Below are 288358 nucleotides of genomic sequence, written 5' to 3'. Positions count from 1 at the left end.
TATGCTTTAAATGATTCTGTTTTGTTTACTTATAGCTGCCATTAGAGCAACTCACACATACAAATTTCTACAATTTCCCATAAACACAATGTGGCTTGTATATACTCATGGCTAGACGCAAATACAGACAGCTAGAAAATTATTTAAGTACCAAACATAATAGAGCTCTATGTCAGTACAAAGGAGCTGAAACACACAATATACCCATTTTTTGTTACTATAGTACATTCATTATTTGAATTCCCAGGGACTCTATGGATGCTCCTGCCTGAAATGTACAATCCAAGTTTGTATCCTTTTGGCAGTTCATGATTTATGATCTAAGGATAAGCCATCAATACTTAATCGGTGGGGTTCCAACACCCGGGACCTACACTGCAGTGTTTGGGAGAATATTGCACTCTCTTCACTAAATACAGGACACAGCACCGTACATTATGATGGGGCTGTGCTTGATATTGCAGCTCAGTCCTATTCACAGGCCATGTGACAAATAAGAATGATGTCACTGCTGCTTTGACAACTTATCTGCCCCACGGATGAAATATTGATGACCTGAAGGCCTCCTGTACACGACTGTAGTGCTTTTGCTGTCTAAACTGCAAAAAAAGCATGTCCGTCATCCACAAAATGACTTGTACAGATACACTACACTTGTCTGTGCTACAAATATAGGACATGCTTCATCATTTGTGGATCCCTTCTACATCTCAGACACACATCCAAAATGTTTGTGTATGGGACCATAGAAATGTATGCAGATAAAATGATGTTTGTGTGCACAGAGCCTAAAAATGATGGAAACTCTTTCTATACACTGCTCCAAATGCTGGCCCTGCGAACAGCAAGATATAACAGCACAGGTTATATGTTATATGTGATCTTGCTTTAGATTAATGATAAAAATAATATTGCCCCTTAAGCAATAAGAGCCCCAGATACCCACCTACCTGAATGCGTCACACAGTTTAGCCTAACTTCCCTCTTTACAAAAGAATCCAAGAACATCTGTCTGCCTCTTATTCACTGCAGTCGTGCTGGCCAGGGGCGATATATTATCTTTTTACAGGTGCTCAGCTGCAGATAGATGCTTAGAACCTGGAGAGCGCTCCATCTCATTCTGCTCTTCATTCCCTGTATTCCAGTAATATCCCAGGTGTTTCCTGCTCTGGGTAAGCAGACGTTTGAAGAGTCCTTCATTGTAATATCCTTGTTTGTGTTGCCCTTTTAGGAATGATTAGCTAGATTTAGACCTAGATGCTTAAACATTGTCACCCACATCACGTATGCACGGAAATGGACATCTGTCCACACTGTGAGCGGAGAATAACCCTTACAGGCTTTCAGGAAATTCAGCTTAGCAATAGGAAGTAAAACATCTCACCTGGTTTAAACCTTCTTGCAATTTTTTTTAAAAATTTTAGTAGAGATGAACGAATACCGTTTGATCAAGTAGGTATTCGATCGAACATTACGGTATTCAACATATTCTATTTTTATCGAATACCATGCGGTAAACACAGTAAAAATTTGTATCCCCTCCCACCTACCCTGGCGCTTTTTTGCACCAATAACTGTGCAGGGAAGGTGAGACGGGAAGCAGGAAAACATAGGCATAAAAAAAATTGTAAAAATTCATTGGCTGGCTAAATCAGGTGACCTCAGATTTATAAGAATAGTGTCAGCCATATTCGTGTCAGATGCGGTTTGGTGAGATAGAGAGAGACATTGTACTGAGGGTCAGAGAGAATTTAGCTACTCCTAGGCAGGAAAAGTTGAATCAACAGCTCTTTCAGAGCTACACTGCAGGAACAGTATATATACACTCAACCTGCCAAAACTTCACAAAAGCTCTTTTAGGGCTCAAATTAATTTTAAGTGTCCCATAGGGGTGAGAATAAAGCTTCATACTATCACCTGTACACATCTGACAATGCGTCAGGGTAGCATAAAGGGACGGGGACGAGGACGGAGACGTGGAAATCCAGCTGGGGATCCAGGCCACAGTCGAGCTACTGTGGATCCAATGGCTACTGGAGAGGGGCAGCCAGCAGTGCTGCAACGTAAAGCAAGGTGCAGGGTACCCCGCTGATGAGGCCCGAGCACCAGGAACTGATGTTACAGTGGATAGCAGATATTGTGGACCCGCAACCAGTATATCCCGTCAACAGTACTAATGACGAGACACAGTTCCATGTGTCTGTGCCAGTTCACAAGTTCCTCGTTCTCCTCCTCCTCCAACACCTCTAACATCACTGTTAAAAATAATTAGGGCCAAAAACTAAAACTCTGCTGTTACAAGGCTCAGTTCACCCAAAGGGCCAAAAACAAAAACTCTGCTCCTACAAGGCTCAATTCTCCCAAAGTGCCAAAAACTAAAACACTGCTGCTACAAAGCTCATTTCACCCAAAGGGCCAAAAACTTGGCTGCTACAAGGCTCAACTCACTTCAAGTGCTTGATAATCTGCTGGTACAAGGCTCAACTCACTTCAAGGGCCTAAAACTCTGCTGGTGCAAGGCTCAACTCACTTCAAGGGTCTAATACTGTGCTGGTACAAGGCTCAACTCACTTCAAGGGTCTAATACTGTGCTGGTACAAGGCTCAACTCACCCCAAGGGCCAGAAGCTAAGTTTGGGAGGGCTCACCCGAAAGGCTTGAGAAAGTAAATTTTTGTATGGCTCAGTTTAAGGGCCTCTAACTTAATTTGGAAGGGCTCAAGTGAAGGGCCAGAAAAGTAAATTTTGGAGGTCTCACCACATCACACACACATAAACAATGATAGTTACAGCTGGGGGTTGTTTCCCATTGCCTATGCCATATGTGGTTGTCATGGGCAACGTGATTTAAAGGGGTGCATGCTAATGTTTCTTTAGCTTAAAATTTGTGTTTCTGTCCATATTAATGTAGAGGAAAGAAGGTTTCCAAGTATATATTTCCACTTTCCATAGAGGTTCTATTGAGTGTGGAAAATGTCTAGTTCATAGGCTGTTATAATGGGGTAATACTGGGACTTGGGTGTGTTAGATGCCCCCAGACATGCTTCCCCTGCTGCCCCAGTTGCATTCCAGAGGTGTTGGCATCATTTCCTGGGGTGTCATTGTGGACTTAGTGACTCTTAGTCGAATTGTGGTTTCCCCTGAAACGAGCATTTTTTCCCCATAGACTATAATGGGATTCGATATTCGGTTGAATAGTCGAATATTGAGGGTCTACTCGAAACAAATATTGAATATTTCACTACTCGCTCATCTCTAAATTTTAAGCTATTATTTTGGGGGATCTATGCAGGCAGACATTTGTAATAGGGTTGGTCCAGGTTGGAAAAAAAATCAACATTAGAAACAACATCACAGTTACTTTGACGTTCTCAAAATGTTAATTTATATCATAGTCCTCCATAGTGTCTCTCCTTTACATAGTTCACAGTGTTCAGACAATAGGACACATCATTCCCGTTTGCTCCAGGTCTGCACTACAGATCCTGCTCGTCTCACCTATGGTATACTTCTGTCAGTCTCTTTACATGACCACACCAAGCTGCTGCAATGAACTGATGATTTCCTCTTTCTGTTGTTTGGTCTGTGGCTGTGCAATACTATGTTTTATCATCTTATGATGATGTCATCAAGACCTGGGAGATTCCTCCCCCATCACTAGGGTGTCTGAGCAATAGGATTCCTAATTGTTCCTCAGGCTTTGATTCCTGGCATTGACGTGGCTAATTCTTGACCTCAAACGTCTGTCTGCTTGATCCTCATTTTGCAAGAATTCCACCTGCCCTGACCTTTTGCCTGTTTACTGCTTTGGTACTGGAAGGTGGTGCCCTGATCTCCATAGATTGCTATAGTAAAACGACCCGGGGATCCACTGTAGGAAAGTCCATAACTTCCTTGCAGTTCAGGGTGAGGAAGGTACAAACCTTTAGAATCCCCAATACAGTTTAGCCCATGTTGTGGTTTGTAGCAACTCAGAAGATCCACCACTCAGGTAGTCCTCATCTCAAGTTCTACACTCATTTAACCATTGTATTGAATTTTGCAGTCATGTTACATATGCACATGGTAAAAGTGGTAAGTAGGGGGTCCTTGAATTCTTGAATTCTTTAAGTAATTTATTGAATGTTCTTTTTGAAGTTACTGCCAAAATAAGATACTACAAATCCACAATGCAAAATCTTTACAAGCCCCTCACCAATGTAATGTCGTACTTGCAGGACTGTTGCCCTCCTATGTAATAGAGGTATCTTTGGGCCATTTGGATACTTAGGGTCCAGGTGTGACAACAACCTCTGCACCCCAATAACTTTGTCACTGGTTCATTAACCTGGTTTCCAGGAGAACGCTCAAATTTGGTTTAACAAGTTGACTTGAGACCCTTCACCAGCAAATCCAGCAAGTTACTCCGCAGGTCACATTCTCTATGTGCTGTGCTGTGACCGGAGGAAACTATTTTTCACTCTGTAGTCAACACTTCCTCTAAAACTCCCGCGTTTGTATGAAAATGACACTTTTCTTTTGTAATCTAGGTCATGCAAGCTGAGAAGTCTCCTGCTGGAAATCCTCACTACTCTCACAGTGCTGGAATATTGTATATCGTATTCGGATATCTCACTACTTTCCTGACCTACTTGCATGGTATCTAACATTTGCAATGACAATTATTAGATTTCTGATGCATCCAATATAACAAATGAATGTAACCACTACATTACAGAATATCACATGCTATAAAATGCTTGTCTGTATTTCCATTCCCTTGATATTTTTATGCTGTATTTGTCTTGAACAGTGGGATTGAACAAGGTAAAGAATTGCCTTTTAAGATTCTAGGTGCACTACGTGTAGTATTATGGTAACTTTACATGTGGTAGAAATTTCTGCAATGTTCAATTAAATTAAATGGGAAGGAACGGAAAATTCTGAAATAAATCTACCACGTGTGTAGACCTCCTGATGCAATTGGATGACTATAGGGGTCTTTCCTTGTGCCAAGACCTGTAGTTTCTAAACTCCCACCTAAGCTGTCAATATACAAGAGACAGCTATCAGCCAAAGCCCATCTCCCCTATATACATGCATACTTGGCTCCATCAAGCAGTGCATGTGTAGTGAATAGAGAAGGGGGAAAGCTGGTGCCACATGTCTGGCAGTGGCTTATCTACATGTAGGCACAAGGATTGGTTAATTGAAATCCAAGTACCTGATTCATATTATCCCAAATATTTGCTGTCAGTGGAAGACCCCATACACTGTAGCTGGTCATCCAAATCTACCATCTTTAAGGTATGTTAATACGGCGAAATTTGCCGTTGATTTGGTGGCAGATTTCACCCCCAAATCCGGGGCAGAGTCCACACAGAATCCACCTCTCATTGTTTTAAATGGGAGGCAGAGATCACAGTAGGTGAGTCCTGTTGGATCTTGCTACAGATTCCGTGAGAATAGAGACTTCCTGCCATTCATCTTGGCCCAATCAGCAGTGGGAAGCTGCAACAGAATGCCTATGCACTGCATCAGCATCAGCCATGACCGACCATGGAGAAAATACCAGCAGCAAAAATTGAACAGGAATCCCTCTTCATCTTCCACCCTGTGAACACACCGTAAGGGTATGTTCACACAGCAAAAAAAATCGATTCTGAGTGTGAACATACCATGTGGCTAGCTGTGACGGAATGCTAATGCAGTGCACCGGCATCTCATTGCATCATTCCGTTCCGGATTAGACCCGAATGAATGGACTTAATCGAGAGGGAGTCTCGTGCTGTGGACGCTGCAGCTGATTCAGCCGCAGAATCCACGGCAAGATGGGTCATCTTGCTTTCTTTTTCCGCTTTAGCTAGCATAAAAAAAGAAGCGCGCAGCTCCCATTGAAGTCAATGGAAGCCGTTTTGGCAGATGGATTTTGAGGCGGTTTCCGCGTCAAAATTCCCTGCCAAAAAACTCCATGTGAACATACACTAAGTCCTTCCATACCCTGAATGTTTCTGTTCTGTTTGTTTATTTATTCATTCAAGGTGGAATTTTTGTTTTTCACCATAAACTTATTAGACAAATTCTGGCCAATTCTGTCATTTTCAGCAGCCTGACCAAGCATCTTATGTGTTTACAGGCCACCCATCTCTCCTCCAATGGTAGGTATAGGGAAAAAGAATGTTCATTCATGTTGGTTTTCACCATGCACATTCTGAAAGTGTGCAACAAGCAAAGATATTACAGTTTAGCAGAAGAGAACATGATTTTACACTTTAGGAACTGCTGGCAATAGTATATAAGGGACTGAGATGGGCAGGCAAGAATATGAGCATTATACTCCTGTCTTACCTAGAGTTAGACTGAAGATGGAGGAAGGTAGAGGCCTGAAATGTAAGTTCTTCCTCTATATTTTCTATTCATTTTGAATCCTCTTCTGCCATTGGCCCAAAAAGGTTAAATGGTAAAAAAAACTCAAAAACTCGTGTTTTTGCAAAAATCACAGTGCCTGAAACTAGCTTTGGCAGCTTCATTGCAGACATTTCTGTGATGGGACTGTTTCTACAGCAGGTGTATGAATTATTGCAAAAATTTGCATTGTGGGAGGATATACTCTAACTCAGATCAGGGTCACACGTCTTGGTTAAAGCAACAGTATCCTGCATAACAGCAGCCACATCATAAACAAGATGCACCGAGAAATTGAAAGGATAGGAAGTGTCACACAATTGTGCTGAATATCGAGTGCTGGCATCTTAAAGAGTGAAGGATTATCAAGTATGATGCTTTTACTAATTCTTTCAGTTCCTACCACTATTTCCTAATCTTTATTTACCTTAAATGGAACCTTTCAGCTGTTTTTGGACTACCCGTGTACAGTATATTTCTGCCATCTGACCCTGAAATGGGTAAAAAATGAAGTTATAACTCAAAAGCAGATGAGTCTTAGCATCCTCATCAGCGCATGCGCAATGTGCCTGTTGCAGTCCCAGTCAGTATACTTCACTTCTCTTCACTGTACTTGACCTCACTTTACTACACTTTCTTGGGATGAGTGCCAGCTATCCTCTCCTCCAGCCGTAGTCTTCATGTGGTTTCTAAGCAACTCAACTCACTACTCCATGCTTCAGTGTTGGCAGCGTCTTTGCATCTATGGCTCTTTGCTCCCAGTCATGTTAGATTGTCATTGTATATGGCGCCAATTGACAACATCAGGCTCTATCAGATTTGTAATTCACACCAGTGTTCTGGTATAAATGATGCCAGAAGTCTATGCCAGGAGCTGGCGGAGATTCATGTTTATGTGCACAAATCCCAGAGGATGTGCCTAATTTATGATAAGGCATGCCATGTACCTCATCAGAAAATAGGCGCAAACTCCCACAGAGCAGACATTATCAATGCTGAAATTCTGGTCCGTAGTCAAATCACAGCACAGGTAATAAATTCAGTGACATAACAGTACTAGGATAATGCACACAGTGATGTCAGAGCTCAGGAATAATGAAGGTGTAGTGATGTCACAGTATAGACATAATAAACACAGTGATGTCACAGTATAGTGATAATGCACAGTGATGTCACCATACATGGATAATGCAAACAGTGATGTCACAGTATAGTGATAATGCACAGTGATGTCACCATACATGGATAATGCACACAGTGATGTCAGAGCTCAGGAATAATGAAGGTGTAGTGATGTCACAATATAGACATAATGCACACAGTGATGTTACAGTATAGAGATAATAAACACAGTGATGTCACAGTATAGCGATAATGCACAGTGATGTCACCATACATGGATAATACACACAGTGATGTCACAGTATAGAGATATGCACAGTGATGTCACAGTATAGAGATAATGCACAGTGATGTCAGCATACATGGATAATACACACAGTGATGTCACAGTATAGAGATACGCACAGTGATGTCACAGTATAGAGATAATGCACAGTGATGTCACCATACATGGATAATACACACAGTGATGTCACAGTATAGAGATATGCACAGTGATGTCACAGTATAGAGATAATGCACAGTGATGTCACCATACATGGATAATGCACACAGTGATACAAAAACAGAGTGATGTCACAGCACAGTCATAATGATCCAGTGATGTCACAGCAAAGTGATAATGGCTCAGTGATGTCACAGCACAGTGATAATGACCGAGTGATGTCACAGCACAGTGATAATGACCCAGTGATGTCACAGCACAGTGATAACGACCCAGTGATGTCACAGCACAGTGATAATGACCCCGTGATGTCACAGCACAGTGATAATGACTAATGACCCAGTAGGATCCTGTTTGGTGTCTATTTAGTGCACTGAATATCTGTACAGCAAGAAGCTATAAAAAAAAATAAAAAAAAAAGTAAATCAGTAGTTGGTAGAGTAGGTCATGGTAAATAATGTTTCTATGTATTGTCACATGACAGGAAATGAAAGGTTGTCATGATACGTTTTAGAATCTTCTGTTGCTTGTGGTAAGCCCCAATATACCATATTTCCTAGAGTTAGGTCACTGGGGGTAGCCTGTGCCGTGACAGAGGAAATTGTGTCTCATAGATTTATGCATTTTTGGTCAGCTAGCTATGAGGTTTTTTTCTCTCTACATTCACTATGGCATTCATTACTAAGAAACTCTGCTGTTTTGGTTTGTTTCCCTAGAAGAGATGAAAGAATTCACAGAATCTGCCGTTCTTACTGGAAGATAGCAGATACTTGGACGTGTAAACCAACAATTTTTAAAACCAACTTAAAGAGGACCTTTCATCAGATCGGGCACATGCAGTTCTATATACTGCTGGAAAGCTGACAGTGCGCTGAATTCAGCGCACTATAGGCTTTCCGAATCTGTGCCTGGTGTAAAGCGCTATCGGTCCCGGTACCGTAGCGCTTTACAGTCAGAAGGGCGTTTCTGACACTTATCCAGGGACGCCCTTCTGCCCAGCAGCGCCTATCGTGCTGTACTGTGGAGCGGGGAGGAACGCCCCCCTCCCTCTCCTGATAATACTCGTCTATGGAAGAGCTGTGTGAGCAGAGGGAGGGGACGTTCCTCCCCGCTCCACAGTACAGCGCGATAGGCACTGCTGGGCAGAAGGGCGTCCCTGGATAAGTGTCAAAAAACGCTCTTCTGACACTAAAGCGCTACGGTACCGGGACCGATAGCGCTTTACACCGGGCACAGATTCGGAAAGCCGATAAACATCAAACTGAGCCATAGCTCTCTGATCTCCCACTACCCTGGTCTCCTGCCAGTCTCTACTTCCCGCTGCAGGTCCGGACACAGGATCACATGACTTCTGCGGCCTGTCCCTGGCTGGAATAAGTCAGTCCTGCAGTCCTACAACAGTCACATGTCTCTATGTTGGGAATCCATACCAGTGACCAGAAGTAGAGGCTGGCTGGACTCCTGGCCAGAATTGGAGTAGCCGGGGATTGTGAATATGTGGTTGTAGGCCAGTTCCAATCCTTCTGTCCCATCATATAATCCCAGACAGACTGGATAATGTTGGCCTTGATTCCATGATTCCTCCTCCAACGATTGGTCACACCAAATATTAATTTGATTTGGATTTCTCTATTGTTCATTATTGTAATTTTGTTAATTGACAAATATGTTTTTGAAAATATTCTTATTTGGAACATTTTTCTACATCTGCCTAAAACTTTTGCACTTTGCTGTACACATTTTCCAAAACTAAATTCTGCTGCTAAATCTCATATAACAGAATAACTATCAATAGGACAGAGGATGTAGCGTTATGTATGATATTAATAAAAAATATTTATAAAATCTGATAATCCGATAATTATCATCATCAAAGCAGCGATATAATAAATATGCAAGCTAAATGCCCTTTTGTATCCATGAGGAGTCATTTAGGATGCAATTCCTTTTAACATACCTTTTGCTAAAGAACTAGACACCTCCCTTGGCACTTTACATGATAAAGGTGACCTTTAAGAAAAAATGTCCCAATAAATCTCCCATGTAACAGAAGAACATGGTGAATAATTAAACAGAAGGCCAAGGATATTGTGAAAAGCAGCCACTAAATCATTGCTCAGGATTGTCCTAACAGGTCTTGTCATAAAAAGAATGTGATCCTATTGTGTACTCCAAGTCCTATGAAGGAGGCTTGTCAGTTCTGAGCAATCTTGGAGGAATCCCATTTCTGGGGATGTATAATCTAGATGTTTTGACTAATAAAATCAGATAATGAAATATATTCTTCTTCCTAATCATATTTATATTGTATCATTTTATTCTACGTACTGTTCTATTGCTTAGTTTAGGATCGGCAAGTAGGAAGGGACAGCGGGGGGTTCCAGCTTAGAGCTCACTGTCTAATGTGCCTCTCCCCCCAGGGTTCACCAGCAGCTACTGGGGAATTGCTGCTCTAGCAATTCCCTTACATTTATATGGTCTTTATAGATGCTTTATAGATGCATGGAGAGTCGGGCAGCCAGTTTACCAGAGCTGCTTAAAAATTTGCTTTAAAGCATCTAAAAATGTAAGAGAATTGCTAGAGCAGCAATTCCCCAGTAGCTGCTGGTGAACCCTGGGGGAGAGGCACATTAGACAGCTGGAACCCCCCGCTGTCCCTTCCTGCTTGCCGATCCTATCCTTAGCAATAGTCGACAACTGGTTGACAAGCCCTACCTATATAAGTAACAATACAGAATACAGACAAGACTAACAACAACAAAGGGAAGTCAGCTAGCCAAGGGTCTGGTAACAGTCGAGAAACGCAGTACAGAATCATAATCCAAGAGAATATTCACAAGGGAAGCCAAGGGTCAGATGTCAGTAATACAATAGAAGCAGAAAGATGGGCTTAGCAAGGACAAAGTCTAAGGACAGAGTTTGAACAGCTAGCAAGCCTGTGAGGGCTGATGGCCTGTATATAGGAAGCCCAAGGAAGGGAGGAAGAATGCCCCTGTGCTGTATGAACAAAGGGGAACGCATCCCTGTGCTGTCTGAAAACTTATTTACATATGGAAGAAAGAAGATATTCCTCAGGAACAGTGGCGTGGATCAGAAAAAGAAAGGTAAGAGAAAGGTAAGAAAAGGCTATTCCAATGTGTACTTAGTTAAAAAAAGGGGATTTCTATTGATAGAATCCCTTTAACCTGAAAACAGGGATCTGAACTTTACTGTAGAGAATCCTCAGGTCACCACAACAGAAGAATTCTCCATTAGCAATAGGTGATGAAACTAAGCAGATGATATTGGGGCGCGGTATCAAATGAGCAGGTGGAAGATGTGGTCATATGGGTAGAGGTCAGGACAGGCAGCATTCAGGCACCACAGATGATAGGCAATAGGTCAGGACAGGCACATGTGTGGTAGACAGCAGCAGAGGCCGCTTGAAACTGTGATGGAAAAATGGAAATGAAGCCTGGAAGCCCTGGGCAGGAGGAACATGGTGGGATGATGGATTGAGGAGAGCGGAGAATGATACTGTATATACTTAGGTAATCCTATTTAGAATTCAATCACCTTTGACAACTGTATATCAACTTTCCATCTATTGGTATAGATAAATCTTTACTTATATGGCATAGTGGTTTAGTGTGTAGCTCTATTTTGGGATTTGTGGTGGACAAGTACTGAGAAAGTTTTGGCGTCTTGTATTAGGGTCATTGATCACCATAATTTCTCTAATGTCATTGAGCTGCTATGGTGAGAAAAAAGTTATTTTTTCTGGTTACACATTCCCTCTAACAAGAATGGACCAGTCCATCAATGCTGTGACAGTGACAGGTCTTCCTAGTTGGAAACGCATGCCCTAGGGTCAAACATTCAGGAATATTGAATATGGATGAACAAGAGTAGGGTCCTCCTGCTGTATGATGGGGCGGGGGTGTAATGCTGTATGATGGGGCGGTGCCTGTCATTTATCGCATAGTCATACATTAACTATGCTATAAAGTTATATTATGTATCATCCTACTTATGTCATATCAAGAGTAAAAATGTCAGTGGCTTGTACATAAATGAAGAACCACAAGTCGCCAAGCCTGCGCTTTACAAGACACCGAGAACACGTCTGCTTCTTGGGGCGCAGGCAGGTGCGATAACATCATTGCATCGCACCTCCTGCACTGAGACACAGATGTCAAGAAGACGAAGCAGCAGCTACATCAAGGGAATTACAGATAAGTGAGTATACCATTTTGGGTTTTTTAGCACAGTTGTAGGTATTTTAATAGTATAAGGGTGATTAGGAGGGGCAATTTATATAAGGGGACTTTATGAACTTAAGAGGTGTTATTTATAGGGTTTTTAGAAGCATTATTAATACAGAGGACACTATGAATAGAAGGGGATATCAATTATATAAAGGGTCATTAGGGGCGCAGTATTTATGTCAGGGGAAAGCAGGGGCATAATATAACAAGGAAATTAATTTAATTAAAGGGGTTGTCCAGGATAACCATTTTTTTTACATGAGACTGGGGAAGATAAAAACATTTTGAAAAAATCCATACTCACCTGTCCCTTGTGCTCCAATTTCTCCCACTGCGCTCCGCTTCTGCTGCTTCATTGTTTTCTTCTGGTGGAAGTCCCTACCACACATGACTGCTGACATGGGACGTCACAATATGGTTGTGACTTCTGCTAGACAAAGACATCAGAGCAGTCGGATTGGGACATACTGAGAGACACCGGTGCACCTTTCCCAGACTCATATTAAAAAAGTGGTAATCCTGGACAAAGCCTTTAAGGTAGCACTTGGGCTTTATTAAAGGGGCTTTCCAGCTAATTTTTATTGATGATCTATCCTTACGACAGATTATCAGTAAAAGATCGGTGATTTTCCCCCTTGATCAGCAGTTTGAAGGGACCATGGCGCCTGTTTATATCACACGCTGACCGTTTATAGTGACTGTGTTATGTAATTACAGTCTTGTCACATTGACATGTGTAGGAGGAGGCTGTAGTTGCATTACATGACCGCTATAAGATGTATGATACTATATAAACAGAGAAGCAGTCATGTCACTTACGTAAATACCACGGTCCACGGCTCATTCAAACAGCACATCATTGTGGACCAGGGTTTTTGAACCGCACAGTTTTTTTTTATTGATGACCTGGAAAACTCCTATAATTAGGAAACAAAATAATACGGGGCACTATTTAAACAGGGTACACCCCGTCATTATTGATATAAAGATGGATTTGGGAGTATTATTCATTATTGGGGATTATATCATATCTTTTATTATCTATATTAGTGGCAGGCAGTACAGTGTGAAATAACATGATGGATCAGGCCACAGGTTATGTCTGGCTGAGTGGTGACAGTGGTGGTAGCTTTGGAGCTTTGGCAACATGAGTGGCAGTACAGTATGGAGTAATGTGGACTGGGCTGCAAGAGATGACATCTGACTATTTAGGACTGGAACTCTGTGCAAACTGCAGCAGCCAGGCTCACAACATAATGCAGAAATTCTCCCTCCCTCCACTCCTATAATGTCTCTGTCTATCTGCCTGTAATTGATTCAATCTAACTAAACTTCCTTCCCTTTGACCTCTTACTATTATTCTGCAATTCTATGACACTGTTGAAGTTGTTTTCCAGTAGACAATTGAGCTATTAAGTTTTGTTAAAAAACAAACAATTTGGAATATCTAGGTCGAATCTAGCTTGTAACAAATCAGTTCACCCATCTCTACTTCTAAACCAATGTGCTTCATTTTTCAACGTGCTAAAGGACAAAGCCTGGGGTGATCGAGGTACATCCGGAAATTTTTATGCAAGCCAATATCCTTTTTGTTAGAAAACAGTGTGAAATGTAAAACTGAAAATCTCAGCTGACTAATAATTTCAACATTTAAAACTTTTTGTCATGTACATTATTCCAAGTTTCTTTAAGCATAGATGAAAATATCTCAGCAACTTTTCCACTGACTAATACTTTGCAAATCTTCATGTTTCCCCGCCTCGGTGCTAAATAAAAACTCATGCCTGAGCTTAACTTCTAGAATCATCACCCAAGCTTTTGATTTCATCTAACCGTATGACACATACTATGTGGAAATAATTCAGATTTCCCCTTTTCTTCTGACAACTTCCCCTTTTTGGTTTCATTTGGTGAGCTGGCCTCAAGAGCTGCGGTTTTGGCACAAGTTTGTATTACTGAAACGTGACAACCTAAGGCAACTGCAAACATCTGAGCATGACCCATTTTGTTGAGATGACATTGTCTGGCCCATTCATGGTCTAGCCTATCTGAATCACCATAGACGATTGCATAGACTAAATATTTTGCAGAGGGTCCATCAAACTGGTTATGCATGTGCTGCAAAAGGTGCAGTTGAAGGTTTGAAAATAGTGTAACTTCTATGTAAGTAACTGACGTCCAGTATGGTAAAATGGATAAGATTTTGGTTGGTGTTTACAGTAATAGGGTGAATACTACAATGGCTGCCATTAATGGTTGTCATCTTTGGAAACGCAAAATTTTCTTAGACCAAAATATTCAGAAGTGACTGAATATAATATTAAAGTGGCTGTGTCAGATTAGAAAAACATTCGGGGCAACACGGTGGCTCAGTGGTTAGCACTGCAACGCTGGAGTTCTGGGTTTGAATCCTACCAGGAATAACATCTGCAAGGAGTTTGTATGTCCTCCCCGTGTTCGTGTGGATTTCCTCCCATTCTATATAGACATACTGATAGGAAAAAAAATGTACATTGTGATCCCTATATGGGGCTCACAATCTATATAAAAAAAAAAATATTAGAAAAACATTGTCCAACCACATCTGTCTAATGGTTGGAACTGGTATTGTAGCGCCATTGAAGCAAATTGGGTGGGAATACCATAAGGGTGCATTCACACTGAGTAAACGCTAGCTTATTCTGAACGTAAAACACGTTCAGAATAAGCGGCGTCTAAAGCAGCTCCATTCATTTCTATGGGAGCGGGGATACGAGCGCTCCCCATAGAAATGAATGGGCTGCTTCTTTCACTCTGTGCAGTCCCATTGAAGTGAATGGGGAGTGCCGGCGTGTACGCTCCGGCATGAGCAGAGCTTGCCGTATACGCCGGCACTCCCCATTCACTTCAATGGGACTGCACGGAGTGAAAGAAGCAGACCATTCATTTCTATGGGGAGCGCTCGTATCCCCGCTCCCATAGAAATGAATGGAGCTGCTTTAGACGCCGCTTATTCTGAACGTGTTTTACGTTCAGAATAAGCTAGCGTTTACTCAGTGTGAATTCACCCTAAGACGTACAATCTGTGGACAGATATAGCTCTATTTTCAGAAAAGAACAGCTCTTTTTTCTAATCCTGTACAACCCCTACTCTTGCCACTCAGATCCCGACCATCTTCTTCCAGCACCACCCCGTACAGTGGGAGTTGGTCCTCCCACCCACCACCGATCCTACTTGAGTAGCCACAGCAGCAGTGCTCACAGGGCTATAGGCCCTCATATTCAGATATTTCAGCTCCCCTACAGAGAGAATGAGGGAGCTGTGCATTACTAGTGATATGACCCATATGCTAGTGTGAGGGGAAGAGTAAGGCATTCCTAATTCTGGAGCAAGGTGAGACTAGTGAAGGAAGCAGGGCAGGACTATTGTTAACCTTTCCGAATTTGGTTGGATTCCTGTGCATGAAACTACTGTAGCCGGAACACACAAAAGTTGACAAAGCAGATATGTGGCCAGGTCCCGTGGGACATATTAGGTGGTTGGGTTGGTGAGAGGTATGTGGGTGGGTGGACTTCTCACCAACGAAAAAAGCTTGACAGACATTTTATAGATCCAATAACCCCTTTAAGTTAAAAGGTGGCTTAACTTCTGCAACAGAACTGGCCTACATGTTGTGGACCACATTTATTATTCATTTTACATGATACTTTTTAGGGGATGGAGTTTATCTGAAAAGGGACATGGCTTGACAAATAGTCTGGAGTACATCAGGCCATGCAAGAGGTGGTAGACAGTCTAATGATGCACCAGATTTATCATCCAGCATAAGCAACTGTAATCTACATTTATACTGACAAGTATTTGACAAGACCAAGCAGCGTAAATAAGTATGAAAAATAGATAAGTATCAGAATTTCCTAAAGAACTAGATATGTCATACAGTATTATCTTGTAGTTGGTTAAGAAGATCATATATATGAGTAAGGAGATAAAGTTATCTCAAGGAACATGTGCAATAAAACTTAACTGTAAATGAAACTTCCAGTGTTTGGTAATAATTTCTAAGACTCAGATAATATAATTAAAGAAGTACGCCCATAATATAATGTTATGGCATGTTATATACCATAATGTTCTTGGAGCAGGTCAACTGGCAAAATCCAACACAACTCAAGTAGGTCGGGTCACATCACAGGAACAATGTCTGGGTAGGGGCAGGTTATCACCTTGACAGGCAGACTTGTAGTAGTTCACAGGAAGCAGAGCATAGGAACAGTCTTGTCCACAGAGCACAGGATACAGACTTAGGTACACAGAATAGTAGGATACAAACTTAGGTTTTGGGGATCTCAACATAACAGGATATAGACTGAAGTTTCAGGGTTCACCAAATGCACCAAATGATTTTTACTTGTGGACCCTAGGCACCCCATTTTGGCACTGGAGCAGGAGGAGAGTTTTGTGGAGCTCCTGCATCACCTTTTATGTGTATACTGCTTTAAGTTACAATATCCAGAGCTTCTTACCAGCTGCTGTAACTTGATATAGGCAGCAGTGCTCTCAGGACAAAGAATGATAAGTAAACCCTAACAAGGTGCATGAAGTCTAGTCCAAGTAAATGTGTCACATATATTATTATTATTATTATTATTATTATTATTATTATTATTACTGCTGTTATTATTATTTATTTTACAGATATTTTACTTTTTGCTAATGGCATGTGTAGGGAGAAATTGAAAGAGTAAATGTACTTTAGAATAATTTTCTCATATCAAATCAAAGACCACAAGTAGCTGCAATGCAACCTTCTTAATCTTACTCATAGCTAATTTTTTCTATAAAGCATATCAACTAGAGATGAGCGAACACTAAAATGTCCAAGGTTCGAAATCCGATTCGAACAGCCGCACACTGTTCGACTGTTCGAACAGATTTCGAACCCCATTATAGTCTATGGAGGGAAATTCTCGTTTCAGGGGTATGCAAAATTTGATAAAATTATACTTACCAAGTCCACGAGTGACGGTCGGGCTGGATTCTCCTTGAAGTCTTCTCCCGGTGCAGTGTCCCAGCATCTTCTTCCGGCTGGAATTCACTCTGCCTAGGCATCGAGGCCTAAGCAGAGCCGACTGCGCATGCGCGGTCATTCGCGGACATGCGCAGTCGGCTCTGCCCGGCCCGACGCCTGAGCAGAGCCGACTGCGCATGCGAGGGCATGCCCGCGCATGCGCAGTCGGCTCTGCCTAGGCCGGATGCCTAGGCAGAGTGAATTCCAGCCGGAAGACGCTGCGGGGACGCAGCGCGGAGAAGACTTCTAAAGGTAAGAGAAGAACAAGTGTTGATTGGCAGAATGTATAGCATTCTGCCAATCAACGCTGGTTCTGCATCGAACCTTAAACTTCGAACAGCTAGTAGTGTTCGATCGAGTACGAGTATTTCGAATACCATAGTATTCAATCGAACACCTACTCGATCTAATAATACTCGCTCATCTCTAATCTCAACCATCCAAACTACAGCAGGTTATTGCCACTCTTGTCACATGAGTAGAGGATAGATATGACCTGCACTGGACCGAAAAGAACATACATTTCTTTCACAATGGTACAACCTCAAGGAAATGTTAACTATGAATGCTAGATGGCAATATTAAAGTGATTTTCTAAATAGTATCTAAATATACAGTATCTGTATATTTATCATGTAAAGTTTGGGATAATATTGTAAATGTGGCCCCCAACCATATGTCATTTACAGTACATTTAAGGGGTTGTCCAGGCTAAACAATATTTTATTAGGCCAGGGGAGGTAAAAATAAAAAAATAAAAAAACATAGCTACTAGAGATGAGCGAACACTAAAATGTTCGAGGTTCGAAATTCGATTCGAACAGCCGCTCAATGTTCGTGTGTTCGAACGGGTTTCGAACCCCATTATAGTCTATGGGGAACAGATACTCGTTAAGGGGGAAACCCAAATCCGTGTCTGGAGGGTCACCAAGTCCACTATGACACCCCAGGAAATGATGCCAACACCTCTGGAATGACACTGGGACAGCAGGGGAAGCATGTCTGGGGGCATCTAACACACCAAAGACCCTCTATTACCCCAACATCACAGCCTAACAACTACACACTTTACACACTCAATACCACCTCTCTGACAGTAGGAAAACACCTTGAAACATGTGTATTTGGCACTTGCAGTGAGGAGAGCTTGTCACCAGCAGTGAATTTGGCCCTTGTAGTAAGTTGAGGTTGGCACCAACATTTGTTTTGAAAATCAGGGTGGATTGAGCCTCTAACCAGCAGAGTTTGGGCAAATTCATGGTGGAGGGAGCCTCTAAAAACCCCAGTTTGGACCAATTCATGGTGGAGGGAGACTCTAAAAACCCCAGTTTGGACCAATTCATGGTGGAGGGAGACTCTAAAAACCCCAGTTTGGACCAATTCATGGTGGAGGGAGCCTCTAAAAACCCCAGTTTGGACCAATTCATGGTGGAGGGAGCCTCTAACCAGCCCAGTTTGGACCAATTAATGGTGGAGGGAGCCTCTAAACAGCCAAGTTTTGGGAAATTCATGGTGGAGGGAGCCTCTAACCAGCCCAGTTTGGACCAATTCATGGTGGAGGGAGCCTCTAAACAGCCCAGTTTGGGCAAATTCATGGTGGAGGGAGCCTCTAACCAGCCCAGTTTGGACCAATTAATGGTGGAGGGAGCCTCTAAACAGCCCAGTTTGGACCAATTAATGGTGGAGGGAGCCTCTAACCAGCCCAGTTTGGACCAATTAATGGTGGAGGGAGCCTCTAACCAGCCCAGTTTGGACCAATTAATGGTGGAGGGAGCCTCTAACCAGCCCAGTTTGGACCAATTAATGGTGGAGGGAGCCTCTAAACAGCCAAGTTTTGGGAAATTCATGGTGGAGGGAGCCTCTAACCAGCCCAGTTTGGACCAATTCATGGTGGAGGGAGCCTCTAAACAGCCCAGTTTGGGCAAATTCATGGTGGAGGGAGCCTCTAAAAAACCCAGTTTGGACCAATTCATGGTGGAGGGAGCCTCTAATTAGCCCAGTTTGGACCAATTAATTGTGGAGGGAGCCTCTAACCAGCCCAGTTTGGACCAATTAATGGTGGAGGGAGCCTCTAACCACCCCAGTTTGGGCAAATTCATGGTGGAGGGAGCCTCTAACCAGCCCAGTTTGGACCAATTAATGGTGGAGGGAGCCTCTAACCAGCCCAGTTTGGACCAATTAATGGTGGAGGGAGCCTCTAACCACCCCAGTTTGGACCAATTCATGGTGGAGGGAGCCTCTAACCAGCCCAGTTTGGACCAATTCATGGTGGAGGGAGCCTCTAAACAGCCAAGTTTTGGGAAATTCATGGTGGAGGGAGCCTCTAACCAGCCCAGTTTGGACCAATTCATGGTGGAGGGAGCCTCTAAACAGCCCAGTTTGGGCAAATTCATGGTGGAGGGAGCCTCTAACCAGCCCAGTTTGGACCAATTAATGGTGGAGGGAGCCTCTAAACAGCCAAGTTTTGGGAAATTCATGGTGGAGGGAGCCTCTAACCAGCCCAGTTTGGACCAATTCATGGTGGAGGGAGCCTCTAAACAGCCAAGTTTTGGGAAATTCATGGTGGAGGGAGCCTCTAAAAAACCCAGTTTGGACCAATTCATGGTGGAGGGAGCCTCTAATTAGCCCAGTTTGGACCAATTAATTGTGGAGGGAGCCTCTAACCAGCCCAGTTTGGACCAATTAATGGTGGAGGGAGCCTCTAACCACCCCAGTTTGGGCAAATTCATGGTGGAGGGAGCCTCTAATCAGCCCAGTTTGGACCAATTAATGGTGGAGGGAGCCTCTAAACAGCCAAGTTTTGGGAAATTCATGGTGGAGGGAGCCTCTAACCAGCCCAGTTTGGACCAATTCATGGTGGAGGGAGCCTCTAAACAGCCCAGTTTGGGCAAATTCATGGTGGAGGGAGCCTCTAAACAGCCCAGTTTGGGCAAATTCATGGTGGAGGGAGCCTCTAACCAGCCCAGTTTGGACCAATTAATGGTGGAGGGAGCCTCTAAACAGCCAAGTTTTGGGAAATTCATGGTGGAGGGAGCCTCTAACCAGCCCAGTTTGGACCAATTAATGGTGGAGGGAGCCTCTAACCAGCCCAGTTTGGACCAATTAATGGTGGAGGGAGCCTCTAACCAGCCCAGTTTGGACCAATTAATGGTGGAGGGAGCCTCTAACCACCCCAGTTTGGACCAATTCATGGTGGAGGGAGCCTCTAACCAGCCCAGTTTGGACCAATTAATGGTGGAGGGAGCCTCTAAACAGCCAAGTTTTGGGAAATTCATGGTGGAGGGAGCCTCTAACCAGCCCAGTTTGGACCAATTCATGGTGGAGGGAGCCTCTAAACAGCCCAGTTTGGGCAAATTCATGGTGGAGGGAGCCTCTAACCAGCCCAGTTTGGACCAATTAATGGTGGAGGGAGCCTCTAAACAGCCAAGTTTTGGGAAATTCATGGTGGAGGGAGCCTCTAACCAGCCCAGTTTGGACCAATTCATGGTGGAGGGAGCCTCTAAACAGCCCAGTTTGGGCAAATTCATGGTGGAGGGAGCCTCTAAAAAACCCAGTTTGGACCAATTCATGGTGGAGGGAGCCTCTAATTAGCCCAGTTTGGACCAATTAATTGTGGAGGGAGCCTCTAACCAGCCCAGTTTGGACCAATTAATGGTGGAGGGAGCCTCTAAAAAACCCAGTTTGGACCAATTCATGGTGGAGGGAGCCTCTAATTAGCCCAGTTTGGACCAATTAATTGTGGAGGGAGCCTCTAACCAGCCCAGTTTGGACCAATTAATGGTGGAGGGAGCCTCTAACCACCCCAGTTTGGACCAATTCATGGTGGAGGGAGCCTCTAACCACCCCAGTTTGGACCAATTCATGGTGGAGGGAGCCTCTAAACAGCCCAGTTTGGGCAAATTCATGGTGGAGGGAGCCTCTAACCAGCCCAGTTTGGACCAATTAATGGTGGAGGGAGCCTCTAAACAGCCCAGTTTGGGCAAATTCATGGTGGAGGGAGCCTCTAACCAGCCCAGTTTGGACCAATTAATGGTGGAGGGAGCCTCTAAACAGCCAAGTTTTGGGAAATTCATGGTGGAGGGAGCCTCTAACCAGCCCAGTTTGGACCAATTAATGGTGGAGGGAGCCTCTAACCACCCCAGTTTGGGCAAATTCATGGTGGAGGGAGCCTCTAACCAGCCCAGTTTGGACCAATTAATGGTGGAGGGAGCCTCTAAACAGCCCAGTTTGGGCAAATTCATGGTGGAGGGAGCCTCTAAACAGCCAAGTTTTGGGAAATTCATGGTGGAGGGAGCCTCTAACCAGCCCAGTTTGGACCAATTCATGGTGGAGGGAGCCTCTAAACAGCCCAGTTTGGGCAAATTCATGGTGGAGGGAGCCTCTAAAAAACCCAGTTTGGACCAATTCATGGTGGAGGGAGCCTCTAATTAGCCCAGTTTGGACCAATTAATTGTGGAGGGAGCCTCTAACCAGCCCAGTTTGGACCAATTAATGGTGGAGGGAGCCTCTAAAAAACCCAGTTTGGACCAATTCATGGTGGAGGGAGCCTCTAATTAGCCCAGTTTGGACCAATTAATTGTGGAGGGAGCCTCTAACCAGCCCAGTTTGGACCAATTAATGGTGGAGGGAGCCTCTAAAAAACCCAGTTTGGACCAATTCATGGTGGAGGGAGCCTCTAATTAGCCCAGTTTGGACCAATTAATTGTGGAGGGAGCCTCTAACCAGCCCAGTTTGGACCAATTAATGGTGGAGGGAGCCTCTAACCACCCCAGTTTGGACCAATTCATGGTGGAGGGAGCCTCTAACCACCCCAGTTTGGACCAATTCATGGTGGAGGGAGCCTCTAAACAGCCCAGTTTGGGCAAATTCATGGTGGAGGGAGCCTCTAACCAGCAGAGTTGGGGGAAATCAGGGTGGAGGGAGCCTAGTATTAGCAGAATTGTGCAACGCTTATGGTGGATGAGTATGAGGATGCGGAGGAATTGGAGAGGTTGAGTACAGACATGGAGTTTCATGTTGGGGTGCTTTACACAGGTGGGCACAAAAATGACGGCTCTACCCAGTGGTGGTTCATTTTTATCAAAGTGAGCCGGTCGGCACTCTCAGCTGACAGACGGGTGCGCTTGTCAGTGATGATGCCACCGGCTGCACTGAACACCCTCTCAGATAGGACGCTGGCGGCAGGACAGGACAGCACCTCCAAGGCATATAGGGCAAGTTCAAGCCACAGGTCCAACTTCGACACCCAATACGTGTAGGGCGCAGAGGGGTCGGAGAGGACAGGGCTGTGGTCGGAAAGGTATTCCCGCAACATGCGCCTATACTTCTCACGCCTGGTGACACTAGGACCCTCCGTGGCGGCACTTTGGCGAGGGGGTGCCATCAAGGTGTCCCAGACCTTAGACAGTGTGCCCCTCGTTTGTGTGGACCGGTGAGAACTTGGTTGCCTACTGGAGGAACTGCCCTCCCTGCCGCCAACGTCACATGCTGGAAACATCTCCATCATATTCTGCACCAATTGCCTGTGGCAAGCATTGATGCGATTGGCCCTCCCCTCTACCGGAATAAAAGACGAGATGTTGTTTTTATACCGGGGGTCAAGGATAGCAAAGATCCAGTACTGGTTGTCCTCCATGATTTTGACAATACGCTTGTCGGTTGTAAAGCACCCCAACATGAACTCAGCCATGTCTGCCACAGTGTTAGTTGGCATGACTCCTCTGGCCCCACCGGAAAGTTCAATCTCCATTTCCTCCTCATCCTCCATGTCTACCCATCCGCGCTGCAACAATGGGACGATTCGAAGTTGCCCGGAAGCCTCCTGTATCACCATCACATCATCGGACAACTCTTCTTCCTCCTCCTCCTCCTCCTCCTCCTCCATTAAACGCAGTGAAGCGGACAGATGTGTGGACCTACTCTCCAGCTGTGACGGATCGGATGCTATCCCTAACTCCTCTGTGTGATCTGAGTTATCCCTGATGTCAATCAGGGATTCTCTCAGAACACACAAGAGCGGGATTGTAAGGCTCACCATCGCATCCTCAGAGCTCACCCTCCTTGTGGACTCCTCAAAGACCCGTAGGATGTCACAAAGGTCTCTCATCCATGGCCACTCATGGATGTGAAACTGAGGCAGCTGACTTTGTGGCACCCTAGGGTTTTGTAGCTGGTATTCCATCAAAGGTCTCTGCTGCTCAACCACTCTATTCAACATCTGAAACGTTGAGTTCCAGCGTGTGGGGACGTCGCACAAAAGCCGGTGTTGTGGCACATGCAGGCGTTGCTGGAGAGATTTTAAGCTAGCAGCGGCTACTGTCGACTTGCGAAAGTGGGCGCACATGCGCCGCACTTTCACCAGTAGCTCTGGAACATTGGGGTAGCTCTTTAGGAAACGTTGCACCACTAGGTTGAAGACGTGGGCCAGGCATGGAACATGTTGGAGTCCGGCAAGCTCCAGAGCTGCTACCAGGTTCCGGCCGTTATCACAAACGACCATGCCTGGGCCCAGGTGCAGCGGCTCAAACCATATTGCCGTCTCATCGAGGAGGGCATCCCTCACCTCGGAGGCAGTGTGCTGTCTGTCCCCCAAGCTGATCAGCTTCAGCACAGCCTGCTGACGTCTACCAACGCCAGTGCTGCAACGTTTCCAACTCGTAGCTGGGGTCAATCTAACAGCGGAGGAGGAGGCGGTGGCGGAGGAGGAGGCGGTGGCGGAGGAGGAGGCGGTAGAAGAGGAGGAGGAGGGGGGTGTTCTTCTCGTGTCCCTGCCAGGAATGTTAGGCGGGGAGACGAGGTACACCGGGCCAGTTTGGGAAGCAGTCCCAGCCTCAACTACATTCACCCAGTGTGCCGTCAGTGAAATGTAGCGTCCCTGTCCGCATGCACTTGTCCACGCGTCGGTGGTCAAGTGGACCTTTGTGCAAAGCGCGGAACTAAGGGCCCGCCTGATGTTGAGTGACACGTGCTGGTGCAAGGCGGGGACGGCACACCGGGAGAAGTAGTGACGGCTAGGGACGGCATAGCGAGGTGCCGCAGTTGCCATCAGGTCCAGGAAGGCGGGAGTTTCAACAAGCCGGAACGCCAACATCTCCTGGGCCAGCAGTTTAGCGATGTTGGCGTTCAAGGCTTGCGCGTGTGGGTGGTTAGCAGTGTATTTCTGCCGCCGCTCCAATGTCTGAGAGATGGTGGGTTGTTGTAAAGAAACGCCTGATGGTGCCTTTGATGGTGCAGGAGAAGGAGATAAGACAGGACCAGGGGAGGATGAGGTAGAAGTCAACAAAGTGGCGGAGGCAGATGAAGTGGTGTCCTGGCTCGTCCTCTGGAGTGCATCGCCAGCACAGTCAGCAGTGGCAGTGGCAGAGGCAGAGGCAGAGGCAGTGGCAGTGGCGTGAACGGCAGTCGGCCTTTGTCCTGCCGTTGCTGCCTGCCACTGATTCCAGTGCTTGGATTCCAAATGACGGCGCATTGAAGTGGTGGACAGGTTGCTCTTCTCAGAGCCCCTAATCAATTTCGAGAGGCAAATTGTGCAGACAACACTATATCTGTCCTCGGCGCATTCCTTGAAAAAACTCCACACCTTCGAGAAACGTGCCCTCGAGGTGGGAGTTTTTCGGGGCTGGGTACGAACTGGAACATCTTGGGAGATTCCGGGTGTGGCCTGGCTTCGCCTAAGCTGCTGACCTCTGCCTCTGCCTCTAGCTACCCTTTTTGGTGCTGCACCTGCCTCAACATCCACACTACTTTCCCCGCTTGACATCCCCCCTGTCCAGGTCGGGTCAGTGTCCTCATCATCCACCACTTCCTCTTCCAACTCCTGTCTCATCTCCTCCTCCCGCACAATGCGCCGGTCAACTGGATGCCCTGACGGCAACTGCGTCACATCATCGTCGATGAGGGTGGGTTGCTGGTCATCCACCACCAAATCGAACGGAGATGGAGGAGACTCTAGTGTTTGAGCATCTGGATACAGATGCTCCTCTGTTAGGTTCGTGGAATCGTGACGTGGAGAGGCAGGTTGAGGGACAATGAAAGGAGCGGAGAACAGCTCTGGGGAGCAGGGACAGTTTGGGTTATTGTTCTGTAAAGCTTCGGAATTTTGGGAGGAAGGAAGACAAGACTGTTGGGTAATAGGAGGAGAGGAGGCAGAGTCTGACTGGCTGCTGGACAATGTGCTGTAAGCGTTCTCTGACAGCCATTGCAAGACCTGTTCCTGGTTCTCGGGCCTACTAAGGTTTGTACCCTGCAGTTTAGTTAATGTGGCAAGCAACCCTGGCACTGTGGAGTGGCGCAATGCTTGCTGCCCCACAGGAGTAGGCACGGGACGCCCTGTGGCTTCACTGCTACCTTGCTCCCCAGAACCATTCCCCCGACCTCGCCCACGGCCTCGTCCACGTCCCTTTCCGGGAGCCTTGCGCATTTTGAATTCCTAGTTAGAAATTGGCACTGTATACCAGTAGTAAAAATTGTGGGTGCACGTAACCCCAATATATTCTTTGAATTCCCAGTCAGAAACTGGCACTATATGGCAGTAGCAAGAAATGAGGGTATTTGTATTCCCAATATACTCTTTGAATTCCCAGTCAGACAATGGCACTGTATACCAGTAGTAAAAATTGTGGGTGCACGTAACCCCAATATATTCTTTGAATTACCAGTCAGAAACTGGCACTATATGGCAGTAGCAAGAAATGAGGGTATTTATAACCCCAATATATTCTTTGAATTCCCAGTCAGACAATGGCACTGTATACCAGTAGTAAAAATTGTGGGTGCACGTAACCCCAATATATTCTTTGAATTCCCAGTCAGAAACTGGCACTATATGGCAGTAGCAAGAAATGAGGGTATTTATAACCCCAATATATTCTTTGAATTCCCAGTCAGACAATGGCACTGTATACCAGTAGTAAAAATTGTGGGTGCACGTAACCCCAATATATTCTTTGAATTCCCAGTCAGAAACTGGCACTATATGGCAGTAGCAAGAAATGAGGGTATTTGTATTCCCAATATACTCTTTGAATTCCCAGTCAGACAATGGCACTGTATACCAGTAGTAAAAATTGTGGGTGCACGTAACCCCAATATATTCTTTGAATTCCCAGTCAGACACTGGCACTATATGGCAGTAGCAAGAAATGAGGGTATTTGTATTCCCAATATATTCTTTGAATTCCCAGTCAGACAATGGCACTGTATACCAGTAGTAAAAATTGTGGGTGCACGTAACCCCAATATATTCTTTGAATTACCAGTCAGAAACTGGCACTATATGGCAGTAGCAAGAAATGAGGGTATTTGTATTCCCAATATATTCTTTGAATTCCCAGTCAGACAATGGCACTGTATACCAGTAGTAAAAATTGTGGGTGCACGTAACCCCAATATATTCTTTGAATTACCAGTCAGAAACTGGCACTATATGGCAGTAGCAAGAAATGAGGGTATTTATAACCCCAATATATTCTTTGAATTCCCAGTCAGACAATGGCACTGTATACCAGTAGTAAAAATTGTGGGTGCACGTAACCCCAATATATTCTTTGAATTCCCAGTCAGAAACTGGCACTATATGGCAGTAGCAAGAAATGAGGGTATTTATAACCCCAATATATTCTTTGAATTCCCAGTCAGACAATGGCACTGTATACCAGTAGTAAAAATTGTGGGTGCACGTAACCCCAATATATTCTTTGAATTCCCAGTCAGAAACTGGCACTATATGGCAGTAGCAAGAAATGAGGGTATTTGTATTCCCAATATACTCTTTGAATTCCCAGTCAGACAATGGCACTGTATACCAGTAGTAAAAATTGTGGGTGCACGTAACCCCAATATATTCTTTGAATTCCCAGTCAGAAACTGGCACTATATGGCAGTAGCAAGAAATGAGGGTATTTGTATTCCCAATATACTCTTTGAATTCCCAGTCAGACAATGGCACTGTATACCAGTAGTAAAAATTGTGGGTGCACGTAACCCCAATATATTCTTTGAATTCCCAGTCAGACACTGGCACTATATGGCAGTAGCAAGAAATGAGGGTATTTGTATTCCCAATATACTCTTTGAATTCCCAGTCAGACAATGGCACTGTATACCAGTAGTAAAAATTGTGGGTGCACGTAACCCCAATATATTCTTTGAATTACCAGTCAGAAACTGGCACTATATGGCAGTAGCAAGAAATGAGGGTATTTATAACCCCAATATATTCTTTGAATTCCCAGTCAGACAATGGCACTGTATACCAGTAGTAAAAATTGTGGGTGCACGTAACCCCAATATATTCTTTGAATTCCCAGTCAGACACTGGCACTATATGGCAGTAGCAAGAAATGAGGGTATTTGTATTCCCAATATATTCTTTGAATTCCCAGTCAGACAATGGCACTGTATACCAGTAGTAAAAATTGTGGGTGCACGTAACCCCAATATATTCTTTGAATTACCAGTCAGAAACTGGCACTATATGGCAGTAGCAAGAAATGAGGGTATTTGTATTCCCAATATATTCTTTGAATTCCCAGTCAGACAATGGCACTGTATACCAGTAGTAAAAATTGTGGGTGCACGTAACCCCAATATATTCTTTGAATTACCAGTCAGAAACTGGCACTATATGGCAGTAGCAAGAAATGAGGGTATTTATAACCCCAATATATTCTTTGAATTCCCAGTCAGACAATGGCACTGTATACCAGTAGTAAAAATTGTGGGTGCACGTAACCCCAATATATTCTTTGAATTCCCAGTCAGAAACTGGCACTATATGGCAGTAGCAAGAAATGAGGGTATTTATAACCCCAATATATTCTTTGAATTCCCAGTCAGACAATGGCACTGTATACCAGTAGTAAAAATTGTGGGTGCACGTAACCCCAATATATTCTTTGAATTCCCAGTCAGAAACTGGCACTATATGGCAGTAGCAAGAAATGAGGGTATTTGTATTCCCAATATACTCTTTGAATTCCCAGTCAGACAATGGCACTGTATACCAGTAGTAAAAATTGTGGGTGCACGTAACCCCAATATATTCTTTGAATTCCCAGTCAGAAACTGGCACTATATGGCAGTAGCAAGAAATGAGGGTATTTGTATTCCCAATATACTCTTTGAATTCCCAGTCAGACAATGGCACTGTATACCAGTAGTAAAAATTGTGGGTGCACGTAACCCCAATATATTCTTTGAATTCCCAGTCAGACACTGGCACTATATGGCAGTAGCAAGAAATGAGGGTATTTGTATTCCCAATATACTCTTTGAATTCCCAGTCAGACAATGGCACTGTATACCAGTAGTAAAAATTGTGGGTGCACGTAACCCCAATATATTCTTTGAATTACCAGTCAGAAACTGGCACTATATGGCAGTAGCAAGAAATGAGGGTATTTATAACCCCAATATATTCTTTGAATTCCCAGTCAGACAATGGCACTGTATACCAGTAGTAAAAATTGTGGGTGCACGTAACCCCAATATATTCTTTGAATTCCCAGTCAGAAACTGGCACTATATGGCAGTAGCAAGAAATGAGGGTATTTGTATTCCCAATATACTCTTTGAATTCCCAGTCAGACAATGGCACTGTATACCAGTAGTAAAAATTGTGGGTGCACGTAACCCCAATATATTCTTTGAATTCCCAGTCAGACACTGGCACTATATGGCAGTAGCAAGAAATGAGGGTATTTGTATTCCCAATATATTCTTTGAATTCCCAGTCAGACAATGGCACTGTATACCAGTAGTAAAAATTGTGGGTGCACGTAACCCCAATATATTCTTTGAATTACCAGTCAGAAACTGGCACTATATGGCAGTAGCAAGAAATGAGGGTATTTGTATTCCCAATATATTCTTTGAATTCCCAGTCAGACAATGGCACTGTATACCAGTAGTAAAAATTGTGGGTGTATATAGCCCCAATTCTATTGCTAGGGGACTTGCAGGGTATTTCTGGGGTGAAGGTGGGGGGGCACACCGTTGGAACGGGTATCGGGGTATATATCGGGTATACGGGAATACACTGACAGTGTATTCCATTCAGGATCCTGGGAAAGCTGGGTTGCGGCGATTGAGCCCGTCAGTGCCACGTTACACTGACAAGCTTCTCCCTGGAATTTAGCTCTTACAAGAGCTGTTGGTTGTCTTCTCCTTCCTATCCTAGCCTGTCCCTGCCTACCCAGAATCTAAGCCCTAGCTAGCTGGACGGAAACCTCCGTCCTCGGTGAATTGCAAGCTCAGAATGACGCGAAGCTGGGCGTCGCTGTTCTTTTAAATTAGAGGTCACATGTTTTCGGCAGCCAATGGGTTTTGCCTACTTTTTTCAACGTCACCGGTGTCGTAGTTCCTGTCCCACCTACCCAGCGCTGTTATTGGAGCAAAAAAGGCGCCAGGGAAGGTGGGAGGGGAATCGAGTAATGGCGCACTTTACCACGCGGTGTTCGATTCGATTCGAACATGCCGAACAGCCTAATATCCGATCGAACATGAGTTCGATAGAACACTGTTCGCTCATCTCTAATAGCTACCTCTCCCCAATGCTCCGATGTCCCCCAGGGTGGCCCTGTCCTGTTGGCTGCCTTCTTGCTGATGAGTTTCTCGCCAACTATGACATCCTAGTTTCCTTCTTGAGGCCGTTGATTGGCCTCAGCAGTCACGTGTGGCGAGTACTTCTGTTTGAAGACAGCAACTGAGTAGCAGTACTGGACGGCACAGGGAGGTGTCGGAGCACCAGGGACAGTTATGTTTTTTTTATTATTTTTTGTACCTCCCCAAGCTTAATTAATAGATAAAATTTTAGGCCACACAACCCCTTTAAGGCACCCGCTATATCTATTTTTTTTCAAACATCTAAATATCTTTCCATACTAGGAACCACTATTTGTATACTGGTTACCCCCTGGAGCCCTGTGCAGCTGCCCCATTTGCCTACAAAGAGCCCTGACAGTAAACAAGCCTATCCTTATCTGTAATTTATAGCAAAGGGTAAAGCGGATTTATTTTTGCACATTGCATGTTGTTTCTTGAGTCTGTTTTCTTTTCCTTTGTTTGCAAATATATTAATAATACCTAAAACATGGATAAAATTAATAGCCGATGTTTTCCCTTCAGTCGCTTAGGTAATCCTTATTAGCAATTCAATCTGCACATAATCCTCTCTGTCACTGTATTAATGTTTCCAGATAAGCAGCTAAGCAACAGTCAGATTGGACATCCCGGCGTTTAACAAGTGATCAAACTAAGCAGATAGTTATGAGATAGGTAAATCTCCCGCTGTTGTAAAAAATTTGGGCAAGGCTTTATACTGGCAATATATATTAGGCTACTCTGGGATTATTTCAGGGTAAAACTGTTGTTGTCGACAGAAGATGCCAGCAATTGCGTAATGGTAAATTAGTATGTGTACGGTACTGTGCAAAACATTCATCAGTTCTTCTCTATAATTGCAGACAGTTTTTGAAGGAACTCGGCAGGGAGGTTGTTCCTAACATCTTGGACAACTAAGCATAGATCTTCTGTGGATGTAGGGCTAGGGAAGAAGGAAAAAAATTGTCGGTCATGTTCCTGGAGCCATCCTAGACAATGTGTTGTTTGTGGTATGCCTGAAAGTGTCATTCTGCCATAGGGTAAACAGCTGCCTTGAAGAGAGAACATGGCCACAATGCTAACAAGAATTGTTTCATGAATATTTGTGAAGTTTTGGACTGAATTGCTGAGGCCTGTAATTGGACCTCCGTGGTCTCGTGATGTCATAATATTGTGATGCAAATGTCATGACATTGGTGCACCCCATGTGACCACTGAAGCCCAATAACAAGTGTCAGCAGACCCCTGGGGCCCCGTGGTGTCACACAGGAGACCAAAGGAGGCCAGAAAGGGACCATAGAAGACCTCAGGAGAGGTGAGGGAAGTGATGAGTATAAGTATTAATTATGTCTCTGCACCTACTGTGTGCCAAACCCATGTGTGGTGAACCCCCAAAATTTCAAGTTCATCAAAATTTTGAAAATGAATAAGGAATCTGGCTTTTCTCAAACCGGTTCTCTCATCTCTACTCTTAACGCTATTGAAGGCCTGATCAAAACCAAACAAAACCAAAAGTCAGGATAGGTGAGGGAAGGTGAGTATAATTGTTTTATTACATTATGCTCTAACCTTCCACTTATTATAGTCTGGGGTATGAAGATGTTAATGGGTGGAGAATAGAAATGAGCGAACAGTGTTCGATCGAGTACATGTTCGATTGGATATCAGGCTGTTCGAGATGTTGACCATCGTTGATTGGCCGAATGCCATACAGAGTACAGCATTCGGACAATCAACGCTGGTTCTGCCAGAGGAGGTGGAGTCTAAGGTCGGTCCACAGCAGTCTCCATTCTGGTCCGATTTTAGACTCCTCACACATGAGCATCCGGCAGAACCAGCGTTGATTGGCCGAATGCTGTACTCTGTATGGCATTCGGCCAATCAACGCTGGTCAATGCATTCCTATGGGAAAAAGTCAGCTCCTGCATATTGCAAGCTGACAGGGATCCCGACGTAATACAGTGACTTGGGCATGTTAGATGCTTAGCTGCTTATCCGCCCATTTGTAGACTATTTCTCAAATATTATTTGTCAGGATCCCGTGTATGTTTTTACGATGTACAATATGTGAGATAAATAACATGCTCATTTTAAATATATTTATATTTTTTTGCATAATAAAATATTTTCTAAGAGAAAAAAGTTTATTTTTAATTTTTAAAGTTTTTCTGTAAACTTTATTTATTTATTTATTTTTTTGTCTTGAATATGCAATCCTTGGATGCACTGCAATCAGTAACTAAAGTCTTATGGGCGTGGGTTCAGTCTTTTGTCCGGGTCCCGCTACCTCATCCCTACAGCGAATTCTTGATGGTGATGGTTATGAGTGCTAAGGAGTTTAATCCACCTTAGTATGGTTAGGGTAATCTGTGGGTCTCCTTGGCTTATGGCCCAGATGGAAGCTGCAATATCAATAGGATGCCAGTGCTTATGGGCCCACTAAGATTCCTGGGCCCTGGTGTGACTGCATCCTCTGCACCCCCTCAAGTTACGCCCCTGACTGCGATAACTCTATTCTGCAGTGTTTTATAGATAGCAGTCTTCAAGTGGCCGTATACTTCCAGAAAGTGATAGTAATCGACCAACCGAGCTATATATATCTAGTCCAGACAACAATGGATGACAATTTGCAACATATCAGTTCACATTTTCAGCTGAACAAATTGTACCGTCAAGCAATGGAACAAATCCATTCTCCATACTCCTTAACATCTGTCCAATACTGAATGTAGGCAAAGAAGAAGTGGGGTGCTGATGGAAGACTACACAAGACTACAAGAAGACTACACTACAAGACTACTCAGGATCAGACTACACAAGGTTTCTTTGTAGTCTATAACTATGGCGATACGTAGCAGAGATACCTTGGAACTGCCAAAAGTTCCAAGAGATAAGGCCGGGAATCGCACTCCTCACAGACACACTGGGTACACCATTAGTAGGAGTACAAAACAGCTTTACTCAAGATAACCATTCCTACTAACGGTGTGTTAGGAGTATTTTGTGTCGTGGGTATTGGTGCACACCTTCTGACTTGCTCGCACGCACTGTTGGTAGGCAGCTTGATTTCCTGGTTAATTAGTCTGTCCTCCCATTTGCACCTGGGAGGAGTGGTCTCTACTCTGTATTTAAACCCATGCCTCCCATGGTTCTGTGCTGAGTGTCGCTTTTACAGAGCTAGGCCTTAGCAGGAGGAGTAGGTGGTTATCTTGGATAGAGGAAGTTCCGTGGTTGGTTTTTGGGAGGTTTTGGGTGAACAAGTTGGTGTGTGTGTTTTCCCTTCTGTGTTCACCAATCCTCCCTCTGTGTATAATTGACTGTGTGAGTGAATTGCCTTATCCTTTGATTTCTACTCAGTTTCCCTGTGTTTGTTTCCTAGTGTATGGTTCCTTCCCATATTGGTTTGGGGAATTCTTTCCTTCATGTTTCCTGTGTGCTGCTTGTGTTGTTAGTCAGCGCACACCCTTGTCAGTCCCTGTCAGTAGCAGCTTCACTTGTTCGTTAGGGGTGACCCCCTTTAGTCTCCAGTCCCTAGAGATCTTATAGGGCATTCCTTCTCCCACTTCCCTCTAGGCCTACGGTGTCAGTGAGAGAGGAGCTGTCGGGGTCAGGCTTAGCCTGAGTACAGCCGACCCACACCCGTGAGGCAGGGACCGGGATAGCTAGTGGGAGTAGAGCAGGGCGAGATTCCCTACTGCTATCCCTTAGCCCCGTTGCAGCTACCTGGACTGACATAACAGTACACTCAGCCGGTAAAAAAAAAAAAAAAAAAAAAAAAAGGAAAGGTTCGTTTGCATTATGACGGACCTGAAACAGTTGTACCAGGCGGTGCAGCAGATTTCCACTGAAATGGAGGGGATCAAGCTACGAATGGATGCCATCCAAGCTTCTGGCGTATCTCAAGTACAGCAGTTGGCTCAACACACAGCCTCTCAGGTGGAGGGCATACAGAGGCAGGTGAGTAGCGCCCCTGTGGGTCGGCCTCTGGAGCCAAAAGTCAGCTTATCTGAACCCTTCCGAGGTAAGAGGTCAGATTTTTTCCGATTTCAAAAGGACTGTCTTTTGTATTTCCGGCTACGGCCGTTTTCCTCCGGTTCTGAAGTACAGAGAGTTGGGATTATTATTACTTTATTGAGAGATGATCCCCTCATCTGGGCACATTCGTTACCAGCCGACTCAGCTTGCTTACTAACTGTAGAGGCGTTTTTCTCCACAATGGGGTTACTGTATGACGACCCAGACAGGGTACGCACGGCTGAGTATAACCTACGACGTGTGGTGCAAGGGGATCACGCTATAGAGAAATATTGCACAGAGTTTCGTAGGTGGGCAGCAGAAGTACACTGGAATGACCCCGCTCTACTTAGTCAGTTTGAGACAGGGCTCTCGGACCAGGTTAAAGACCATCTAGTTTCTCACCCTGTTCCGGGAGATCTAGATGAGGCCATGCAGCTGGCAATTAGAGTTGGACGGCGCCTCCGGGAGCGTGGAGACAAGAGTCCTGGGGGGGTTAGCCCTCCTCAATTCTCTGTTTTTGGAGAGGACCCGGGGGACCAACCCATGCAGATTGGGGCCACTGTGCGAAGTGCTAGACCCAAGAGTGAAGGGTCCCGCACAGTACGCTGTTTTGTGTGTGGAGGGATGGGACATGTAGCAAGGGTATGCCCCTCCAGAGAATGGTTCGCCAAGGAGGGTAATAACCCCAGGTCTATTGAGAGTAAAGGGAGAAAACCTACTAAGGAGGGAGGTGTGCATATTTCCTGTACTCAGACTGCCGGGTTGACCCTTGATGGATGGGTAAATGGGCAGAAGTGCCGGATTTTGGTTGATTGTGGTTCGGCAGTCAACCTTATTGACTCAGAGTTTTGCGAGCAACTAAGGGTGAGTCCTTTGGTCTTGAAGTCTCAGATACCGGTGTGGGCTATTGATAAGACCCCTCTACAGCAATCTCTCATCTCCAAACAGGTGGAGGGTCTGGAGTTTATTGTGGGTGGCCACAGGGAAGAGATTGACTTGTTCTTGTTATCTAAGTTACCAGCACAAGTAGTGTTGGGGTGGCCCTGGCTGAAGCAACATAACCCTATTATCAACTGGGAGACCGAGACAGTAGTTTCTTGGGGGCATGGGTGTAATGGTCGATGTCTGCCCATATCCGTTATGTCTTTGTCTATAGACAATTTGCCTCAAGAAATATGTGAGTTCAGGGAGGTCTTTGAGGAAAGGGCAGCCAAGACATTACCACCACATCGCACCTATGATTGCTCGATTAAATTTATACCTAATGCAGTGTTACCCAAGACAAGGTTGTACAATCTCACTATTCCGGAGAGGGAGGCGCTCAAAGAGTATATTGAGGGGAGTCTAGAGGTGGGGCATATTCGCCCATCTAAGTCCCCAGTAGCAGTGGGGTTTTTCTTTGTAAAGAAGAAAGATGGAGGGTTGCGCCCTTGTTTGGATTTTAGGGAGATTAATAAAATCACGGTGCGGAATCCCTATCCCATCCCGTTGATCTCGGATCTTTTCAGCCAGATTACGGGAGCTCGCTGGTTTAGTAAAATAGATTTACGTGGGGCGTATAACTTGCTGAGAATCAAGAAGGGGGATGAGTGGAAAACAGCGTTTAACACACCCCTAGGACACTTTGAGAATCTGGTGATGCCTTTCGGTCTAACCAATGCGCCCGCGTTTTTTCAGAATTTTATTAATGATGTACTAAGTGCCGTCATAGGGAGGGGGGTTGTGGTCTATCTGGACGATATACTCATTTACACCCCGGATTTGGAGACTCATTGGGAGAGAGTGAGAGAGGTTTTAAATCTCCTGAGGGTTAACCAATTAAGTGCTAAGCTGGAGAAATGTGTGTTCGCGGTCAATAAATTATGTTTCCTTGGCTATATCCTATCGGACAAGGGGTTCGAGATGGATCCTGAGAAGGTCAGGGCAGTCTTGGAGTGGCCGCGACCTGAGAACCTAAAGGCGGTCCAACGGTTCTTGGGATTCTCCAACTATTATCGCCAGTTTATTAAGGGATTTTCTGAGGTTGTGAAACCCATCTCGGACTTGACTAAGAAGGGGGCTGACTGTGCTAAGTGGTCGCCAGAGGCGCTAGCCGCGTTTGAAGAATTGAAGAAGCGATTCTCCTCCGCTCCCATTTTGAGACAGCCGGATGAGAGGTTGGCCTTCCGAGTGGAGGTGGATGCCTCCTCGGTGGGGGTGGGTGCAGTACTTTCTCAGGAGTTCGAGGAGGGTACGCATCCCTGTGCCTTCTTTTCTAAGAAATTCTCTGCCTCTGAACGGAATTATGACATCGGAGATAGAGAACTACTGGCAATAAAACTAGCGTTCGAACATTGGCGTCATTTCCTGGAGGGGGCCAGAAGGCCAGTCCAGGTATTTACCGATCACAAGAATTTGGTTTATCTTGGGTCGGCGAAGAGATTAAATGCACGGCAGGCCAGATGGGCTCTATTTTTTGCGCGGTTCCATTTTACCGTGACTTATGTGCCGGGTTCAAAGAATGTTAAGGCTGATGCTTTATCCCGGTATATGTCGACCGATGAGGAACGAGAGGCGCCTGCCACTATTCTTGGGGATGGAGTGATGGTAGCAGTATTGGGCACGAAATTGGAGAAAGCCTTGATCGAAGCGCAACACGCTGCACCTTCCAAGATACCTAGAAACAAGCTGTTTGTCCCAACTACTCTCCGACAAAGTCTCCTGAGGGAGTGTCACGAGTCGGTTCTTGCTGGTCACCCGGGGGTTTCAGAGACCATGAGATTGGTGTCTAGGAATTTTTGGTGGCCAGGGTGGAGTAAGGATGTCTTGCAGTTTGTTCAAAGTTGTTCGGTCTGTGCAAGAGCCAAGGCGTCGCATACCCGTCCCCACGGTCTTCTACATCCGTTAGAACCTCCTAAGGCACCTTGGACTCATCTGTCTATGGATTTCATCACGGGCCTTCCAGTGTCTAAGGGTTTCACGGTCATTTGGGTAGTCGTTGACCGCTTCACGAAAATGTGCCATTTGATCCCGTTTTCCAGGCTGCCATGTGCCAAGACACTATCAGGGGCATTTATTAAAGAAATTGTAAGGTTGCATGGTCTTCCCGAGGAGATCGTTTCGGACAGGGGTCCGCAATTTGTGGCTAAATTCTGGCGGGCTTTTTGCAGCAGGTTGGGAGTTACACTGTCGTTTTCCTCCGGGTTTCACCCGGAGTCTAACGGGCAAACAGAGAGGAAGAATCAGGATGTGGAACAGTTTTTGAGGTGTTTTGTTCGAGAGAATCAGAATAATTGGGCTGACTTTCTTCCCCTGGCAGAATTTTCCTTAAACAACCATGATTCCAATGCCACAGGTACCACACCTTTTTTTTGCTCCGGTGGTAGACATCCTGTTTTCGGAGTATTTTCTTCCATTTCGTCCCCAGTTCCGGAGGAGGAGCTATTTTCTAAAAAGCTGCAAGGGGTATGGTCCCGTATCCGAGAGAATCTGGTGCGGGCGTCGCACCAGGCTAAGGTCCAGGCGGATAGGAAGAGAGGAGAGTTGCAGTTCTTCCCTGGTGAGATGGTTTGGTTGTCCACCAAGAATATCAGGTTGAAGGTTCCTAGCAAGAAGCTGAGTCCCAGGTTTGTGGGTCCTTTTAAGATCATCAAGATGGTAAATGAAGTGGCGGCGCAGCTGCAACTACCTAAAAGGTGGAAGATAAACCGGGTGTTCCATGTCTCCTTGTTAAAGAAGGCCAAGAAGGGATCGTCTCCAGTTAAAGTTCCACCAGTTTCTGAGTCCGGGGAGTATGAGATATCCCGAGTTCTGGATAGCAAATATGTTCGGGGGAAGCTACGGTATCTGGTGGCATGGAAGGGATACGGTCCTGAAGATAATTCTTGGGTTCTGGAGTCGGATATGTCAGCCCCCAGACTCGTGGAGAAATTCCACAAGGAGTTCCCGAAGAAGGATGCTCCTAGAGAATCCGGAGTCTTCTCCTTGAGGGGAGGATCCTGTTAGGAGTATTTTGTGTCGTGGGTATTGGTGCACACCTTCTGACTTGCTCGCACGCACTGTTGGTAGGCAGCTTGATTTCCTGGTTAATTAGTCTGTCCTCCCATTTGCACCTGGGAGGAGTGGTCTCTACTCTGTATTTAAACCCATGCCTCCCATGGTTCTGTGCTGAGTGTCGCTTTTACAGAGCTAGGCCTTAGCAGGAGGAGTAGGTGGTTATCTTGGATAGAGGAAGTTCCGTGGTTGGTTTTTGGGAGGTTTTGGGTGAACAAGTTGGTGTGTGTGTTTTCCCTTCTGTGTTCACCAATCCTCCCTCTGTGTATAATTGACTGTGTGAGTGAATTGCCTTATCCTTTGATTTCTACTCAGTTTCCCTGTGTTTGTTTCCTAGTGTATGGTTCCTTCCCATATTGGTTTGGGGAATTCTTTCCTTCATGTTTCCTGTGTGCTGCTTGTGTTGTTAGTCAGCGCACACCCTTGTCAGTCCCTGTCAGTAGCAGCTTCACTTGTTCGTTAGGGGTGACCCCCTTTAGTCTCCAGTCCCTAGAGATCTTATAGGGCATTCCTTCTCCCACTTCCCTCTAGGCCTACGGTGTCAGTGAGAGAGGAGCTGTCGGGGTCAGGCTTAGCCTGAGTACAGCCGACCCACACCCGTGAGGCAGGGACCGGGATAGCTAGTGGGAGTAGAGCAGGGCGAGATTCCCTACTGCTATCCCTTAGCCCCGTTGCAGCTACCTGGACTGACATAACACGGTGTACCCAGTGTGAGGAGCACCATTCCCGGCCTTGTTTCTTGGAACGTTTGGCAGTTCCAAGGTATTTTTAGTGTATTCCTGCGGATTTGGTTTCTTATTGACCAGTCAGGCATCAGTTGAACACGGCCCTCAATCTGGGAAGGGAATCATCCCCTTATTACAACATTACCTGACCAATTGGTTGGAGTGTATACCTCCAACACTGAGGGACTTGGAGATTATTGTGGTCATTTTAATTGAAAGTATTTATTCTAGGAGCGCAATCTGTATATTTTACCCTCGGAGCGTCATATGGAGATACGTAGGTATGTGGATAGATGTAGAAAAACAGGATTTTTAAAAAAAATCAATATAAGCAATATTGCTGACATTTTCATTGCACGGGAACAATAAAAATGGTTACAGTATACCTTTTACGCTAGGTTCACACCTGCGTTCGGGTCTTCGTTCTGTGGTTTTCGTCTTCTGCATGCAAGAAGATGGAAACCACAGACCAGGTCCAGCCGTGAGCGGCGGTGAGCGTTTTATGCTCTCCGCCGCGAAACCGTTTTTTTAAATCGGACACAGAGTACTGCATATCCGACTCTGTGTCCGGATTAAAAAAACCGGTTTTGCGGCGGAGAGCATAAAACGCTCACCGCCACTCACAGCCGGACAGCTTTCAAACCCATTCAAATGTATAGGTATGAAAGACTCCTGCAGGTTTCCGTCTCCTGCCTCTGTTTTGTGCAGGAAACCGAAACCTGCAGAACAGAGACCGGGCGCAGATGTGAACAAGCCCGTACAGGTTTTCTATGTATCTTAAGGACTGATAATATTCAAAAGGTATTTTTTTTCTTTTGGTCTAATAGTAATAAAAGTTGAGCAAATAGTAATGTTGTTTACTCTTTTTTCTGGTCCTCTACTGTACAATTATTATTATTGTTTATTTATATAGCACCATTAATTCCATGGTGCTTTACATTTAGGGGTTACATACAATACACAGAATATACAGGTAGATATAATACTAACAATGACTGACTAGGACAGTGGGATAGAGGGCCCTGCCCACGAATGCTTACAATATATGAGGTAGAAAGGTAGAGACAGAAGGTGAGTGGAGAGACTGTTCAGATGGTGGGGCGGTGCTAGTGTTATTGGAGGTTGTAGGCCTTCCTGAATAGGTGAGTCTTCAGGGCCTTCTTGAAGCCTGTGATTGTGGGGGTCAGTCTTATGTGTCTTGGTAAGGATTTTCAGAGTATGGGGGATGCACGGGAGAAATCTTTGAGACGGTTATGTGAGGAGTGGATGAGAGCAGAGCGGAGTAGGAGGTCTTTGGAGGATCTGAGGTTTCGTGTGGGCAGGTAGCAAGGGATTAGTTCAGAGATATATGAAGGTGAAGCTTGAATTCTATTCGCTGGGCTATAGGTAGCCAGTGAAGGGATTGGCAGAGGGGAGCTGCCAATGAAGAACGGGGGGTGAGGTAAATTAAGCGAGCAGTGCAGTTTAAGGTGGACTGGAGGGGAGTACATGTTGAAGGGTGTTGCAGTAATCTAAGTGGGAGATTATGAGGGCATGGACGAGCGTCTTAGTAGTTTCAGGGGTGAGGAAGGAGCGTGTTCGATGGATGTTCTTGAGTTGGAGGCGGCAGGAATTGTTGAGAGTTTGAATGTGAGATTTGAAGGATAAATCGGAGTCCAGGGTTATCCCAAGGCATCGGGCCCATGGGATAGGGGTAAGAGTGGTTCCATTAACTTTGATAGATGGGTCAGGTTGAGGGGCCTTATGGGGTGAGGCAAAGATGATGAACTCTGTTTTCTCCATGTTGAGTTTGAGAAAGCGGGAGGAGAGAAAGGAGGCTACAGCCGCTAAACAATCTGGAACTCTGGCCAGCAGAGAGGTCATGTCTGGTCCAGAGAGATATTTGGGTGTCATCGGCATAGCAGTGGTATTGAAAGCCATGAGATTCTATGAGTTGGCCTAGGCCGAAGGTGTAAATGGAGAACAGGAGGTCGGAGCTTTGGCAGACACCTATGGAGAGAGTGCGAGGTGAGGAGGTGGTATGTGAGTGGGAGCCACTGAATGTGCGGTTGGTGAGATATGAGGAGATCCAGGAAAGGGCCAGGTCTGAGATACCAAGAGATTAGAGAGTTTCTAGTAAGAGGGAGTGGTCGAATTGTCAAAGGCAGAGGAGAGGTCAAGGAGGAAGAGGACAGAGTAATGAGCTTGGCTTTGGCAGTTAGAAGGTCATTAGTGACTTTTGTTAGGTCAGTTTCCGTGGAGTGATGGGGTCTGAAGCCTGACTGTAGTCTGTCAAAGAACAGGTTAGATGAGAGATAGGAGGAGAGTTCTGAGTGACCGCGTTACTCAAGCAGTTTTGAGGCGTACGGGAGCAGTGAGATGGAACGATAGTTGGCTGGGGAGGACAGGTCAAGGGATGTTTTTTTGAGTATAGATGTGACTGTGGCGTGTTTGAAGGCGGAAGGGAAGGAACCATTGGCTAGGGATAGGTTGAAGAGATGGGTTAGGGCTGGGGTGATGACTTCAGTGAGTTTGGAGTTGAGATGTGACTGGATCGGGTCAAGCGCGCAGGAGGTGGGATTTAGAGAGTAGGGAGAAAAGCTTTTCGTCAGTGACAGTGAAGAAACAGGTTAAGGATGAGGAGCAGTGAACAGTTGTACAGCATACCAAATAATACTAATGGAAGGGTTTTGGATAGAGGGTACCTTTAACTTTCCATATTTTACCATAGAGTTAGAGTTTATTCTAATGTAACATATGGATGATAATGTTAATAAAGCGGACGATATTTTCAGCAGTAAGTGTATTTATTCTTACATTCCAGACAGTATAGTCATCACAAGGTACATTTCTAGAAAGAGACGGTTTTTTTTTTACTTAACTAGGTACAAAAATATACAAGGAAGCAGAAGTCTGTATCCTTCTGAAGCCAAAGTATGTAAAGTTTTCAACAAGTTGTTTAAACTTGTTTATAGAGAAGTAAACACAAGGGCGATATTCAATCCCCTGTGATAAATGGCTTCTTCAAGATGTATGGGAAGCCCAGTATGTGGATGTCATGCTGGGAGAGGCGTTCTGCCACATCTGGTCCGCGGATGATATCTGCAAACAGCTGTGTCGGTCACAAATATCATGTATCATGCTTGCTTTATACCGGTCCTGTATTACATGTATCACTAGCTCTTGTATGTCAAGGCGGTTTACTACGCAGCACTGAATAAGGAATCTGAACTCCTCTGAGAATAGTAAATAGTTTCACATTATCCCACAGTCTCATGAACCTCTATATACATATGTCTATCTATCTACAGCAACTATCTACTATATCTATTCATCTATACAGCTTCTATCTACAGTATCTATCTATCTATCTATCTATCTATCTATCTATCTATCTATCTATCTATCTATCCATATATCTACAGTATCTATCTATCTATCTATCTATCTATCTATCTATCTAGCTATCTCTCTAATAGAAAACAAAAAAGAGCAGCAATAATCAAATATTGTGGGTGTAAGTCTGTGTTCACACCTGCGCCTGGGTTCCATTCGGATAAAATTCCTGTAAGCAAGTACAGCGGACCCCATTATAGTTTATGGGATCTGCAGATAACTGTTATTTAATTGGATTGGGTTTCCATTTTACAGGTCCGCAAATGGGCTTGAAGAACGGAAACCCAAGCGCAGGTGTGAACCTATTGTAAGTCCTAAAACCAACAACTGCTTGGTCACTTCAATAGAATGTTTTTAAAAAAAGTAAGTTAGATTGTAAGGTCCTTTTGTTTGATATGTTAATTTATTTGCTATATTGTAATGTAAGTCACTGTCTGTTCATTTACCCTATGACTTGTACAGTGCTGTACAATACGTTGGCGCTATATAAAAAAAAGTTATAGTTATTATTATTATTATTATTAATGTAGGTACAGAAAAAAAGTGGACAGTTATTAGCCCACAACATATCAGTTCATACAAGGCCTTACTTGAGAAGCTCCTGCTTGGATAGAATTAGTGCAGGTGGGTTAATAAACATTGGTCTACATTAAAATTCTGACCTATTTTATGATATGTTATGTATCTAACCATCCATCTGTCTCATATCTCTCTGTCACCACACCACATGCAGGTGACTGCAGTCTTTATACGTTAGCATGCTTTCGGCAGTTCTCGCTCTGTGGCAGGGCTCTCCAGCCTCACATGGTCTCTCCAGAAGCTCCTTGTCCACCTTCCTCACTGTTTGCATATGAACTCTCACCTTCGCCAACTGTTGGTTCTGATATACCTTGTGTTGATACCACCTATAAGATATATATAAAATGGGTCTGCTTAGTCCATGAGCAACAAGCCTGAGGTCCACATGAGCAGTGGCCACATGGGGGGGATTTTTTGTCAAAGAAATTTTGCTTTGGGTTCCTCTGAGATAGGGTGTTTTTGCTACAACTTACCACTCCATGGTATGTGTCCACCAGCATCACATGGAGCTGATAGAAAAATAGGAAATATTGGTTATATTATTTTATTATATATTTTTATTTATCATAGAATATTTATTTCTATACTTGCCAAAATGTCGAGGTTATTATATTACACTGCAAAATATGTTCATTAATAGAACTAAAATGTATGTCCACCTACTGTTCTATTAAGCGGACCTGAAGAAAGGAAACCCAAACGCAAGTGTGAACATACAGTAGCATAAACCATCAGAAAGGAAAACATGGACACTGGGATATTGGCATACATGTACTAAGATAGATAAGCTGTAGAATGGAGGAGCCTACAGGGCGGTTTCAGTGGTCTCCCCAGATTGTAGAAATTTAATATAATTTTTTCCTAATAGTCGCTTTCCATGTCGCAGGATTTGCCTTCGTGTTTAATAAACGATAGCAATAAATGTATCTAATTTGGAAGCCGCATTCTGTGAACGCCGTAGTTACTTCTATAAATGAAATGGCAATTTACTTGATTAAATGTGTAATATTCTTAATGTAATTAGATCTACTCCGTTATACGGGAAATCCATCAGATTCCTATTACTATAATTTCTAACTGCTGAGTGAGAGAACAGTGAAACAAAACCCTGAGGTCAGACAGCTGCCAACCTAACCTCATAGGACAAGAAAGCAAATTCTTCCTGACCCCACAAATTGCAATCAGGTTAATTCCCATGATCACATGGCTGAAACATTGTATGATATAAGTATAGAGGCCAGTATCGCTTACTGGATGGGAAACAGTAACTTCTTGTAAGACAGGTGCATAAGAAACTGTTGTACAGTCATGAGAAAAGTACAATCTCTTTGAATTCTATGGTTTTACATATTAGGACATAATAACAACATCTGGTCCTTAGAAGAACTTAATATTACCAGAATACAACCTCAGATGAACAGCGACACCTGACAAATTACCGTATTTTTGGACTATAACACATTAATGCTATTTTCACACCTGTGTTGAGGTTTCCGTTCTTTGGGTCTGCTTGGGTCCCTCATGCCCCACACCAATCTATCAGTTCAGTGCAGGGCATATGAGAGGAGGCCACACATACTGCAGCTGGTAGACCGTGGTCACCAACTGTCCGGACCCCTGCCTCCTGACCCTTAATAATGACAGTGGTAGCAGGGATCAGTAGTCATCCCTGCTGTCTGCATAGACACATTACTCATGTTCAGGCAGCAGGGACGATTGATGATATCTACCCACACTGTTCTAATGTATTCGGCTTAAGGGGATCAGTCAAGAGATAAGCATTTCACCTGGGCACTGTCATTTTTAAGGGCCATGAGCCAAGAATCTGGACAGCTGGTGCCCACGGTAATCCACGATTCGGCTGCAGTCTGCCAGCTGCCCTCTCTCCTGGCCTGTTATGTAACAGGTTAGTGAATTCTCATATCTGAGTGGGGGCACTCACCCATGCTGAATTATAAAGCATGGGGGGCACTAAAGCCCCATTAGTGCCGTCCACCTAGTATAATGGTCCTTAGTACTCCACACCACACCAGTACATCGCACGCTATAATGCTCCAATACTGTCCCCCTTATAGTACAGTATATCCTATTAGTACCTGCCACTGAATATAATGTCCCATTAATGCCCCACACATGGTATAGTGCTCTATTTGTGCCCATCACACAGTATAGTGCCCCACACCCGGTATAATGCTCCATTAGTGCCCCACACACAGTATAATGCTCCATTAGTGCCCATCACACAGTATAATGCTCCATTAGTGTCCATCACACAGTATAATGCCCCATTAGTGTCCATCACACAGTATAATGCACCATTAGTACCCATCACACAGTATAATGCTCCATTAGTGTCCATCACACAGTATAATGCTCCATCAGTGCCCATCACACAGTATAATGCTCCATTAGTGCCCATCACACAGTATAATGCTCCATTAGTGCCCATCACACAGTATAATGCTCCATTAGTGCCCATCACACAGTATAATGCTCCACAAGTACCCATCACACAGTATAATGCTCCATAAGTGCCCATCACACAGTATAATGCTCCATTAGTGCCCATCACACAGTATAATGCTCCACAAGTACCCATCACACAGTATAATGCTCCATAAGTGCCCATCACACAGTATAATGCTCCATTAGTGCCCATCACACAGTATAATGCTCCATAAGTACCCATCACACAGTATAATGCTCCATTAATGTCCATCACACAGTATAATGCTCCATTAGTGCCCATCACACAGTATAATGCTCCATAAGTACCCATCACACTGTATAATGCTCCATCAGTGCCCATCACACAGTATAATGCTCCATTAATGTCCATCACACTGTATAATGCTCCATTAGTGCCCATCACACAGTATAATGCCATTTGCCCACCAGGGAAAGTAAAAATTAATCTGAAATATATTTTTTTCAAATTTTTCTTGCCTAAACCTGGGATGCATCTTATAATCAGACGTCTTGTAGTCCAAAAAATATGGTATAATGTGGTGTTATTTATCAATGATTAGGTCGAAATGCAGAAGTAGTGTGTAAAAAATGTAGTACCTCCTTACCAGTGGCGTAACTAGGAATGGCGGGGCCCCGTGGCGAACTTTTGTCATGCCCCCCCCCCCCCCCCCCGACACCGAAGATCTCCACCGAGTCCCTCCTACGCATTCCTGCGCGCTCTATTATGTTCCATAGTGGCCCCTGCACACAGTATTATGTCCCTTAGAGGCCCCTGCACACAGTATTATACCCAATAGTGGCCCCTGCACACAGTATTATACCCAATAGTGGCCCCTGCACACAGTATTATACCCAATAGTGGCCCCTGCACACAGTATTATGTCCCATAGTGGCCCCTACAGGACTAAATACTGTCACGTCACTGCTGACCTCTATACCAGGACAAATTGTGGATAAAAAATCTGGTCATGTGTATTACAATTTAGTAACTCCATGTGCCTCATATTAATAGCAGTTAACCCCATCATGTCCCTCACATTAACCCCTGTACGCCTCACCATAAGAGTTACTGATATGTGAGACATATGGGGGTAATAATAAAGTATCTTCATTATTATTACCCCCATATGTCTCACATATCAGTAACTCTTATGGTGAGGCACACAGGGGTTAATGTGAGGGAGATGATGGAGTTAACCGCTATTAATATGAGGCACATGGAGTTACTAAAACACAAGTAATCACCCCATATGCCTGACATTAATAAGTAACCCCAGTACGTACCTGTGTAGCTTTAGTTTCATTTTCCTTCTTCCTTTCTTCCTCCAGTGCAGGACGGCAGGAGCTCGGCAGGGATAAGCCCCGCCTCCTCCTCTCATTGGTGGGCAGAGGACAGCAGAGAAAGGGAGGGGGGAGAGAGGGGGAGCATCCTGAAGCGCTGACAGGAGCCAGAGCTGCAGCTCCTGTGTGTCAGCCGTTGCTGCAGCTTCGGGGCCCCCTATTGGTGGAAAGTAATCCACCAACAGGGGGCCCCGATCCTTATACTCGGGGGTCCGAAAAGACCTCCGAGAATAATGATAGCAGCGGTAGCAGCTGTCATCGGGCCCCTGATGTCCCGGGCCCTGTGGCAGCTGCTACCGCTGCTATGGTGGTAGTTACGCCACTGCTCCTTACATAGGAATTAAGAGGGTAAGAAGCTGCTTAGGGGATGCTAATAAAATGCCTTTGCTGAATCGATGATCAGAAAGTGTGAACACCTGTATAAAAGAAAAAAGTTTTGGGATTTTGCTGGTCTGGAGTAGCAGACTGATTAAGTCATACAGACAACCATTAGTTCAAGTTATTTTTTCCATAGATAGTTCTACATGCTATTGATACATGTAGTGGACTTAGTTTATCACGCGTAACTTTCCCATTTTGGCTTCATATTTGCTCAATAAATGAAGCAGTGGAATCCATTGCGTGGTGTTCATCTGAGGTTGTATTTACCTAATTTTAACACCTTCTAAGGACCAGTTGTGTATTATTATTATTATTAGTAGTAGTAGTAGTAGTAGTAGTAGTAGTATTAGTAGTAGTAGTAGTATTGTTGTTTTGTCCTGATATGTAAAACCACTGAATTCACAGAGGGTGCACCACTTAGTTTTTCTCATGAATGTATATATTTGCATAGAAGTCAGGTATTGGGATACAGATGGTCTAATATTTCAGTCACACCCAAGCCCTGATATCTGAGGGTCCAAAAAACCTTTCAAATGAATGGAGAAAGCTAACACACCCTATAGCACCTCAAGGTCAACAACATTCAGGTAGATAGACCCATGTCAACAATGAAGAGTGCTGCAACCGCTTCATACTGCTGATCGGCGTGGTGCCAAGTGGCTAATACACCTTGTAGCGAAGGCGCAGCAAACATAACACTATGGAAAAAAACACAGCGGAAATGCATTGTGTTTTTTTTCCACAGGGTTTTTCATTATGTTTTTGTAGTCTTCCTCTGCAGACTTTCTGCCATTACCCTGTGGATGGGATTAGCTAGAATCCCATTCGCCTTGCAGGTACTACAATAATAAGCAGCAATTTTATGGTGTGGGGCTTCAGCCTTAAGCAATATAAACTTCTACCTGCAGTTTACCTTTATGACTTCTTCTCATCTTATTTGCAGGTAATGTAAAATGTTGTGACCATATCGCAGCGTTTTCACAACGCTGGCCAGAACAGTCCCTAAAGATCTGCCCTCCGGGCCATCAGTGCCAAAACATCCGACACTGCTAAAAATTCCACTAGAACATGAGTTTTGTATGAGTTTTGCTATCAAACATACAATTCTAGTAATTTTATATTTAGGATTTTAAGATGTTTCAGTTCATAAGGTGCATTTACATTTACACTCTGCCTTAGCTGCTGCTGAATATTACCGCTTTGATATTAGGGTCTGTAACATTTCCTAAAACCCTCATTGCGGTCAGTGTGGGTTTTCTCTATGTAAGGTGCAGGTAAGTTTGTGAAAAAGATTGAATGCGTTCTATAAGATTAACTGTTTCTTTAATAAAGATGATTAGAGGCAAGCACACATTAAGCTCAGTTTATTCACATGAAATAGAGAAATTAGATTTGTTCTCCAAAGGTGGTAGGAGTCACCATCTTTCAGAAAATGGCCTTAGGTGGGAACTAGTTTAGGTCCTTCTCCAGCATTAACCTATATAACGGATTTATTTCCCTGCGTCTTATCTACATTTCATGATGAGTATTTTGCTGAATATGCCAGTGACTTATTGCAATGTGTGATGTTACACTGTCACTTTTATTGTGTATTATTTGTGGAGCTATCACATCTACGTTAGGCCCAGTTCACATCTGCGTTTGGGTTTCCATTCAGGGAGTCCACTTGGGGAGCCCCCGCAATCGAAAACTATCTGCAAATAAAGTGGTTGCCTAAGGAAACCCACAGACTATAATAGGGTTTGTGTGGTTTCCGCACAAAAAATTCAGAGAGAAAAGTACTGCTTGTAGGACTTTTCTCACCGCATATTTCATGCGGATAGGGGAATGGAATGACCAAAACACAGATGTGAACCGGGCCTTAGTAGTACAGAACATAGTGAGGCTACACTCACATTGGAAACTGGAGTTTCAGTTGAAGACTTTTTTGCAGTGTCCACCTGAAAATTGGTGGAGGAAAATGTTCTGCTTTAACGACTTTTTTCTCCACCAATTTCAGTATTAGGGCCCCTTCACATGGAGTATATGTGTAAACGTTCCGAATCACAGGCGTTTAAAACAGATCCCATTGCTTTCTATGGGAGCCGGCATACGTACGTTCCCCATAGAAATGAACACGCATATCACATTGAAAGCGATAGGGAAAAAAGCAGCCCATTCATTTCTTTGGGGAGCGCACGTATGCCGGCTCCCATACAAAGCAATGGGATCTGTTTTATCGCCGCTGATTCGGAACGTGTTACATGTTCAGAATCAGCGAGCGTATACTCCGTGTGAAGGATCCTAAAAAGGATGGACACCTGACGGACCCCAATATAGTCAATGAGTTCTGTTGTACTCCTTGTGTCACTGATATTTTAGTGATCCACCTCTCCGTTCTTGTGTTCCTCTGACAGGCCAGAACAATGGAGGGGCAACACTAGTGTGAACATAGCCTAATAGTGCCAACTGTATTAGAAAGTCTGTACCACAGGTTATGGAACTCTGCCTCTGTAAACATATTGCAATATAAGTCACTTTATATACCAGAAGCCTTTTGTGCCTCTTTCACTGCTTGTTACTTGTATCTCCTGCATCCGGCCATCTATAGTGCTGACTATGCAGGTAGTGGTAACTCCGCTCCAGTCTGCTCATCCAGGTCTGCCTAACACCAGTGACCAGCTTTGGCATTTCCTGATGCCCGTGATCTAGTTCTGCGTGATACGTATTACTGACTCCTTAGCCTGTAACTCGCTATGTTCTGCTGCTTCAGAGCTATTTACTTGGGTCTTACTGATCCCTGACCAGATGCCTTCACTTCAAGAGGAAGCAACCAGTTAGTTTCCTCACAGTGAAGCCCACATCTCTGTAGAAGGCTGAAAATTGGGGAGGCTACTTACATAACGCCATTAATAATCTCCTAATGCCAGACCAGGTAGGTGGCACAGTGAGTGCACGATCCGCTGTCTGCTACAATACATGTGTGGTTTTATCTGGAGTAATGTGGGGCTGAATTTGCAGATAATTTTTTGTACAGTTTAGCCTAAGTTCGCATCTCTGTCGGGCATTCCGTTGTTCTGGTCTGTCGGAGGACCAGAACAACTGACAGGTGGAACACTACAATAATAAATACATATGGAGCCTGACAGATCCCACAATGTTTGGCGCTACATTCACACGGTAGAAAATGAAGAGGAATTCCTTTGACTTCAGCCACTGTTTCTGCTTTCCACTGCTGACTAGGCTCGGATGAAGGGGTCTAATAATCAGGGCGTTTCGAGTTGTAGAATCCGTGGCAGGATCCAACAGGGCACTTGTTTTTGCAATCTCTTCCCTACATTGAAAAAAATCTGATGCAGATTTGGGGGTGGAATTGTCCCCCAAATAATAAATTTGCCAATGGGCAAGTTCACACTGGTTTTTTGGACGGAATCCGCATCAGATTCCGGCTCAAAAAACCGCCCTCATTGACTTCAATGGGAGTCATTCACTTCTTTTTCCGCTAGCGATTTTTTTCCGCTGTGCGTCACCTCCCGACTAGTCCCATTCATTTGGGCCTAATCCGGAGCGGAACACCACGACTGGATGCCGGTGCAGTGCACCAACATCCAGTCACGGCTATCTGTTTTTGGACCAGATTCTGAGGCAGCCTCCACCTCAAAATCTGGTCCAAAAATTCCCATGTGAACCCAGCTTTACTGAGCCAAAGCCATTATTAGATCTAGCAGTGGTAAGTAGAGATGAGCGAACAGTGTTCTATCGAACTCATGTTCGATCGGATATTAGGCTGTTCGGCATGTTCGAATCGAATCGAACACCGCGTGGTAAAGTGCGCCATTACTCGATTCCCCTCCCACCTTCCCTGGCGCCTTTTTTGCTCCAATAACAGCGCAGGGTAGGTGGGACAGGAACTACGACACCGGTGACGTTGAGAAAAGTAGGCAAAACCCATTGGCTGCCGAAAACATGTGACCTCTAATTTAAAAGAACAGCGCCGCCCAGGTTCGCGTCATTCTGAGCTTGCAATTCACCGAGGACGGAGGTTTCCGTCCAGCTAGCTAGGGCTTAGATTCTGGGTAGGCAGGGACAGGCTAGGATAGGAAGGAGAAGACAACCACAACAGCTCTTGTAAGAGCTAAATTCCAGGGAGAAGCTTGTCAGTGTAACGTGGCACTGACGGGCTCAATCGCCGCAACCCAGCTTTCCCAGGATCCTGAATGGAATACACTGTCAGTGTATTCCCGTATACCCGATATATACCCCGATACCCGTTCCAACGGTGTGCCCCCCCACCTTCACCCCAGAAATACCCTGCAAGTCCCCTAGCAATAGAATTGGGGCTATATACACCCACAATTTTTACTACTGGTATACAGTGCCATTGTCTGACTGGGAATTCAAAGAATATATTGGGAATACAAATACCCTCATTTCTTGCTACTGCCATATAGTGCCAGTTTCTGACTGGTAATTCAAAGAATATATTGGGGTTACGTGCACCCACAATTTTTACTACTGGTATACAGTGCCATTGTCTGACTGGGAATTCAAAGAATATATTGGGAATACAAATACCCTCATTTCTTGCTACTGCCATATAGTGCCAGTTTCTGACTGGTAATTCAAAGAATATATTGGGGTTACGTGCACCCACAATTTTTACTACTGGTATACAGTGCCATTGTCTGACTGGGAATTCAAAGAACATATTGGGGTTATAAATACCCTCATTTCTTGCTACTGCCATATAGTGCCAGTGTCTGACTGGGAATTCAAAGAATATATTGTGGTTACGTGCACCCACAATTTTTACTACTGGTATACAGTGCCATTGTCTGACTGGGAATTCAAAGAATATATTGGGAATACAAATACCCTCATTTCTTGCTACTGTCATATAGTGCCAGTGTCTGACTGGGAATTCAAAGAATATATTGTGGTTACGTGCACCCACAATTTTTACTACTGGTATACAGTGCCATTGTCTGACTGGGAATTCAAAGAATATATTGGGGTTATAAATACCCTCATTTCTTGCTACTGCCATATAGTGCCAGTTTCTGACTGGTAATTCAAAGAATATATTGTGGTTACGTGCACCCACAATTTTTACTACTGGTATACAGTGCCATTGTCTGACTGGGAATTCAAAGAATATATTGGGAATACAAATACCCTCATTTCTTGCTACTGCCATATAGTGCCAGTTTCTGACTGGTAATTCAAAGAATATATTGGGGTTACGTGCACCCACAATTTTTACTACTGGTATACAGTGCCATTGTCTGACTGGGAATTCAAAGAATATATTGGGAATACAAATACCCTCATTTCTTGCTACTGCCATATAGTGCCAGTGTCTGACTGGGAATTCAAAGAATATATTGGGGTTACGTGCACCCACAATTTTTACTACTGGTATACAGTGCCATTGTCTGACTGGGAATTCAAAGAATATATTGGGAATACAAATACCCTCATTTCTTGCTACTGCCATATAGTGCCAGTGTCTGACTGGGAATTCAAAGAATATATTGGGGTTACGTGCACCCACAATTTTTACTACTGGTATACAGTGCCATTGTCTGACTGGGAATTCAAAGAATATATTGGGGTTATAAATACCCTCATTTCTTGCTACTGCCATATAGTGCCAGTTTCTGACTGGTAATTCAAAGAATATATTGTGGTTACGTGCACCCACAATTTTTACTACTGGTATACAGTGCCATTGTCTGACTGGGAATTCAAAGAATATATTGGGAATACAAATACCCTCATTTTTTGCTACTGCCATATAGTGCCAGTTTCTGACTGGTAATTCAAAGAATATATTGGGGTTATGTGCACCCACAATTTTTACTACTGGTATACAGTGCCATTGTCTGACTGGGAATTCAAAGAATATATTGGGAATACAAATACCCTCATTTCTTGCTACTGCCATATAGTGCCAGTGTCTGACTGGGAATTCAAAGAATATATTGGGGTTACGTGCACCCACAATTTTTACTACTGGTATACAGTGCCATTGTCTGACTGGGAATTCAAAGAATATATTGGGAATACAAATACCCTCTGTCACGGAGCAAAGGTATACGTCTTCCTCCGGATGGTCTTTTGAATCAACACGGACGCAAGAGGTCGGGAGACAACAGCAATTTATTGTAATCCACAAAGTTAGTAGCCGGCGGCGGTCACATCAACCGTAATAACAATAAGTCCACAGAAGTCACAATCCAATGATAGCTTTGGTTCCTTGGTCCTGTAACTAAATCCTGGCTCTCTACAGAGCTGTGCACAGGCCGGCTAACTCATACTAACTGCTAGCTACATCTATATACTAAGACTGTTACACCTATATCTGTGGGTGGGAAGGGCTGAGTCACAAATCCTTCCCCCCTCACCTATACCAAGGAGAGCAGACTCCCTGTCTACTATGGACAATGCACCATCCAACATCTTCTTGGAGACACTGATCAGATTATCTCCACCCATTGTCCTCACTGGTCCTCACTAGTTAGAGGTATTTGCATACAATGTGCTAACACACTAGACCCTAATCAGCCAACTACACATTGATGTATATAACAGGTTAGAGAATACATTCCACATGAAATATATATTACACATTGCCTATAGTATAGACTCTAACCATCCCGTGACAACCCCTCCCCCTCTCAAAACATGTGCATGACACAATTGGCCTACACAGGTAAATTGGGGAATGCACATCAGTCTCTATAGCTCATATGTCCTCCTGCCGGGATAACCCATCCGCGTTCTGGTGTTGGTTCCCTCGGCGGTACTGAATGGTAAAGTTGTAGGGTTGAAGGGCTGGCATCTGGCAGAAAATCCGGTCGATCCATGTTGGCGTCTCTCTGAGCTTGGCTTCGGGTCACTGCTCCCACAAAGTGGCACTGTAGATTTCCAACATCGTTGCCTAACAGAACATCGGCCGGCAGCCCGCTCATCACACCAATTGTGCATCGTTTTGGTCCATAACCATAGTCGAGTTCCACGGTAGCTTTAGGAATACATTTCCGAGTACCTCCTGCCAACTCGATAGAAAGGCCAGGGCCCTCCTCTAGGGCCTCGGGTTGAACTACTCGGGGGTCCGCTACCGTTAGGAAAGCTCCCGAGTCCCGGAATCCAACAACTGTTCGGCCATCCAGTAGGACCTCCTGCAAGTGCTTCCGCTGAAGGTTTGCGGGATGTGTGGCGGAAGGCTGAATCCCATAGACCCCTGGAGGTGGAACAGATGGGTCATTCATGGGGTCATCTGGAAATGGGGCCACACTTTCTGTCCTAGGGGTGGTTCCCAGGTAGTGAATAGGCCGGGATGCCACGGTGGCCCGTGCCCCCATGTTAACAGGGCAACTAGCTTGCAAATGTCCAGGCCGCCCGCACCCAAAACATCTGCGCTCTAGCATTCTTCCAGTAGGTCGTTGTCTAGGGACAGGGTTGTTCATAGCTGGAGGCCGATGGGCTGGGGCAGGGGTAGAGGGGGAATTGTAATCCTGAGGCCGGGCACGAAAGGTGGGTGGCTGGATGAAGGGTGTCTGGCGGACTGTGGTAGTTTTCCGCTCCTCTGCAAACAACCTCTTCCACTGCGGCTTGATGGTCAGGCCCTCATCTGCAAGGGAAGCAGCTTGCTCAACTGTGGCTGGGTTCCGTTCCGGCACCCACTCTCGGATCTCAGCGGGGCACTGGGAAAAGAACTGTTCCTTAAGTATGACTTGGAGGATCTTATCGACTGTGACAGCCTCCTCTCCTTCTAGCCAGCGCTTGCATGCTTGCTTCAACTTGTGGGCGAACATGTGGAAGGAGCTTCCCCCATTGTAAGACAAAGAGCGGAACTGAACTCGGTAGGTCTCTGGAGTGACTGCATAATACTTCTGCACCGCTCTTTTAATGGCCTCATAGTCCCGCTGATCACTAGGGTCCATGGCTCTGAGAGCTTCCGCAGCCCCATCTCGTAGGTGCCCCACCAGATACCGGACCCAATCCTTTTCTGGGACTTCCATCAGGTGGCACTGGTGTTCGAAGTCCTGAAAATATCCATCAACATCCCCAGCCGCTTCATCAAAGGTCTTGAAGTGTTTATGGGACACATATGGTGGTTCTCTCACTGTTGGGCTGGGGGTCGACGTTTGATTATAATTCCGCGTAGTTATCTCAGCCATTCGCATTTCATGCGCCATTCTTTCCTTTTCATGCGCCATTCTCTGTTCCTCCTTCTCCGTTTCCTGAGCCCTCTGTAATGCTCTACTCCTTTGCTCTGCAGTTGCTCCTAGCCCCAGCACTGCCAATTCCTCCTCATACAAAACAACCCATCTGCTCTTTTGGGTCTGTACCTGCCACTCCTGTATCTCTACTGTCTCCTGGGGGCAGCCCTCCTCATGGTCGCTTTGCAGGGTCATCTCCTCCAGTGCCTCGATCAGTTGCTCTTTCGTTCTTCCCTGGTAACTCAGGTTTAGTTCCCGGGCCCTTACTTGTAGACTTGCCATAGTCCAGTTCCTGTATTCTGAGGTTGTGGCTCCATTAATCGCTGAGCTGCTGTAGTCCATCTCGCTGTCCGCTGTTGATCCCACCGCTGCCAACCAGTTGTCACGGAGCAAAGGTATACGTCTTCCTCCGGATGGTCTTTTGAATCAACACGGACGCAAGAGGTCGGGAGACAAAAGCAATTTATTGTAATCCACAAAGTTAGTAGCCGGCGGCGGTCACATCAACCGTAATAACAATAAGTCCACAGAAGTCACAATCCAATGATAGCTTTGGTTCCTTGGTCCTGTAACTAAATCCTGGCTCTCTACAGAGCTGTGCACAGGCCGGCTAACTCATACTAACTGCTAGCTACATCTATATACTAAGACTGTTACACCTATATCTGTGGGTGGGAAGGGCTGAGTCACAGATCCTTCCCCCCTCACCTATACCAAGGAGAGCAGACTCCCTGTCTACTATGGACAATGCACCATCCAACATCTTCTTGGAGACACTGATCAGATTATCTCCACCCATTGTCCTCACTGGTCCTCACTAGTTAGAGGTATTTGCATACAATGTGCTAACACACTAGACCCTAATCAGCCAACTACACATTGATGTATATAACAGGTTAGAGAATACATTCCACATGAAATATATATTACACATTGCCTATAGTATAGACTCTAACCATCCTGTGACACCCTCATTTCTTGCTACTGCCATATAGTGCCAGTGTCTGACTGGGAATTCAAAGAATATATTGGGGTTACGTGCACCCACAATTTTTACTACTGGTATACAGTGCCATTGTCTGACTGGGAATTCAAAGAATATATTGGGAATACAAATACCCTCATTTCTTGCTACTGCCATATAGTGCCAGTTTCTGACTGGTAATTCAAAGAATATATTGTGGTTACGTGCACCCACAATTTTTACTACTGGTATACAGTGCCATTGTCTGACTGGGAATTCAAAGAATATATTGGGAATACAAATACCCTCATTTCTTGCTACTGCCATATAGTGCCAGTGTCTGACTGGGAATTCAAAGAATATATTGGGGTTACGTGCACCCACAATTTTTACTACTGGTATACAGTGCCATTGTCTGACTGGGAATTCAAAGAATATATTGGGAATACAAATACCCTCATTTCTTGCTACTGCCATATAGTGCCAGTTTCTGACTGGTAATTCAAAGAATATATTGGGGTTATGTGCACCCACAATTTTTACTACTGGTATACAGTGCCATTGTCTGACTGGGAATTCAAAGAATATATTGGGAATACAAATACCCTCATTTCTTGCTACTGCCATATAGTGCCAGTTTCTGACTGGTAATTCAAAGAATATATTGGGGTTACGTGCACCCACAATTTTTACTACTGGTATACAGTGCCAATTTCTAACTAGGAATTCAAAATGCGCAAGGCTCCCGGAAAGGGACGTGGACGAGGCCGTGGGCGAGGTCGGGGGAATGGTTCTGGGGAGCAAGGTAGCAGTGAAGCCACAGGGCGTCCCGTGCCTACTCCTGTGGGGCAGCAAGCATTGCGCCACTCCACAGTGCCAGGGTTGCTTGCCACATTAACTAAACTGCAGGGTACAAACCTTAGTAGGCCCGAGAACCAGGAACAGGTCTTGCAATGGCTGTCAGAGAACGCTTACAGCACATTGTCCAGCAGCCAGTCAGACTCTGCCTCCTCTCCTCCTATTACCCAACAGTCTTGTCTTCCTTCCTCCCAAAATTCCGAAGCTTTACAGAACAATAACCCAAACTGTCCCTGCTCCCCAGAGCTGTTCTCCGCTCCTTTCATTGTCCCTCAACCTGCCTCTCCACGTCACGATTCCACGAACCTAACAGAGGAGCATCTGTGTCCAGATGCTCAAACACTAGAGTCTCCTCCATCTCCGTTCGATTTGGTGGTGGATGACCAGCAACCCACCCTCATCGACGATGATGTGACGCAGTTGCCGTCAGGGCATCCAGTTGACCGGCGCATTGTGCGGGAGGAGGAGATGAGACAGGAGTTGGAAGAGGAAGTGGTGGATGATGAGGACACTGACCCGACCTGGACAGGGGGGATGTCAAGCGGGGAAAGTAGTGTGGATGTTGAGGCAGGTGCAGCACCAAAAAGGGTAGCTAGAGGCAGAGGCAGAGGTCAGCAGCTTAGGCGAAGCCAGGCCACACCCGGAATCTCCCAAGATGTTCCAGTTCGTACCCAGCCCCGAAAAACTCCCACCTCAAGGGCACGTTTCTCGAAGGTGTGGAGTTTTTTCAAGGAATGCGCCGAGGACAGATATAGTGTTGTCTGCACAATTTGCCTCTCGAAATTGATTAGGGGCTCTGAGAAGAGCAACCTGTCCACCACTTCAATGCGCCGTCATTTGGAATCCAAGCACTGGAATCAGTGGCAGGCAGCAACGGCAGGACAAAGGCCGCCTGCCGTTCACGCCACTGCCACTGCCTCTGCCACTGCCTCTGCCACTGCCACTGCTGACTGTGCTGGCGATGCACTCCAGAGGACGAGCCAGGACACCACTTCATCTATTGCATTCTGAGGCTTGAGAAAGCGCACATAGCTGCGCGAAACGGCTGTTGCCTACTTGCCTATATGCTTCTTTCCCTCCCTGCACTACTTGTTTTTAAACTACATTGTTACTTCAATAAAAGAGTATTTTATGAAGACGAGCCTGGATGTGGGTGAGTGCCCTTCCTAATTTTTCTACATTTTTCTACTTTGCTCATAATGCTTTTTTGGTCGTTGAGCACCCCCACGGCGCTCTATACATAGAGTTGTGATCCTCACGTTTACCTTCTATTTATTGGGACTTTAATTGATGTTTTCCTCAGTGCCATCCTATATTTTTCTTCTTTTTTTGTTTTTTTCTACACCACTTCATCTGCCTCCGCCACTTTGTTGACTTCTACCTCATCCTCCCCTGGTCCTGTCTTATCTCCTTCTCCTGCACCATCAAAGGCACCATCAGGCGTTTCTTTACAACAACCCACCATCTCTCAGACATTGGAGCGGCGGCAGAAATACACTGCTAACCACCCACACGCGCAAGCCTTGAACGCCAACATCGCTAAACTGCTGGCCCAGGAGATGTTGGCGTTCCGGCTTGTTGAAACTCCCGCCTTCCTGGACCTGATGGCAACTGCGGCACCTCGCTATGCCGTCCCTAGCCATCACTACTTCTCCCGGTGTGCCGTCCCCGCCTTGCACCAGCACGTGTCACTCAACATCAGGCGGGCCCTTAGTTCCGCGCTTTGCACAAAGGTCCACTTGACCACCGACGCGTGGACAAGTGCATGCGGACAGGGACGCTACATTTCACTGACGGCACACTGGGTGAATGTAGTTGAGGCTGGGACTGCTTCCCAAACTGGCCCGGTGTACCTCGTCTCCCCGCCTAACATTCCTGGCAGGGACACGAGAAGAACACCCTCCTCCTCCTCCTCCTCTACCGCCTCCTCCTCCGCCACCGCCTCCTCCTCCGCCACCGCCTCCTCCTCCGCTGTTAGATTGACCCCAGCTACGAGTTGGAAACGTTGCAGCACTGGCGTTGGTAGACGTCAGCAGGCTGTGCTGAAGCTGATCAGCTTGGGGGACAGACAGCACACTGCCTCCGAGGTGAGGGATGCCCTCCTCGATGAGACGGCAATATGGTTTGAGCCGCTGCACCTGGGCCCAGGCATGGTCGTTTGTGATAACGGCCGGAACCTGGTAGCAGCTCTGGAGCTTGCCGGACTCCAACATGTTCCATGCCTGGCCCACGTCTTCAACCTAGTGGTGCAACGTTTCCTAAAGAGCTACCCCAATGTTCCAGAGCTACTGGTGAAAGTGCGGCGCATGTGCGCCCACTTTCGCAAGTCGACAGTAGCCGCTGCTAGCTTAAAATCTCTCCAGCAACGCCTGCATGTGCCACAACACCGGCTTTTGTGCGACGTCCCCACACGCTGGAACTCAACGTTTCAGATGTTGAATAGAGTGGTTGAGCAGCAGAGACCTTTGATGGAATACCAGCTACAAAACCCTAGGGTGCCACAAAGTCAGCTGCCTCAGTTTCACATCCATGAGTGGCCATGGATGAGAGACCTTTGTGACATCCTACGGGTCTTTGAGGAGTCCACAAGGAGGGTGAGCTCTGAGGATGCGATGGTGAGCCTTACAATCCCGCTCTTGTGTGTTCTGAGAGAATCCCTGATTGACATCAGGGATAACTCAGATCACACAGAGGAGTTAGGGATAGCATCCGATCCGTCACAGCTGGAGAGTAGGTCCACACATCTGTCCGCTTCACTGCGTTTAATGGAGGAGGAGGAGGAGGAGGAAGAAGAGTTGTCCGATGATGTGATGGTGATACAGGAGGCTTCCGGGCAACTTCGAATCGTCCCATTGTTGCAGCGCGGATGGGTAGACATGGAGGATGAGGAGGAAATGGAGATTGAACTTTCCGGTGGGGCCAGAGGAGTCATGCCAACTAACACTGTGGCAGACATGGCTGAGTTCATGTTGGGGTGCTTTACAACTGACAAGCGTATTGTCAAAATCATGGAGGACAACCAGTACTGGATCTTTGCTATCCTTGACCCCCGGTATAAAAACAACATCTCGTCTTTTATTCCGGTAGAGGGGAGGGCCAATCGCATCAATGCTTGCCACAGGCAATTGGTGCAGAATATGATGGAGATGTTTCCAGCATGTGACGTTGGCGGCAGGGAGGGCAGTTCCTCCAGTAGGCAACCAAGTTCTCACCGGTCCACACAAACGAGGGGCACACTGTCTAAGGTCTGGGACACCTTGATGGCACCCCCTCACCAAAGTGCCGCCACGGAGGGTCCTAGTGTCACCAGGCGTGAGAAGTATAGGCGCATGTTGCGGGAATACCTTTCCGACCACAGCCCTGTCCTCTCCGACCCCTCTGCGCCCTACACGTATTGGGTGTCGAAGTTGGACCTGTGGCTTGAACTTGCCCTATATGCCTTGGAGGTGCTGTCCTGTCCTGCCGCCAGCGTCCTATCTGAGAGGGTGTTCAGTGCAGCCGGTGGCATCATCACTGACAAGCGCACCCGTCTGTCAGCTGAGAGTGCCGACCAGCTCACTTTGATAAAAATGAACCACCACTGGGTAGAGCCGTCATTTTTGTGCCCACCTGTGTAAAGCACCCCAACATGAAACTCCATGTCTGTACTCAACCTCTCCAATTCCTCCGCATCCTCATACTCATCCACCATAAGCGTTGCACAATTCTGCTAATACTAGGCTCCCTCCACCCTGATTTCCCCCAACTCTGCTGGTTAGAGGCTCCCTCCACCCTGATTTCCACCAACTCTGCTGGTTAGAGGCTCCCTCCACCATGAATTTGCCCAAACTGGGCTGTTTAGAGGCTCCCTCCACTATGAATTGGTCCAAACTGGGGTTTTTAGAGGCTCCCTCCACCATGAATTGGTCCAAACTGGGCTGTTTAGCGGCTCCCTCCACCATTAATTGGTCCAAACTGGGCTGGTTAGAGGCTCCCTCCACCATGAATTTGCCCAAACTGGGCTGTTTAGAGGCTCCCTCCACCATGAATTTGCCCAAACTGGGCTGGTTAGAGGCTCCCTCCACCATGAATTGGTCCAAACTGGGGTTTTTAGAGGCTCCCTCCACCATGAATTGGTCCAAACTTGGCTGTTTAGAGGCTCCCTCCACCATTAATTGGTCCAAACTGGGCTGGTTAGAGGCTCCCTCCACCATGAATTGGTCCAAACTGGGCTGGTTAGAGGCTCCCTCCACCATGAATTTGCCCAAACTGGGCTGTTTAGAGGCTCCCTCCACCATGAATTGGTCCAAACTGGGTTTTTTAGAGGCTCCCTCCACCATGAATTGGTCCAAACTGGGCTGTTTAGCGGCTCCCTCCACCATTAATTGGTCCAAACTGGGCTGGTTAGAGGCTCCCTCCACCATGAATTTGCCCAAACTGGGCTGGTTAGAGGCTCCCTCCACCATGAATTTGCCCAAACTGGGCTGGTTAGAGGCTCCCTCCACCATGAATTGGTCCAAACTGGGGTTTTTAGAGGCTCCCTCCACCATGAATTGGTCCACACTTGGCTGTTTAGAGGCTCCCTCCACCATTAATTGGTCCAAACTGGGCTGGTTAGAGGCTCCCTCCACCATGAATTGGTCCAAACTGGGTTTTTTAGAGGCTCCCTCCACCATGAATTGGTCCAAACTGGGGTTTTTAGAGGCTCCCTCCACCATGAATTGGTCCAAACTGGGCTGTTTAGCGGCTCCCTCCACCATTAATTGGTCCAAACTGGGCTGGTTAGAGGCTCCCTCCACCATGAATTTGCCCAAACTGGGCTGTTTAGAGGCTCCCTCCACCATGAATTTGCCCAAACTGGGCTGGTTAGAGGCTCCCTCCACCATGAATTGGTCCAAACTGGGGTTTTTAGAGGCTCCCTCCACCATGAATTGGTCCAAACTTGGCTGTTTAGAGGCTCCCTCAACCATTAATTGGTCCAAACTGGGCTGGTTAGAGGTTCCCTCCACCATGAATTGGTCCAAACTGGGTTTTTTAGAGGCTCCCTCCACCATGAATTGGTCCAAACTGGGGTTTTTAGAGGCTCCCTCCACCATGAATTGGTCCAAACTGGGCTGTTTAGCGGCTCCCTCCACCATTAATTGGTCCAAATTGGGCTGGTTAGAGGCTCCCTCCACCATGAATTTGCCCAAACTGGGCTGTTTAGAGGCTCCCTCCACCATGAATTTGCCCAAACTGGGCTGGTTAGAGTCTCCCTCCACCATGAATTGGTCCAAACTGAGGTTTTTAGAGGCTCCCTACACCATGAATTGGTCCAAACTGGGGTTTTTAGAGGCTCCCTCCACCATGAATTGGTCCAAACTGAGGTTTTTAGAGGCTCCCTACACCATGAATTGGTCCAAACTGGGGTTTTTAGAGGCTCCCTCCACCATGAATTTGCCCAAACTGGGCTGTTTAGAGGCTCCCTCCACCATGAATTGGTCCAAACTGGGCTGTTTAGAGGCTCCCTCCACCATGAATTGGTCCAAACTGGGTTTTTTAGAGGCTCCCTCCACCATGAATTGGTCCAAACTGGGCTGTTTAGCGGCTCCCTCCACCATTAATTGGTCCAAACTGGGCTGGTTAGAGGCTCCCTCCACCATGAATTTGCCCAAACTGGGCTGGTTAGAGGCTCCCTCCACCATGAATTTGCCCAAACTGGGCTGGTTAGAGGCTCCCTCCACCATGAATTGGTCCAAACTGGGGTTTTTAGAGGCTCCCTCCACCATGAATTGGTCCAAACTTGGCTGTTTAGAGGCTCCCTCCACCATTAATTGGTCCAAACTGGGCTGGTTAGAGGCTCCCTCCACCATGAATTGGTCCAAACTGGGTTTTTTAGAGGCTCCCTCCACCATGAATTGGTCCAAACTGGGGTTTTTAGAGGCTCCCTCCACCATGAATTGGTCCAAACTGGGCTGTTTAGCGGCTCCCTCCACCATTAATTGGTCCAAACTGGGCTGGTTAGAGGCTCCCTCCACCATGAATTTGCCCAAACTGGGCTGTTTAGAGGCTCCCTCCACCATGAATTTGCCCAAACTGGGCTGGTTAGAGGCTCCCTCCACCATGAATTGGTCCAAACTGGGGTTTTTAGAGGCTCCCTCCACCATGAATTGGTCCAAACTTGGCTGTTTAGAGGCTCCCTCAACCATTAATTGGTCCAAACTGGGCTGGTTAGAGGTTCCCTCCACCATGAATTGGTCCAAACTGGGTTTTTTAGAGGCTCCCTCCACCATGAATTGGTCCAAACTGGGGTTTTTAGAGGCTCCCTCCACCATGAATTGGTCCAAACTGGGCTGTTTAGCGGCTCCCTCCACCATTAATTGGTCCAAACTGGGCTGGTTAGAGGCTCCCTCCACCATGAATTTGCCCAAACTGGGCTGTTTAGAGGCTCCCTCCACCATGAATTTGCCCAAACTGGGCTGGTTAGAGGCTCCCTCCACCATGAATTGGTCCAAACTGGGGTTTTTAGAGGCTCCCTCCACCATGAATTGGTCCAAACTTGGCTGTTTAGAGGCTCCCTCCACCATTAATTGGTCCAAACTGGGCTGGTTAGAGGCTCCCTCCACCATGAATTGGTCCAAACTGGGCTGGTTAGAGGCTCCCTCCACCATGAATTTGCCCAAACTGGGCTGTTTAGAGGCTCCCTCCACCATGAATTGGTCCAAACTGGGTTTTTTAGAGGCTCCCTCCACCATGAATTGGTCCAAACTGGGCTGTTTAGCGGCTCCCTCCACCATTAATTGGTCCAAACTGGGCTGGTTAGAGGCTCCCTCCACCATGAATTTGCCCAAACTGGGCTGTTTAGAGGCTCCCTCCACCATGAATTGGTCCAAACTGGGTTTTTTAGAGGCTCCCTCCACCATGAATTTGCCCAAACTGGGCTGTTTAGAGGCTCCCTCCACCATGAATTGGTCCAAACTGGGCTGGTTAGAGGCTCCCTCCACCATTAATTGGTCCAAACTGGGCTGTTTAGCGGCTCCCTCCACCATTAATTGGTCCAAACTGGGCTGGTTAGAGGCTCCCTCCACCATGAATTTGCCCAAACTGGGCTGTTTAGAGGCTCCCTCCACCATGAATTTGCCCAAACTGGGCTGGTTAGAGGCTCCCTGCACCATGAATTGGTCCAAACTGGGCTGTTTAGAGGCTCCCTCCACCATGAATTTGCCCAAACTGGGCTGGTTAGAGGCTCCCTCCACCATGAATTGGTCCAAACTGGGCTGGTTAGAGGCTCCCTCCACCATGAATTTGCCCAAACTGGGCTGTTTAGAGGCTCCCTCCACCATGAATTGGTCCAAACTGGGTTTTTTAGAGGCTCCCTCCACCATGAATTGGTCCAAACTGGGCTGTTTAGAGGCTCCCTCCACCATGAATTTGCCCAAACTGGGCTGGTTAGAGGCTCCCTCCACCATTAATTGGTCCAAACTGGGCTGGTTAGAGGCTCCCTCCACCATGAATTTGCCCAAACTGGGCTGTTTAGAGGCTCCCTCCACCATGAATTTGCCCAAACTGGGCTGGTTAGAGGCTCCCTCCACCATGAATTGGTCCAAACTGGGCTGGTTAGAGGCTCCCTCCACCATGAATTTGCCCAAACTGGGCTGTTTAGAGGCTCCCTCCACCATGAATTTGCCCAAACTGGGCTGTTTAGAGGCTCCCTCCACCATGAATTTGCCCAAACTGGGCTGGTTAGAGGCTCCCTCCACCATGAATTGGTCCAAACTGGGTTTTTTAGAGGCTCCCTCCACCATGAATTTGCCCAAACTGGGCTGGTTAGAGGCTCCCTCCACCATGAATTGGTCCAAACTGGGTTTTTTAGAGGCTCCCTCCACCATGAATTTGCCCAAACTGGGCTGGTTAGAGGCTCCCTCCACCATGAATTGGTCCAAACTGGGTTTTTTAGAGGCTCCCTCCACCATGAATTGGTCCAAACTTGGCTGTTTAGAGGCTCCCTCCACCATTAATTGGTCCAAACTGGGCTGGTTAGAGGCTCCCTCCACCATGAATTGGTCCAAACTGGGTTTTTTAGAGGCTCCCTCCACCATGAATTTGCCCAAACTCTGCTGGTTAGAGGCTCAATCCACCCTGATTTTCAAAACAAATGTTGGTGCCAACCTCAACTTACTACAAGGGCCAAATTCACTGCTGGTGACAAGCTCTCCTCACTGCAAGTGCCAAATACACATGTTTCAAGGGGTTTTCCTACTGTCAGAGAGGTGGTATTGAGTGTGTAAAGTGTGTAGTTGTTAGGCTGTGATGTTGGGGTAATAGAGGGTCTTTGGTGTGTTAGATGCCCCCAGACATGCTTCCCCTGCTGTCCCAGTGTCATTCCAGAGGTGTTGGCATCATTTCCTGGGGTGTCATAGTGGACTTGGTGACCCTCCAGACACGGATTTGGGTTTCCCCCTTAACGAGTATCTGTTCCCCATAGACTATAATGGGGTTCGAAACCCATTCGAACACACGAACATTGAGCGGCTGTTCGAATCGAATTTCGAACCTCGAACATTTTAGTGTTCGCTCATCTCTAGTGGTAAGTCCTTCCTTTATATCCCCCTTTCCTTTCACATTACAGGCGTTGGCGCAAAATACTGCATCAAAAACTGAACCAAAAAGGCATGTGTGGGTTTAGCCTTATAGTTCAAAACAGAAGCATTACTTTGTTCTAAATATTTTGTAAGCCTTTCAACAAGATTTATTCCTAAATCTGTAAGCGGCACAACATTTTCCTGTGTAAATCCTACCCAAAAGTGAACTTGCACACTTTGCAAATCTGTAAAGTTGATTTATCCCAGTTGGCAGATCTTCAGTATGTGTCATGGACTCACAATGTAGCAAATTTTTGCCCCTGATGAGAGAATGAACTTTGTGTAAATATATTCATTTTCCTTCCATCAATATTTCTCCTTACATTGCAAACTATCTGGGGACTGTGCGCCCCCTTTTTTCTTTCCTAAACAGCCATATGGGATATGAATGATCGCACTACAATCTGCTTCTGTGTTTCACAGCTTGTGTCCCGATGGGAAGAAGAGCTTTCAGGAAACACTTTGTTAAACCTTAAAGAGAAACGGAAAATAAGCCTGTGTACTGTACACATATGGAAGAAAGTTGCATACATTTTCTAAAAATCAGCATTTACGCCAAATGAGAAGAATGCAAACACGATTGACTTAGTTTATTGACAAGTAAGCAGATTTAGCAGATTCTTCCCATCTAATACATTTACAAGCCAACATTTTAACATATTAGCGTTCATGGTATTATAAGAATAGATTTGTTTGATACAATGGAGCAAATTTATTATACACAGTATGCCGGTCTTATGGAGTAAAAGTGCACCAAAGAATGTGACCATATTCCAATTCCAGCGCCACTTTTGTGAAAAGTTTGTAGAACAGGTGGGGATCAGTGGAGATGCTGGAGATAGCGAAGTGCTGTAGTTTTGCTTTTCCAGCTGTATATAATGGAGTGTATGTCCATAACAGCCACACTATGGGAGTAAAACACCCCTTGTTGTCTGAATCAGTGGGGGTCCTAGCTGTTGGACCCCCATCAATCAATAATTTATCCTCTACCTATGGATAGTTATTGTCAGAATATGTGGGGGTCTTAATGTTGGACACCCACCGATGAGCATTTCGTCCTCTATCCAATGGATAAAAAAATCAATCATTTTTGTAGCATACCCCTTTAAGACAGGTGAACAATGTACTAGTCTTAATAAAATCCCTCCAGGGTCTCTAGATCACAAAAAGAACAATATAGGGGACAATTATGAATACTGTTATAAGACCGACTTATGATGCTACATGAAAACATCCATTGACTGAAGGCACGCACAGGACACCTGGTCTGACTAGTCACACACATACAGTTAAGATTTTCACCCCTATGACAAACTCATCCACTATAATCCTACCACACTCATATTGGTGCAAAGAGTTATCCATATAAATATTTCCAACCCCACTAATTTTAGTAAAACAGACAATCATCCAATATATACAGGGATTACTGATGCCAAGTGTCAGGAAAAGAGGGATTATGCATTTATGTTAATGTGTCCGTTTTTTGGTTTTTTTTACTGATCCATTTAATACTTCTAGCAGATCAGTTCCTTCCACCTGAATGGCATTGTTTATGCAGTATGTGAATGGAGTTCTGCTCATTTTTAATGCAAGAACATTCATCATCCAAAGGGCAGGATCATCACAAGTGCACGTACACAAGGCATAGCTCTAACCTTCACTGTTCTTTGCTTCATACAGGTACGTATCCATCCAACTCTGCTTGCTGTGCACCTATAATCAAACTCATCTTGTAAGTGATAATGGACATGATGCCTTATCAGACTGTAACCTTGTATGCCTGGGCACTTTGGATCTGCACATGATGACGGCTCATATAGATTTATTTATATGTGTAATTAATATAACCTTTATCATGAAATCAGCGGCTCCAGTATATAAGCAATGTTACCTCCTATGCCGCCCCTGCTACCTCATAGATTGTAAACTCTTACAAGCAAGGCCCTCAGTCCTATTGTGTGAATTGACTTATTACACTTTGTCATTTTCTCTGTACACGAACCCTATGATTTGTAAAGTGCTGCAGAATACATTGCTGCTATATAAAATGTATTATTATCCAGATAAATGGTTCAGTTGCACAAATCCCCCCCCCCCCCCCGCAGTTAACTATCCCATTAGTGCCCCTACACAAAGTATAATGCCCGCATAGTGCATCTACACACAGTAGACTTACCCACACTGGCTTGTCACTTCAGATGTAAGGCCTTGGTGCTGCCATCATAGAGTGATTTCAGGGGTAGCTGTCCGCAGAGGCGTAGCTATAGGGGTGCAGCAGAAACAGTCATTACCGGGCCCCGGACCCTGAGAAGGCCCCAGTATGTGGTCTGCCATATGTGGTCAGAGGGGAGCCATGTCCTGCTTGCAATTGTGCAGGTTGCATGGTTGGTGACACAACTCCTGCCAACTCACACTGGTCAAAAAGATCACTCTTTTTGGCCTTTTTATGGTAATAGGGGCCTACAGAAACATAAGCACTAGAGATGAGCGAACAGTGAAATGTTCGAAATTCGATTCGAGTAGCCGCTCAATACTCGACTGTTCGATTGAATATCGAACCCCATTATAGTCTATGGGGAAAAAATACTAGTTAAGGGGGAAACCACTATTCGACTCAGGAGGGTCACCAAGTCCACTATGACACCCCAGGAAATGATGCCAACACCCTGGAATGCAACTGGGACAGCAGGGGAAGCATGCCTGGGGGCATCTAACATGCCCAAGTCACTGTATTACGTCGGGATCCCTGTCAGCTTGCGATATGCGGGAGCTGACGTTTTCCCATAGAAATGCATTGACTAGCGTTGATTGGCCGAATGCCATACGGAGTACAGCATTCGACCAATCAACGCTGGTTCTGCCGGAGGCTCGTCTATGAGGAGGCGGAGTCTAAGATTGGACCAGAATGGAGACTGCTGTGTACCGATCTTAGACTCTGCCTCGTCCGACAGAACCAGCGTTGATTGGCCGAATGCTGTACTCTGTATGCACCGGAGATGCAGCCGAGCTGAGCGCACGGCCGGCACTGCTACACCGGAGATGTGAACCCTACTGCACACTCAACTCTGCTGCATCAGAGCTGAGTGTGCACTGAACCCTGCTGCACACTCAGCTCTGCTGCATCAGAGATGCGCTGAACCCTCCTGCACACTTAGCTTTGCTGCATCAGAGATGTAGCAGAGCTGAGTGTGCGCTGAACCCTGCTGCACACTCAGCTCTGCTGCATCAGAGATTTAGCAGAGCTGAGTGTGCAGCAGGGTTCAGCGCGCACTCAGCTCTGCTTCAACTCCTTTGTAGCAGTGCTGGCCGTGCGCTCAGCTCAGCTGCATCTCCGGTGTAGCAGTGCTGAGTGCACGGCCAGCACTGCTACATCTCGGCATAGGAATGCATTGACCAGTGTTGATTGGCTGAATGCCATACAGAGTACAGCATTCGGCCAATCAACGCTGTTTCTACAGGAGGAGGCAGAGTCTAAGATTGGTCCACAGCAGTCTCCATTCTGGTCCAATCTTAGACTCCGCCTCCTCACAGACACACCTCCGGCAGAACCAGCGTTGATTAGCTGAATGCTGTACTCTGTATGGCATTCGGCCAATCAACGCTGGTCAATGCATTCCTATGGGAAAAAGTCAGCGCATCGCGCATCTCGTAAGCTGACAGGGATCCCGATCAGATAGAGCCCCAAAGAGCTGGGTGAGTAACATTCCCACCTAAATAAAGGTAATCCCTAGCTAACCCTGCCTGTGCATCTATCCCTGTGTCACAGTCACATAGTTCACAGTCTCATATGAACCGGATATTAAAAACACTATGATGGCCAGACCTTACAAGTGCACTGTAGGACTGATTTATTATGCCAGCACTTTTTTTTTTTTTTTTAACGTAGATTGTGAGCCCCACATAGAGCTCACAATGTACATTTTTCCCTATCATTATGTCTTTTTTGGAATATGGGATGGAAATCCATGCAAACACGGGGAGAACATACAAACTCCTTGCAGATGGTTTTATGCCCTTGGCGGGATATGAGCACCAGGACTCCAGCGCTGCAAGGCTGCAGTGCTAACCACTGAGCCACCGTGTGGCCCCTTACGCCAGCACTTTTCATGCTTGTCTTGATAATCTCTACCCCGCCAGAGTTTGTGCCCAATTCATGAGGTGCACCCCTAGTTATAAATTAGACTCAACCACCAGGGCCTGTGTGCCTAAACAGAACGGCGATTTCTGGTCTCAGAAAACTGGTAAATATTACGAGGCTTTTGCTCCACTATGACCCTTTTGGAGAACGTAGTGTGTTGGGCTTAGAACTTGAAAAGTTGCCATTTTTCCCACAAAATTCTAACTTGCATAAAAAATTGCTACTTTTACAGAAGCCATGATGTGGTCTCCTTAATATGCCCTTCTCTACCCCCATTTGCTTCTAATATTCACTTGTATTTTTATGTAGACAGTTCTGGGGACATTTTTACTCCTTGGCTTCTATTTTGGATACTGTAGTTTCGACATTGTCCAATTCTTTATCCTTTGGGTCAGAATTTGTTGTGTGATTTGGACCATACTAATATATCTACCCAGATTTTCTACCGATAATCCAATATCTCCAATCGTTTTATAGCCTAACGTTAGTCAGACAAGAAATGTCAATCTGCGGTTCTACAACACTTCAGGCATAATGTACATTTCAGTTATGAAGGGAGACAGATAAGCAATGCAAACATCCTACCAGCAATCCAGATAACAGTATCCGGCAATAGAAATCTTCCACCTTCAGGAAACAGTCAGCATGTCTTATACAGATTATTTGTACATATAATCTTATTATTTTTGCAACCAAATGCAAATCAGTTGATGTTTGCCGTGTTCCAGCCACAGCTGCAGTTTGCATGGCAGACTGCATATTCCATCTAAAATGGTTGTGTGTTATGTTGGGATCCTGTTTTATTTATCGCAGGCAGATAACACGATTTCATCTGAAACCAGGTGGCCCTCTAATTTCCATCTGTTATTCCTGCGTCTGTGCCGGTAGCAGACCTTAGAAGTGAGCAGTAGCGAGCAGCATGTGTGATGCTGAGTAACATCTGTTCCTATCAGCATGTTACACTAACTTTTATTTTTTTACTCCTTTTTCAGTTTATTTTTGATGGCTTGTTTCTTCTTTTTAGGAACTTGTAGTATAAATGTCCAGCACCAGTCACCGAACTCTTCCTGGAAATAACAAATCAATATGCCTATGTTTTATTTCCCCCCTATTTTCTCTATCTATAGCAATGACTGAGTTGTCTAGACTTAGTTCTCTTCCGGAGCATTCTGTTGTACAGGAGGTGGTCGGGTCTACTTACTCCATTACTGGCAGTGTATACTACTATATCTTAGATTTTATAAGTAAAAAGGACCAAGATGTATCCAAAGGCACAGAACATTGGCTATTGTCCAGGCCAGGATAAATTAAAGGGACTATGACATGTAAAATATTTATTCTCTATCCAAAGACTAGAGGATGAATTGCAGATCATGGGGACCGCTGAGACCCCACCGATCCTGAGAACAGGGTTTTTTAAATTCCTATTGAAAATGTAGCCACAATGTATAAATACACCCCCTGCTCCACCCTGTTCAAATGAAAGCATCAGAAATAGGCAAAGAACAGCATCTTATGGCTTTAGCCTTAAAGGGGTTGTGCAGGATTCGGAAACATGGCTGATTTCCGTTTCTCAGGAAATTACATTTTTGCATTGGGGCCCATTACGCCTTTGGCTCAGCCCTATTAAAATGCATGAGACTGAACTGCAGCATGACCATGTGACCAATGCTGCAGTCAGTCTCATGCATTTTAATAGGGCTAAGCCAGAGGCATAATTTGAAGCTCCTGGGCCCCCAATGCAAAATCTGTACTTACCTTTTTCCATTTATAATATTTGTATGTTATGTGACAAAGAGACCTTTGGGGCCCCCTATGGTCTAGGGCCAAGTAGTGACTGCTACCTGGACTGAGCTGTAGCATTGCCATAGGACCAATGAACGTGATGTTAATTCCTGAGAAGAAGCAGCCATGTTTTCTAATCCTGAACAACTTTAAAGTCATCGCACATATTGCAGGATTAGTTAAAGCGAGTGTTGTCCCGTTATGGACACTTATTAACTAGCCACAGGACAAGGTATAAGTAGACAATCAATCGGGGTCCTATCCCAAGTCCCCAGTGATCAGGAGGTCAGGAGACTGAAGATCCCCCTTAGCCCTCCTTGTGAATGGAGCACCAGTTGACCAGCGCTCCATTCACTTGTGGGTGTTTCCAGCAGCCCTGTGAAAGTGAATGGAGCACCGATCACACACGTGCACTGGTGCTCTATTGACAAGGAGACTTGAGGGGATTTTTGGTGACTGGACCCCCAGCAATTGGGCACTTATCCCCTGTCCTGTGGATAGGACATTATTGTTCATAATAGGACAACCCATTTAAAGCCCGGTAACTCGCGCCTCTACGGTCCAGTGTTGCTGTCCTGCTCTCTGTGCAGAGTGAATGGGGAGGTCTGTTGATATTACGCTAGATGACATTTTTTTAAAAACTCGTTTTATTGAAGAAAATACAGCAGACATAATTATAAAATACCAAACATAAGACACAATGGTATAAGGCAAAACCTGAAAGACTAACAAAACAAGAGAAACAAGAAATAGAAAAAGCAAACAAATATGTCACTTCGCCACCTCCCAATCCAAATTGGGTCCATAATACAACCTACTAGTCACCAGCCCTTTGGCAGAGGGAAATGTATAGCCGACCACAGAGATGGGGTGGTGTACTGGATTGCAGGGGAATTACTCCACAGCCCCCATACTTTGTGAAACTTCTGGGGACATCCTCATCCCTTGTATACAATCTGGTTGAAAAGAAGGATGGAATTAATAAGTTTCCTCCACATTGACACTGATGGAGGTCGTGGAGCCATCCAGCATAGTGTGATGGTTTTCTGGCATAGAACAAGGACTCCTGCAGGAAGATTCTGATATGGTGTTACCAAACCTCTTCATCTAGAATGCCAAAAAGACACACCTCTGGAGTAATCGGCACAGGCATAGACACGATCCCTGTTAGAAGATCTACAACACCCTGCCAGAAATCTCGTATAATAGGGAAAACCCAAATCATATGCCAGAAGTGTGACAATGGACAGGAACACCTGAGGCAACCCAGGTGAGATAGCCGGCCTATTTTAAAGAGACGGGAGGAAGTCAGGTAACATTGCTGTAAAATAAAATTTTGTATTAATTTATTATTAGTTGAGGGGGATACATACAAAGGAGATTCTAGAATCCCCTGAAACATACTACATGACATATTTAAAGGGATATTACTCCAATGTGTGTTTCAACCCAGCAGCCAAATCCACCAAATTCAGAGGGTCTGGTTAACCATCCAGTATGTATGATGGAGTCCAACTCTTCCTTGATGCAAGATGTTGGAGGAAAGATGAGTTGGCCATGTTGAATTTCACCAAAGGTTACCAAAAGATATATGTTATTGCCAGAGGTTACTGGTAGCAGCTTATTTTCCTTTTTCTATTGAGAACATACAGTAAAATACTGCTCTCTAATCCACTTCTGTCTCTTCTTTATACTTGCACTCTATGCACTGTTGCTGGCTGAAGTACAGGAGTGTAAGGGCTTTGGTATAATGCAGGGAAGCTGATGCTTGGGGAGTCACTGCAAATTGTTATATGCAGGGCCTTATAAAATACAGAACATTGCTTCTGGTGTCATATGAAAGGTGAGATGCTCAGATGCTGAAAACAAAGTCAGTATCAGCTTATTCTGTCTTCTAACTGTACATCTGTTGTTCCATTATCACCTTCCTGGTATTATCACTCCTTGGCTATCTTGACCTATATATCTGCATTCATCATCACGTCTCATCTACATGGCAGATTCTTAGTCTTCCGGAAGTAGGTCACAGAGGCTGATGGGTACAAAGAAACAAGGTAACAGCTACTATACATATCTATATTACATCTCTGGTCACGATATCTGTGTGTCCTTGCAATACACTTTTGCACCTGATTCCTGGCTGTCTGCAGGGCTGGATGTGCAGATTCGCCAAAGTGAGGAATTCTCTTTGTAGCCACTTTCTTCTCTGGCTCATAGATGAGGGTCCTGAATGTGGAACACGAGAATGTCCTAACAATAGTAGAAAATCTTCAGAATTAGACAGTCCCTTTATTCTACTTATGGTCCCATGTTCTCTAGATTTCCCATTATACTGCAAAGTAGTTCATTTTGAGAGTTACAAAATTGAAAGAGACCACATGTATATTTTCCATGGTATTGTTACATAAGCCACATAGGTTGGTTATGACAAGTCATGAAAACCCCATTGTTACCGGCTTAAAATCTGGATTTCAACCAATAAACATATGTATGTAACACTATATTTAGCAACATTGTTTCATCTTTCTACAGTAGTTGCAGACTTTGAAGTTCTAGTTTCTTAAAGAAGTTTTTTATACACCACAACCATCTTACAATATCAAAAAGAGGAAGCTGCTAAATGTGTTAGCAAAAACTAAAAGACAAACTAATAAGATTATGTATTACACTAATAGTCCAGAAAGAAATGTCCAAAAAGGTGTTTTTCTTCCTAAAGAAAAGTAGATTTGGTCCCACACTTAGTAGGGCACTAGACAACATGTGTACAGACAACTTCTTGCCATTAACAGAGTTTCATTCCACCATCTTTTATCCAAAATGCAGTTCCCATTTATGACAAGCTTTGGGTCTTGCTTGCAAGGCTTGTACTAATGACAGCTGGGGCATGTTGTGTGTCTGTAAGTATGACCATAACTACCAGGGTAGTCCAACAACTAAGGCCTAGCGTGCACTTAGTGATAATTATGAATGATGGAAGGGTATGTGGAAAACTGAATGCACCTCCATTAATTTATTCTGACATCATAATGCTTGCATGTCACATCATTATAATTACTACCCTCATGCTGATGTCACAGTGTACACAGTGATCTTTTTGTGTGTGCATTATGCCCGTGCTATGATGCCATAGTGGGTATTGTTTTGGTACTGTGACATCACTGTGTATGTTATTCCTGTACTGTGATATAATTGTATGCATTATACCTGTACTGTGACATCACTGTGTGTGTTATATCTGTGTGCATTATATATCACTTTGTGTATTGTCCCTGCATTGCAACATTGCTGGCTGAATTATCTCAATCCTGTGACATCCCTGTGTGTATTAACCCTGTACTGTGGCATCACTGTGTGTATTATCCATGTACTGTGACATCACTGTGTGCAATATCCATGTACTGTGACATCACTGTGTATTATCCATGTACTGTGACATCAATGTGTGTATTATCCATGTACTGTGACATCACTGTGTATTATCCCTGTACTGTGACATCACTGTGTGCATTATCCATGTACTCTGACATCACTGTGTGCATTATCCATGTACTGTGACATCACTGTGTGCATTATCCATGTACTGTGACATCACTGTGTGCATTATCCATGTACTGTGACATCACTGTGTGCATTATCCATGTATTCTGACATCACTGTGTGTATTATCCATGTACTGTGACATCACTGTGTGCATTATCCATGTACTGTGACATCACTGTGTGCATTATCCATGTACTGTGACATCAATGTGTGCATTATCCATGTACTGTGACATCACTGTGTGCATTATCCATGTACTCTGACATCACTGTGTGCATTATCCATGTACTGTGACATCACTGTGTGCATTATCCATGTACTGTGACATCACTGTGTGCATTATCCATGTACTGTGACATCACTGTGTGCATTATCCATGTACTCTGACATCACTGTGTGCATCATCCATGTACTCTGACATCACTGTGTGCATCATCCTTGTACTCTGACATCCCTGTGTGCATTAGCCATGTACTCTGACATCACTGTGTGCATTATCCCTATACTGTGATATTCTTATGTGCATTATAACTGTTCTGTGGAGTCACTGTGTGTATTATTTCTGTACAGTGACATCCCTGTGTGCATTATGCCTATACTATGACATCACTGTGTGCATCTATACTGTAAAATCACTGTGCCTGTGTTTAACAGAGACCAAAATAATTGTACACTTCTCAAATTCTGAACTATCAGGTGGACATGGCACTGTGAGGCCCCAATACAAGTTTTGCTATGTTACTCCATGGTTATTTGTTACTCCATTGTCTATGAGGCTGGGAGCTGTATCTTACAACCTGTCCTACGAGCCGTCACCGCCCTGTTGTGGACAATAGACATTTTATTGAGGATAGTGGAGATTTCTGGAGCTGTCAGTCAGGGCACACAGGAAGTATTAGGTATATGAGAAATATAACTGTGCTTGTGACACTTCCAACCTAACTTGCATCCTACTAATATTATAAATGTGAAAGTTTGTGTGTTTGGATGTTTGTGAGTTTGGATGTTTGTTCCTCAATCACGCTAAAACGCCTGGACGGATTTGCGTGCAATTTTCCACAAACATAGTTTTCCCTCAGGATTGAGTCACAGGCTACTTTTGGTGCCACTAAACAACATGGCTTCCTAACAGGAGACTCACAAAAGCAGGACTCCTAGCCCCAGCTATAGACTCACACACACTGCCTGGCATTTCCTGTCTCAACCTGCCTGCACACTCCTTACTGTCACCTCAGGAGTAGCCCTCACTCTACTCACTCACATTTTACATATAGCTTTCCACTATACATACACAATACAACACATCACATTGTAATTACATGTATCTCCTATCACTGCTATATACAGTACCTGATACATATATACTCCTGTACACAGGCTGTATATACTATATATTACATGTATCTCCTATCACTGCTATATACAGTGCCTGATACATATATACTCCTGTACACAGACTGTATATACTATATATTACATGTATCTCCTATCACTGCTATATACAGTACCTGATACATATATACTCCTGTACACAGGCTGTATATACTATATATTACATGTATCTCCTATCACTGCTATATACAGTACCTGATACATATATACTCCTGTACACAGGCTGTATAACACATCACATTGTCTGTATCACAACATACACAATATAACACATCAAATCACATTTGCTAGCCCACCAAACTTTTTAAAGCACTTTTACAGTTTCACACGTCTGTGTCCGCCCAATACTCAACTCACTGCAGACGAAGTCGCGGGTAAAAGCTAGTAATAGATAAATGTTGATTTTCTCCAGAATTAAGATGATGTGAACAATAATAAAGTTATCTTAAAGGCATGTTACTAAACACCATACCAAGCAGTGACAGAGACTTCACAGGACCAAATCGTTTCCAAACTCCCTTAACTTTGGATCATTCATCAGGAAAAAGCCACAAATAGAGATTTCCCATAATACAACTTTTTTCAGATGGAAAAACAATCGGATTGTGAAAAATATTATAGAATGACATTACACCAAAAATGATTTTCTATGTGAACATTAAATATTCTATCTGATGGAGCAATTCATCGAAAACCAGCTGTTTCTAGAACTGTACAAATTATGATAATCATTACAACTGTGGTCAAATTTCTGGAGTAAATCCTTTTGAACTTGTAGGGGTTTTTTTTGGTACGGTATTTTGGCAAGAGGAATTTTATTTTCCACTAGCCCTATACTCGGCGCTGCTATTTTAAGCCCTCATAATATTTAAACACTCAAGAAAATTCCATTTTGGATGGAATATCAAAAAATTGCTAGATCTTACATTGGGAAAATACATTTCTCTAAAAGTTTGGCAAACACAGCATATGTAAAAGAATTATACATGAGATGAAGAGTTAAAGTGACGGAGCTCAGCAGGTTACAATATAGAGATATTTGTGGGAAAAGCTTCAGTATAACTTGCAATTTATTGACCTAAATCCCTGCTCGCACTGCAGGCTTATGAGTCCACATGGACAGGTCTACTCAGTGTTTCACTGCTGTGTCTATATGTTCCATAAGTGTACTCTATATGTTCCTAAAGGAGAGGCTGCAAGCTAGGGGTACCTGTTATTCTAGTCGTAATTCTGAACCGTGGCCACCTCCTGACTATCCCCATCATTTGTCCTGTTGCATCTTGACCACTCTCCTGGATTTGACCTTTGGTTCTCTTCTTGACTATGCTACTTCTCCATTGGTGCACTGTCACTAAATTGTCATCATTCTGAGGACTGCAACCTAGTAATTTGACCAAGAAAGTCCATATCTCTTTGCAGGAGTTAAGGGTCAAGACTGGCAAGGTTCCTTAGGCACTACACCACCAAATAATTGTGGCTTAGAGGATTCACATCTCCAAAGAGTAGCTTAAAGGGGTTGTCCGGGATAAACTACAAATCTTCCCCTACACTAAACCCCTTCCCCCACCTAACTTCTCATTTACTTCTATATAATTACCCATATTGACTATCCGGTGACGTTCTATTTCACCGCTTCCGAAATAGAACTTCACCAGTACTCTCCCCTTCCACTCCATCAATACTTACATGTCTTCCTATATCTGGGAATGGGTCCTCCTCTCTTGAAGTCTGGAGGTGACTGCAAGACACACGCAGTAGAGATTGTCTCTCAGCCTGTGCACAATGAATAAAGAAGTTGGAGTCGTCTCCCAGATCGGAAGCTAGGTACGTGTGATGCGGTGGGGGTGGGGCTTAGTTAGTCAATCACTTGAGAAGGGCTAGCAGTGGGCGGGATAGCTTAGCTAGGGAGACAGGGAGGGGGGTGTAATGGAGTGAGTGAGGAGGGGGGAGAAGTGACAGGGAGGTAGTGTGGAAGGTACAAAGGAAGTTATATAGTAGGAAGTTAACAACTAGTAAACACATGAAGAAGATTAGAGATGAGCGAGTAGTATTCAAAACGGTAGTTTCGAATAGCACGCACCCATAGCAATGAATGGAGCCGGGGTCAGCATCCTGCCGCTTAACCCCCTGCGTGCCGGCTGCGTCCATTCATTCCTATGGGTGCATGCTATTTGAAACTGCCGTTTCGAATACTACTTGCTCATCTCTACAAAAGATACCAGGAGCTCTGATATACACCAAGAAATCACTCAAAACACTGCTAAAAGTATATAGGTGTACTTTTAACCCATTAATGGCACTAACAGACATTTAAAAAAATATTTTTTTTTTGCCCGGAAAACCCCTTCAATAATGGCAAGTCAATAAATTAGCTTTTTGGCCTTCGTCAAAAGGGGTACTATGTCTCATTAAGAAATGGTACGTAAATTTGGTGTGATCAGCCTTTAGAGGAGGAATCCTGGAAGTGATGCTATGAGTCCTGATCATCCAGTCTATCTGGATTTACACGAAGAGCCAGAAGAATTGGAGCAAGCCTATATCCACAGAAGATCTGGGCTTAGTTCTCCAAGAGGTCTGGAACAACCTCGCTGCCAAATTCCTTCAAAAACTCTCTGTAAGTACTGAGAAGAACTGATAGAAGTCAAAGGGCAAAAGTCTCACCAAATATTGATGGGGTTTAGATTTTGCTTTTCTTCTTTTAATTACTTTTTAATTTACATAAATAAGCTATTAACACTTCTATTTTTGTAAACATTCTTACTTTGAAAAACTTTCACATGTGCCTAAAACTTTTGGACAGTACTGTATATTTTATGTGGAAGAAATCCAAACCACAGGTAATTTTCATAACTAAAAATAAAAAATGAAGATAAAAATAAACATATAAAGCGTAATAGGTAGCCAAAGATATTCGGTTTTCTCCCCACCCACCATTCTGGGTAACTTCAGCAATAATATAAATTTTCTATTAGCGACTTCTTTGTCACTACCCACATCACAGTGATGAGCTAGACTCACAAGATGAGCTCCTTCCTTCTGATGTGATACCACGCAGGATGTGCTGGAGATATGTATAGATGTGGAGATATTAATTTAACCGCTTCATAACCATGACAATTTCCCTAATGTTACATTTTTAAATTTCAGTGATACACAGCGCTTTTTTTTTTGTCGTTTTATTTTTGCATTTTTTTACTAACTAAAAAAATATAGAACAGTGCCTAATTTTTATCTTTATCTTTTTTTTTTTAATGTATTTTTGTCTTAATATACCTTCCTGCGGCATTTTAATATCTCCCTGCTCCTGCATGATCTTGTGTAGCCGCAAACTCTGCAAGGATATACCAGTAGTCCTTGCAGAGTTAAATGCTGATCTTCCAGATGACATGGGATAGGGGCGGTCAGCAAGCAGGTGTGTCCGTTGACTATTTACTGCTACCTTTTAAATCATTTTCCAATTTCAATTTCTTTCACCACCTTATTTCTATGAACAGTGTTTGAACAAGAGTACTGGACATTTCTATAGGGTTAAAGAAGACCTTTCACTACCACTGCCAAGTCCGACTCTTTTCATTATTTAATAGTCTCTTGTAGCCCCACCATTCCTGAGCAATCAATGCTGTTAGTTTTGGTGCCTCATATGCTAATTAGGCTCCATGCTGTTGGATGGGCAGTGTCAGGCAGGAGCAGACAAGGGGTGTGATTCTCAGCTGTGACACTGGCTGCCTCTGAATCGCACCCTTCATTTTGTTCCTGTAGGGCCAGCCATTGAAATGAATGGTCAGTGTTCTTGCTGTGCAAAGCATGGCTAGCACACTGAAAATACCCATGTTCTTTACACAAAAGAATCATATATGGGGATTCCACTGCTGCCCCTAATGTTGGCCATATACTCTCTATGCCCCAACAGCTACCTCACCCAACTTTCCCATACATATGCAAGGGGATAAAGCTGCTGCGAGTGGTGCAAGACCCTCTAAAACATAGGACATTTCTCTAACTGGTGTATTCTCTATGGTAATTACCTTTGAACTTCTGGCAGATGACTAAGAACTTGAAGAAATAAGATGAAAAATCATCTTATTTCCTTCCTACAATATTGCAGGATTTTCTACAAAAATGAGTGAATTTTGGAAGGGCCAAGAGATTGCCTACTCAATTGATCTACTCAACATGACTCAATAGTCTGGCTATGACTTATCATTTCTGTATAATGAGCAATATTGCAGCAGACACACTGGATTCTCTATCATCAGCTGAAGTCTATCCAATCCCAGATTTACCATAAGTGAGCCACTGCAAGTGTAGATCTTTTTGGATGTACGTCCTTATCTTATGTGTATCGATAACCTAATACCCAGTTGGCAATATACTCTTACATTTTTAGAACAATGAAAGTGGTAGATGAAAATATACTTAGATATGTCAAAAATGTTGACAAGTCTTTAAAACGTGCCATACATCATATGTAGATCCCATGTATGCTGCTACAACAGCTCTGATACAGTGAGGCATAAACTTCAGAAAGCCTCTTTGGGTGTCTGAGATATCTGGCATTAAGACAGACAGACATGTTCTTCGATTGGACAGAATTTCTGTGAGATTGCTTATGGGTGTCAATCTTGTTCCCACAGGTGACGCTCCCACCTGTACTCACAGACCAGACCTCCAAAATGCTTCCTGGGATGACATGGACCGGACTACCGAACTGACAGGCTGTAGTCGACTACCGTAAAATGCATGAAGACTCCTTATATAGAGAGATTGTTTAACCTACCAAAAATTTACATAATCTACTAATAAACACAGTGCTACACCCAAACCTTACAATAGAAATATTCTAAATGTAATCAACCAACAAATACATTAAAATATCAAAGCATATTTATTATTAAACACAAAGGAACAACATAAATCCAATAAAAACATTAAAAATAGAAGAGATGGAGGTCGCCGCCCTACGACCCACTATACCAATTAATACAGATATCATAGGTCAAGACAAAAATTCATCCACACAAATCAATATTCATGTATATATATGATATATAATAATTAATAGTCAATAAACATGATAAGATAGTGCCATGGATTTATATGGTCTCAGAATTTGCAATAACAATAAAGAAACATGATTGTCAATAAAAAAAAACTCCATCAAATAGAATTACATATATGGCAAATGTGTTAATCGGCAACCATCGGGACATGATTCTGAGGGCAGAGATGGGGGGACATGAAACTGGGGGCAGAGATGGGGGACATGAATTTAGGGGCAGAGATGGGGGGACATGATTCTGGGGGCAGAGATGGGGGGACATGAATCTGGGGGCAGAGATGGAGAGGACATGATTCTGGGGGCTGAGATGGGAAGGACATGAAACTGGGGGCAGAGATGGGGGGACATGAATCTGGGGGTAGAGATGGAGGGACATGAATTTAGGGGCAGAGATGGGGGGACATGATTCTGGGGGCAGAGATGGAGGGGGGACATAATTTACAGGTGACTGTAGGAGGATTATACTGTGCGCGGGCACATGAAAAATGAATGAGAATGGGCGGAATCAACATAAAAGTGGGTGGAGCTAAATTTGCCGCGGTGCACTACGCGCAACACAATTTATCCCTCTTTCAGTTCTACAGAAGTTGGGAGGTATGATACCTGATACCAGTCACTATACCTGATAGCAGTCATTATAAAGCTTTAGGGTGTCTATAGAATTATTCATCCCCATGTTATCCATAATCTCCATGATAGAGAGCAGTGCACTCCATGCTAGAGCTGCTGCTGTCCCCTAGCCCGTGTCCATGCGGTGAGGCACCTGTAGCCGCCGCACCAGTGAGGAGGGCGCTCCCGCACGGTTCCTCCCCTGCAGCCTGCGCTCGGGGGCGCGCACAGGAAGTCTGGCGGGAGCGCGCGTCCTGGATGTGTCGCCTCGCTAACTGCGGAGAGGAGCTGCGGGGAGCGGGCTGAGGTGAGGGGGCACTGCCGGCGCTGTGAGGGCTCTGCAAAAGTACGACCTCGTCCTCCATGACAGAAAGTTACCGTAAAGGCTGCTCTACTAACTTTTCCCTGTGAGCTTACTGACGCGGTGTACTCAAGTGTGTGCGGAGTGTGAGAGCAGCTGTGAGTGTGTGTACGTGGTCAGTGAGGTGAGTGCGGGGCTCACAGCTGTCAGCGAAAGGCGCTCTGAAACCGGACAGTGTGGACACGACATGTCTTGCTGTCACGTTCCCCACACTTTTGTGTAAGTCACAGATGTTGCAGAATCCTTGTGTGTTGCACAATAACCCGCAACTCCCCCCAGAGCTGGTGAACATGGACGTATAGTCAAGGCAATTGCCTGCAGAGCAATTCCCTCACATAGACCTAATGCTCAGTCCTCAAATTCCCCACAGCTGCTCCTCCTGGCACTGCCAGTGGCCCCCACAGCTGCTCCTCCTGGCACTGCCAGTGGCCCCCACAGCTGCTCCTCCTGGCACTGCCAGTGGCCCTTATACTTTACCACCACATCTACTGGTATAGCCATGTGGGCCCAGAATGGCAAAAACACATAAGTAAATGCAAGCCGATGGTGTGGGGAACTACAGAGCCCAGCAGTGCATATCTGGTGTTGTACTAGTCCGCCGCCACTTGTGTGTCTTTGTATATTTCATGCAATATTAATTGTTCGCTCTATTAACCCCTCAAGTCATTTAAAAGAAATTTCCAAGATTTAATACAATTCTTTGGAATTGCAAAGATCAAGGGGCAGAGATCCCTGATAATTTCTAAATTTAGGGATTGAAGGCTCTCAACGTTTTCTTCCTTTATAGAGAGATTTGGGATTAGCATGCGTTATACAGTGTGTGTGTGTGTGTGTATATATATAATGTTTTATTTGCATTTATCCCAATTTGAGCTGAAGGGGCCCTATGATTGGTCGGCAACGTCTACCTGTACATTCTAGCTTTGGCACCTGGACCTGCCAATGTCAATAGTGGCATATCAGAGGTTGTGTTGTCTTGTTTTTTTTGGTGTCCCTTTAATAAGCTTATAAGCGGGTACAGTTTAGTGCTTGTTTTGTGCTGGATACATGAGGGCAACATTCACACTGAAATTAGAACTGTGATCAGAATAAACTTCATGCCATTTGGTGAATTTTTTTTTGGTTCCGTTACTTTTATTTTGAAATGTTTCACCTGTAAAATCAAAAACTGCGTCAAAGCTGCATGTAGTACTAACTGCACCTGACTGCATTGTGTGAATGCAGCCTACATTTTAAATCACAAAATGTGTCTTCAATATAGATCTCTCCTGAGAGTAAAAGATATCGGCATAGTGACATACCCAATCCTCCTCCTTCACCAATGTCTGTCATCGTGGAAGAGTTAGAAGACACCCATACACACACATGGCTGTCCCCAAATTGCAGATTCAGCTGACATTCATGTAATGTATACAGTAAAGCAGGCTGTACATGTCAGGCCCAGTCCACATCTGCGTTCGGTATTCCGCTTGGGTCCCCCCGAACGGAATACGGAACGCATTAAAAAGTGGTTAGCAAAGAAACCACAGGGACCCCATAGACTATAATGGGGTCCGTGTGTTTTCTGTGCGGTGTCCACACGAATCATGCAGAGAGAAAAGTACTGCAAGACACCCTGAACGGAATACTGAACGCAGATGTGAACTGGGCCTCAAATATCGGCTGGATGGCTGTGTTGACTCATTTTCAGTCTCAACTTTTCTCCCCTTTAACACAAAATGAGTGGGTATGTTAAGGCTGAGTTCACACGGAGTTTTTTGGTTAGGAAAAATCCGCTTAGTAAAATTTTAGACACGTAAGTTTTTTTGACAAGTTTTTTAAAGGTGTTCTTGGAATGTGGCCATGAATAATCTTCTTAAAAATGCCTTGCGGTTTTTGGGGTGGTTTATGTCAATTCCGCATCAAAAACCGCGTTCAAAAAATGCGAGGCAGATTTTTTTCAGGCGAAATCCGCCTGAAGAATGAACATGTTGCTGCTTTTTTCCGCTAGCAGAAGAAAATGGCAAGCAGATTACATACGACTGTATTGTGAGGCGTGTTTTGGAGGAGGATTTTGAGGCGGATTCCTGAACAAAAAAACTCTATGTGAACTCAGCCTTAGTGCCAACATTAACCACGTTTATGCTTTGGCCTTAGACTAGGATACCAATAATCAGATGATCAGTCACATGATCACTACTATGTAGCTCTATGACGGTTCTGACTGTAATTGTCTTGCACATGCCAGGGAGCGCCCTCTATTGGTTTGCAACACTGAGGCACCTGACTTACTAATTACATCATGGAAGACAGATTTGCATATTCTTCCCATGTAATTCTCATGTGAGAGTAGAGGGTTACATGGCACTTACCTTTATTATGAATTTATGGTTTCATAAGTTTTGTCTTGTTTTTTCTTTTCCCTCGTGGATTCAGAAAACTGACATGTTGCAGAGGTACGGTAAACATAATGCCTCCGGGTCTGTGTTAGGGTGCATGCACACGGAGTAACGCTCCGCTCATTCTGTCACGTAAACACGTGTCAGAGTGACCACTGTTAAAACAGAATCCCATTGATTTCAATGGGTGCCAGTCTTACGCGTGCTACACATTGAAATCAATGGGAGGCTTTTAAACCCATTGATTTCAATGTGTAGCGCGCGTAAGACCGGCACCCATTGAAATCAGAATGTGTCAGAATGAGCGGAGTGTTACTCCGTGTGCATGCAGTTTGCTGCAGTGCACGAGGAATTGCTTTGCTTGTGAGCTCTTTGGCCCAAGAATGGACTCTATATTTGCAGTATAGGATCAGAAATTGGTGAACGTGTATGCTTTTGAAAATGGAGAATTTTTGGTGTATACTTGTAAAAACTGAGAATTTTTGCCTAAAAATTTTATATGTTAAAAGTATAAAGAATCCGACCTTTAATACTGGGCAGCAGGTTGTGGTCCCCTTTGTTGTATATAAGTTATACAATATGTTACATTTATACTATTAGATAAATATACAGTATATTACTACATTTTGATACATTGTATGTTTGTGTTGGTCTGTGCACAGGATGTGAACACTGACATAATGAAGTAATGAGAAGTTTGGTGACTTCAGTCTAATGATAATGGTGACTTGACTACACTAAATTGCTGAATTTCCATTTGTAGCACCTTGCACGCACCAGAACTGCTTTTTGTAGCTATTTTACACCTCTGTAGGAGGCCCTTCTAGTAAGCCTTCATACTTCAAATGTATGGCACATTATCTGATAACAAGTTCCCCGTGGTGAGTCAACATCAGGAGTAAAACCTTCTGCAGGAGCTGTGCAGTAAAAGGGTCATGCAGCGTAACAAAGTACGAGAAGTTGCTGACTGGATATTAGCTTTGTGTAGAAGAAGTACTGAAAGCGATATAAAAGTTTGAGGTGACGGGAAATTTGTAGACCACAAGCTGGGCCTTATTCTTCACTCATTGTGTGGTTCAGGGATTTACACATAATACCGATGTGAGATTGTTCTGTTCTCTCTGTATCTCTAATTCAGTAGAGAAGAGTGGCATGGGCGACTCTCCGTAGAGAGGAATTGGTGGAGGTCACACGGATTACACTTTTGTGGTGTCTAGTAATGAAACTTCTTTAGTCTACTTTTAGAACATGGAGATTAAACCTGTGTGTACTCAATTCAGATTTCTGTTAGCAAAGGTTGTAAGATTCTCAGGAAAATCTGACGCATGCAGCTATGTACTATCCAGTTACATTTTGTTTGTCCATAGGTTCCCACGTTCAGTGACATGGTAAATATTTCTTTGCAGTGGCCTCGCCAAATGTTAGGATAGGCCTACACCAGTCTGACACTCTATTAAAGGGGTTATCCTGGGACTTTTATAAACTTCCAGCCCAGGTTCCTTGGGTTTCCAGGTTAGTATTCTCAGTACCTTCACCTGCCACATAAATTGCTGCGCCTTTTCCTCAAAATTAAAAGAAACCCCAGTATTACAGATAATATTAGTGAACATGAAAAGGAGGGACTAAGGTACCAGGTGCTGGTTCCAATCCCATGACCCAAAGTTATAACCAGTCTGGAAACCTGAAAATCTGATGAAAAAGAACCGAGGCCAGAAGTAAGGCTTGGTTCACATCTGCGTTCGGTATTCCGTTCAGGGAGGCAGCTTGGGGACTATAGGAGCTGGATTTACTATAGTCAACCAACCCTTATAGTATAGGTAAATTACCTTTGAGATCAGAAGAGGAGAGAGCAGAGTGACCCTGAGCATTGGAACCAGGTCAGGCCAGAACCGATGGGTCCATGATCAAGAATCTGCTGGATACAGCAAGCTAAATGTAAGTCCCCGGACAACCCCTTTAACTTGGGAAGTGAACTCTCCATGAATTTGACTTTTTTTTTTTATACCATCCTACAGATGCTTAATCAGATTGAGTTCTGAAGAATTTGGAGACTGAGTCAAAACATTGAACTTGCTGTTGTTAGACCATTCCTAAGCAGTTTTGACCAGGCCATTGTCTTCCATTGCTCCATGGTCCAGTTCTGAGTCTCAAATGTCTACTATAGAAAGTGTCTGAAGAGTCTTAAGCTATTTATGGCAGCAACTTGTGTATGGGGATAAATGATTGATTGCTGAAATCCCCAAAGATCAGGAGGACGGTCACATGGATGGTCCATGTGAATGGTGTTGCTCCAATCACTTTTATGGGGCTGATGGAAAGTGCTGTTGATGGCACTTCCCATTTAACAGTACAAACAAATATAACAAACCATAATATATTTCAGCGAAAATCTTCTTCTTTGACTTACCAGACTGTCTCTTTCCCCTAAATTGACACTCACTCTGAAGTATCTGCTGTGGTCTGTCTTAGCATCCCAAGATGGACTGTAACTCTCAAGGGATTGTTTCCACAGAAGTCTATGAAGTGGGAAGGAGGGATGAGTGAGAGAGGACAAAAGACTTTTTTTTTTTTCTACATCAGTTCTGTAATGTCTTTCACAATGTTTCCCGAGTGAGGGCATACATCATGGTCGATTTTTTTTTTTTTTTTTTTTTTTTTTTTTTTTAGCTAATTGTTTAAGGATTGGACCTTTCTTTTCTTTATTGCCACCATCAAAATATACTAATAAACTGCCTGTAAGTAATGAATAATCTTCTTTCTGTAATTTCCAACATGCCACATATTCTTTTGGCAGACAAAACTGGTTTTTTTTTTTTTTTTTGTTAAATCGATCAACAGGCGAAATGTATATGACCTTAAATCTAGTGTGTATGGCTACCCCGTAACGCTTTGTTCTTATGACTGAGCTGAAACTTGGCTGAGTACAGAGGGAGAACCATGCAGCGTTCATTTATTTTTTCATGGACCCCTTGACCTCAGTGGGTGAATTGGGTTTGCAAAAATAGTCCCAGCTGTCAGATCCTTGGGAAAAAAAAATAGAGCAGATTACAGGTGCCTCATGGCAGATAAACCTGATCATCTTAAGGGGCACATTTTAGGAAATTGCTCTGCAGTAGCTGTTTTGTGCTATTGAACCGAACGGGCATCCTCTTATATCCCCATGTACCTCGACGAGCCTCCAGCACCACAAACCCTGTCACCAGGTCTCAAGTTGTTTCCTTGAACCACTTTTGGTAGGAAATATTGCGAAGGCAAATGTAACACACGATATACTGCCTAACCCAGTTGTCTAGCCAACACAATATGCCCCTTCTTAGAATATTTTCATTTTAGTTGTGGTGTGAATTGAGTAAGACTTTATGGACAAGGCTGTATTTACACTGCCATAGAGCGACACTAATTCTCTACTTCAGTCCCTCCTCTGTATGCCTCAGATTTCAGAAATTTTGTACAAATTTGACAGGAAAAAAGTGGAGGTATTCTTGTCTCGGAGCATTACTTTTGGCGAATCTCTTTTTGTTGACCATGCATGTTAAAGAGTTTGGGGGTAATAAGAAACAAGGCTAAAACAGTGAGGTGTGTATTTAAATGTGTGTATTTACTTGCTTTTTTGTAATATGTTAAAGGTGTGATTTTTTTTTTTATTTTTTTTTTTTACTGCCCTACAAGGATGAGTTATGCCGGTGCCCGACGTGGCATAAACGCTGCAGTTTGGCCATGGTAAAAACTGCAGCATTTTACAGTCACTGCAAAGTGGATGGGATTTACTACATTGCAGAAAAATATGCACAGCAGAAATGCTGTGATTTCCAAAACTGTTGCAGTTTTAGAACTCCTAGAATGTCAATTATATCTATGGTGACAAGGACATTTGCTGGTTATCCGGTGACGATCCATTTCTAGAAACAGATCATCACTACTACTCCTCCCATTATACTTGCTATCCAGGCTGCTTTGGCAAGACTGCTCCTCCTTCTGTACTGATTCTGTGGGGTGCGTGCTCTTCTCCACTACCGCTGCCGGTAATTCACTTCTACTGGGCATCCACTCATGTGCAGTAGAGGTGGATCATCGCTGGAGGAGGAGAGCTCGCATAGGCTCATAAGAAGAAGTGTAGAGGATAAGTATATAATATGGGATGAGGGTTGGGCTAAGTAGGTAGGGAAGGGCGGGATATCTAGAGAGACAGGGAGGGGGTTTATGGGGGGAGTGAGGAAGGAGGTGGGGTAAAGTGAGAGTGGTTAGCGAGAAAGCAAAAGCAAGTAAACTAAAGTAGGAGATACCAGCAGCTCCCATAGACCCCAGAAATCACTCAAAACAAGGCTAAAGGTATATGGGTGCATTTCTTAACCCATTAGTAGCACTAACACACTTTTTTTTTTTTTTTTTTTTTGCCTGGGAAACCCCTTTAAATATGCTGCTAGTATGAGATGTGCCAGAATTTTGAGTTAGGCCTCTTAATAATGTTGCCATATCTCAGCAGGTCCTGAATCCTATAGCAGCCCCTTACTGGTGTAGATTTCAGTTCTGGCGCATGTGACCTCCTGAGTTGTGCCACAATTCAGAGAACAAAGCCTCATTGTAATGCAAGTGCTTGTAGAAAAGGAGGAAATAAGGTGTATGAAACGTCAGCCATAATAAATTCTCCCACTATATAATACATTCGGGCCATTGAGATTTTGGTTTATATAATTACCTTGTAGGCGATTTCTACATCTCCTCTTTACCGTGGTCAGGTGACTTACACGAGCACTTGGCCCGAGTTCCAGCAATGAAACCTCTAGTGGTTTAATATTTTATCACCAGTCCTGTTGTATTTTAGAAGGGCTTTTTTGGTGGGACGTTCCCTTGGTAGACAGTGAATAATATGTAGTAGTAATATAGGAAGAGCTGTAAAAATACTTCATGTTCTGCAGATGGTGCTGATGCATGTTTTTTATGGACGTCCTTGTTTTATGGTGAAATCTCGGTTTCATCTTCTGTGCGGTGGTTGTGTTGCTCATTTGTACACACCTCCTTTATGCGAGTTGCTCAATCCCTAGCATGCCTGGCACACTTGTGTGCAGTGTTTTGGTATGGCTGTTTCTCATTATGGGCCCCACCTTGAATAGTTGGGGGCTCCTGCCAATGTAGGCATGGAGTAGTAGAGAGGAGTTTGCATTCTTCGGCATATAACATTAGATATCTAAGCATCAGTTGCTGCCCCCTCTCCCTCTATATTTCACTTCCAACACTTCACATTCACACTTTGGCAGAGGTTTATCTGTTTCATCAGCTGTGTCAACACATCTCATGGCTAAAAAAGAAACACACATACACACACATATGTACACGCACACATGCACGCTTTTTTTAACAAATGGCAACTGAATGAGTTAAGGGTATATGGGAAATATTTGCCTGTTAATATCCATGAGGCTTTCTGCATATTAGGCACTAACACCATCAGTAAGACTGGCCATACACAGTGACATGCCTTGCTGGCACCTATGGTGAGACATCTCCCTGTTGTAGAAGTTTTTAGGAAATAATAAATATTTCTAATTATCAGAAGAGATCAAAATCTCTGATGCACAATCCTCACAACCTGACTATAGCTTTATATAGAGTTTAAAGGGACCTCGTAACCATTAAAGGGACCTCTACATTTCTACTTGCATGAGTTAGTGTGATGCAGTAACCATTAAAGGGATTTATGTTTTTATGGCCTATCCTATCTGATCAGTGGGGCTGACAACTATCCCCTATTAGCTGTACAGGGCCACTTCCAACACCCGGACTACCTACAACTCAGGGCCAGAAACAGTTATCTCTGTGCCCATGCCAAGGTGCCTGTACTCTCATTGAAGTCATTAGGATCTGAGTTGCAGTGCTGTAGCTCAGCCCTGTGCTATGCCATAAAAACCTAAATCCTGGACAACCCCTTTAAGGTGCCCATATGACTTGTCATCTGCATAAGGCTTAAAGGTGTTGCGCTAAGATTACAATTTATCGCCTATCCACAGGATAATGGATTGTAGCGGAGCGGCGGTATGCCTGTGCAGCCTCCACACCATTGAGACGGGGTTACAAGGGACTCCTGTTCTTGTGATTGGTGAGGGTGCAGCATCAGATTTCAACAGATCCGACACTTCTGTGGATAGCTAATATATTGGCACAATCCTTATAAACCATTGGGCCCTGGTGTTCAGTTTGGGAGATCAAGGTGAATTCCTGAGGTTTGGTCCTTTATCGAGTATCTGATAATCCCTTTAAGAAAAGCAGTCTCTCCACAGTTCTTTGCTTCCTGATGTAGTAGTAGTATTTTTTTTTTCTAGAAAGAAGCAATGCAGGCAAATATTTGTGTGATAAATCATTAAACAAGGTTACACATCTGAGTACTGAAGTGTGAAAAAAAATTTTTTTTCCTTACAGTTGCAAGTAGTGTTACACTGGTTTTACACTTTGAGTTATCTTCTGATATAGCGACAAGTCAGATGATAAGATGAATGATGTCTGTGAACTATAATCTTCAGTGGCTCTTTGCATCCATGTTCCCTGTAGAACAAGATGAGACCCCATGTCAAAGATTTATCACCTACTTTACCATCTCCGTCAGTCCTATAGACTTTAAATGGAGCACCAGGGTCTATTCGTGACCACCTCTGCATTCAGATGCCCCTAAAACAGACTGCTCAGGACCCCATTCTAGTGTTTGCTGTGACCCCCACCAATCAGGTTTATTACCTCTCCTATGTATAGGCAATAAATGTATGTCTTTTTCTCAATGTCAAGGGGGTTTGTTTCAGACCACCCTGTTCCTTTGAGTTCTTGAGGGTCCCAAGCTGACACACCCTTACCAATGTTAATGAACTTTACACAGATCTTGCACAAGGTTTCCATTGTCTCTAGTTGAAGCCCAGCAATAGGAAGAAGGATAACCTTTCTCCGTTCCCTCTTGCCAGTATATATCTTTATTTGTGTAAAAATTGTAGATCATGAATAGGCCCAAAAATGGAAAACCAGTGAGGTTAAGGACATATAAAAGAGGTCATCTGCAGGATTTCCATAGCGGACATCCCACAGCAGACTTGCCTGCTGAAAAAATATCCGAAATTGGTTTCTAATGTGGCTTCGCTTTTCCTTGCAGATCAACATTGCAAAATTTTGATTCAGTTTTAGCTGAGATTTTTTGGAGCCAAAGCCAAGGATGGCTACAAAGGGGATGGGAAATGTATAGGATTTTCTTATACTTCTCTCTTCTACTCATTCCACAACTGGCTTTGGCTCAAAAAAATGTGACAAAAAGCTGCGTTTCCACAACAGGGAACCTCAATCTTCAAAGCCGCAGCAGGGATAAAAGCAATAATTGGTGTACTGTGGGTTCACAACCCTCAATGTAAGATATTTTGTGCTTTAGGTTTTCTTTTTCTTAAATCATATCCACTGCACTAGTACAGTACATTGTAGCAGGTTAGCGGCTGCTGATTCCACAGTAACTAAGCACATGCTCCGTTTGTCCCAGCCTAGGGCCCCATACACACGACCATAATTGTGTGCAGAACCTATGGCACATGGAATCCATATTTTCCACCAACACTTGTGATTTGCAAAAATTTTGTCTCGATCTTACAGTCCCCACACAGATTCATCAAAAATGACAAATGTGTGTATTGGGCCTTAGGAATGAAAGTCTGTGTGTTATCCATAATAGTGGATAGCACACAGTCCAAACTTATGGCCGCATGGGGCTTGGGCTAGATGAACATCCACAGTAAGATGCATTTTTCACTGTGTTTTTTATTATCTCTTTTAACAGCATTTATTTAGGTCAGAAATATCCTAGGAAGATGTTAACTTCAGCACATTACTGAAAAGTATATATAGGCATTTTTTGTTTTCGTGTTTTTTGTTTTTTTGTTTTGTTCTATTTTTGGGATCAATGTTTATTTGGTGTTTTTTCCCATAGGCTTTTCGGTAAGCTTAAAAATGCTAGAAAAATGGTATAAAAAAAAAAAAAAAAAATTCCCGCAGCAGACACTATAAAAACACTGGAAATATTTGGCGTAAGGGGAGTTTTTGAAATCTGTGTCGCTGCAATTCACTCCAGTTTTAGCAAACCTTGCATCATTTTTCATACGTTTGGCACATCTGTAAGTCTTCCACTTCTGTCCCAAGACGTTACTGCACTTCTTACGTCAGCCCCTACTGCAGTGAGTTTGCAACATTTTTTGGCACTTTTTCAAAATTTAGCATTGAAGAGATGTTACGTAAATCAACATGATGAGCTAACCCTGTCCCATTTATAACCGTGGAGTCTGTCGTGTGAAAGTCCCGCACAGCGCAACATTTGTGGGCAAAAAAAGCTGCAAAAGTTAGAAAACCAGATGATTGTTACACAAATCTAAGGGTTTTCTTAGCATTAAAAAAAAAATTGATTCTGATTGTTCTTAACGTGTGGGTTTTCATATTTTACCTTCCCTCTCAGCAACTATGTGGTTAAGGTGGTGACTTTTAACATTCTTAAGAATTTCTGGTGTTTTCCTTTTTCGGAGCTGAGAAATGTGGCAACTGGCCACTGGTTTTGGAAATAGCTGAAATTCCCCTGCATTTTTTTTTTCTGAGTTCTCAGAAATCCTGCCATAGGATGAAAACAGAGAATCCTGATGTTCTGGTCATTCGAGGGTCTAGATAACTTTCATTTTTAATTTTTTGGTTTGGCCAAATAACGTATAGTAAATGGTTTTTACATTACTTTGAAAGTGAAATCTTCAGTTTCCACCAGTTCTATTTTAAGCACGAAATCTATGAAAATTTCTGTGGTTGTCGTCCTACTCAGAAATAGTTAAAAATATACATATTTTTTTTAAAGGGTTTTTTCCGAGAGATAATATTGATGACTTAATCTTAGAATAAGATCAATATCTGATCTGTGGGGATCCAGTACTTGTAAATACCGTACTTGCATCCCCCATGAAATTAAAATTTTGGGGTATCTTTCTTATTTTCCATGTATGTTTTTGGAGCGTGGGAGAAATCCTATATAACTAAAGGAAAACCACACAAGCACGTGAACGAGAAATAGACTCCATGCAGATGTTGTCTTTGGGAAGATTCGCACTAAGGATACAGCAGTATAGAAGTCTATATAGTGCTGTTCCTTTTGGAAAAATGGAAGGCTACATTGACAACTAAGGCCACATACACATTAGGGATGCTGGACCAGAGAATCTGCCTCATATACTGACCGGTTTTCTCGAACTGAGCCAAATCCGAACAAGGCTCCTAGCATAATAGAGATCTATGATGATGTAGTTCCCCCCCCCCTTGTGGCTCTAGTAACTATACTCCATATATCCTGTGGTAATGAGGCCATGGGTAGGTAGGGACTCTCAGTGTAATGGTTACACTCAGTTGTCAGTGCCTCAAGCATTATAATAGGGCAAATGTAGGCTATGCCTAAAAATGGACATTTCATAAGAGCCAAAAGGTTCTCTTTTATGGATTCTGCCTCTGTTCTGACCCTAATACTGTATTAGATGCTTGTAATATTGTACTGCAGAAGGTGCACCTGCCGACCGTGCATGTGTATGTGGTATATATGAAGTCACCATGTGGTCCCTACTGCGAATCCTTCTGGCACACTTATGTAAAACTGCACCTTTAAAGTGGATTCTTGCCTTTTATTGTTTTATAGCATGTCAGTAAATCTCTAAAACATCATTGTCTCTGGATGAAAGAAAATATATTGCAATGATGGCATTGGCATTTTGTTAAAAAAAATAAATAAAAAAATTAGGGGTTGTAGGCTGATATAAGCTGCGATACCTGTAAAACTAAAGGAAGGGTTTCCCTTTATGGTGTAGCTCTGGATCTAATGTAGACTGAAGACATATTGAAGGAACCTTCTGAGATTTTTCTTAACGTTTTCTTGGGACTTCTGCTCCCACTGTGATTAAAGAACACATTAGCGGTTTGTCATCGGCTGCCGTCTCATATTAACACAAGGTCACCATCAGCATTCTCTGGAGTTGATGCAATATTTCACTATGTTTACATATTTAGCATCTTGCCATAAATATCTTTGGTCTTACACTTCCACAATAAATCACTGATTTCCAATTTACCTACATCACACTATAGAATCGTATAAGGATGTGGTGCCTGCTGTATGGACACCGGCACAGTCCGAATAACTGAGTCTTCTTATTGTCATATGCAGAGATATTAGTTTTTGGAAAGGCTAACAGGTATTCTTCCTGATTCACCATATTCTTGCAAGGTCAGCTCCTCCAAGTGTTGATGTGTTCTTAATGATGAGAGTGGAAAAAGTCCCTCCTTGTTACCTCTGGCAGAGGTTCTCACCAAGAACAAAATCCAATATGAAATCCAATATGCTAAATCCAATATGCTCAACCCTCTGGACCTCTGCAGTTTGGGAAGAGTCATGAGACCCCCAAACTCATTAGACAATCAGCCAATTCCACCGTAATCTTTTTTTAGGGCCATATATATATCTAGGGCTTGTTCACATCTGCGCCCTGAGTTTCAGGTTTCCGTTTCCTGGCCGAAACTGGGCAGGAGACGGAAACTGCAGGCTATTTTCAAAGCCATTCAAATGAATGGGTTTGAAAAGTGTCCGGCCATGAGTGCCGGTGACAGAAGACGGAAACCTGAGAACAGAGTCTGGATGCTGGTGTGAACTCAGCGTTAGGTGTACCGCAAGCTGAGGAATCCCATCCACTTTGCAGTTAATGTAAAATGTTGTGGCCAAATCGTGGCATTTATGGTACGTGGGGCCCAGGCCTAAAAGTGTTTTCTGAGACCGTTACCAAGTACAAGATGCCAAATGCCACACATGCTTGTGATCCATTTGATGTTTTCTTTTTTGACATATGTCCACCCATTCAAAGGCTACGACTCCTATATGTACACTAGTTCCGATTCGTGTGGGCGGGAACCTTCTGTATATCTGTGAGAAACCAAAAATGTTCCTGCCCACTTGGATAATCAGAGCTAGTATACATATATCCTTCCATGGGCCATATGTTTTTAGCGGGTGGATGGTTTTTCAAAAGAAAAACACTCTATTGTCCATTGTATTCTTTGCACAAAGTCAACTTTGCAACATGTCACCTCATAGTAGCCGTCATCTCTGGGTTTGGAACCCAACTTCTCTAGAGTCCTGAATGGCAAACCTATTTGATTATACAGCAGTTTGAAGAAATATATCCCAGCGCTCCTGAGGAAATGTCAGCTAGAGGTTAGAGCTGCTATAACCCTCAGCCTGGAAGACCCCATACTTCTGTACATTACATGACTGCCTACCCACTATTGCTGGTACTAGACATGCACATGGGTCTACAGGTCCACCTGTACATAATACCCGTCACTAGAGAACCTGCTACATGGCCAGGGTTATCCAAACAACTACCCCCCTAACAGCTTTACAGAGACTATCGGTGACTTTGGCTTTAAGAGAAACACTGTACGCTATATATAGCAAAAAGTCTGATTTACAGGAAAAGTAGTGAAAACAGAGGTTGTTTGTACGAGAATGTCCATTTGTTGATTCTGAATTGAACTCCTGAAAGTGGAGCCTCATCTAGCGATGTTATTATAAGCAATATGAGATTTCATCTGCATCGCACATACCAAGAACACCTTAGCTTGCTGTGACTCATCTGTGCACCATATGTCTTCTGAAATGAACTGCTTAGCATTGTCTGCTGAAGCTTTAGTGGCTGTTTGACATACCGAGGCAGAGATACGCGCTCAGCCTTCTGTATTCTAAGAACTTGTTAATGGTTAATACAATGTACGTAGGTAGTTTTTTTGCTTTCCACTTACGTATTTGTGATCTTTATGGTTTGGGGCACATGGGACAGTCATGGTTTGACCCCAGAGTAACATTATGAACCTATATGTACTTACATTTAGGGTATATTTATATGGCAAAAGCTCATCGGGAAAATCGGATGAGCAGTTTACTTGTGAAATCTGCGGCAGATCTCTTTTCTTTCTTTGCAATCCAGTAGGCAATTCTCAATGATCGTCCGCCTTCCCCTTTATGAACTTTCATAGGAATTTTAGGAAAATGTAATAGTTGTATAATTGATATGTCCCAATACTTATTATCATATATGATCCATTCATGAAGGTTTCGAAGTGAGGAAAACTAGAAGATCTTGCCGACCACAGCTTTGAGTTGCCCAGTGGGCTCAGATTCCCAGGCCGTATGGTCATGATGCAGATCTATCTGTACTAGGCTCCGGACTCGTAAATCTGGTTATGTTTCCACTAGTGTTGGCGGTTCTTTCGGCAGCTCTGTCAGATGCAACTGTCAGAATAGCACAACCTCGATGATCAGTATTATAAGTAAGTGGGGTCCTTGGGGGTCCTTTATTGCCCATTTGCAGTTTAGCAGTCCTGCCCCATTTGTTCTTGCCTTGTGGTCCTGGCGAGAGGTTTTTCTCTTAAAAATGTATACATTGTATTAATGGAAGGCTCCTCTTTGTGGAGATGGGGTGATGTGTTTGGCATTCTGTTTTATCGTTCAGGTGTTAAATAATTTGTGTAACATTGAGTTTGTATAAATGATATGACAGAAGTTTACATTTCCAGCATCCCCGTGTGTAAATGAAGAAGGGCTGGTGTATGTGTGGAATGTGTTAGCCATTAATAATTGTATTGGTCTCAGAAATTCACATATTCGACCCTACTGTGACGTATATAAAGTGCCATTTGTCTTGTGATAAATAGCATTCCATCTATTCCATTTAATATCTTTGTGCTCTGGTATTTCTGTGTGAAAGGATTTTACATGTGTCTGTGTTCTTGTGTCTATTTTCATACGCGGCTAAATTGCATTACTTTGGTACTGAGTATTCCAAAAATTCCAGTGGACCAGTGAGAGGAATTTGTATGCTAGTCATTTCTACAGGCAGCAAGTGTGATGTTCTCCTTCAATACACTGCAGGGGAGATGAAGCTGACATGGAGCCATTGACTAGAGTGGGTTGTCCATCTGAAGGGATTCGGCTCAGTTTGTATCTTATCTATTGACAGAATTATTATACAGTCCTATGAAAAAGTTTGGGCACCCCTATTAATCTTAATCATTTTTAGTTCTAAATATTTTGGTGTTTGCAGCAGCCATTTCAGTTTGATATATCTAATAACTGATGGACACAGTAATATTTCAGGATTGAAATGAGGTTTATTGTACTAACAGAATATGTGCAATATGCATTAAACCAAAATTTGACCGGTGCAAAAGTATGGGCACCTCAACAGAAAAGTGACATTAATATTTAGTAGATCCTCCTTTTGCCTCTAGTCGCTTCCTGTAGCTTTTAATCAGTTCCTGGATGAAGGGATTTTGGACCATTCCTCTTTACAAAACAATTGAAATTCAGTTACGTTTGATGGTCGCCGAGCATGGACAGCCCGCTCTCAAATAATTTTGCTGATAGAGCCCCTTTAAGTAGTGTTTGGAGTGATTTCTGGGTGTCTCTGGTTGCTGCTGGTAGAGAATGCCAGCAGTAGGTGCCAGTAAATTAGAAGTTAGGTGGGTGGAGGGAGTTTAGTTTAGGGGCTAATTTTCAGTTTATCCTGGACAACCCCTTTAATTTAGACAAATGTACATAAAACGAATGCTACATAAAAAGAATAAAAACAATATCCTAATCCTTAAAGGGGTTGTCCCACGTCGCATACTCACCAGTCTTCGTTGCTGTAAATTCTTCTTTCTTCTGGCTTTGTTGCGTCATTGGTGGGCGGGGTTACATATGCAAAGCCAGCGGCGAGATGCCGCTGGCCCTGCATGCACGCTCATAGACCAGTCTAGCCTTCACATTGTGAATACAGACCCGGCATCCGCCTCTCTCTATTACAGCGGATGCCGGGTCTGTATTCGCATTGTGAAGGCTAGACTGGTCTATGAGCGTGCACACAGGGCCAGCGGCATCTCGCCACTTGGCTTTGCATATGTGAATGCAGACCCGTCATCCGCTGTAATAGAGAGGCGGATGCCGGGGAGTGTAGACGCCGGCACAGATGCCGGCACAGATGCCTGAAACATCGCTATGCTCCTGCCCTGCATGAAGCCAGCAGCGGCAGATGCGATGCTGTTATTCCGCTCCTCCGCCCCCCCCCCCCCACCATACAGGGCAGGAGCATAGCGATGTTGCAGGCATCTGTGCTGGCGTCTAACCGTCCCCAGCATCTGCCTCTCTATTACAGCGGATGCCGGGTCTGTATTGGCGGCCCCTTCCCCCTCAAAGGGTAAACTACCCCCCCCCCCCCCTCCAGGCTCGCTCCCGTGCACTTAGCCCCTCCTCCCTCCCCCCTCAGAGCAGCAGATACATCACTTGACTTATGACCTGATAAGTCAAGGGTAAAAAAAAAAAAATGAATAGAGTGATATAGTGTACAAACAAAGCAGTTTTGCTGAAGCAGTGTATTTAGGAAAAGTCTTACATCCACATTAACAAGCAGTATAGAAAGGATCCTTGTGATGGGACAACCCCTTTAACCTTGATTTAATGTTTTTCTCAAGCCTGTTTATTTCAACTAACTTTTAAGTGGGGAGAAGGAAATACAGACTCCTCTGATTGCATCTTACCTTCCATGAGAACAAGGGATCGGCATGTTAAATTTCAATATGCTCGAACCTTCTTTCCCTGACATCTTTCAGGGTAAGGTTGCACACCTACTTCCACATAAGATTGTCATTTGGTTTTGCTGAAAGTGGTGTTTATTAGTCTGTAATCTTAGCTATAGTCTTGTGCACCCAATTGTGTGCATTGTCAGTGCGTTATTTGCGGCCAGCACACTGACTCATTCATTTCTATGGTCACATACACACGACCATGTATTTGTACCGGCCCAGGGCAAAGCATTTGTGGCTGAGGCTAACTGAAGCAAATGATTGGGTCCATGAAGGCACGGGCAGCACATGGACATCATCCATTCACATTCTGTGCTGTTCAACCATCACCTAGTCATGCACAAAGTAAAGTTTATGAGGCATAAAGAAAGGGGGAAAAGAAACTGAATGTAAGCATTTCTATTGTGTCGGACAGATTTCTCATCCGTTTTTATACATAATGTGTACAGTCTTTCTTGAAAAATGGACAAATATTTATTTTTTGTTATATAAGCTTCAAAGCACATATCCTTGTTTCATCACTAGACGACTATCACCCTATTACAGCAAATGTCAATGACATCAGGTTACACTCCTAGGACAATATCATTGTTCCCATCTTATGTGCAAACATTTTGCTTAGATTTGATCATTGGATCAGTTGGATAAACATAGGTGAGCTATTATAAATGCGGCTAACACAGCGAGCCAATGGCCTCCATCCAAAGGATGCTCGGGTTTCATAGCGGCTAGACAAACCTCGTCCACTGTGAATCACTACACAGATTTCTTTCATGACTGATATAGACTGGAATTCATCTTGATGGTTCTGAATATTGGGGCTAGTCATAAAAATGTGATTTCTTACTCTTTAAATTTTAAGATCTATAGGGTTGTGGCCGCAGTAATGGAGGTGACTTTCTAGTATGGTATAGTATTACTGCTGCGTCCAAAGCTTTGACACTTACACATGTTCATTCTCTGCATGAACATTTTGACTTGTATGTATAGGGAAACTATGGATTCGGCACCCATAAGATTCTAAGGGTCATCAATATCTGGTTGGTGGAGGTCCAATACCCATAAGTCAGGTGGATCTTCTGCCGGAGCTACGAAGACTTGCGTTCTGTACACTCTATAGTAAAATATGACATCTCCAAAACAGAGTATCTATCACGACTGTATATAGTGACATACCATAGAATGGCAGAGTATGTGGCTGCTCAGCAGGGTGACTGGCTTCCCCTGCCATAATATGTGCCCCACAGCCACCATTAGGATGGGCTTATCATGTATACATCTTTTACTGACTACTAGGTAGCCTCCAAGTAGCAATCAGAATTTTATCATATAATTACATGACTGTCTAAATGGGGAAAAAAATGAGCTTTGTGTGGGAAAATTGTAACTCCGTGCCCTGTATATTTTCTGAAATACTGGGTGCTGGAAGTTGGGGGATATGGAGCGGCACAGGTTAAAAACACTTCTGCTACCGGGGAGGAGGCAGTAATCCTAGTTACATGATGGTTACACAAAGCCAAACAATAATAAGAACTGGAATAGTTTGTCCCTGTATCACACGTGGCTAGCACCCACACGGATAGTTGTGGTGATAGTAAGCAGAGCTCAGCCTTTATATCCTCATTACCAGGAGGAGCCCCATTAACTTGTCTACTCCGCTAAGTCAGAAGAGACACAGACGTCTCCGTGCACACGGCTGTTTGTTACTATGCTGCGGTCTAATATAATAAGAAAGCATGTTTGGTTATTTCCTCTTTAGACTTTTTGTCCTGTCATGTAATTTTTCTCCTTGCAATTGTATGAGATGCTTCCCAACTGTCCAGAAGGTAAATTGATATTAGTGACATGCATAATGTTTAGGATATCTCTGCATGTATAGCTTTTGGGTTTTTCTTTTTTACACCATGGAATTCACAACAATTTTTCATATGCTGTAAGTTCCAAGTGATGGACGGTGATTCAGACTTACATGTGGCCCTGTGTTAGGCCCAGTTCACATCTGCGTTAGGGCCATTCTGTTCCTCTATCCGCATTTAATATACTGCTAAACTATCCTGCAAGCAGCACTTTTCTCTCCGCATTTTTCGTGCGGAAACCACATGGACCCCATTATAGTTTAAGGGGTCCATGTGGTTTCTTAGCTAACCGCTTTTTAATGCATTTGATATTCCATTCGGGGGGGGTCCAGGCCTTAAAGGGATTCTATCATGAAAATGCCATTTTTTCTCACTAACATGTACGAATGGCCTAAAGAAAGGCTATTCTTCTCCTACCTTTAGATGTCTTCTCCGCACCGCCATTCGGTACAAATCTCGGTTTTCTTTGGTATGCAAATGAGTTCTCTCGCACCGCTGGAGTGGTCCCCAGCGCTCAAACAGCACTGGGGGCGTCCCCAATGCTGCAAGAGTAATCTCAAGCGCTGCCTCCATCTTCGTCTTCGGCCTATCTCCGCGTCTACGCATGCGCAGTCAGCTCTGCCATCGGGCCTCGGGCAGAGCCTACTGCACATACCTGCGGCCATTTTTTTCTTGGCTGCTTATGTGAGCATACTATGCATGTACAGTACGCTCCTGTAGTTCAACGGAGTACAGAGCGTAAGCGGCCACAAAAAAAAAATGGGCGCAGGCATGTGCAGTCGGCTCTGCCCGAGGCCCTATGGCAGAGCCGACTGCGCATGCATAGAAGTTTGAACCCAGCGCCGGAAGAAGACGTGAAGAGAGGCTTTTCCAGACAAAGTTGGAGGCGGCGCTGGAGATTAAAAGTGTTTTTTTTATGCAGACCATTGCTTATTGTGCATGACCTTGCCGACATTCTGTGCAAGAATTTCCTTTACACCTTTTCAACCTTTGTGCTGATTTTGGGTGTTTTGTTGTCACTGAAGCTTGCAAAGGAACATATACTGCAGAATGTCCCATTGTTAATGGTGTGTGTTTGTGCTTACTGTAACACTCTCAATATTTATTGGCAAGTATTGGCGCAAGTTAGGCCCCTTCATAGTAGCAAGTCGAATGGTAGCAACCAGTTGTTATAGAGGATCTTTCACCACCCCCACTGATTCCAGCATAGTTGGAATTTTTACTCAAGTCCTCACCATTCCTGAACAACAAGCGAAGTTAGTCTCTGTGCCTGATGTGCTATTTAAAGGGATTCTACCATTAAAACCTTTTTTTTTTTGTGGATAAGACGTTGAAATAGCCTTTAGAAAGGCTATTCATCTCTTACCTTTAGACGTGGTCGCCACTGCACCGTTCATTAGAAATACCGGTTTTTACCGGTATGCAAATGAGTTCTCTCGCAGCGATGGGGGCGTCCCCACCGCTGCCAGAGAATTGTCTCCAGCGCCGCCTCCTTCTTCGTCCGCAGCGTCATCTTCAATGTCTTCTTCCAGCGCAGGCTCGTAACTTCTAGGCGTCGGGCCTTGAGCAGAGCAGACTGCGCAGGAGCAGAGCAGACTGCGCAGGCGCACAGGCCACGGGAAAATGGTCGCTTGCACAGTATTGTTAGCGGCCATTTTCCTGTGGCCTGTGGGCCTGCGCAGTCTGCTCTGCTCAAGGCCCGACGTCTGGAAGTTACGAGCCTGCGCCGGCAGAAGACATTGAAAATGACGCTGCAGACGAAGAAAAAGATGGCGCTGGAGACAATTCTCTGGCAGCGGTGGGGACACCCCCATCGCTATTTGAGCGCTGGGGCCCGCCCCCATTGCTGCGAGAGAACTCATTTGCATACCGGTAAAAAACAGTATTTCTAAGGAACGGCATAGCGGAGACCACGTCTAAAGGTAAGAGACGAATAGCCTTTCTAAAGGCTATTCCGACATCTTATCCACAAAAAAAAAAGGTTTTAATGGTAGAATCCCTTTAAGCTCTGTAATGTCAGAAGGGTGGAGTCAGGGGCCACACGGTGGCTCAGTGGTTAGCACTGCAGCCTTGCAGCGCTGGAGTCCTGGTGTTCAAATCCCGCCAAGGGCAAAAAACCATCTGCAAGGAGTTTGTATGTTCTCCCCGTGTTTGCATGGATTTCCATCCCATATTCCAAAGACATACTGATAGGAAAAAATGTACATTGTGAGCTCTATGTGGAGCTCACAATCTACATTTAAAAAAAAAAAAAGAAAAAAAAAAGAAGGGCGGAGTCAGGCAGGGGGTGTGATTCAGAGCTCCAATCAGAGGCAGCCAGTGTTAGAGCTCAGAATCACACCCCTTGTCTGCTTCTACTTTGACACTGCCCACCTTTCACTACAGAGCCTAAATAGTATATCAGGGACCAAAACTAACATTGATTGCTCAGGAATGGTGGGGGCTGGAGAAAAATTCCAACTGTGCTGGAATCAGTGGAGCAGCAACTATTAAATTATGTGAAGCTGAACTTGTAATACTTGCAGGTATTAGTTTGTATTTTGCTGGTTGGGTTCTACTAAGATTTTTCATTGCATAAAAGGTATTAGAAGAGCCAAGTGTTTTGTATGAGCACATTGCTTCCTCTTTTATAAACAGGAATACAAGTTACATTAATTATTTCCTTCTTTAGATCTTTACAAGCAAACAAAACAATGGTCTCGCATGGTAGTCATTCATGTGTAGTGAGTTTTCTTTTTACTATTGTGTGTTTATTGTATATAGCAGAGACTTGTATCCTTCACATGTGTATACATTTATTAAAAGGAGGGTTTACGGTTCTGTCATCTTAGGTTTCAATACACTTTGGAAATGATAATTAACATAATTGATTTTCCATTGTGTGTCTCGCCTATATTTCTGGATGTTGACAACTCTGACAAGGTTCTTCCTGCCTCCCGGGGGTCTACTAGCGTGACATATGGAGTATAGAATTGAAAGAGACTGATGCCCGTCCTCTTAGATAAGCCTGTTACTTGACATGAGAGCCATAATATATGCGTCATAAACACTTCTAGAGGAGTCGTCGACTTCCTGACATGTCCGTTTTATTAAACACTTGAAATAAAATGTAAAGGCTTTGGTCACTCTGTTTACTTTTCCAAATGTGCTGAGATCAGCACATAACGTGGCTTACCATCATCTTGTCATGTCGGCATCTGTCTAACTTTCAATACAGTCACCATTCAATCTGAATAGGTGGCTGAGTGTCCCAACATGGCCATAGATCGATAGTCATCTGCCTAGAAGGCTCATGGGAAGAATATGCAAATCTGTCTCCCAAGATGTAAACAGGGAGACAGTGCCTCTGTTATGCTGCCCTCTATAGCAAGCACCCTGAACAACATGCCCGACTTCCCAGAAGTCTTCACTGCATGATGCGAGGTTATAACCAAATCAATTTCTCAGCTACGGGCGGCACCGTTTCTGTCTCTTTGGACTTCATCAGCGCAGCCTAGAGAGAATCGATTCGGTTCATGCAGTGAAGACTTCTGGGAAGTCGGTCATGTTGTTCAGGGTGCTTGCTATAGAGGGCAGCATAACAGAGGCACTGTCTCCCTGTTTACATCTTGGGAGACAGATTTGCATATTCTCCCATGTTCCCTTGCAGTGGAGCAACTATGGCTGTATAAGTCTCCACATCTGAGAAGGTGGTCTCTCCCTAAGGATGGACGTTATCCCCATAATCTAGAAGGCGCATTGAATGGCATACATCAGTTTCCTTCTTGTCCATAGAGTCTGCTGGATGGGTGAGCCAAGACCTTTATTGGAGTCTGTCACCAAAACCCATCCCCACAGGTAGATAGGTTAGGGTCACCTGAAACAAACAAACATCGGCACCCCCATTGTCAAGATATTGCCTTTTTTTGCCAATATGCAAATGATCTCTTTGGAGTGACGAGAGCGCTATCTTTGCTTCAAAGTGGTAAGCATCTAATGGAGAAGGAGTCCTGAACTGATTTCTACCTTCAATTGAATACAACGCAAGGCAAATTCAGGGTAGAATTTAGCATCAATTCCACCATGTGAACAATACCTTGCAGCACTTTCCTCTTCCTTTGCATATGAATAAAATGACAATTTACAAGTAGACATATTTGGAAACTGTAAAATCGCCTCTACAAGGTGCTTTAATGCTGACAGACTCCCTTTAACTTGTTAAAGATGTACAGAATCTGTGCTTATGAAACCAGTTACTAAATGCTAAAAAGAGGAACCCGTGACCCCATTACATCACATTCACAGTATTGTTCAGGAAACGCCAGTGTGACTTTTGACAGGGTTCCCTGCCTTAGGATGGGAAAGCAGAGTCCGACTGATATCCCTTTTCCTGATATTGTCTGAGTTGTGTGTCTGTCATTAAGTCTTGTCGATCCCAAAGGAAGGCAGAACAGGGTAACCATTCGTTTTTCCATACTAAACTTTTAAGGAACGTCTTGCAGCTTCGTGACGTTTCTATTATGGGACAGAATTTTCAAGCATTAAACTTCTGATTGTATTTGGAGTAAACTATTAAGCCCCAAAAAGCCAAAGTGCAGTATTTGTGTAGCAAGTCAGTGAGGGTCCTGCTCCTAACCATCCACCACACAAGAACCAGCTACACTGTGTACCAGTCATGGTCTGCTAGAGTGAATGGGAGAAAGAGGACCTGTCACCACCAACTCAGACTCTTTGCATCCTTCTCTAGGCACCACGTCACTGATTCTGGTACAATTGGAATTTTTTTTATCTAGTCCCCAGCATTCCTGACCAATCTTTTCTGTTATTTTCGGGACAACTATGCTCTCTGCTGTCCGGTGGGTGGTTTCTATCCTTCTTATCCAATGCAGGACCCGCTCACCTGATGGTAAAGATCAAAATTGTGCTAAAATTAACAGCAATGGTTGCTTGGGAATGGTAGGGACTAAAGAAGACATTCCAACTGTGTCAGGCTGCGTTCTTGAGGAAAATGGTGAGGAATTTGGTGTGGAATTTTCCACGCTGGAAAAAAAAAAAAAAGCCTCCCAATGATTTCAATGGGTTCTGCTAGCTTTGTTTTTTCCACTAGCAGAATTTTTGCACCAAATTCCTCACCATTTTCCTCCATGTGAATGGACCCTAAGAGGCTCTGTTGCAAATTACGCTGAAAATGGGTGAAGGGAAAGGTCCTGAGTGGAGGAGTATTCTCACTGGCGGAAATCTAGTGTACCCCATTATAGTCTATGGGGTCAGCGGGTGTGCAGGAGTAACCGCTGTTGTATTAGGCACGGATGATGAAGAGCACGGCGTAAGTGTGAACCTAGCCTTAGCTGCACCTATTGAAGGATGGGCAGTAAGTTGGATTTGAAGGTTCCCTTTTATAATGTTATAATGAAAACCATGTTTAACAGCATTGCACGCTTCAACAAAACTCAGACAAAAACGTCAAACAAAAACATATTACTCAAGGAGAAGAGAACTCTGCCCAAATAAACCTACAACCTAAAGTATGATCCCTCAGCTATGGTCTTGTATGAGGTCATTTGTCATTCTGTTTCTACCCCCTTTGTATTTGCAACAGAACACAATAGTGTATTTTAGTACTGCAATGATATAGTGTAAGGCTAGCTTCATACAAGCTTTTTTTCTGCCATTCTTTCATTGTTATGGCCAGATGTCACAGGTTTTATAAAATGTACAGAAATTATGAATACCCTTATGTACAACAATTTTTTTGTGTCATTGGGGATTTTTTTTTTTTTTTTGTGCGGAAAAACACCACGGAAAAACTGTGCGAATGTAGTGTTACAAAGGTTTCGACATCACTGTTTCAGATGCAGAGGCTGAGGACAGATAGAGGGAAAGTTTGTCGAAATTCTGGGGTGGCAAAAACAAACCAAAATGGGGTGATTTTGGTGGCATTGTGAATTGCTGTTGCAACCACTCTGCTTTCACCCAAAAACCAGTAGGGAAATCCCTTAGCATAATTTGATAACATTTAGGGTTCCTTCACATGGAGTATACGCTCACTGATTCTGAATGTGCAAGGGCCCCTTCACATGGAGTTTACACTCCGTGTATTCTGTGTACGCTCAGTGTATTCTGTCCATTTTACACGTGTAAAAATACACGTGTAAAATGTAGTTAGCCATTGAGTTCAATGGCTTGTTCGTATAATGCACGTCTTTTTGCGCACGCGTAGACGCGTGCTATACGAAAAAGCTATTGAACTCAATGGCTAACTACATTTTACACGTCTATTTTTACACGTGTAAAATGGAAAGAATACACGGAGCGTAGACAGAATACAACTTGAAAACCTGTAATTCAGGTAAATTTACACTGTGGATTTTTGTTCTTCTCATTGTGCAACATTTTCCATCAGATTAGTATTTGTACCATTTTTAGCCAATCTAAGTTAAATTGTTGCATATAAAGGCCAAAGTTCATATAGTTAAGGGCCTGTTCCCACGGAGTAACGCTGCGCTCATTCTGACACGTAAACACATGTCAGAGTGAGCGCTTCAAAACAGAATCCCATTGATTTCAATGGGTTCCATCTTACGCGCGCTACACATTGAAATCAATGGGAGGATTTTTAACCCATTGATTTCAATGTGTTATGCGCGTAAGACGAAACCCATTGAAGTCAATGGGATCTGTTTTGAAGCGCTCCCTCTGACATGTGTTTACGTGTCAGAATGAGCGCAGCGTTACTCCGTGGGAACGGGCCCTAATAGTTCATGTTTGCTTATTTGGTCTCTTTTCATCCGTATTTCAACGATATTACAAATACCACAAAAAAAAAAAAAATTGTAATAAAAAAATGAGAAATGTACAAATAAGAAACAATATCGAACTAAAAATAAGGCCAGTACAAAATAAAAATGGAAATGTAAGAAAAACTAGTATTGCAGATTTGTAGTTGCTGAATGTTTTTTTACTCATTCTCTATTGCATTGAATTGGAAAAGCGCCAATAAACAGTTATTAATATACTGTAGTCTTTTTTTTGCAGAAATGTTGCCTTTTTTTTTTTTTTTTTTTGTCTTCGGTCATTGCATTTGATCCACATTTTTTTTTTCTCTTATCATTTGACCTTGATTTTCGTTAAAAACAATATTATTTTTTTGACTCATGAAATGTAATCTGTAAGAGCTATTTAGTGCTGGAATCACCTCACGGAGTTAATTTAAGGGAAGAGCTCATCCCCTGCTGAATGTCTGTACTAGGATGATGATTGTGCTGCCCTGGGTTCACAGGACAGCTGACCCATCACATCCTGCATATCACTTCCAGGGGCTAGGCAGGAAGTCAGCGACACAGACAGCCAAGGATCTCGGCCAGATCGGTGTCATGTTAGATGTCAGGAAGTAGCACGGTCACATTGGACCACAACAAGACAAAGTTATCGCTGCAATTTTGGCATTGAGTGTCAGTGTTTCTTGTGTCATTGCAGAATCCGAGACTGAGCCCATCTGTGGATAAACTTATGTTGCCTTCTCTTTGAGGGCTGTCTGGAGGGTTTGCTTTTGTATACAGCTTGCCTGAGAGATAGGAGACGAGAGCGAGACAGTTATACAGATTGCAAATTGTAGTCAGTCAGATTCTTAGCTAGTCATTGCCTTGCTGGACATAATGGAAAATACACGGGACAAGCTGTAAGATTAGCAAGTAAGGTTAGGTATTCAAGTGACCGTAAATAAATAAAAAGATAGGACATGTCAATGAAATAGTTTAAAGCTGAACCTATACTTACAAAGTAAGAAAATTGATTTCAGCATGTCCGATCGTTTAGTACCCTGACAGCTGCTTTTGGGGGTCATTCATGATCAGGGGTGTCACTAAGACTCATGGCCCTAGTGCAAAAGCCCAGACAGCCATGAAGACTGTCTTACAACATGTCTGTGCGCACACAAACTTCCCATTTCCATTCCTGTGCCCATGAAATGAAGCACTTTTTGTCAAAATAGTGTTTAAAAAGTGTATTTTTAAGGTTATTCCATCCTATAATGTGGCATACTAATAGGTTGTTCTATCACTGTACGTTCCTGAGAGCAAAGGTGCCAAAGCACTGATTCAATACTGCACAGCGGCACCCCAGCCCCCTGTCCTATTCTAGTTAAGATGAGTGGACTCCTTCATGATCAGACCCCCCCAACCATATGATGATAGAATATCGGTAGAGTATGAGAAGACCCCTCTAAACTAATTCTGTGACCCATTGCCTAATAACAGAGGTAGGGCTGGGAGATTATGACCATAATAAAAATCATGATGAATTAAATATTTTACCTCGATTACGATTAGTGAACGATAATTTTAGGACACCCCCAAATCAGCCACCCACACCGCCCCCCATACTCTCCCCCTCGACTCCAACTCCCCCCCCCCCCCCCACCCACACACACTTTACTAGCTTTGGCAATGCCAAATATCCATTCGGACGTGCCAATAAAGCTTGTTTAATTTGATTTGATTTGACCCCCCCCCCTATTTATATGCCTCACCATGCCATTAAATTTTGGTATTTAGTTATTTCCGTGTTAGCAATCCTGATTGGATAGTGCTGGCAGTGTGAGAGAGGATGGCATGGAGGAAAAATAACTGAAATAATTGATGTGAGCAAGATTACGACAATTAATTGGATTGACTCAATTATTTTTGGATTAATTGCCCTGCCCTAGTGTAGAGTTAGAGCTTATGGAGACTTATAAGTACAGATACTCATGTAATAGAGAAGCGGACTTACTCCATATTTAGTACAATAACTTTGTCCTTACAACTTTTCTTCTGATTTGCTCTAAATTACTCCAGCAGTCTGACGTCTGATGAAGGTCTAAGAGACAAAAACATCCCCTTTTAATTTTTGGATTTTACTACTGGAAACCTTTGTGACATATTTGTACATATAAATGTATAATATCTTTTGGTTACTACTACATTTGGAGAATGGGATTTAGCCTGGGTTCACAGCGGCACTGTTGTCCTTTCTGTTGTTGTACTCTGTCATCATTTATAATGTGGTCTGTTGGGTTTTCATCATATTGTCTTCTATTTTCGGGACAAAATTGCTCCGGCATGCTTTGCTGTCATTGTCCAGCATTTTTGATGGAATTTGTGGCAGATCCTCCAGCGGAGCAATGTCTTATGGTGACAATACATATTAAACTTTCATCGGCTACAATGGCCGACTTCAACCATTCAGCAACCGATTGTTCCTAGTAAATGATTTTTCCATACAATCAATTGATGACTAAAGTTGTTCAAAAGTAAAATCGGTCATGTTGGGTTTTTTGAGTTAGATATAAACGCGTGGCGTGATGTAGATTGTGGGCCCTATATGGGACAGTTATTGATAATGTCTGTAAAAGCACTGCAGAATATGTCGGCACTCTGGTGTTCAAATCCCGCCAAGGGCAAAAAACCATCTGCAAGGAGTTTGTATGTTCTCCCCGTGTTTGCATGGATTTCCATCCCATATTCCAAAGACATACTGATAGGGAAAAATGTACATTGTGAGCTCTATGTGGGGCTCACAATCTATATTTATAAAAAAAAAAAAAAAAAAAAAAGAATGTCGGCACTATACAAGTAAGTTTAATAATAATAATATGTTATACCTGATCATTTGCCATACTGCACAGACTATGAGAAGTTTAGTTTGACCTATTAATATCTATGATGTACAGCTAGCCTTACCTGAACTCCGCTCTGTAAGGTGAAGTGACCTCTCTCACGATGAGACTGAATGGAGTGAGAGTTACAGAAGATGATCTCTGATGGGGACAGGGGAGCCGCCGTCTATCAGACATGTATGACATTTCCTGCAGGTTTACCAATAACGTCTAAAGTGCATCAACCCTTTTAATATTTTCCTTGTCTGCCATCTGTTATTTTTATGTAGTTACAAACTAGCCATAAACCCTTCTGTGTATCTGAGTAACCCTGCTGCACTGGAGATCAAGTTGTGAGTCACACAATGAGTTAACTCTCTTGCTATGTCCGAGACCTAGAAAACCTGTGATGTAGGGGAATTCAGTGACACCTACCAGTAAGACATTCATCTAGCTTTCAGTCCTACCTGTGGTTAGACTGGTATTCTCGATTTCCTCCCCACTCAGACAATCTCATATTACTTTAGAGGTTGTGAATGTGGATTTTTTTTTTATAACAGTTTTATTAAGTTGGACAGATGTTTTGCTAATTGTATACAAGCCATCAGCAGAGATTGGTGCTTGTCTGGTGTCACCTCGGTGTTGCCTGGTGCGGCTGCCTGTCATGCTGGGGAGTGATAATTCCTACAGCCCATCTTATTTTCCAAGAAGATTTCACTGCATATAACAAGAAGTAAGTCACACCAAGGGACCAGATGTAGCTCTTTGAAATTGTGTCCATAGATTGCAAATTTTTTTGCTTGACATTATTTTATAGACTTCATGTGAATTATTTTTTGTTCTTGTTGAACCATGCTTGGCACACAAGTTGGGAAGGGTCACCACTTGGCTGGAGTGCTGAATGCCTGCAAGAAATAGTGCAGTAAATATAAATGCATGGGTAAATAAGAGTTCTAGCTCATATCTTTAGTTTGCTTCACTGTTGAAAGCCAGCAGGTCTTCATATTGAGAGGAGCAGGTAAAGTCTATTCAGTAAAACCAGGTTTCATATAATGGGGTGGACTCGCCTTGTGTTATGTGCCTGAGGTCTTGGGTGCACGTGATTTTATTGATTCTCCTAACCTAATGGGCTACTTATGGCAGCTCAGAGGACTAACGCCAGGGAAGGATGGAGGTGATTGGATTCAGTAGATGTTCATGTAGGATTTTTTTGGTTTTTGGCAAGGGCTGTCTGAGAGCAGTGACCTAACAATAGAGCTGGATCGACCTGATTCTGTATATAGCACATAGTAGACTAAGGTCAGATGTGGTGGCCTTTGGATGGCCAAAAGCCAGGTGAATCTGCAAAATGACACGGCCATTCATTAGTTTTGGCTATATGGCTTTTGACCACCTCATGGTCACGTCTCTCTGGTTTGGTAGCCAACATACCTGGTTCTTGTGACCATTTATATTCTTATATGAGGTGGTTTACCGGTATCACTGGTCCTTGAATATTCCATCAGGGCTTGTATTCGATGGGCCAAATCTCTGTCTCCTATATTTTTCCACAGCCGACTGACTCATGCTCCAGCTTCTTTATAAATGGCTGACAGCCATGGCCAGTAAGCTTCGTCCAATTCACAAACAAAACTACGGATCGACTTTCTATGAAAGTAAATGTGACAATCTATATATCTGATGTATTGTACAATTATGCTAATTGTATAATATAATCTAAAGTAATTAATTTATTGCATTTTGACTGGCCCCGATGGCGACTTTACTGCGCTGCATTCACTAAAGGGAATGTTCATGTCAATAATCTTCTAATGGATATCATTGATACACTTAAAGGGGTTGTACCAACTGGATCACCCCTTCTCCATAACTAGTGGATTTGCTGCTCAGGCTGTATAACCGTGGCTATCAGCTGTTGTGGTTAGAACAATTATATGGCTATAGACCCTCTTGCTGAGAAATTTCTTCAGCTCAACTTTGAGTTTCAGTAACATAAATCGTCTTTGTAGTTATTGCGCTCACTGGTGGTCTGTATATGAGGCGTCAGTGCCTCGGCCTCCGTGATGTCACTTTATCCAGCTGTGCAGTACGAACGGTCATGTGCCTGAATAATTTACTAACTGCTGCAAGTTGTAACCTGAGTTTCTAAAGTGTTTTCATACTTGGAACAAAAATAGAAATTTTTTTTTTAAAAAAAAATTTTAAATGTTTTTTTCTCTCTTAACCATTTGAGATGTGATCCTGACTGACGTGATACATTACATTCCTCTGTTTGCTAAAAAGACCAAAGCAATTTCTGCATAAACAACATAAATGGATTTCAGAAAGTAGGGAATATTTTCTATAATTTTTAGAAGTGGACTGACAAAGAGAGATCCTAGAGAACGAACACGGTTCCTTTCCTTATGGTTTGACTTGTTTTTTTAAAGTGTGTTCACTTGGAGGATTTTGGATCAGATTTTGAGGCAAAACCTCCCAATCTTTTTGGAGTCAGAGACGTAGGTTTCTTTGTTTCAGTTTTCTAAAAAATGTCAAAGTGTCAAATCCAATCTCACTAAGATCTTTGCAGAAGATGGGGCATATGGCCTCATGCTGATCAGCCCCATTGTATGAGGCTAGTCCATGTGCACACCTGCAGAGTCTGCTTCAAAATCTGCTCTAAAATCCTCCGTGTCAACATTTTTTTTATTGTATAGAATTAAAGGTGCAGTATATTGCAGACAGTCTATAAAGGGACTAACCTCCTTAAAGTACCTTTCTGTTTGACAGACCCCTAAATAATGAGATGAGTATGATGAGGGGAAATGAGAATTTGCACTTGGTCTGTTGAGTTCAATAGTCCAAGTACTGTACAGGCCCACCAAGCTTCTTTCTGGTTAATTCCATTTACTTTCCATGGTGTTCTAAACCTTTAGATTAAAATGGGAAACAAGGATTTGTTTATATATTTATATATAATATATTAAATATATATATATATATATATATATATATATATATATATATATATATATACTAGCTTTTACCCGCGACTTCGTCTGCGGTGAGTTGAGTATTGGGCGGACACAGACGTGTGAAACTGTAAAAGTGCTTTAAAAAGTTTGGTGGGCTAGCAAATGTGATTTGATGTGTTATATTGTGTATGTTGTGATACAGACAATGTGATGTGTTATACAGCCTGTGTACAGGAGTATATATGTATCAGGTACTGTATATAGCAGTAATAGGAGATACATGTAATATATAGTATATACAGCCTGTGTACAGGAGTATATAGGTATCAGGCACTGTATATAGCAGTGATAGGAGATACATGTAATATATAGTATATACAGCCTGTGTACAGGAGTATATATGTATCAGGTACTGTATATAGCAGTGATAGGTAATACATGTAATTATATAGTATATACAGCCTGTGTACAGGAGTATATATGTATCAGGTACTGTATATAGCAGTGATAGGTAATACATGTAATTATATAGTATATACAGCCTGTGTACAGGAGTATATATGTATCAGGTACTGTATATAGCAGTGATAGGAGATACATGTAATTATATAGTATATACAGCCTGTGTACAGGAGTATATATGTATCAGGTACTGTATATAGCAGTGATAGGAGATACATGTAATTATATAGTATATACAGCCTGTGTACAGGAGGATATATGTATCAGGTACTGTATATAGCAGTGATAGGAGATACATGTAATATATAGTATATACAGCCTGTGTACAGGAGTATATATGTATCAGGTACTGTATATAGCAGTGATAGGTAATACATGTAATTATATAGTATATACAGCCTGTGTACAGGAGTATATATGTATCAGGTACTGTATATAGCAGTGATAGGTAATACATGTAATTATATAGTATATACAGCCTGTGTACAGGAGTATATATGTATCAGGTACTGTATATAGCAGTGATAGGAGATACATGTAATTATATAGTATATACAGCCTGTGTACAGGAGTATATATGTATCAGGTACTGTATATAGCAGTGATAGGAGATACATGTAATTACAATGTGATGTGTTGTATTGTGTATGTATAGTGGAAAGCTATATGTAAATGTGAGTGAGTAGAGTGAGGGATACTCCTGAGGTGACAGTAAGGAGTGTGCAGGCAGGTTGAGGCAGGAAATGCCAGGCAGTGTGTGTGTGAGTCTATAGCTGGGGCTAGGAGTCCTGCTTTTGTGAGTCTCCTGCTAGGAAGCCATGTTGTTTAGTGGCACCAAAAGTAGCCTGCGACTCAATCCTGAGGGAAAACTATGTTTGTGGAAAATTGCACGCAAATCCGTCCAGGCGTTTTAGCGTGATTGAGGAACAAACATCCAAACTCACAAACATCCAAACACACAAACTTTCACACTTATAATATTAGTAGGATATATATATATATATATATATATATATATATATATATATATATATATATATTTATTTATTTATATTATATTTGAATGAGCCTTGCTCTGCAAAATTGCACAAAAAGTAAGTGTTATAACAAAGAACATGAGCCTACTATAGCAAGTAATGTGATAATCTTTGTCCCAGATATGCATCATAAAGCCTAAAATAAAGCCTTTGTCACTGCCATAAGGTAAACCCTGTAATTATCTCCTTTATTGTAATTGCTGGAGCGGTGTGTTTTGTGTGACAGAATAGAATAATAAAGCAGGGAGGTCTGAACAGGTTTCTGTAGCCCGGAGCTGAGTTGTATACAGATCTTGGACAATCCTGTATTTAGAGCGCGTTACATTGTGACTTCACTGGAGTATAACTAAGCTTCAGAAGGCTTCTTTATAGGGGATTAATGTACTGGCGCACACCTGCAGTATAGACTAGTGTAAAAAGTGTATATGGACTGCGCCTGTATGGGGAGGAAATGTAGTAAAAATCAAGACAATGAACAGGATAATAGTTGACACTTCCTCTTACACTGTGTTATGCCCATTCTTGAAAGAATTGGCCTGACTTTATGCATTATCGAAGGGAAAACAAATTATTTTCTATATGGAAGCCACTAGAAGAGGACTAGACAATCGTATAAGGTGCCATTGATGGGCTTTTCTAGTTAATTTTTTTTCCCCAGTGCACAAGTGGCATAAAAATTATTAAAGGAACTTCTATTCTCCTTCAAGTATTCTCCAACACTCTGCAGGTACTACCGCTCTCCAGCCCCTCTTAAAGGGATCCTATCATTCAATCACTTTTTTTTTTCTAACTAACACGTCGGAATAGCCTTAAGAAAGGCTATTCGTCTCCTACCTTTCGTTGTCTTCTCCACACCGCCATTCGCCTAAAATTCCATTTTTTCTCGGTATGTAACTGAGTTCTTTCGCAGCACTGGGTACGGGCCCCAGCACTGGCCCCAATGCTGCGAGAGAACTCTCCAGCGCTGCCTCCTTTTCTTCTGCAGTGAGGTCTTCATCGCGTCTTCTTCCGGTGGCGGCCTGTAACTTCTAGGCCTCGGGCCTAGGGCAAGATGACTGCGCATGCTCGCGGCCACAAGAAAAATGGCCGCTTACATGGTATTGTAAGCGGCCATTTTCTCGTGGTCGGTGGGCATGCGCAGTCCTATGGTTTTTTTTGGTATACTTGATCACGCTCCTTCTCCTTTTGTTCCAAGTTTTGTGCATAACGTTCTTTACTTCTCTTCCATTACTTGTATTTCTAACACGTAATTCTGGAGCATCTTTTCTTTGAAGTCTGCGTTGTGCTCTTCCTTGGTATTCCTCCGAGAAATGTCTAAATAGCCAGGGCTGTGGAGTTGGAGTCATAGGGTCAAGACCAGTTTTGGGTAGAGTGGGAAAAAAGTTACCAAATTGTATACTACAATTCCAAATCTAATTTTGAAGCTGAAGTCTGTTCAAACTGCTGACAAAATTGGTCCTGACTCCAGCTCCATAGCCCTGGTTTCATGGGGAGTAGAATTGTCATGTATGGTCTCCGGGGTCCCCACTAATAATTACAACAAGGATTTTTAATGGAATGGTGGATCTTCATGCTCGCTGTACAGAGTACATCGCTCTCTCTCATATGAGAGGTAACAATGATTTATTAGATCCTGTTCATTCTACCTGGGCTGTGGCTTCAAAATAAAATTATTAAATTGTTAATTTTATCTTATACAATTATTAATATTGAATAGTTAGAGGCATAGCTTGTTGTGCATTTACTTTAATAGGAACTTAGTCACCGTTTTTTTGGCCTACCAACTCCATAGCCCTGCATGCTACATTACATCTTATACAGGGTTAGAAACAGACAGACAAGCTGACCCTCCAGCAGGTAAAAAAAAAAAAAATTAGGTTCAGTTAAGACAGAGTAAAATCACTGAAATGGGAAGTAAATGCAGAAATGTGAACACGATTGTTGATGACATGCCTAACTGAGCACAACGAGGAACTTCGATGAAAATAAATCTATGTCCTTGAAATTGGATTTTATCAAATACATGTGCTACACGGGATGCGAGCTTCGACGCCTCGTCTTTGATTTCCTTAAATATAAACTTCTTTTTGGAGTTGGCTTTTCTACTGAAAACGTCTCTTAGCTGTGACGGCCATTTGGCAGTGAAGCAGTGGTATATATAGGTATAGTGTTAATATACTCCATTAGTTTCATTGGGGTTAAGGCGTTATTATGTAGAAATAATTTCCTATTTGCATTGATCATTGCTTATGTCTCTATAGGGTTGGGGGGATATCATCACTCCTTGGAGAGAGACCACCATATAGGTGTGTGGAGACTTATTAAGCCTTTAGCACTCCAATTTGCAAGGGACCATGGGAAGAATATGCAAATCTGTCTTCCATGATATAATTAGGAAATCAGGTGCCTCAGTGTTGCAAACCAATAGAGGGCGCTCACTGGAATGTGCAAGCCTGTCTTCCCTGATGAAATTAGGAAGACAGAATCTCAGTGATATGGCCCAATAAAGGCTGCTCCCTTTAAAGACAGGCTTGCACATTCCAGTGAGCGCCCTCTATTGGTTTGCAACACTGAGGCACCTGACTTCCTAATTACATCATGGAAGACAGATTTGCATATTCTTCCTATGTCTCTATAGTGAATATTCCCTTTTCAAGGCGGCCTGATATTCTCTGCGACATGACTGGCACAAGAAGGGCAACTGTCTTGCAATGAGCAATTATATAACCAGTGACTCTTCAGAGAGCATTCCTGGCATTTGCACAATCAGACCATTTTAGTCAGCGCTAAAATGAATTTCCTGTTCTCACCAGCAAACATTCATGACATACTAAAAGTGAGTTGTCATTGTATCACAGCGCGAGGACTTCCATGAAATCAGTTTCACACCAAAAGTGTTCTTTTTATGAGGTCTCTTGGAAATGTGCCATCATGTCGTCTGATTGATGGGTTAAACGTCTGCATTAGCAGAAGAGACAGAGTCACATTTCAAGAACACAGACGTCATATCCCCTTCCCCACCGGAGCTGTCCAGCTCAGGTTACTACCCAAGCAAAAGACTCAAAGAAAACATATCAGCAAGCATATGCTCTTCCATGGGTTGCCTTAGACCTAGCAGAAGACATCTCTAACTAGATCTTTAAAACCCTGTGATGAAGTGGAGGAAAGAATTTTAAAAACGTCTTTTTTTTCCTTCTAACATTTCAGGCTCAATTGAGATTTGTACAAACCAGATCATTCAAGAAATATTATACAGTGTGTGGACTGCCTAGAGGATTGTGCTCCTGAATCTGAAGAGGTTCAGCCTGGCCTACAAGATCAGCTGAAGAACCTTCACTTAAAGGCATCAAGAGGAAGACAATGTGGCCATTGGGATAAACACATGTGCTGACCTTACCGAGCTGCTCCAGGCATAAGTGGGTAAGTGTCATGTTCCTTTCCAGTCTTTCTACATTGTACTTATTTATGTATAGGCTTTTCTACTGACTAAGCCTTCACACTTGATGGTAAATGATCAGGTTATAGACCTTCATAGGGATTAACATAGCCTCGAGGAAAGTTTACTGGGGCACTTTTTGCAGTTTACACGGACTTGTATTGTCAGGGTTCACTTGCTTGTGTAATGTTTGCCTTGTTTTTCAACAATACTTTTCCATTATGGAACAGGTTTGTTTGGTAGATAGATGCAGCACAATTCGATGGGGCAAATTTGCTTCGCTAAACGTGGCAGAACTCTGGCTTAGACTTTATTAAAGAGGTATTCCCATTACATGGCAGAAAGGTTGTGTGAAAAGGTGATAAATTTGTGCCAAAACTGGTGTACATGCCATGTACTACATTTATTTAGTATTTTTGGAAACTTTTTTTTTTTTCTTTTTCAGCTTGTCCTACAAACTAGAGGGTCTTATTGGTAAATGAGGTGGTGCCTAACATGTAACAATGCGGCAGGTGTACTAATCCTGTCTAAGACTTCAGATTTATCACAGTCACTAATCCTGGATGATGAATTTGATTCATCTTTATACTGTCTAGTATAAATTTCTATTTTCTGGCCCAGGCTCCATGAGCCGGAAACGCCGCAGGACAAATCGCAGAGTTTTACAGTAACTGCAAAGTGGATGGGATTCATGCGAATCCCATGCCCACTTTGCGTTGCGGTTTTGGAAATCACAGCATGTCAATTATATCTAAGGAAACGACGCTGGCTTCCCCGTAGATATAATAGTATCAGAAAGTCCACGGAGGAACGCTCCATGAACTTTCTGTTCAAAGCGTTGCGGGAAGAACCGCGATGCGTTCCCGCAGCGCTTTTTCCTGCAGCGCTTTAGAGCTGTGAGTCGTCCCATGGGGCCTTAGCCTCTGTTGGCCTTTTTTGTGCCACCATAATTTTTGTTGCAGTCTGGTGTGCATTTTCACATCTAGGCTATCTAGGTTTTTTTTTCCATGCCTATTCTTATTTGATCAGTGGGTGGCCGACAGAAGGTCCCAGCATGGATCATCTGGTTGAGGTTGCTTCCAATATCTATCTTATATACAGTGTATTGACCATAGGCCCCGTACTCTGTATAATGGCTGGGGACCATTACTACAGTTTAGCATTGATGTCAACTAACCTACCTAAACCTGGCCTCATGTCTGCAGTACACTGCTCATGTGAGGCCTAGCTATTCTCTGAAATCTCAAAGAAGTGAATGGAGAAACCCAAGTGGGTACATGGGGACTGCAGCCACAATATCAGGTCTGATAACACTGATCTGACTCATCTATGGAAAAGTATAGAGACATAAACCTGTCCAGGCCATTTATTTATTTAGGGGAGGGGGGCTGTATCATTCTCCCGCAGACAACGACACTAGACGTTTAATTACACTTCATCCAGGAGCTGAAGATACAGGCAGTTCTGTGTACTCCACTCCATCATTGACCATACACATTCGGGTTTGGCGTACCAAGTTGTTTGTATGGTCTAACTGGATATAACAAGTGGCACGAAGCCTGAAACACTGAATAACTTTTCACTTTCTATTTTCTAAGTCCTGAAAGGTATGGCTATTAAGTTTTACTTATTATAGGTTGTCTCCAGGAGTCAGGTTTCCAGAGACGTATCCTAACTCATTAAGAAAAGGAGAAGTGTGTTTTCCCCAGGCATTGACAGCACAGATTTATGGCACTTCCAGTCACTTCTTCAAGAGTAAAAATGTAGGATGTAATAACAATATAGTATAATTTAACAATTTTCATAAAAAAAAACCCTAAAATATTTCTGTGTTTAAGTGAGTAGGTTTTACTGGTAATTGGGATGTCAGTCTGGATGAAACAATGGTCTTTATGTATAGCCCCAGACTTAAAGGCGTTGTTCGGAGTTTTTTTTTTAAAAAAAAAAATTTTAAGGTCAAAATGGTATTAGAAATTAACACTTACATATCCCTTTTTTCCTCTTATATCAGGGAAACAAAGTTATTTCCACTGGCCATGTGCTTTGTGCAACCCATAGGGTTTTATTTACCCATGGTGTCAAACACATGGATATCTGTGATATGGCGTGTTAGTTTTTTAGTTGTAGGCAATGCTTGGCAAGTTGTTTGTTTCATAGGATATTCAGTCCACGTGTTCGGTCCGCAATAAGGCAGCCGACAATGAGGTTGTGGATTTATGTCATCTCCTAAAATGTCTAGATTACATGTTTAGAAATTGACTTGATAGAGTCTCCTTTTCCAATGCCGTCCCCTATGTTATGAATTGGCTAGGATTTTCATCACTTTAAGACAAGACGTTCAGAGGAATGTTATTCCTCATAGCAAAACACACCTTCGATGTCTCCTGCCCATTGTTGATACTCGCCTTACCACTAGGTGAGAAGTAACCAGATTTCTCTGGAAAGGTTTATTCTATACATGGTGCACAAGGCGTTATACCGGCCCCATCCTGTTGTATCCTGTACTCACTTTCTCTTGAAGTGCTGCAACGGTATTCACAGGAATATGCAGTAAAAAAAATGTGGTAAATAATAGTTTATTGGCTTGAAAAGGTTATAAAATTAAAGTAGGTGCCATAAAATAGTAATATGGTTGGCTGATTTATAATGCGTTTTCTATTGAACATTTCCAAGCTGCTGCGGAAACTCTTTTAAGATGACAGAGTGACACTAAAGGGAGTCTGTCATCAGATCCCAGTCCCAGTCCAGGTCACCTGAATCAGAAAGGGGTTTTCCTCTTAGTTAATCGGTGTGTTAGCAGGAGGGCATTGCCTAGGCTGCCCATGTGCTATCATATGAGGGTCCAACTCTGCTATATCATAGGGCTGGTCTCCTCCGGTAGTTTCTGCCATTTGTGGTTGATTCTGACACTTTTTTTTTTTTGAGAACATACTATAGTTCGGTTTTATCGGATAATTTAATAAAAGTTAGCTTTTATTATTTGGGACCTCTGATTCTATACAGTGAATTTCTGTATTAACGAAAAGGTCAAATTCATCTTGAATCAGTGAATTCATTGCCATTACCCCAAAGAGATTAGTAGCAATGCCCTCATTGGTCATACGCTTACTGCCAGAACAGTGATATCTTGGAGGTGCTGATTCACAAGGGAAAAACGCAGTTTGATTCAGGTGTTCATAACCCATGTACGGATGGGGATGAGTTGATATCATGGGTTCTAGTGACAGACAAAATTGATGCTCTGTTCACACCTGCATGTCTGAGGCTATGAATCTGTTTGACAGGCACTTCCACAGGTCAGTCTGTTTCGTGTCAGAATAACCTTGGGCTATGTTCACATCTGCACTGGAGTCTCTAATAGACAGTTTGTCACAAGGTTCACCTGGAAATAGGTGGAGAGTAAAGTCCTGCACGGAGCACTGCTTCTTCTGCCGTTTTTAGCTTTAAAACAATGGACCCTTTGATAGTGTTACCGTTACTTTAGCAGGCCGCCTCTCTGTTGCTCTGGTCCTCCAATGGACTAGAAATACATTGATGCAACACTAGTGTGAAGATAGCTTTACATTGTCAGCCTCTTGTTTAGGGACTGTAGGGGCTAGTTCACACGGTGGAAAAGTTTTCCGTCGTGTGGTTTTTTGGCACAGGCCTAAATAGGAGAGTATCTCGAGCCGCGGACACCGTGGCTGACTCAGCCATGGAATCCGCAAGAAGACGGCACGTCGCTTCTTTTTTTCCACTACTAGCTAGCGGGAAAAAAAAGCAAGCGGCTCCCATTGAAGTGAATTGGAGCCTTTTTTGCAGGCAGATTCCGAGTCAAAATCCACCTGCAAAAAACTCTGTGTGAAAATACCCTTATTATTCTTTTTTTATCTTATTATTTAGCATTCTCACTTATGTTATACTGTTTTGGTTTTAGGCAGTATTGTGTATTGTATGACTTCTCTAGAGCTGGTCTTAAACTTTAGGTAGTTTCTCGCATCCAGAATGTAAATGTGGTCACAAGCCTGGCGAGTTCTTCGATTCTGGCGCGTAAACCCTGGCCAATACCTCCTACTCTTCTTCAATGTGCATTCCCAGCCCTGGTGCACACGTGGAGCTTAGTTGCTTTGTGTAGTGATATCATAGATGTTCTGTGCATGCGTGTACATTTTAAAGGGAATGTATCAATTATCTATTTCGTTAATAATGAAAACTAAATACGAATACATATTCTTTTTTGTTCTCTATACTGATAGTAAACATAATTCTGTTTTCTGTACATGATTGTGGGAGCAGCCATCTTGCATAAGTTGCATAGTAGATCTCTCATGAAGGAGTTTTATGATGTATGTACATTGTGGGCTCTGTCATTGGGACCCCCACTAATCACTACAATGGGTGCCCCAAACCCCTCAGTCCTCCTGACCACACAACCATAGTGAGAATAGATTTGAATGGAGCTGTAGTCACACTTGCACCCCAAGGGCCCATCAAATACTGCATTCTTAGTAAGAAGCAATGCTAATAAATGGAGGATGTATGAGGGCGTTATCCTGGAGAACACTTTTGTTGTTTGACTTCTGTTACTACATGCAACCTTTTTCACCTCTCCTATGTGACAGTCTCACATAGGAGATTTGGCATGGCTTCTTGTTTCCTATGGCCTACAACTGTACCACTTTTTTTTCAGTATTTCAGCTGGAGACGTCATCCAGAATATTAGGAGTAATATCTGACTAAGAAAGATGCTAAAAATATCCATATTTCATTATGTGATACATTATTTTTTTTTTTTCTCCTGAGTTTATTACTTTACTAAAAGCAGCCTTTACAGCTTTTGACTGCTGACCAGGAAAGTAGCTGATGGTCGCTTTCCATCTGAGAATGGCTTGAAGTTTTGTAAGGCGAGTAATAAGTATCCCGTTCTTCATCACAAAATCCCGGTAGCTTTCTACAGTTTTCCTCATGTGCAAATGACATTAACAAGCAGATAGGGATTTGTTTTTTTACATTTATTATTGGCTGTGCGGTATTATCATGTATTACATTTGGCAGATAACATTTGACTCATACGGTCGCCCTTTCCATTTGGTGTTATCAGGCTTTTTTTTTCTTCTCCGCTTTATATTTAGCACAGTACTATCTGCCCCGTCCAGTTTTGCTCCATTGATGCAAAACCTCCGCTGGGATTACATTCCACTTTTCTTACATTACTTCCTAAAGCTGAGAACTTCACAGGGTTGCCTGCCTGTTCTAACACTTGTGGTTCAATGTAAACTTCGTTTTTTTCCACAGGTACATGTCTATTCTTTTACATTGCAAGCATTGTGCAAGTATTTCACTTTCTTCTGGCAGGCAAACAATGACTTTACTGGCATCTCAAGGCACCACAAAGTCTGAATCAACAAGGAAGGGCATTCCATTGATATGCAGGACAATAAGACTCTGCCAGGTCACATTAATTGTTAGGTGTTGAGCGGACAAGGTCTTGCTGGTTTCTCAAGTGGCACTTTCATCTGCTCTGTGAGGCTGGGCATGATCTGATTGAGCCTGTATGTATTTAAGGAATTGGAAAAATGGGACATTTACTCTTAAAATCTGAATTTTCTTCCTTGAAAGTAAGTCTTCAGTCTCTTCTGCTCTTGTGACCCCCCCCCCAATGATGAGCTGTACTCTGCAGGGGAGGTATCAACGTGTCCAGTCCTCCCATGAGAGATGTTCGTTGTCGCTTTCTTTAGTAGCTAACGGTCTTGTAGGAAGGAATTCCTTCTAATATATGTTTGTGCGGTGTAAGTTGTAGCATGCTGTAAACACCATAACAGAATAGACAGTATAGGTGAGCCTAAATATAGCAATAGAGTGGAGCGAATGCTGGCCATATACCTTCAGATGGTCGATTGCTTGTTCCACCAAAAGCTATTCCTCATGACCTTAGCATACATTTGCAGGCTTGTACTGTCAAAGAGTGTCTTCTCATGGGGAAAGGGAGAGTAAGCTATTGTTAGACAGCTTTTGATGGTGTCTTATATTCCTTGAGAATGAAGGATTGGGCATGTGTAAATTCAACATGTCCAATCCTTTGTAAACATTGGCTAAAAATTTTTTATATGTTAGCAGGTTGGCTTTCCAAAATCGGTGGGCTTTTTTGGCCACTTTATGCAAAATCCAAAAATTATCATGAATAACATCTGTTGGCACAGTCGGGAAAAAAAAGTTACTGCTTTGACTTCAAAATGAGATTAATAATAATAATAATATTACTATTTTAGAACTAATGTTCTGGCCCTGACTGTTTTCATACTTAAGTATAGGCCTCCAGTATGTGATTTGTTGAGGTCCAACACATTTGGGTGCAGAAAGCTGCTAGTGGGCAGTGAGCATGTGCAGCACCAGTCCTATTCACGTAACAGCCCCCCTCACTGCATGGCGGTGCTTTTGGGGATTGCACTAGTGCTCTTATTATTTGTATAGGAGCACCATTGCACCTGCTCCCTATCCACTAACAGCTTGTGGTACAGAGGCTGCTGCAACAGTTGATCTGTGCAGGGACTGGTTGGCGGACACCCAAGGATCACATACTGATGTCATCGGTGTGAAAATTCAATTTGGGGCTGGAAAACCTCTTTAATTCTCCATATAGTTTGTTACTTATTTATTTTCATAGGAATTCACTAGATTTTTCCTGAATGAGAGAAAATCTTTACCTCTTTAGACTGACCATGGCCTATTTATGAAGGAGTGGGCGTCTGAATAGGGTTGTAAATAAATAACATTTGGTGATTTGGCCTACCAATTCCACAGCGCTGATAAATTATAAGTCATACTAAACGTAGAATACTTGATATACCATACTTTAGAAGACACAAGTCCGGCATGTCTGACTTTGTGTCCGGTTAAAAAAAAAATGGTTTTGCCACGGAGAGCATAACACGCTCACCGGCACTCATGGCTGGACACTTTCCAAACCCATTCAAATGAATGGGTTTGAAAAATGACAGCAGGTTTCCGTCTCTTGTCCAGTTTCTCAGGCAGGAAATGGAAACCTGCAAAACGGAGATCGGGCGCAGGTGTGAACCCGCCCTTAGCTGGTTAAGGGCATGGCTTAAGTTTTGGCAGCGTTCATCCAAATTGTACAAAAATTTTGAAGAGTAAACCAACCAGCTGGGTAAGGTTAGGCACAATCTCCCTCAAATTTATCACTCCGCATGAGCTACAAAAATACATTTTGCACAGTAAATCTTTACACTGCCTTATTGAAAAACTGGGGTACATGCGTCTTAAGTATTTTAGACATTTTCTGTTGCTCTCTTATCAAGGAGGGCATATTTTAGTGGGAGATGGTTCATGGGAAGCGGCTTAAGATATAAAATGTTGTGCCAAAAAATTGCACAATAATTTACACTCTCGGTTCACATTTGCGTTCGATACTCCGTTTAGGGAGTCCACTTGTGGAGTCTCCAAATGGAATGCTAAACGTATTAAAACGTGGTTAGCAAAGAAATCACATGGACTCCACAGACTATAATGGGGCCCATGTGTTTTCTGTGTGGTGTCCTCACGAGTCATGGGGAGAAAAAAGTACTTCAAGAACCCAAGTGGACTCCCCAAATGGAATAACGAACGCAGATGTGAACCAGGCCTAAGAAGCTTTAGGTAGTATTGGGGAAGGACAGAGACTGCCCTTGGCTCCTGTATAGCTCTGTTCCCATTGGCAGTGATATTCTTACTGTTAGAAACACATGGAAAGCTGATGGACTCTATTTGACGTCAAAGGGATCTTTTCAGAACTGATCCATGGATAGAAAAAGACCCAATTTGGGTGTGAACAGAGTCTAATAGAGCAGTGACGCCATAGTAGTCAGACAATGGCACAGAGGCCTACCTAAGCCACCGAATGCTTCAGCTAGTTAGGTATTTGACTTGGATAGCATGTATTCATGTAGATGTGATGGAGCCCAAAGGCATATTATGTACATTTTACACGAAGCAGAGAATTGTACATTTACTTGAAAGGTTGACTATTAATTTTGCTTGCACAGCAAGAACAAGAATTATTATAGTGATAAGACTTCTCTCTGCATGTGAATGTCAAGGATCACATCAGGCTAAATACTTTACAGCAGGTAGGTTAAGGAGCAGGTTAGTCCGGGGGTGTGTTTGGTCCACTGTTACATCAAGGTAGCGAAAAATGAGCCTAGAGGCAGAATAAGGGTTACACGATTGTGCTGGGAATGCGGTAATATAATACAGTGCAAATGTAGTGCTGCTGCTACATGTTTTCAGTTCTATTGACTAACTTGGCAAGGAGGCTTAAAAAATGTATATTCTATATAGTGGCTGGATCAGTAATTCTGGCTTGTGAATTTTTGAGGAATTCAGGCAGTCAGCCCAGAAGAGGGGAGAGTTTCCTGGCTCTGCGCAAACCCCGCTTTTCATCATCCCATGGGAGTAGCCATAAAGAAAGAGCCGTTGCACAGAGCATTTGGAGGGATGGCAATATGAAGCATTGTTTTATTACCAGTATGTGCTGGATTATTTTGACAGGCTACTTTTACGGGGGTTTTAAAGCAATTTTATCAATGTTTCAGCCCTTATTTTACTGTATAAATATGAAGGCAAGTATGCGGATAGCAAAAGGTTAAATACATTATTACTATTCGCATTCTTTACTGTTCTTTTTTTCAGTGTTGAACAGAATGAATATTGTTCATAAGTGAGGATATAAGAGACCAGACTATAGATAGTAAGATGGGTATCAAAATCTTAAAACCACTTGGGTCTGAGAAAAAATAAATAAAAGGTATTGGAGAATTAATCCGCCATGAATCTACTTACTAACTATACAGCTCTGTAAAACGAGAGAAAATTTGTGTTTTATTTTGCAGATTTAGCTGTTTTTGAAATTAGAAAGAGTAGTCTTAAAAGGAATGTCCAATATAAAGGAAGTGCCTATATCTCTCCCTGCTGCTGAATCCATATGTAAGCTCTTAAGTACATGCCAGACTCTTTAACAAGCCTTGGAAGATGACTAGGATAGCACCCAAGTCACACCTCTGTCTGCAGACTGCTGTTTCTGGGGGTTTACCCTTCATCAGTGCAGGGTAGGATTCTGTCTATCTGACTTATGCCAGGTTCACGCTAGTTTGAGTCTCCGTACAAGGCTTGTCCGCAAGGAGGACTCTTCTCTCTGATGTTTTTGGAAAGGTGCAGAATCTCCTTAAGGAGATGAGTTGGCCGAAGACGTATTGACAATGTTTGTTGGCTAATAAAGTTTAGAAACTGCTTTATTGTATTGAAGGTGTCTCACTCAGACAGTCGTATTCCTCCTCTGCACTGCCGAGGGGCAGACACCCTGAAACAGCTGAATTTGGATGGGGTATGGCTTGGCTACTGTACCTAGTCATGTTCCAAGGCATGTAAAGACATTGGATTAAGAGGATTTTGGCCACAAGTCCCAAGTAAAGGGGATAAGTTGTAGATCAGTGAGAGTCTGCCTGTTTGGGACTACATCCAGTCATGAGACACAAACTGGTTGAGCGTGGGCGCAGGTGAAGATCGTTCTTTGCAGTACTGTGCTATCTATGGTGGTCCCATAGACTACATATACTTTTGTATTAAGTTACATTCATAGGCAAACCCCTTAAAAGGGATCTATCTATAATAGTGAGATATTTGTATTTACATGCCTATAACTTTAGGGATCTGTTGTGAAGCCGTTCTCTAGCCTCTATAGATGGTAGTGGTCTCAAACATGGCCAGCTTAGCTTTGCATCACAGTTTTACTGTAGTACATGTGCCATGCTAAACATTATTTACACCAGGCTGCAAGTTTTTTGTATCCAGTTTAATGCTCTTGTTCTCCAGACAGCAAAGCGAGCTGTTTGCGGAGCCGCCAGACACAGGAATTATGTTTCCTCTTTTGGAGTAATAGATTACATTGTGCATCCTCACATTTGTCACAAACACCTGTGGCAGCCTGGGACTTAGAAATGCACTGTAATAATTCAGATATGTGTGTGTCCGATAGTATAATGCCACACAGACAAGGCTTTCCTGGGAAGACAAATGACCTTGCACCTAAATAGCTGACATGTGCACAATTCTGTCCTGCAAGATTACCCGGTTATTGAATGTTTGCTGTAATCGCACCTGAATTAGCTTATCTAGTCAAAATACTCCCATAGTTTCTGAGGAAACAGATCGCTTCCATTGCAGGAGATTACCTTCATCTTTCTAGTTGTTTATTAACAAACCTCCAAGGCAGTCTTTCTTAGGATTTTTACGATATACTTAAGGTTTCTTGCTAGTCTTGTATTTATTATTTGCAATATATTTCAAATACTGGTTCAAGTTAATATTGCGGAAGCCCTGCTCACCCATGATGGCTATTGTGCACTTGGAAAATGATTTCCTTCACTGGTCATTGCAAGTGGGCAGGGCTCTGGGTGCGTGAGCAGCCAAAATGTGTGAACACACCCAGTAAACCTTTAGATTCAGTTGACTTATCAGAATAAGCTGCCATATGTATTACATGAAAAGGCACAGTTCTTGTTCCTCAATCTTTCTATAGCTCACCTTTTAGCAGCAGCAGCAGCATGGAGGATGTTATACAGCAGTAAAGATATCCGGCACTAGAGTCTTCAGCTGCTTGTCTCTTTGTGTCTTGTCCTTTCTCACTGGAATTGCTTCCTCTTCCCCTCTCCATAATCTTCTGTAGGCAATATGTAACATGATCCTTCATGGAGCGGATATTTCAAGATGGATTTTGCAGTGAATAATTTTGAGTGATAAGTTTTGGAAGCCGAAGCGAAATAAGCATTTGTGAAGAATCCCCTTCTATGTGTCTGGTGTAGAGGATGTCCCCTTGTCACTGTCACTGGCCTAGGAGTATAAAGATCAGTTCTAGATCAGTTCTGCACCAATTTAATACAATATTGTGACATGTTCGCAAAAATCTGCAAATGCACAACACTACCACTGGGTTGCCACACATAGGAGAGAGAGCTTGTAATAAAATATTGCAAAATTGTGTCTGGAAATGTCCAGCCAAGGTGAAAACAAAGTGACCCAGAAGCCTTAAAATGAGAACATATCTAAAGCGTGTACAGTATCTGACCAGTGCCTACATTTCACAGTATCTGTGTGTTCTGCCACAATGTCAGGTCAGTTACATATTTATTTTACCAAGAATTTCCTGTAAGAAATGCTTCCTTCTGATTCTGTCATATTTTCTAATAGTATAATCTATTCAGCACAATGAATACCTAGATAATCCAGCCAGAGCTTGACTCACAATGGTGCCTGTTTGTTTAATAGCTCAAGCATAACATGTTCCCTGTCTTTCTGTCTTAAAGTAATGTTTGAACCCACTAGTCAACCATCTGATCCCTAGGAGTGTTATGCAGGTTAACGCTTTTAGACTTGTATATAATACAGCAGAATTTGGGAAAGCTTAAGGGGAGTATTTATGTGTTGGACTTCCATTACCTATCCATAGAACATGCCGAAAAATTCTGAAAGATCTGGGAGGTCACACCTATCTCAAAAAGAGGGCACCTTCTTCTCCATCCTGTCCTAACTAGATGTTACAGAACCAGCTAATATGATACCATAGATGTGAAAGGAGGGTAAGAAAAAAAACTGCATAACCTAGTGAGTAGGGTTGAGCGATCGTGTTTGGAAAAGATCGGATTCCGATCGGCGATCGAGAAAATTTCACGATCGCCATCGGAATACCGAACACGATCTTTTTATGTGGGATCGAGATCGGTGATCTTTTCCCACAATGCTTTGCTTAGCCTTCACACTGAGTATACGCTGTATTCCATAGGAATGAATGGAAGCAGCCGGCACACAGCCTTAACCCCCTGCGCGCCGGCTGCCTCCATTCATTGGAATGGGAGGCTAAACTAACATCTGTAGCAGCTACTTACCTCTAGAGATGGCTGCTCCAGTGCCCTCCTTCTTCTTGCCTTGCTGACCCGCCTCCCAGGTTAGTGTTTAAAGCGCTAGGTGACGTCTCCCCTCCCAGTACCCACCCACACTCTCCTAACCCGCCCACACTCTCCTAACCTGGCAGGGAGCAGTGTGGAGCCGCAGCGAAGCAAAGAAGGCGGCACCGGGCACCAGACCAGCCATCTCTGCAGGTAAGTGGACACCAGGGGGGACTAAGTAGCCAGAGGATTAAAAAAAATCCTCTGGCTACTTTAGTGATTCACTACACAGCGTGGATTCTAACAATTGTTAGATTCCATGCTGTATAGTGAATAGGATTGCTTTTAAAATCCAATCTACGATTAATTAAAAAATCCCATTGACTTGCATTGGGATCGGAATTGGGATCGAGATCGGGTTCGAATTAAAAATGATCGGAAATCGGATTCTAAAATTGATCCTGAAAAGTCAAGATCGGCTTAACCCTAGTAGTGAACTTTACTATTTTCACCGCTCCTGACATGTCTGTAGGGAAATCCATACCTTCTTGAGATCTGATTTCCACTTTAAGGCTGAGGCCTCACGTTGCGGAAACCCAGCTTTTTTTGTGGCAGTTTTTGTTACGTTTTTTTTGAGCCAAAGCTAAGAGTGGCTACAAAAGTAATGTGAAAAATATAGGAAGTTCTTATACGTCTCCCTTTACTCAATCCGCTCCTGGCTTTGGGTCAAAAAAATTCAACAAGAAGTGCAACAAAAAAAGCTGCGTTTTCACAACATTGAGCCTCAGCCTAAATCTATGCCCCAGAATTTCTAAACCAATGATACAGGAACAATGGGTTCTTCAAGACTAGACTTTGATAGCAGATATCAATATCTTATAGGTTGGGGTCCAACACTGGTCACTCCTGTTTAGCTGCTTGGATCACTGGTGGCTCTGTACACTGTGTAGTAGCCATGTTGCACTATTGCAGCTCAGCTCCCATTCAATTGAATGAAAGGCACAGAATAAATTGACTTCATGCAGACTTTAAATTGTTTGCCAGTTTACGCTGCAGATATTTATCTGCAGTGTTTTGGTAAGATTTTGTGAATTCTTGCTGACACTGAAATATGCCGTGAAGTTTTGGATTGAGTTTTGTGATGGAAAATCCTCCGTGTAGCCACTACTTGTGAACATTCAGTGTAGTCAACTAAGCTTGGCCTATAGAGATCAAACTAAACTCATGTCATACTTGTCCCTAAAACATGTCTGTAAGCTCAGTAGATGTGTATTGGTAGAATCCTCTGGTGTATGCACCGAATGATTTGATAAGAAGTAGCGCATTAGAAGAAACAGGCTGTTTATGGCAAGGCATTTCTGTAAGTCTTCAGAACGATATGTATGGGAATGTGTCACCAGACAATGACTTTTTTTTTTTTTTTTTTTTTTTTTTTTTTTTAAATCAAGCTTGTATGTTAAACCTATTTTACACAATTTTTGTGTTTTTATAGTAAGAATAAAAAAAAATACTAAATACTGCATTTCTTACTCTCTCCACTAAACCTAATAATAGACTGACACATGCCAATACTGTAAGGAGTTTTTTTGCAGCAGTTACTTCATTTACATTACAGACAGGATTCCAATAAAAGAGAACATCACTATAGATGACACTACTGGGCCATCATTAAATCCACTACTGACAATAGATGATGTCACAGCTTATAAAGTGTATAAATGTGTCCATAGACATCACTGAGCTCCAGACTATTGCTGCCTGTGCCCATGACTGTGCTGTAATATCATTCAGCACAGAAGAAGCTCAGGCAAGATGGCCGTCCCAATAATAATGTACAGAAAATAGAATAAATAAAAGAAATCTAGAAGATATAAAAGCAGATTAGAAAAAAGTGTGGCTTTAATAAATAATAATAATAATTAATAATAATAATAAAGTTATACATATGAAATTCTCATTGCTTTTAAAATGAATGTATCAGTAGAATTTCCTGAAGCTAAGTGGAGCGATTCAGACAATAACTGTAAGTGGTGGAATTGCTGTTAATGCAGTTTGCTACTATTGCATTATGAGGTCACAATCTGGAGCTTCCAAAGAAATCCCATCCCTTAATTTGTTGGGGAGGGAGCTCAGCACACATTAACAATGGTGTGTTTAGTGTGGCGAGCGGGCGCATTTATCTTACCACCACATTGATTATACAAGCCATAAATATAAATCACCGTCTGTTCTTGGCGCCTGTCCTAGGTGCACTTAATAAGTCTAGGGCTTATCTGGCGTACTACCATCAGTATGAATGGATTCACACTTTACTCATTAGGGTCAGAGAGGTCATCAAGCAATACATAGCTGAGGCTATGACATTCATTTTTTCCCCATTATAACTGGTAGCTATGTTTTTATATGTCCTGCTTGTCTGTTGTGTCAGAGACAATGCTGACGGATTGGGGCTATTAGGCTTCTAGAAGAGAATTGCTGGGGTGGTTTTGTGCAAGGAGATAGGACATAGCAAGTGATAAAACAATCACACTATTTGCTCTTTAATATACTTAGGCTTTCAACAGATCCTATGACTTTCCCTTCCACTGTATGGACCTGGAAACTTCCCTTAAAAGAGTTCTTGTAGTTTGTGATGCAGTTTTTGCAACAAAAAAAAAACACATCAAAAACCACGACAAAAAACTACATTGTTTTTTCCGCCTTGCATTGATTTCAATGAGTTTTTCAAGGCGGAATCCACCTGAAAATAAGTCACGTAACTTTTTTTTCCTCTAGCTGAAAAAAATCAGCCAAAGGAAGAAAACTACTACTGACTCCCATTGAAATGAATGGAAGGTGTTTTTTCTTAAGCAGATTCTGCCTCAAAAACAGCCTGCAAAAAACTCTGTGTGAACATACCCTTAGGGCTAGTTCAACGTTAAAAGCGCCTGGCTTATTTTGGACCCGGAAAAAAAACGCAGAAAAACGAAAACTAGCAGTCTCCATAGACCACCATTGTATGGAGGCAGATTTTGAGGCGAAATCTGCCTCATTGCCCCCGTGTGAACTAGCCCTAAGACTGCATAAAAGTTCAGCACATTTTTCGCTACACAATGGTGGAAATTTATTATCTCATCTGCACCAGTTTTCTGAGTGGACGATAATGTGGTGTATCTTCAAGGTAAGGCCATGTCTTGCAACTAAGATGCACCACACGCCCCGTTGTGCACCTTGTTTGCTTCTTTTTGCTCATCTGGTCAGAACATGGCTGGGGCTGGGCAGGGACACTTTAGCCCAACACAGCAGGTCAGTTCTTGACTGGCGTAGATTTCCATGATGCCCCACTGTTCTGTGTCTGATTCTATTAAGTGACCTGATCCTCTTAAAGGGGTTGTCTAGGGCGTAATAAAGTTGTATACTGATACTTGTCCACAGAATAGGTTATCAGTAACAGAATGGACGGGTTCCGATATCTGGACCCCACACTGACTGACTGCTTCGCCCATACAGCTTCATGTCCATATATTGTGGTGGTGACATCAGAACCTGAATAGGAGCAGAGCTGGTTGTGGCTGTAGAACTTATATGTAGCTTCCAGTTGGAGAAACATATGATGAGTGCGGGGTTTGGGTACCGGATGCTGGATAGGTCATTGGTATGCATCATGGGTAAGTCTATCTGCCAGTCAGGGCCTATATTAAGATTGGTATAAGAAATGCAAAACTTAATGAATTCCCCCAGTCTGTCAGGAGGGGTGCGCTGCCTCCTTAAGGAGCCTGCCTTTGTAGGTCACCTTTTCAAGTACAATTTTGGTGAAAAATGTTGCACTTAAAGCCATGCCCTATTGTAGAACTGGAAGATAAAATGGCCTACAGATTTGCTGATTTTTTTTATTTTTTTTTGCTCATTTTATATCCCATTCTTGGTGAAAACACAGTACGGTATGGTAAGAAATGTAAGCTGAATGACGCTGCTTCTGCTTTGGTTTCTTCTCTCCTCCGCGACTTGGAGCTTCTCTCTACCTGACTTGATATGCAAATAAGAAAAGACCTGTCAATATAATTGAACTTGGCAAGGAGAAGCCGGAGAGAAGGCGCCCACTAGGCACAGAAGAGTTTATTGTAATACAGGTGCCTGTCAGGATCTCATTCTGCCTGTGGTTCATGCAGAATGAAAGTGCTGAGAGGTTCCCCTAAAAACTAATGCTGAAATAAAAATAGAATCGTTGTCTTTAGCAAGCCATCAGATTCTTTCTACCGGTAACTATTTTTTGCTACAAAAAAAAAAGAATTATTGGAAAATGTTCATTTTTATACATGTGGCTTATTACTACCAAATAGTATACATACCAACACTATCTTCTGGAGTCCAGCACCTGAAGCTCACACATTTCAGTATTAACACCCATGGCATTTTCACTGCAGTATAAGTCAAGGTTCACATCTGTGTTTGAGTCTTTGTAGGAGACGATGCAGATTCCGTCTTGGATTCATACTTGTGTTGGAATGTCCGTCACGAAATCCACCTAAAATTGGCGGAGAGAAAAGGAGGTAAGGAGGACTTTCTTCTCCTCTGGTTTCAGTATCCAACTGGTAGAAACCTGGAAGACAGCGATATAATCTATGGGGTCCGCGGTTTTCAACGTGTAACCACTTGTTAAGCAAAAAAAGTCTCTGTCTTTCAGGTTCCCATGCGGACCAGATGGCCCAAAACCTGAATGCTAGTGTGAATCTAGCGTACAATTGGCGCAGAGAAAAGTCCTGCACAGAGAACTATTCTCTCTGCCGAGTTCAGTATAAATCTAGCGAAAACCTGACAGACACCATTATAGTCTATGGGGTTTGAGGGTAACCGCTTTTTTTTAGCAGATGGGTGCTGTCTTTTTCGGGTCCCCATGTGCACCTGAACAATGGAGAGATGAATGCTAGTGTGAACCTAGTGTAACGTGTGTCTAACGACATTTATACTCTGTATTCTTGGACATTATTCACATATCAGTGTTTTCATCTGTGATTTGTATCAGTGATTGGAAGCCAAAACTCAGAATGGAGACCACAGTAATGGAGAGATCAGGTACAATGGAAAGCTTTTATCCTGATGTAAAACACTTGATGTGTGAATACTGCCTTACACAGATCCCATATACAGCTCCTATAGCCTATACTTCACCTGTACCTGTAAGTTCAGTGGGCGTTAAATTTTCTTTTTTAAGAAACTGTTAAACAAAGCCATACTGTACGAAACAGTCAAGTCACGGCTTGTATAATCCCATACAATGACAATGTGGAGATCTTCTCTCAAGGCTTATTTATAGCGGTGTATATAAACACTGTTATTTCTCTGCTACGATTGTAAAAATGATGCAAAATGATCCCTTAATTTCTCTGTCAACCACTAATACTTTTCTTGGTTGTGTTAACGTTCTCTTGACATTTTCCACATCCGCAGTTAGAAAATGAGAAGCAACCACTTATGTTCCAAGCAAAACAGGCGGTGATACATTGTTGGCAAGTCATGTTAACGCAAGGGAGCTTTTTCCTCTTTCCCTCCTGACTAAGATCTATTTCCTGTTGAGGTTCCTCTTTACCCAAACATTACAAAAATGCACCTTGAAAAAGATGACCTTTTTCAAAAGAACTTGTTCTCCGGGATGTTAATGTTTGGGGACATAGTTTTCTTGCATGAAGAGGAAAAATCTTGCAAGTCTGATACCATCTTCTAGTGCAGGTGACGGAAAGGAAAAAATGGCCTGATACACATGATGAGCATCTGTTACGCTTTTTGTTTGCACTGCAGATACTGGTTTTTGTTGTACATGAGGTTGAATTTGTCTAGTTTAGGTTTTCTGCATATAGGCCAGAGATCCACGGTGACACTAAGCTGCCCGTGGCTTGATGTAAAATTGCAGCATTGCCACGAGCTACAGACTGATCCCATGTGCATCAGATCGGACGTGCACCTAATTTATTAGAGGACCTGTCACCAGGTCTGAAATTTACAATTACGTGCATAACCTGATAGACACTGTTAGCTTTAACTTTTTGGTGTTTTGTTTATCCAAATCTGTTCAGCTATTCCTAAGATATAAGCCCCTATGTTGTTGAGGCAAATTATAATGGACAGTAACAGTACATGACATACAGCACCCTGTCCCCAGAGAAACCACAGTGTTACCGCCCGCTTAAATAGTATACCTTAATTTGCATCAACAAAAGGGCTTATATCTTTGGAATGACTGAACAGATTTGGTCGAAGCATCTTTTAGATAAATGCAACACTAATGTCTATGAGACGATGTATGTCATTGGGCTTTTAGACCTAGTGGCCAATCCTCTTTAAGAGGCACATGCCTTTTAATAAATTAGGTGTTTCTTTTGCTTTCCGTGTGTCAGAAGCTCACACTGCACCAAATCTACTGGCGTAGATTTGAGCTACAATTTATATCAATGTCTGTAATATAAGATTGTTTCTACAAGCAAGTTCCCTTAATAAGCAATGTAAGGAAACCTATAAATGTGCCTCAATTTGGGTCCCTAGCCATACAGTTATCATACATAACTGCAAAGTATAGCTCATATGTGTCAGTTCAGTTTGGCAAAACATATGTATGTGCTTAAATGAGTTATCCAGGAATTATTTATTTTTTTGACTTTTGTTATAGAGGTTTTTAGATAGCACAAGTAGACTACCTGTGCAGAGGGGAGGGAAATATCAGAGTGACCCAGGGTCGGATGCTGTTCCAGTCTTGTAAATCATGTTTGGAACCTCTAGGTACTCATCAAAAAACCCTAGGGAAGTTTAAAAAAACAAAACAAAAAACCTCCCTGGACAATCCATTGTTTATCAACTCTATTGTTTTTATTACAGTGATAAACAATATATCTTTGCCATATATATCACTTTGGTAGATTTGGAGATAAAAAACAACAACTTTGAAATCCTATGTAAATGAGGCAGTAGGTGCACTGGAGGCGGGCCTTCAGCTTTCTGGAGCACTGCACTTACCACTCAGACCCCTACCATCTCCTGCCTGCGCCACCCTGTCACCATGAGAAGTGATCCTCCCGCTGCTATGACATCTACAAAAGTGACTTCCATAACAGAGGTGTGATGTTAATGTGCTCTGTAACGTTGTGGTTGCAGTGTAATGGGGTGAAAGGAAAAGCCCGATGCGGGGTCACCTCCTCTGAGAGTAAAAGGATCAGGCATGTTGATATCCAACTGTCTAACTGACTGGTATGGCCGAAATCATCAGGTTTGACCAAGCTTACCCAATCTATTGTATGTAGCCAGATTAAAGGGAAACTCATAGGGAAATTTGGGACAGTAAATCATTCACAGGCCCTTATGGTGCCCTGTTATAAAAACCATCCGTGCCTGCAATTAAAATAAATAAGCTTTAAACTTCCCCTGCACTGTACTTGTTGCGCTGGTGCATTTCTTCACTGAGGCCAGAGGAGTACACCTTACTATGGTGCGCATGCGCTGTACCCCCAACACTTGTGCTGTGAAACCTTGGCTTTATTGAAGAATTGCGCAGGTACCTGGAGCTCCTAAGAGGAGTCCAATGAGACCTGTCACTAGGCAAGTATTTTAAATGCGGGCACAGAGGGAAATAAAACAGGGCAATGTGGGACACCGATCCCCTTGTTTCCTAATGTGGGTGGTTTAGTGTCTGAAATCAAAACGACAGGTTCCCCCTGATCAAAACCTTTGCCATGTCACTTAGTTCTAATAGATCATAGGTACACTTTAATTTCCGGCATTTTAACCACTTCATTCCCCATTCATGAACTTCACGGCAATAATATTAACCCTCCCCTCCTCCTCAGACTGAATGAATGCTATCTAGGCACAAATGTATCAGAACAACCTTGTTATCAGGAAGCGATAGAAAAGTAATGGCCGCCTGGGCCTTTTGTGCCTTGACATGCGTGACCGCAGTGTGTTTTTTCTTTTGCCTGCAGGTGTTCTCATAATATGAGGAGCAAAGAGTTTATTAAAGCATTTGTTTCCTTTTCTCCGGTTGCAGAATAATAAAGGGCCAGGAGCTAGAAATGACGAAAACACTTTGTGTCTGTGGAATTTGCTGATACATGTGTTATCAGACCTAAAAGCCCGAGCTGTAGTAGGATTGTGTCCTCCAGCCTTTTTGAACCGAGTGTTCGCTGCACTCGCTGGGTGGCCCAACCACATTGCATCTGATATTATTGTGATGTAAATGAGCACCTGTAAAAACAAATTTTATGTTTTGGCCAGTCAGTAGGTGAAAATGTGCCGAGCATTGGAGACTCTGACTAACCTACACCTACGATGAAAGATTCTCCCTGCCTAGAGATAGTAAATGTGTCCAGATCGAGCAGGTGGTGTTCGTGGAAAGAGTGTTTATACTGGACAAGGGGCTCAGATAATCCAGCGCTCTAGCAATGTGTGAGCGCTGACGGAAGGACAGATGGACATGGAACTACCTGGTCGTGGCTTCTGATACATACACTAGGGTTACTGTAAAAGATTCATTCTGTTGACTGCAAAACCAGTTTATATAAACCCTTGGTCTAGTTATTGCTCACGTGAAGGTTATCTGCCTTAGGCTAAGGTCACACGTTGCTGAATTTTTGCTACAGATATTGCTTTTAACAATAAGGAAAAAGTATGAGAGGAATTTGGCACTGGATTTGCGGTAGATTCAATTCCAAATTCCGCCTGAATCCAGCCTCCATTCATTACAATGGGAATCAGATTTTGATTCTTCCTGTAGCAGTGACCTGCTCAATCTTCAGGCAGATTCAACCTGTTAAAGGGGCTCTATCAGCAAAATCATGCTGATAGAGCCCCACATATGCGTGAATAGCCTTTAAAAAGGCTATTCAGGCACTGCTAAAGTTATATTAAACTACCCTCCCCCCCCATTTTAAAATAAAACCCTAAAACAGAATGTGATCTACTTACGCATCGTGCACGCTGGGCGGGCATTCAGGGTGCGCCGTCTTCTTCATCCACGCTATCTCTTCCTCCGATGTCCTCCGGTCCCGTCCTCCTCCAGCGCTCGCGAACTGACATTGATAAAGAAAAATGGCCTGGGCGCATGCGCAGTAGCCGTAGTAGAAGCTGCATGCTACTGCGCATGCGCCCAGGACATTTTTTTTTTTAATCAATGTCAGTTCGCGAGCGCCGGAGGAGGACGGGACCGGAGGACATCGGAGGAAGAGGAGGCGTGGAAGAAGAAGACGGCGCACCCTGAATGCCCGCCCAGCGTGCACGATGCGTAAGTAGATCACATTCTTTTTTTAAAGTTTTATTTTAAAACGGGGGGGGGGGGGGGAGTTTAATATAACATTTACGGTGCCTGAATAGCCTTTTTAAAGGCTATTCATGCATACATGGGGCTCTATCAGCATGATTTTGCTGATGGGGCCCCTTTAGCTCCCATTGAAGTGAATGTGAGGCAGAAATACCATCTGGCATGTGCGGAATTTGACACGGAAGTTGGACAAGTGAACAATTTAGTTTCAAATCTTTGAAGCTGAATTTTTGTAGCTAGGAAAAAAAAATCCTGAAGTTAAAATTTCAGCTAGGGAAAAACTCCACCACGTGAACAGCCCCTAAGGATGAGTTCACACTACCATTACTTGCTGACTGTTGGAACAATAGATACAGACAGTTTTTTCTGCATCTGGTGTCCCCCAGCACTCAACTCCCATGTAAAACCTTGCTTTTCTGTGTTTTGAAATTCCTCTTGAAGCCACTCTGGACTTTGCCTTAAAAATAAAACTGGAACATAATCTACAACAAACAAAACCCAGCTTCTCTGCATTGTGTAGCCTCTACCGGAGGCCTCCTGCACATGGCTGAGGCTCTTCAGATGAGGGGTCTGATACTCTGTTCCCTTCTGATGATTATAGAGCAGGTCCTATTCTGTGGTATTTAAACAACCCCCCCCCTCATTGAAATCCATAGGTGACCGATGACACTCCTGATGTCATCCAAGTTCTTTCCGCTATAAAATTACCCCCACCTTGGCCTGCACACTCAGTCATGTGCATGAGGCCTAAGATCTCAGAAGAGTGTGTGGAGTCTGTTTCATATGGTCTGTAGTATGGCGGCATTTCCTGGACTAACCAAGCCTCTTCTGATCATAAGGGCTAGTTCACACGTGGGCAAAGGGGAGGTTTTTGACAGCGGAATTCGCTTCAAAAACCTCTCCTTTAACATGGTGGTCTATGTAGACCACTAGCTTTTTTTTTCCTCCTAGCGTTTTCCGCCTGAAGAAGCGACATGACCTTTCTTCAGGCGGAAAACGCCTGAAGAATTGCATAGAAGTGAATGGGAGGCGAAAACCGCGCGGTAAAAAACCGTGCGGTTTTTTGCACGCAAAAAACCGCGCGGTTTTCGCCTGCAGTTTCTATAGCACATATAGGAAAAAAAAACCTAGCGAAAACCGCTAGCGAAAACCGCGTCAAAAACCTCGTCAAAAACCGCGTGGAATGCAAAAAACAGCGTCAAAAAAACTCCTCGAGGTTTTTTACCTCGCACAAATAAGCTAGGCGGTTTTCACGTGTGAACTGACCCTAACTCTCACCACCAAAGTTCCAGTCCTACAGCAAGTCTACTGACCCAAGCTCTGGTCATGCCATGATACCAATAGGACTGCAGTTTGGCTGGAACAAACAATTCCATAGATCTCTTTGAGGTTGTAATTTTGGATAAGGGGAGCTGCGGTCAGTCTAGAAAATGAAGTCATAATATGGTCTCCAGGTTTACCTAGTGCCATTATATTACTCATAAGAGCATATCTGGGCACAAATTTATTTTTTTTTGGAATTTGTGTGCTGCCACGTTGATGCCAAAAAATCATGAAAATACTTCCTGTTTTCAGTTATTTTTTCATGGTAGTTTGAATATAGCCTAGGGTTCTCCCAGATGAAGACATGGGGTTTGCCTTCACCTCACTGACTTCTCCACTTTGGCCAATACATCTCTATCCATCAGTGACAGAAGTGGCCACATATCCAGCTCTGTGTGAGGTCTTGACTTAGTCCTATTCTCTGCAACGCCAGACACATGGACAGGTGCGGCACCATTTCTGTAAGAAAGCAACCATGTTTTTCTAGTGCAGGACAACCCCTTTAACACATCCTGTTATTCTTTGAACTATAATTCGGAGGAGTACAATGATTTATCGGAGAGCATTAACTTTACACCAGTTCTTTTTTGTTCATATCCTTTACATACAGGACATAGTTTTGCAGTCCAAAGCGTTTCTGAATAGCTGAATATAAGTGTGCTTCCTGAGTGCCCACACAGGCCTGCCAATCTGAAATGCCACACATCTTAAATTGCAAAAGAGAGGAAGGCTGGTCTGCTGACTCACTGCGCAGGCATGTGCTCTGGGGCATTCATACATCACTGAAAACCAAACCTCAGCCACAGCTATTTTTTTCATCAGTAGAGCAAAAAAAAAAAAATATTGTCAGAAAAGCTTTTTCTGGTGAACATTTGAAAAATATATATTTATAGCATTGTGTAGTAAGTCAGCAGTAATCCAGAAAAGCAACTTCATCTAAAACAGGGCTAACACTAAGGTGCAGGAAAGTTGCAAGCTGGGATGTCCTGCTTATTTTTTCATGAGGTTTGTCTTATGCATTAGAAAACCTTCACTATAGATTTATTGGGGGGGGGGTTTATCTAAAATTTTTTTTTTTATTTAGGTTTTTGTGAGTGTTTTCATATACAAGGTTCACACTAGCGTTCGGGTTTCCGTTCTTCAGGTCCACTTGGTTTCCATCCATAATCGGCAAGAGGGAAGTCCTGCAAGCAGGAGTTTTATCTCCGTATATTTTAAATGGAACAGGGGACTGCTGGTGTGAACTGACCAGCTACAGCAGGGATAGGGAACCTTCGGCTCTCCAGCTGCTGTGAAACTACAACTCCCATCATGGTCCATTCACTTCCATGGGAGTTCCAAGAACAGCAGAGCAAGTATGCATGCTGGAAGTTGTAGTTTTGCAACAGCTGGAGAGCCGTACGTTCCCTACCCCTGAGCTACAGGGTTATAGAGTCAAAGTTTGGGCCAGTCTTGGGTGGAGTCGCCGGATTTTACAATTATTGATATTGTATAATTAGTTAGATATTTATTTTATTAGTTTATTACATATTAGCCTCTGCCCGTGACTTCGTCTGCCGTCGATGATCCGCATGCTCTGTTGTTTAGGCAGCTCTTAAGCTGGCCTGCCGCTGAAACTCGTTCCTTGTGCTGTGTCCATGATTGTTCCGGCATCTCAGCAGTTTTCTAGGAAGCCATATAATGAGCGTGTTGTTGGTGTTAATGATCCATCTGCTCCGGCATTTCAGCAGCTCTTAAGCTGGACTGCCGCTGAACTTGTTCCTCGCACCATGCCTGTGATTGTTCCGGCATCTCAGCAGCTCACTGGGACGCCATATAATATGTGTTGCTGGCGTTGATGATCCCCCTCAGCTCCTCTTGAGGAGAAGTCTGTGACTTCTGGCTACTTTCATAGCTGTCGTTGTTTTAAAATTTAGCGACAAATTAGATTTTCTTTTTTCAGGCATGTTTAAAAGTAGCGAACTGCCAATTTGGATTAAAGGTGTTTCCAGTGTGCCTGCACTGCCTGGAGATCAGATAATATGCAAATGCATGTACACAATCCACTGAGGGTTAGCTGAGTGTTTACACATAGAGATAACAGACCTGGCTTTATCAGAAGCTGAGATAATGCTGATGCAAGAGCAGTGTAATATAGTATGTGAAATCTATTCAGCCGTTTTTGCGTGATTGACTAACAAACATCCAAACTTTCACATTTATAATATTTATAGGATTAAATAGTTGCACATTTTATATTTTTAAATATTCCATAGGAATTCAGTCATTAGTTTTTTAATGAGTTTAGAAGATCTTGACGGCTTCTGACTGACCCTGAAGAAGTCTGAGTGAGAGCGCTGTTCAACCAACTCCACAGCCCTGGTTAGCTATAACTATTTTTAAGAGATCCTCTTTGATTTCAATTACAGATTGAGTGTTACCTTCTAATATTTCATCTAATATATTTGTCCTACCATTTGTATTCAAGTTTTCTACCTCCAAAAACGCCATGTTCTGCTACAATTCTCTAATCTTATTTATAGATATAATTACTCTTGTTATATTACCGTATATATCATAATTATACTCATGGACAAGCAATACATGAATAAAATGTCAGCTCTACACAAAGACCAAGCAGTAGAAGCGAAAACAAGGGAACAATGTTACTTTTCATAGCAACTCTCACAAGACTTGGCTCCTTGGCACCAAAACCATGACTTGCTGGAAGGACACAATTTGTATAGTTTTGTGAATTCCTCTAGATAGAGACATTATTTTCCCTGAGGGGGACTTTAATGTCTTGCAGAAGCTCATGAGAAATATAAAAGAATAAGAATATTCAACACACAAAGTGACATAAGCAAGCAATACACATAGTTACATCAATATTCAGGGCTACTTGTCCCCTATTTTCATCTGCCTCTTGGACCTCTTGTGATGGTAGATTGTGAAGTGCTGTAGTTGTCGGAGCATAATATATATGGTGTGTGTGTGTGTATATATATATATATATATATATATATATATATATATATATATATATATATATATAATCATATTACACCCATAACAGATGAATAAATTAAAAATGTAAGCAACAAATGTTACAAATAAACTCACTGAATTAAAACACAAAAGTATAATGAAAATAGCTCAGTCTGTAGACTGGGACTAGATGGTGACATATCACGCAGTGTGATCTGGTAGCGTTGCGTCTATTCATTTTGCCATAATTGACTACCAGAAGAGCAGTTGCCTGCGAGCACCATTAGACCCCATAAACTATAATTGGGTCCACTGTTTTTATACTGAAACCATCAGAGGGGAATGGTCCTCCATACTTTTCTCTCTGGCGGTTTCAGCAGCGGAGTCTCCAGTGGTGACTCCAGCGCAGATGTGAACTTTGTGTTTGGCTGCAATTCCTCGCACAGCCCAAGCTTGCAGTGTCGTGCCCCGATGGTGACCTGATGACTTCAAGAAATCCAAACCTGATGAATTTCTTGCAATCATCGTGTTGAGACAACTTACAAGCAGATCAGGTAGTGTTTGTGTCACAGCCAAAGTTACCATGTAGCTTTATTCTTATGCCACAATTGGAATTTTTCCATTTTATTTTATACTGTATATTGCAATGTATTACTGCCTGTGCATAAAACTGGTATTCGCTCAGGAATCCGCATCAGGATCTCTGTTCCCAGCCTCCATTACAATGCCATGGAAGGCGCTAGTCTAAGAAGTTAATAGATGCATGATACATTTATATTACTTTATTTAGCATATCCTGGACTAGCAACTATCACTTTGTATCGGTGGTAATAGAAACGGTCAATTCCAGTCTCGTACAGTCACATATCTATTCTTTATAGGAAATATGATTTAGTAAATGGTGTAGTAATGGCCATAATACTGAACTTTTGTCACTCAACGTGACAATCCTGAACAAACGTTAGCTTTTTTTTCTGGTTAATAATTGACTAGTTTACCTTTTTTCTTCATATTCCCTTGGCTTGGTGTCATTTGTCAACTGTTCAGTGCTTGCACAAAAAAACTACTTTAGCTCTTGTGTATGCTCCATTCACATCTGTGTGGTCTTATCTGATTGTCCCAGGACCAGAAGAACAGAAAAATGGGCAGAGATAAGTCCCAGAACTGACGGACAGCAATGGATCTTGAGGGACCTTGTGGGGATGAGAAATTTGGGCTTGCAGGAGGTTTTCACCTGGAGACTTATGACAGAGGTTTATTACAGTTTTGCATGGCAGTATTTGGACTGAGTCATTGCTTGACAATCTTGTGTACATTCAGGACCATCCATATGGCCCTAAAATATGTCAGTCCAATAGACTAGGGAGGACTGAAAACAAGACTGCCTGGGGACTAAAAAGCATAGCTTGTTCAAACATTTAAAGGGGTTGTCTTAAATGCCCATCTACACACGTGTCCATCAGCCCATCACTGGCCTCAACAGTCTTGAGATGAGCACTGCTGAGGCCAGTGAATGACTGCAATGGGCAAGTCATTGCTGCAGCCAAACCTCAGCAGGGTATTGCCAGGTAAGTATTGCACCTTTTGTTATTTTATTCCCTTTTATCTCCCTCGCTTGCTTTGGGGAGTCTTGGACACTTCTGTAAGACTGTAATAAAACAGTATAAATGATGTCAGAGGTCTATATTTAGAGGTCACTCCATCCCAATGATTAGGTTGTGTAATATCAGATAATATATATAATGTCTGTTGAGTAAACTTTGCAGGTGTGAATAAGCGTTGGTGTAGAAGGTTTTACACCAGGGAGCTCTGTAAGTGCAGATTTGCATGCGCAGGAAGAGGCAATAGGAAATGACTGAGCATAAAGACAATCTGTTGTATAATAACATAACAGCCCCTCAAAAAGAATCTCAGAATCTTGTAACGTGATTTTTACGCAATGATGTTGTGATAAGCTGCGCGGCCGAGGAACAAGGCGTTTATTTTTATTGGTTAACCAGGCCTAGAATATATCTGCCCATGTTCTGCTTCACACACGTGCTTTTCGTTCCTTTCCCAGAGACAAACAGGTGGACGGCCGTATGTTATGTCTGTTATATAATCAGACATTGCATGTTATTGTATACATTTTGTGGTCAGCTACAAGCATGCAAAAAGGAGCTAAAACCCCCCACAGTCATCTAACCGAATACCACAGGGCTTGTTTTGGTTGCAAATTCCTCCTTGCACGGCTTCTCAGCAAATTTTTTCATGAACATCTGGGGCTCACACACCCCGTGTATGCTGGATGTTTATATTTTGGAGGGTGAGAGCTTTTTAGACATATGCTATGTTTTGGGTTGACAAGGAAAATGGGGTAAAGGAACATATCCGACTTATCGCCTAGTGCACTGTGTGCTGTTTGACACTGCCGAGCTTCTGTATGAAAAGTGTTGTGTTGCTGCCAGATTTGGGTCAGAAAAAATGGTGCAGATTATATGGGACTATAGTCACACATATAGACATATATAGGTATACTATGTAGGTATATTCTACTGTCGAATCTCACATCAGCCATGGAGAGAGGCATAATAGGGGGTACAGTTACTGAGACATTGTGTGGTCCCTGCCGAGGTCCTTTTAATACACACTGGTTATCATATAGATGCGTCAACTGAATGCAGTTGTGTCTTTCTATAAACAATGGGCAGAGTAGTGTGCCTACAGGGTATATAGAGTACCACAATAAATAACATGATGATGGATAGCTGCAAGTTCAATGCACATGTGACATTTTCCATATGCACCTTTGATAGCAGAATGCAACTACTGTACATATTTGTCACCTGGTTAATGAAATACTAGGTATGCAATATTTTCTCCTTAGGATAGACTACTTTCTGCTGAGAAACGCCTAGAAAAAGATATCTGAATATTTCAACAGAGCAACTAATTATCTAATATATATATGGGGGTGTCCCAGTTCTACACTGTCGGCTGATGGAGGAAGAAGGATCATGCAGTTGGGTTTCAGCATGTCCGATCCTATTGTTGTCAGGGGAGATAAGCCTCTGCCAGGGTCTCTGGCAGCACCCTATTGTGTTCTCCCTATTTAAGTGCAAGCTTGGCCATATATAGGGGTCTAGGAGGAATAGGAGATCTGCTGACAGCTAATGTGTATGGCCTGCCTAAGAGGAGTCGTAAAATAAGCTAGATTTACTCAAGACTAGAGATGAGTGAGTATACTCGACCGAATACCTCCGCCGCATAGCTCCCGGCGCCAGGGAAGGTGGGAAGGGCAGTATAAATTCGATGCCCCAGAAGTGTTTTTGCATTAGGAGCTATGCGGCGGAGGTATTCGATCAAGTGCACAAAATATTGATGTAAATGTTCGCCAGTCACAAGGGTCATAAGTAAAATTGTCCAATATACAGGCCATGTATACAGTATTAGGCCAGGTATGACGTTTCGAAAAATAAATAAATAAAAAAAAAAAATATATATATATATATATATATATATATATATATATGCACCTTGCACAGGCTGGGAAATCTGGTCCATACATCGGCTGGTTTTGCCAACCTAAGCCCTCTCAGAAGACCAAGACTCCTTGTATCATAGTTGGTATAGTGTTCTATGATGCTAGAAGTCTCTGTTTTCCTGCCGTTTCATTGTTACATACTATATATATATATATATATATATATATATATATATAATATATATAAAAGGAGGAAGGACACCCACTATCATAGATGACTGATCTAAGGAGTCTTTTTCTCCTCTGTGGGTTTGGGCCAGCAAATAAGGACAATTTGTGGACTGAATTTTTTATAACTGGGTAAGATTCATGGGGCCTTAGTGAATCTTAGCCAATGTCTTCTGCCAGGTCGATTTTGTTATAACTTCTGTACCTGGAAAGGTTATGATACCTAATTTTGTGCATTTAGTGCAGTGATCTACCTCTGCTAGGAATATACAATATACTATCTAGTGCCCTACTCATAAGATATAGTGTTATGTATCCAGTCATGACACCTTCTCACATTAGTTGGTTTCCTAAATAGACTGCCCATGCTGTATACATGTCCGCTCCATTCAATGGGAGAACATGGGAGCCTAATCATGATCAGCATTCAGGCCATCACTGGTGAAACACAGATGACCTGTCCTCAATTGTATTCTATTCTTATGAATGATCATCAGTGTAGTAAGATCGCTCGAACAATAAATCGCCAACTTGTATGCATTACTGAAGATTGTGGCTTTGTGTCATTCCCCTGAATTTTAGAACCTTGTAGAGAGACTTGGCCAGTAATGTAGTTTAATTACGTTTAATGATGTATTTATGGATCTATGCTAATTGTAGCCATGTATAAATAGTGTGTGGGTGGAATTGCTCTTTACGTGATATAATTATAGCTAGAACACAGTCGTGTCGTTCGTGTCTCAACCTATATAATGTTTAGTTCTGAGGTTAAATGTCAGACTATATGGAGATTGTGACACCACTTCATTAACAATGACACCACTTCACTTCAGAACAAGCTTCTCCTCAAGAGCCGAACTTCTGATGAGTGATGGCTGAAGGGGTGGAATGTATTCTCCGATAAGAGAGACATCTTTGTAGTCTTTACAGACAAAGGACATCTCTTTACTGCTACTAAACTCTACAAGGGACAGGCAAACTCTGCTTTGTACAAAGCCATAGTTATATTCCCTCAAGTGCTTACCAGGCTGTGGTTGAGGTAATTGGTTTGTTGACCATGAGAGAATCTAGTGAGTCATCTTCTATAAAAATTCCACGTCCACATGTCCATTTCTCCTCTGAGGCTGTGGAGTCGGAGGTGGTAGAAATGTACTGACTCCAATTTTGACTTCACAATAAAATTATTAAATATTCTAAATGATTAATATTGTGTAATTCATTTATTTAATTTCTAAAGAATTTAGGGAAGTGTAGAAATGTTAACCAGATAAGTATACTTGTATTGTTCCACCAATCTAAGGCCACCAGGCTAAAATACCAACATGTTCCTGATATGACCTGTAGAATAATTTGTGCGTGTCCCTTGTTTTAATGTCTGTTGCAGATTACATTTCATGGATTTAGATTTTGGCTTGGGGCAGTTTGTACTCATTAATTAACCATTAGCAGGATTATTAGCAGGGCCATAGAGGTGGAGTTAGTCCAGACCAATTTTGGCTGCAGTTGGAAAAAAGTTACCGACTCCAGCTTCAAAATAAAGTAACTCCTGTTTTGGGGTTTTTTTTTTTTTCCTTTTCTTTTTTCAGATTGTGTTTGGAGTGCTTGGTGAACATTTTTGTAATGTAGTTAGTTAACCTATCTAACTTCTTTTTAAGGTAATAAAAAGTGCTGTAAAGTTACCATTAGCATTGCTCTAAGCATTGCCAGGAAGAGTCTGTTTCGTACATCTGTACTGAGTGCAGTATGTAGAGCTGTAGCATTTGCCAAAGGCACTGGCTACTTGAACTGGCTGTATCTCTGATTTTATAACACCTAGAAATATGTTTTTGGTACTTCTTTTAGTGTCCAAAACTCAGTGTGGGAATGTGATTTTTATATTCTGCATGACTTGCTGCCTATAAAGTAAAAATTCCTGACAGTTTTTAACTAGGGTTGAGGGGATATCATCACTCCATAGGGAGAGACCACCATTTAGGTGTGTGGAGTCTTATTAAGCCATGAGCGCTCCACTGTGCAAAGGAACATGGGAAGAATATGCAAATCTGACTTCCATGATGTAATAGGAAGCCAGTGCCTCAAGAATGCACACCAATAGAGGGCGCTCACTGAGAATGTGCAAGTCTATCTTCCATGATGTAATTAGGAAGACAGAGTCTCAGTCAAGCAAACCAATAGAGGGCGCTCCCTTTAACATCATGCTGACCTTCTCAGAGGCCTTTATTTGCAATGTTGTTGGGGTTTTACAAAGTACAGTCTCTCAGCTAAGGACAGCTGTTTCTATGTTCTTGCATCTCATCAGCTTGGCGCTGAGAGGACTGACCTGGCAGAGGTGAGAGGCTTAGACAGGGTTGAGGGGATATCGTCACTCCATAGGACGAGAACCACCATTTAGGTGTGTGGAGTCTTATTGAAGAACATCGAAACAGCTGTCCTTGGCTGAGAGACTGTACCTGGTAAAATCCCAACATCATTGCAAACAAAGGCCTCTGAGAAGGTCGGCATGATGTTAAAGAGAGCGCCCTCTATTGGTTTGCTTGACTGAGACTCTGTCTTCCTAATTACATCATGGAAGATAGACTTGCATATTCTCAGTCAGCGCCCTCTATTGGTGTGCATTCTTGGGGCACTGGCTTCCTAATTACATCATGGAAGTCAGATTTGCATATTCTTCCCAAGTTTTTAACTAGTGATATCTCAGGTTATTTTATAGCTAGTCCTGCAGTACTTTACAGCATATACGAGCTGAGAATCTCAACTTTTAAGTGAAACCCTTTTTCTGCGTTGTATAATACCGGGAATATGGCCATTTTATGTGACCGTCGCCAGTATGGCAATTGCTACAGCTCTACACACTGGCAATACAAACATAAATAGCTTGATTAGAGGGTTAGGGAGAATTTTAGAGCCTGTTTTCTATTAAAAGGAAGTTGGATAGGTTATTATATATTATAATATAAAAATATTTATCCCCCCGACACAATGGCAAAAAATAATAAATAAAATGGGGGTTACAGAGTAATTATATTATACAATTATTAATCTTGTGCAATTAATTGGATGTATAGATTGAATTCCTATGGAAGTAAATGTGTAATAATCACTGGCTTGTTAATAAATTAGAGAATATTTACTGCTTCCGACTAACCATTACTGTCCATAGTCAGTTTGTGGGAAAAAAGGAGTCTGAGTCGGTGACTGACTCCACAGCCCGATTATTAGCAAGAGAATAGTGACTGAAAGGTCCATGTATTGCTACAGTTTTTGTGGGGGGGTTTTCATGGCTGCATTGGCATCCAGTTTTTTTTTTTTTTTTTTTTTTTTTTTTGTATGAACCCATTAACTTTCATTGTCCCAGTGATCTATCCTCAGGATAAGTTATCAATAAGACACCAGTGGTGTTCTGACCCCCAGTACCCCCACTGATCATCTGTGAAGGGGCTGCAGTGTTTTTGCAAGCATCGTGACCTCTTCACTGTTTGCCTCACATGCTGTCTGATTCACAGCTTTTCACTTCTGTGGGACGGGCCGGTAATTACGGCACATTTTGGCCTCTTGTGAATAACTTCTCCTTGTTCTTTGCTTCCAGTTTAGTCTTTAGAAACGTAGTGTAATTACATGAAAGCCGGTGTATTGTAGTGTATAACCATTCTTCCTTCTTCACCCTCACAGTAGACGTCAGGGGACTAAGCAGCTACACTCCTACACATTAGATCATTGGCATATCCCGCCTAAATCATGTTCGGAAAACTTTTATGTGATGTGTATGGCAGGTGAAATTCTTAAGGAATTGGTTTCATTTATTTTTCTCTTGTGCAGTCTAAAGAGTGGTAATGTATTTCTTTGAAGTGTTGTCTCTAGTGTGGGGCACGGAGCAGAGCCCTGCCTGTTGTGTCTGTGTTCTAGCTGCAGCTCATAAAGGAAGGAGATATTACATCTAGTGTGTCATGTTTACTTTGGGAATGAATTACATTCAAGTAATGCTGTATCACGTGTTTGCCTGGAACGGTTTAGAGACATGTAGCCACAATCAGGCGCTTTGTGGCTGTTGTATCTACTTGTAGCGCCATGTGCCAGGCCAGTAGATGCCATTCAAGGATACATATAGGTAAGAATATTCAGGATATGATTGTTTTTATTAATTAAAGTGCACCTTCAGTTATAAGACAATGTTTCATCAATGAATAGTACAAGTGAATGTAAGAAACTAATATATCTTATTAAAGAAAAATGCTTCTGTCTCCATTTAATAGGCTGCTTTCTGCCCTTCACTCAGATTGTTAGCACTAATAGAGCTTGTATATCCAGGAGGACACCGTCAGCCTCATGCACATATACTGTAGATTTTTTTTTTTAGCTTACATAGAAGTCTATGAAGTGGGAGGAGATGACTGCTGAAGGGAGCAAGGAAGAGACAAGCATGCTCCTGCTAGGCCTGCTATGCTTTATAAGATAACACTGTAGGGACTGAGACACTTACTAAACAGCAGCAGCATGGCATGTCTCTTTCTCTCCAGCATCCTCCTACCCTCTCTATCCTTAGTCTTCTGTTTTGGCTAAGTTTGCATTGTCTTCTTTTTAGTCTGGTGTTCTGAAACATTTTAGGATCAGAATCACGGGCTGTAAAATGAATATAGTGATGGATACTGATGGATCACATTCACAGTAATGTAAAAAAAACCATATGGATGTCTCTTTTCATCTCATCTTTTTACATTTGAAAAGAAGAAAACTTCCATTGTGTTTTTTACATTGTGCAATGTGACAGATGCAGACAGCTTGTGGTCCATCTACATCTATCATTATTCTAGTAGTCAGCCCATTCTTCTGATCCTATGACATATCACAATAACGGACTTGGAGACCAATGTGAACTTAGCTGTAACCTGATAATGTGTGTAAGGCTGACAGTATATCGACTCTCTGGATACGGGTTCTAGTAGTGATAGCAGACGGAGTGAAGACAGAATAGCATCCTGATAAGTGGAGATAGTAGCATTTTTCTTTTTATAAGATCTATTCTGTTCATCTGTGGAAAGTTGTTTTACTTTATATTGGTTTCCATTCCACATTGCTAGAAAGCAGGAGCATATAACATTCTCATTCTGTAAGATATTTTTAGAATGCATTCATAGATTCAGAAATCCTATATTGTAATTATTTGTTAATTCAGTGATTCTGTAGCGTATGCAGTTTTCTTGAATCTTAGATGGGTACGCGCACTTTTTCAAGCATTTTAATGGTCTCAAAGAAAAAAATGTATGGAAATTGATCGTCTGGTTCTTAGGAAGATCTTAACATTTTGTGTCATGGGATCTTATCTGCCTCAGTAGTTACAGCTCTTCAAACTAAGTGTTGTCTAAATGCGCCAATGTGTTGTCTAAATGCGCCAATTTTAGTTGTACCAGTTCAGTATTTCAGTTCTTCATCCTTTTTTTTCTCGGAGAGAAACTTCCGCCAGAGGAGTCTGGCAGTGGTTGCTTCCCTCTCTCCATTCAGAACACTGTCTATGCCAGGAAGTGGTCAGGATCAACACATGGGAACCATAAATGGCATCCTTAAAGGGTACCTGACGGATAATAAAGGCAGTCCAGTCTGTTGGCCGTATCCATTGAAATCTCTGTTCTTTCTATGTTGAGATGTCAAGGAGGCGGTCCTATCAGTGATTGACAGCTATCTCTGTATGCACAGTCCTAGAGGGGAGGCGGTCAAACACTGCTAGGACCGCCTCCTTAACATCTCATAATAGAGATTTCAGTGGATAAATGACAAGTTATACTGAATCTTTTCTCCATGAAACTGTACATCTATCTGCTCAGCTCCTCTTGCTCTATAACATGAAGCCTGCAGATTGGACAGTCTTTATTATGTGGCAAGTTCCCTTTAGATTAGCAAGAAGAGTAGGCAGGGAAAAAAATATTTTATCAGACTTTGACATTTTTGTAGATGTGGTTACACATTGGTCTACGTAGGAGGTGTAGACCCTAAAATGTTGCAAAATTGTATACAGTATATCAAAGGATTCTCAATTTGCCTAGCATCCATACTGAATTTTGAGAATACTCCTTCTTGTCAAGAGAGATAATAAGAGTACTAAACAAATAGGAATACGAATAGTAAAGGTGAGCTCTAAAGAAAAAAAAAATCCACTCTAGATCTTTATCCGAGCTTTCATAGTCACAGATTTGTCAGAATTCAGTAGTCATTTTTCTATTGTTAAAGAGAAAATTACAGCCCATTCTATGAATAGTTGCTATGGGCTGCTGGTACAATTTAGTTTTTATGTACGAGGGTGTATTTTGTGCCTTGGCAAAGGGCAGATATTTTAAAACCAAACAGCCCAGAATAGTATGACTGGCTTGTTGGAGCAGGACATAATGTCCCTAATGTGTCAGCTGAGTGCTACATGGTATTGTATGATGGGAGATGATTGGTCAAGGTATACACGCATGGACAAAATTGTTGGTACCCCTCATTTAATGAAAGAAAAACCCACAAAAAAATCCACGTGTGTATAATCTTATTTTACAAAACATTACTGCCACAAGAAACTGCTTGTACTGAGTTTGACTCTGTTCACATTCTTACTGTGAGATTTAATGAACCAGAATTAATAAACTATGAATTATATGATCAGGAACCTGCCAGCTCCAAGGAAAACCATCACAAATAACAAAGACTGCATGTCCAGTCCATCACATTTCGGGGTATACCAATTCTGCCTGTGGTTGGATTGGCTTGACATAAGTCAGAGAGATAAAGATGCTATAAGATTGTGCAGAGAAGGGAAGCACAACAAGTCCCAGCTTTTCATTGGGTGTAGATGTTGTGTGTGCTGGAGGATGGTATATTAATTTGGGTCCTGCAGCCCTTTGTTTCCATCATACAATGTTAATATGGCCATACACCATAAACTATGGCCATACAGCATTCTTGGGCATTCTATGGTATATGGCCAGCTTTATGAGAATTATTAACTCTTTGTCTATAGAGGGAACTTGCTAGCTAATAAGGTGCAGTGATCACAGCAGCCTCTGCGCTTCCTCAGGTACCTCTGTGTGAGGGAGGAGTGCAATGGCAGGTGTAATATAAGCGTGACCAGCATCGGGCTGCGGCTTCACTGCATCCGTAACACAGCAGACAACAATGGCACCTTCATTTTCGTAAATTAGCAAAAACGGAGGTACGCGCCATAAACATCTGAGTTTTGAAGGCAAGTCTCCTCAAAGGTAGAGCACTGTAAACATTAAAGATTTTGACTCATCCTTTTCAAGGATGACCAGAGAAACTGGAATCTGAGGTGGAACTATCATTACTATGATGTGCAAACCACATGTATAGACTGAGGGACGCAATGGAGATGGTGATCAGAAAGTCTAGTAGTTGCTTTTGATCTGGTATCCAATTTCTTCACTCCTAACAATGACCTTGTCTCGGATCCGGTTTACACAGCCGACCCATCTACACATGTACAATATTATTATATTGATGCTTTTTAAGCTCTGATTTCCCTAAGTGACAGCGTAACATTATTTATGGAGAAAATCTTCGTCACACGTGTCTTATAGAATTTTCTCCCACCCGACTTCTTCCTCGATCTACATCTCAGCACGGTTACCCAACCTCTCCACCTTTGGTCGTCAGATTTTTATTTGACTTTTCTTTTGTAGCCTTCTGTGCTTATATACAGTATACTGTATATATATAACAATATATAAAAATCTCGCAGATATGGTGAATTTCTATTGTTTTTGTATTCTGCTACAACAAGCGCACTTCTTATAGATTGTGGGAACAGAACCTTTAGTAGGCTGTTCCAATAAAAAGGGGTTTTGCCATTTTTCGGCTTTTCCTATTAGAATTGAGGACACATTACTGTTCTGTAGACAAAAGGCTTTCAGTGTTTTAATGGCAATAAAATATTGTACTTGCTAGCTTACTATATACTGTATATTATATACAGGATTCTTAAGGAATACATTTTTTTGTTTTCTGCTTTTGTACCAATTGTTGATGCAAAAGGTTTTGTATTTTTTTTTTGTATTTTTTATTTTTATTTTTGCTCTTTGAAGTTCAAAGGAACAACTTTGAAAGTAAATATCAGTGACATTTCCACGAATGTTTACCATAGACTGAGAAAAGAAGTGTTCTGCGTCCACCACCACCTTTACCTGCGTTTGAAAAGTGTTTTTTAGATGATTCGACTAAAATAAAAAACAAAAACTACTTTAAAAAAGTTATTGTAATATTCCTTGTGTATTTTTGACTTTTCCTCTATTAAGGGCTGATTCTTATCACATGGCTGTGCTGTCCTATTTTCTGTCATGTACATTCAATGGCCAAAATGGGGTGGTTTGTTTTTGTTTTTGTTTTTTTTATGGCGATAATCCCTCTTTAATTTCTGCTGCTTTTGAACTGCAAAGAAAAGCCTCAGCATTATTTTTTCACTTCCAACCCGGCAGTAAAAAAACAGCCCATCAAAGACCAGCCGATTTGGTTTGGTTTTTCCCGTAGATAGTACAGTGTGGGTTGACCGCAGCAGACACACTACCTGTGGCCATAGCCTTATGCATTGTGTGTCTGCAGTACTAGAAATTAAATTCTGAGTTAGTCATACGTTGGCCAGAACAAACAAAAGATAACAGGACTGCTTTAGGTTCCGTTCATACTTTCCTGTTAGTGGGATCCGTAATGGTTTCATGGTTAGCGCTGCATGCAGTGCTATTCCTTCTGTAACATCTGCCATGGCTGGAGACCGTCCTCTGCTGGTAGTGCAAACAAAGCTTTACACAAGCGACCTGCAGAATCCCCTATAGTACTACGGGGGAAATAACTACACTTTGTCAGGCTTCTTCCCATCTGCCTGTCTGTGGACATTTTTAACAAAAATTAGATCTCTTTAAGCCTTTATTTGTTCTGTTCTCTATTTGTCCATGTTTAACACTGGGGTGATGTTTGTAGAAGAGTGTTTTCCACTTTAGGAATACCCTTGTTTTTGCACTAGGTAGACTTCAGTCTGACAGTTTGTTCTTACACTGGGAAAACCCTTCAGGATATCCTCATTGAGGCAATCCAGGAGAATGCTGAGAAACCAGTTTAACCAAGTGCTATACCTGTAATACTAGGTGATAATACATATGAAACGCAGCATGACAGTCGACTTGTCATAGAGTTTCTATAGTAGAGCCAAATCTGCTAGGAATTCACATTGACTTATAGTTGACTGCGGCTTTCATATGTACTTCATACGAATAATACAGCGATTTAAGATTTCATAAAGCTAAGACTGTGCTTTGTCTTGTCTTTCAGTCGCATCAAACTGTATGTGAGAACTGGAATGTTGCCATGGACGGAACTCACTGCCTAGAAGATCAGAACAGTCCTCTCTGCAAAGTCCAAGGACAGGACTATCAACATGACGGCCAAGTAAGTTCAATCCCTTTCTTCCTTGGTTTGTAAATTCTGCACACTTAAAGAGAAAAAAATAAAATACATATATATATTTTTTGTTTAAAAAAATCCCTTTAATTTTCCTTTGAAAGGGACCTGATATGTGCCAGGTTATCAGATATTCTTGAATACTTGGATGGTCATACGTGTTCAGTTACTGAAGATCTGTCTTACTTTTACAAGTTTAGAGGTATACAGAATAATACCTTAAAACAGAGGTTCACAACAGTTTTTTTTTTTTTTTTTTTTTTTTTTTTTTGATCGATGGGCCAAATTCTTTAATTGTACCTCCAATATAATAAGCAATAAAAAAGTAGTTTTTATTGCAATGTTTGGCCTAAGTGTAAAGAGCATTCCAATCAAAAGCATTTTGAAAATAAAAATGGTGTTAGGATTGCAGATGCATTTCAGAGCCAAACCGAGAACCAGTACTAGATACACCAATTAAAATGGTCAACATGGTGCCGTGTTTCCAACACCACCCAGGCCACATAAACTCCAACCCCACAGTGGTGTTCACCAGAGCCCCAGATGGTGGGGTTGGGACTTGGCTGGGCGGAGTGGCACAGGTTGGAAAACGCCAAACACACAGACACTAAGATCTCTTACTAGCAGATCTTTCGGGCTGCAGTATAGGTCCAGGGACCCAGAAGGCTGTAGTGGGTGGTCAGCTTGTGGCAGCAGAGAGTAAATTGTAGTTGTACGGTCCAGGTCGTCAACAAGAGGGAAACGCAATACAGAGGGAAATCCAACGGGAACGTCAAGCAGGCCGAGACGATAACAGGCATGCTAGCGTAGTGCCAAATGGTGTTCAGGAAGCAGAGATCCAGAGATCTTCTATTATAATAGAAGGAGCTACAATAATGCATTTCCTTTATGGAGTACTAAACAAAGGGTGTCATAAGTATGCAGTGCTAAAGATGTGCGAGGGCCGCTCAAAATGGTATTGCAGGCAGGCCCTTAGTCTGCAGGTTGTGGACCTATTTTTTAAAGGAATCCTATCTTTGAAACAAATTTTTTTCTCCCTAACACGTTGGAATAGCCTTAAGAAAGGCTAATCTCCTCCTACCTTTCGTTGTCTTCTCCACGCTGCCGTTCACTTCCGGTTCAATTCTGGTTTTCCTTGTTCCAGAAGAAGATGGAGGTGGCGCTGGAAAGTTCTCTCGCAGCATTGGGGAAGCCCCCAGTGCTGTTTGAGCGCTGGGGCCTGCCCCCAGTGCTGCAAAAGAACTCATTTACATACCAAGAAAAAACGGAATTTCAAGTAAACGGCGGCGCGGAGAAGACAACAAAAGGTAGGAGAAGAATGGCCTTTCTTAAGGCTATTCCAACGTGTTAGGGCGAAAAAAAGTTTGAAAGATAGGATCCCTTTAAAGACATTATCAAGGATTAGATAAAATTTTGTGAGGTTTTTTTTTTTTTTTTCCTTTTGGAGATCTCTTTTTAACATAGCAGGTTCTAAAGCAAAATCAAGGGACCTGGAGCTATGGAAGATATGCAGTTCTACTAGTAATAATACAAAGCCATATTTTAGAAACCCATATATCTTCATATTAGAACAAAGCTTTTATCTATTATAGATGTGCCTACCTTGGAAATGGATCCCAAAGGAACAAGGGCTATAACTAATCCTTAAAAAATAACACAAAAATTGATGACAAAGATAAAACTAATATTTGTTAGTATGCATTAAAATAGAATGTCCCAAGTATATGATATATACACCACAAATCCAAAAAAAAGTATTGTTTCTGGTCCTATATATAGTGTGAACTTCCCAATTGTTGGGAATAGAACCGCAACAAATAATGGTGGCTAGACCTACATACAAGCCCCTTCACCAAAAATAAATAAGAATTGGGGAGTTCATACTATATATAGGACCAGCAGCAATATATTTTTTATTTTGTTGTGTATTTATCATATACCTTTACCTGGGACATTGTATTTTAATGCATACCAATAAATATTAGTTTTATCTTTGCCATCAATTTTAATATTTTTTTTGTAATCATTTACCTTGGAAATTGGTAGAATAAATACCTTCTCCGATATTAAAAAAAAAAATATACCAAAATAAAAATGATGTAAAATTCTTACTAAAAGTCTTACATGCTGCTAAAAAGATGCAAAAAATATTTAAATAACCAATTGAAAAAGCATGTTATCGCTTTCTAATCCACATGTACTAAAACGCGTTAAAACATTAAAGGGGTTGCATTTCAGACTAACTTTATAAAGTACCTTTAACTACAATATTTCTAAAAGGAATGCTTTTTTTTTATCTTAAAATGTACAGGCCTGGGGGGGGAGACTTTGTTGGATGTGCATGGCCATTAGAATACAGTACAGCTTCTGCTGTATCCTCCAGTGGGAAAAAACAAACATGTTATATCTTTAGGGTTGAATTTTAGCTTCCTTCTGCATATGAACTTTCAGCAGTGAAGAAGGGGGGGGGGGGGTATTAGATAGCCTCGTTACAACACTTGTAGAAGTCCCATGGTGGGACAGAACAGGACATTGTAGAAGACTGTGATGGTGTGAGTCCGGGATCGTAGACAATGTTCAGTCTAGAAATACAGTCAACAAAAAACAAGTCGACATTTCACAGACTAAATATGCCCGTTTGACACTGGTCTTTGAGTAGTGCAGGGTCTTTGCAAGTCAACAAGAATGAGACCCCATCTTTGCAATGTTAGAGCGATGTGTAAACAGTGAAGAATTTTGAATAGGAAATAGCAAGGCTTTATTTTGGTTGGATAGAAACCAATTTTCTCGGTTCCCACCCATGAAAAGTATCTCAGCTTGTAAGTAAATAAACAATCTGGACATTCATTCCAGTCTTTAGGCTATATTCACACACTGTGAAATAGGTGCACATTCTTGGTATAACCATTTTCTGTATCCAAATTGCCTTCCATTTTAAGGGAGCCTTCCACCACCAATTTAATTGTATACCCTCCCCATATATGCTGTAGGGACAGTTAACATACCTTTATTGTGGCAACCTTGATGCCAATAATATTATCCTTTAATTTGTATGCAAATGATCTGTTGGCATGGGGTGTAGCCGTGCCTGCCAAATCAGCTGATTTCACACATGGACTTGACATTCTTTGTTAGAAGGGTGTGACTGGGAGGCAATCTCATCCGAAAATAAATGCTCTGACAGGTGCACCAAACAGCTCATTTCCATATGGTTTTGGTGGTGGTAGACAACTTTCTAACTGAATTGGATTCTTCGAGCCTGGTGTAGTGTTAGTGGAGTACTCAGGGGCCCATTCACACGGCGGAATCTGCCACTGATTTAGAGTCAAATTCCTCTTCATTTTCTGTAGAATGAACAAGCCCTAATTTTACAAAATCATTAGTATGCCCGACATTGTGTGACTATCACCAGATTTAGTTAAAGAGGACCTTTCATATCCTCTATGTACCATACCGGCATCTACACTTTCAGCTTGGCTGGTATCTTTCCCAGTTACAGAGATGTCAGTGCCATAGATCGGCTGCTGATATCACCACAATGTCTGAGGGGCGGCCTCACAGCTCAGTGTCATTGTTGGGTGGTGGGGAACACCCCCTTGACAGTACACTTCTATAGACTTCTACTGTGACGGGAAGGTGTTCTTCATCACCCAGTGATGATAATGAGCTATAAGGCTGGCCTTTCTGACAATGCAGTAATATCTGTAGCCAAAACTACTGGCACCGATATCTCTGCAATGGTAGGAAGATAACGACATAGTATAAGTGTGCTGAATTCAGTGCACCGTCATCTTAGATATGGTATATAACACATGAAAGGTCCTCTATAAATGTAGAACTTTGTATTCAAAAACAATGCAGACATGAGAGTGTCTGGTGGAATATTTCCACCGAGGTCAGTAATGTGTGAACCCTGTCTTATTGTTTTTGTAACCTACTTCTTATTAAATCTATGTCTTCAGTTCTTTGCATTCATACTTGCATGAGAGTCCATACATATATAAACTTTGACAGGTTTCAGTAGATTTGTAACACGTAGTAGACTTACAATTGTCGTATCACGTGTATAATTATATTTGTTCCGTAGAATATTTTTGCTGGGTATATCGTACAGTATCCGTGTTTGTCATCTTACCCTTCTTCTCCGTTCTTCCAAGAACATTTTTCTGTATTTTTCTGCTCTTTAGTTTCTTCTGTTGGGGGGGGGAAGGGAAATTATATGCGCAGAATATATTGTTTTAATCAAGTAGAAGGATGCTTGTTATATCCTGACAAGCCATGAGCATGCATGGGCCCCGTCTATGGCTCCACATCCCCTTTTCCCACTTAAGGCTGTATGAAAGCTCCATTACTTTAATTAGGTCTGATGGGTTGTGATAGGGAATGCTAATCTAGGTCATTGCATATGTAAATGTGCAGCTGTACTCTTGGAGCATGCCAAAGCATATCAGCCGAGGTGTCCAGTCATCACCAGGCATCAAGCCCAGCATAGCGAGGATAACTGCAGTGAGCAGCCCAACCTCAGGTCAGCGGGCTCTCTAATACAATCAGCGGACTGTATCATTCCAATTATTGTATGGAGAGCTACTCGGACTGTACCTGCCATGTAGAAACTCACAGCACAGCCACTCAACTTTCCAAAAGTGACCAGATAAATAGATGAGGGCTAGCTAAACAGCATGTAGTGTTCCATTCTTAGCATGCTTGGGTCTGTTATATCTCTATATATTATAATGATTATCATTTTAATATGAATCTGTTGGTTATGTTGCCAAAGCTCACATAGAAAAGCATTTTTTGCAATTTAAAGGGATTTAAAAGGACTTTTATCAGCTATCAGGTGATGAGTTTATGGCCATTGGTGATGACACCCCCGCCATGGCTGCCAGGCTCACATTTTATTGAAGTGGTGACATACTGCCATTGGTTGTTTTTTAATTTATGAGACATGCGCAGACAGCTCAGCATTTGTATATAACTATTATAGTAATACATGAATGCATGTCACGTGGCAGAGATAAGAAATTTATTATTTATACCATTAAGATACATTTTGAGCCAATTTTCCCCATTCAAGGGGTTGCCGGGTGGGGAAATGGTTAAAAAGTTAGGAAGGGGTGGGGGAGATATTCACACCCCCTATATCTGCTGCTACCATTCTGCTATAGTCCAGGAAATGACTGTTCAGGCAATCCATGGCCCCACTATAGCAGGATTACTACTTTGGGGTCACTTTGTGCACCCTTATAAGGTTTTTAATAAGGACTGTGACAATTATTGGGTAAAAATGTAATAATCGCATTTTCCAATACTTTTATACCGCCAAAAAGATAGTGAATGGCTTCCCTTTGGAGGATAATAAGACACAGGCTGCGCTGTAAGCTTCATCTAGGACTGAACATTGTTACATCACGTCTTCTAGATATTCTGCTTACACAATTGTCATCATTCTGATCCCGTGAGATCTCTGATCCAGAGGAAGATGCTGTGAAAGAAGGAGCGGTGCTGTAATCTGCTCTCCTACAGTAGTTATGAGATCTAAACAGAAAAAAATAAAGGAGTCCACTGCTTCGAGTGCATGTCAGATTCCTCGGGTAACATACAAGATATTGTAGACAGCCCCCTAGTGATCAGACGTCACAAGAACTGTACAGCACAGCGGGACTTCTCTTTTATTAATGTACCAGATACATGGGTGTAGTAATGGCGTCATGCTGTGCTGTGTTAACCACTTCACTGCTTCAAGTTCAATAGCATAGCCTAGTTATCCATGGTCGTACATTACTTTCTAAGTGCAATATATTCTTCTGACACTTGTCTTATTGATCCGCTCACTAAAGCTTGAAAAAATGTGCTGCTGTTCTAGCGGTGTAAGGGTGCGGAGGTTTCTTCTGTTTGGAGATCAGGTGTATATATCGCTCACCATCAAGTAAAAAAAAGGTTATTCAGGATGGAATTCTTTTTTTATAAAAGCTAATAAAATTTATATACATAAAACAAGCATCGCTCTCCCATTTTATCCCCCAGATGTCACCTCTCCATTGGTGACTACTTGTCCTGCAGTGACAATGTACCATACGTGCACATAATGCCTACATGTACAGCACAAGACTACTGAGGCTAGTGATTGGCTGCTTAGGTCATGTGTTTGTACAGTGTGTCATCGCTGCATCAGTAATAAAGACTGCCAGGGACCACTAGAGCATCGGGAGGCGAAGATAGAAATAACTGGTTATATATCTGATCGACCAAAGAAGAATCTTATAGACTGGGCTGACATCTTAGATATAGATTTGGGTTGTCTCTTGCCTCCATGTTACCACTAAAGAGAGGTGGTAGTCTGAAAGTCTTGGACATGCCTGATAACTGTCCAGATTACAGTAGAGGAATTTAGCAACTGTCTCATTGGCATTCTGTTCTCAGAAGGAATAAGATAAACAGTATCTCTGGTAATACACACGTGTGTGCGCGCGCACACACACACACACACACACACACACACTGGTCTTGCACGTGTTCTGCTTTATTGGTACGTGAGTGGGTTGATTATGTTGGTAAGGATACGCCATCTTTCTATATGTAGGTTGCATATTGTGGGATTGTGGAAGTTAAATGATGAAGGGGTTGAAATAAAAAGATTCACGCCTCTTTACAAGACATAGAAAAAGGTAAAGACTGGCCATGTGCTGCGCTGTGAACCTCTGGTGTTTTCACTTAAATTCATTTATTAGCTAATTAAGTAGTTAAAGTGATTAGTGCTGTCTGAAACAATATGTGACCAGTAACAAGGTAATATAAGTGGAAGTGTCTGTGGCCGGGCCCAGTGTGCGTCCATCCCTACACTGTGTCTTCAGAACTGTCCACCTTAATAGTTCACATGAAGGTTTCATCATATGATCAGGCCAGATTTAGGTCTCTAGTATCAGATCTGTTAGGGAATGACACCTAGCACTGCCACTGATCTGCAGCTTATACTCAGAGAATGACACAGAAAACAGACAATGCCGTTCTCTATATAGTGGTTGAGCAGAATCACTGCAACTTAGGTCCCATTCACATGAATAGGAACTGATCTGTAGTAACCTGATCTGGCCACTACTCAGAGAAGGGAGCTGTCTGCTTCCTGCTCTATTATCTGCTGCAGAGAACAGCTGAGTGATGGGGGTGCTGAGTGTCGGACCTCCATTAATCTGACATTGATGACCTAACCTTGGGAATAGGCCATAAGTCTGTTTAGCCTAGAAAATCCTTTAGCACACCCTTTATATCCAGTGTAAGTTCATCATGGTTTCTTTAAGGCTTTGATACCGCAATATATTATAGAATTGTACATTTTCATTATAGAAGGAGATTGTCCACGAGTTACAAAATTTAGGCAAGAGCAGGGACAGTGATGTAATACCAAGTAAAAAATACTCACCCCCACTGCTCCCTGCAGCGATGACATGCCAAAGTGACTACAGCATATGACCACTGAGTGTAGTGCAGCTAGTGTATGCTCATGTGAATGATATACATGTTATTGCTGTATACCTTGCTGGAGCTGCATGGCATTAAAGAAGTGAGTAAAGTATATATACAACTCCATAGGCATGCTTATAGGAAATTTAGGTTGTGCGCCCTGAATGTGTCAGTGATTGTAAAGATCTGTAAAGTGCTGCGGAATATGGTGGCGCTATACAAGTAAGCTACATAAACTTTTGAATATGTATTTTTTTTTTTTAATATTGTGGCCCATTCCCTGTCTTATTTGACTGTGATATTACTTTTATAGAAGGGAATGGTTGGTACATCATGTTCCTTTGGTCCCCTTACTATAATCATCCTTTACAGAGAATATTCATATTCATTTTTTTCCTACTGTCTGAAAAAAAACCCTTATGTGTCTGATAAGACTGCAAGAAAAGTGACTGCTTTTTTTTTCAATGTAGAGCGGAGTGTACAGTCTGGTTATTAGTGGTGTGGGGTGGTAGTGCCAAATGGGCAAGTATCAAGTAGTGTGAAGTCTATCTCGGCAGTGAGTGAGCTGTATCCCCTCTGCGCCTGCCCTGGTTGGTCACTTGCAACAGGCTTGTGAAGAGGAGGAAAGCCTGGAGATATGTGACTACATTCATTAGCGGACTGTGACAGATCTGTGTGACATTGTGACATTTTATTCTTGGCTGGAGCTGCTAATTATCCATATTTATAATTGCGTGTGCCACTTTCAAAGATTGCTCTAGACTTTAATAGCCATTTAACCCTTTCACTTTCCTTAAGGGACTTGAAATACAATGCACGCTCCTCTCGAAATGTAACTTCGAAAAATCATTATTTTTCCATTTTTAGCTAGAAATATTAACCCCTTGTTGGAGCCCACTTCAGGCATTCTTTCATCACAATTGTATGCATATTTTATAAAGGCTTCTATGCAGGACTCTGTAGTTTTTATGTTTTGGTAATGGAGCCTTTGCTATCGGTGGCATAGAGGAGAACCTCTTTTGGAGTAACTTTGTGTCAAATATCAGGAAGCTAGATAAACAAAATCTGACAATAGAGCAGGAACAAGGGGTTAATTTCATATCCTTTGTGGCTTCCCAAATTACCCAACAACTTTCTGTATATGAGATGTAAAATTTCTACTTTTGTAAAACTGTCAGTAATCTGCTGATGGGCTGGCAAGGAGTTCCAGAGCTAAGGATACATTATCGATATCGGATCGGTCGGTGTGCAGTGCCACTGCTGATATACAGAGAATGAAGCAGGAAGCAGACAGCGCTGTTCTCTGTGCAGTGGCCAGAACAAGTACTGTTCCCATGAATGGGAGCTAAGGTGCAGTGACTACACAGAGAAGGGAGTTGTCTGCTTCCTGCTCCATTGGCCGCTTATCATCTATCGAAAAGTGGAATGCCAGGTGTCACCTAACTGATATCGATGACCTATCCTTGTGCAAACCTATTTAAGTGAAATAGCTTTCAGTAAGCGCAGCTGTACTGCTAATATATTTGGGGGACACTACTAACAAAAGGCGAATGCCTGTACTTCATGATCACAATTTGTCCTGCTAGTGGGTATCTTGTAATTTGTGGAGGAATCTGCTAGTAAGTGCTAACGTCTCCTGCAGCGCCACCACTGGATAAATTATATATTTCATAATGTTCATTAAAATAAATGTGCATTTAATGGTTAGACATGTTGTGCCCTTCAGGGAAAGAATCTTCATTTTTGGCTGTTCTTTGCTCCAGCTTCTTGATGAAGGTCCTGTTCCAAGGACTCCCTTCGATTATTTCAGAGTGCCTTATAAAGATATTTAAAGGGCGTATCCAAGATTTTATAATACCAGATTATCCAGGAGGTCAACACCCCACACCCTGACCGATCAGCTGATGGCAAGACCTGCAAAAACAGTGTAGGGATTAGGGAATACACATTGTGTATAATGTGTAGGGTCTGAGCCAGGTTACCGCAACTGTGTTTCGGCACCATCTGCGCTGTGGCTGCTGATATCCGCTAATCAATGGGGGTGCCAAGTGTTCAACCCCCTCAGATCTGATGAGGAAACCTTCCCCATGGCACTAATGGGTAATACACCAAATGATCCAATGGTCTTATTTTTATCAGTGTTTCTGTTTAGTGTAACATAGAAAAATCCTTGTCTGATTTCTTCTAGTGAGAGCTATGGGTATAATTTATAGATTATGGCAATTGATATTGATTGACATGGATAATAACAATATAGAGAGTACAGGAATTGGTCCTTAAAACAGCAGAACAAAGTCTAAAACTATTCAGTACAAATGAGAACAATTCTTGGATACCGAAGAATTCTGTGAACAGACAACAGACCGTTCCTGTGTAGACTATTAATACATTGATACTCCCTTCCATCTGTCCACTACTACTACTAGTGGACGTAGGTAGAAGCTGAAGCAGATGTAAGGGAGTGTGACTGTAGGACCAGACTACACAGGATTTGTTTGTAGTCTGTAACCATAGAGACACATGGGCATGCTGCATAGAAGTAAATCATGATAATTATAGAGTTTACAGCAATTAATCTTTACTACAGCAGAAATAAATCTAATGTAAATCGGTGTAAATTGAAGGAATTCTTGGAAATGGAAGAGTTCTGTGAACAGATGCCAAACAAATCCTATGTAGTCTGATCATGCAGTGATGCACGCTTTATATCTACTACTTCTACAATGCATGCAGTACATGGCAGTACATGGCAGTACATGGGTACAAGTCAAGGCAAATTAAAGGGAATATGACTACACAGGATTTGTTTGTAGTCTGTAACCATAGAGACACATAGGCGTACTACATAGGAAAACAGGGCTGTTACTTATGTTTATTAATTGTATTTATATTGTGGTTTATACAGAGACATACAACCTCTTATCCTTACCGATGCAACCTGGCAGACTTTAAGATAGATAAGAAGATCGGACGGGGGCAGTTCAGCGAAGTCTACAGAGCCACCTGTCATCTAGATAGGAAGCCTGTAGCTCTGAAAAAAGTCCAGGTAAGTCTTCTACCGCATGTCACGTTAAATATAAGTTAATGCACCATCTAAAAAATGCAAATGATAGTTTTGAAGCCTCGACTCCTTTCTGTGGGCAGTTTCTAGTATCCCAGCTCAGCACCATCCAAGTACAAGGAACTGATTTCACAGTATACATTTTCTGTAGTGTGTGATCATGGCCATGAAGAGTTCATAGGGGTTATTGGATACAAAGAGGTTGGAAACTATAGGACCTGCAGAAATTTTGCTTGGCATGGTAATACTTATAACCTTTTCTAGTTTAGCTTACTCAAGTTTAACCAGCAGTGCCTACTGAATGGGACTTGGATAGCTAAAAAAAAAAATAATAAAAAAAAATCTGTAATTTTAGTGACCTTAGAGTCTGATATAGGCACGGAGCCTGTAAGGAGATAGATGGCATGCCACATTTCTTCCATTACTTTACTGCCATGTTTGTGGACATGTGATGAAGAGATCCATTTGAACCATGCACCTAGAGCAGGGGTAGGGAACGTACGGCTCTCCAGCTGTTGCAAAACTACAACTACCAGCATGCATACTGGCTCTGCTGTTCTGGGAACTCCCATGGAAGTGAATGCAGCATGCTGGGAGTTGTAGTTTCACAGCAGCTGAAGAGCCGAAGGTTCCCTACCCCTGACCTAGAGGGTGATCTGGATTTACCTTCTTTCAGACTGTATTCAAATACCTCATATATTGATAATGCAGAATGTATCCTGTTTTCTCTTGTGAGAATTATATGTATTCCAAAGTGCTATATAGATCTGCAAATGGTCTGGCCATTCTAGGCACAGTCGTAATAATAGTAACTCCAAAACGTCTATTATTTATAACGTCTTCCAAATGGGTTACAAGATGAAGCACTATTTATGGGGGGTTGGATTTACTAGATATTGAAGAACTACGAATCAATGAAAGGATTCCTAACACTGGAAACAATAGATGACCCCTTCAATTCTTCTCAGTTTCTAACTCCAGTGTTAACTCCTATTGATTCTTCATTTTAGCGTCCATATTGTGGCGGCAAAATTCATAGAGATCATAATGGAAGGTGTCTGAGTTCTGAGATAGAAATACTGGAATAAATAGAAACTAATCTGGGGTATGGAAATGTAGACGTCAGCTGGCAGGCTTTTTAGATGTAGTGTAGGTCGACATTTTTGAGATCCTGATGGAGTATTATACATTATTAGAAGCACTTCTCCCATTGCCCGTACAGTAGGCAGGATAATGGTAATAGAACAAGGCAGGGATTGAGTTCTGCTTGATGCTACAATACAGTGCAAACAAATTGGGCTCTTACCAGCCCTTCTCGATGACCTTGGTTCGACTGCTAATCCCCTCTGAGGAGTTTACAAGCTGTTTTCACCTCTTAGTAATGCATATAAATTGAATCACATTTACCAGGAGTATGCAGACGGCTTTTAAACCAGATCCCCCTCACCTTTTAATAAAGTGGACTTTAAATGTTAAAATGGTTTTAAAAGGAGCCGTAGAAATTTTATAAAGTGAGGATGCCTTTACAGAAAGCGCTGCTGGAAACTAAGGCCCCCTGCCAAATCACTGAAAGTGCTCACATTTTACATTTTATTCTTTTATCATTTTTTTTTTTTTTCCAGAATATGTTTTTCCTATTTTCTGGTATAAATAAATAATGGGAAAAAAATGTTATTTGGGACAAAAAAAAAAAAAGTTCCACTGAACAAATTGGAAGGCTCCAGCCAAGCAGTCATGTCAGTGGTGGACACACATAGTACAGGGATCCTGTGCTGCAGCACCAATCTTAGCACACAGCACCAACCTTAAATCTCTCTAATAAAATATTAGTATTGTTAGCTATGAAGCTCAGGGATTTATTAGCCATCTAATAAGCATTAGGGAGTTTATATAGGGTGATAGTGGGTCCTATGTCCACCTCCTTTAATTGAAAGATATGTAGAAGCATTTACCAGTTTCCATCAGCAGTGGCTTATCTCTTGAATGAAGAACGGATCTTCCATCGACAACGTCTCTGCTCCCTCTTACACATTGGATATAAGTTAGTGGGTTCAGCCAACTTTCCTTTAATGTGGACGGGCACCTTAAATGGATTTTCCAATAGCAACAATGTATCATCTGTCCACAGGATACAGATGAGTGTATGAATGGTGGGAATGTGACAACTGGGAAAATTCATGAGAAATGGTGTCCCCAAGCACCCCTGTGTGAATGGATGGTAGTGCGTATGTGTGACCAATGCTGTGACTGAGCGCTACTGTCAGCTATTTCACTCAGTTACATAGAGGTTAATGGAGTGGTGGTCATGCATGTGCACTACTTTGTCATTCATACACCTTGGGGTTGGTGAGATTTCCAGTGGGAACGCCATCAGTCAGGTTGTATTACTTATCCTGTGAATAGGTGATAGATGAGGGTTATGGGACAAACACAATGGGGTGTTGGCACGCAGTCTAAACTTGTCTGTGTACATTAGATTATAATGACTGTAAGATCCAGCTGGTAGATCAGGGTCATAGTCATTGTCATACACATCACAGATATTTTGTTTTTGTTTTTTCATTATTCTGTTTTTATATGGGTTCTGCTGACTACTCACAGACATTGGTTAGTCATTGGTTAATAAATTTTACTCATTGGCTAAAACTATGAAAATAGTCTGATAAACCACAAGAGGATAAGGCAACCTACAAGGACACCATTGGGAAGAGCACAATTTATTGGCTAAGAAACAGTTTCCTAAGTTTTACCAACAACCAATTTGACGTGGACTTTCACGGTGTATTTGATGCCTGCTTTACCTTCTCAGCACTTGCCTGTAGTGGGAAGCAGCTCACATATCCACGAATCAATCCAATCTTTCATAGGACATTCAAGTGGCGTAGCTCATTCCTGGAGTTTATGAATACTATACAGTGGAGAGCAAGGGAACTGCCCGGTGACCCATAAGGGCTAGTTCACACGTGAGTATAAGGGGAGGTTTTTGACAGCGGATTTCGCGTCCAAAACCTCCCCTTATAATGGTGGTCTATGGAGACCGCCGGGCTTCTGTTCTCCGCTAGCGGCGGGCTGCTGCTAGCGGAGAAAAGAAAGGACATGTCCTTTCTTCAGGCGGAAGCCACGCAGGCTCAGCCGCGCGGCTTCCACCCCCGGCAGCTCCCTCCTATGTCGGCTCATTCATTTGAGCCGACAGCAGAGGGTTAAGCCGCGACAGCGATGGTCGCGGCGGGCGGGTTTTGACAAGAGAGAGACGCGGCTCGCCGCGGCTCTCTCTGTGTCAAAACCCGCGCGGGCAGTTCACGTGTGAACTAGCCCTAAGGGGCCCCAGTTGCCCATCACAGACTTATTTGTGATAAAGAAGAACATGTTTGTTTTTGTATCGTGTTAGCCAGTGGGTATGAAATATAAAAAAACTTAAAAAAATAAAAACTTGAGTCTTCAGTAGATGATACTGAAGACTCTCAAGTTTTTTGTTTTTTATTATTTGTGATAGTTAGGTACTTGGGATATGGGGCAGAGTAAACCTAGTGAACTAGAACAGAGATGCTAAAGCTGTTGACAAAACTGAGTAACGAGTATATAGACCAATATAGCGTTCTAAGTAAATATAGAGCAAGTGCATTTTTAAACATGGAAGCTATATATAGGTATATATAACTATCTACCCTGTGTGTACGCCTTACCTGTTATTTTATAGCTTCAGCCTTGACTATGCGGCTGTTTGGTTTTTTTTTGCTCCTAGGCAGACGTATGAGTCGCAGACAAATAGAGTAAAAATGCAGTCTTGACATATAGGAGTTCTAACTTTGTTTACTGGAACAGAAAATTCTCCAGTATTACCGAATGTTCTATATTAGACCTTGTATTTACATCAATATTTCCAAGAGCGTAAAGAAAATCACTACCTGTACTTCTCAGTTCAGTGTGTCTTTATGTTTAACATGTTTTAAGAATTTTTTATTTATTTTAATTATCCATGTTATCTATATTTAAAATCCTATCCTAAAATTAATTTTAGTAATTAATTTACCAATTTTCAGTATGAATGGTAAGTCTAATAATAGTCTGACATTCCCTGTTCTGTAGAAATCGCATTTACTTTTTAACATCTCATTGTCATCAAAGGTAGAATTACAATGAAAGTTAACACCTCTATTATAGGATCCACCAATTACAATATTTGATGAAATGGCTTATCTACTGCCCCATTTACAATGACCTCTGTTCGCAGGTCACACACCATGCCTAGAAACTCTCATAGCTGGGAATCTGTTCCTTTTGGAATAGAAATACTAATTTGGCAATTAAATCCGCATCATGATTAAATAGACTTTTTAACTGAGTCATGCATGATGTTAAGGATGCTGCCCTCTAGAGGGCGGCGTACAGAGTGCACTGTTCTCCTAATTACATCCTGGAGAATAGATTTGCATATTTTTTACCCAGAATCCCTAGCGGAGTAGGAATGACTTGTAAGTCTCCGTACTGCCTATGTAGGCAAACACTCTCCCTGATGTGTAGAAACTCTCTGAAAGAAGTCTGTCAGACTGTTGTATCTGGTCGCTGCCATAAACACGGAAAATAGAATAAAACATCTAAAATCAGAAAATGAAAACAGAATAGGTGAAATGTAATTTGTTTTATTCTCTGGTTGTAACGAGTATAAAAATATAATAGGTGATAGATCTTAATGTGTCGTGAATTATTTAGTGCGACAAGTAAATTACTAAACTTTCATTGTTTGTCTTTCCGTTCATATTTCTCATTTTGTGTCATTTTGAACAGTGCTCTATTGTCTACTCCAATACTTTGCACTGGGATGGATTACGTTGTCATACACTACTAACTACAGAACCTGGATGATGGATTAAAACAAGATTTTGGATTAAAACGAATAATCAGCATATTTGCTTTATGAAGGCATTTAAAGGGTTTATATGAGATTACTGAAAGAAAGAAAAAAAAGATCTGGAAACTGCACCACTCCTGTAAATAGGTTGTATACGGAATAGCACCTCCGCACCATTTACACCAGGGGTGCCCAATACGTCGATCGAGATCTACTGGTAGCTCGCAAAGGACGTATGGGTCGATCGCGGGATGCAGAGATCCCTGGTGTCTGTTTGTTCACAATGCAGGCTGAGAGTCATCTCCGGACACTGGCAGGCGTGGGCTGCCGCAGCCCCAGCCTGCCGGTGTCCAGAGATAACTCTCAGCCTGCGCTGTGAAGAAGCAGACAGCGGGGATCCCTGGGCAGCCACAGAACTCCGCTGTCTCCTGCTGTCATGATCCGCCGGGCCCCGCCCACTTGCCCGGCCACACCCACAGACACACCCGCCCTGCCCATAGGGCCGCCCCTGCCCCGGTAGATCTTCTGCCTTGGTCAGCTAAAAAGTAGCTCACACGCTGAAAAAGTGTGAGCACCCCTGATTTACACAAATGGTGATGAGCTGTAATACTAGACTATAAACTTGAGTGGCACAATTTCTGGATTTAATTAAAAAATAATTTTTATTTTTTTTTAACTGATCTCTTACAGCCCCTTTAAATGGGTTATCAAACGCCTCGGAATTTATTTTTTTTTTATTTATAACAAAGAGCTTACAATGCTGTAAAATAACAAAAGGAGTACTACTCCTCTTACTCAGCTCCAGCTACGTATGATCCCTGGCCGCAGCAATGACCTCCGTGGTATAGACACAGCATCGCTGGAGCCGGGTGAACAGAGACTGGCCGAGACGTGGAAAGCATCAGCACGGGAGTGCCAGGGGATTGGTATGGTGAGTATTGCTACTTTTATTTTTTTGTAGCATTGTAAGCTCTTAAGAGAATATTTAAAGAGGAGCTTTCACCACCTTCACCAGCTCCAACAGTTTGCATCTTTTCATAGTTGCAGCTCTACTAATTCTGATGCAGCTGGATTTTTTTTTCTAACCCCCACCATTCCTGAGCAATCATTGCTGTTAGTTTTGGCAATAAATATACTAATTAGGCTCTGTACTATCAGCTGGGTGGTCCTGGGCTGTCTTCTCCAGCAATAGAGTGTCTAATTAGCATATTCAGTTCTGAAGAAAATGGCACCAATTCTTCAGGAACGGTGAGGACCAGAGAAAACAACTGTCAGAATCCCTGAAGCAACTTGAAGGATGCAAAGCGTTTGTGGAGGTAGTGGAAGGTCCTCTTTAAAGGGGCTCTATCAGCAAAATCATGCTGATAGAGCCCCACATATGCATGAATAGCCTTTAAAAAGGCTATTCAGGCACCGTAAAAGTTATATTAAACTACCCCCCCCATTTTAAAATAAAACCCTAAAACAGAATGTGATAAACTTACCGAACGTGCATTGTGGGCGGGCATTCAGGGTCCGCCGTCTTCTTCATCCACGCCTCCTCTTCCTCCGATGTCCTCAGGTCCCATCTTCCTCCGGCGGTCGCGAACTGGCATTGCTTAAAAAAAATGGCCTGGGCGCATACGCAGAAGCGTGCTGCTTCTACTACGGCTACTGCGCATGCGCTCAGGCCATTTTTTTTAAGCAATGTCAGATCGTGAGCGCCGGAGGAAGACGGGACCTGAGGACATCGGAAGAAGAGGAGGCGTGGATGAAGAAGACGGCGCACCCTAAATGCCCGCCCACCGTGCACGTATGGTAAGATTATCACACTCTGTTTTAGGATTTTATTTTAAAAGGGTGGGGTGGTGGGGGGGAGGTAGTTTAATATAACTTTTACAATGTCTGAATAGCCTTTTTAAAGGCTATTCATGCATATGTGTGGCTCTATCAGCATGACACAGGGTTTTTTGGGTGGAAATGTTTGGCCACTTTTTTCATATTATCTCTCTCCAACCTCCAACTTCTTTAACTTCTTTTTGTGCATGTGGCTATATGATGAATTGGTCTTTGCATCCACATGAAGTAAAACTTACGATTTTATTTTATTTTTTATTTCGTCTTTATGGTGTCCACTCTGACATGGCCATTTTTATGATGATTATCACTGTCACTACTACTGAGCAAACAAAACACCGTTTTTGGGCAGATAAACAGTTTGCCTGGGGGCTGTGTATTCTCATTTCCATAACTTTTTGAGGGCTTTTTTTTTTTCCCTTTTGAAGGACGATTTGGCATTCTGGTTGGTATAATTTTCTGGTATATACAACTATGATTACTTTTAATTGCTTCTTTGGGGGAGGAGATGTGGCCAAAACACATTAATTTGCAAATTTTTTACTACATTCACTGTATGGGATAAATAATGTTATTTTTGGAAAGTGTGGACTTGTATGTCCATACCTAGTATGTTTATTTCATTTGTTTGTGTTATTTATTTTTTGGTTTGTAAAGTTTTTTATTTTAACTTATTTTTATTACTTTTTTTTTTAAATTAAACTTTTTTTTTTTTTGTTTTCTCTCCCATAAGGAGACTTGAACCAAGGATCTCTTTAGATCCTGTACAATGTACTGAAATTTTTCTTTATTGCAGTACATTGCCCATAGATTCCCTATCTGTTATAGGGAAAGGCATCCAGGAGGCCAGTGATTGGCTCCTTAGATTCATTCTTAGAAACCCAGAAGGCATGTAGCAGGTACAGCTCCTGGTTTGCTTCATCTCTCTGCTACTATTACGTTACTGAGTGTTAGCTATACACTCACCGCAATGTAATAAACAGTGAAAAGCATTAAGTGATTATTGGTACTGCAAAAATCCAGATGTTCTGGGACTTTTATATTGATGGCCTTTATGTTGTTACTAGAGTCATCAGTATCCATGGGGGGCTGATAGTTCTCACCCTAAATGATCAGATAATATAGAATGGGACTGATCTGCTATGCTAAGCTCAAGTGCTCTGCTCTGTATGGTACTGTGCATGGTATACATTGAAGACACCGCAGTGTATGCCAGGGCATCATGGCAAATCTGCTGATTTGTAGGGATAGCGGATACACAATCAACATAAACGTCCTGGAAGAACACTTTCAGTTATTTAAAAAAAACAAAAAAAAAAAAAACCTCATTGTGTCCTTACCTCAAAGTTTAGGGCAAGGACATGTTGAGGTCTTTCTTTATGAAGCAGTTTTTGAAGCCAGAACCAGCTGTGGATCATAAAGGGTGTGGACCTACATAGGACAGATAGGACTTCTGATAGTCTCCTACATGCCATTGTTTGTTACGGTTTCATTGATACTCCATTTGGTTGAATCACCTTGTCTGTCATTTACAGATATTTGAAATGATGGATGCCAAAGCCAGGCAAGACTGTATTAAAGAAATCGACCTCCTAAAGGTAAGGCTGGCCGATAGTATCTTTAATTATTAATACAATTTTTGTTCTAGTACAGAATATGTCTAATGTGTATATGTATATGTATTACAATAACCCTTTCATTTCCCCTCTCAGTTTCAGTCTCCTCCAGCTAATAAATTATTAGTATTGTTCTTATTCTGTGGTCTCAGTAATGTCCTTAAAAAGCCTGAGCAAACCATTTTTACTTTTCTGCAGGGAAACCCCTGTGGCAAGTGACCTGTAATGTTTGTGTTGGCATGTTTTCCCTGAAGCAGCATAGCAGGGAATCAGTCCATCCATAGATAAGCAATAGAGCTGTTTACTAGAGCTACTTACTTACTGCATGTTCTGACCCAGCAGCAAGACTCGGCTAAAGGTTGAGAAAATCCCAAAGAATCCAGGAAAGTGGCGTCAAAACACCATTCTATAATATAATATAATTTATTAAATTATTTTGTCTCCTTTCTGTGAAATCCTGCACGGTTTATTCTTTCCCCTGTTTCTATATCGAGCTGCACACTGTTTTCACGAGGTGTAGTGGTATACAGGATGAGGCAGTTATATCTTGGGCATTATTAAACCTAGAAAGGTACTCTTGGTGCCATATGAAAGATGAAATCGTCATAACAAGATAAGATTTTGACTTGTAGGGCTATGTTCTCACGTAGGAATTTGGGTTTTATTTTTGAGGCGGATTTCAGCTAAAAAGTCAGGGCCAAATTCTGTCCAGAATCAGCATCTCATTGGTTTAAATGGGATTCAGTGAATGAAGTAGGACTCTGAAAAAAAATAAAGGTCCTACTCCATCTTGCCATGCATTCTGTGGCGATTCACTTGTAGAAGTCATGGCACGAGAAACTCAATTAATCAGCCCTGGGACTGACCAAAAAAAAAATGAAATCTAGGCTTTAAAAATTCCAGGGATATGATAAATTAATCTTGACTGTATATTCAGCTGATGATATCTCTGGAAATAATACAGGTGGAACTGTAATCTCATTTCATCTGAACCTCATTTTTCATATGACACCAAAGGCAATTATAATGTCTGAGCTATAAGTAATTGAAATAACCCTCCTCTAGCCTGAGCTGCTCTGCATTACACAAGAGCCCGTCCCTCCCATCTATTATAAATGTAAGTTCTTGTGAGCTTCTACATGCACATGAACAATACCATAGGATCATTTTATATAGCTCTGTATGTCTGTATGTACAGTAGATATATAGGTTTTACATAGGCATTTTAGGAGGATTTCTAAAACATTTTGTGAAAGCATCCACCTGAACAACCCCACCCATGTAACGGCCATATTCAATACTCTATACCGTTTCCAGCCCAAATATGTGTACTTACAGCAGACCCCAAAGAGTGCCAGCCGCTCAAACAGGACACACATATATGCTGCAGTGCAATATAGTAGCAGCAAAGGAAGTGAGATTTTTGCCAGAGCTCATCCACAAGCTGTTCAAAAAATTCTACATGGACATCGACATGTAGTGCAGATTTTTTTATGTGGATTTTTACTGAAAATCCCTCCCTCGGCAATGCATAGTGTCAAAAGTGTGGCCAATCCACGTCAGAATACTCATGCAAAGACATGCAGAATCCATGGCAGATCTGCAACTGATTTTTTTTTTCCCATACTGATGATTGTAACGATTTCTAAGCCTAATTCTATTGCGTGATATCTCGTAGGTAAATACTTCTCTTCTCAGGCACATCATCCTGATGTTTTTCCATAGACTGGCATGTCCAGCGTTTTAGCTCTCATGGGCTGAACGCAGGCGTGTGCTCTATGTGCATTTGTAAGTTCCAGCCGGTTTAAGATATATTTGACATAGCAGGATGGAATTTCCCAAATCTTCCTAATATTTTATAGGCAATAATCTCTCAGAAAGACATTTAGTGGCCTGTGGGCATTGCTTTGCTGAATATATATATTTTTGAAACATTTCACACTTGAAAATTTGCAAGTATGCTCAAAGCCAGGATCCCTGCGGAGAGAAAAAATGCCGTTTAAACACTCAAATCACAGCATCAAACAGCTCAAAATCTGGTGAGTCAGTCTGAGCAGTCACATTGCGTTGCGAATGAGCAGCGAGTGTATCTGTTTTACTGCCTGTAGGGCATTCCTTTCTAATGTGTACGCATTTATAAATTATGTCTGATACAAACCCTGAACGCACAGAAGTCAGCTTACAAGCAGCTCAACAAATCAAAAGTAACAATAATGTAAGTTTTAAGTAGGTTCCCGAGAAACCGTTTAATGCAGTACAAGGTCAGCAGTTTGTGGGCATATGGAGCAGGTGGAGGGCCCCTTGTCTACTGGTTTAACACATAATAGTCCAAGGTTACGATCCATATAATGGAAGGGAGAGAAGCAGCTTTGGTTTGTCTGTCAGCGTCCCGAGCTAGTGGTTTAAAGGAAAATTACTTGTCAAGTAAAGAGTTTAATTGTCCTTCTGTTAACTGACAGATCCCATCATGGAGGTGTTTTGTTGTTGAGTTTTTTTAAATTATTTTTTTACTATTATTATTATTATTATTTATTTTTATTTTATTTTATTTTTTTTTAATATCCATGAAGCATATTTTTTCTGTAGATAAATGTAGTTTATTTCATTTTATCGAAAATTTTCGGCTGAGGAGAGGCCCCACTATAGAGTTCTCCAAAACACATTTGTGATCAATGTTAATAGTCTCTCTGTAAATTTTTGCATTTTATAATTTTTCTAATGTTAGAAACATTGTATTATAAGAAAGTGCTGACCGTAATGTCACACTAAAACAAAAATTATAATAAATAAGAATTTACTAAATATAATAAACATACAAAATATGTCATATATAAAGTGTAATAAAATGGAATGTTAATGATAAACTGGAGTGCCCATTGTTGCGTGAGATATATACAATAAAGTTTGAGTGAAAGCTTTTTAAAGAGGGTTATCCAAGATTTAAAAAAAAATGCAATTAAGGCTGCGGTCACACCTGCTCAGATGAGCGTCCGGGATTCTGTCTCCCATTCCCATTTAAGCGGATTGAGTTTCCATTTTTTGGGTCTCCGAGTGGTTACCATCACAGGGATGAACCTGACGTAACTTGTTCACAACAGATTTTTCAATCCAAGTGTTTTCTGGTTCATGTGCTCATTCTGATTATGTTCCAACATCCCCTATTTAGATCCATTGTAACAGATCTGAGCCACACATCAAAGTGCTTTCCGCAAAAATAAACAAAAGCCAGAATACAACGCGATTGCATCAGTTGGATAGACTTTTCAAATAGGTGGTTTTTTTCAGAGACTTTTCACTGTAGAGCGGACTGGTAGTCTCCTTGGTCCATAACCTTGTGAGGACCTGGCCAATTTTACATTTTTGCATTTGTTGCCCTCCCTCATTCCAGAGGCCATATTATTTTATTCACAGAAAAGTCATATGAGGGCTTATTTTTATGGGACAGATTCAATTCATGGCACCATTTAACATTTCTATACAATATACTGGGAATCTTTAAAAAAAAAAAATCAGAAGGGGTGAAAAAAGGGGGTAAATGCAATTATCTGTAGTTTTTTTGTATTTAATAACATTAAAAAAAATTAACTTTGAAGCATAAAATTTTTTGGGTGCCATATTGTATTGGTTATATCACTTCTTATCCTTTTTTTTTTTTTTTTTTTTTTTTTTTTGAAGATGAAATGGTGAAAAGACGTCAATTCGACCATTTTGATTTTCCCCCCCAAAAGCTGTACTTCTTTTTCCAATAAAAGGACATTTTTCCATCCATACAAATTGCTGGCAGACCGGGTTGTTTTTTCTATTGCAAACCCTTGTGCCTGGAGAGGGGTTTCGGCCTTGCCATTTATGGGATGATACCCAGATTTTTTTATTTTATTTTTTTTTTCACCTCCCCTGACCTAATTAAAAAAATAACATTTTAGACTGCACAACCTGTTTAGGTTATTACTCGGTTTGCATCAGGTTACCTTCAGATGCGTTTCTTTCTGTCCTCAGATTCAGGTTCTGTTGTTCATGCCGTCTCTTTGTCTCTTGCCATGCAGCAATTGAACCACCCGAATATTATCAAGTATCTGGACTCATTTATTGAAGACAATGAGTTGAACATCGTTTTGGAGTTGGCAGATGCTGGAGATCTTTCTCAAATGATTAAAGTAAGGGGCAAAGATCTTTATTTTGCAGATGTAGAAGTATCAGACATATGTTTAGTGAATAGTTTCATGATAAAGGATATTTTTATGACTGTATTCATCAAAGAGCTGATAGGAAATTCTATAGTGTTTAGGAAAATGCTAATACAATTTTTTTTATTTATTTTTTGGTTTAAACAAGTTTTTTTATTAAATTTTACAAAGTATACAAAATCGATACAAACTTTAATGATACAATTTGTTCTCGCTCAGCAGTAAAATGTGTTTTTAGATTTGGAAAGTCTGCCTAAGGAACTGAGATTGGCCACTTTGCTGGGGCTGTAAAATTCCACAGTTTTCTTTTTTCCGCTGCATTTCTGCAATGGTGGATCTAGCTTAAACGGGATTTCTGAGATTTTTTTAGTTGATAACTTATCCTTAAAGAGGACCTTGCACCACCTCCACCCACTCCAGTTCTTAGAATCTGTTAATGGGCGCTGCTTCATTGATTCCAGGGCAGTTGGAATTTTTTCTCCAGCCCCCATCATTCACTAACATTGGTACTGTTAGTTTTGGTGCCTGATATACTGTTTAGGCTCTGTACTGTCAGGTGGGCAGGGTCAGGCAGGAGCAGAATGGGGAGGGGGTGTGATTCAGAGCTCCAATCAGAGGAGCACAGTGTCAGAACTCAGAATAACATCCCATTGTCCATTCCTGCCTTACAGTACAGAGTCTAAATAGTATATGGCTTTGGGCGAGGAGGTGAAAGACCATCTTCAGTTGAAAATCCTTTGGAGTCTGACACAGATCAGCTGTTTGAAGTGGCAGTGGTGTTCCCAGAGTGCTGATTCTCCTTCACAGGCCACATGACAGCACTCAGCTGCAGCTTCTTCATACACCTGACTCTCTAAAGGCCTGGGTGTCAAATTCTCTGTTCATCTTTAATTGATGAGATATTCAAAGGATAGAACTTAAATTATTCTGCCTGTTAAAAACCCTTTAACATATAAACTTTATAAATATAAACAACTTTATAATAAATCTTGTTAAAAATGTGTTTTCTCCTTTTTACATTATATAGTTTCTGTATCCAGCTTGCACTCAGAAGTCTATGGAGACAGGAAGAGGAAACTAGTATTATTATTTATTGCCTCATTTTGTTCATTGGTTGGGTTTGATCTTGAAGATCCAGCAGTGTTATAAGTGCTCTCACAGTGTAGCAGGATTATGTGTAGCAGGATTATGTGCATTTTCCACCTCTTTCCCTTCTCCATAGACTTCTGTGTAAAAAGTGACTGTCTGATAAGTGAAAAATGGAAACCTGTTTCTTTAATAAGATATTTTACAATGTTTTATACTTGGAGGAACACTTTAACAGTGTAGTAACATTAGCCATATTATTGCACATACAGTAGGTGTTACCCCTGTCATGGTGGTGCATATGTATTAGCCCCAGTCAAAGTTACAACCTTTACAATGGTAGCACCCATTGTCCATACACTAGTCCCCGTGACCAACCTTTTACCACAGTCCAGAGGATACACAGGAGCATCTGACCACAGAAAGTTCCATGTAACTCATCATTTTTGACTACCGAAAAAGATTAATGTAGGGTCAAAAGAGAACACAGCGGCTATCATTTGTCAAGTGCCGAATGGTTGCTCGGCCCAGCAGGAGTGGTCTGTGACCCTTTTCTGCCAAGACAAGCACAATTGCTCTTCTCCTATCGAGAAGTACTCTTCTGCTAGATGCCAGCAAAGCTGGAAGAAAGGCATGGGCAGGTTGCCAGGACAGACTTTCATTATCATGGCAACCTCACTGTTTTGTACATTCCTGGTTTTCCATACACTGTACTAGATACCGGATATATCTGAGAAGAGCGTTTTAAGCTTTTCCATATTGTGCAGAATATTTTATGATATCAGAATTTGCTTTGGGCAAATATTCCATTTGCCACAGTTTATGGTTCTGAGGCTCTAAATATGTTATTGAAGGTAATTAAGACGAGAGATGCTCATTACACTAAGACGGCGCCTCCACCTGTCAGGTTTTATTCTGTTCCACAGCATTGATTCTGAAGAGTGTGGGAAATGGGTTACCATACCTCCAAAGGCTTAGAAAGTTGTGAATCTGGTTCTGAAGAGCTTTATTTACAGCCTGTCCTCTGTTAAAATCATTTTCTACCATTCTTCTATGTATGCATTTCTGTGATATTTTACCTGAACATCTACAGCTTTATAACATAGATTGTTCTGCTGTTCTCATCATAGTATTTTAAGAAACAGAAGAGATTAATACCGGAGAGGACAGTATGGAAGTACTTTGTGCAGCTGTGCAGCGCTGTGGAACATATGCATTCCCGCCGGATCATGCACAGAGGTAATCTCACCATCCAGCCATGGCCTGTTCATCCTGTGGAGTAAACACCTAATCCTGCACTCCTGTACAGGAATCCAGCTGTCGTTTCATGAAGACTACTGTATAAAGCTGTGCTGTGTATCTAAGCAAGAAAAATAACCCAAATAATTCTATACATTAATAAAAAATACATGGCACATACAGTATTATAATAATCTATACATATATATGAAATTATTACGCATAATATGTATAGAAAGACTTATAGCTATATCTGTATGTGTCTGTCTATCTATCTATGTATGTGTGTATATATATATATATATATATATATATATATATGTATAATATATATATATATATATATATATATATATATATATATGTGTGTGTGCATGTATATGTCTATATATATATTTATATTACAGTATATTATAGCTGTAGTGTTAACCTAAACTTCTGCAATTCGTTAGATTAGTCAGAAGAAAACAAAGACATTTTGAAATTGAAAAAAATATTATTATTTTTTTTTTTTTTTTATTCCCCCCCCCCTCATTCCCCTGATTTTCTCACTGCAGTAGTTGCAATTGCATAAGTTCAGGTTAACTCTGCTACATCTCTCTATATAATGCACATGTATTCAGGTGATAATTGGGTCATATGATTCCAATATATTTCTAAAAATGCATAGTCAATGTATATATATATATATATATATATATATATATATATATATATATATATATATACCTTTAAAGAAAAAAATTTCACATTGTCTAGTAGGCACGATAGCCCAAAAATATGCACCTGAAAATCCCAAATATGCCCTTATCTATTAGTTGACAACTCAGAGAATGAGCCCTGTGCACTCTGCGGAGACCCTTATTACTAGTTTTTGTCAGTTAGTGCTCATAAACTCAGGGATGAGGGAATGTGGCATGTTTTGTTTCTTTAATAGAAGTTATAGGATAACTTATACCAGTGATGGCGAACCTTTTTGAGGCCGAGTGCCGAAACTGCAACCCAAAACCCAATAAACTATCGCGGAGTGCCAACACGGAAATTTAACCTTAAAACTCTGTGGATCCACAATTGCGGACCTACAAATTACAGAATGGGGCCTTACAGAGCTTGTACTGAAAGGTAAAGGTCTCTGCATTTGGTACTTTTGAACAATTAATGTTCACTATTTACAGCACACAGGATCTGTTTTATAGTGACCGGCAATGATATTACAGCCTGTACTAATATCACATCTACTATGCCCCACATTGGACCCCACACACAGTACAATCTGCCCCGCAGTGGCCCCCACACACAGTACAATCTGCCCCGCAGTGGCCCCTACACACAGTACAATCTGCCCCGCAGTGGCCCCCACACACAGTACAATCTGCCCCGCAGTGGCCCCCCACACACAGTACAATCTGCCCCGCAGTGGCCCCCACACACAATACAATCTGCCCCGCAGTGGCCCCCAAACACAGTACATTCTGCCCCGCAGTGGCCCCCACACACAGTACAATCTGCTCCGCAGTGGCCCACATGCACAGTACAATCTGCCCCATAGTGGCCCCCACACACAATACAATCTGCCCCGCAGTGGCACCCACGCACATTACAATCTGCTCCGAAGTGGTCCCCATGCACAGTACAATCTGCCCCGCAGTGGCCCCCACGCACAGTACAATCTGCCCCCCCAGCAGCCCCCACACCACACAGTACAACCTGCCCCGCAGTGACCCCCACAAGGATTATACCTGTATACTCCACACTAGCCCCCCCCTACTCACACAGCATGAAATGGTCCACAATAGTTCCCTTCCCTACACAGTACACACACAAATATACTTACCTGAAGAGCCGCCAGGCGTCCTTTCTCCTTTTCACTGCGGGTGCTGATGACTTACGTCATCACACTCGCGCCGATGCAGAGGTCACACTCTGCAGTCAGTGTACTACCCTGACCGCTTTCAGTTTGATGTGTATTTGCACAACCAGCTGAAAGCAGCGATCGCTCACTAACTGGGAATCCTGTACCGGATTCTTCGTTTGTGAGCGATCCGGGTGACCGTACGTGTGCCAGTAGATGGGGCTCTGTGTGTCATAGGTTCGCCATCACTGACTTATACCATATCACATTGTTATTCCTGTACATACTGTAAATTGACCATCCATAGAGAATGTACCTTTGCTCACACACCTGCTCATGGGTGGAGAGCGTGTACATGTTTATACCGCTTCCATACATACGATTTTACGGCTACATGATGGTTATTGGTCTTCATATAAGTATTGCATAAGTGATGACACCAAGGTTAAACATGTGGCATGTCATTGAAAAGTCTTTACCTGTAACCTTGTCGGCTGCCATAGGTGCCCCCGGCAATGACTGATGTCTGTTTTGACAACCTCTGCACAGTGTTGTACAGTAGCCACCAGGGCTGTGGAGTCCCTAGGCCAAACCATCAACTCTGACTCTTATATAGACTCTAACTCTTGTTCTGACTCCTTCATAAATGGCTGACAGCCACTAATACTGTATAGCCACTAAGTAGTCGGGTTCTATATGCATCTCATAGCACAAACACATAGACAAAAATGTAAAAAATAAAGACAAAGCAAAGGTCTAATACTGTTCCAGAGAAACTAATATATATATATATATATATATATATATATATATATATATATATATATATATATATTTTTATTTATTTTTTTTGTTTAATACGGGCTTGTCTTGCTATTCAGGCACTGAGGGGTAAACTAATGTATCACACCACTCATCTCTAGCACTGATCCGGTTAAGGAAAATCTTCCAGATTTCTGTCTCCCTTACATCTCGTCCTGTTACCTCTGTGAACGTTTTATTTCTTGCGGCCTTTGAAGCCCGGCTCTGATTGGACCTGATGAAACTGTCAGAGGATGATGTGTTTTGATTCCTTTATGAAAGTGTTGTCACATCACAGCTGTGAAGTGTAGAATACAAAGGCTTCGATCAGAGTTCTGGATTTGTGTTGTGTTTAGGGCATTGGGACACATGGCTTCACAGAGTCGGACGTGTTTTCTGTGAAAGTTATTTCAACACGATTGTGGTGCACAGAAAACGAAGAACGGCCTAGGATTTTATTAAAAGTTGCATCTTTTTTGTGTTATTGGGGACAACATTCTTGATCACTTTGGTTGCGTTTGAGTTGTTGTTAGCCCACTGTGTACTCAAAACTATCTGGCCATTCAGTTAATGTTTTTAACCTCACAGCCATATGTTCCCTATTTAGAGACAAAAACAAGGAAAACCCCAAACTTTTTTCCTCAAGTTGTGGGGTGTTTTGCAGCACTTTACAATATCTGTGCTATATAAGTAAGCAATCTAAATAAAAAAAAAATAAGCAACATGTTCTATTGTATTTTTTAGTTATGTAATAAATAACATTCATTTGTAGAAGGTGGAGTCCCCGTATAAGTTGGCTATAAACCTATAGGCTTGTGACTCCCATCGAGATGAGAATGGCAAACCAAAGTGAGTGGTCTGATACTGCTCATCATTTCACTTTCTCCAAATCATTTAGCTAAGAAATAACATAAGAGGACACAACAGACGTTGAATTTTTTTGTTATTCCCATTCCAAAACAGATTTCATTGAAACCCACGTGTTCTTATAATTGGTGTGTATACTGACATGGGCATTATGTCATTACACCTACATTCGAGTCATTCTCTAAGTGATTGACATTTTACTTTTTATCATCTAGCAATTTGTGTGGGCAAAACTTTGAGTTGTGCAAGTTTTTCTGTGAATTTAGACATCCTGAACATATGTTTAATGGATCAAACAAGGTGTATCTTATCTCATATTTCCTTGTTCACATTTTGCATTAGTAGGAGGGGGGTCTACCACCACCAAAACCTCTTCTAAACCTTTTAAATGCTCTAGAGGTTGATAGTGACTTTGTTAACATACCTTTATCATATTGAGTGTAATCCTGCTGTCAAGGAAACTTTTAACAAGCAAATTAGTTGTTTGGTGCCCCATGGATATGGCTGCACCAGTCAGAACACCGTTTTTGGCCTGTGCAAATAACTACCACCCACTCCACCTCCACTGACTCAAGCTCTTTGTATCTCCCAATATGTGCTTTTATCCCCGTTCCCATTTTTTCTCTAGCCCTGACCATCCCCAAACAGTCATAGCACACTCATGCACCAGAACCCCTGTGGAGCATAAAGGATGCGAAGAGTTGGCATTAATGGAGGTTGGAAGTGGTAAAGAAAAACCTTCAATGTTTTTGTTGGAGTTTGTGTGCTTAATATACATGGCCTAATAGGCTAACTGATGGAATTATGGTAATCTGGTGATTTTCTTTTACAACTGCCTCTTGAAGGGGACTGTTGGGGTCTTTGTGCAATGTTATGTTTGGTAATGTTATTGCAAACCTGTGGGTGAACTAGACCATCAAGAGACCGTAGATATTGTAGAACAATAAATTTTGTTACATTACATATATTAATGTCTTATTTTTTCCTTCACAGATATAAAGCCCGCTAATGTTTTTATTACGGCTACTGGAGTTGTGAAATTAGGAGACCTTGGGCTTGGTCGGTTCTTCAGTTCCAAAACCACCGCGGCACATTCCTTGGGTACAGTATTTTTACATATATATATATATATATATATATATATATATATATATATATATATATATATATATATATATATATATTCTAAGAGTCTTGCAATATGAGAACTAAAAACTGATGACATGAAATAGATCTTGCAGAGCCCCGCGAGTATACATGTACCGTAATCCACATGCTATGGTGTTTATAATGTATAACATTATATGTTATACGTCCAAACTGCTGGTTCTTCATCATTTTAGAGTTGACCTTACAATTGTACTGTGTGATTTACTGTTTCAATGAGATCTTAGCAGTTCCTAGTATTTGGACTGCGCACATCTAGATGTGAATACATCTTCAGACAGGGCACTGCTGCCTCTTTATGTATAGATGTCTGTCTGCACATGATGTTGGATAAATATTTGTACAAAATAAAAAAAAAAAAAAACATCAAGCCCTATTAAGATCATGTCAGGCGGAATGAGCCCAAAATATGATAGTGTCCACTTAATGATGAGATGTCCTGCGACGGCTGCACTTATTATATTAATGAGAAGGAACTGGGATTCCACAAGTCACAGTCCCTATATCCCAAGCACATCAGTCAGAGCAGTAATCCAGACAGATATAGAAGGGGTAACTCCTTGATGCCTGTGTAGCTAAGCCGAGGTCTACAACAATGCACATATATAGTAACAAAACCCTACATATAAGGACTACACAGAAATTATGTATGACCAAAATGACTAACAATAATAGGTATAGAGTGGCATGTTCAGGATTTTATTAGCAGGGATTTGCAATCCTATACTGCCTAGTGCGGCCCCCTCTCTTCTGCTGCCTGTTTTTCCTACCTGCTGTCATTGCAACAGTCGGGGGAAGAACAATAGAAAACGTGATTCTTCCAATTTCCTCTTATTTTCTGTAGAAAAGAAGCTAGGCCATTAATTTTAGATAGGCATGGATCCAGTTGTTGGTTGACCCATAGAACAGCTGTTTTCCTGACCTGCTCCCACCAAAGTTTACATGCCAGGCATTGCTCACTCACTATCATTTTTAGTCGTGTTGGTACTGCATCAGTCTTGAATGAAATACCAATGTTGTGCTAATGCTATGGCTTCTAAATGTAGGGCAAGTGAACAGTACAGCTCCCGCCATGTAATAAAATCTAAAACTGCATCCCAGTAAAACAGCTGTTTTACTGGGATGCAGAGAGTCAGACCCTCACCCATCTCAAATTGGTGGCCTGTTCTAGTAAGTCAGGGACTGGTGATGGTCAGCGCTGTTTTCACTTCAGTGGGAGCACTAGAAATAGCAGAGTGCTGTACATCTCACAAACTCCCATTGAAGTGAAGGGGAGTTGCGGCCACCACCGTGCCACTTACAATTCAGCCTCAGTACAAATCTGGAGCAGGACAAAGGTCCTCCTGAGCTCACATTGTGGGACAACCCCTGAAAAGATAAATTGTTGTTGTCACACGCAACTTGAGTTGTGTTTTATGATGACAGAATTGCCAACCATAGGGCCAAAAATCTGAACATGCTTGAATTTTTTTTAGATCAACGTTGTCACAGTTGAGGGTCGCAGAAATAATCCCACTTAGTCATTACATGTAATGTTGCAATGTGACATTGCGATCTTCATGCCTCATGATATGTAGCACTAACCTTACTTTCATACAATACCTAGGGCTAAATTGGTTAGTAGATCAGTATAATGTTTAGATTATTTAGTGCATTTATTGTTTTGTTTTTTTTTTTGTTTTTTTATATTGGCTATGGTTTATTATTATATGTTTGGCGTGACAGGTTTGCCTCTTCACCTCAGTTAACACATTTTGCATTAGGTTTTTCTTTTCTAGAGGTTGTGGGTGTTAGATGCAAAAATCCACCTCTGCCAATATCAGCATGTGATGGAAACAAATTAATCATTTTGTAATGGCAATATGGCATCTAGAACCGTGGCTTACAGTCATTTAATTACCCTAGAAAAGATCATAATGCCCCATAGGGAGTAATTATGTGCCGGTAAGCTGTGAACCACTCTTGGAGTACATAGGGATACATGTGTTGTGTCGGGCTTATCTGTCGTCAGTTCGGTGTCGCCTGCCCCTCTGGTTACATGTTCGACAGTGGTAGCATGCAGACATTTGTCCATCATATGTGCTAATCCTTCTCATAAATATGGATGTTATTGGACTAATGAGCGTCGGCCTTGTCAGGCAGTTCTTTCTTCACTGATCCCACACACATCTCTAGAAGCTCAGCCTCCCCCAGACTTGGATCAGTGAGCATGGAGTCCCCCCATAAATCGGCCTCCCATGGGCTCTCCCATTATACCTAGGTTTTTTTCTTTTTTTAATATCCTTTCCTGGAGATGTAACATTTGTTCTGCCACAGCAGTATTGTGCTTTGACCACTATTATTTGCTTGGTTGGATCTGACATTTGTTTTCCTATACATAACACGGTCAGTTTGCTCCTGTGTATAATGATGATGTAGAAGGCAGAATAGCAATGTAGTGATGACAAATGTGTATTCTGCTATATGATGTTTACTAGGAGGGAGGAAATATTTCAAGGCTCTTTCATTTTACTCTTTCACTCAGCAGCATTTATGGCCATTTGAACATATAAGCAAATATTAAACGTCGCTGACTATTATATTATGGGCTATAACGTTTTTTTTTTTTTTTTTTAATTCTTTGTTTGCAGTGGGAACACCTTATTACATGTCCCCAGAGAGGATACATGAAAATGGCTACAATTTCAAGTCCGATATTTGGTCCTTGGGGTGCCTGTTATATGAAGTGAGTATTTCCAATGTAAATAATTAAAAACTGCTAAAACTTTTTACAATACATGTTTTTTTTCCACACTTGAATATCAAAATGGGAAGAAAATAAAAATGTTTTTCTAACAGAATATATGCTTTAGCCTTAAAAGTAATCTTTTGTATGTTTTTGGGTCAGGGGGTGTTTGGTGACCATTTTCGAAAATATTTTACTAGCCTATCTAACTTTCTTTTTAATAGAAAACAGGCTGTAAAATTCTCAGTAGCAACCCTCTAACTGACGCTAGGTTCACACTAGCGTTCGGGTCTCCACTCTCAGCTTTCCGTCTTCTGCTGGCAGAAGACAGAAAGCTGTCAGAGCGGGTCCGGCCACGAGCGACGGTGAGCGTTTTATGCTCTCCGCCGCAAAACCGTTTTTTTTTAAAACCAGACACAGAGTACTGCATGTCTGACTATGTGTCCGATTTTAAAAAACCGGTTTCGCGGCGGAGAGCATAAAACGCTCACGGCCGGACATCTTTCAAACCCAGTCAAATGATTAGGAATGAAAGAGTCCTGCAGCTTTCCGTCTCCTGCCTCTGTTTTGTGCAGGAAACAGAAACCTGCAGAACGGAGACCGGGCGCAGATGTGAACGAGCCCTGAGCTGTTACTAGGGAAAGTCCATACACATTTGTATTGTGAATAGGCAGAGCTGAAGCATTCAACAAAGGTGGGATAGACAAAATGGTTGAATATCTGGTTTTATGCCACAGTCGGGAATGTGATCTCTCAAGCTCTCTTAATGCCCGTAGTTCAATCTTGAGAACATGTGAGAAAGCTTTCTTGTAATTCCAGACTCATTTTCCTAGGTGATATAAAACTGGAGATAAAGCCATTAGAAGTGACTATTCGCCTTTGGTAAAGGCTACAGCTCTACATGCTGCATTAAGTACAGGTACAGACAGAATTACTACGTTGCTAATGAGAACTTTACCGTCAATTTTCTATTAAAAGGAAGTTAGGCTAAAAAGTATATTACAAAAATATTCCTCTCACACCTCCTACCACAATAGCAAAAAAAAAAAAAAAGTGAGTTTTGACCAAAATATTGCATTATTACTAAAGATTAGTGATGCCTTTACTGGTATTTGCTTTGCCAAATAACTTTTTCCTTATTTATTGTAACTTGAGCTTTGGTCCTTGACACAATTGAGAATGCAGGTCATTCTTGTGCACAACTAGTATAATAGGTGGATTTTAATATAATGGCATGTAATTTGCATTTGGTGCCAAACAACTACAAATGACACCTCGTTGTACATAACTGATCCCACCCATAGTAGGAAGCTACACTCTGGAACAAGGCCTTCTGATCTGAGTGAAGTACTGTTCACACTAGGAGAAGAGAAACATAGATGAGCACATGCCATTATTTTTCTGCCCCTGTCTCGGTAGCAATAACATTAACTCACCGAGCAGCTTCTTAAAGTGACTTTTGTTACCCCGTTTTCTTCACAACAGGAGGCCATCCAACAACAACATAGACACAATTTTTATTCCCATTTATTGGATCGGAGATCTTATAATAGGCTGATGTTTGCATGTTAAATGCTATATGGCTGTAAGTCAGATCCAGATGGCGGTGCACAAGCCATGCAGCTGTTACACTTAATTGCACCTAACACATTTCATGACTAATCTGTTTGTACAACACTCAGCTTCCACCTATAAAGAGCTCTCATCTGTTACCGATGGGGAATAGAAACAAGCTTCTATGGATTCCTGTTCAGCAGCACTAAGTTGGATTTGTGCCGAATGTGATTGTATGTATAATTGTGAATGAGCCGACGTCCACTCCAACTATACCATGTCCAAAGATCAACTTGGGTCACTGCCTAAAAAAAAAAAAAAAACCTATACTCAACTCATTGATTCCCCTCAAAACTGTGGGTTTCTGCACGTAACAGTTTTTTTTGGGTTTTTTTGAGCGGAACGCAGATGTGAACCTAGCCTTATATATAGAAAAGTACTACGGAAAAGTACTAGCCTTATACTTTTCTATATATAAGGCTAGGTTCACATCTGCGTTCCGCTTAAAAAAAAAAAACTGTTACCTGCGGAAACCCATGGACCCCATAAACTATAATGGGGTCCACGTGGTTTCCGCCTGCAAAGGGTGAAAAATTTGGAGAGGGGAACAGAATCCCAATGCTGGTGTGAGCCCAGCCTAACATATATTGAAGTGAATGAGTATTTACAATTATAAAACTAGTATTCTTAAAGGTGCAGGTGAATATAAGAAACTTCTTATTAAACAAGTATGATTCCCTCTCCATATACTGTATTAGGCTATTTTCCTTCTCTGTCTGTTTGTTTACATAAAGTCTGTCTCTGTACATTACACACAACTCTTTGGAGGGGGTGGTGGAGGCTGCTAAAGAGGTTGTCTAGAGATTAGTAATTTACCTTCTTGTCCTGGGTTATTGCAGATGATGCATAGGTTCCAGGCTTGTCACAACCCACAGGCCATGTAATCTGAAGTGGTGTTAAACCTCTGGGGTCACTTCACCTCTGGGCCTAATAGCGGTCCCTAAATAATAGGCCTAAAAGCCAGTCCCCGTAGCATAGGTAATTACCTATGAGATCAGTGGAGGACGGGGCAGAGCGACCTGTAGTTGATCTGGGGGTCATGATGTGGCCGGAACCCCCAGGTCCATCATCTGTAATGATTTGGGATTATTAATCCTTGGACAACCCCTTTAATTGATTTATTGCCTCATTCTGTGCAGTGTTAGAGACTTTCTTGAAACATATCAGTGTTAGGGTGCATTCACACTACGTATACGGCAGCTTATTCTGAACGTAAAACACGTTCAGAATAAGCGGTGTATAAAGCAGTTCCATTCATTTCTATGGGAGCCGGCATACGAGCGCTCCCCATAGAAATGAATGGGCTGCTTTTTTCACTACGAGCTGTCCCATTGAAGTGAATGGGAAGTGCACATATAGCATGTTCACACTGCCAGTCATTCAGTGACACTACTGGACGCCTAAGCTAGAAAGAGTAGAGAATTGGTGACTTATCTTTTCCCACAACTATATATTAGACAGCCCCTCCTGATCTATAAGGTAATGTCTGCAGATTGGGATACAATATCATGGTGACGGGTTCCCTTTAAATCAAATTGAAGTCAATGCAGACATTTGATGTCAAAATTGTAGAAGGAATTTAGTTAGTGATTTTCCTGCTATTCAGTTGCTGCTTATAAGACAATATATGATGGTGCAGGTTGCCGTACAATCATTGCTCAGCCTTCTTATGCTACATTGGACTTCTAAGCGGCATTTACTGGGTTAATCGTCTGCAGTGTCTGAACAGAGCAATGCTTCCCTTTTGCTCTCCTTCACTTTAATAGACATTATTACATTTCCCTGTCATTCCCACTAGCTCCACGGCCAGTCGGAAATTTTAATAGCACCCCCCACTCCTTAGCATGACATCTTATCTCAGATTTTGGGGGAGTCTGTCATTTAGATAAATCAGCTGAAATAAAAATAAGTTTTCCCTTGTCTTGCTACAAGCGATGCCTTTATTGGCCTTAACAAGGCGGGCAGTGAACGACAAAAACACAGCAATTCCTAATTTCCCTTAACCAGCCGCCTGAGTGGTGGGCCCATTTACGTTTGGGTATCTGGCCGTTCAGCTGTAATTGTTCTAATCAAAATGTCAAAATGTAGCCCCGATCCTGCATGGCCCGCACTTATTAGGGAGCCTCGCAGAATGCCTGAAGTCTCTATCTCCTCCACTCTAAATACTGCGCCATCCCAGTCACAATTTATGAGGCTTTTCCTCTCTGAGGTTTAGGTCACTGTGTTCAGCTGGATCAAAGTAAATGCAAGACCGACTATTTGTGACTTGAGTTCATCTTGCAGCCTGGGCAAACTTGGGATCTTTGTAATGTAAAAGCACAACCGCTGACCATGGCGCTACTTGGTGGTGTGATATGAATTAACCCATTCATTTCCATTTGGGGGGGGGGGGGGTCATTAGATAAACGAGAAAGTTGAACTATACACACATCTATATGCACGTCTATAGTCTTTTATACTGATTGTTGATGGAATGTAGAATAGTTATATCAAGACTGATTATAGTCTAGTCCTTGAAGACGCATTGTGTCTTAATCTCCCACATGAGTGAGCACACAGACATATATAAATGGAAAATGAGATGGCATGTGAAAAACCACATGGTTCACCCGGTCTGCCCTTATCCTACGTCTTGCAATACTCCAGACACTCTCCATGACCCTGGCCCTCCTTAAATCCTATGTGGCACTATTAAAATTTGGCACAACCTATTCCAGTCTGCAGCCAAAGCTCTTCAAGATTAGGATAATATGCAGAGTATACAAGAGGATTCATCCGGTCTAGTCATTTAATCTGCCACTCATTCAGCACCTTCTGCAGATATGGATATGATGCCGGTGGATGACATGAGGGTATTCCCATGGCTGAGAGGTACAGGCATAGCTGAGCCAAGTTCACTTGGAACGACAGTGTTATCTGTTGTTTTGCAGGTTGTTTGGCACAAGATCTCTGCAGTGTAATGTTGAGATGTCCTGTCTCATATACATTCAAATTAGTTTTAATTTAGGGAACATTGGATGTATCAAGATGTTGGTGGACACCTTTACTTTACCTGTGTGAACCTGGAATGGTGCAGTGCAAAATCCAAAGAAGTCAAAGTGCATAACAATTGCAGCAGTTTTGTCTTGGATCCTCAAGGTGCTATGGCATATATTCGCAATAGAGTGTAACATGTATTGGTGGGATAATACTTTAAGGGGGAAGTCTAATTAACATAAACTTCAAATATCATAAGATACATGTGTAATAGTGATGAGCCAACGGCGTTCAATAGAATTGATATTCGATCGAATATCAGACTGCTCGAGCTATTCGATTGCAATCGAATACCACGAGGCAAACGCACTAAAAATTCATATCCCCTCCCACCTTCCCTGGCGCTTTTTTTGCACCAATAACTGTGCAGGGGAGGTGGGACAGGAACTACGACAATGGAGGCATCGAAAAAAAAAAAATCAGAAAAAGTAATTGGCTGCCGAAATCAGATGACCTCCACTTTTTACGAATGGTCGATTTCAGATTCAGTTCATATGAAACTGTGAACTATGTGACTGTGAGACAGGGATAGATGTACAGGCAGGGTTAGCAAGGGGTTACCTTTATTTAGGTGGGAATGTCACTCACACAGCTGTTTGGGGCTCTATCTCGTTGGGATCCCTGTCAGCTAGCGATATGCGGGAGATTACTTTTTCACATAGGAATGCATTGACCAGCGTTGATTGGCCGAATGCCATACAATGTACAGCATTCGGCCAATCAACGCTGGTTCTGTCGGAGGAGGCGGAGTCTAAGATCGGTCCACAGCAGTCTCCATTGTGGTCCAATCTCAGATGTAGCAGGGCCGGCCGTGTACTGAGTTCTGCAACACCCGAGATGTAGAAAAGCCGGCCGTGCGCTGATCTCTACTACATCGGAGATGTAGCAGAGCCGGCTGTGCGCTGAGCTCTGCTACAACCGAGATGTAGCAGAGCTGGCTGTGCGCTGAGCACTGCTACACCTGAGATGGAGCAGGGTTCAGCGCACACTCAGCTCTGCTGCATCTCAGATTATAGACTATAATGGGGTTCGATATTCGTTCGAATAGTCAAATATTGAGGGGCTATTCGAAACGAATATTGAATCTCGAATATTTCACTGTTCGCTCATCTCTAATGTGTAACAATCATATTGGAGTCTGATCATTCTGGATATATTAGTGGGGGTCCGAGCTCAAACCTTAGAAAGCTTGAAAACCCCTTTACACTGTTTCAGTTTTTAGACTGTTAGACTGTGTTTAGACTTAGACTATTTGAGATTTTCAGAAACCTAAGCGCTGTCTTCTGCTCTGAGTGCTCTCTTACAGCCTTGTGCATACACTCTTGATGTGGGAATCTAGAGGTTTGTGATCACATACCAGTACGATCATATAAAATAATATATAGTGAATATACGTCATTAAAATTCTGGTAAATTTCTAAGTGTTTCTTAAGTGTATTGGTTATTGAGAAAGCTGGCTGACAACCAATCTGGGGGCTTTCACTCAGCTGTCCACATGCAGGAAATCTCTGCTCATTCATCCCATAACATCTCTTGTATCTCAGTATGGAGCGTTGACTTTCAGTAGTCTGGGAAAGCTGGGTAGGAATATGTGTTGAAGCCATATTGTCTAGCATGTTGATTGTCACCCACATATTCCACAAAACAGCAGTGGTATTTAGAGTCTTGCTTTTCCAAATTTAATGAAATCTCCCAAAAACATTTCCAAAACTTTTTTTTTTTTTTTTAATAAATTAGACTTAACTTTTGTCCTGGCAGATAAGGATTAGCCCTGTAGCATTGGACACAGTTAACAAGCTGCATCAGTATCTGCCTTGGTGCTTTCTGCTGTGATCCTTGCCCTCCCTTTACTTATGCGCATATTTGGCTCCGATCTAATGGAGGATATATAGAAGAATAGCAATGGCAATGCTGAAGGGCACTATACCACCCTCTTGTGTTCAGAGGTGGATCTGCAGCTGCTATAAAACTTGCTGTGTACACAGCCTTGGGATTGATCTCACTTGGATTGCTGAGGTGGAATCAGGACGATATTGACGTTGGCCCCCTGACAGATCCATAATTTGGAGGCTTTTCTATTTTTCCCCCCATTATTTACCCTGTTAAGATTGAGTCGTATAGCTGCACAATAGCCAGCTCTTATACTTATCCAAACGCTCTGCGTATAGTTTGTACTTTGTGAATAATTCAGTGGAGTTTTTCAGTGTGTGTCACTAATGGTGTTTGTGGACGTGAAATGATTTTCTTTCCTTCTCTTGTCACAATAGGGGTTTAATGTCTGTCATGGAAGGACACTCATTGTGCATTGTATCCATGTCACATTGCATAGTAATGAACAGAATATCTAACCTAAGGACGTAAGGGCAGAATAATTATCAAATAATCCCTTATTAAAATCCTAACGAGAGGCATTAAACATCAGCCAAGAAAAGGGCCCGAAACAAGCTGAGCAGCGCACGCCGCTCCCAGCAAAACAGGATAATATCAACAATTACCCAGTATAAGCTCATTAGGATGGGCCGCAGAATGGCTCGGAGCTGGGGGGTGACAGTGAAGGACAGTGACAAGGAGCTCTCCAATCACATAATGGTTTAATAAGCAGCTGGGACACAGTGAGGGGTCGGACACAGTGGGAACATGCTCCTGCTTGCGTACTCAACCTGGAGGTGAGATTAACCCTTACTGGGCTGCCAGGACGCAGAAGGTAGATGGGATATAAAAACCTTGTAGATCTATATATTACAATGGAATACATCAAATATTACCGGGCATTCCCTACTAATTTATTTTGTTTGGTGACGTCGCAGAAAATCTCACATTTGTCATATACTTGCATGATGGCAGGTACATAATAATATGGACAACAAAAATTATGTATTTTCGATGCGCCCATTTACCCCTCTCCAACAACACACTGGTATTCCATTATTCTTGTAATAGGCTGAGCCCGCACATTGCGGAAATGCAGAGATTTTGGCCTTTGCAGAAAAAATAAAAAATGTTGCATTTTACAGTCCCATTAAAGTGAATGAGGTTTTATTTAAGCTTATCCTCACGTTGCATAAAGGCCGAGGCCCCACAGACCGGAAACGCCGTGATTTGCCCGCAGCAGAGACGCTGTGGGAAAAATCGCAGCGTTGTACAGTACAGGAAAAGTGGATGGGATTCATGCAAATCCCATGCGCACTTTGCAGAAAAGATCGCAGCGCGGACACGTTTGCAGCATGTCAATTATATCTACGGAAACGCCGGCAGCTTTCCCGTAGATATAATGTTAAGAGAAAGTCCGCAGAAGAAAACTGTGAACTTTCTCTTAAACGCAATGCGTTCACGCCGTGGTTCTTCCCGCAGTGCTTTAGTGCTGCGGATACGGCCCGTGGGGCCTCAACCTAAATGTCGCCTATTTTTTCCCCTTATCTAAAAATGCTGCAAAAAGACAGCGTGTCAATGTATTGTGGAAATTTTATGGCAGGTTTTTTTTTTTTTTTTTTTGCTGCATTACTGCAATGTGTGGTGTTAGCCTCAGGCTATGGTAATGGTCGCAGATTCCATCTAAAGTCACATGTAATAAAGTTGTGCAAACAAATTTTTGGTCTGACGAAGTCATGGAGACCCCATTATAGTCAATAGGATCAATAGGGTTGTGTTGTTTTGCATCATTAGATGAAACCCTTTTTTACAGTTTAGTCAATTCTTCTACAATGAACTAGAAGAATGGATCACTATGAACGCACCCTTCTCTACCAATTTTCAGACTGGCATGCAAAAATCCTTCCCGAAAAAGCTACAATTGGACATCCAGTCATATCCCATGAAGACAGCCCTTGATCATTTGCCCTGTTATAGAGCAAGGTCTTCCCCTTGGGGCCCCATCTATGAGTCACAACAAAGAGGCAGTTTGAGTTTTTCCATTGCAGACTCACGCCAACCACACATTAGCGTACATGGTCGGCCATTAATCTAAATGACTTCCATTTAATATAGTTCATTATATAACAGACGCTACTGGAGAAATGCTTGGCAGGTTGTTGCTTCCCCACAGGTAAAGCAGCAGCGTGCGGCGGTGTCAGGACAGGGACCTGGGCATGTCAGCAGATCTAAGGAGTTATCCCTGACTGTAGCAATCCCTTTAAAATGTAGAGATGATGAATTATATGGTGGTCATTCAGGATCTCCGTAGTGATAATAACTCTTATAGAACTTTGCTCTAAACTCAGAGTGGACCCCCTTGTGATGTTGTTAGTGGACTTATTCCAGAAGACCTGCATCCTCACTACAACACTACACCCCTGATAAGCCCTAATGGGACATATGGACAGGGCTGGGATGGTTTTATGAGACGACCTGGAAGTGACAACCCCACAGCTGATGATCCAAGGAACGCAAGAGATTTGGGACAATAATATTCTAGCTTACAGGAAGGATTGTCGTTTGTAGCAGTTCTGTCTGTAAGAGGAGATGTTAGAGGCTGCAAGTACATACACTAATGTACATTATGTATATAGATCCCTATGTGCTTATCTCTGTTGCAGGGACACAGTCTTACATGTAAGCGTGGTCCTGGAAATGTGTACCTACACATCACATGGTGTATATACTTGTAAAGTATATAGTTACCTCCTGCTGCTTTCCTGGGCACTATAGACCCATCTGTCATATGGGAGGACTCCAGAACGTGATGGCTGGGTGGGATGGTACCTTTAATCCAGGCCTAGAAGCTTCACGAGTGTGTGTACATGTCAGGTTATAAATCATAGATTCACTGTGGACTTACCATCGAGTCCAGACAGTGGTTATATATATATATATATATATATATATATATATATACACACACACACACACACACAGTGTATATATAGATAGATAGATAGATAGATAGATAGATAGATAGATAGATAGAGGTGTCTGATGGGTTTTTCCTATCCATTTGGTGATATATCATGACATCTATAGAATTTTCTTATTGTACGTCCTGATCTGCTCCTCCATCAGTACTTCGCCATGGCTGCACATTCTTGCGTCTTTTCGTCCCTTTGATCTCTCCCTTTGTCAGGCATTGCAAGTAATGTTGTTCTGTGTTCCTTTTGCGTTCCTAAATACCTTTCATATGTTTGATGAGATGTTTAATTAGAGTTTCACCTTCTCCCGTGCAGATGGCAGCACTTCAGAGTCCTTTCTATGGCGACAAAATGAACTTGTTTTCTCTGTGTCAGAAGATAGAACAGTGTGAATATCCCCCCCTGCCCACAGAACACTACTCCGAAAAAGTAAGTACGGATCCCTTTCATCCTCCTTCTCTGAGCCTGACAGAGAGATCACCTGGCATCTGGCAGCCGGGTGTCAGTCTGTCTGCCTCTCCTATCCACTGCCTTATAATTGTTATTGATGTATTGTCTCTGGGTATTGTAGTGCTGTCTATGTGTAGACATTTTGCTTTAAAACCGTAGCAGAAAACGGCATGAAAGGCGATATTAGAAGCGTTTAGAGGCAAAAGAGTTGGCTTTCCATACTCTGCCTATGTATGTAGTAGGAGGCTTCACCTTGTACATACAATTATGCAGGATGGCCATGACCGTGTGGGTGTGTATGTATATACAGTATATGTGTGTGTGTGTGTATATATATATATATATATATATATATATATATATACACACACACACATATATATATATATATATATATATATATATATATATATACACACACTCCATGATAGCCAGCATGTGTGCACAGAGGCTTTCTGCCCTCTCCGTATTTCATGCTCCTGTGACACACAGCTCAGTATTTGCCTGTTGGCTCCTGGAATTAGTGTAAGTTGACAGATGTGTTTCCTGTCTGTACAATTACTGTCTGTCCACCTCCCCCTGGCAGTGCTAAAGAGCACATGTAAGTACAGTGATACAGCTGAGGGTGCGAAGGAGTGTTTAAGGCTCCAAAGCACCAGCTCAGTCAGAGCTAGGCTCCAGATGGTGTGCATGCACTATTAGCACAGCGCCAGAGTGAGAGTGCGTAGGGCGAGCCCTTTGGCTCTGGTTTAGCTGTCTGTACATGCTGCTTCTGCCAGTAAAAGTAGCACGTCTTCTCTTTGTCAGAGATTTGGTTCGGCGTGAGATAATCTCCTCCATAAAGAACACAGAGCGGCACGTAGATTAAAAATGAATGGCCAGACCCTAGCTGACCCCTTCTACCTGCTGATCCTTGGCCTTAATTTATATTCTGGATTGTGCTATGTCTATCCAAAGCGCTCTCCTGGGGTCTCTTCTTGTATCCACAATGGTTCATGAAAAATAATCCTTCCTCAAACTACCCCAGAGTGTGCTACAATCCGGCTTTATAGCCTAACCTCTAGTGGCACATTGTATTGTGCAGTTTGGGGATTCTTTTGTAGACATTTGAGACACGGCTATATATTTTACCTAAATAGATCTTTGTTATAACCTCATATTACCAGCACATCCTGGATTTATGATTTGTGTACACATCTTTTCCTTCACCCCCAAAATTTGATGTTGGTTAAAAAAGTATGCATTTATAATGTTGTCAGCTTTTACAGCGGCTGCATTGAATTATATATATATATATATATATATATATATATATATATATATATATATATATATATATATATATATATCTAAATATATAGCAAAGGAACCCCAAGGTACTCCATCCCACCCATATAGGAAAAATACCAATAATTACAATCCAAAAATTTCCCTTTGCATGTTGTAGCTTCTGGTCTAAGATTCTGTCTTTTGTCCCTGGCAATTGGCGTAAGTCTCAATAAATATTTAGTAGGAGTACATTTACTATAGCGCTGGTGCACAGCCATTTCTATTACAGCACGGTTTCTCAAATGTTTTTTGACTACTAACATGGAGTGCCAAACATGTGCAATTGTGCTGTATACAGAATACACTTACCAGGGCCAACCAAATACCAACATCAAGCGGAAAATACCTCCCAGAAAAACCAAAAACATCAAAATCGTCAAATGCCAAAATATCTAAGCAGAAGAGCCAAACACCATCATGCAGCATTGCTCCCCTAACCTGCCCCTCTCCTAATATCGTCTGCCCCTACCTCTAGCCTATTGCCATTTACAATCTCCCAAACTAAACCCTTCCAAACTTGCAGAAAATTCCACGCCGCCCACATTGTCAGGAGCACGGCCACAACAGATAGAGGAGATAAGAGAAGGGATCTTACCTATACTAAAGCCCCTGCTTTGTGCTGAAGCGGACACTGGGAATATTTAAGAGGTATTGACAGCACAGGAATGGTTAACATGGAGCAACCCCTTTAACTACCAGGAATATTAATATGTATAATGACCTGTGAGGTCAAAGGATTTATGGTAATGTGTCTCGTAACTATGTGTTAATATCTGATATTTGTACAGGTGACTTACGGGTTCACACCAAATATTTCAACTCAGAAATTGGTTATTGGGTGTAATGATGGGGTGTAAAGAGTTTAATGGGTCCATTCTGAGAAGTTGATCATTTACCTTACGGTAGCCCCTGTCTTAGACACTGAGCTCCCACTGAAGTCCATCATGAAATATTATAATTGAACGTAAAGGTAATGTTCACACAGTTATTTGCAGGCTGAAAAAGTCTGCTCCAAGAATTAGGAAACTTTTTTTTTTTTTTTTTTTAATTTTTATGTGTTTTTGCAGTTTGAACCTGGAAAATCTGCTAACAAAAAAAACACGCTAGTAGTTTATAATGGGGTTTTGCTTGTTTTGTTTTTTTTGCCTTTAGATAGAGCAGAATAAAACCCAACTACTGACTCCCATTGAAATTAATAGGTGTTTTTTGAGACGGATTCCATCACAAAATCCTCCTGCAAAAAAAAAAAAAAAGTCAGCGTGAACTCTCCCTGAGCAGTCAGACTTACCAAAACGTAAATGCACATCCGAGCTTCCCTTCTTCCACTATTCTCTAAATTTGTTTGGGTCGCTAGGCCTGTGTCTTATGAGGCAGTTCCCTGATGCCAATGCCCAAATGCTGGTTGAAGGGAACCTCCTGCCCCCTGGGAGGTTTGCCAAACCTTCCAGGAGGTCTCTTCATTTCCCACAAGGCTCCTCGACATTTCAGGAGAGTTGGCAAGTATGACATTAATACCAGTTTGCCGGTCCAGAACTGTAGCCAAGTCTGCAGGTCTCTCCATAGAATAGAGAACATTTGGTTAGTCATTATCAGCGGGGGCAGGGGGGGATACAAGACGACCGGCACACAATGGTTTCCTTACTGGATGACTTAAAACTGAATTTAATGCAGAATTTTTCTACTTGTCAAAAACCGGCAAAGATTTTGAAGCAGAATTTGGAGAAGAGTGCCGCTGTATTTTGCCTTTATTGAGCAGGGCCACATTCTGCGTAAAGGTTTATTTTCTGCCTCCTATTCATTTCACTGGGTGTCCTCAGTCGGACTCCACCTGAAGAACCAGCAGGACGCTTATTTTTTCTAGTAGCTGAAAAAAATTTCTGTCTACCATTAAAATGAATGTGAGGCAGACTTCAGTCAGATTCTGCCTCAAATTCAGCAACCAATTCCGGTGTGTACACCCCCTTAAAGGGGATGTCTTGTCCAGCTCCTGAACATTCGTCCAGTTGTACATTTACCCAGTGGACGTAAAAGTAATTCAGAACAACAGCGGACCTTATAAAACAGGTTGGAAATCCAGATCTAATCTGCTTATTTTATTGATTTCATACAATTCTGTGCTGTTTGTGGAGGGATTTACTCTCTAAACCCAATATTAGAAATCCGAGGCCTGGCTATGAATGGAGCATTTACAGAGGCCCCTTATTAGGAAGTATATTAAGGCTAATGAGACCTGTGCCTGACCCCTTGTATGCCCCGGTCACCACCATGCTGCTGTATACGCCTGGACACACATTCGGCAGTAATTGACAGGGTCACTATAGCCCGTCCACATAAAATGTGCCCCACTATCCATCTCCATGAACAGTCCAGCCATGAATAGAGTGGAGAATCAATACTACAATGACCTATCAAACCTCAGCTATCATGGGGCTCATGGACATTGTCTGGCCTGTACCAGACATCAGTGATCCAGGGAAATAGCAGCCATCCGGCCTGTTTTTTGTTTTTTTTCTTCGCTCAAGCTCACAGCAAATATTTTCAATTGATCATGCTTGAATGTTTTTTTGTTGTTTTTTTTTTTTCCCTTTTTCCTCGTCTCTCAACATCCCCCTGAGAGAGCTGAGCTGAGCTCTGTGTTGCTGATCAACTCAGTCGTTCCCCAGAGTCCTGATCCTGTGCAACCTCATAAAGATCCTGACTAAAGCGGCGGCGTTCCTTCTGGTTCGCTCCACCAGTAATTCTGTTTTCATGCACACCAATTGTGTTCATTATATGTGATAAAATATTAAATGCCTCCCGTGTTACAAACCGGGGTAGAACCAAGAAAATTGCTCTTTTAGCTGTAATGCCATTGATTTGCCATTATTGGGCCGCGGTCCTGAGCCAGCCAATTACATAATGAAAAGGCAGTGATCTTGAGGGAGTACGAGACTTCAGAGCGCCTTTATTTTACCACGCTACGTTACCAAACATTTTTAATAAAGTGTGTGACAAGTCAGCTAAAGATAACAAATGCAATGGATTTTCTAGGAAAAAAAATAATTGCGATTGCATGAAAAAGCACATCCATAGTCCGCTCTATTCACCGTGAGCTTTCAGCCATCATTCTCCTAGTCACTAGGGGAGCAGTAGTCTGGCAACCCTAAACTTATACCCTATCCTGTGGACACGTGCCATTTGGGTCATAGTCTGGAGGATTTGTCCAGAATGAGATGAACATGGCCACTTTCTTACAAGAACAGCACCACACCTGTCTATGGGTTGTGTCTGGTATTGCACCTTAGCTCCCTTCACTTCAATGTTGCTGAGCTGTAATACTGCACAAACCTCGTAGAGTGTGGTGCCATTTCTGAAAGTGAAATCCTGTGTAATCCCTTTAATAAGAATACAAGGTGAGACAATTCATTTCTGAAGAAGACCCGCAGGAATAAAAGATAAATTAATCTGATAGTACCAGGATCTTGGAAAAACAAAAACAACATTAGTGGGTCCTGTTTTGTAAGGGGGCATTCACACGGAGGAAGTTGGCGCTGATCCTGCCACAATAACTCGCGGCAGAGTCAGCTCTGATAAAAAAGGCTCCCATTGAGCTCAATGGGTTCCGCGGAACACATTGCAATCAATGGTAGGCTTTTTTCAGTGCTGATTCTGCTGCGAGTTATTGTGGCAGGATCAGCGCCAATTTCCTCCTTGTGAATGCCCCCTAAAGGATATTTGTTGTATGCTAAGTTCACCCTGGTGTCCCATCCATTCTTCTGATCGGCTGGAGGATCAGAGCATCGGACAGCTGTACTACTAAAATAGCAAATATGTACAGAGGCGGACAGCGCCCATTAATTATTATTATTTTTTTAAACTTAAAGCTGCAGATGAAAAAGTTGTACACACAAGGAATTTTTGGTACGCCAATTTCAGGCAGACATTGGGACAAGAGTCTCCAACAGTGACTGAGGTGCAAATGGGAACATAACCATCGCACTAATATATTGGCACCAGCAACAGGAAAACTTGTCACCATGTACCCCCCCCCCCCATCCACATAAAACAAAACAAACAAGACTTCAGTCTCTGGCTAGGTGAGCAGATACATAGTTACATAGTAGATGAGGTTGGATAAAGACATTAGTCCATCAAGTCCAACCTATAACTCTACAATCCCCTACAGTGTTGATCCAGGGGAAGGCAAAAACCCCATGAGGCTCATGCCAATTGCCCTATTTCAGGGGAAAAAATTCCTTCCCGACTCCAAATCTGGCAGTCAGTATAAAAACCCTGGATCAACGTGTCCTTAAAATCTAGAGTCCATAACCTGTTATATTTTTCTCTTCAAGAAAGGCATCCAGGCCCTCTTTGAACTTGTTCAGTGAATCCGCCATCACCACTTCCTGGGGCAGAGAGTTCCAGAGCCTCGCTGTTCTTACTGTGAAGAATCCCCTTCTATGTTTCTGGTGAAACCTTCTCTCCTCCAGACGTAGAGGATGTCCTCTTGTCACTGTCACTGGCCTAGGACTAAAAATATCCTTAGGGCTCGTTCACATCTGCGCCCAGGTGTCCATTTCCTGCATAAAACAGAGCAGGATACAGAAACCTGCAGGACTCTTTCTCACCCATTCATTTGAATGGGTGAGAAAGATGTCCGGCCGTGAGCGTTTTATGCTCTCCGCCGCGAAACCGGGTTTTTTAATCCGGACACAGAGTTGGACATGCAGTACTCTGTGTCCGGATTAAAAAATCCGGTTTCGCGGCGGAGAGCATAAAACGCTCACCGCCGCTCACGGCCAGACCCGGTCTGTGGTTTCCGTCTTCTGGCATGCAGAAGACGGAAAGCACAGAACGGAGACCAGAACGCAGGTGTGAACCTAGCATCAGAAAGTTCTTTGTATTGTCCCTTTATGTATTTGTACAGTTATTAGATCTCCCCATAGACGTCTTTTCTCTAAACTGAATAACCCCAAGTTTGTTAATCTATCATCGTGCTCCAGTCCACCCATTCCCCTAATCATTTTGGTTGCAGGTTTCTGCCTCCCACTTGATATCTGGGTAGTTGAAATCCCCCATAATAATGACTTTATTCTGCTTTGCGGCCTCATCTATTTGTTTTATTAGTATATTTTCAGCTTCTTCCATTATATTTGGAGATTTATAATAAACCCCTATCAGTATTTTATTATTTTTTTTGTTCCACCCATAAGGACTCCACATAATCATTTTCCTCCCAGATGTCCACACGCAGGAATGGCTTAAGGCCTGATTTTACGTATAAGCAAACACCTCCCCCTTTCTTATTTGTACGCTCCTTTCTAAACATGCTGTACCCTTGTATATTTACAGCCCAGTCATAGCTATAGTCCAGCCATGTCTCACTTACCCCCACCATGTCATAATTGTCTTCCAACATCATCACTTCTAGTTCCTCCATCTTGTTAGTAAGACTTCGGGCATTTGTATACATACATTTCATAGATTTAGCTTCCCTACTCTTCCACTGCCTACTGACTGCTCTAACCCGACCCCCTGCTCCACCCCCAGTTACAGTATCTAGCCCTCTTTCCATTTCTACACTATCTTGCCCTCTACATCTGTTACCCTCCCCCCCCAGTCCCTAGTTTAAACACTACTCCAACCGTCTAGCCATCTTCTCCCCCAGCACAGCTGCCCCCTCCCCATTGAGATGCAGCCCGTCCCTAGCATAGAACCTGTAGCCCACAGCAAAGTCGGCCCAGTTCTCCAGGTACCCAAACCCCTCCTTCCTACACCAACTCTTGAGCCACTTGTTTACCTCCCTGATCTGCTGCTGCCTTTCCTGTGTGGCTCGTGGAACAGGCAGTATTTCTGAGAATACTACCCTGGAGGTCCTTGCCTTCAACTTGCTCCTTAAATCCCTGAAATCATTTTTAAGGACCTTCCACCTACCGCTAACTTTGTCATTTGTGCCAACGTGCACCATGACCGCTGGATCCACAGCAGCCCCACCCAGTAATGTCACCCCGTTCCGCGATGTGTCGAACTCGAGCGCCAGGAAGGCAACACACCGTACGACGATCCCGGTCTTTGTGACAGATTGCCCTATCTGTTCCCCTAATAATTGAATCTCCCACTACCAGCACCTGTCTAGTCTTCTCTGCGCTCCTATCCCCCTTCTTAATGGAGCAGACATTCCCCTGGCTTTCAGAGGAAGTGTCATGCTGCAGCAGTGTTACCCCTGTACTAACGTCCCCCTCATCTGCCAATTTAGCAAACTTGTTGGGGTGTGCCAGTTCAGGACTAACCTCCCTGGCTCCCTCTACCCCGCTGGTTTCTAACTGTCACCCAGCTAGCTGCCTCAAGTTCCGGCACCTCCATGTTCCCATCCCCCTCTGCACTTGCCCCAATGAGTTGCTGCTCTGTGAGCAACAAACTCCTTTCCATGTGTCAATGGATCGCAATGTTTCAATCTGCCCATTTAGATCCATGATCTGGGCTTCCAAATGGGCAATGTGTATCTTTCACAACAGTATGCCCCCTCAAGCAGAGCATACATGTTGCAAGATGCACACTGGACAGCAGTGATAAATATGGAGCTCATCTTACCTGATGGGGATATTACAGCAAGACAAACAAATTCAAATAAAGAGTGAAAGGGTTTTCCTTGTAAAGTCCCTGAATCTAAAGTCACTTAATCTTAAGTCACACTTAGACTAAACCACACTCGCAAGCTCCCACACTCGCTTTATACTTAGCTTTTTTTTAAAGCTGCTGCAAGCAGGACAGAAAGCTGCCACTGATCCCACTGATTTCTCTGGTTGCAAGAAAAAAAAAAAAAAAAAAGATCCAGAATATGACATTTGTTATGCCAGTCACTGACATTGCCCGCAAAGAGTCCATGAGCTGTATGCGAATACGAATACAGACCAATGGCTCCTTAACTGTGTGATATAATGGTGAGGGCTGATAAATAATAATCACATATTCATATTCACTATCTTGTCGCCTACTGTAGCTCTGCTCCTATGGAAGTGAATAGGGTGTTCCAGTTGCCCGGCACAATACTTATAGGATCATCCCCTGTATAGCTTCAGCCACAGCAGCCAATCAGTGCAGAGTATTGGCCCCAGTCAGGTACTTAATGGGAAACTTGCTCAGCGTCCCAGAAAACCCCTTTAAGAGATGACTGACTTACGTTAAGGCAACGTGGGGCCTTAATGGGCTGTATCATAAAGGCGCACACTGTGTGGTAAATTTGGCACATCTTTAGATACCGGTGTCTAATTTTAGGCCATCTCTTGGTTGGCGTCATTTTTTGCACCAAATTCCACCTGATATTAGATAAAACTTGTTGTCCAGGATCTGATGGTAATACATACTAATGTCCAGGATAAGTCCTCATTGTCTGATCTGTCGCAGTCCAACACAAAGTAGGAGCATAGTTCCAGGTACCCCCGCTATACTGCAGCCCTGCGCCCATTCACCTGAATAGAAGTAGGGCTGCTTCTGGTCATATACTTAGTATATGTCTTCCAACGACTGCATCACCTGATAGGTATAAGGCCTGGGTGTCAGACCCCGACAGATCTGCTCAACCCTTAACCAACAATTAAAACTATTGATACTGTTTGCTATATAAGACGTAGTATAGGGCCTGAAGGGGGCAGTGCAGAGCTCAGAAGTCACAGCTATAAGAGTGCATCAGCTTTTCCTGGAGTGTTGCTTTCCCCTTTCTGTCTTGCAGGCTGACGTCTGTATAATCCTCGTCTCCTTAGCTCACCTATTAATATAAGAACAGCTAAAGTAAAGTTCAAGGAGAATTAGCAATGACACCGCCCAGGGAAATCACATCTAATACTGTATAATGGGGGCAATGAGTAGTTTGTTAGACAGAAGCAGATTGTGGCAGGCAGTAGATCAATCATCTGGCTGTAGGATCAGAGCGGCATACAAAGAGCCGCCATCTAATGCCGCCTCTAACAATAGCAGCTTCTTCCTCTAGTGATAAATATATTGACAGCCGGAGATGAGTGATGCCTCGGCCTCACAGTCCATGACACTTTTTCTCCTGCCTCTATTATTAACTGCACATTGTACAGTGTGGCCGTGTGCGGGATCGTTTATAGGAACTCTATCAGGCAATGCATTGTGGTGGAAAGCAGATTATGCTGCACTTTTTTTTTTTCTACTTACAGATTTTTGCAACTTTTATTTTCTTAATCAGCGTCATAGCTTGATACTTATGATATTGACATGACTGGTGTCCCTGCTCTCTTGGTTTGGGGTATATACTGTGGCATCTTAGCCACCTGCTGTATATGTAACTGATGAATGGTGGCGGCACCAATCAAGTAAATGGACTGGTTGCAATTCCCTGCACAGCGTCTGCGAATGTTGTACAGGGGAAAGCTGGTCAGCAGCCTCTACCTGTGTGAACACATGCATGCTCAGCATATGTATCGGGGAGTCCTGAGAAATAGGCTCTCTTGGTTCTGTCATGTGCTATCCCTTTAGGTCATTGAGCTGTCATCACTTCTTTACCAATAGTCTTGAGGTGCCTTTTTGCTGTTTTATACAAGTGTTTTTTTTTTCTTGTTTTTAAAACCAAAAAAATCCTGTGTTCCACTTCAAACATTGAGGGCACCATCAGAAGATGCCAACCTATTGACAAGATACAGGAAAGTGACATAAGTGTGGGGATGAAAGTCTCCCATACCAAAAAGTAACCTGAATATTTGTGTTTTTCCTGCTACCAGTAACATTTCTAGCATTATACCATACTCTGATTCACAACTTGCAGAGTCCTGCCTGACATCTCGTTCCAGCAGTCTCAAGTAGTCCTTTGTTTCCATTTCCTTCCATGTGAACAGACTTAAGAAAAGTTATCTGGACTAGAAGTTCCGATCTTAGCAGATTGGCGGCTAGTCAGTGCGGACAATGGGCATTACCTCGGAAATAATTGGCAGTGTAGTCGCCATTTATTAATGAGAGACATCGCTTGTTTTGTGGCATTACAGAGAGGATGTAAACACCAAATCACAGCAGTATTAATAATAAGTTATATGACGTGTGATACTGAGGAGGGGGGGGACACACAGTATTACACCGCAATATATGCACCGATGAGTTCTGAGCAATTTCCAGAGATGCCCTGCTGGCTCATATAATATGTAATTATAATGTATAGTCACTATATAATCCTATTAATATTAGAAATGTGAAAGTTTGTGAGTTTGGATGTTTGTGGGTTTGTGTGTTCGGATGTTTGTTAGTCAATCACGCAAAACCCGCTCGACCGATTTGGCTGAAATTTTCCACAAACATAGTTAATACACCCCATTGCGCAATAGGCTACTTTTCGTCACAATAGCGCACATACGTTTTTCCCAGGACCCCCACAAAACCCAAACTCACACCACCATCTCTGCAATCTCACACACTTTGGACCATAGCGAGCCACAAAATTCATATTGCCCTCTCCAGCCTAGCCCCTAACCCCACACAATCACATATACATATACTTTACCACTTTGCCCCTCACCTTAACGATACTCCAGGAGGCTCTCTTTAACGCTCCGGAGCAGCCATGTTTGCCAACCCCCACCGCTCTGACAATCCGCGACACCACCCACCCATGTCAATACCCCTAGGCGGTCTAATAAATGCAAAAAAAAAAAAGTTTAAAAAAAAGTAAAAAAAAATATTAAAAATTCAAATCACCCCCCTTTCCCTAGAACACATATAAAAGTAGTTAAAAACTGTGAAACACATACATGTTAGGTATCCCCACGTCCATCGCCCGCTCTACAAAGCTATACAAATATTTTTCCTGTTCGGTAAACGCCGTAGCGGGAAAAATGGTCAAAAGTGCCAAACCGCCGTTTTTTCACTGTTTTGATTCTGATAAAAATTTGAATAAAAAGTGATCAAAGCAATAACATTTCCTGAAAATGGTAGAACTACAAAGTACACCCGGTCCCGCAAAAAAAGACGCCCTATACATCCCCGTACATGCACGTATAAAAAAAGTTACGGCTGTCGGAATATGGCGACTTTTCAAAAAAAAATTAACAGTTTTGGATTTGTTTTTAAGGGGTCAAAATGTAACTAAAACCATATAAATTTGGTATCCCTGGAACCGTACCGAAACACAGAATACAGGGGACATGTCATTTTGGTTGCACAGTGAACGCCGTAAAACCAAAGCCCGTAAGAAAGTCGCAGAAATGCATTTTTTCTTGAAATCCACCCCATTTTGAATTTTTCCCCTGCTTCCCAGTACATTATATAGAATAAATAATGGTGGCATCATGAAGAAAAATTTGTCCCGCAAAAATTAAGACCTCATATGGCTCTGGGAGTTATGGGGTTTAGAAGGAGGGGAGTCAAAAACGAAAATCAAAAAATGCCATCGGCGGGAAAGGGTTAACTTCAAATACCTCTGTCCCAAAGTCACTATGTAAAGTTTCTCACAACACCGTATAGCAGCTCAAATACAAATTAACTTCAACACAAAAGTCTCACGTATTCTCTGCATTACAGCAAAAACAAGATACAAACTTACATTACATATCCCATACCTTATACACACTACGAAAACCTTACCCGCGCCTGTATATACCCACTTCTACAATCACCGCAGACGAAGTCGCGGGTACCAGCTAGTGACCATATAAATGAGATATAAAGGGTGTAGTAAGCCAGGGCCGCCATGACACAGTGTATGCAGCTCTGTTCCACTGTCCTAGACAAAGAGCGGCCCAGAACTAGTTAAAATAACACTGATTGAAGGAAAAAAATATTGCACTTGGTTGAAACAGTTTTGAGTAACTTTTTTTTTTTCTTCGTCCTTTGCAGTTACGAGAACTGGTCAGCATGTGCATTTACCCAGATCCAGACCAAAGGCCGGATATTGGCTACGTCCATCAGATAGCAAAACAGATGCACGTGTGGACTTCAAGCAGATGAAACCAGCAGCATCTACCTCGTCAAGGAAGACCCCTTACATCTTTAATTATATACTAAAAAAAAAACAAAAAAAAAAAACTTCTTACAAGAAGCAGAGGTCCCCAGAAGATCCAGCAATAGCAGTCTCTTCAATGGTGCGGCCAGCCTGGCTATGGAGGGTTTTGTAGGCCAGGACACAGGTGACAATTCCGGGAGAAGACAAACGCATATATAATGGATTGTAGACATAGAACCTAACAAGAGTTTTGTGTGATTTAGGTTAGGGTAGAATGAACAAGGCGCAGTTAAGGAGGCGCCAAAGTATAAGTTAGAATGTGAACAGTAACATAATTCCTCCAGTGTTTCTACAGACGTCTTGTCAGGTTGTGGAGTTCGATGACCCTTTTGCTGCAGCTCGCTGCCAGCTCCGGGGTTACTGGATTTATGAGAAATATATCAATTCTACATTTCTTTTGCCAATTATTAGTGTATAACGTTTTAGATGTAAATTCAATCTCTGAATTCTTAAATTTTGCTTTTTATATATATTTGTTTTCTTGAGGGGATAAGGAGAGCGCTTACTTAATACCTGTGCCATTGGGTCTAGATGTCACAATAGCTTTGGATTTTAAGATTTTTTTTTTATTGCTATGACAATGTTTGTCAGACTTCAGTAATAGCAGTGTTAACCCTGTAGTGGACGCTCCAGAATGAGGTAAAACCCAAGTCCAAAGTTTTTGTTAACTGTGAATGGATCATTTTGCAATGTGAACTTACATGTTGAAGGAATTCGTGAATCCAAATGTGGACAACCAAGCCATCGCTGAACTGCAACTCCCAGCAGGCTTTGACATACTAGAGCAGCACAAGTAACCGTGCCCCGCTGAGGATCAGACACCGCCATGCAGGCTTGTAAAGACTTGCTGTTACAGTATCTGCTCCTATGTGTATAACATATGGCTTACTCAAGGTGTTATTTTTGAGGCTGGAAAAAAAGACTTTGCTAATAAACAAATACTTCATATGTTGTAGATTTCTTGGGAAATATTCTAAGGCGGTGTCATGTATAACCCAGGTAAGCATATTCTGTGATATCCTGCACAGAGACTGTTAGGGCATGTTCACAATACAGAAATGGAAGAGGAATCTGGAATTATTCTTTCAGTTCTGCCACCCAATCTTATGTGAACATAGTGGACAGTAAGGGGCCATTCACACTGAGCAACGCTGCTGAATCTCACTTACTGTCCACTACGTTCACATAAGATTCTGATCACAGTTCTATCCTATTACCAACCTTAGCCGATTGTCAGAAGTGTCACCATCTCTGGGCAGAGCAGCAGACCACTTCAGAAGAACCCCTATAATGAGCAGATAGCTGCCCTTTCATGCCAAATGCAGGTCCTGAATGGATTCTCCTGGGTCACGCACTATGGAAAATGTAGCATTGGTTTTGTCCAGTGTTCCTTTAAGGTTTTATGAGCTTAGACTCCTAACGATTTACAAAGTGAAAAAGCTGAAGTACTTTATGCAATGGCTGAAGACTTCCTGAACAGTGTGCGGTGCATGAAGGTGTCTAATATAACTAAATCTATAGAATGTTACTGTAGATATCAGAGTGTCTGGAAGTCTCATCTATCATCTTACGTTCTGCTAGGTTTCCCTTAATGATGGATTCAGTCATAATGGATTAGTTAAAACCGCACTAAAAGCACGTGTAGTTTTGATGCGGTTTTAAGTACACCTGACCATCTGCAAACACTCTTAGCCTAGGGAGATACAAGGCAGGACTTCCGTAACAGAGTCCCATAGTGGACCCATACACAGCAGAAACCGGCAGCTTGGCATGCAGTGGGTTAGCTGCTGGAGATTGCACTATGTCAAAATTGCCCTGTGTCCCCTTACCCTTAAAGCAAACCTGTCAAGTGATATGGGCTGCTCTGAGAGGAGGATTTCAAGGTAAAAGCTAGGCAAGTCCTGATACAGAGAGCTGTTACTCACCCGGTGTAGGAAGGGTACTCTGGACGTTCTGTCTCTCCTAGGAGTCCTGTATGGATTTACTGTGCTCCAAATCCTATAAACCACAGAGCTCAGCTTCTCACCCATAATGATCTGCAGCATGAGATCTGGATATGGCCAAGATGTACATAGACAGTTATGGGCCAAAAAAGTATGGACTGTTCGTCTTACCAAGAATGCCCCCTCCCCAGATTCACAGTATCTTTGTTATCTGCGATGCTGAGACTCTTCCTCAGTACTGTCCTATATTGTAATGATAGCACTGTAGTCCTACAGTGAAATAGTTATTCATAGCAACGCACACCATATTTTCCAGCCCATGACTACCGGTGTGCAGCTGGCTTAGATAGCAGACAAATCCTGATCCAGGACTCCTAGGAGAGTCAATAAGAGTCCTGTTCTCCCCGCTAATACCGCATAGATGCCGCCCTATCTGAGAGCACTATCACCTGACTGGTTTGCTGTAAATCTCTGTGGCGGTCCATGCACATAATACAGTGACCACAGCGGGACGTGCACTAAATGGGTACACCAAGTCTATGCTACAAAATACACATATTGTCAATTCATGTAAAGGACAAGAACATTTTATTTGTTTTCTAACCAAATGTTTCAAGAGAGAGCGCGTGTTTAACATGGTCATAAGTACTACAAAGACTGAGGCTTACTGCCCCACCACAGGCAAAGAAATTAGGAAATATCCATAGTCTGCACATTTTCTTCCATCACATCCAGGTTAAAATGGGTGACCTTTTCAGACAGGATCCCCGTTGTACCCTTCTTGTATTTGTAATTTCCTTTCCTGTAAAAGAGAAACAATCCTTGCTGATCTCTGTACATCACCAACTTCTATGGACATGGCAATCATGAAGGCACAAAACATTTTCACACTAACCTCACGCCTTTCTTGTTAGCCACGTCATGAGGACGGATGTAGTCCACCTTGTTTTTGGTGATGACACACACATCAATGTTACTTCCAGATCCCAAGTCATTGAAGATACCAGAGGCAATAGCATCGCGCACTAGTTGTTTGGCTTCTTCTTCCTGCAAGATCACAGAATATACAGACGTCAGTCTCCACATTATCCTCTGTACTAATGTACTCCATTTATCAGGGACATTACTAACCGTCTTGGGCACCTCTATTCATTTTTGTGACATGAAGATAACCTTACCCATTCTCAAAATAAGAGTAATACAGGATATATATAGAAAATGTTTGTTTCTGTACCGTGTTAGCCAGTGGGTAGGAAATATAAAAAACAAAAAACTTTAAAGTCTTCAGTAGTTAATACCTTTTTTAATGGCTAACTCTCAGCTTCTTCTTCAGATATATCTAAAAAGAATTTCTGAAGGCTGCATATTTATGTACAACAGGACACTAGGAATAGAATTTAGGGAGGGGGGCTTATTGGTATATGCACGTAAACAATTCCACAGATCCCAGGTTCTTATCAGGTGATAAGAGTTGACACAGCTCTGACTTTGCTACACCTGAGATGCAGCAGAGCTGGCCGTGCGCTGTGTCAACTCTGCTACATCTGAGATCAGACCACAATGGAGACTGCTGTGGACCGATCTTAGACTCCTCCTCCGGCAGAATGCTGTACATTGTATGGCATTCGGCCAATCAACGATGGTCAATGCATTCCTATGAGAAAAAGTCAGCTCCCGCATAAGATAAGATAATCCTTTAATAGTCCCACAATGGGGAAATTTCAGTATGTTACAGCAGCATAGTAATACAGATACAGGATAATACACAGTAATATAATACAGACGTAGACACACGCATAAGCTGAGAAGAGAAGATATACTAGGAGTCCATAGCAGCTAAGGAACAAAAGAAGAAAGAAGGAAGACTTCATAATCATTAGTTTTCTGTACGGAGTGATCTTCGCTTGGTCTGATGTAGATTATACAGCCTGGTCGCGGTTGGAAGGAAGGACTTGTGATAGCGCTCCTTCTCACCCTTGGGGTGCGGCAGTTGGTCACTTACAGTGCTGCCAAGTGCCATCAAGGTCCCATACATGGGGTGGGATTTGTTCTCCCGCATGGAGGTCACCACAGACAATATCCTTCTGTCACCCACCATCTGTACTGGGTCCAGGGGGCTCCCCAGGACAGAGCTGGCCCTCCTGATCAGCCTGTCAAGTCTATTTCTGTCTCTGGTTGATATACTGCTCCCCCAGCAGGCCACACCGAAAAAGATGGCTGAAGCAACCACAGACTTGAAAAAGGCCCTAAGACGTGGCCCCTGGACTCAGAAGGCCCTCAGTCTCCTGAGCAGGTAGAGTCTGCTGTGACCCTTTCTGTGCAGCGCCTTCAGGTCATCAGTCCAGCTTATTATTGAGGAACACGCCCAGATACTTATAGGTCCTGACTATCTCAATGCATGTCCCTTGGATCTCCACCGGGGTCGGTGCACTTCTCCATTTACTAAAGTCCACCACCATCATCTTGGTCTTCCCAGCATTAATCCTGAGCTGGCAGGGATCCCAACTAGCATATAATGGGCTGCCACGAGATAGAGCCCCAAAGAGCTGTTTGAGTAACATTCCCACCTAAATAAAGCTAATTCCTAGCTAACCCTGCCAGTACATCTATTCCTGTCTCGCAGTCTCATATGAACCGAATCTGAAATCCACCATTCGTATAAAGTGGAGGTCACCTGATTTTGGCAGCCAATTACTTTTTTAAATTTTTTTTCGATGCCTACATTGTCGTAGTTCTTGTCCCACCTTCCCTCCACAGTTATTGGTGCATAAAAAAAAAGTGCCAAGGAAGGGGGTACGAATTTTTAGTGCGTTTGCCGCGTCATATTCGATTGGAACTGAATATCTTGAGCAGCCTGATATTCGATCGAATACCAATTTGATCGAACGCCGTTCGCTCATCTCTACTAGTAACCCAAACCTACAAGTCCTTTAATACATAGTTACTTTCTTATGATATCAGAAAACATGCCACTCTTGGGCTGAAAGGGAGTCTGTCACCAGAACCCATCCTTGCAGATAGTTTAGGGTCACCTGAATCAGTGTTTTCCCCTTGAGAATCACTGCTAAGATATTGCTGTTTGTGTCAATTTAAGAAGCTCATTTGCATATTTACTTGAAAAAAAAAAAATCTTGGCAAAGTTTTACAAGGGGAAGATACAGGTGACCTTAATCCATCTATGTGAGGGGCTGAGATCTGATGACAGACTCCCTTTAACCACAAGACTATAACATTCTTCACTATATCCACTTAATAATGAATGCTGAGAGGGTATCCTTCAGGATATGTTCACATGATGCATTTTCATTTTTTTATGGAAAAATATTTACAAAACCTCCCTGTTATGTGACATTGCAGCACATGAGCAGTATACAGGACCATTTTCTGCAGTAGTCATAAAGATGCCTATAGTGTATCCATGCTGCAGGGTGGCAGCTGACTACCTGATTTCCCTGCTTCATGAATAAGCCTATATTCAGACAACCGAGGATGAAATCTATTTTTCATGGCCTAAACAGATCCCTCATACATTGTGTACAGTGTATGGAGGAATCCGTGAAAATGGACAAAAATAGAACATGACCTATAGTTTGACACTCAGAACTGCCTGTTACTATTGTTCATGTGAATAGCCCCCATTCACATACTGTAAAATTAACGCAGTCATGTGGCGTCCAATTTTCACTGTTGTATTCAGAGGACGCCTGACATAGCAAATCCCTCCTATATACTCCAAGCAGGAGGTGCACATGAATTTGATGCATGGTGTCGGCAGTCCTATCTGCCCGCTCACTAGCCATTTACATAGCGGCATATCCGCACTCCTCCCGTGTAAGCCGCCGCCTCGCTGCCATTTCTTACCTTTTATAGAACAGCCCGTGTGTAATTACAGAAAGGAAAGTTTGGAAGCAAATAACCAGGCCTGTGAGTAGTTTACAGCTGCAAAGTCCAAAGTACCTGGGAATATGTTACCCCTGGGCCCGAGCTGCTTCTTAAATGAGATTACAATAAGAGTGATGTACGGTAAGACGAGTCAGCTGTGACAAGCAGCTCTTTATAGAGCTATCTGTTTGCTTCCATCACTGTATCACACAATGTGTCCCTGGGCTCCAATGTGCACAGCCATTTACCAGCACATGACAAATGGCCAACACTTGGAGAAGGCAGGAGAGAGGTCCAGATCGGTCACCGCAGCTGCGGCAGGCGGCTCGTGGTGGCCTGTATAGCCCCAGAGTTCATTAAACTGACCGGTAATGGTTCTCTCAAGAAGCGCCAGAGGAATTCTTCAGTAAGGGCAAAAATAAACAAGTCAGACTGGATGGGCGATCTGAAACGGCGTCTGATAAATTATTTATAACGCGCACAATTGTCTGCATTTAATATCGGAGCTGCTCGCGGCATCTTTAAAAGATGATTTATGTGCCGTAATGCTATTAAACTTTATATGGGCCCTTGGCTGGCCATAAAGTCTGCAGAGATTTAGAGAATGAGCTTTAAACTGTCGAGGCCTGCTTGATGGCAGACGTGGGGCTGTATTAAATCTTAGCTTTAAGCCGGCTGTCGGGAGTACGGTATTTTGTGCAGGATCAGGTGCTGATGGATTACCTTGATGGGTCTTTTACGATTCAGCTATTGGAAGGAGGGATGGCGTGCTGGATATTCGGCTTCTACTGCGAGCGGGTTACAGAAATCTGTGCAGGCCGGCGAACAGAGGACCCTACGCAAAACTACTCCTGTCGGCGGCCTGCTAAAATTTGGCAGTGGCATTAACATCTTAAGTACTTAATATTTTATAGTCAAACATAAGCTTCACATGACCACAAGATCTGAGACAGACATCCATAGAACAGGCAAGTCTACACTGGGGCCACACATCTTCAGAGCGGGTTTCATACAAAAGGTTGGCCAGGAAATAATTAAAAAAAAAATAACAAAAAGTAAATAAAAATATCTGTTTTCCAAGGAGTCTTATTTTACTTCCCTCCACCAGATTTTTTGGATGTTGGACCTGGAGGATCCATGGTTGGTTCCATCCCAGGATCACGTAATCGTTTCTCTTCTATTGCTATGGAGGCTGGCAGACTGTAGTAAAGCCAACCAGCCACCATAGCACAAGGTGGGGGTGGGGGACGAGAAAACTAACTGGTAGTCTGGGGGCTGAACCTGATCACATAACACCAAGGTACAGCATTAACTCAACTCTGGAAGAACCAAGTAAAATAAGGTTCCCTGGACAACCCCTTCAGACTGTCCACCACAAATGTGGCTTTCGTTTATATGGCTGCAGCAATGACAGAATGGCGGCAGACCATGTGGGAACGGATACTGTTGTTGATAATATGGAGGGGGGAAGGGGGGACGTAAGCTAGTAACTTTTTTGGCATAATAGTAAATGGCGTTCATGCGTTGGCCTTGCCACTTCATGAAGTGAACATAGCAGCCACCACCATCTGCACTACAGTCATCATCATTTATGCAGTAGAAGAATGTAATTTCGTATCATCATTAAGAGCGCCCTCTCCTGGTATAGGGGACAGTAAGACTGGCGTACACGAGGCAATATTTTAGGAATTGATAAAGATATGGATAAAGACTTTGATTCTTGAGAACTTTTTGAAATGGGTTGTCTAGCAGAATTTTACTTAAAAAAAATATTATATAATAAAATATTAAGCAGTTTCTGGGAAATTGGCTGCAAAGGTTTTTTTTTTCTTATAATTGCCGCACATTCAATCTGATGTTGAATTAAAAAAAAAAAAAAGTGATGTTGCCGCTCTAACCCATCGACTTCTATAGGAATTAACTGCAGGGTGATGTACAGTTTATGGACGGGAATGGCGCAGTTTCTGAGAAAACCAACTCTTAATTTTTTTTGGAACATCATTTTTGTTTGTCATCTTAGATTAGACTATCACTATGGGCACTATTCGGTGTCATAGGTTTGTATCGCCAATGGTCTATCACAAAGAAAAAAAAAAAAACCCAGAACACATCATGGACAGTCCTGGCACACGTGACACGTCACATGTCGTGTAAACCTCCCAATTTGTATACCACAGTGTAAGGGCACAATGCTGAGCCGACGGCCAGAAAGGGGTTAACCGGCTTCCTGTGTGTGCAGAAGGAGAAATAAACAGCTTTTAGGCCTTGCAATTATGGAGGAGCAAGTGACAGGATGCGGGGCTCGCTGTCAGGGACATAATAAATGGGCCGTGTTCTCCAAATGACCACTTACAGCTGCACATCAGCTTGGTTCCTATCTGAGGGCAATTAAATGTACACAGGGGGATTTGGGAATTGTGCAAAAGCGGGCAGGATAGAGAAGAGGGAATACATCCACCTCCTACCTATGTGCTGCAATGCGAGTGGATCTGTACACAAAGTTCTGCTACTTCTGTGTAGTCCTGTGTCAGATGGTGCAGAGCTGAACGTATCATTAGGTACAGCTTGTATCACAGCACAGTATCAGCAGGTTTACACAGGACTGCAGTTAATTCCACCCTAAAGGGGTGCCAAGAGAACCCATTCTTAAAGACATGATCTCAGAGGTGTTGCACCTTCCCCAACCTCCTCTGTGACTTGTCCGATTCCTGGACAACCCCATTAATGCAGCTGTTAACATTGGTCGAGTGAACCAGGACTCAACTCCATATCGTAATGCAGCTCCAAGGACTTAAAGGGATTGTCCAGCTCATTTTTTTTTTTAGTGAAGACCTATCCTCCGGTAGTGGGGTCTGACACCCAAAACCCCTTGTTATCAGCTGTGTGTAGGGGCACAACTCATGTGAGTACCATAACCCCTCCTCTGTTTACATCTCACACTGTTTTCTAGTGGCTGTGTGATGTAACTACATCCTCATCCTATAGAAGAGAATGGAATTAGGCTGTAACTACAATGTACGGCTATAACGCAGGTGGTAGGCAATGTAAACAGAGGAGGGGTCATCGAGCATACACGAATGCAGCAGCCCGATGAAAAAGCTGATCAGTGGCGGTCCTGGGTGTCAGACACCCACTATGAGAGTTACAATGATAGGGTCAGCAATAAAATGAGCAGTTAAAAAAAAAAATAATAATAATAATTCAGCTCTGCTACCTCAGTGTCTACATTATTATAGGGCCTGTAAAGAGAATGCGGCAGATTTACCGGCAGTCCTATGTAAAACTACAAATAACAGACAGATGTAAAATATCTGGACTGTATGTAGATGTGAATGTAAGCCTAGCAGCTATGTTCTGGTACAGGCCCTCCCCCCAGTTATGACGCTAGGAGACCCGCGCGGCTATAGACGCAGGCAGACACCCCCATCACTGACTGCACCTCACACATGCAATAAAATATGTTAATATTTCATTGCAGCGAGGAGGATGCCAGGGTATAAATTCAGCATCTGTTGTCTGCAGGGTGACGGGTCCCCACTGAGAGGCGCTCACTTCGTAATTGAGTTCTATACTGAATTAATCAGCAGTTTATCTTTCCTAGTAAAAGAATGTAAATCCAGGTTAGTGTCGTAGACATTATCTATTCATTTATGCCACATAACCTGCCAGAATAAAACATATAGGGCTCTAAACCACAACCTGGTGGAAAACAGCCAGACTCTGCTTCATTCTCCCTCCATTAGTCCTCGCTGCCGATGTCACTCAGGAACCCTTAGATTTACGCCGCATCCAGAAACCGCCATAAAAAATATAGGTTATTTCTCTGGCCGACTACAAATATGGCTGCCATGAAGGTTACCATCCAGCTTTTTCCAGACTTCTGACCAGCCACCTATGTATACAGTGACAGCAGAGTCAGGATGTGTCCTTGTATTACATTGTGTGGATTGTGGGGTAAATGTTCCTTTAATTACAGTCAGACTCCTGGATAAATAGAATTATCCCCCCAATAGACCTGTGTGGTGCATATAGCTACAAACAAGGGGTATTGTGGGAAAGGGAAAAAAAAACCTGAATTTGTTAACGTCCCCCTTCATGAGGCCAATGCACAGGACTGTGGCTAATTCAATGTGCTATCCGTTTCCACATGCCACGGACAGCTATTGCCGCAAAACTTAGTACAGGTCCTTGGTCTCCAATCAGTTGTGTGCATGGCGCAGGACACCAGTGATGACTACAGGACTAGCCCGGCCGTTGGCTCCACCAAAATGGAGATGTGTAACATCTGCAACACAAGGGAATTTAAAATGCCAAATGGACCTTGTTCTCAGGATCCCTGGGGACCCCACTAGCTATAAGAGCTTGCCATGTTCTCCCACTTAAGGTCATTTGGTATAAAATATTAGGGGCTAAATAGATTGTGCCAATGTTTCCTTGTCATAGTCCAGAGCAATTTCAGTGGTCATGATAACGTCAGGCGGCCTCGGGATTTTAAGGCAACTGCTGTTTTAGCGGTCTAGCTCTCCATCGTTCGAGTTTGGCGGACCTGTGAGTATATGTGAACTTAGCCTAAGTGTTATGTAAAGCCAAATGTTCAGGGTATTCATTATATTGAATTACCGGAGATCAATAGATAGAAGGTAGACTGGTATGGGTCAGACTGCTGGGAGCCCCACAATTAAACATGGGATCACAATCCCTATTAATCTTCACCTGCATGTAGGCATAAAACGGATATCCCATTCACAGTAAATTACTACCAATCCAAAGAGGAGCTGATCAGTGGGGGTCCGACTGCAGGGACCCCCATCAATAACAAACCTACACTCCAGGTCTGAATGAACTATCTGTTCCATTCAATTAAATGACACCACTAAAGATGGCCACAACGTAGCACTTGGCTATCATCAGCGGTCCCATTAAAATATATGGGGATATACACGCTGTCAGACCAGCTGGTCAATTCCAAAGCGGGGTGTAAAACCTGACGAACCTTCCATGACTACTGTGCAAGGTGAGCAATCCACTCCTTCAGCATCTACTAGTGGCCACCATGGATCATTGAGAGCCCTTTCAGGGCAGAAGCTATAGTCGTTACATTACATAGATCTCAGACATGCTGCCAGAACTAAAAATATATATATAATAATGGTAGTGAGGCATTTAGTTCCTCCATTGACAGTCCTGAGGCAATCTGAGAGCTCCGAGTCAATAAGAAGATGTAAAGGCTGCGCACAGGCCGGCCGGGGAGTCTTTGCTCGGGTTAGATCTATAGCTGCCCACATGACAAATGGATGCGGCTCTGCAATGGATATCAGGTGCATGGCGTCAAAGCCTTTAAACAAATGCAAGGCCTGGAGAAGTGAAGCAGCTCTGGTCTTTGGCAATCCATAAGCGTTTCTCCAGAGGCCGACGCTCGCTTCTCTCTGAAATATGACTCCATAAATCAGTCTGGAAAAGTGGCACTTGTGCACTTCGCTATCTATCACTGCGGTGAAAGCTTCCGGGCAGGGCCAATCTAGAGGAAGGCTTGTCACACTTGGCATTGACAAAGTATGTGCTACTTACATATGAGATGTGCTAAAGCTAAAGGAAAAGGAAAAAAAAAACACAAAAAAAAACAACAAAAAAAAAAACATCCTGCTGGTGTTAGAACGCTTACGGCAGTGGCAGGAGCTTTAGCAGCTCATCTTCAAAAGGCAGAGAGCCAAAGCTCCAGCAACCTGCAGAAATTGGCTAAGCCCGTAGCCCTCAGCTCCTTTAAGTTGAAACATCTTCAAAGTCTCGCTATGTAACTGTGGGGCACAACAGCTGCCACCCCAGATTTCATTCTAGCTAGTCTTGGCAGTTCTCTCTTCAAGGAGAGAAAGAAGGAGACAGCGAAGAGGAAATGGAAGCAGACACGGAAGAAAAGACAAGACAAAACGGAAGATCTTCAGCAACAAGAGACATTAGCAAGTTTTATGATGGATGGATGGAGTGTAGGGAGCGAGCAACAAGAGGAGGCGGCAGCATACAGGAGAGGAGAAGAGAAAGAAGAATTAAAGGGCTTGTCCAGGATTAGAAAGAAATAAAAAACCTCCAAGCGCCACACTTGTCAACAGGCCAAAGCTGATACTGCAGCGCTGGGGAGTCAACAGATCAAAGCACCAACTCCGATTCCGTCATAAATAGCCGACAGCCATGGTCAGACACAAGCAGTAAAGACTCTCTAAGGCGAGGTTCACATCTGCATTAAAGTCTCTGTAGGAGACTCTGTCTAAAATTGGGAAAACCCTAGCGGACTCCATTATAGTCTATGGGATCCGCAGGTGTCAGTGTAGACTCGAGCAATGGAGACCAGAATGCTAGTAGTGGGATTCAAGAATAATCTAGAGATCAATGCCTATGAAAGTAAATATGTGGCAAACTACATCTTATTATTAATTATTCTGCAGTACAATTAGAAATGAATTTGAAGCCGGAGTCGTCAACTTTTCTTCAGACTCAGAAAAGTCGCAATAGGCTGCAATACCATAAATATCTATACACAAATGTGGCCATGATTCAGGGGGGGCGGGGGGTCCTCTCTAGCCCTACATAGATCCTACAGGAAAAGCTGGCAGTATGCAGAGGTAAGAAAGAGAAGAATGTGAACGCCAGCAAGAAAGGAAGGGTGAGATAAGTAAAGTATTGGGAGGAATAATAAGGGGATGGCCATAAATAACAAAAATGACCACCTACTTCTAAAGATTACCATCACTGCAAATACACTCTGCCCTCCGCCATAAGCACCACTATCACAATGGCAGACATTTCACCCAGCAGTCTATGACCAGCCTGAACAGAAAGAACCAACCAGAGGTGAAAAAAGTATTCTATATAGAGTAGAGGAAAGAAGATACAGTGCTAGAGGGTGAAGAGAAGCCAAAGGGTTAAAGGCAGCATACAATTAAAATTGAAGAGGCTACCCTGCCACCCCACCACACAGACTCTCTATTTGACTTATAATTATAAATGCAGATGTTCTGAAGCATCTCCTACTTTACACCCTGTACTTACTGCACCTGCACGAAGTTGCCGCTAGTGCTCGGTTCTATAACTAAGAGTCCTGACTGCTCTGCCCACAAACAGTGACCGACAGCTCTCCGTGTATCAGTGTGTGCACATAAGAAGCTGTCAATCACTGTATGTGGGTGGAAATCAAGGCACACCACGTCTCAGTCTGTCCTATCAGGATTTACTCTGTTGACAATCCTATAAACCTACATAACACAGGGATCAGCTTCTCTCCCTCTATCATATAACCCTATATATCACAGAGCTCAGCTTCTCTCCCTCTATCATATAACCCTATATATCACAGAGCTCAGCTTCTCTCCATCTATCATATAACCCTATATATCACAGAGCTCAGCTTCTCTCCCTCTATCATATAACCCTATATATCACAGGGCTCAGCTTCTCTCCTTCTATCATATAACCCTATATATCACAGAGCTCAGCTTCTCTCCTTCTATCATATAACCCTATATATCACAGAGCTCAGATTCTCTCCCTCTATCATATAACCCTATATATCAAAGAGCTCAGCTTCTCTCCATCTATCATATAACCCTATATATCACAGAGCTCAGCTTCTCTACCGCTATCATATAACCCTATATATCACAGAGCTCAGCTTCTCTCCATCTATCATATAACCCTATATATCAGAGCTCAGCTTCTCTACCGCTATCATATAACCCTATATATCACAGAGCTCAGCTTCTCTCCATCTATCATATAACCCTATATATCACAGAGCTCAGCTTCTCTCCCTCTATCATATAACACTATATATCACAGAGCTCAGCTTCTCTCCCTCTATCATATAACCCTATATATCACTGAGCTCAGCTTCTCTCCCTCTATCATATAGCCCTATATATCACTGAGCTCAGCTTCTCTCCCTCTATCATATAACCCTATATATCACAGAGCTCAGCTTCTCTACCGCTATCATATAACCCTATATATCACAGAGCTCAGCTTCTCTCCCTCTATCATATAACCCTATATATCACTGAGCTCAGCTTCTCTCCTCTATCATATAACCCTATATATCACAGAGCTCAGCTTCTCTCCCTCTATCATATAACCCTATATATCACAGAGCTCAGCTTCTCTACCGCTATCATATAACCCTATATATCACAGAGCTCAGCTTCTCTCCATCTATCATATAACCCTATATATCACAGAGCTCAGCTTCTCTCCATCTATCATATAACCCTATATATCACAGAGCTCAGCTTCTCTCCATCTATCATATAACCCTATATATCACAGAGCTCAGCTTCTCTCCTCTATCAAATCAAATAAGCTTTATTGGCACGTCCGAATAGATATTTGGCATTGCCAAAGCTAGTAAAGGGGGGGGGGGGGGGGAGTTGGACTCGGGTGGGTAATTGGTGGGTATGGTGGGGTGGGTGGTTTGGGGTATAACAGTCCGTGGAGTCTCATCTTCCTCTTCGTTGGTGACCGTTATATGGGGAGGTGGGGTGGGGCGGTTGGTTTGGGGTATAACAGTCCGTGGAGTCTCCTCTATCATATAACCCTATATATCACAGAGCTCAGCATCTCTCCTCTATCATATAACCTTATATATCACAGAGCTCAGCTTCTCTCCTCTATCATATAACCCTATATATCACAGAGCTCAGCTTCTCTCCTATATCGTATAAACCTATATATCACAGAGCTCAGCTTCTCTCCTCTATCATATAACCCTATATAAGACAGAGTTCAGCTTCTCTCCCTCTATCATATAACCCTATATAGCACAGAGCTCAGCTTCTCTCCCGCTTTCACATAACCCTACATATCAGAGCTCAGCTTCTCTCCTTCTATCATATAACCCTACATATTACAGAGCTCAGCTTCTCTCCTCTATCATATAACCCTATATATCACAGAGCTCAGCTTCTCTCCTCTATCATATAACCTTATATATCACAGAGCTCAGCTTCTCTCCCTCTATCATATAACCCTATATATCACAGAGCTCAGCTTCTCTCCATCTATCATATAACCCTATATATCACACAGCTCAGCTTCTCTCCATCTATCATATAACCCTATATATCACAGAGCTCAGCTTCTCTCCTCTATCAAATCAAATAAGCTTTATTGGCACGTCCGAATAGATATTTGGCATTGCCAAAGCTAGTAAAGGGGGGGGGGGAGTTGGACTCGGGTGGGTAATTGGTGGGTATGGTGGGGTGGGTGGTTTGGGGTATAACAGTCCGTGGAGTCTCATCTTCCTCTTCGTTGGTGACCGTTATATGGGGAGGTGGGGTGGGGCGGTTGGTTTGGGGTATAACAGTCCGTGGAGTCTCCTCTATCATATAACCCTATATATCACAGAGCTCAGCATCTCTCCTCTATCATATAACCTTATATATCACAGAGCTCAGCTTCTCTCCATCTATCATATAACCCTATATATCACAGAGCTCAGCTTCTCTCCTGTATCATATAACCCTATATATCACAGAGCTCACCTTCTCTCCTCTATCATATAAACTTATATATCACAGAGCTCAGCTTCTCTCCTCTATCATATAACCCTATATATCACAGAGCTCAGCTTCTCTCCTATATCGTATAAACCTATATATCACAGAGCTCAGCTTCTCTCCTCTATCATATAACCCTATATAAGAGAGTTCAGCTTCTCTCCCTCTATCATATAACCCTATATAGCACAGAGCTCAGCTTCTCTCCCGCTTTCACATAACCCTACATATCAGAGCTCAGCTTCTCTCCTTCTATCATATAACCCTACATATTACAGAGCTCAGCTTCTCTCCTCTATCATATAACCCTATATATCACAGAGCTCAGCTTCTCTCCTCTATCATATAACCTTATATATCACAGAGCTCAGCTTCTCTCCCTCTATCATATAACCCTATATATCACAGAGCTCAGCTTCTCTCCATCTATCATATAACCCTATATATCACAGAGCTCAGCTTCTCTCCCTCTATCATATAACACTATATATCACAGAGCTCAGCTTCTCTCCCTCTATCATATAACCCTATATATCACTGAGCTCAGCTTCTCTCCCTCTATCATATAACCCTATATATCACTGAGCTCAGCTTCTCTCCCTCTATCATATAACCCTATATATCACAGAGCTCAGCTTCTCTACCGCTATCATATAACCCTATATATCACAGAGCTCAGCTTCTCTCCCTCTATCATATAACCCTATATATCACTGAGCTCAGCTTCTCTCCTCTATCATATAACCCTATATATCACAGAGCTCAGCTTCTCTCCCTCTATCATATAACCCTATATATCACAGAGCTGAGCTTCTCTACCGCTATCATATAACCCTATATATCACAGAGCTCAGCTTCTCTCCATCTATCATATAACCCTATATATCACACAGCTCAGCTTCTCTCCATCTATCATATAACCCTATATATCACAGAGCTCAGCTTATCTCCTCTATCAAATCAAATAAGCTTTATTGGCACGTCCGAATAGATATTTGGCATTGCCAAAGCTAGTAAAGGGGGGGGGGGGGGGGGGGAGTTGGACTCGGGTGGGTAATTGGTGGGTATGGTGGGGTGGGTGGTTTGGGGTATAACAGTCCGTGGAGTCTCATCTTCCTCTTCGTTGGTGACCGTTATATGGGGAGGTGGGGTGGGGCGGTTGATTTGGGGTATAACAGTCCGTGGAGTCTCCTCTATCATATAACCCTATATATCACAGAGCTCAGCATCTCTCCTCTATCATATAACCTTATATATCACAGAGCTCAGCTTCTCTCCATCTATCATATAACCCTATATATCACAGAGCTCAGCTTCTCTCCTGTATCATATAACCCTATATATCACAGAGCTCACCTTCTCTCCTCTATCATATAAACTTATATATCACAGAGCTCAGCTTCTCTCCTCTATCATATAACCCTATATATCACAGAGCTCAGCTTCTCTCCTATATCGTATAAACCTATATATCACAGAGCTCAGCTTCTCTCCTCTATCATATAACCCTATATAAGACAGAGTTCAGCTTCTCTCCCTCTATCATATAACCCTATATAGCACAGAGCTCAGCTTCTCTCCCGCTTTCACATAACCCTACATATCAGAGCTCAGCTTCTCTCCTTCTATCATATAACCCTACATATTACAGAGCTCAGCTTCTCTCCTCTATCATATAACCCTATATATCACAGAGCTCAGCTTCTCTCCTCTATCATATAACCTTATATATCACAGAGCTCAGCTTCTCTCCATCTATCATATAACCCTATATATCACAGAGCTCAGCTTCTTCCCCTCTTTCATATAACCCTATATATCACAGAGCTCAGCTTCTCTCCCTCTCTCATATAACCCTAAATATCACAGAGCTCAGCTTCTCTGCCTCTATAAACATATAGACTGATAAGCAAAAGGGTAAGTTCACATTGCAGAAACCTTTTCATCACGGCTAGCCACAGCGGCCTGCCGATGCAGTACATCGGCATCCTGCTCCTGATTGGGCCTGTATGAATGGGCCTAATCAGGAGTCAGTCGAGCCACGGACGCCGCGTAGAAGTTAGGGCATGTTGCTTCTTTTTCCTGCTAGCTGAAAAAAATCACTAGCGGGAAAAAACTGCTAGAGACTCCCATAGAAATGACTGGGATTAAGTTTTGCAGGCGGATTCCGCCTCAAAATCCACCTGCAAAAAACTCTGTGTGAACATACCTTTACAGTATGTTGAACTTTTGGCTTTGCGCCTCCACAGCTCACCATCCACTACAGCTTTGAACATTAGACTATAATCTTTTTTTTTTTTTTCATTAAAATGTAGTTTTTAATGAATTTTAAAATTTAAAAAAATAATGCAGTAAAATTATCCTTAATACGAAGTCTATACACAAACAAGGGGACAGACAGTTAGGACATATAAGACAGCAGATGAGGACAAGGGGGTGAGGTGGGAAGGGAAAGAGATCACCGACCCTGGAGGATACAATAGGTATCCCACAGGGACCACATAGACTGTATTGTTAAGTGTGGCCGTCAGGAACTCCAAACTCCTAACTCCATCCGTGGAGAGCCACCAGAGTCATTTTACCCAGATGCCTGGGGGTAGGTTAAGGAGGTAGACTAAAGGATCTGTTGGAATGCCTGGAAGAAGAGCGCAATAGTCATGGTCTTAACTTCCAACCAAAAAGGACGAATCAGAAAGCAGGTCCAAAAAATATAGAACAAAAGTTCTCACTTCCGAGAGGGATCTCCAGTAGGAGGAGGAAACACTATGATTAAGAGTATGGAGAAGAACCAGGGTATGATACCAGTGCATCAAAATCTTGTATTGAGTCTCATGAAAAATTACGTAAGTGGAGGATGTAACTGCACGAGACCATTGAGCTGGAGCGATCTACTTGCCCAATGCTTCAATCCGAGTTATTAAAGGGGTTGTCCCATGAAAAGCATCCTATCTATAATGCTAGTTTATGTGGATATAAGACTTTTCCTAAATACATTGCTTTATCAAAACTGATTTGTTTGGCCGCTATCTTAATTTATTCACTTCATTGTTGACACAGCGTTTCTATGGCCGCTTTTCCGCTGGCTTAATTGAATTTGGCTGATAAGGGCTGAGATAAGGAGTCCGTTAGCTCTGTATGTAATGCAAGCTGACTCAAATCCAGTTCTGCTATATCAGTTTCCACATCAGCTTTATACTGTGGTAATGCATTTACAACCAATCCATCATTACTAACTGCAAATATAGCAGATAGCAGAGCAAATGAAACCCCGCCCACCAATGTGCCGAGAAATCCAGGAAGTGAAGAGAGCACAGAGCCTGGAGGCTGCAGAAGAAGAGTTATGGGAGTACCCCTTTAATTTCTGATTCGGGGAAGACCATCCCTCCAGAAAGGATAGCAGACAATAAATGTCCTAAATCAGACCTTTTTTGGAGGTGCCTGCATGATACAACCTCTCAAAATTGATAAGATCCGTCAGGAAATAACTGCCTAAGCCCCAGGTGGCATTGATTCCCACACCTACCATAATACTGATTCCCTCACCAACCACACTTCAGACTATCCATTCTCATCTTTTGAACCTGTTACAGAAGAGGAAGTCTCCCAGCTACTTTCTTTATCTCGCCCTACAACCTGCAGTAGTGACCCCTTCCCCTCACACCTTCTCCAATCTCTGTCGCCTGCTAACTTACCTTACTAAAATATTTAACCTCTCTCTCTCTCCTGGAATCTTCCCATCCTCCTTCAAGCATGCTGTTATAACTCCACTATTGAAAAAACCCTCCCTGGACCCATCCTGTGCTGCTAACTATCGACCCATCTCTAACCTCCCCTGCATCTCTAAACTCTTGGAATGCCAGGTCTATTATCGTTTAATCCGCTAACTCTCTGCTGGACCCCTTACAATCTGGTTTCCGTGCTCTGCACTGTACTGAAACGGCTCTCACAGAAGTCTCCAATGATCTCCTAATGGCTAAATCCAATGGTGACTTCTCTCTTCTTATTCTTCTGGACCTCTCTGCAGCTTTTGACACTGTTGACCATCAACTCCTCCTCACTATGCTCCGCTCAGTTGGCCTCAATGACACTGCGCTCTCCTGGTTCTCCTCTTATCTCTCAGGCCGCACTTTCAGTGTATCATTTGCGGGCTCTGTTTCCTCCCCTCTTTCCCTTGCTGTTGGGGTTCCTCAGGGCTCGGTCCTAGGCCCTCTGCTCTTTTCTCTCTACACAGCCCCCTTTGGACAAACCATCGCCAGATTTGGCTTCAGGTACCATCTTTTTGCTGATGACACCAAATTATACACATCTTCCCGTGACATCACCCCTGCACTCATATAGAACACCAGTGACTGTCTTTCTGCTGTCTCCAATATCATGTCCTCGCTCTATCTGAAACTAAATCTCTCCAACACTGAACTACTACTGTTTCCACCATCTAATAGATCTGTCCCTGATATATCCATTTCAGTCTCAGGCCTTACTATAACTCTTAGGCAGCATGCCCGCTGCCTTGGGGTCATGTTTGACACAGACCTTTCCTTCACCCCTCATATTGAATCACTCGCACGTTCATGTCACCTCCACCTCAAAAACATCTCCAGAATACGCCCTTTCCTTACCAGAGATACACTAACGACACTTATTGTCTCTCTGATTCATTCTCGCCTTGACTACTGTAACTCCTTACTAATTGGTCTTCCCCTCACTAAACTCTCCCCTCTACAATCTATTCTGACTCATCTATTCAGACTCATCTATCAGGCTAGACGCTACAGCGATGCCTCTGGTCTGTGCCAGTCGCTACATTGGCTGCCTACTCATTATAGAATAAAATATAAAGTTATCACTCTCATCCACAAGGCTCTCTATAATGCCGCACCTCCCTACATTTCCTCCCTCATCTCTGTCTACCGCCCAACCCATGCTCTCCGCTCACTCAATGACCTAACACTTACATCCTGTATTAGCAGAACCTCCCACGCTCGTGTACAAGACTTCTCCCGAGTTGCACCACTTCTCTGGAATGCTCTACCCCAGATAATCAGATTAACTCCCAATTTCTACAGTTTCAAACGCAAACTAAAGACACATCTTTTCAGACAGGCCTATCACAATTTCTAACGTAAACCCTTCCGTACTATAATTAGAATCCCCAAAATGTAACCCTCCTCTGTCCCCGCTCCCACATTTCCCCACATGATATGATGCCATCTCAGGCTAACTTTATAGGGCCAAGCTCCATCCACATGTTAAAGGACACCACTAGTGACGGCTCAAAGTTTTAAGTTTGTGTAATGACAGTAACCTCTATTACAAAAGTGTCTGACCTCTGCATAAGCAATGCCGCCCCTGCTACCTCGTGTCACCCCCTCTACCTCATAGACTGTAAGCTCTCGCGAGCAGGGCCCTCAGTCTCATTGTGTGAAATGTCTTTCTTTGTAATGTATCTTTCTTTCTGTATTTGAACCCTACAAATTGTGCAGTGCTGCGGAATATGTTGACACTATATAAATAAAATTTATTATTATTATTATTATTATTATTATTATTATTAAAGACGGTAAGAACTGAATCACGCAGAGTTCCAAATGTAGTAAACATAAAGTGGGCTACCTATTGGTAGTGAAACCATTCTGAGCAAGACAAGTGCAGAGTAGAAGCGAGATAGTCAAATGGTCTGAGCTCAAGGGACAAGGAATCAATCAAGTTCACCACATGGAACAGGCCTAATCTACTCCAGGGGCGCACCATAGTCTCTGCCAGGAGGAGTGGATTGTAGAGAAAGGAGACCATAAAGGTGTTGGGAACATTTTATGGCAAGTAAGCCAAAAACCTCTAGTAAGCCGAATGGGACCTAAAAGGAGTGAGGGAGAGGGGGGGGGGATGCAGGACCACAGGAAAGCCTTGGGATAGATCAGAGTCAACGATAGCTTTTCAATCTCATCCCAGAATGGAATGCAACATAGGTGGGCTGCCCAGTAGTAATGAAGATGTGGAACCACAAGACCCCCTTCTGCCTCGCCAGCCAACATAAAAGAGGAATGCGGTGACATTTCTTATGCAAGATAAATTAAAAGATGACTTTCTGAAGGGACAGCCGCAGGGAGGGTTTAGACTACCATTATTTTATAGACAATCATTATGTTGATCTCATACATAAATTTTATTTGCAAATATTTAGCATATGATTAGTTATTCAGATTCTTCTCATGTAACTACATTGTTACAGTTTTGCTTCTGTTGGTGGAAAAATCTTTTTCTTCTTGTATGCTACAGATTACAACCTGTTCTCACATTCCCTGATAGCTCAGTATGTTGTTACCTTATATACTCGAGTATAAGGTGAATTTTCAGCAAAGTTTTTATGCTGAAAAAGCCCCCCTCGGCTTATACTCGAGTCAGGGTCCACGGAGCAAAGAGACCTGCAAGGACCTGCATAAATTAAACAAAGGGGGAGGTCCTTTAGTGCTGCAGTAATGATATGGGACACTCCCCCTTCTCTAGCACTGTAGCACTACAGGACCTCCCCCTTCGTTTAATTTATGCCGGTCCTTGCAGGTCTCTGCGCCTCCGTGGAGAGAGATGCAGAGGAAACTACAGTAAAGTGAAAGTAAAACATACAGGTTCCTGTTGGGGTTACTATTCCTAGTAATGTCAGGCATTTGGGGTTATTCATTTAGTTTCAGTAACTCCATGTCCCTCACATTAATTGCAGTTAACCCCATCAAGTCCCCCATATTAACCCCTGTGTGCCCCATATAAGGTTTGCTAATATGTGAGACACATGGAGGTACTAATAAAGGACCTTAATTATGAAGATACCTAATTATTACCTCCACATGTCCCACATATCAGTAACTCTTATGTGAGGCACACAGGGGGTTAATGTGAGGGACATGATGGTGTTAACTGCTATTACTATGAGGCACATGGAGTTACTGAGCTGTAATGCACATGAAAGTACTTTTTATCTGCAAGGGTGGATTTCTCCTCCCCCCCCCCCAGGCTTATACTCAAGTCAATAAGTTTTCCCAGTTTTTTGTGGTAAAATTAGGAGCCTCGGCTTATATTCGGGTCGGCTTATACTCAAGTATATACAGTAATCGGATTCCCTAGTGAAAAGTCACTGGTACAAATAGAGGATGATTTCCCAAGAAAAGAGAAGCGGCATCATCCAGCTCCTTGAAAACGGTTTCTTGGCCAAGAAAATTGCCAAACTGTATCATGCAAGTGCCATGACAATAGGAAGATATGAAATGAAGTCTGTCCATGCATTCAAAAGCCAAGAAGTGGACGTTCAGGCAAAATATTGGAGTCAACAAGTTGGCTCATGGTTCAAATTATTGTTACCTTTTGAGTCAGTGTAAGGCTCAGTTTCTCTCCCTGTATCATATACACCTATATATCACAGAGCTCAGCTTCTCCCCTTCTATTATATCCTACTAATATTATAAGTGTGAAAGTTTGTGTGTTTGGATGTTTGTGAGTTTGGATGTTTGTTCCTCAATCACGCTAAAACGCCTGGACGAATTTGCGTGCAATTTTCCACAAACATAGTTTTCCCTCAGGATTGAGTCACAGGCTACTTTTGGTGCCACTAAACAACATGGCTTCCTAGCAGGAGACTCACAAATGCAGGACTCCTAGCCCCAGCTATAGACTCACACACACTGCCTGGCATTTCCTGTCTCAACCTGCCTGCACACTCCTTACTGTCACCTCAGGAGTAGCCCTCACTCTACTCACTCACATTTACATATAGCTTTCCACTATATAACACATCACATTGTCTGTATTACTACATACACAATATACACACAAATGCAAAGGCTTAATAAATAAGCAATCCACAAAAACTAGAATAAATAATGTCTATGACAGACAGGATCACCATAAAAAGTAAATAGTTTTATTTGAAAGTTAGTAAATAACAGCAGCAGCTGTATATCATAATAAATATGCAGTACACAGGCGGGATCAATAAAAACCCAGCAAGTAATCAACCAGGTGGTGGGAGGCACAATATAATAGTGGTAAGGCAGTTTATAACATGATACCATGCAAGGAAAAAGTGCAACAATAAATAAGCACACACAGTGCTAAACATGTGAATCAGAGGTTCAATAATCATATATAATAGTGACTGGAGATGAGCGAACAGTGTTCTATCGAACTCATGTTCGATCGGATATTAGGCTGTTCGGCATGTTCGAATCGAACACCGCGTGGTAAAGTGCGCCATTACTCGATTCCCCTCCCACCTTCCCTGGCGCCTTTTTTGCTCCAATAACAGCGCAGGGTAGGTGGGACAGGAACTACGACACCGGTGACGTTGAGAAAAGTAGGCAAAACCCATTGGCTGCCGAAAACATGTGACCTCTAATTTAAAAGAACAGCGCCGCCCAGGTTCGCGTCATTCTGAGCTTGCAATTCACCGAGGACGGAGGTTTCCGTCCAGTTAGCTAGGGCTTAGATTCTGGGTAGGCAGGGACAGGCTAGGATAGGAAGGAGAAGACAACCAACAGCTCTTGTAAGAGCTAAATTCCAGGGAGAAGCTTGTCAGTGTAACGTGGCACTGACGGGCTCAATCGCCGCAACCCAGCTTTCCCAGGATCCTGAATGGAATACACTGTCAGTGTATTCCCGTATACCCGATATATACCCCGATACCCGTTCCAACGGTGTGCCCCCCCACCTTCACCCCAGAAATACCCTGCAAGTCCCCTAGCAATAGAATTGGGGCTATATACACCCACAATTTTTACTACTGGTATACAGTGCCATTGTCTGACTGGGAATTCAAAGAATATATTGGGGTTATAAATACCCTCATTTCTTGCTACTGCCATATAGTGCCAGTTTCTGACTGGTAATTCAAAGAATATATTGGGGTTACGTGCACCCACAATTTTTACTACTGGTATACAGTGCCATTGTCTGACTGGGAATTCAAAGAATATATTGGGAATACAAATACCCTCATTTCTTGCTACTGCCATATAGTGCCAGTTTCTGACTGGTAATTCAAAGAATATATTGGGGTTACGTGCACCCACAATTTTTACTACTGGTATACAGTGCCATTGTCTGACTGGGAATTCAAAGAATATATTGGGAATACAAATACCCTCATTTCTTGCTACTGCCATATAGTGCCAGTGTCTGACTGGGAATTCAAAGAATATATTGGGGTTACGTGCACCCACAATTTTTACTACTGGTATACAGTGCCATTGTCTGACTGGGAATTCAAAGAATATATTGGGAATACAAATACCCTCATTTCTTGCTACTGCCATATAGTGCCAGTTTCTGACTGGTAATTCAAAGAATATATTGGGGTTACGTGCACCCACAATTTTTACTACTGGTATACAGTGCCATTGTCTGACTGGGAATTCAAAGAATATATTGGGAATACAAATACCCTCATTTCTTGCTACTGCCATATAGTGCCAGTGTCTGACTGGTAATTCAAAGAATATATTGGGGTTACGTGCACCCACAATTTTTACTACTGGTATACAGTGCCATTGTCTGACTGGGAATTCAAAGAATATATTGGGAATACAAATACCCTCATTTCTTGCTACTGCCATATAGTGCCAGTGTCTGACTGGGAATTCAAAGAATATATTGGGAATACAAATACCCTCATTTCTTGCTACTGCCATATAGTGCCAGTTTCTGACTGGTAATTCAAAGAATATATTGGGGTTACGTGCACCCACAATTTTTACTACTGGTATACAGTGCCAATTTCTAACTAGGAATTCAAAATGCGCAAGGCTCCCGGAAAGGGACGTGGACGAGGCCGTGGGCGAGGTCGGGGGAATGGTTCTGGGGAGCAAGGTAGCAGTGAAGCCACAGGGCGTCCCGTGCCTACTCCTGTGGGGCAGCAAGCATTGCGCCACTCCACAGTGCCAGGGTTGCTTGCCACATTAACTAAACTGCAGGGTACAAACCTTAGTAGGCCCGAGAACCAGGAACAGGTCTTGCAATGGCTGTCAGAGAACGCTTACAGCACATTGTCCAGCAGCCAGTCAGACTCTGCCTCCTCTCCTCCTATTACCCAACAGTCTTGTCTTCCTTCCTCCCAAAATTCCGAAGCTTTACAGAACAATAACCCAAACTGTCCCTGCTCCCCAGAGCTGTTCTCCGCTCCTTTCATTGTCCCTCAACCTGCCTCTCCACGTCACGATTCCACGAACCTAACAGAGGAGCATCTGTGTCCAGATGCTCAAACACTAGAGTCTCCTCCATCTCCGTTCGATTTGGTGGTGGATGACCAGCAACCCACCCTCATCGACGATGATGTGACGCAGTTGCCGTCAGGGCATCCAGTTGACCGGCGCATTGTGCGGGAGGAGGAGATGAGACAGGAGTTGGAAGAGGAAGTGGTGGATGATGAGGACACTGACCCGACCTGGACAGGGGGGATGTCAAGCGGGGAAAGTAGTGTGGATGTTGAGGCAGGTGCAGCACCAAAAAGGGTAGCTAGAGGCAGAGGTCAGCAGCTTAGGCGAAGCCAGGCCACACCCGGAATCTCCCAAGATGTTCCAGTTCGTACCCAGCCCCGAAAAACTCCCACCTCGAGGGCACGTTTCTCGAAGGTGTGGAGTTTTTTTCAAGGAATGCGCCGAGGACAGATATAGTGTTGTCTGCACAATTTGCCTCTCGAAATTGATTAGGGGCTCTGAGAAGAGCAACCTGTCCACCACTTCAATGCGCCGTCATTTGGAATCCAAGCACTGGAATCAGTGGCAGGCAGCAACGGCAGGACAAAGGCCGCCTGCCGTTCACGCCACTGCCACTGCCTCTGCCACTGCTGGCGATGCACTCCAGAGGACGAGCCAGGACACCACTTCATCTGCCTCCGCCACTTTGTTGACTTCTACCTCATCCTCCCCTGGTCCTGTCTTATCTCCTTCTCCTGCACCATCAAAGGCACCATCAGGCGTTTCTTTACAACAACCCACCATCTCTCAGACATTGGAGCGGCGGCAGAAATACACTGCTAACCACCCACACGCGCAAGCCTTGAACGCCAACATCGCTAAACTGCTGGCCCAGGAGATGTTGGCGTTCCGGCTTGTTGAAACTCCCGCCTTCCTGGACCTGATGGCAACTGCGGCACCTCGCTATGCCGTCCCTAGCCGTCACTACTTCTCCCGGTGTGCCGTCCCCGCCTTGCACCAGCACGTGTCACTCAACATCAGGCGGGCCCTTAGTTCCGCGCTTTGCACAAAGGTCCACTTGACCACCGACGCGTGGACAAGTGCATGCGGACAGGGACGCTACATTTCACTGACGGCACACTGGGTGAATGTAGTTGAGGCTGGGACTGCTTCCCAAACTGGCCCGGTGTACCTCGTCTCCCCGCCTAACATTCCTGGCAGGGACACGAGAAGAACACCCCCCTCCTCCTCCTCCTCTACCGCCTCCTCCTCCGCCACCGCCTCCTCCTCCGCTGTTAGATTGACCCCAGCTACGAGTTGGAAACGTTGCAGCACTGGCGTTGGTAGACGTCAGCAGGCTGTGCTGAAGCTGATCAGCTTGGGGGACAGACAGCACACTGCCTCCGAGGTGAGGGATGCCCTCCTCGATGAGACGGCAATATGGTTTGAGCCGCTGCACCTGGGCCCAGGCATGGTCGTTTGTGATAACGGCCGGAACCTGGTAGCAGCTCTGGAGCTTGCCGGACTCCAACATGTTCCATGCCTGGCCCACGTCTTCAACCTAGTGGTGCAACGTTTCCTAAAGAGCTACCCCAATGTTCCAGAGCTACTGGTGAAAGTGCGGCGCATGTGCGCCCACTTTCGCAAGTCGACAGTAGCCGCTGCTAGCTTAAAATCTCTCCAGCAACGCCTGCATGTGCCACAACACCGGCTTTTGTGCGACGTCCCCACACGCTGGAACTCAACGTTTCAGATGTTGAATAGAGTGGTTGAGCAGCAGAGACCTTTGATGGAATACCAGCTACAAAACCCTAGGGTGCCACAAAGTCAGCTGCCTCAGTTTCACATCCATGAGTGGCCATGGATGAGAGACCTTTGTGACATCCTACGGGTCTTTGAGGAGTCCACAAGGAGGGTGAGCTCTGAGGATGCGATGGTGAGCCTTACAATCCCGCTCTTGTGTGTTCTGAGAGAATCCCTGATTGACATCAGGGATAACTCAGATCACACAGAGGAGTTAGGGATAGCATCCGATCCGTCACAGCTGGAGAGTAGGTCCACACATCTGTCCGCTTCACTGCGTTTAATGGAGGAGGAGGAGGAGGAGGAGGAGGAGGAGGAGGAAGAAGAGTTGTCCGATGATGTGATGGTGATACAGGAGGCTTCCGGGCAACTTCGAATCGTCCCATTGTTGCAGCGCGGATGGGTAGACATGGAGGATGAGGAGGAAATGGAGATTGAACTTTCCGGTGGGGCCAGAGGAGTCATGCCAACTAACACTGTGGCAGACATGGCTGAGTTCATGTTGGGGTGCTTTACAACCGACAAGCGTATTGTCAAAATCATGGAGGACAACCAGTACTGGATCTTTGCTATCCTTGACCCCCGGTATAAAAACAACATCTCGTCTTTTATTCCGGTAGAGGGGAGGGCCAATCGCATCAATGCTTGCCACAGGCAATTGGTGCAGAATATGATGGAGATGTTTCCAGCATGTGACGTTGGCGGCAGGGAGGGCAGTTCCTCCAGTAGGCAACCAAGTTCTCACCGGTCCACACAAACGAGGGGCACACTGTCTAAGGTCTGGGACACCTTGATGGCACCCCCTCGCCAAAGTGCCGCCACGGAGGGTCCTAGTGTCACCAGGCGTGAGAAGTATAGGCGCATGTTGCGGGAATACCTTTCCGACCACAGCCCTGTCCTCTCCGACCCCTCTGCGCCCTACACGTATTGGGTGTCGAAGTTGGACCTGTGGCTTGAACTTGCCCTATATGCCTTGGAGGTGCTGTCCTGTCCTGCCGCCAGCGTCCTATCTGAGAGGGTGTTCAGTGCAGCCGGTGGCATCATCACTGACAAGCGCACCCGTCTGTCAGCTGAGAGTGCCGACCGGCTCACTTTGATAAAAATGAACCACCACTGGATAGAGCCTTCATTTTTGTGCCCACCTGTGTAAAGCACCCCAACATGAAACTCCATGTCTGTACTCAACCTCTCCAATTCCTCCGCATCCTCATACTCATCCACCATAAGCGTTGCACAATTCTGCTAATACTAGGCTCCCTCCAACATGATTTCCCCCAACTCTGCTGGTTAGAGGCTCCCTCCACCCTGATTTCCCCCAACTCTGCTGGTTAGAGGCTCCCTCCACCCTGCTTTCCCACAACTGGGCTGGTTAGAGGCTCCCTCCACCATGAATTGGTCCAAACTGGGGTTTTTAGAGGCTCCCTCCACCATGAATTTGCCCAAACTGGGCTGGTTAGAGGCTCCCTCCACCATGAATTGGTCCAAACTGGGTTTTTTAGAGGCTCCCTCCACCATGAATTTGCCCAAACTGGGCTGGTTAGAGGCTCCCTCCACCATGAATTGGTCCAAACTGGGTTTTTTAGAGGCTCCCTCCACCATGAATTTGCCCACACTGGGCTGGTTAGAGGCTCCCTCCACCATGAATTGGTCCAAACTGGGGTTTTTAGAGGCTCCCTCCACCATGAATTTGCCCAAACTGGGGTGTTTAGAGGCTCCCTCCACCATGAATTTGCCCAAACTCTGCTGGTTAGAGGCTCAATCCACCCTGATTTTCAAAACAAATGTTGGTGCCAACCTCAACTTACTACAAGGGCCAAATTCACTGCTGGTGACAAGCTCTCCTCACTGCAAGTGCCAAATACACATGTTTCAAGGTGTTTTCCTACTGTCAGAGATGTGGTATTGAGTGTGTAAAGTGTGTAGTTGTTAGGCTGTGATGTTGGGGTAATAGAGGGTCTTTGGTGTGTTAGATGCCCCCAGACATGCTTCCCCTGCTGTCCCAGTGTCATTCCAGAGGTGTTGGCATCATTTCCTGGGGTGTCATAGTGGACTTGGTGACGAGTATCTGTTCCCCATAGACTATAATGGGGTTCGAAACCCATTCGAACACACGAACATTGAGCGGCTGTTCGAATCGAATTTCGAACCTCGAACATTTTAGTGTTCGCTCATCTCTAATAGTGACCAATAATAAAACAACACACATGTGAAAACACTAAAGTACAACACATCACATTGTCTGTATCACTACATACACAATACAACACATCACATCACATTTGCTATCCCACCAAACTTTTTAAAGCACTTTTACAGATTCACACGTCTGTATCCGCCCAATTCGCAAATCACCGCAGACGAAGTCGCGGGTAAAAGCTAGTAAACCTATATATCACAGAGCTCAGCTTCTCTCCTCTATCATATAACCCTACTAGCTTTTACCCGCGACTTCGTCCGCGGAACCTTGACTGTCTGCGTGACGCACCTGGCTGGGAGCGCAGGCTTGTTCCTTTTTGTTGTGTCTGCAGGGGGGCCTTCCTACCTCCGAGGGTCCACGGACCCTCTGTGCGAACCTTGCGGCCCTCTTAAACTGTTTACCTCCTCTCCTTACTGGCGCCCGCCACCCCCCCTTTCTCCCTACCCACTTCCCCTTGTGGTCACTCCTTCCAGCTACCTCGTGCCCCTTTGCGACCCAGGAACGTGGCGACTTTCCCCCCCTAACAGCATGCCCTCTTCTTCCGTGTTACCTACTCCGGGCCCTGTTACCTACCCCGTGCGGCCCGCTGGAACTGTTTACCTCCTCTCCTTCCTGGCAGCCGTCACCCCCCGTTCTCCCTACCCGCTTCACCTTGTGGTCACTCCTTCCACCTACCCGTGGCCCTTTGGCGCCCCAGGAAGGTGCCCCCTTCCACCCCTAGTACCTGTGACGTGGTCCGCGGCAGGGTTCCTGGTTTGCGTGACACAGCGTCAGCGCAGGCCTAGCTGTGTCTGTTACAATTTGCATTATTGTAAATGGGACATCTTGTAGTGTCCTTTACTGTTAGTGTCTGTCCTTAATTGTCCGTTTACAAAGATTTGTGATTTTTCAAGCGAACAGGTAAATCCTACATGTGGGGGATCCAGAATGCTGTTGGTTTGCTTTGCTGCGAAGTGTTAGAACGATACTGCGGAGCTGTGAGGAGAGAAGTGCGTAGCCGCTGGCGGAATGGCAACTTACCAGTCTCCTTGCCCTGGAGGGCCTGTGGAAGGGCGGGTAGGCAGTGTCCTAGGGCCGAAGGGCTGGTGGAGACTCGGGAAGGCCGTGTGTTAGCCGTGGAGGGCTGGGGAGGTGCGGGAAGGCTCCCACCGGCGTTGAGGAGTGTGTCGGCCTGCAGAGGATTTTGTGCGTACAGTGTCCACAAAATGGTGGCGTGCAGAAAGACGTTGTATAGAGGGGGAGGATGCGCATGCGCGTAGCAAGAGCAAGTAGTGGGCGGAGTCGGGGAGCGTACGATGGCTGATCCAGAGCATTGAAGAGGTTTCCCCCTGGACGGAGATGAAGGTGAGGGTGTAAGTGGGCAAGTGTATTGACATGTTGTAGTGTGGGGTTAGGGGCTAGGCTTGAGAGGCCAATAGGGAGTGTGTGGCTTGTGTGAGTGGTCAAAAATGTGTGGGATTGTAGAGCTACCTATCGTTCAATCCTGCCTAGGAGCTATGTTTTGTGAAAATTTCACGCAAATCGGTGAAGGCATTTTTGCGTGATTGAGGAACAAACATCCAAACATACAAACATCCAAACACACATACTTTCACCTTTATAATATTATTAAGATTAAGATATATCACAGAGCTCAACTTCTCTCCTTCTATCATATAAACCTATATATCACAGAGCTCAGATTCTGTCCATTCCCAAAGATGTCCGACTTTTCAAGCGGACAGCAAAACCCGACATGTAGGTTTTTGCTGTCCGCTTGAAAAGATGGACATCTTTGGGAATGGACAATTAAGGACACACACGGACAGTAAACGAACGCATCCGATGTCCATTTAAATGAATGCAAAATGTCACGGACACAGCTAGTGTCCGATGCTAATGTCCGCACAAGATTTTGAACGGACATTAGCAGCGGACACTAGCTGTCGGACACCGACGGTAGTGTGAACGCCCTCTTACAATTCACAAAAAAGCACAATGTCAGGTAAGAGAGATGTCTAATAAAAACCAAAGCAGCGGTGCTCGAAAAGTGCACAAAAGGCTACTTCATTGATACCCTAATATGTCACAATCGACTATCTCCTCATCACATCAAACACATGCAAATGTTAAGAACCACTATGAAATATAAATAACAACTGGGGGGCGATAGTGAACCCCCCGGCAAGGGAAAGACAATGCAGAAAATAATATCTTTGAAGTAACGGTGCTGCCTATTGCACCATGTCCACAAAGCCTTCCAGACAGCCTACAATGATACAGGGACGATGATAATAAAAGATGCATCTACCACACATGGCACTGCCGCCATCTCCCTGGGTCTGCCATACAGGACATATTAGAGAATGGAAAGAGGATTGTCTTTTTTTTTTTTTTTTAACTCTTCGGCAGTATTCAAATGATCCTTTCATTAAGCTTGTTTAATTAGAATCCAGCTGCTAATTTGCAAGTCGATACCAGAGGGTGCAGGACAGTCTTCCTTTGAATACTGTCCCTGTGATCTACTGTGCGCACACACTGCCATCCTTCAGTAGCCTCCGCGAGCTTTTCTGACAATTAGTGCAGGAGAAGCCGTATTGATCTTGACAGGGAAAATATTAATCTTCTTCCCGTTTTAATGAACCATAATCTTCAAGGGGGTTTATTCTCTTGCTCACTGTGGCAACTCGCGACAATGGGTAATCTTGGCCACATCCCGCATAACAACTAAATGCAAATAAGGACTGCCTGCGTCTGAGAAGATACCACTTTGCCCTTCATAGAGGATATCAAAACAGTTACACGTTACCCCCACGTGAACAGCGCCGGCTACGGATACGCAGCTTTAGCAGCCTGACACAGCAAAGGCTTTCGTTGTATTCCTGTGTTGTCTTCCTCCCGATCAAAACTTCTATGAATCATCTTCATTACAGTTTTATTAGTCTCCATCAATTCTCCGCCGCTGTCAGCGCCGCTCCGTTAATTAAGCTGCTTCTCATTAATATTCCAGCCAATGCTGACATCTGACAGTAATATTTTGTAATGCTTTTTTTTTTTTTTGCACACTTCAGGCAACCGCTTCTAACGTCCAGGAAGAAATGAGCGTGTAGAAATCCATTCTCAGAGCCGACCAAGATTAAACCTGAGCACACTTATAATTCATGCAAAGACATGACCAGCATACATTGATATTGGTGGAAGTTTTGTATATATATATATATATATATATATATATATATATATATATATATATATATATATTCACCTTGCATGCTAAGAAACAGCAGAGACTCCTCTCCAGATACCCTCAAATTATAAGTGACCCAAAAGAGAGTCGGGTCAGTAGTTTTGACCCCTCCATTCTGCTCACAGTGCTAGATAGATAAGGTGTGAAGCAGTAAGACCTAGGAGACTGATTATACAACTTGTATGGCTAAGACAAGTAGGTGTACTCTGCTTCAAGACAGGACCACAAGTCTTAGGGAGTTGTATTAACTTTCCCAGGATCTCTGCGCTAAGTGCTCCCCAACTTTTCTTTCTGCTCTTGAGTGAAAGGTCCTGTATGGACTCTAGAGTGAAACAGAAAAAGTAGAAACCACCAGTAACCAATAACCAAGCATGTAGACTGATGTTCTTCACTGAAAGGAGTGGCAGAGTATCCAGGATTTTTTTTCTGGTGGTTTCTACTCTCCTTTTCGCCACTACATTGAGCTCTGACAAATTCCAGACGTGGTTTCCCAAGGATGGTAGCACTGCAGTCAGAGCCATACAGACTTGGAAGGAGTTGTGTTTTTACATAACGCTAGGTAAGCCCCCTATGTTGATGTCTACCATGAATGGTATTCTCCGTACTTAGTGGTTAGAGTATAGAGAGCACTGTCCTTTTATTCTAGTGCTAGCGCAACTAAGTTCCCATTCTAGGACATGTTCATTTCCAGGCTGCAATAAGTAACAGGGTGGGGTGGGGTCACCCCACCCCACCTCCCCATATAGTGGTCAACAACTAAGAGGAAGAGGAGACTACACGGACTGTTATACCCCAAACAACCTGCCCCACCCCACCTCCCCATATAGCGGTCACCAACTAAGAGGAAGACGAGACTCCATGGACTGTTATACCCCAAATCAGCCACCCCCCCCCCCCCCCCATACTCTCCCCCTCGACTCCAACTCCCCACCACCACTTTACTAGCTTTGGCAATGCCAAATATCTATTCGGACGTGCCAATAAAGCCTATTTGATTTGATTTGTATGGAGCAGGCTTCTTCCAAACCCATACAATGCTGAAAATTAACTAATAATGGGGTACAGGGGTGTTGGTGACTTACCCTAAGGACAGGCCTTCAATAACGAGTCTTAGACAACTCCTTTAAACACCCTTTATATAACCATATCAAATGACAAAAACCTAGTTCCCACTACTCCAGAACAATCTCGTATTGTGATGGCCTTGTAAGGGAGTTGTGTTTTGATATGGGATAAGGGTAAAACTGACCATAAGCTTCCAGCCACTCATTTGGCTGAAAGCTATACCTCCATACCCCCACCATACATATACATGTATATCCAAGCATGCATGTATTTTCCATGGCAAAAGAAGAATAAGCCACTGCCAGACTATTAAAGGTAGCTTGTCTCTACAGAAAACACAAGTATTTGGATATGTCAAAATCCAACATGACCCATCATTCCATCATAGCTAAAACGCGCATGGACTACATAACCATTATACAGTTATAATAGAAGGGACTGTCCAGACTACACAGCTATTACATAGTTAATATGGAGGTGGCGTTTAAGACTACAGGTAAATGGGGACATTGAAGAATAAAGAACCAGACTGGAGTTATATAAAGGGTACGCGCTAAGACCAAACCGCTAGCGATGATTCAGACTAGTCAGACTTTAGGGGGCTCACTAGGCCACATAGATTAGCTTTTATCCAGTTCAGTATTTTTATAATATTCATGCCAATCGCAAGCTGCCATGTGTAATACCTTTAATGTACAAACATCTGTCCTTTTATTTCTACATCACTTTCCAGCTAGTATATAACACATCCTGAGAAATCTGCCAAATCACCAATCCGCTATCCAAGCTCTATAGAGTCCTATACATAATTTATAGTATAAAAAATCCCACACTTTCCCATCTCATCACACGCAGGCAAAAAGCCAAACCCCTCATGTGGGGGTCTTGTTTCCAGAGCTGCTCAGCTGTGTTGTACAAGGTAAACATGCAGAAGCTTTATAAAGGGAAACAATAGGAGTAATACAGACTTCAGACATAAACAGGCTACGCGCTGCCCATTACTGCTCAGTCCCCCTGCAACCTTTACACTGGAGGCATTAAGATATTGATCTGTATTGACTGCTTCTAGTATGTGTGACAGCTTGTCTTCATGATGTGACTTAACTGAGCAGTAACAATCGCCCAAAAGACTGCTAATTTATGTGGTCAATAAAAGATAGCGGCTCGGCGAGGCAGATATGCAATATCATTTGAATCCTCTGCTACCAAATCGAAGAGGCTCCGCTATTAATTGTGCTAACCAAGGCCCGGAAGAGAGCGCGGTCAGATATAGGAATACCGCCCTGCGCTCTCAATGTTACGCTATCAAAAAATATACATATTGATTATAAATACATGCACACACATACACATCATATATACGTATACACATACACTGGACGAAGGAAAATTACATTTGCCTGTGCAACTACAGGGTACAAAATGCTGCTATACTTCCTTTTTTTGCTCTCAAAATCCAGCGCCGAGCACTTCCATGGCCTAGGTGTGGTACTGAGTTTCAGTCCCCGGGTTTGGTACTGGACTACTGGTAGAGAGTTATGTAGCCATCTATAGCTGCAGTCCTCTCTCCCCTGCTGGATCCCAAATTGTCAAAGGCACATCATTGAGAGAGGAGTACACCACCATTAGGTAATGTCCCACCATTGTGTACCTAAGTCCACTGTAGGCCAATGCACCAACTCAGACTCCTCTATTTTTTCAACAGCCAGACACCGACCCCCTAATAGATGGAATGTGACAGACAAGGTCAAACAGAAGCAGTGAAGATCCTCTAATTCAGGAAAAAAGCCAGAGATTGATTAGATATGATAAGAAATAGGGAACAAACTATACCTTTAATTATACAATATTAATAAGTGTATAATTCTAAATAGTTAATCATTTTATTTGGAAGCTGGTTTGGAAACGTGTTATCCCCAATTCCATTCAATACTGGCCCCACAGCCCTAGAATAAATCAAGAATTCCTCTTTTCACCCCAAATCATCAAAGCAGGGAACCAAATTTGAGCCCTTGCCTTTAAAAACGTATTTGTACGAGTACACAATGTGAAATACTACGCCTTAAAGCAGTTGTCCAGTGATTAAAATAAAATCCCTGCCATGCTTGTCCATGAGCTGGGTCTGGTGTGGCTGTGCTGCTATACATTGATAAGTCAGAGATCTGAAACCGCACAACACATTGCAAACAGGAGCAGGAGTGACCACTCCATTAGATTACAGGCCTCGGCTCGGTGTCTACTGGGAACAGAGATTGGCTGCAGCAGTAACCTGAAGACGTCGTCCCGGACCTGCAACAGCACTGACTGGTTGCTGAAATGGCGGACCTGTGAATGTTAAGTCTCCAGACTTCATGTACATTTTATGTGATTTGGACAACCCCTTTAAGCCACCAAGGATGGAAGCATTACCCTAGACCACAGGTAAAGAGATCTGAACCTAACATGAACACGTCTACGTTGTCACTACCAGGGTTTTAACCAGTCTATAATTTCTTTTTGTTCTAGTTTTGTGTTGTCTAAACCTCACAGCATCTAACAAGGGTGGAAAAAAACACCTTAAAATTCCTTAACATTTCCTTCTTATTTGATATCCGTTCACACACATTGATCGCATTCCCCTTGTACAAGCTATCATTCTTATAAGTTACAGGTACAGCATACATATATAAACAGACACATATATACTGCAGCGTCAATAGTAGGTGGGTGATTAAGGTGGAAGTATTGATTTTTGGCATAGATCAATGTGACCCATTGACACCAGAGATGAGACTATTGTTCACTAGACCAGACAGATGTACTGAAATCCAACGCAAGGTCACTCACCTCCATGTCTGGTCTATAGCGATCCTCAAAAACTGCCATCGCTGCCAAAGACCCAGAGCCTGAAAAATAAATCATAATATTGAGTATCTTCACATGTTTAGCATGTGACTTACACGGTCCAGTATACGGCATTGCAAGTGGGTAAACACAAAAAAAAACAACAAGGTATTGGGGCAACACGGTGGCTCAGTGGTTGGCACTGCAGCCTTGCAGTGCTGGAGTCCTGGGTTCGAATCCTGCCAGGAACAACATCTGCAAGGAGTTTGTATGTTCTCCCCGTGTTTGCGTGGATTTCCTCCCATTCTACAAAGACATACTGATAGGGAAAAAAAAAAGGTACATTGTGATCCCTATATGAGGCTCACAATCTACAAAAAAACCCAAAAACAAGGTATTCATCATAAGACATGAAGTGGTAAATCTTATCTGCAGATGATTCTGTACGGGCAGGATACATACAAAAAATTTAGACATACCAAGAGTACCAGCGCAGAGCCACTACATATAGTACGTGGAGGTGAATAATTCTCGCTTGATTAGTAGACCACAACATCTAAAGAATTTGTCTCACCCCAATAACCCCCTATCTAAGAAAGATGCTTTCCTAGCAGCCAGTAGAAGTTCGGTCTGCCCATATATTTCCCATGCAGCCGAAATGGAGAATTAGAAAATGTAGATTCACATGAAGTAGTAACTATGTGATATGTAGGGTGAGATGGCTAGGCAGGAGCTGATCTTCGCTGGGGCTTATAATGGTGCAGATACATCCCCAATATTAATGATATCTAGATGGCCATGTTCTTATTAGAAAAAAAAAACCTCAAGCAACACCTGAAAATGCGCTACTAAATTTTTAAGTGGTTGCCCTATATTCAAAATGTACATGGAACTTTCTGATAACTGCGCCTCCCACCAATGGGACCCTAACCAAGCACTAGAACGGAGATTTTGATCCAGCAAGGAATAATGAATGGACTGATGGCTGAGTATGTACCCTGCCACTCCATTCAAATCTATAGAACTGATTAAGTAAGCCAAGGGCAGATCACGACTGTATCCATCAGTCCCATAGGCACTCAAGTGAGCGGCAGGGCTCAGCTAACGCTCCTTCCAAACTCTTGCTTGTACCCTGTTCTGGTGCGGACAGGCATTACATGTTGACTGTAGGACAAGAATTATCTGAAGTCTAAAAGGACTTTCTCATGAACATAACCAGAACTAAATTTGTAGACAATTAAAAGTTAAACATTCTTATATAAACAACTAAAAATAAAAATTTTGTAGTTTTATAGATTTTCTCTAACCATCTTAGTGGTGACAATCTTCAGCTATCCTCTAGAATCGCAACCCAGTGACATCCCTATAACTGTAAATTATATTTTGCACCTCAGCCTGCACTACAGCTGTCTCTAGGCAAATCTCCAAAATAGGCCCCGCCCCTGGTGCACTTGCAGCCTGATCTGTGTATCTAAAATGATGATTATATCCGTATAACTTTATTGGTTTGTGGCCATAAAGGTTCTATTAAAGGTCCCTACATGGCACTGATATTGGTTTGACAAGCATCCTGCACCTGACAAACTCCTGACGTTCAACCATTTTGCAACACATAGACCAGGGGTAGGCAACCTTCGGCACTCCAGCACTTCTAAAACTATAATTCCCAGAATAAATATTTGCTCTGCTGTTCTTGGGACTCCCATGAAAGTGAATGGAGCATGTTGTGGTTTCACAGCAGCCGGAGCATCAAAAGTGCTGACCCCTGATATAGAGCATACTCATCCTTACAGATCCGATGACTAGACAGTACCCCTGCAGGTGGAACCCAGAAAAAAACAACGGTGATCATGTTTACCTGTGGAGTCCCTTAATACGGAATGTTTCACCCAGCATACACATACAATCCATCAGACCAAGGATTATCCATGTGACCCAACCATCATGAAACGCACCAAGCATTCCTTATGTGTGAGTAAGGGGAGGGGAAAGAAAAAGCAATTCAGCACTATCAAGAATAGTATTTTCAGCCTAATCCGTTTGCAAAAATATAACACTAAAAAAAAAAACCCTTAAATATAATAAACCCATTCCGGCAGACACCATGGTAATGTAGTGGAATGCTGCGGCACCGGCGAGGAAATAAAGTTGTGTCTAATTTTTTATTCCAATTAAAAGATTCCTCTGGCATTTATTACTTTTTAACTTGTTTTGCATAGCTCGATCTATTTAGCTGGGTCACAGAGAGAGCTATATTTTCCATTTAGGATGATTTGTGTGCATCGCTTGACCACCTCAATGGTTTAACGCGAGGATAGAGGAGACGATTAAACTGTTTCAAATGAGGAGTCCTGCTGATTCCATCAAATCTGCAGAATGTATAATGGGAGGAGAGACGCTGCCGGTGACAGCGCTCCGAGGATATACACACTAGCCTGGTCTCAACCATTTAAGGAGGCCCAATTAGGGATCAAATTTAAAGGGTAGGGACTGCAGATTTACAGACACAAATCAATGAGCGTGGTAATCCCAATGAATATGACAGATACTGCTGTTACAGGAGATCGCTGCGGTTTAGGATCATTACCCTTACAGAGGCTCATACATCACCACTAAAGCTGGAGCAGGTTTTAACCGTGTACCCAGCGATGGCTTGTCCTACATGTGGTGGGCAATGAGAGTCTATTATAGGTGGTGTTATTTATTCTGTGCATGACCAAAGAAGGCTTTGGGGAATTTTTAAATGCGCGGACCGCAAAAATTTGTAGCAAACTGGCCTGAGTTTAATCTACTCCGGCACCTCCACGGTTAAAGTCTTTCGGAGTACGGTTAATCAATAAAGCATGTAAAGGTTCGTTAAAAATTTATATCGACACTAATTGATAACATAATGGCTTACTGGAAGCTCCCCCCAGAGGCCGCGCTGGAAACTGGTTAAAGCTAGGAGGGAAATAAAATAACATCATGGATGATCTTAAAGGGGTTTTACAAGAGTGCAATATTCGGTTAAAGGGGGGGGGGGGGGGGAGTCATAAAATAACCAAGGAGCTACTACGCATCTAAAATCCTCCACTGATCTGGTAAGCTCTGCTGGCGTTTTTTCGTTTCCATGCATCAATGGCGTGCTGTACGTCCTTGTGACCACTGTAGGACAATCCCTGGTGTTAGTGGTGATGTACGGTGTACGGCATGAGATCTCCAAGGTCACTGTCTGAGCAAAATTTGCTGCAAGTCAAGAGATATCAGAAAGTGGAACTGGGCAACATCCAATGGGGGCAGGAAAAGAAACCCATTACCTCCTATTCCCAGATAATCCTCATCCTTCCCTCACACAGCACATTCACTGGCCATCCATAGCCAAGTGAGTATGTTCAAAGATACAGGCAGTGACCTAAAACACAGCGTACAGTGTCCTATGCACCTCCCTGCCCATTCTTAGATTATCTACAGTTCTTCCAAGACTTTTGCCCATCAAATCATTATCATCATCATGTCTCCAAAGCACAACCTCAACAGACTCGTCCTGCACCATCCAACAACCACCTGAACCACCCCTTTCAGAAGAGCTTATACCTTACACACTTGTGTGGACAGGGTTATTATAAGTAACTTCTACCATCACCTACTGATTTTACAGCATTCGACAAACTATAGACTGCAGGCCTTAAGGAGAGTAGTCAACCCCACAGCCAGACAATATGGACTCTACCCAGCCCTTAAAACGTTTCCCAGCAGTTGAACCAATGATGAAGCTACAGAGTGAGATATCCCAATCTACTCGCTGTAACCGCCTTTGAAATGGGGAACTGCTGGTAGGAGACGCTGTGCCGGACATGGTGACCAATGAACTATTGTTTCATGATTATATGAAGCGTGCCAGATAAAAAATGAAAAAAAGGAGCAACAATTCTTTCTTCAGTTCTCCCACTCATTGGTCAACAAGGTGTTGAGAACCTATGACAAGTCATACAAGCTATGGCTTTAAGCAACGCTCCTGCATACAACCCATAGCTCATAATATATTAAACTAAGTACACCTCTTAACACACAAGTGGGCCATTCTTTGACCCATTACCATTTGTCAACTCGCTCACTACTCCTGAGTAAAGTGGACAAGTCAGCAGGGAATCAAGGCAGACATTCACTATAACTAACCAGCCTAGATTCCACTTCTGCTACTGAGAATTATTCAGAGGTCTCATCTTGTTATCCTCAGTGCAGCAAATGGGGCCCCAAATTTTATTATGTGTATCAAAGCTCACCATACAGGTCAATAAGTAAATGGTTGATTTCTCCAAAGTGTATTACGTCAATGCATTGTTCAAGTGGTTCCTACTATATACCTATCACTATATAAACACCTCTCAAGGCATCAATACAGTAAAAAGTTCTCTATCTGCACGGAAATAACATTCCGTCTCGAGGGAGCAGTTGCTATTTTTCTCTGTTCCATCATCAGACCAACACAGGACGCCTCGTGATATTCTGAAACACAAAGAAAGATGTATTGCCCATTGACTGGAAGTCATCCCTTCCCAGCAAGCAGGACCTCTAAGCCACAGTGCAGGGTGGAAGCTCTATGTGTGAACCTTATCATCTGTCAGTGTCAGATCTCCTGACAAGGTGCTTATTCACACACTCTCATTGCTATTCAATTTGCTCTTCCTTCCAGCAATAAATCCAGGAGCCCCCATCAAGTGGGATCATTTTTCACTTCTGTTCTTGGCTGCAAGGCCCGGTCTCCCGATGCTCCTGCCTACTCTGTGGGACCTATGCTGCCAATGTGTGAAGAGCTGATTTATGAATATGAAACGGAGCCGGTGTACGGGGAGCGGCAGCGGTCACTAGAGACTGACGGAACACGTCCTCCAGCAACGCACTTCAAGTGGCTTTAATTGTATGCATGCATTTCATTACAAGGCCTGGCCGGGCTGCTCTCGCCGACGCGCGGAGCGATCACACAATCTTGCATCGTTTGCTGAAATCCAAATTTCTCCTTTGTCAGCACAAACACTTTAATTTGATGCTTTCACTCCTGAGTAAGCACGGAGTATCTCTTAAACCCCTTGCGAGACATAAGAAAGCTTTCCATCAGCAAATGGACTCTGGTGTCAGTTATTATTTCATAATAACATACAAAACTGTTTTTTTTTTCTTTTTTTCTTTTTTTTTTTTGCAGAACCTGCTCGCTCACCATTCATTTACTGGTGGAAGCTGTAGAGCGGGACATCTTTTTGAAACATGGCAGGCAAATCCATCAATTATTTACAGAGTATGTAAAAGAACTTAGAAGCGCAGTTTGAGATTGGCACCGCGCCACGCTGGTGGGAACGCACGCTATAAATATTAACGCCTCTCCTGGTGCACAGACCGTGGCAGGGAAAAGGTTAAATATAACTACCCCCACATATAGATTAAAAATTTGAGAAAGAAAACACACCGACATGTATTACTCATGCCAAAATACTTAAGTAACCCATTGTAGGCTCAGGCCCCACAATGCCATAAAATCAGCTTTTTTCTGCTGTAGATTGTGCTGTGGTTATTTTGAACCAAAGCCAAAAGTGGTTTAAAAAAAGAATGGGAAATATCTAGGAGGCTTCTTCTGCCTTCTGTTAAATCCACTCCTGGCTTTGGCTCAAAAAACCGCAGCAAAATCTGCAACAAGAGAAGCAGCATTTACTCAATTTGGGGCTTTACCGTAGGCAGATTTTAAGAAAGAAGAATTGGGACGTCTTCATCCATCCCGCCTATGTCTGATCTGAGTCATCTATGTAGGTCTGTGTGACTGCACTGGAATTAGTCATATTCCTTTAACGTCTAACTAAATTTCCATTCAACATTAGATTTTCTGGCCGCGTTTCTGACATTAATTATAAATATTGTAATACACTTTATTAAGACATTTTGGACCCTTTCTGTTATATCCTGCTCAAAAATGTACTTGCTTCCCTTGTTTCTCTATTGCCAGCTGAAATCTGGGCCCTGCTTATGGATGGATGGGCTCATGCAGGGAAGCTGAGGCTGACGGACACTTCAAATAGCAGCTAGTACACTGGACAAGATTCTAAGCTTTCATATGACACCAAAATCACGGTTCTACATTTGATATTTCTAGAGGTATCACAGTGAGATTTCTAGTGACACCTTAGCTACTGTTCTCTGTTATAAAATACTAGCAGTTACCCGCGACTTCATCTGTGGGTTGGCGGTGGGGCTGAACCGCTTATATTTCTTGTCCCCCTATCTGTGCCACCAGTCTAGTTCATCTGCCCCCAGTATCTTGTTCCCCCATCTCTGCCCCCAGCTTCATATCACCCCTTCTCTGCCCCCAGTTTCTTGTCCCCCCATCTGTGCCCCCAGTTTCTTGTCCCCCCATCTGTGCCCCCCAGTCTCATGTCCCCCCATCTCTGCCCCCAGTTTCTCCCCCCATCTCTGCCCCCAGTCTCAAGCCCCCCCCATCTCTGCCCCCAGTTTCTTTCCCCCCCCCCCATCTCTGCTCCCCAGGACACCCCCTTCCCCCGGGACATTCACCTTTATAATATTAATATGATGCAAGACACATTGTAAATGCCCTCTGTAGCGTCATCTTCCCTGCATTATACACAAGCCCACCCACTGGTACACCAGGGAAATAAAAGTAGATTTCACTGAAAGGAGCCAAAATTTAATAATAAAGTATATTACAAAAATTATTAACGACCCAAATACTGCCAGAAAATCATATGGCGATTAAAAGTTTAGTTACACGTTAAATGGGAGTCCATCCAGTGATTTTGTCCAATTCACAGCTATTGATATATACCTTTGCTGCACTTCACACCATCCTCCTTGCCAATAAGATCAACTTGAATCCATTAGGCTTAGGGCACCTGTCAGGAATTGGATCATTCTCACCATCTAAACAGCATAATGGATTAATGTGAAGGAGGAGGTAGATAGAAGAGATACCTACACTCACTCTGTTAAAGGGTTGTTCCCATTTCGGCAAATCTTAGCAGAGGCTTCCCGACCACCCAGGCAGGACTTATAGAAACAGGGGAGCACTGCTGCTCTATGGTCATTTTTGTTACTCCCATAGAGGTGAAAAGGAGCAATGGAAACAGAACACATTTAGCTACACTATTTCCGTAACCCTGAAGCTATGGAAACAATGCAGCTCAGCTATGTTACGCTGTTTCCATACGTCCCATTCACTTCTATGGGACAGCATACAGCAGCACTGTAGGATCCCATGCACACAACAGAGTGTGCTTCCGACGTGGAGCCGAGTGTGCAGCAGAATGCACTTGGATGGCACTCAAAGTGACATCAGAGTCCATTCCATTATGCATTCAGGTCTATGGGGGCTTTTGCTCCATTCCGTTCCGACTTAGATGATGATAGAGCAGAATAAGACCCTGCTCTTTTTCATTGGAACCAAATGAACCAGAAGCCCACACAGACGTGAATGCATCACAGAATGCACTTTATTGTCACCCCAAGTGTCATCTGAGGGCACTCCACTGAAAACTCACCCTGATGGTCAGTGTTTGCATACAATTATTCCCATCTCAGACATATTTAAAAGTCCTGCTTGTTTGGTAAGGCAAAATCATCTCACATATGCCCTTTAATACAGGGCTGTGGAGTCAGAAGGGCAAAGAGCCAACTCAGACTCTTCCATTTAACCACTGCCCAACTTTGAATCTCATAAACAGCCACAGACAGTCAGATGCAGGAAAGCAATTATACTATAATTAATAATTGTAGAATATAATTGAAAATAGTTTTTTTTATTTCGAAATCAGAGTCTCTTATTTGTCAGAGTAACTTTTTATTTTTGACTCTCCCACAACTGGTCTTGACATTACAGCCCTGCTTTAATCTGGCGTCTGATAGCACAGAACAGCAATGTATAAGGAGGAACTTTGGGAATGATTAAGTGTAATAAAATGAAGAAAGGAGAAACAAAATATAGAATAAGGCTCTATTTACACCTGTTTGTAACAGAAGCCGCTGCAGACCGAACGTCTAGTACCAAAGGCACCCAATAACACTTAGATGGTAAAGTCAGACCATTCCGCAACGGAGTAAACAAACATTCCTATCTGAAGACTGTCAGCTATATAAGTCAGTTTTCCATATTTTACTCCAGACCAGCAATTTATTACTTTGGCTACATACACACACACCACCGTGTGCATAGAGCCCGGGCATGATTAAATGGCATGAATGGCAAATGGATGCCCGTTCACAGCTGTCAGAGAGCACAGACCTGTCCTGAGTTTTCCCAAGTCAAAAGCCACATACATGGGACCATAATTATACACGTGTGTTTACATATGTGGCCATAGAAATGAATGGGTCAGTGTGCTAGCAGTGAAAACATATGTGCACACAGTCGTACATGGATAAATTAAGATCTGTCGCCACTCCTGACACGTCCAATTCAGTAAATACTTGTATTCCCTATAAAATAACAACTCTGCAACATATTTTCATGCATCCAATTGTCTTGTCCCTCTGTTATTCTTCCTGAAAACTTATGAAATGCTTGAGAACAGAAATAAACTGTAGACATCTGGCACAAAGACAAAAGGAACTTAGAAATTTCCAGGAGGAGAAACATAAAAGTTACAAAACATAGATCTAAAAGAAAGATGCAGAAAGAGAGAAGTCATGACAGATAACAGGAGGGACATCTAGATAGGGCATCAATATCAGATTGGTAGGGGTTTTACCCTGCTCCCCTATAAATATACTACTTGAAGGCCTCCCTTGAGCGTAGCGGTTTCTTCACTGCTTACATTGGTCTGTACAACTATGTGCACAGTCAGTGTGCTAGCTATGTTACTTTACTGCTACTACACCAACACATTCATTCCTACAGCCCCATACATGTGTATTATCATAGGCCCATGTACATGGCTCCAAGCCCAGGAAAATACTCAGGACAGGTCCTATTCCAGTGTTTTGCTTCTTAGGCTCAATGAATGTGATGAATGAGTGTGTGGAGGCACAGAAGGCAAACTGATATCATCCATGTGCAGTCTTTACCCTGCATCCACGGACCTGACACATTCAAACAGTCGGATGTGCATACATCCTTATAATGGATACAAGCGGATGACACAAGGCTGCAATAGTGACAAAACTGGACAAGAATAGTGTTGTGCAGTACTTGTTGAGGCCCGCTATTCATACAAGTGCAGGAGCCCCTCCAAAAAGCTAGCTGGCAAAGGATGTCAGGACTTGTCCCCTACACATCGGACACTGATGAAGTATCTGGAGGACCGGCCCTAAATACTGTCATCTTGGGATCCTCTTTACAGTCTGATATCTGTACTAAACAAGTAAACCTGTGGTGAATAAGCCGGCCCAAAGAAGGTCACCAAAACTGGTAGCCATTTAATCCATTCTGAGGCCTGGGCACAATATCCAGTCTATTTTAGATATACTATTTATATATACTATTTTAGATAGATATATATAACAAGAACATTTCCATCTATAGATCCTCTATGAACATATGGGCCTAGAAATAGGAAATTAGATAGACCGGGCTGTTTACCTTAAATTCCTCACAGTAGCCCCCTCTCTTCAGCCCAGAAGAGGCCTGTAATACCAGTCAGGTGGGCAGGAAAGCGGAGGGCAAGCAGAATCCCTGTAACCACCATCACACTATATCAGAGAACTACTACCTAACAATCCAAGCAAAGTAATCCTCCAGCTCTTGGTATTGTCGACCTGCCAGGCACCACGTGCTTGGCCCTTAGTGGTGGTTAGCAGTACTGCAGCCCCATCCTATACACTGGTGCAGTACCCATAACCATCACTACTAAAAGTATAGCAGCAGCGGCATGTAAACAATACCAGGAGCTGCATGATCCAGGAAACAGCTGATCTGTGGGAGTCCTGACAGTAAGACCCTCGCTGATCCATCTTAAGGATAGCACATCAATTTTTAAAGGAGTTTTCCAGGAAGTACCTTACCTTTGCATAGGTCATCAATTGTAGATCAGCGGGAATCGACAACTGGGACCCAAACACTGTTGTCTCTTCAAACAGTTGCTCTGCAGGAGTCTTGGGTGCAGGACCCCTGCTGATCTTTATTGGATGACCTATTCTAAGGATAAGTCCTCAATTATCCATAATATAAGAATTATGGAACATCTTTTATTTGAACTTTGCATTCTGCTGACCCTCTGTTGCGCCTCCTGGAAACGTGTCCTTATACTGTCTATACTGATTGGAGAGTCACACCTCATTGTATGGATAGTGAACTTACATGTGGTCTTCACATAAATGAATGATCCAGACTATATCATGGTATAAGTGAACATCCATAGCTAAGCCTTTTCTTCTAATAAATCACAATATTTCTGCATCTTCTTGTCCTATATATAATTAATATTGGGATGTACAGTACATACATATTCTATTACTGAAAAAGTAATATTCCAAGAGGCTGTAAACTGCACAGCTAGAAAATAAAGATGTTATTAATTGGTTAATATTTTATCCCCATATTAATGTAATAAATAGCTTTTTCAGTAAAGAATATATGTGAAGGCATAGTAAATATATGAAATCCATATTCAGCCCATACAATCACTCTAGAATCACACTTGTCCACTTATGAAGCAGCAGTGCCCCCTCTGGTCACATAACGTAATGCACAAGTAACCAAGTATAGAACGCATAAGATTACATGTTAAACTTGCAGATAATTGATTGCTATTAAAATCCCTACATATAGTGATATACTATGGTAATATGCGTCTTCTACAGCAGGTTTTTTGGATGTTGCTGCATTTACAGGAACAGCTGATAACCAAATCACCAGGGCCACGAGAATACCAAGATCAGATTTATTAAAATACAATACCAAATAGGAAAACAATCGGGTGCCCCTGGTTGTCACATATAACCCCCACCTGGAGACGCTGAGAGGAATCACACGCAAACTACATCCACTACTACAAAAAGACAACCGTCTAACATCCATATTTCCAGACCCCCTTCTCCTGTGCTATAGACAGCCACCAAAACTCAGGAATATGGCTATTAGCAGCTCACTGTCACCTCCAACTAACGCAGGAACATTCCCATGCGGACAGAAAAAGTGCAAAACCTGCCCTCACATACGGACCATAAAATAAAAATCCCCAACTCTGATCAAGACTACAGGATCCCAGGTACCTTCACCTGCAGCACACCTAATGTGGCGTATTTAATAATATGTACCAAGTGTCCCACTGGAGGCCTGTATGTAGGGGAGACAGGCCAGACACTTAGGACGAGGATGAATTCACACAGACATACGATTAGAGAGAAGAGAATGGACCTCCCTGTGCCAAAACACTTCTGCAAACAAAATCATAATATGACCAATGACATGAAGATCCTGGTTTTAAGAGGAAATTTCAAAAGCAGAAAAGATAGGAGGATATGGGAATGATAACCTTTGACACACTCCAAATTGGGTTAAACCAGTCACAGGGTTTTATGTGGTTTTACAACAACTAGACACCACGTGACTGATCAAAGGAACCATAAACTCAGAGAACCTTCCTGTGAACTGATATATATGGTTTTTTGAAAAGTTTATTTGCATGTTTTGCTTTCCATCTATTTTGCATCTAACGCTCCATTCCTGTATAAATATGCTTGTCTTCAGATATTGTGTTATACCAACCTGATGAAGGGATCGTCTTCGTTATCCCGAAAGCTCACAATATGTCATCATTTTTTAGTTAGCCATTAATAAAGTTATCAATTACTGAAAACTTTACAGGAATGGTAATGGACACGTGGCATAAATTTGGGATCCTTACAAAGCTGACGGTATGCATTGCACTGAAACAAAAGGGGATCCAATTTGAATCTAAAAGTAAGGGGTACAGTAGGCATCCATAAAAGTGTATTGGCACTTTACTACATGTTCATACAACTCAGGGGTTATAGCGTCTAGTGTTGGTTTCGATCACATGAACCTGAGTTAGCACCAGCCCGGGAACTTGAATTTTAGTAGAAAAAGAACCCCAGATTCTTTAAAATCTATTTCTTATTATTTATATTTTTCAAAAAAGCAAACACATTAAGATTTTGCACTTGGCATGGTCTGACAAGTAGAATCTCATGGCAAACCTCAGGGCCCCAATCTGTACCCCAGTATCGCAGCAGATCAGCCGCCTGGTCCTCTGTTAAGCAACAAATTCTTAGATGCCATGGTCAGTACTGACAGCAGGCCCTAAGAGGTTATAATAGTCCTTGACCAGTGCCTTGATGCTTTAGCAAGAGCCTGGGCATCAGTACTGGACAAAACAAAGCACCACAATCTCCCCCCCCCCCCAAAAAAAAGGGGGCATATAAGAAGTCACAGCAGCAAGTAATACCTGCAGACCCCCATAACATAACTCAATCATAGCAACAAGACATATTCCTTGCACTGCTAAATATCCCCAGTAATACTGCAGACAGGACAGATATTTCTCCTCAGCAATAGAAGTTTCTTCTGAATTTTTAACTGATGAAGAAATGTAAAGTAGGGAAAAAAATAAAAAAATGCCGGGGTAAAGGAAAAAAAGCGTCCAGAAGACTAATTAGAAATCCTAACTCATTAATGACAGGACACCTCGCTGGCATCAGCACTTTCTAGAGTGCCACATCCTTCCATCATCCTGGCACCTTACACAGCAGATCTCCCATGCCCACACATCCTAATTATCTGGTTAAACGCGGCGCGGTGTTAGAGGGATTGTGTGTCTGCGGGAAACAACAGCGCGTCATGTCTTCAGAAATGCGGGGCCGTGACACAAGATATTAAGCATTTACTATGACAAACTGTAGATACCTACAGAACATCCATAAAATGTGTACAAGAAGAGTCAGAAAAGTTTTATCCGTGATGGGCAAAACCTAAAAGTTCATCAAATTTAGAAAGCAAAGAGAAGGGAGGCAGAAAGTGTAAGCCGACATTCAGATGAACGGGGGTGAAAACAGGCATGTCCATTTTCAACAGATCCCTCGCACACTGCAGAGTATGGCGGTATCCATGAAAATGGACAAAAATAGATAATGACCTATATTTTAACGTTTCATTACAACGGACAGTCAAAATATTAGTCAAGTGAATAGCCCCCGTTCACAGACACATGTCCAATATTCACTGTCATGTGAATATAAGGCAAATACAAAGAGTTGAGATCTTAAACGGTTGACAGAATGTGACAAGTAGGTATGGCGGAAAAGGTAATTAAAGGGCTTGTCCGATAAGGGAATGCAAAAGGCTCAGGATGGGTTAAAAACATAAGAGATTGTCCTCCAGTCACCAATCCTCGCCACTCCCGTCCCGCTGCTAGTCCCTACTCACTGGTCATAATCTCGACACAAAGAAAGTGCCGCTCGATCACTGGCGGAGCCGGACCACTGCGGCTCAGTGATTGGCTGAGCGCTCATTTCCGGTGTCAAGAGGAACCAGGAAGGAGAGATTGGCATGGTACCAGTGCAGCGCCAGAAATGCAGTGACAAGGGAGCAGTAAAGCTGCATCTTCTGTTTTTAACTTACTCTGAGTCTGGTCCTTGTCAAACAAGCAAAGCCTGCTGTAAATAAAATAAAAACCAGACTATAGTATAGTGACATGATATATCTACTATAGGTCTACTAGGTCATATAGGTCTACTATATGAAGGGTCACATTAAGAGAGTTCATTTTACAAGCAGTGCTGACTAGAGGACAATGTGACGAAATAGCGGCTTTTCCAAGGAGACCATAACGCAGATGTGAACAGAGGCTGTATAAAGAGTTTAGTATCTGTAAGGTCTCATGCACAAAACTGTGTGCAGTCAATGGGTCAGTAAAAACGGCATGGATGAGACAGGGATTGCTATTCACTGACCCACACATTGAAATTAACAGACTGAGTCACATATACAGACAAGCTAAGAACCTGCTCTATATTTTGTCATTCTTCACTAACACATAGAACACACATCTACAAAAACTATGACTGCGTGTGTATTGGCCCACTGAAATAATTGGGTCCTTACTGTGACAAATTCTTATAGACCTAATACACCCCTACTACATAGGGCAAATAAATGTCATAAAAGGGACTCGCCACCATGAAGCCATACCGATCACATAGACTCTTAGGTATTGCTGGACTTAAAGGGGTTCTCCCATCTCAGCCAGGCTGTATGCAGTGTCTGCTTCTCACTTCTTGTATTTCTCTCTCCCCTTCCCTGCTGCTGAATGGGACAAACAACACTTCTGCAGGTCAGATTCTTGTACAGAATGGACTCAGTGTTAACTGTGTGTTTACTTAGAGAGATAACAGACTCGGCTTTATCAGCAAAGTGCAATTATCGTAATGGATTGTCCTATTGGCACTGAGTAAGTAACATCACTTGTCCTATCTTCCAGGCCCATGGTTATAGCAAAGCAATGTAAACAATGGGAGGAATAATTTCACATACCAGGCAAACAAAGCAGAATTTCTAAAGCAGTATATTTAGAAAGAGGCTTACATAATTTACATAAGCTACCAGTATAGATATGATCCTTGAGATGGGACAACCTCTTTAACCCATCCATTTATTATATAGTCAGCTGCTCATCTCAATAGAGGGGATGAACTAGTTAAATACTACTAAGTAAATCTACTGATAAAAATATAAAACCATTTGTATGACATGTAGGGATATTTCACATTACTAAATTATACACGCCATGATTAAATACAACTGTATCACATGTATAATTGAGGTGGCGATGCTTATTTAGGCCGATTTCCACAAGCCTCAGTATAACACCACAGTCATAACATAAGGTTACAACCTAACAAGACAAAAATCACCTGTTATGTTGTGCAACAGCATCACCTAGTGGACAGGCTCAGTAATACAACACAAAATACCAAAACAAAAGCATACCACATGAGACCACAGCCGGCAAACACAGCGCTCATTCTGGTAACTCCCTATTCTCCACTGAATTCTATGGAGACTATACTGGATATAAGTTATCCACTGGTGGATCATACAACCCTCCTATTATGTATGTAGGGTGCATATGATAAAACTACTGTAAAAAATAAATGTAAGTATAGAAGATATTTGCAGAATTGCCACTACATGCCTTCTACTAGTATTAACAGTGATGACACAGGTTTTTGGCTGCAGCAAAATAGTCAGTACTGAGGCCGCTGAAGATTTTAAGTGGATTTTTTTTATTTTATTTTATCACCTAGCCTTATGATAGGCCATAAAGATATGATCAGTGGTTGCTGACAGTAGGTGCCTGAATGCATCTGCTGTTCAGGGGTAAGTTCGTTCCTTGCACTATACAGTGTACAGAGCCTGAAGTAGATAGCTCTGTTCACTATATAAAGTACAGGCATCATTAGTGAATCCAATGGGAGTTGAGCTGCAGTAAGGGCACCCACCCACTATATAAGGCACAGAGTTATATGTCTCCAGCTCCTTGCACCAGGGAGAATCACAGAATAGGAATATAAGGATAGGCTATAAATTTAAAAAAAAAAAAACCTGAACAAACCAACCCCTTTAAGTGAAAATATGGGCACACACGGCGACTGTACTTCAGCCTGAATCCCGTGTGGCACCCCGATAGCAAAAATTATCTAGACACAACATAGAACACAGTATTGACTTACCCATTGTAACATACGGGAGCTTGTCAGTAGACCCGTGGGGATATATACTGTACAGATGTGGCCCAGTACAGTCAACACCTCCTAATACAAGGGCAGCACCGATGTAGCCTTGGTACCTGTCAGAAGATAGAGCATACATAAAGTGATCGTGATATATTGTACAGAAGGGTGCCAACATAGCTGGAGCGGGTACTCCAGAAAAAATACTATATACAGATCACAGCACTAACTATACCAAATACTTCTATAGTGTTGACCTGTTACCTATGTGTGTATCCAAGCCCAGCATTAGCCAAGGATGAATAAACGCACATTTAAGAGCAACAGGACTACAACCCCAGACTGTCCGCGTAATGCAGTGATGTACCGCCCTCATTTATTATGTCTGTCAATACAGAATTTAAAGGGGTTTTCAAAGATGCATGCTTAGAATTTGGGAATATCATCAATATCAAGTCCTTGAGTGCCTGACACTCCCCCCTTTACCTCCACTAACCGGTTAACTGAAGGAGCTCTGGTGAGAGCTACATCTCCTCATTGTTTGTTGGGTACAGCTCAGTGGCTGTGGGGTAGTAGCTGTGCCTGGTACTGCAGCTCAGTCCATTTTAAATTAGAGATCCAAAAACCAGGCACAGTTACTACAAAACGTATAGAGAAATGCCTAGTAAATGGGGCAGCCTTCACTGGAGCATTGGCCTCTGATCAACCAAAAGTCCGATCCCCACAAATCTATCCTATGTGAAGGTCACTGATATCAAAGTCCTGAAAACCTCTTTAAACGTGGATTTTCCAAGCCAGACATCTCCATTAAAAGGGTTTCCAAGGTTATTTGTGACCTATCAGATCATCAATTGAACATCGATAGGGGTTTGCACCTGAGATCCTGGCTGACCAGCTGTATGAAGAGCCTGCAGTACTCGGTGGGTGCTGCATCTTCTTCAGTACCTACAAGGCACAGTGATGTCATTTTGTACAGCAGCTGTCCTTGGTATACCAGCTCAACCCATACAGTTGAATAAGAATGAGACCAAGGTACTCAATGTCATATGGCCTGAGAAATGGAACCTATGCTTCAGAAGCACCAGACAGCTAATCCACAGGGATCTCAGGTGATGCTCAATCGATGACCTAGAAGTTATCCCCAAGTCACATGATTGAGGCCAACAGTCTGATCAGTGAGGGTCCAACTATGGATCACAAGAATCGGGTTCCCATGTGTCCAGCAAGTCACGCGTGTGCTGCCACCCCATCCACCTCTATAGGGCTTCCACCTCTGATGAAACCCAAATACAATGCTTGGTTACTTCTGTCCCAAACAATAGAGTAGAATGGCAGCAGCATTCTCAGCTTGATGCTCATATATATACATGTAGCTCACGGGACCAACAGCGGTCAGCCCTCCACCGATTAGACATCTATCCTGTAACTTCCAGAATATCCCTTTAACCATACTCATTCCAATACACCCATAAAACCCACCACGTCTCTTAATTCAACTCCACCCCAACAACTCTGCCTCTCATTCGTCAGCTGAAATGGTAAAGTGGGTATAAAGATGTACGCAGACACCCTCTCTTGTCTAAATGAGATGGGAGCTTTATCTTTATAAAGCGGCTTTCTCATCTGTGTAAACGGCACAAAGCTCCCTTTCATTTGACACCTTTCTACAAACTTGCTAAAACTAAAGTAGTCCGATGTAATTGATTTGCGAAAAGTCTGATGCTTGACACTAAGCCAGAGGCAGAAACCCAGATCTCCTTTCCTTAAAACTTTAAAATGATGTACACTCTCCTATTTGCTTTCACGCAGTGATGTATGGCGTCTGCCTAGAGCTGCTGAAAATTCCTTGCAGAATTAAACTGTTCCGCTGCTACAATTGGTATAAATATTTCATGGTGGAGCTGCCATGCAGAGCCTCTCTCCTGCCTGCTTTTCCTTGTCAGACAAATGAACACAATGAGAAGCAATTCAATCTCGGGCACAGACACCTCTTCAAATTCCTGTAAAGTAAAGCTTTAGAACAATGGCTGACAGGACGGAGCCCGGAGAATTGGAAACTATATCATTTGTCAACACAGTTTGAATATTGTCTTCTCTTCGCTGGGGTCTAAGCTCTTCTCCCCACTGGTTGTCAACCAGACAGTTTATGAAGTGCTACTTGGATACGCATCCGGCGCGCTGACAATTGTTATAGACGATGGAGCCCACAGAGCTTGACGCTCAGCACAACAACCAGAACTGACCAACAGAGTCAGAAATCGAGAGTGAGACAGAGCCGTGCATCCGTGAAAGGAATTTTCCAGGACGTAGTGATGACCTATCCTTAGCCTGGGTATTCACGGTATGTTTGGTGGTGGTTCAACCACTGATCAGCTGTTTTCAGAGTTGGGGGTGACAATACTTGGAATTTACAGCTCAGCCTCATTCACGTGAATGAGACGGAGCTAGAGCTGAACCATGTGACTACTGAACCTGGCAGGGTGCACTACAGCATCTTCAAATAGCTGACTTGCTGGGTTCAGGGTGTCAGACCCCCACTAATCTTATACAGATATTTATGGCTCATCAATACTTTAGCCCCAGAAAGCTACCGTATTTTTCGGACTATAAGACGCACTTTTTTCCCAAAAAATTTTGGGGGAAAAGAAGGGTGCGTCTTATAGTCTGAATGTGGCGCCTGGCATCCGCTGTAATAGAGAGGCGGAAGCCGGCAAGTGATAGACGCCGGGGCCTGAGACATCGCTGCGCTCCTCTGCCGTGCATGAAGCCAGCAGCGGGAGGAGTGATGCTATTCCGCTCCTCCGTGCCCCCGCCGCTGGCTTCATGCAGGGCAGAGGATCGTAGCGATGTCTCAGGCCCCGGCGTCTATCCCTCCCCGGCATCCGCCTTTCTAGTACAGCGGATGCCGGGTCAGTATCCGTGGCCCCTTCTCCCCCGGGGCCGGTCCCCACCGGCCCCATACCTGTGAAGTTGCAGGCCGGCTCCTGCGCGGCGATATCGCAGGAGCCGACCTGTTCGGGTGACAGCCGGGAGCCTAATGAGGCTCCCGGGCCTGTCACTGCTATATATTAGTATATTAGTGATAGCTCCCATAGCTGAGTATACAGCGTTCATTGAGTGCAGTGTACACAGTGATTGGGAAGGCAGGAACAGTAATGAACCGTCCCTGCCTTCTCCAGAGAAGCTCTCGCTGTAGTAACAGCCATCTCTCCTCTTCAGCACCTGTATAATTTTATGCAGCTACTTAAAACTACAAGGACGTATAAGTACAGCTTGCAGGACAAGAGAACCACTACCCAGATGTACATACTCAAAATGCTTGACAAGCTGCGAATTACAGCATTAATTAAATTACAGCATTAATTAAACCTACATGTCGGGTTTTGCTGTCCGCTTGAAAAGTCGGACATCTTTGGGAACGGACAGTTAAGGACAGATTCGGACTGTAAAAGAACACACCCGATGTCCATTTAAATCAATGCAAAATGTCACGGACACAGCTAGTGTCCGATGCTAATGTCGGTGCAAGATTTTGAACGGACATTGGCAGCGGACACTAGCTGTCGGACACCGACTGTAGTGTGAACGCTCCCTAACAGAGTATCTTTTATAATCCCCTGTGCAGTACCATTAAATAAACAAAACAAAAAAACTAAAACATAATACGCACTCTGTGTGGATAAAAAAAAATAAAGATAAATAATGTGAAGAATTTCTGGTCACCCTGCCTAACAGTAAAAAGGAATAAGTGATCACATACATGTATATATGTATATGATACATATGTGTCCCCATGAAAAATCTTAATTTCTTAGGCGATTTTATAAAAACAGTAAAAACCTGTATCAATTAGAATTAGAATGAGCTGCCTGAAAAAAACTGCTATATCATTTTCAACGCGAAAAAAAATGACAACTGCAGGTTTTATCACTCAGTCCTTATCAAAAAAGTTAATACAAGCTAAATAAAACATAGCATCAAGAACCCTGCTATCATCTGAACTGCTGATCTGCAAAGGTCCCCGGTGTCATACCCTGTTAATATTTTAAAGAAAGGTAAGCAATTGATAAAGCTGAGAAAACCTCCTTAGGCTAAGGCCCCATGGGCCGTAATCGCAATGCTAAAGCGATGCGGAAGGAACCGCTGCGTGATCGCATTGCTGTTCTTTCCGCAGCGCTTTGAAGAGGCATAGGCAGGCCATGTTTTGATTTTAGAGAAGAAAAAAAAGCAGCTCAGTCAGAAAATGCACTCCATTTTCTGCAATGTGTGAATCTGACAATCGAGGTAAATTACTGCAGAGATCAAGGCTTTCTACCAACCACCTAAGGCCACAAGTACATGACCGAGTGTGCATGGTGGGGGGGGGGGGCATTTCATAATAGAATGTACTTGGATGACAGAATGGCCTCCATCCTCCACTGAATTCAATGTGGGGTTTTGTTCACTTCAGATGTTGCAGAGCAGGAGAGGACCTGCTCTATACTCATCAGAACAGAGACTCAGACCCCCATTAGGAGAGCTTCAGCCTGCACACTTGTTCGTGTGCACAAGGCTGCCGTAGAAGTGTCTCAAAAATCTACACTGATGGTCCACCTGCCAAACAGGATAATGAAAGGACCATGGTACCTTAATTGTTTAATGGGCACCATGTGAGGCTGTGCCCAGTAGTGCTGCTAAACTTTTCAACTTCTGTTCATATATGTTGGTTTTGCTAATTGGAAATAGAACACATTTACCATCGGCTCTGCAACAAAAACCCAACACTGACACACATATCTGTTGTGGATATGCCACAAATCTGCACACAGGAGGCTCATTTGCTGGATTTTCTGTGCAGAATCCATAAGAACAAATGCCTTCCTCTGACTGCGGCTGTGGGGCATGAGCCGCGCTAAGTGCCAAAAGAGGTCTCAGTAGATTTAATATATTGAGTGCAGTAAAAATGGAGGGTGATTAATAGAGGGGCAGTATCTCCGAAGGAAAAGTGGATAGGTGCTGACTACCTTCAGGTGAGCATGTAATACTACATTTTCCATGTGGTGGCTAATGCAAAAACAAAAATATATGGCTCAGGTCAGCGTTCCCTAAAAATTACAGCTGTCAATGTTAATATTAAAAGATGCTAAATAATAAAGCCAAACTAAGGGAGCCTTCACACGGAGTAACGCGCGTGTATTTTTACAAAATACAAGTGTAAAAATACACGTGTATTTTTACAAAATACAAGTGTAAAAATACACATATAAAAATAAGACTCCCATTGACTTCAATGATATTTTACAGGCGTATTTTTACATGTGTAAAAAATACCATTGAAGTCAATGGGAGTCTTATTTTTACACGTGTATTTTGCAAAAATACACGCGCGTTTACTCCATGTGAAGGCTCCCCAATACCAGTATTGATATCGGAATAAATTCCTGGATCAACTCCAAAAATTCTAATAACTATAAAATTGGTCATATTTTTACTTTCAAGTAAGGCATCCATGACCCTCTTGATCACATTCGATAATTAATGTGGTCCCAGAATCCTGTCACTGAAAACAACGTCATTGTGCAGTAAAATGCACCTTTTAACCCCTTCCCGCCGATGGCATTTTTTGATTTTAATTTTTGACTCCCCTCCTTCAAAACCCAATAACTTTTTTATTTCTCCGCTCCCAGAGCCATATGAGGTCTTAATTTTTGCGGGACAAATTTTTCTTCATGATGCTACCATTAATTATTCTATATAATGTACTGGGAAGCAGGGAAAAAATTCAGAATGGGGTGGATTTGAAGAAAAAATGCATTTCTGCGACATTCTTACGGGCTTTGGTTTTACGGCGTTCACTGTGCAGCCAAAATGACCTGTCCCCTGTATTCTGTGTTTCGGTACGGTTCCAGGGATACCAAATTTATATGGTTTTATTTACATTTTGACCCCTAAAAAAAATTCCAAAACTGTGTTAAAAAATTTTTTTTCTAAAAGTCGCCATATTCCGACAGCCGTAACTTTTTTATACGTAAGTGTACGGGGATACATAGGGCGTCTTTTTTTGCGGGGCCGGGTGTACTTTTTAGTTCTACCATTTTCGGGAAATGTTATTGCTTTGATCACTTTTTATTCAAATTTTTATCAGAATCAAAACAGTGAAAAAACGGCGGTTTGGCACTTTCGACTATTTTTCCCGCTACGGCGTTTACCGAACAGGAAAAATATTTTTATAGATTAGTAGAGCGGGCGATTTCGGACGCGGGGATACCTAACATGTATATGTTTCACAGTTTTTAACTACTTTTATATGCGTTCTAGGGAAAGGGGGGTGATTTGAACTTTTAATTCTTTTTAATAACTTTTTTTTTTTTTTTTTTTTTTTTGCATTTATTAGACCCCCTAGGGGTGTTGAACCCCAGGGGGTCTGATCACTAATGCAATGCATTACAATGTTAATGCATTGCAATAAAGCATCCTTTCTTTTGCAGGCTGCATAGACCAGCCTGCAAAAGAGAGGATTTGCAGACAAGCCTGGGAGCCTGTACAAGGCTCCCGGCTGTCATGGCAACGGGGGGTCGGCCCTGGAGCATGCTCCAGGAGCCGGCGATCCCGGCCAAAATGGCGGCGCCCATGCGCCGTCGGGAAAATGGCGCCTCCGGCGCCTTTGATCGCGGCGCCGGAGGGGTTAATGCCTCCGATCGGTCCGGGGACCGATCGGAGGCATTAAAGCCGGTTGTCTACTGCTTAAAGCAGTAGACACCCAGCAGCTATGGCGGCCGCCCGGCTCCCGGGCGGTCACCATAGTTACAGACCCGACATGCGCCGTACTATTACGGCGCATGTCGGGAAGGGGTTAAGATTAATGCAGCAAACTACTTTTACATCAAAAGATATTTACACTTGAAATGACGATCCTTCATGTCCTCTAACATTGGCAGTGTTAGGTATATAATACAACCAATGTTAGAGGACATGAAAGGTCTTCTTCAAATGTGACAAGTTGTGCTGAAAAAAAATTGGCAAAAGCAAAAAACTGGCCACAAAACAGGCCAATCAATGTGTGGTGTAAACCTTTAGACAGGCAGTCTAAAGAGGCAGCAGATTTATAACTGCCTGTGTAAGTTTACAATTAGCATCTATTTGCTAATCAACATTTGCTGCATGTGAATAAGCATAGGGAGTCTGTCTCCAGAACCACGCCCAATAGATAGGTTAGGATCACCTCAGGTCACCTAAAACACTGTTTGATTCAGGTGAAACTATTTATCTGCAGGGCTCCAATAATATACTGGGTTCTGCTGACAGACTCCCTTTAGAGGTACATAATAAAATATGAAAATTTCTACATACAAAGCGTTTTGGTTTGAAGCATTTTTAATAAAATGTAGCAAGACCTAGCGATGGTGTTATCAGTAAAGCCTGTGCAAAAGGACACACGGTACCGTAGCGCTTCACTGTCAGACAGGCGTTTCTGACAGTCAGGAACGCCCATCCTCACAGCAGCGTATACAGTGCTGTACTGTGAGAGGGGGCGTTGCTTACCACCCAGCCATGACACTGAACGGTGAGGATAGTGCCCCTTCCCCCCCAGTACTCGTCTATGGACAAGGAGGGGGCGTTCCTCACCGCTCTCACAGTACATCGCAATAGACGGTACTGTGAGGAAGGGCGTTCCTGACCGACTGCCAGAAACGCCCTTCTGACAGTGAAGAGCTACGGTACCGGTACTGATAGCTCTTCATCGGGGGCACAGAACGTGAAAGCCGATAGCCCACTGAATCCAACGCACTGTCAGCTTTCTAGCAGTGTATAAAACCGCATGTGCCCCAAAAGGTGAAAGCTCTTCTTTAAACTTTATAACAAAATGAGTGGCCGCTCCTTCTCCTCAAATGGCTCTTCTCTTGGTTTTTCCTAGTAGACTCTCCACAGTAAAGAAGGATCTCCTGCAACATTTTTTCACATCTGCCAGGACGGTTTTCCTCACACATTGGTTTAGCACTGCTGCACTGACCCTGGTAGAATTTGTACAGGCGCTTCATCCCGTCCAGAGAATGGAGAACCTGGTAGCGGAGGACAAACCAGATTCCTCTAAATTTGAGGTCCTCTGGCGGCTGTGGATGGAGTTCCAGGAGTCCTTTGAGTTTTCTGACCTCTTTTCTTGAGTCAGAATTTCCCCTGTCCCAAGGCTTCCTTATATGGAATCTTGCTATGTTATGGCTCTTCCTTCCCTCCCATGCCTCTCAGCCCTGTGTGTGGTATCCCCCCTGTTTGTTATAGCTAGTTTATATCATTGGACTGTATGTCTCTCCTTCCCTGTTAAACTGAAAACCGTTCTCAAGTGTTGATTAAACATAAAATACTTCAAACTGCAGAGGCCAGGAAAGTTTCACAAAGAGTGCACATCTGTCACTTCACAGTTACATTTCTCTGGCTACATAAAATCTGCCCTTCCAGACTGAGCTAGTGAGTTCTCTTCCCTATATTATCATTTTTAACCATCCTCTTACCTGAACAGCATCTGCTTAAGCATTCGGTTAGCAGTGGCTACTCTGGGTAAACGTCCTGTCGACAAGGCGTGCAACTCCATGTTGGAAGAGATCATCTGGGTTGTCATTTCTGTATCAGCTGCAGTTCCAGCACCACAACAGCTAAGAAAAAAGATATACCAACAAGTTATTGAACTATAAAACCTTATTTTTGCAGAACATGTCGTAGAACTTTCAGGTTTCACTGGGGAACAAATATATAGATTTAGCAATGAATTTGTGAAGTTCATTTTTTATATTATAAACATAGTTTTATATTAGAGATTATTAGGCTGAAGTCCCATGTTGCAGAAAAGCTGCTTTATTTGGTTGCAGATTTTGCATTGTTTTTTGGTGTTTTTTTTTAGCTAAAGTCAGAAATGATTTCAAAAGGAATGGGAAATATAAAGGAACCTTTTACACTTCTCCCTTCCGCTTAATCCCCTCCTGACTTTGGCTCAAAAAACGCAGCAATATCTGCAATAAAAAAAGCAGCTTTTTCTGCACCATGAGGCCTCAGTCTTAGGGTTACAAAGAAATGCCACACATATACTGTGTTCATGTGATAACCCAATAAAACACAGGTCCACACCAACATAATGCTAATCCCTCCCCTGGCATTATGCTCAGACCAATAAATCCAGCCCATACACTGACCAAGTATCACAGATTAAGATCGTGGTCAGGGGATAATCGTACGCATCAGGGAGAGTGTTTGCCTACATAGGCAGTACGGAGACTTACAAGTCATTCCTGCTCCGATCGTGTTAATGTAGCATTAGTGGCCAGAATTAGAGAAAACTTCTATCCCAGTTGTTTAACTCTTTATGCCCTACAATCTTTGTGCTGACAAATGGAAGACTAATTACACATCCATTTCCACAATAGTGAAGGCACAAGAGCTGTGTCTATATGCAGTGGGTTTCAGCTGTAATTTACAGCTAACACCAATCCCGGACATACTGCTGGAAATGCAGAAGTCAATAGCAATTGTGGCATCTAAGCAGATAAAAAGAGATAAGTGGGTTACCTCTGCCAATCCGTCAATGTCATGTGACACAAAGACAGTACATTGTAGGGCTGTCAAGGCCCAGCCCAACAGATTGCCTGTTTATGAAGCAGCCAGAAGACTGCAATACAAAGACCCCTACTGGAACTAATATAAGATAGCGGGTGGGATTGAAGGAACAGTATTGCTCGTAAGCCAAATGACTTTTCTAGATTGCCTAAAAATTTTGCTAAGTGAAGAATTTTTTCAAAAGTTACCCATCTTCACAACTGTTTCTAAAATTGGCACCTTATATCATACAGATACTTACTAGACATTGGGAGCTATGTAGTGGATCTTAGAACAGTTCTTATCAGCTACCACCATGCCTTCTGTGGCTCTGGTATCAGCACCAAGTACAACGCCATCCTATGGAGAAAAACAGAAGTCTTCAGATTAACTAATAACATAACCATAAGACTATAGGAATATGATTATTACTTGTCGACTCGGAAAGCAGAATGAGGAGATTTCACTAAGATACATCGTCACCAAACAGGTATTAGGGAAAAATATATTAGCGCAAGTCTAAGATGGGAAACAACACTGCTTGTCACTGTCAGTCATATAACACTATGCACTCAAACAAATCAATACTAGTGTCTTCCTGTGTGGCAGAAGAGTCTTTGGCATATGGGCCTGAGAGTGACTTCTACTTCTATACCAACTACCACGGCAAACACACATGCTCTGTTAAGACCTATTACCTTCCCTGGTATGTCTGTTTTAATATTAACATATTAATATAACATATTAATCTGGAGCATCTTTCTTAGAATTCTGCATGGTGTTGTTCCTCCTAGAAAATTATAAATTGTCATCGGCTTAAGGATTGTTCCTGACCAGTCTGACACCAACCAATCAATGAATCCAGTATCGGCATGTATAGGAATACTCCCCTTCAGAAAGGGAATGGTAACACCCAGTTGTCCATTTATGTATCTAGGAGGATAACAGGAATAACAACACATAACAGGGGGGAGATAACAGGAATAACAATACAAAGTTAAAAGAAAAAATGCTTTAACTCCTTTCAGATGTTGCCCTTGGCAGGATTCCAACCCAGGGCTCCAGCACCGCAGCTTCTATAACATCAGGTCTGAGGGCTAGTTCTGCCTATGGGTCACATGTCCAGCATCCAAATCTGTACTCTCCCTATTACTTGGTATGATATCTATTGTGAGATCTGACAGAATTGCTCATTGTAATAGCAAAGCCAACCCCTTTCTCTGTCACTGCTAATGCACAAAAAAAAAGTTGGCTGGTTTTGCTAAGACAGAGGAGGCTGGATGAATGGATTACATAGGGGCGCTGCTACAGTTGTTCCTTAAAAAGGTCTGGAAATACCTTACCTTGAAGACCACTCCTGCTATTGTGGTTCCGGTTTTGCGAGCTGCGGGAAGCTTGTGTCCTTTTTGAGTGAATTCCTTTTCCAGAAGAGCATTTCTATTGGTCAATAAGCAGAAATAAGCATCAGAAGCATTACCACAGCTTCCTACATACAGATGTAAGGCTAGGATTAAATTGGGTTAGTCTGCCGATGCTATCTTGTCAGTAAAGGTCACCAATCTGAAAACATTAATTACTAAATACTCCATGAGAGGATATATGGCACAAAATTAGATTACACAAACATAGCTGTCTGGATTTGTAATAAATCTTTAAAGTTCCTACAGAGTTCCCCTCAGTTACCTGTCTCAGACAGCCTGACAGCCCCTAGTCTCCGCATCATCTTCCTGGTAAGGCAGCCCAGCGCCTCCCGGTTGGCAATTTGGGCAGCCCAGCGCCTCCCGGTTGGCAATTTGGGCAGCCCAGCGCCTCCCGGTTGGCAATTTGGGCAGCCCAGCGCCTCCCGGTTGGCAATTTGGGCAGCCCAGCGCCTCCCGGTTGGCAATTTGGGCAGCCCAGCGCCTCCCGGTTGGCAATTTGGGCAGCCCAGCGCCTCCCGGTTGGCAATTTGGGCAGCCCAGCGCCTCCCGGTTGGCAATTTGGGCAGCCCAGCGCCTTCAAGACAGCGGTTCGGACAGCCCAGCGGATCCCAGACAGTGGTTTGGGCAGTCAGAGACACCCAGCCAGCAGAACAAGAAGCCCAGGGTCTCTCATTTACCTGTTTGGGCAGCCCGGTGCCTCCAGTTACCTTAGTAATTAGGTATAAGCATCTCCCTGCACAGTAGCACACAGCCCTATACTTAGTGGTTCCCAGTTTGGGCAGCCCAGTGCCCCTGGTTACATGACAGACAATGCCCCACACGTCTAACCTATCAGCCTGCTGCAGGCTAAGAGCCCTGAGTCACGCCGTGTAGTTGTCACTAGTCCGCGCTTCTATCCCTCCACTCGGATAATGGCCGGGACGCCCATGTCCGTCCTGGAGCCGTCACACAGACCGCCATGTCACCCCACAGGACCGTGTTCTCACCTCCTGCAGTTCGCGAAGTCAAAGCCGCTCACAGGCGCAGAGCGCACAGTCACGGATGCCATCTTTCCTGAGAATGAGACGACTTCCGGTGCCGGGAGAACAATTCTAATAACTTCCGCTTCTCCTGTTCGTCATGCGTACTCAATAAAGCTCATACAAATGCAGAGTCACCGCCGCCGTGCCTTCTGTGTTGTAGAACTTCAACTCCCATAATTCAGCGCACTTCGCTGCTTATCCAGAAGATCCGTAAGATTCATGGGAATTGTAGTCCAGCAGTGATAAGCCTGCGAATACGGCTCCAATACCTGATACATATCACATTGTAAATGATACCGCACTTCCATAAATCACTAATTACATTTTGCAGCAAAAGTAACAGTGGCTTTTATAAAGGGCACAGCTAAATAAACTCAGACACCATATAATAATATTAGCGCCCACTCTGTTACTGGATAAATAAAATATAAAATTGCATAATTGTTATTCAAGCCATCACGTTAAAGATTGTGTTAATTGTATTGTGTTGGTCGTAGCGGTTATCGAGTTAGCGGATATGTCTGTTACTTCCTCTGTTTTGTGGCAGTCATTCAATAAATGGAATTATTAAAATGAGTTTATTGGAATTTACTTTTTTACCGCATACCTCCCCACTCTTGAAGAATAGAAAGAGGGACAACATGTGTGGCGCAAATTTTAACCCCACCCACTTTTGCGCTGACTCCGCCCATTCTCATTCATTTTACATGTGCCCCACACAGTATAATCCTCCTACAGTCACCTGTACATTATATGTCCTCACATTATAATGCATACCTCCCAACTTTTGAAGAACCGAAAGAGGGACAAAACGTTAGTCCCACCCACTTTTGTGTTGACTCCGCCCACTCATTAATTTTTCATGTGCCCGCACACAGTATAATCCTCCTACAGTCACCCGTAAATGATATGTCCCCCCTCTATCTCTCCCCCAGTTTCATATACACCCTTCATCTGCCCCCAGTTTCATATCCCTCTTCCATCTCTGCCCCCAGATTCATGTCCCCCCATCTCTGCCCCCAGATTCATGTCCCCTCCATCTCTGCCCCCAGATTCATGTCCCCCCATCTCTGCCCCAGTTTCATGTCCCCTCCATCTCTGCCCCCAGATTCATGTCCCCCCTCCATCTCTGCCCCCAGATTCATGTCCCCCTCCATCTCTGCCCCCAGATTCATGTCCCCCATCTCTGCCCCCAGATTCATGTCCCCCCATCTCTGCCCCAGTTTCATGTCCCCTCCATCTCTGCCCCCAGATTCATGTCCCCCCTCCATCTCTGCCCCCAGATTCATGTCCCCCTCCAGCTCTGCCCCCAGATTCATGTCCCCCCATCTCTGCCCCCATTCATGTCCCTCCATCTCTGCCCCCAATTTCATGTTCCTCCATCTCTGCCCCCAGATTCATGTCCCCCCATCTCTGCCCCCAGATTCATGTCCCTCCATCTCTGCCCCCAGATTCATGCCCCTCCATATCTGCCCCCAGATTCATGTCCCTCCATCTCTGTCCCCAGATTCATGTCCCCTCCATCTCTGCCCCCAGATTCATGTCCCCTCCATCTCTGCCCCCAGATTCATGTCCCCTCCATCTCTGCCCCCAGATTCATGTCCCCATCTCTGCCCCCAGATTCATGTCCCCTCCATCTCTGTCCCCAGATTCATGTCCCCCATCTCTGCCCCGATTCATGTCCCCTCCATCTCTGCCCCCAGATTCATGTCCCCTCCATCTCTGCCCCCAGATTCATGTCCTCTCCATCTCTGCCCCCAGATTCATGTCCTCTCCATCTCTGCCCCCAGATTCATGTCCTCTCCATCTCTGTCCCCAGATTCATGTCCCCTCCATCTCTGCCCCCAGATTCATGTCCCCTCCATCTCTGCCCCCAGATTCATGTCCCCCATCTCTGCCCCCAGATTCATGTCCCCTCCATCTCTGTCCCCAGATTCATGTCCCCCATCTCTGCCCCGATTCATGTCCCCTCCATCTCTGCCCCCAGATTCATGTCCCCTCCATCTCTGCCCCCAGATTCATGTCCTCTCCATCTCTGCCCCCAGATTCATGTCCTCTCCATCTCTGCCCCCAGATTCATGTCCCCACATCTCTGCCCCCAGTGTCATGCCGTCCTCTCCATCTCTGCCCCCAGTGTCATGCCGTCCTCTCCATCTCTGCCCCCAGTGTCATGCCGTCCTCTCCATCTCTGCCCCCAGTGTCATGCCGTCCTCTCCTTCATCATCCTTCGCTGCTCTCTGCGCGCTTCTCTCGCTGACACATATGCTGCTGAAGCACATCGCATCGCGTCTACAAGCCAGTAGCCGGCGGCAGCGGCGAAGCGAGGAGCGGACCTGTGTCAGCTCCTTGCTTCAGCCGCATATGTGTTCAACTCAGATCTCAGATCTGAGTTGAAATCGGGACATACCTCCCTCCAACCGGGACCGCGGGACATGTCACCCAAATCGTGAATGTCCCGCGGAAATCGGGACGGTTGGGAGGTATGTATAATGTTCCCTTCCAACTGCCCCACAGTATTAAATCCCTCTCCTGGTGCCCCTGTTTAAACTGGTGGAAACTAGAGGGTGACATGGAACTGGAGCAGCTGGAGGGGGACATTAAACAGTGGGGGTAGTTGGACGGGGGCAATAATTTAATGGCAGCTCATTAAACTCAGGCAGCTAGAAGCAGACAGGTCACCCTCCAGCTACTCCTATGGTTTAATGCCCCCCTCCACTTGTCCCCAGATTAATATCCTCCTTAATGTCCCCCTAGTTTAAGTGCCCCCATTCATCTGCCCCCAGTTTCATCTCCCCCTCCATTTCTCCCCCAGTTTCATGTCCCCCCTCCATCTGCCACCAGTTTCATGTCCTCCCCCCGCCCCCAGTTTCTTGTCCCCCCTCATATCTGCCCCCAGTTTCATGTCCTCCCCCCGCCCCCAGTTTCATGTCCCCCCTCATCTCTGCTCCCAGTTTCATGCTCCATCTCATCTCTGCCCCCGCTTTCATGCTCCCCCTCATGCTCCTGTCTGCAGTCTCAGTCTGTTCTGGAAAGCTGCGTGCTCGATGTGAGTGACGTCATCACATTGCGCCCAGAGCCAGAGCTCAGCGTTGGACACAGATGAGTTGAAACCGGAACAAACATCCTGCCGACCAGGACTGCGGGACATGACCCTGAGATCGGGAATGTCCCACAGAATCTGGGACGGTTGGGACATATGCTACTGCAATAATTCCATAGTCATTTCTAATCCTATATATATATATATATATATATATATATATATATATATATATATATGATATACCGTATTTTTCGGACTATAAGACGCACTTTTTCTCCCCCAAATTTTGGAGGAAAATGATGGTGCGTCTTATAGTCCGAATACTGTGTGAGCGGATTTGCAGCATGGCCGCGCTACTGCCACCGCTGGTTTTCTGCAGCGGCAGGAGCGTGACAATCTGCAGGCCCCGGCAGCTAAGACAGTCCACGGCATTTGCCGGTCTATTACAGCAGATGCCGGGGAGTGTCTTAGCTGCCGGGGCCTGCAGATTGCCACGCTCCTGCCGCTGAAGAAAACCAGCGGTGGCATGCTGTAAATCCGCTCCTCCTCCGCAGGTCCCGGCAGTTAGTTAGCCCCGGGGCCGGTCCCCACCGGCCCCATACCTTTAGTGATGCAGGCCAGCTCCTGCACGGTGAGGCCGCAGGAGCCGACCTGTTCCGATGACAGCCAGGAGCCTAATGAAGGCTCCCAGGCCTGTCATAGCTATATATTACTATCGCGGCTGGTCTATGACACTCCGCGATAGTAATGTATAGAATCTCCCATAGACGGCAATACACTTGTATTGCCGTCTATGGGACTTGCAATCAAATGATTGCAGGTTCAAGCCCCCTAGGCGGGGGATAATAAAATAGTAAAAAAAAAAAAAAAACCCACTTAAAAAATATAATAAAAAATAAAATAAATAAAAGTTCACCTCCTTTCCCTAGAATACATATAAAAGTATAACATTACTGTGAAACATACACATTAGGTCTACCTGTGTCTGAAAATGCCCGGTCTACTAATAGTTTTATGTACAGTGAACGTCAAAATCAAAAGTGCTAAACCGCTGGGTTTTTCTCTCTGTTTTGCCTCTGAATTAAATAATAGGTGATCTAAGCAATAAACATTTCCCAAAATGGTATATCTAAAAAGTACACCTGGCCCCACAAAAAAAAACGCCCTATACATCCCCGTACAGCTGCAGGGTCACCTGTCAATGTGGCCTTGCAGCTGTTCCAAAACTACAACTCCCATACATTAAATATTTTACTATTTTTTGCCTGAAAATTTTTTTATCCCTATTTTTCTCCTCTAAAACCTGGGTGTGTCTTATAGTCCAGTGCGTCTTATAGTCCGAAAAATACGGTGTATATATATATATATATATATATATATATATATATATATATATATAGATATATAGATATATAGATATATATATATATATATATATATATGTGTGTATTTAAAAAACACTGGAACTTATTTTGAGAGTTATTCTATTTTTCATAGGTTTTAAACCCAGGAACACATCTTAGGCCTCATTCACATCTGCGTTGGTAATCTGTTTGGCGAAGTCCGCATGGGGACCCCCAAACGGACTACCGAACGCATTTGCAAGCAGTGTACAGGGAAAGCACACGGACCCCATAGACTATAATAGGGTCCGTGTGCTTGCCGCGAGATCTCCACAGGGAACATGCGGACAGGAAAGTACTTCAGATGTGAACCAAAGGTAAGCGTACAATGTGATTTGTTTCCAGCGCTGGAACAGACAATTAAAACTTCACTTTTATTCCATTAATTAAAATCCATAGGGTTCAGTGCAAATCTGCTTATGTGTCCAGGTTGTGCTGATCCTTTAGTCATAGTGTGTCATACCGAGCAGAAATTAAAATATTAATATAAAACCACAATGGAAACACTCCCTGAAAAACATAGCATATAGGATCATGAAAGTTCCCATCTGGAGTATAACATAGCTGAATCCCAGCAAGAAGACTGCTAAATACTAGAGATGAGCGAGTACTGTTCAGATCAGCCGATCCGAACAGCACGCTCGCATAGAAATGAATGGATGTAGCCGGCACGCGGGGGGTTAAGCGGCCGGCTGACGTCAAAGCGGAAGTACCAGGTGCATCCATTCATTTCTATGGAGCGTGCTGTTCGGATCAGCTGATCCGAACAGTACTCGCTCATCTCTACTAAATACAACTATAAATATATGACGTATTGCTCTTAGTGAATCCATGCTAGGCTTCATCTGTGTTACACTTAATTCAATTTTCTTGATCATACATGCTTTGTAGTTGTTCACAATAAGGTCTCTGTCTCATATATTTGGGCATGCAAGGGTTTGTTGTTTCCTCTTGCCAAGATCCATGTAAGTTTATTTTTTTACTAGGATTTATCCATGTATACTTAGGATATGAATTGTCACCACCATAGACTCTCTGGAGTCGTTCACACTAAGGGTTATGCCTTATGTTTTGCTGTATGTTTTGCAGTGGCTTAACTAGTGTTAGGGGCACAAGACTCCCAGATCTATTTTGTTGTAGTTTCATATTAAATAACAGGCCTGGATAGGCTAGACCAGCGGTCCTCAAACTATGGCCCGCGGGCCACATGCGGCCCGCCGAGGACATTTATCCGGCCCGCCGCATGTGGCCCGCGCTGTCACATGGATCGCTCATCAATGGGGAATCCGATTACCCGTTAGTGAGCGGATCGCCGCTTTCAGTTGCATGTGCATTTGCACATACAACTGAAAGCTGTCAGGGGCCGCCCGACCGCGGCCTACACTGATGGCAGAGAGTGACCTCTGCCCCCGACGCAGGCGCGATGACGTCATCGCTCCTGCAGTCTGGAAGGAGGAGGACGTACCGCGGCGGCTCTTCATGGGTAAATATGACAGTGTGGGTGTGATTGTACTGATGAGCATATAATACAGGGGGGGAGGGTGCTGATGAGGGGGGAGGGTACTCCCCCTACTGTATTATATGCTCAACAGTACCCTCCCCCCCCCCCCACTGCTCATCAGCATATAATACAGTGGGGGGTACTGATGAGCATATAATACAGTGTGTGTGTGTGTGTGTGGGGGGGTACTGATGAGCATATAATACAGTGTGGGGGGGGTACTGATAAGCATATAATACAGTGTGTGTGTGGGGGGGTACTGATGAGCATATAATACAGTGTGTGTGTGGGGGGGGTACTGATGAGCATATAATACAGTGTGGGGGGGTACTGATAAGCATATAATACAGTGTGTGTGTGGGGGGGTACTGATGAGCATATAATACAGTGTGTGTGTGTGGGGGGGGTACTGATGAGCATATAATACAGTGGGGGGAGGGTACTGATGAGCATATAATACAGTGGGGGGGGTACTTATGAGCATATAATACAGTGGGGGGGAGGGTACTGATGAGCATATAATACAGTGGGAGGAGGGTACTAATGAACATATAATACAGTGGGGGGGAGGGTACTGATGAGCATATAATACAGTGGGGGGAGGGTACTAATCAGCATATAATACAGTGTGTGGGGGGGGGGGTACTGTTGAGCATATAATACAGTGGGGGGTACTGATGAGCATATAATGCAGTGGGGGGGGTACTGATGAGCATATAATACAGTGGGGGGGAGGGTACTGATGAGCATATAATACAGTGGGGGGGGAGGGTACTGATGAGCATATAATGCAGTGGGGGGAGGGTACTAATGAGCATATAATACAGTGGGGGGGAGGGTACTGATGAGCATATAATACAGTGGGGGGAGAGTACTAATGAGCATATAATACAGTGTGTGGGGGGGTACTGATGAGCATATAATACAGTGGGGGGAGAGTACTAATGAGCATATAATACAGTGGGGGGGAGGGTACTGATGAGCATATAATACAGTGGGGGGAGGGTACTAATGAGCATATAATACAGTGGGGGGTACTGATGAGCATGTAATACAGTGGGGGGGTACTGATGAGCATATAATACAGTGGGGGGAGGGTACTAATGAGCATATAATACAGTGGGGGGGAGGGTACTGATGAGCATATAATACAGTGGGGGGAGGGTACTAATGAGCATATAATACAGTGGGGGGGGAGTACTAATGAGCATATAATACAGTGGGGGGGAGGGTACTGATGAGCATATAATACAGTGGGGGGAGGGTACTGATGAGCATATAATACAGTGGGGGGTACTGATGAGCATATAATACAGTGTGGGGGGTACTGATGAGCATATAATACAGTGGGGGGAGGGTACTAATGAGCATATAATACAGTGTGGGGGGGAGGGTACTGATGAGCATATAATACAGTGGGGGGAGGGTACTGAGGAGCATATAATATAGTGGGGAGAGGGTACTAATGAGCATATAATACAGTGGGGGGAGGGTACTGATGAGCATATAATACAGTGGGGGGTACTGATGAGCATATAATACAGTGGGGGGGAGGGTACTGATGAGCATATAATACAGTGGGGAGAGGGTACTAATGAGCATATAATACAGTGGGGGGTACTGATGAGCATATAATACAGTGGGGGGGAGGGTACTGATGAGCATATAATACCGGGGAGGGGGGGGAGAGTACTAATGAGCATATAATACAGTGGGGGGGGGGAGGGTACTGATGAGCATATAATACAGTGGGGGGAGGGTACTGATGAGCATATAATACAGTGGGGGGTACTGATGAGCATATAATACAGTGTGGGGGGGGGGTACTGATGAGCATATAATACAGTGGGGGGAGGGTACTAATGAGCATATAATACAGTGGGGGGGGAGGGTACTGATGAGCATATAATACAGTGGGGGGAGGGTACTGAGGAGCATATAATATAGTGGGGGGAGGGTACTAATGAGCATATAATACAGTGGGGGGGGGGGTACTGATGAGCATATAATACAGTGGGGGGAGGGTACTGATGAGCATATAATACAGTGGGGGGAGGGTACTAATGAGCATATAATACAGTGGGGGGAGGGTACTGATGAGCATATAATACAGTGGGGGGGAGGGTACTGATGAGCATATAATACAGTGGGGGGAGGGTACTGATGAGCATATAATATAGTGGGGGGAGGGTACTAATGAGAATATAATACAGTGGGGGGGGGAGGGTACTGATGAGCATATAATACAGTGGGGGGAGGGTACTGATGAGCATATAATACAGTGGGGGGGAGGGTACTAATGAGCATATAATACAGTGTGGGGGGTACTGATGAGCATATAATACAGTGGGGGGAGGGTACTGATGAGCATATAATACAGTGGGGGGGAGGGTACTGATGAGCATATAATACAGTGGGGGGAGGGTACTAATGAGCATATAATATAGTGGGGGGAGGGTACTAATGAGCATATAATACAGTGGGGGGGTACTGATGAGCATATAATACAGTGGGGGGGAGGGTACTGATGAGCATATAATACAGTGGGGGGAGGGTACTGATGAGCATATAATATAGTGGGGGGAGGGTACTAATGAGCATATAATACAGTGGGGGGGAGGGTACTGATGAGCATATAATACAGTGGGGGGGGGAGGGTACTGATGAGCATATAATACATACCTCCCAACCGTCCCGATTTCTGCGGGACAGTCCCGATTTGGGTTACATGTCCCGCGGTCCCGGTTGGAGGGAGGTATGTTCCAGAGGACGCAGATCTAAGTTGAACACATATGCGGCTGAAGCAAGGAGCTGACACAGGTCAGCTCCTCGCTTCGCCGCTGCCCGCCTCTCTCCCTGACACATGCGGCTGAAGCTGCTCGCGTGTTCGCTTCGCCGCTGTGTCTCTCTCTCGCTGACACATGCGGCTGAAGCGAGGAGCTGACCTGTGTCAGCTCCTCGCTTCGCTGCTGCCGCCGGCTCCTGATTTGTAGACGCGATGTACAAGCCAGGAGCCGGCGGCAGCGGCGAATCGAGGAGCTGACACAGGTCAGCTCCTCGCTTCAGCCGCATGTGTCAGCGAGAGAGAGAGAGAGACGCAGCGGCGAAGAGAGCACGCAAGCAGCTTCAGCCGCATGTGTCAGGGAGAGAGGCGGGCAGCGGCGAAGCGAGGAGCTGACCTGTGTCAGCTCCTTCCTTCAGCTGCATGTGTCAGCGAGAGAGGCGGGCAGAGAGCGGCGAGGGAGCGGAGGAGAAGGTAAGTTTAATGTGTAGGTGGAACGTGAATCTGGGGGCAGATGAAGGAGAGGACGGCATGACACTGGGGGCAGAGATGGAGAGGACATGAATCTGGGGGCAGAGATGGGGGACATGAATCTGAGGGCAGAGATGGAGGGACAGGAATCTGGGGCAGAGATGGAGAGGACATGAATTTGGGGGCAGAGATGGAGGGACATGAATCTGGGGGCAGAGATGTGGGGACATGAATCTGGGGGCAGAGATGGAGAGGACATGAATCTGAGGGCAGAGATGGGGGACATGAATCTGGGGGCAGAGATGGGGGACATGAATCTGGGGGCAGAGATGGAGAGGACATGAATCTGGGGGCAGAGATGGAGGGACATGAATCTGGGGGCAGAGATGTGGGACATGAATCTGGGGGCAGAGATGTGGGGACATGAATCTGGGGGCAGAGATGTGGGGACATGAATCTGGGGGCAGAGATGGAGAGGACATGAATCTGGGGGCAGAGATGGAAGGACATGAATCTGGGGGCAGAGATGGAAGAGGGACATGAAACTGGGGGCAGATGAAGGGTGTATATGAAACTGGGGGAGAGATAGAAGGGGGACATATAATTTACGGGTGACTGTAGGAGGAATATACTGTGTGCGGGCACATGAAAAATTAACGAGTGGGCGGAGTTAACACAAAAGTGGGCGGGGCTAAATTTACAGCGGCGCGCTAAGCGCGCCGCACATTTTGTCCCTCTTTCGGTTCTTCAAAAGTTGGGAGGTATGTATAATATAGTGGGGGAGGGTACTAATGAGCATATAATACAGTGGTGGGGAGGGTACTGATGAGCATATAATACAGTGGGGGGAGGGTACTGATGAGCATATAATACAGTGGGGGGAGGGTACTGCTGAGCATATAATACAGTGGGGGGGAGGGTACTGCTGAGCATATAATATAGTGGGGGGAGGGTACTGATGAGCATATAATACAGTGGGGGGGAGGGTACTGATGAGCATATAATACAGTGGGGGGGGGGGAGGGTACTGATGAGCATATAATATAGTGGGGGGAGGGTACTGATGAGCATATAATATAGTGGGGGGAGGGTACTAATGAGCATATAATACAGTGGGGGGGAAGGTACTGATGAGCATATAATACAGTGGGGGGAGGGTACTAATGAGCATATAATACAGTGGGGGGGAGGGTACTGATGAGCATATAATACAGTGGGGGGAGGGTACTAATGAGCATATAATATAGTGGGGGGAGGGTACTGATGAGCATATAATATAGTGGGGGGAGGGTACTGATGAGCATATAATACAGTGGGGGGAGGGTGCTTATGAGCATATAATACAGTGGGGGAGGGTACTAATGAGCATATAATACAGGGGGGGGGTAGTGATGAGCATATAATATAGTGGGGGGGGTTACTGAGGAGTAAATAATACAGTGGGGGGTACTGAGGAGTAAATAATACAGTGGGGGGTACTGAGGAGTATATAATACAGTGGGGGGTACTGAGGAGTATATAATACAGTGTGTATGTGGGGTACTCAGGAGTATACAATATAGTGGGGGGTACTGAGGAGCAGGGGTGAACCTAGCCTTTTTTCTGCCTGAGGCGAAATATTTCGGCCCTCCAGTGTTTTGAGGGACACTGAACTGGCCCCGTGTTTGAAAAGTTTGAGGACCCCTGGGCTAGACCCATCCTTTAGCCTGGAGAATCACATGCAATGACGAAGGTACATGTGTACCGAAACGCGTAGCTCTATTTGACTCTAAAAGCTCCTTGGCTACTGATTGTAACTATTTTAGAAGATGTAAATAAAAGTTAAATTTTATATTGGACGTCTCCTGGATCCTTGGCCGGTGTGAGCGGAACTCTTACATTTTTTGCACACAGTATTATGTCGCATAGTGGCCCCTGCATACAGTATTATGTCCCACTGTGGGACAGAGCCTGGCTTAGCGTCACTGTCTCGGCAGCCCGGCACAGGAAGCAAGCGGTGGATTGGGGAGGCCCTGTGGACGCAGCGCTGCTCCAGCGGCCTCCCCTCACGCTCAGGCAGAGAGCAGGTCCTCTCCCTGTCTGCTCTCTGCCTGGTAACGCCGCTCCACCACGCCCCCTCCGCTCCACCCCCTCCTCCGGGGAGGGGGGGGGGGGGGCGCTTTCTGTCGTCCGCCTCGGGCAGCAAAAAAGGTAGGTTCACCCCTGCACTGTGGACACCCATGTACAGTTATTATACTCTTGGGTTTTTTCAGAACCCAGAGTATAATTGGAGACCGAGAGGAGATACAAACATAAAGAACAAAGTTACTTATCCATCTATGGCTCCGCTGCACTCCTCGGTGGCGTCGGCCTTCTTTAATGACGTCCGGGTCATGTGACGTCAGAGAGTGTCCAGAAGTAGACCCGAATCTGCCTGGAGCGTGGAAAGGTAAGTAACACGTTTTTTTATGTTTTCATACCATTCCTGGCCCTCCGATCATTATACTCGGGGGTCTAAAAAGACCCCCGAGAATAATAATGATGTTTGTGGGGCCCGTGGCGTCCCTTACCGATTCCGGC

General features: G+C 43.1%; 2 protein-coding genes across 3 annotated transcripts; one reads left to right on the top strand and one right to left on the bottom strand.

Annotated features, from left to right (window-relative positions):
• The first annotated feature begins 82149 nt into the window (after positions 1–82149).
• On the top strand, positions 82150–213224 carry NEK6 (NIMA related kinase 6). 2 transcript variants are annotated; one of them, XM_075259391.1, is made up of 11 exons: positions 82150–82228; positions 118439–118651; positions 157147–157263; positions 167642–167782; positions 176018–176080; positions 180142–180252; positions 182499–182607; positions 187121–187228; positions 189925–190019; positions 199826–199939; positions 212111–213224. In XM_075259391.1, the coding sequence occupies exons 3-11, from the start codon at positions 157183–157185 to the stop codon at positions 212219–212221; spliced, it is 933 nt and encodes a 310-aa protein (XP_075115492.1). In that variant the 5' UTR covers positions 82150–82228; positions 118439–118651; positions 157147–157182; the 3' UTR covers positions 212222–213224. The 2 variants fall into 2 exon arrangements, with proteins under 2 accessions (XP_075115492.1, XP_075115491.1); XM_075259390.1 differs by lacking the exon at positions 82150–82228 and having other exon boundaries at positions 118292–118651.
• A 1566-nt stretch (positions 213225–214790) lies between these two features.
• PSMB7 (proteasome 20S subunit beta 7) lies at positions 214791–276675 on the bottom strand. The gene is made up of 8 exons (XM_075259392.1): positions 276564–276675; positions 275500–275593; positions 274419–274516; positions 273082–273222; positions 264596–264711; positions 248936–248994; positions 215115–215266; positions 214791–215021 (listed from the first exon to the last, which is right to left on the bottom strand). The coding sequence occupies exons 1-8, from the start codon at positions 276623–276625 to the stop codon at positions 214910–214912; spliced, it is 834 nt and encodes a 277-aa protein (XP_075115493.1). The 5' UTR covers positions 276626–276675; the 3' UTR covers positions 214791–214909.
• Positions 276676–288358: the final 11683 nt, after the last annotated feature.

The sequence above is a fragment of the Leptodactylus fuscus genome, chromosome 11 (assembly GCF_031893055.1).
Source record: "Leptodactylus fuscus isolate aLepFus1 chromosome 11, aLepFus1.hap2, whole genome shotgun sequence".
NCBI classification, from domain to species: domain Eukaryota; kingdom Metazoa; phylum Chordata; class Amphibia; order Anura; family Leptodactylidae; genus Leptodactylus; species Leptodactylus fuscus.
Note: the sequence above shows the minus strand (reverse complement) of the source record. Positions and strands in the feature narration are given on the sequence as shown.

What these genes read in the sequence shown, in the direction of transcription:
- NEK6 (XM_075259391.1), top strand. Translation starts at nt 157,183, where the DNA reads ATGGACGGAACTCACTGCCTAGAAGATCAGAACAGTCCTCTCTGCAAA. An exon ending in ACTATCAACATGACGGCCAA is followed by an intron (nt 157,264 to 167,641) that starts GTAAGTTCAATC and finishes TGGTTTATACAG; the next exon opens with AGACATACAACCTCTTATCC. An exon ending in CACCGCGGCACATTCCTTGG is followed by an intron (nt 187,229 to 189,924) that starts GTACAGTATTTT and finishes CTTTGTTTGCAG; the next exon opens with TGGGAACACCTTATTACATG.
- PSMB7 (XM_075259392.1), bottom strand. Translation starts at nt 276,625, where the DNA reads ATGGCATCCGTGACTGTGCGCTCTGCGCCTGTGAGCGGCTTTGACTTC. An exon ending in TAGCAGGAGTGGTCTTCAAG is followed by an intron (nt 274,517 to 275,499) that starts GTAAGGTATTTC and finishes TTTTCTCCATAG; the next exon opens with GATGGCGTTGTACTTGGTGC. An exon ending in GCTATAGACCAGACATGGAG is followed by an intron (nt 215,267 to 248,935) that starts GTGAGTGACCTT and finishes GTGATCTTGCAG; the next exon opens with GAAGAAGAAGCCAAACAACT.